This window comes from Falco biarmicus, chromosome 2 (genome assembly GCF_023638135.1).
Source record: "Falco biarmicus isolate bFalBia1 chromosome 2, bFalBia1.pri, whole genome shotgun sequence".
NCBI classification, from domain to species: domain Eukaryota; kingdom Metazoa; phylum Chordata; class Aves; order Falconiformes; family Falconidae; genus Falco; species Falco biarmicus.
Window position 1 is genome coordinate 119,661,039 of NC_079289.1, and position 231,457 is coordinate 119,892,495.

At 41.3% G+C, this 231,457-nt stretch overlaps 1 protein-coding gene across 4 annotated transcripts; it reads left to right on the forward strand.

Annotated features, from left to right (window-relative positions):
* Positions 1-74,016: 74,016 nt before the first annotated feature.
* CBLB (Cbl proto-oncogene B) lies at positions 74,017-207,608 on the forward strand. 4 transcript variants are annotated; one of them, XM_056327676.1, is made up of 19 exons: positions 74,017-74,163; positions 74,928-75,086; positions 84,109-84,359; positions 140,710-140,856; positions 152,865-153,021; positions 157,226-157,347; positions 159,627-159,764; positions 161,330-161,417; positions 163,732-163,863; positions 167,716-167,919; positions 176,113-176,298; positions 178,866-179,231; positions 181,792-181,886; positions 188,957-189,100; positions 193,757-193,845; positions 193,945-194,076; positions 195,362-195,499; positions 198,024-198,143; positions 203,370-207,608. In XM_056327676.1, the coding sequence occupies exons 1-19, from the start codon at positions 74,050-74,052 to the stop codon at positions 203,630-203,632; spliced, it is 3,045 nt and encodes a 1,014-aa protein (XP_056183651.1). In that variant the 5' UTR covers positions 74,017-74,049; the 3' UTR covers positions 203,633-207,608. The 4 variants fall into 4 exon arrangements, with proteins under 4 accessions (XP_056183651.1, XP_056183652.1, XP_056183654.1 ...); XM_056327677.1 differs by having other exon boundaries at positions 74,017-74,157; XM_056327679.1 differs by lacking the exon at positions 193,945-194,076.
* Positions 207,609-231,457: the final 23,849 nt, after the last annotated feature.

Here is a 231,457-nt window from a genome sequence, read left to right on the forward strand (position 1 = left end):
GCTCTGTGCTAACGCCCGTCAGGTCTTGCAGTCTTTATGAATGGAGGCTCTGCAGGGCAGAGATTAAGGTAACAGTGTCCAGCACAGCATAGCCCTTATCCCTGGCCATTATCACCACTAAGTATCAGAGAAATAGATTATACTTGCTTTTCCACACAGACTTACTCTTTTGCCTGAGGCAAGAGAGGCTGGTCTCCCTTCACAGCTTGCAGCCTTACAGAAAGCTCTGGCAGGCAACCTGGAGCCCACTGAACTCAGAGGGAGCTTTCAGAGGACTATCAGCTCACCCAAAGGGCAGAGTGAAGTCAGTTGTATGCCATGATATTAAGGAGGCAGCACGTATATTCTTTCCCTCTCCCTCAAGCAAACTGCTGCCTGCTCTCAGAGCAGTCGGCCTCTGGAAATGGCTTCTTTTCTAAAAACTGACATAATCCTGTGCTGATCTGAGGGCAGACATTTTCTCCAGGAAAAATAAACTATAATACATGGCAAAAGCCTTTCTTATGTGAACTGTGTGCAAGACCAACAGCTCTTCCCACTCCCTGAGATTTCTCTCAAGGATCCTCCAGTCAATCGAGATTAAAATCAGCTTGACTGTTCATAATGCCAGAAGTCAAAGAGGACACAGCATCTAGCTGTCCAGCTGCATGCAAGTCCGCTGCTCATTTCGCCCCTCCCAAACACAGCCCAGCCCAGCCTTGTAGCACACAGAGGGTATGGGTGCTCCTTAACACAACCCTCAACAAGAAGTTCTCTTGCAGAAGGCAGGAGGAGGAATTCCCTGCACTCAGATGCAATCTGCTTCAGTCGTCTTGCTGTAAAGCTGTCTCAGCATTGCCCAAACCCTCAAGTCAGGCTGCTGGAGTTTTACATCATGACTTTGACATTCTTATTTTCCTTTTAGCTTTCAGATGCTGAGTAATGGCAGAAACCGTTGCCTCTGGTTCCCCTGTGGACAGGAATATCAGTTTCTGAAAGAAGACGGAAGAGATTCCTAGATTATAACAACAGTTTGGAGACCTGAGGCTTCATGCAAACCACCACGAGACCTGACAATATTGCTCCTTCACATGGTGCTTAACAACGCTGGCACTTTCACCTTAACAGTGCCTTCAGTGCAGGCGCTGGTGGCTTCCACAAGGACACGGTCATGAAGAGTGCAAAGCCCTTACGCTTCTGTGGCCAAGCCAGGTTTTTGGGGGGTGGGTCTGTGGTTGTCTGCTTGTTAGTTAGTTCAGAAGCAGGAGAGAGAAATAAATGGAAAACTGTAGCTGTCTCAATTTCATCGCTGCAAGAACTGAAGTTAGCACATCCTTTTTAGATATTTTCTTCTCCATTACACCACCATTTCTAAGTTACCTTAGTTCTTAAAACAATTCCAAACACCTTCTTTATTTGTTCAAGGGAGATGGAAAAAGCCAGCTTGAACCTTCTGAGAATGAGGTTGCCCTGCCCGTACCTCACTGTGATGCAAGCCAGAGTTTACTGTAAATGCCTTCCAGCTCTGAGGCAAATTACGTCTGCTCGGCTGGTCAGGCAAAACAAGGCTGGACATTCAGCTTCACATTCTTCTATCCATCACATGGTAGCATGTAAACTGTGCGTACAGTACGTTGCTCCATTTCACCAGGAATAGTGTTTGATGCATCTGTGGCCTGGACCATTCTCATTTTAGTGAGAGAGATATAACCCAGAAAGAAAATAAAAATGAGATTAACTGCGGGTAGGAAGGGAAGGGACAGTACATAGCAGTTTCCTAACACGAGGAAAAAGGAAACTGGGAACACAACAGGGAAGTGTGAAGACATCGACGGAATTTTTGTCAGAGCTGGGAAAAATAAAACAAGCAATATGGCTTATGGGGTTCACAGATCCACTGGCATAAAGCAATTTTAGGGAAACATGTTATGGCAAAAGCAGGGGGGAAGAGCCCTTTACATGATGCAAATGATGGGGACAATGGTCTCCCAAAATGAAGAGGGATAAACAAGGGGCGCTAGTGAGAGTTTGAGACACAGGTACCCTGGACATTAAAGGGTTAAAATATTATCCCTCTTCTGTGCTACAACTACAACAGGTTGGAGTGCCATGTAATTGTTAGAATTCATTGTCCCTAAAACTCTCCAGGGTAGTAAGTGGAGATCTTTAGGGTAAAAATGGAGAGCCAAGACAAACCCCCAGCACTTAAGGGACACCTGGTTTGGAAAGCAGCAAGGCGGGGGTCATAGCTACTTTTAATGTTATTTAGAACCTGTGGTTAGTGCCTGTCGATGCTGTGCTGAAAGAAGCCAGCTGCTGAAAGGAAGAGGAATTCCATACGATAAGTAATTTGATTGCTGTTAGAGGTCACAGATTTTGTGGTATCAATCGCATCCTTAACTGCAAATTAAAAGTAATGCCTACTGGGCAGCTCTTTCAGAGTCTCAGGTGGCAGATAAAAGAAAGGAGAGAGTAAAGGTCTGTATCTGTTGGCCTCGATGTAGCATGTGTGTGACATTCCACTGATGCACGTGGTATGTGATGATAAAGTGCAATAATGGAAAATGAGACCATGAAACAGCTCAGGCAAGCCGTGTCCCAAGATATCCCAAGATGAAGGCAAGACTGAGGAAGCCACACTTCGCGGTACACTCACCTGATCCAACTGCTCTTCTCTGAAATTCTATGGTCGGGAGTACTCTGGAGTAGCAGCTTAAGTTTAAGAAATGTTGTAGGATAAGTGAGTGACAGGTAATTCCACCATGGAGAGAACATGGGTTAGTATTTTTCCAAATTTCCTCATTCCTCTCTAACAGCTTCCATTTCATCTGTTACATAAAGTCTGGTTTTTCACTATGTCCTCCCAGCGTACCCAGTGCATACACAGCCTGAGCTGGGCTTGGGGAGCACTGGCAGCAGAAGTTCCTACAAACATTCCCAGAAGCGGAAGGGCTCCCATTCCAAGCCAGTTTCTCCACCACATGCACACACTGCTCATGCTGCTTTTTCGGCCATGACTTGGCTACAGCCTGCTGTACAACATTGGGTACCTCCTTTTGCAAGTGATCTGTTCAGAGATCTGCTTGGCTCCAGACCACCCTGCACTACCCATACAGGATGGAGAAGACTGCACAAAGCTACGCATCTGGGTTTGACTACATAAGCTGTAAAACCTGCAGTAAAACTTGCTGCTGTTAATCACTTTTTTGATGGGATCATGAAATTCTGAGTACATAAATACTTATGACAATAAAGGGTGATCAGACATCATAAATAACTGGAACTGTTTGAAAATAGGCTGTCTGAGTCTCTAATTCCAATACTAACGTAGAGATTAGAAAGAGGAAAGTCGGTTCACCTTGGAGAAACTCTAGAGACTTTCTGTACCTGTTTGTCCTCAGTTTAAACTCACAGTTCCCCACAGCGCTTCAATAGAGTCCTTGAAGTGGCTTCTAAATCCTACTGCAAATACAAGTGTACTACAGTTGCAGTCCTAAAAAGTCCCCAAATTTCCAAATCCTAAACCAAGTTACATCCATTACCTGGCTCTCTTCCCACAGTTTTGTCCATCTTTAAATTCTTCATGGCAAGAATTCCCTCCCAGCTAGGTCATTTACAGACAGGCAATCACTGGGGAAGCAGCAAAGCTGCAGGATGAATACTTGGAGTACAGCTGAGTACTTTCAGCAGAGACAGCGTGGTGCAGTATAAGGCAAGTACCAGCAGGGAAATCGGGGCATCCAGGCTCAGTTCTCAGCTCTGCTATCGGTCCGCTAAAGTCCTGGGGCATGCAAGTCCTTATCTATGTGCTTCTGCTCTCCCCCATCTCTAGGGCTTCTCTATTTATTCACCTTTGTACATTGTGTTCAGAGCTGCAGAGGTACAAAATACTATTATTTTAGAAACTGGGGGTGGGGTGAGGTGGTATCAGGCCCCTCTGTCGTTTTAGTGAAAGTCAAAGTCAAAGCTCCTTTGAATCCCAAGAAAAATGATTGTATCCTTTCAACTCAAAATTACTTCTGCAGACTTCATGAAAATAAAGCTAAGTATTCAGCGTGTGCCTCAGCCTTCTGGCAGACCAAGGCCTTTGTTTATGAAGGCTTGTCAGTAAAAGTGTATAGATAAATGAATGTATAAAAGCAGGCTACTCTGTTTTTTTCCTGTACTAGAAGGATATCTTGACCTGGAGAGGGTTTGTTGGTTTCGTTCATCGTCCCCTGTTGTCCCCCCCAGCCCCCCACCTGAAGAGTTATTTCACTTATTTCCCCAAATTACAGCATAGCCTCTTTCTCTTTCTGCTGAATTTCTTGCTTGTTATGAAAGTGCATGCAGCGTGCAATGAAGTCTCAGCTCAGAGGCTGGGCAACAGAAACAGGAGGGGAAGCAAGCTGGAGGAGAGCAGTAACTTGCCTTCAGTACTGATTAACTCTCCCCATCGGTCCTCTCCCTAGGCATGCTCAGAGAGAAACTTCTGCTTCATTCAAGGTATTAAAATATGGGATCTGCAATTACTTGACTGAATTCAGTTTGGATAGAAGATGACTTCGTTTCCCCCAGGAAAAGTAGTTTTTCCAGTTTATTTACTTTAAACAGGAAAAACCTTAAAAGAGGACATCACGATTAATCACATAGACTGCTTACAAATCCTCTGAGTTGTTGTGCTGTGTATTCACAAAGTAAGTCTTGGGATCCAGTCCAGGATCTGCCTTGCCACTGTACTGTGGGGAATGCCAAGTGAGGCTGGGGGGCACACAGCAGCATGCTTTCTCCTCGAGGGGAGCACGTGGCATGCTGCACAGCCATGCTCGCTCAGACCCGCAGCACAGAGGGAACAGCTGGCAAAGCTGCTCTCTGTACATTGCTGACACTTCTGGTACATGCCTATGGTCCCGCTCAAAGGGCAATGCAGCTGACGTAAGTCCAAGCCCACGAAAGTCAGCAAGGATGTATCACTACCCGCAAAGCTCAATCAGGCTTAGATGATAACAGCATCTTCTGGAAGACTAGAAAAAAACCACATACATAGACAAAGGCTCTTGCTTTAGTTACTGCCTTAGTCCTAACACTCCTAGTGAGAAAGGCATTCATTCAACTTACAAGCAAGATCAACCCTAGAATTGCTGGAATAGGCTGTAGCCCAGGTTCATAAAATTAATGCTTCCATGGTTTTTACTTTTATATAAAACATCAAACTTGTGACTGCCGTCCCACCAAGAACACTCTGTGCGCGAGACAATGGAAACTGCTGGGGGAAAAGAGCTTTTTCCCCCCAAGCACCACTTAACAGCTTCCCCATACCACCCTCAAGGCAAGAGCAAGGAGCCTTCCTTCTCATTTCCAGCTCCTTTGTTTCTTGCTTGCCATTCCCTTCTACTGCAAGACGAGCTTTACCTTTGTGACAGTAAAATTAAATGTTGCCTATATTGCTGAAAGATTTAAACCATCTGTTAATACCTTTGTGAATTATATAAATTGATCATATTCTGCTTTGAACATTGTTAAGAGAAGAACATGCCACAGAGGTGGAACAAGGTCACTCACAATCTCCACAAGCCAGGGAAAAATTCTAGCCCTTTGGAGACCAAAATATGTAACATTATAAAAAGAATCAAGCAAATGGGGAATCTGCTGATAGGTTCTCTCTTTCACATCAAAGAGAGTACAAGCCTCTGAATGCTTTGTTGCTGCAGTACAATACAGATGAAAATGCCATTTTGCTTCTACAGTGAAAAGACCACGAGAAAGACCATGAGAAAGCTAGTTTTGCCTTCCTGCAACAAGGCAAAGAAATTCTGGGGAATAAGACGAAGAATATTAAATCCATCTAGAGTTCACTGAGCAACAGTAAGAAAAGATTTCCTTAAAATAGGGAGCTGAGACTTACTACTTTCTGAGCCCAAAGATGGAGTGGTAACCCTGACTCAATCAGATTCATCAGTGCAAAGTCTAAAGTCTACAAAAGCCTGCAGTATTTTTCAGCAACTATAAGGTGAGCTGGTCAGTTAACAGTCATCCAGATACCAGCAACACCTAGACATGTCACAGGTCTGTATTATCCTTCACTCTGTGCAGTCACAGCACTAAGATGATCAGGTACTTACATAAACGAAAACCCAACATGTCAGAGGAGGTCTTCTAATAAAACAAGGTGTGCTCTTATTTTCTACTGCCTTTGATCTGATTACTTTTCTTCTGGCCATCTGGACACAACAAGGAAAACCGAGCAGAAATCTGACCATTAATGACAGAAGAAAAGTTGCTGATGTCAGATGAAATTTAGCAGATTTGTCTAAGTCAATTAAAAAGGTTCTCTTGCTCTTTACAAGCTATTAAAAGGCTGTATTTTGCCACCAGGAGTGAATGAAAGCAGTAAACTACTTCACCAGTACTTAGTGCATCATTCGTTAGAAACCTAACAGCAAAACCTGCCTCTATTTCATAGGAAAAAAAAGTGCATTTAGAAACCTTTTTCAAAAGCATGAATCCATTCCACTAGTATCTGCCAACCATCACATCTCGGGCAATTCAGTACATACACTTAGGCAGGACCAAGTCTCAGGAACACAAGCCACTCCCTTTCCCAAAAAGCACATGTAGAAATCCATGATGGATAATAAGCCAGTGCACAAGAGCACCTTCTCCTGTCACCGCTCAAAATAAGCTATTGTGATTCTGTTGAAAATACTTCTCTGTATTCATATAGAATAGTATGCTTATTTCTATTTTGCTTTGGAAAAGATCATTCACTCCAATTTAGGTTTCCTTCCAAATTCAAAGCCTCTCTTGAAACAGAACCTCCACCCTTCACACATCTCTAACAGCAAGCACTCTAGAGCAACACTTCTACAGCACAGCTTCATTTTTCTTGTGGCTGCTGTCTTTATGCTACTTAGTGCCTGTAGCCCTTTCCTCCTCCAACCGCTGAAGGTTTAAACCATGCGTTTAAATGACTTGCTGAAATAAGTCCAGGGAGAATAAGTAATTACATTCTCTTCTTCCCTCCCATTTTGCCACTGTACTATTAACATATAATCAGGAGTCTAATTTTTAGTTAGGTGTTTAAAAAACCCTGAAGCAAAGAGTTTTAAATTATTAATGAGCCATTTTTTAAAAGGCAAACTGAAATAAGTGTACCCTCTTCTTCATATATTTAATGACCATAATGGTTTAACACATTATTCTTCAATTACTAAGGACAGGTTTGCAGAGAAAGGCAGTATTTTCTCTAATTAGAGGTACTAAATTTCCCTCATAGCCATGATGGTCTACAGCTATGAAAACTACCTTCACAAAGTGTCAGGCTGAAACTGCACAGGAGAGGACATTTTTCAATGCAGGAAGGTATCGTTGTGCCTGTACAGGTGCTTCTTCATTGTTGGTGCCAGAGATGCTTCTTAGAAAGATCTTATTATCAAATATGTACTTGTTATGGCACTTATTAATCACAAACGTGACAGAGACATGAGTCTATCCACAGAAGACATTCACACAGCCATAAGAGGCTGTTGCTTGTTTGGTAACCTGTAAGCAGTTAGGCAGCTACCTCCTCTTTAGATTCTAGTGGCAACCAGGAATTCCACCATTAAGAGAGGACCTGTAAAGCCAACTGCTGCCTGCTCAGGACAGCAATCCATGAAGCACAACACAGGGTTGTGGGCTGCAGTACTTCACATGCTCAGAAGGTTTGTTATTTGCTTAAAGCGTGTGACCCCTTCTTTCTCTCAATCCATTCAAACCCACGCAAGTCTTCTTGGAAAGGCCCACCAGCTTGGGTGAGGTTAATGGAACCTCACTTCTTCCCGAGGACCCCACTTGCAGAACGCAGCAGATGCCAGTTTTCATTAACAGGGGTTACAGGCGATTTAACAAAATGCAGAATAGCCCCATTTTCATTTGTTTTCCATGTGTTTTCAGGCTGAGACTAGTACATGGCTGAACCCACACAGAGAGCTTGCTCTGCATCTGCACACCAACTCAAACACACCTAGAAGATCAGAGTGTCTCTGCTCTTCCAGCATCTCTTCAGATTTGTATTTAGGCAACATTTAGGGTACCAAACTTCTGATTGTACCAAAACATTAGCTTTCGTTTAAAGAGCGAGATGTTAGCAGCAAGAAAAGGAAATCTCTGCAGCCTGCTTTCGGCTGAACTGATGCACTAGTGTCAGCAGGTGTGGGCAGGTGTACGCCCACACTACATTACACGTTACAGACAAGCCCGAGCAGTGTTAACCCTGGAAATGGACGCACGAATAAAGGACAGTGTACACACCTGAACTGGCTGCACACAGCCAGCTGGGGTCCGCATACTGGTAGTCACGGGGCACCAAGCCCAGCTCCTCAGCTGACATTTGCCATGGCTCCTTCAGACCCTAACTGGTAACTCCACGTGGCACAGTACTGTGCGGACTGACTAGATCAGATGTCCTCTACCTTGAAGAATATGCTGTGCCTCCTTTTACAGCATCTGCATGACCACTGGCAGCCCTCATACAATATCTTGGTCCCTTGCATGAGTTCTGCAAGGTGACTAGTTCCACCTCCACTTCTTTAAGGCCCCTGCGAACACTCCCCCGAGAGTTTCTCTGACCACAGCAGTAATAAAATGGAAAACAGTATCTATTCCCACCCATAACAGCTACTGGAACTTGCTGAAGAATAGCTGTTAGCATAAAGATGCCTGCTAAGACAAGAGGAAGATCCCTCTATCCCAGCTATTCCAAGTTCAGAGCATACCTATGCCATTGAAGCAGGGTCATGAACATTTTTATCACTAGCAGCCTATGGGACCAGATGAACATAAATCAGCCTAGTCTTCTTACCATCTGGGATGCAGTGTGTATAATTGCAGATGTTAGGGGATTTTCCAATTTTATTGTTACTCTTGCAGACAGCAGCATGCTCCTTCAAGTGTTCCCTTCACTTGCAGTGCCCTATAAACCAACGGGGCCCTGCTAACAACCTTACAGCTGTTTGCCATCTTAGAAGAAACAAACCAAAGTAAACGTCTTCACTCAAGCAAACTCAAGAACTAATTGTTAAGGTAGTATTTCATGCCACAAAATTTATGAGGAAACCACACATTAGAGTTCCCAAAGCAATATAAAAAGTCATTTCAAAAGATTTTATTAGTCAATATGTATACTTCATTACGGAAACTGACTTTGAAACCATCTTTGGAACACACACCACAAGGTTCCACAGGGGGCTATCCTAACACAGGACTATTTGATGCTTTCCTCAATAAACTGGATGATGAAAAAGACAGTAAGATTACTAATTTTGCAGGTACATCAAGATGGGAGTGATTGCCAGTACGCTGGAGGATACAAACAGAATTCAAAATGATCCTGAAAAAAAAGAGAAAGAGCAGCCTGAAAAAAGGAGGATGCAATTCAACTAGCAAAATGCAGGTTAGCGAGTGAAAGCGAAGAAAATCAACTAGGCAAATGCTGAGCAGGAATAAATGGGTAAAAAGGGCACAGAAACAAGTTTCTGAGCAAAAGGATCTCAAGCTCCAGATGGCTCAGAATTCCTAACACCTGCTCCCGTAACGCCATAAACCAGCAGAAACAAACTAAACCTCAAAGCAAGCAGCGCAGGGCAGATCAGTAGGCATCCCTACCTGCCCAGTTACACTTTCAGGCATTAGGCTGTCAGCATGATCAAGCATGTGAAATCCCTTAAATTACAGCCCTTGGTTGTGAAACATCCAGAGATTAAAATACGGTTGTTCTCGCTTTTTTCAGGAATACAGCACAAAGCCTGCCTCTTTCAAAAACCTTTGCCTAGTGATCAAGGCTTCAAAGAGCAATTAATCTCTAATCCCCACAGATACGCTGTAAGGAAAGAGAAAATTTCTAAGCTGTGTAGCAGGAATACAGAAATGATGGCCAGCATAGATGAATTCTTTTCTGCATCTGGACCTACTAAGATAGCTAGGCATATGATAAAAAGCTGAGGTGCTACTTAAGAACAGTGTTTTTTCATTTATTTTATTTTCTTCCAACCATATTTAAAATAAAGTAAAAATACTGGCATTTTTGCTTCTTCTCTTTCTTTATTAAAGAAATGTATCGTTAGTAAAGCAACCTGACTTGCTTACTGATTTATTTGGTATGGTGACACAATTCCAGCAAAAAAATGCAATTCCTAGTAAAGCGGAGTTAAGGATGGAGCGATGATCTATTCATCTCATCGTGTGGGTGTTTGAGATCAGCACCAGATGTCATCTCCCCTCCCTGCTCCCATACCTCAGCCATACATACCGTACTACGAACTAACTTAACCCCTCCCTCTCTTTCTGCTTGCTCCCAGAAAAAGCAGCTCATTCCACAAGCACGTCCTAAATCTTGTTCTTGGAAAGATGAGCTGGTAAAACATTAAGCATTAATCAATGAACATTTTTAATTCTCCCTCTCCTTATTTACAGCTACCATGGATTTACAAGGAGACGCCAAGGCACGCTGCCCCACCCCTGCGGCAGCGGGCAATGTGACTCACGCAATGCAGAATGGCCGGGATGTCCCCCCGGCTCTGGTCCAGACCCCCCTCCTCCCCCAGTATTACTGCGGTGGTACCCTGCTGCCTTAACTTTCACTTCACTCTACTGTGACACATCTTCAGCAACATTATTTTTGCTTCGTTTTCCCCTTAAGCAAAATGCCAGGAAATAAAAGTTCCTAATTTTTCAGAAGTCTGGATTTCAAAATTCACACTTTTCACCTCCTCACAAAGAATTATTTTCCCCGTAATCAGTGCCAAGCAATTCCTAGGCACAATAGTACAGAAGCTAGTTGGGATTCATATGTGAAAGTAATGCGATGTTTAATAATTTAGTTAGAGAACGCTGTCATGCCTGTAAATGTTTCCTCAAGCCCTTGATTACTAACGTTTATGTTGCAATTAACAATGGATGTTCTTGAGGGTTTTGCCGACATAAATATGACCTGTTTAAGCAAATTACTCTCCAAAAGCACAGATTTCAGTGGTGTTTCTTTGTCCTACAGATGTTTTCTCTTGGCACACTGGTCAACTCCTCACCATTTGCTGCCAGCTTCAGTGATTCCGAGCATCTGCTCTCAGTTTTTGGCACAGGCACAAATGTATAGCACTAAAATCACTGGGAATCACAAAACTGTGTTACCAGCTTTGAAAGGTTAGACAGAGAAGTGAAAATAATCTGTTGTAGTAACAGTTGAAGGCATTCTGCTATTTTTGGATGTTGCTTTGGGCTTAAACCACCTCAGCTTAACAACATTTTCACTCCAGGCAATAGCTGCTGCTGGTTTTCCTTGGATGAAGAACACACCTATCGAAATAATTTCAAGCAAAATCACGTAAGTAAAGGTGAGCAAATGTTTAAGTCTTTTCAGGACTGCAGCAGCTATACATGCTTATCCAAGCTCATGATCCTGGCTACCTAGGGACAAGAAGTATAGCCTATATATGTACACCTGTGGGCAAAAAAAACCCCCAGTGAGGCTTATTATGGTGGTTACTAAAGTTCATCATTCTTCTATAAACTATAGCTCATGCTTTAAGCTGAATTTTATTACAGACATTAGTCTAGTCAAATAGTAAAGGTATGATTCAAGCCACCTATCTGACTTTTAATGATTTTAATATTAAGTAGGGAGGGAAAAGCTATTTCAACTGGTGCTTAATGATATCAGACATCGCTAGACATTCTGCAAGTACAGGTCCCAGCCCTTCCCACCTTTCTTGTGCCTAGTGCAATTTTACCAGAGGAAGCATCAGGCACAACATCTGGATCCAAATATATCTTTTGGTAAGTGGGCGTTATCCTTATTCCACTGGCTGGCACATGCAAAGAAACACACACATCAGTTGGACCTTCAGCTGTCAAAAAATGATCACATTTACCTCTAATCTACAAATACTGGCAGGTTACACTAGCCAAGAGATTGGCATCTAAAGTAATTCATAGCAACACAACTCGGTCACCCAGACGTGGGGATGAGGTCATTAAAAGGCCTACCTGCTTTCTAAATGTTATGCTAAGGAGTCAACAGTCCATCCTTTAGTTTATAACAAACAAACAAAACGCAGCTTTGTTTGCAGAAACAACAAAAGTGCAGCTACAAATATAAAGTAGAATACCTGAATAAACCATCTTGTTCAAACTCCCCCCGGTCTGTCAGCTCACAGGCTTCACATCCAACCCAGCATCAGTTACTGAGGTCAGACTGTGTCCGGAAGAAAACCAGGGAGTTGTTACCTACAATAACCAAGGACGGATGTAACAGACGAGCTCTAGCAAATCACGCTGTTGCAGTTTATAACCTTCTTCCACCCAGCAGCCCACCCATCCCTGGAGGGCCAACAGGAAGGAATACACACACGCATCTCAGTGGTTTCATTTTGTGCTTTGGTGTCTCAGGTTGAACTCCTCATCAGTGTTTTTAAGCTGTCAAGAGTTGTGCACGAGGACACTATCTAAAACATACTATGGAGGTTTTAGCAGGAGGATGGTGTAAGCACCTGAAGGTAAATCCTCACAGTGACCTCTTCCAGAGCCCTACACCAAAGCTGTAACTTCAGCTGCAGTGACAGTTCATGATTCTGAGGTCTACTCAGAGTCCAGTCCAGTTTTTCCTGAAATACATACAAAATCTCACTGGCTTCAAGTGAAACAGGAGCAAGCCACCAGCTTCTGCGTTATGATCACAGCAGTGGCTCCCAGCCACAGAAAATAAAGGTGACATTGCCTCACTGCTGATCTACCCTCTTGCGCTGCTGCCACCCTGGATGCTTAGCATGAGTAAGGCATTCTGAGAACCTTCCACACAAACTTAACTAATTAAATAAGAAACCTGTCACCCCCAAACTTCAGCTGTGTCTCAGTTATTACTACCTTCTCCAATAGAAACAATTATGATCAATCAGAGAACAACAAATTAGTACCATGACTGCACATCTTATTCCTTCAAATGGTAAGTATTGCTTTCAGATTTTATCTGTCACAGCTAAACCCAGCAGTTTAACTGCTGTAGTCACTGAATTTCCTAAGAAAGTTCTTGCAGGTAATGCTTTTCTGAACATTTAAATACATCCTTTCCATTGCAGCTCAACACAACTGGGGTAGAAGAACTCAGTCTTTCAACAAAGACTGGGACTCAGTTGTGTCGGAAATTAATTTGGGATCGTATACGCCACAGTAACACTGTACCCCAATAACCACGTCGTTGTAACGCCGTCAGTCACTGTGCTGGTTCAGCAACGCACCCCCTGGGTGGCCACGGCAGAGCCTGGTGCCTGGGCAGTGACTGAAGGTACCACCAGTGACTGTGATGCAGTTTAATAACGCAACATCACCTGCTGCTTGTGTACTCAGCTCGCCATTCCAAACACAAGCAACGTGTGAAGGAGAAATGGGCGCAGCAGCTTCGCAAAAACACAGAAATAACTCTCGGGTTTAGATAACAACCAAAACTTGGAGGTTCGAATAAATTTTGTTGATCTTTTCTGTCCCAGCATTCGTGGTTTACTTCCATGCATCTTTATGCCTGCTGATTCAAGTGGGGGAAGGAAAGGAACCCCCCAAACAAGAGAACATGCCCGTACGGGATTATGTCCTGGTGGCCGCTCCACCTGCTTTGTTTCTCTCCGGTGGTTCTGCACTCTTTGCCCAAGCTGGTATGTTTGTTACCACAGCAGCTGCAATATCCACCTTAATATTCCAAGAGACTGTGACTAATACTCTTAGTGCAGTACTTCATAAAAAGCCTGAACACAGGAGCCCAGCTGCACAGATTTAGCCATCAGAAGAGTTAACAACACAGTCACTGTTTTTATGTCAAGAGGAAGCAAATTCACACAAAATGAGTGTGTATCTCTTGATGACGAACTACACAAACAGCATTACACTCACTTCTTAGTCACATCTGTAAGATTCCTTGTGTTAGTAGGAGGTTTCGTGGCTTGCCAACAACAGATATTTCTGAAAGGTCTCTCCTCCCGAGTCCTAGACACATACGGACACACACACTCAGAACTGAGCAATTCACCCAGTAATGTTTCTCATTAATTTCATCTTAAAAATGGCTCATAAGAAAAAGTATTGGAGCCTAACGCAAGAGTTACAGCTGTGAGGAACATCCTGAAACTCATGATAAATTCATAGGCTATATTCATAACCTGATGATGGGAAATGAAACAACCCTTTTAAGGAAAGGGATAGAAGACAAGACATTTCACATGTACTATGTGTATAGATATTTCTAGAATTGTTTATAAACAAAAAGTGAGAAACTAACACAAATGCTTAGGCAATTACCTAACACCATTGAAGTGTTTGTGTAAGTAAAGGGTGAATGAGAAGTCAACAACAGCAAAACTAACAAAGAATTGCTGGAAACGGTGGGAGACTCCAGTCAGCAATGGTTTACACCAGCTGAGAATCCAATCTGTCATCCTTTCAATTTGGAAGCAAAGAAATCTACTACGAGTACTGAGCAAGCCCCTCAAGATTTACCACACAAGCACTAGTGCTGTAATTGCACGCATGAATCCAAAGCCTCGTGCCTGCCCAAATGCCAGTGAGACAGCTAGAGGTGAAACCCATCGCAAATCAGCGCTTTTGTGCTGTAAGGAATCCTAAGGCTTTTCTAAAAAAAACCCAGAATGTAAACTTGAAATACTGGTAAAAGAAAAAGCAAAAATCCAGAATATTTCTGGAAATGCATAAAGAAAAATATGCTAACATTTCAAAATAGTCTAATAAAACAATTTTGTCAAATCAAGCAGAAAAGATTTGTTTTGAACTAACTACACAAAATTCTCTTCGCCGGACCTGCCGCAGTAGGTCTGGAAATTGTCGTTTGACATTATTTTCCCATTCCTTCTGTCTGACTCGGGGCTGGTGGACAAGATGCCGGAAGGATTTGGTGCATACGTGAAAGGATGGGTGGGACCAAGGGAAAGGGAGAACATCATGAGACAGGGATATTGTAGTTCAGAAAGCTCAAACCATGAAGGTCAGCAGGACTTTCAAGATAACAAACCCCTTTGCACATGCTGCTGACAGCTCTAACACTCAAACTCTGCTTTTCTGTGATTTTTGAAGCCAAATGTTCAGACTTCAGTTGAACCAAAGTATTTCTTTTCAGTTTTCATAGCACAAGGTTAGAGAAATTGATTACTAAATATTTTCTCCAGTTGCAAACTTTCGTTATACAAAAACTGTCAGAAATTTTCCAGCCAGCTGTAAATTAAAGTTACAGTATTTAGTCCCACAATAACTTCAAAGTATGGCACTGTAAATGAAGCAGAATCCATAAAAACCTAACATTTTTTCATTTTAAACTGTCCTTTTATTCTAAAAGCAACAGTTGTAAGCATATTAAAGTTAAAATTATAATTAATGTTGCAAGAAATATAGTCAATTTTGTAGCTCATCTAAACTTATCAGATCTTTTACAGTGAGTTAATGGACTGTTAGTGAATCTCTTCAACATGAATTTGATCATCAAAACGATGCTTTTCACAAGATCTGAAACTATTCAGGCTTATTCCAATTATAAGATCTGGCTGAAGCTTCTGCCATGCAAAACCCTCTATGGTTTGACACGGTTCATGTGGTTTTAAATGGAGTGACCGAAGACCAGAAAAGGGAGAACATGAACAAAGTTTTATTCAGAAATCTGTGAAAGTCTGCTGATCACAGGATGGGGATATTTGGGTTCCATTCGCACTGCCTCTGGCCATGGGCCAATGACTTCATTGCTTTGGACTTCCACAATTCTTCTCCATCCCCATGGATTGGTCTCATCCACCTCAAGCTCCACAGATTGGTGGCATGGCCAGTAGTCAGGATGCGATGGTAGGGCATTTACCAGCTCCTGCAAGGTTTTGTAGTCTGTTTGGCTTTACTCCATGGCAGTCTCGCTTGATCATGCCCCACATTCGCTGTGATATACATTCCCAGTAAGCTGGTTTACTAACTGGAATGCCTGTTGAAATACTCAAGAATTCAACTGCTGACTAAAGGGGTCATAGCTCCCTTTTTCATGGCACGTTGCAACTGCCCATGTCTCATTTATAGTGTAAGGGGATCTGTCCCTAACTTAAATGTGAAAACAGTCTGGGTTATTCCTATCCATGAACTGCTCTTTCTTCTCCTTGACAGTTGCCTTGCAAAATGAGGGACACCAAACTGAAGCCAGGACCTCAGAATACTGCTGTAATGTTACATATAACCAGTGCCGCGGATTGTCACTCAGCCCCATCTTCCTGACCCTCCAGAAATTAGTCTTGAGTTGTTCCTGCATGTTTGTAGCACTGTAATCACAATGCATTTAGTAGCACTTTGTTGAGACTGTATGAAGTTTAAGCCATTAATCAGAAAACAAAACCAGATGACCAATAACAAGCATTTCAGTAATGAGCTCAATTCCCACTATGAATAGCTCAATCAGAAAGTGTTTGTCTAAAGTATTGGTTGCATGCTGCCAAATTACTAATATTTTTGAAGCTACACCAAAAAATGGACTCAAATCTGCTGTATCATTTGCAGTTACAAGCTTGATTGGTTGATTTAAATAGAAAACTCAAGATTTTTGCTCTTTATTCAGCTTTTCCACTGTGGAAAAGAGTATGTTGAGTGGGGGTACAGATTTCAGTAAAAGTTGAGTATAGGTCTTTAACAGAGAAACAGTATGGGCAGGAAGAAAAACACCAAGTATTAAATACTGCTATATAAGTTTGAGATGTGTGAGAAGTGGGATCCAATGCTGACTGAGAACAGCAGAAAGATCTACCTTACAGGCACCTTCTTTTCCTTTTGATCTCAAAATGGAACAGATCTATTTGATTTAATTACATAAATGAAAGCTTGCTATCTTGAGATATTCGGTTTAGAGCCCAAATTCCCAGGCCTCTAACAGATTTGTGAAGTATTACCGACCTTGGCTACAGTTTCTATCCATTTGTTAGTTTGTTTGTTGTGGTAATTCGCATCCAGCTACTAATACAAAGCACTAGATGCTCTTGAAGTGGCATCCAAACAAAACCAGAGGTCAGAAATTATCGGTAAAGATGAAGGCTGTGTGTAAAGCATCGCCATGAGAGAAGGTGTGAAGTGATAGAAAAACACCCGTACGCTGCATTTATCAAGGCAGTACCCTAAAAAGGACAAAGAAAGTAATTCATCTCAGTAAGAACACGAAGGCAGAAGCATGTAAAATAAATATCCATAAACTAAACAGTGATTACAAAATCTGAACCTTGGAAAACAACCTGTTTGAGAAATAAAGTACATCAGAGCATGACCTGCTAAAATCTAGATTCAAGATTTACAAATCAGTCGTATAAATCATCCATTTTTATTAATAAAATGGATATTTACATCCAAAGTATAAAGTATTGAGTTTCAAACCATCTGTATGACAGTAATGCTACTTATAAATCAGGTACATGAACTATCCATTATTTCCTACACTTATAAATCAGTCATATTCACAAAGCAGTTGCCTTACTAGGAAATAATTTTCTTGATTAATAAATCAGGTGCCACCAGACGCATAAATTACTGATAGGAACCATAAATCTTTTGACCACTAGGCACATTTCATAAATCAGAAACTCAGCATATACCAAGTGTTCGTAAATGCTCAATTATGAACAATTTAGCAAACCAGTACCAACCCCGAATCCCCCAGCACACCCAAACCTGTAAAGCCATAGAGCCCAGATTTGCTTGCTTGTTGTTTTTTTTGAAGCTGAAGATTCACTGTATCTCCTGTTCTGTTTGCCACTGTGTAATACATTAGGAGCTTGTTTATTCATAACTAAAAAGCATTTTAATATTTATTCATAACTAGAAAGCAGTTTAGTGCTTTGAGGGTTGGCGAATGGGGGGAGGCAGAAAAGGGAGATACCGAAAAAAAAGTTTTGTTCCTGCTTTTTTTAATTTTCACACAGAAATTGAAAGTCAAAATCTCTGCTACCTCATCCCAAAACCTCTTGCAGATTTATTTTGCCTTCTCTCCCACCCTTCTTTGAACTGTTGTATTAAATGTATTTACAACTCTTTTTTTAATTGTCGTTTATGAACATATTATGTCACTAGAAGTCATCATTCAGCAACTGCTGCACTATGAAACATTTACTTCAGTAAGAAGTAAAAACAGAGTAAGAAGTTAAAAATAAGGTGAATACATTTCTTTAAGGTAAGGGGAGAGTGTGTTAGGATAAACTCTACTTTTATGATGTTCTTCCTGCAGAAAGGTGAAAAACATTCTTAAACTGAGGGGCCCATTACACTGCATCCATTTAGCAGAATGCAGCCTCTGTTGGCTCCAAGGGATTTCTAAATAGTTCATAAATACGGCTGTGTTGGTGAGTGTATAAACACTTCCAACATGACAGAATGATAAAACCAAGTAAATGCTGTATTTGATATATTACAGAAATAAAGTGTCACTTTAGGTTGTCAATTTGAAGTTTATCATAGCAATTCACACAATTTAGAATTCCAACAGAAAAAGTACAGATTAAGTCTAAATGCTGTATTCTAAAAACAGAAATAAAATTTCTAATAAAGAAGAAACATAATTACATGTTTTATTTAATGTTATAATTATATGAAACATAAAGATATATAATTTAGGAAAAAAGCAAAACATTTTAGATTGAGGTAAATAGTATACTTTGGTTGACATGAAATTATTGTCTTCCAACCCGATCTGGCCACTAAACTGGTAAGTTATTATTCATACAGGCTCATTATCATACCGATATCCTTTGGATGAAAGGCATGGCTGTTGCTATAATTACTGAAATAAGTAAACCGGAGCTACTATGTGATATAGGTGTAGCTAACAATCCGGTTTTACATCTTCACCATTTGCTGCTGCAAGGATGAATTCATGTGTTGGGGACCATCAAATGGAGATGCTCCTACAGGTGTCACCTCTGCAAAAGAGTACGAAGCAACTTCTGATGCCTGTGCTCCGCGACCACCCATGGGGAGCAGAACACAGGCACAGAACCTAGCACTGAATTCCCAGGCAGCAGGAGAGTGGGTGGGTAAGAGAATAGGTGGGAAACGGATACCTGAGAAATAAGGTTCACAAAAGAGCTGCCCATTAGGAACCACCAGCGTGTTTACCTCTACGCACCTCCTCGGATTCAAGGAAAACATCTGCATACCATGGAACAGAAGAGCTACTTCACAGCAGGCTGCAGTAAAATAAACTGGAAACTTAACCAGGTACCAGCTGGCAGTAATAATAGTTAGGAATTAACTAATGCATTTCTCAGAAGTGCTCAAGAGTAACGGCTGAGGTTGCGCAGAGAGCTTTAGCTGTTGTAACGGCCTGGGAAGAAGCCTGTTCCATGCTAACAGTCACAACGAGGATTAGAGCAAGCTTTCGTCTACACGATAGACAAAACTACATTTTACTTCTCAAAGACAAGAAAAGCCATCACCTCACTCTGCATTTGGCTGTGGCGGCCAGGAGGGAGGGGAGCACCGCAGCGGGCAGCAGCCAGCCCCCCCTCCCTGGCCAGCAGTGCTGAGCAGTCGCAGCGGGGTCATGAAGAGGGTTCAGTGTGGATGCACAGCGAGGGCAGAGCCACGGAAAATATACAGTATCTCCCTATGCTGGTGTAAAAATAAATAAATCAAAATAAATGCAATTTTAATCTGTTGCCCTGCATCTCTGGAGGGGCGAGTCTGAGCTCACTGTCGTTAGCCATACAGTGAGAGGGTGCCTGACTGGAGGAACAGTTTATCTGAGACTACAAAATTGAACCATCTCGCCCTCCTGGGTAAGGACAAACCTTGTAACACCCTCATGAGGTTACATGAGGGCAAGGAAGAAAAATAAATAAATAAATAAATAAAAAGTCGTCTTATGGTATTCTTCATTAAGGCTATGATTTTACTGGAGCCATCAGCTGGCTGCCGTAAGTACCCATCTACTTTGTCTACACAAAGGCCCAGAATCACTTGAATCAAGCTCTTTCTGTCGTTGTTGGTTGTTTTTTTTTTTCTTATTTCTTTGGTGTGTTTTTTCTTTTGGTTTGTTAGTTGGTTTTGGCGTTTGTTTGGGTTTTTTTAATCTTACCCCCACCCTGATTCTATCATAACCATGGCACAATGAGAACAGAGACAAATGAAATTACTGCTGTCTGCTTACAGAAAGATCCTTTTCTGCAGCCTGCTGATACCCCTCCTGCCTCTTAAAATCCTCAGTTTTATGAAATCTGTTCTCCCTGAGGAAATCAGGGTGTTAGCAAGGGAACATTTTCAAAATCAAAACTTAGAAATTAACTGTTTTGATAACATTTACATATACAAACTACAACAGCTGTTAGAGAAAGCACAGCCAAACTAAGACATAGCAGTGCAAGAGGCAACTGGCACATACTGAAATAAAAAAAAATAAAATTGTGTATGAATGAAAAGCTTTTTTACTGTGAGGGTGATCGACCGCTGGCACAGGTTGCCTGGAGAGGTTGTAGAGTCTCCATCCATGGAGATGTTAAAAACCCAGCTGGACAACCTGATCTGGATGATGCTGCTCAAGCAGGGGGTTGGAAGATATTAATTTTTTTTATTTATTTATTTTTTTATTTTAAAAAGCCCAAACCTCTGACAATCTGAGGGAAACCCTCATTAGCACATGAATAGTTTTGAGGTTGATTCAACATTAATGTAAGTAAATTTTACTCTTTCCTACGTTACCTATTTAGTAATAGTCGAACATCAGTACTATTCTCTTAACAATCTTGCGTGAGTTTGTCCAGGTATCTGTACTTAAAAGTATATATTAAATTATGTATTCCTCAAAAAAATATTAATAACAAGTCAAAAAAGTGTGGGCTTCTGTGGGCTCAGATTAAGCTAGAATATTTGATTACAATGAATTTGGCACTGCATGATAAACTCTCTAATGGAGTTATATGCTCAGGAGAGATTAAGAGAGTCTGACGCTTGCCACTGGCTCTAAATAGATGTTTAAGACTGCCTGGCAGTTTTGGAGGACAACACACTCCAGTCCCGAACCAAACGTCTTTGTGTTTTAGAACACCATCAACTTGTTCTAGACAGGACGCTATTTTTTGCCAAATACATAACGCAGCTACATTTGCTTACAGAGGTGTTGCAGTTCTAATTCGTTATTGCAAAGCATTCTGCAGTACCTTGAAGAAAAAATGCAACAGATAAACACCTCTCCCAGCTAAGTACGTCACAGAAATACCGCCTCTGAGCAAGTGAGCTTCTCCCCACCCAACAGGTACATTTCCATTGCCTCTTATAAGCTAGTCTGGTCCTATCCAGGCACAAATCTCATTTCTTTCTTCAACACTTTGAAGCTTTTGTTCGTACTCTGATAAGAACGGAAAGGATTCTGAGACCCAAGGAAAGAAAGACCTATAAAAATTTTGTCTATAGACATTTGAATCATGACAGGGACAAAAGTACCGGAGATGGTCTATGACCCTCCCAGCTTCCCCCCAGGGAACCAGGTTGAACTTACTGAATCTTCAGCATTGCAGGTCTAAACACAAAGCAGCTCCCACTGTTGCTTTCCAACAGGCAAGAAACAGCATCCCATCACAGGTCACTTGAGAAGCCGCTCACAAATTCAACAGTTACAGCCTAGCACCAAGACACCTTGACCCATAGCTCAAAAGATCTCAGCTGTGAAAAACACGCCGGTCTATTGCCATGGTGTTTCTTGTGACTGCCATTCAAAACTGGTCCATGGTAAGTCTGAGGGCCAAACACTACCCTGTCGTGTTGAGAATTTCAGCACCTACCACAGGTTAGAGACTCATTTAGAGCTGGAAGTACAGAAAGGTCGAGAGTAACACTCACTTAAAAAAAATAATAAATCTTCCTTCCCCCTAAGAGTCAGCAAAAAGCTACCGCATTGCTGAAACTGCCCGCCTTGCCAAGGTGATGGAAGTTACTGGTTTACCAAGAGACTGCATGGTCTGCCTCCCCAGAAATTATTTTCAGCTTTGTGAAAAAGTCTACAAATATTGACAGAAGAAAAAGTACTGAAAGAAGTGATAGTTTAGCATTATTAGCCTGAAATTTGATGATACATGCCAGCAATTGTTGCAAGAAACACTTTACAAGTCTCTGTCAAAATAAGGGAAAAATCACATTAAAAAATGCGAAGGTTTTGAAAGCTTGGAAATTTACTTGGGGAACTATGGAGGAAAAAGTGAAACAGAGAGAATTCACCATGTGAAAATTCAGACCGGGATTTCAGCCTGGATTCTACATCAAAGTTAAGAAGTATTTCCATGTGGCCCATTACTAGAAATAGAATTTCAATCTGCATCTCCAGTTTCAGATTAAGCAAAAAGCGGGTTTCAGGTTGTTCAAGTGATGGATTTCTATTCTGGCCCAAACAGGGTTTGTATTTAAAAAACCACATAACTGAGGGCATTTATCAACTTGTTCACTGGAGTTACACCATTAAAAAACAAAACAAAACAAGAGAAAAAAGAATTAGAAACTACATCTGATTTCCAAGACAATAAAGGTAAGACATTACCATGTACCAGTATGACCATGTCACTTTTCTTACACCTGAAAGATGACAGTGGCAGTGACCGCCGTTAGCTTTCTCTATCACAGCAGTAGAAGAGCCAGTCAGCCCACCTGTCTGTCCTTAGAACGCAGCTTCCAAGGTCCCAGCGAGATGTCTATAGCGCTTGGGATATATAGCTATAAGGCCAGACACTGATCTCCTCCTTGACAGTGAAAAGCACCCGATTCCACAAGTGGGTAGTGCCCTCGGTCAGAACAGGATGGTAACGGAACAAGAAACAGATTCTTTCCAAATGCTTGTGCAGGAATCCAGCATTGTGTCACCTCAGGCACAGAAAAGAAGGCAGCAATGAGGCAGTCAGCTCCTCCACAGCTCTTCGTACAACATTCCATCGTATGTAACCGTTTGCAGCTAGGAAGCTATTGTTCTACTTTCAACAAAAGAAAATATTGGTTAATAAGGACAACAGGGTTCAGTGAGAGACTTTGCCCCAAGATTCTGCACCGTTTCTGTGGCTATGCTATCCTCTCTCAGTACAGTGGCAAACCAGGCACTACTAGCACACCCACTACTGCTTCTTCCACAGAGTAAGAGCGGACAGTTAGTGGAAAGCACAGGTAGTCCTGGAACATGTAAATTCCAGAGGGATTTAAAGAGCAAACGCTACAAGTTTGCTAAGCAGGAATATTTGAAAGAGACTGAAACATGCCTGAAAGAACCTGCAAATTCTATTTTGTAGTTGTCTTCCCTCTTGTGTTTCGGGCCAGACAAAAGACTGCCTATTCTCCAAACCCAACAGCATCCTAACAGAAAACACTACAGGTAGCTATCCCTAAAAAAAAACCCACAAGCAATCAACTCCAGGTTTATTAACAACATTAGTCTGTCAGGCATCAGCCCATCACTGTGAAAGATGGACTTTCTGACCAAGAGAATCCAGGACTGGGCTGTTTGAGAGCAATTCACCATTCACCTGGGAGGAGCAAGCCCTGTATAGCTGCTGTGACGTGCAAACATCCATCACCACAGGCTCTGGCCAGGAAGAAGCACAGCCATATCCCGACATCCCAGAAGCCATGAGCTTATACTACATGTTTCTCTCAAGCCTACTATTATTTCAAAGCAATAACTTTCTAATCACTCTCAGATGCTTTAAGAGTGGGCTGTCTATAGACAGAAAATTCGCTTTTCTCTTCCCCTAGAAGCCCAGTAAGCTGGAGCATACAACAGCGACTGAGGAAATCAGGAGACAATGGAAAAACACTGCTGATGGGATTTACAGATAGCTGAGCAACAGTATCGTTACCCCAAACAGGGCACCAGGTCAGAAATCTGAATCAAACAGAAGAGCCATGAAGAACTGCTGCTAGCACAAGCAACAGAGCTGTCTTACAAGATGAGAGGGCCCAGTGACAGGATCTTCATGGCTGCTGGCCACAAAGTCTTTAATCAGCTCAATTGTACCAGATGCAGGGGACAGCAACTGAGGTCATACAAATGTACTGGCCAGACTTTTACTACTATCATGGCATTTATTCCTAGGAGAAAGGTGTCCTAAACCTGCAGCCAGCAATATGAATTATAATCTTAAAAATTCCTTATACTTCTCTGAGTTCAGTTCTGCCAGTGGGTGAAGAGGGACGAGATGTCAACTTGCAACAGTTGTCTTGATTATCATTTGAACTACATCACAGCTCTTCTACTATTAAACCTACTATTAAACTATAAACCCCCAGAAACAGCATGCCTTTCAACTAAAGTTAACAGTATAATAAAAACATTGAAGTATTTACTCAGTTTAGTAAATGAAAACACTACAGTAAGATTTCCATGTAGGCAAGTATCCAGTCGATAACCAGACAATCTTGTACAAAACGGAGACCATTCTGGACACTCATTAGAAAGATCAAAGCAGACAGAGAAAACTAAAAGCTGAAAGTTGCACTTCTTCCAAGAAAAACAATTTCACTACTCCATATCCTAGAAGCAACTATCAAGTCTATTCCAAACACCTCTGGCACTGGCCACTGTCAGCTTTCTCTGCCAGTGCAGTAAAAAGGGGCAATTATTTAATTTGTTCTTCAAATACAGCCTACACTTGCTTATTAATTGTTCCTACACACTTTGAAACACCTGCTCCTTGACCTCTTTGTGGGATACCTTGAACAGTTAAAGCTTGATTTTGCTCCAACAAAGTCATCAGGACATCTGTTGAACTCAAGAGGAGAACCACTAAGGCTTTAGGAGATTTCCAAAGGCACAAATGGCAGCAAGACATCCGTGCCACTGGCGGCTGTTGGGAGCATCATATATACTTGTTTATTTTGATCATCTTTCTTTTCAACTGGACTGTGCCCAAATCCATGTTATCTTCCTTTGTTTCCTAAAGCTGTTCTACAGATTATTCTGTTGCCTTTTGCCATTTTCACTTGAGTCCTTAAGTTTTCCACACCAAACATGTTATCAGTTAAAGCAAATTAAGGTCATTAAGCTAAAGGAGGTTCAAACCAACAAGGTGCTGTTAAAGCTCAGGCTGATGCTTTTGAATTTTAAAATCAATGCAGAATGATCAAGCATATTGAATACTTTACACAAATCTATAGCAGCTGTATAAAATTTTTAAAAGCCTGAATTAATGATCTGATAAAAGTAATTTGTTAATTTAAGTAAGACTGGAGTTGTCAGGTGATTTACTGAACAAGAACATAAAACATTGTGCAGAATGATTCAGCAATTTCAGTGAGAATCATTTGTGGCCAGCATTGGCAATCCTGCCAAACAATTTGTGCTTCCTCTTTATGATTTAGAGGTGGTGGATGTTTCTTGGAACTAATAATGGGATATATATTTTCACCTCTTATTCATTAGTTCAAACCTCTCTTAGGTCATTAATAAGGGGGGGGGGGGAGGGGAAGGGGAATAATAGTCTGAACTACCTTTTGATGAGCTAGAAGATTTACAAATTATTAGTCAATTAATTTTCACAATAAACCTAAACGATTTGGTAACCATTATCATCCTGCTGAAAATGGAGAAAGCAGAAGTGGAAAGACTTACTGAAGGTCACAGACTAGCTGAGTGAGAGAATGAGACTTCCTTAACCACGTCTTTGACAGACCAAAGATCCAACAGTTGTTTCCAGGTATTAATCCGCTCTCTCCTAAATTCAGCAGGAATCTTGACATTAATCCAAACAAAAGAGTTCATTCTCAACCGCAGGGCTAGAAATAGACTCAGGTCCATCTATTCCAATTACCCAAAACCAAGAAACACCTGAAGCGCCGTACCATTAAGTGACATGAACTGTCACAGCTACAGACTTGCAGCAAAGCTACAGTTTGCAGCTGATCTTTCTGAATCCATGTGTGTTACTTGAACAAAAAGCTAAGGCTTTACACAAGACAAAAGCAATGATATTAGATTTCATTAAAAACTGCATTGAGGACATGAAGGAAGTAGTAGAGTAGGTTCGTTAGGCAAAGCATACCTGATGTTAGTAGAATTTTGGACTGAATAGTCTGACAAACAAATACACTTCCACTGTTATTGAAAAAATAGTGTGGGAACTTTAGTAAGCACAACTGCTCAGAAGAATTTTGGTTCACACTTCATATAACAACAATTTGTCATCAGCAGGAATTTCTTTAGCAGTCGGAAAAAAAGAATCCAGTAAGCCGATACAACTTTTAGAAAGGCAGGATCATCTCATTAACTGAGACCATGGTGACATTCCATAGAAAAATGGTACTTCCAATAAGTTCACAATCATTTATTTGTTTGTAGAAATTTAACATAGGCTACAGATGAAGTTCCAGGGTTTTTTTGTTTGAAGGTATTCAAATTTCAAATACTCACAGAAATTTGTAACTCTGCTTTAGATAAGAGATAAATTATTTTCAAAACAAAAATATCCCCACAAACTTCTGAGGTTTCAATGTCCTCAGGAAGGAATTTTTTTAAACCTACCCAAATTCAAGATGACTAGAATTAGTGAGAACTCTCCATTGAATCTTCCTGAACCTCTCTCACAAGTTCAACTCATCAAAATACACCAAAAGGCTTTTGAAACCTGGAGACTAGGTTTTATTAGAACAATACAGTCAAAACGTGTTATAGAAATACATATAAAATCTCAGTATAGAAAAACTGTAACCAAATATGCCTGTTTGCTGGTAGGAAGGATCCTTCCCCCACCCTCCCCATGCCCGAGTCCTTGGGGGCCCTGTGAAAAATATCTTTTTTTCACCTCTGGGGCCTGATTTTTAATCCCCTTGCTGTCCTTCCACCAGCCTCCCCACTCTTTGATGCCAGCTCTGAGCTGGGTATACATGTGTGAGTGTCAGGCACACCCTTCCCATCTCTGGCTTTCCCTTCCATGCCCTAAAGGTGCATTTCTTTTGCAAAGGGGCTTGCTGGACCCTAGGGAAGAGGACCCTTCCCTTCCTTACAGAATATCCCACCCAACCCCAGAGGAAGAGCTAAAGCAAAGCAAACAATGGGCATCACATATCACTTCCCTAGCGTAATGCCCAGCAAAGCTTTTTTTTTTAAGGAAACATGGCTTAGCAGCATATGACCACTGGTAAACAAAACAACATGTGCCACAACGAGAAACAAAGGCTTCAACCCCAGAAATTATTTCTACTGAGTGTATCTTTACTTTGCCATAGACTTAGGCTTCACATAGTAGCACATGGTGTATATGAACCACATGACCAGGTTTAGCCTAAGATAAAAACTGCTTAACCCAGGGCTGCCTACAGGTTCTCCTGAAACAGGTGCCTCTCTCTACAGCATTTTCCACCTGCCAGAGACACATGGAGCAATTCCTCCAGCAGCAGGCACCCGAGGAAGTATCAGAGAGCTGAAGCAGCTGTAAAACTGTTTGCATTCAGGGGTGATGAGCAGGCAAAAAGCTACAAAGAGTGAAAGCAATCTCCTTTGTAGGGGTTATCGAACTGGAAATAGGCTGTCATACCCCTCCCAGCAGAAGAGAGCTAAGCCTGCAAAGTAAAGGGTTTGAATCACGCAAGCTCTACCTCCCTCAGGTAGGACACAAGCCTCAGGAAATGTTTAATTACAATCTCCTGTTTTAAAGCAGGAGATACAAAGCAGGGGGTGGCTGCAGCCACATTTAGGCCACCAGCTGGGAAGGAACAATTTCTGCACTGGGAGGAAAGTGGAGGTGGTTTCACTATTCCAGAGCATAGGTAGTGGGCATTGGTGGGAACTCAGCACTATGCTACCAATTTCATGAAAAATTAGCTTGTAGCAGTATGCAAAAAAACCCGTCAGATTCAAATGGCTTTATTCATGCCCAGTAAGATGTTCCATATCCAGAACGTTTGCAGGAAAGGCAGGGAGAGCATCACCAAAAGCACCGTGGAGCCATTTACACAGTTCCTTACAGCCCTTTCTAACTGAGTAAGCAGGAAATTTTTTGTGTGCTCTTAAAAATACTTTCTCTTCTCCTACCACTGTAATTTGAAGTAAAACAGTCCTAGCATTTATGCAGCCGTGTTTTATCCACAGGTTTTTGAGTACATTATGGAAAAGTGGATACGTATCATTACCAGACTATTGCTACATGATGAATCAGGTTTAAATATAATAGAAACCCGGTTGCCAAACCACACTTGGTTTATCCAGTGTATTTGGATAATGTTGAGTTCAAATGACCAGCAGTCAAGAGAAGAGGGAATTACAGAGACTGTTTATAAATGGAGGTTTGGATAACTGGGAATTTACTGTATGTAACCATGTATTTGCCACAGTGTTACTAAATATACAAGCGCACTCTATTACGCGTTATTTCTGTAAAAGCAGATGTGGAGAGGGTAGGTACCTTTCTCTGACTTGAAGACGTTTCTTGCCCTTCCAGCTGATCTGTTGTTTGCCACAACAACAAATAGCAAGAATCAACCAAATCAACAGCTGGGTGAGCCAATAACAAGAAAAACCAACTTTGCATTAACACAAACTTGACATTGGGGATGAAACTGCTTTGAGCCAATGTACTGGTGACAGTGTTAGAGGCATCAAGGAAAAATGTAGAACTTTTCCCATGACATAAGGTGTACACTGTTCAGTTTCTCCTTTTTACCTTAGACTGATAGGAAGTTTCAAATTAGGGAAACGTACAGGAAGGGTATGTAAGAAGAGATCGTATTTGTGAGAGGTTGAAGATGTGAAGCTGATAGGTTCACATCTGAAGCAGCAGCAGGAACCGAAAATGAATGTCCTAAATTTCTTAGTGGATACTCTCACTTACTTAAAGCCTATTCCAAAAGATGACTATTAGCATTACTACTCACAGATACTTTTAAGAAAAACAAACCAGCGAGCCCCGCTCAAACACAGAAGAGTCCCACAGTTACAGGAATTCAGCAGACGAGAGGAGAGTCACATTTTGACGCTGCTCTTTGCAGATGTTTTCATTGACTCATACAGAAGAGGTTTGGCTCCAATACCACTTCCTTCCCCGCTCCCAACCCCTATAGATGCAGAAACATCTCTGTCTACATATGGTCAAGCACATAAAACCCAGCAGTATGGGCCAGCTGCCCAAGTAACCAGTTCCCACCTCATATAAGGAAAACTACACACACCAGAAAAAGCCCCAGGGACTAGACCTAAGACAAGCACCACCATGCTGTATCCCACTGCATTCCTCCAAGGAGAGTCCCGAACAGGTCAAAATCTGCTATTCTGAAGCCCAGAGGTTCTGATCCTGCTGCTTGCCTTGTTTATTTTTTCTCACAATCTTGAACACCAGCATCCCCACGGTCAGCACAGCCAAGGTTACCGCTACCTTCATGTTCCTGACAAGCCTTTCCTCGCTGTAAGCATCAGGCCCAGCAAAGTGCCTCCCTTTGTCAGGTCCTTCACCAGCTGTCTCAGGAAGTTATCATCAACGCACTCCAGAAACCTTCTGGATTGCTTGTGCCTTTCTGTGTTCAGCAAATTTCAGGCTGGTTAAAATTCCCAGGAAAACTAAGGTCTGCAAACACAAGGCTTGCTTCAGTTGCCTGAAGAAGGCCTCTTCTGTTCCTTCTTCCAACTTCCAGACTGTTTGTCCAGATGAAAAATGCAGGCATTTTCATTGCCAGGCAAACAGGGTCATATTCAGTATTGAAAAGGTTCTTTGCTTTATATCTTCAGCACCTTTTATTTGTGGTTCACAGAACACTCCACACCTTACATAAAACAGACACTTCCAAGTATTACTATTCACACTTTAGGCAGAGCACAGAGTGTAACTTCTTACCTCCAAGTACACTGGGTACAAATACTGTTTGTTTTTTTCCCCCATGGATACCCAGTGGGAAGCAGCTATTACACTAGCCTAGCTGATGAATCACCTTTCAATGAACGCAGCACTCAAAGCACGTACATGACTTTCTGATGTGAGAAATTAACTAGGTATGTAAAATGTCTCTCCCCGCTCACCTGCCACTCTCACTTTCATTTTTAAGCAGCAGAAGCTGTCCCACTGTGGGTGGGGAAAATAACTGAATGAAGATATCAAATTTCTCATAATGAATCTTTACCTTTTGTTATGGGTACAGACACGTTCACAGATTTTTGGAAAATTTATAGTAATCAGCCTTTATGAGCACCCCAAGACACCTGCTGCCTTGGAGCAGCTTGAGACACTGGCTGTCACAGTCTGCTGCCAGATGAATGGATGTGGGAGTGTGTCACCATCACACTTTCTTCGGCTGGCTTTAGCTGTACTTCACTTCTGAAGGGGTTGGGTAGCTTTCATTGAGTCACTTTGGCTAAAAAGAAGCAACAGGACAAGCCAGTGGGGAGGCAGTGAGGAATAAGGAGGGATGCGCGGCCCACAGGAACCAGCAAGCCCTCCTTCCCCCACGCACCCTCCTGGTAGTTCCCCCTTCGCCTGCTAAGGTGGTTATCTTGGAAACAAACACCTACAGCAGAGGTTGCATCAAAGCCTCCCCAAGCTTTTGTATCAACCTTTTCCCTTTCTCTCTCACCTTCCCCAGCTCTAAGTCACAAAACATTCTCTTGCTGCTTCTACCCTGGTCCTGCTTTGACCGGACACCCGGCAGGAAAACCACCACCTCTGAATACGCTGAAGCCTTCTAGTTCAGTTTCCTGGGGGCAGGACCCTTCGTTTATTGCCCTCTTCAGAATCAAACATGCTTAGATTTTATACCAAGCACTGCGCAGCCTCGAAGGCTGAATGTCATCTACAAATCATTACTTTAATAAAGAGATTCAAATTAGGTTCACCCATTCACTTGGGTGTCTCAGAGGAAAAGCTTTTCACAATACTGCTGCCTGCTTTTTTCATTTATCTGAATGTAAAACTGGTTCTCTAATTCATACATCACCTGGTTGGGTTCTACCCTCTGTTGCACTTTCTAAGCTCACAAGTTCTCACTTGCATCCTAGCACCAGACACTCAAAATTTCAGAATTATTATCCAATTGCACAGCCACTGCCATTCACTGGTGCATGAAGCAGGTAAGTGAAGATTGCTCTTGCCTAGCAGTGCCAATATCAAAAGTATTACAGCAAAGAGAATAAAGTTTTTTATTTTCCAAAGTTATAACTCTGAAAGAGCAAAGGGAGCAGAATGCTCCCCCCAGCCACTCCCCCACTCCTTACAAATCTGTTGTAGCAAAACTGAATATTAAGCCCCTGGGCTGTTTTATAGCTTATATACTCTCTCTTCCTTACTGCTGAGAGCAGAGATATACTTCAACAGAAAAGTCTGATTTTTTGGCAAAAGTTATGATTGCTTGAAAGACACCAGGCAAGCTCCCATAGTTTAATTCTAGAACTTTTCAGAATTCATTATCGTGTGCTAGCTATTCAGTTGTATTTGTGTCACATACGTTCACATTGACAGCAATAAATAACAGCATGAAATTTAACGCCCTCATATCTAAAGGCTGGCTATTACATTCATTTAAGGTACCTAATGACTTGGGGACTAACTACAAGAATTCCATCTTTTAAAGTCTCAGCTTGTAATAGTCAGGATTTTGGCAGAAGAGTCTATGGATTATACACCAAGAGAATTGGACGGAGGCCACACAACAGGCATCATGTTCAAGTTTATGTAACCTTGATTTCTAGCATAATTGCAAGCCCATTCTCTTCCGTGGAAGAGGGAAAAATTAATTAAGGCTTTAAAAAGTTGTAGAGAAATCCAGAGCTGTTTGCTGCCACAGTACCGTAGGCTTGGAAGTAGACCCATAGATAGGTCTACTTAACGGACCGCTTCATTTACACCAAGTGTTGCTGTATCTTCCGTGTGGTATACTGGATCTAAATTAAAATAAAATTACCTATTAAGCAGATATGGGCCAATTTCAAAATTTACAGTTATTTGACAGTGGTAACTAGTTGCATTATTTTCAAGCGATTTGCCTAGTTAGGAGGGGAACCCGGAGGCAGAGCCCCTCAAAGGAGCTGTGAGTGTGGCAGGGCAGCAGTGTTACATGCAGTCCTATGGCACAGGCTTGTAGTTTCAAAATAGCTGCTTTGAGTAACCGAGCAAAGCAAGTGCTGAGCACAACCTCCCTCAGAGGGCAATTTGTCTCAAAAAATCCCCAAATGACATATTCGCCTTCCTTCTGCCCTCCTCCCCTGGCTTTCTCTGTCTGCCTTTTCTTCTCTGCTGTTGCATGAATTTAATTTTCTTCCCTCCCTCACCCTGTCATAAGCCTTGTTAACAGCTCTGCCAGAGCTCTTAAAACAGTATGCAAATGAGACAGCAGGGTCAGAAATGGTAGTAGCTCCTCATAACGCTTTGGACATTTCTCTCCTCCGGTATTTCTCTCCTCAACACACAGAGTGAGAAACTTGGAATGGTCTGGTGCTGCAACCTTTGTGGCTTACCTCAGTGACGTTATCCCCCCAGCCCAGGGCTGCACCAGGAGGATGCCAGCGCTCCCCACCTCCTAGGACCTTTCCCATTCCAGTTATCATTGACAAAACTGCTGATACCCAAATTTAAGCAGCACAGACGCAACACCCATACAGCCAGTACTGCCACTGCTCAGGCCAGAGCCAACTTGGCGCCCCTCTCCTTTCCCCCCATTTCTTGAATACAGGGCTGGTGGAAGAATAAAATAAAATCTGACTCTCGACCTAAACAAAATCTTTACATGAGATTCCCAAGTCTAATGAGTACATTTCTTTTCCATGAACTTTTCCTATATATATATATAAACTTCAACGAGAGTCCAGAAAACAATAAAAAAAATTTGTTCTCATCACCTCCACTTAGGGGAACAGTCCTTTAATAATATGGGTAACAGCAATTCCAGGCACGAAATAGTTCTCATGTGGCAAAGAACTACCACTAGTTTTGCTTATGACCAACTTCACAGTTACCATAACCTCGTCCTCCTTGCCTAAGACTTCCAAATGTTTGGTTTGGGGTTTTCTTGGGTTGTTGTTGGCGTGAGTTTTTGTTTGTTTTTTTTCCAAGAAGCAATTCAGGAGGTACAGATCCTGAATCTAATGATGGAAGTGCTTTTGTCTGTTCTGGCTCCTGTGCACGACCCAGGACATTACACATATGTCCCCAACTACTTGCAAAGAGAGGGACATGGCCTGGCAGCCTGACACACTACTTCTAACACTACTATACAGATATTGAGCGGCATGCAATCAGAAAAAGAGCAGCTCCAAGTGGACACATGGCATCAGAAGTCACAAAAGTATCTGAAATAATTATACGTGGCTTTGGAAAAACACACTCAATGAGTATATTGATGTAGATAAGGATTATCACACTGTTTTGTTTTGTTTTTCTTTCTGCTGCATACATATCTTCTTACTGCCTAACCTGCTTCAGCTTGTTCTTCCTTGAGGCTTTCATGTCACCGTCTCTCAAGACTTCTCTTGCTTAAAGCTGAATTACCACAGGGATCCAACAGGAACCAAAACTCAAAGCCCTGTCATGAGCTAGTTGCAGCTGTTACTAAATCCACCATCTTCATTGCTTCTTGTACCCCACTCTCCCCTTTACCTTAGTAAAAAAATTTCAGATTTTTTAAGGTATTAAGTGCTTTACTGCAGTATGTTGAGTTAGAAGAATCAAAGAGAGCGATAGCCACTGGCACGGCAAAGAAATAAAACTGTCAAGTCAAGCAAGGAAACACAGACTTATCAAAATGATTTCTGAATCTCTTTGAAGAGAGTCTTTTTCCATCTTCTACTGATGCTGCCTCAGGCACCTCACTGGAGTCTAAAGATGGAACGAAAAACTCAACCCACTGTCAAAAGCAAACACAGCATCATCCTTACCACCTAAAATTCTTCCCTTTACAAAGAACAAGCAGACAAAAAAGGCACAAGGAAAAAAAAAGTTTGGGTTTTTGTAGGGTTTTTTTGCTTAAATATCCTTTATGGTCAGATGGAAATCAGGAATAATTTATTCTTTATTCCAAATCTACAGCTCAGCATTAAAACTGCTAATAAGCAGATTATTATTACATTTTACACAATTTTAGCCAGTTAAGAGCACTTGTTTCTTTTTTGACATTAATATGGCCAAATTTTGCCGATACATCAGTGAAAATGCATGAGAGATTACTCCATTGACAGATATGCTTCATTTCCAACTGCACAAATGATGGAATTTGACCATGTATCTTTAAGAATCTTTCCTAACATTAAAAAAAAAAAAGGAAAAAAATTAAAATATGGCTGGCTTCATGAAAAAAAATACACAGTTGAGAGTATTGCTGCTAAAAGGACATTAACAGTTAATACTATGCTTCCATTTTTGAGCAGTTAGAACACAATTATTATAGAATGTACAGTACCTTTGTTCCTTTCCTACCTGTATAAACAATTTATTAAATGGCCTCAGGCAAGATGCTCATAATATGATCCAATTTGTTCTAAAACCGGTCCAGAACCTCCCCACTGGCTTTAGTACAGATAGGTTGGCCTTTTTCCCTCTTTTGGCTTCAGCTTATGGATCAAAAAAATAGGTAAATACACATTCCAACTGCAAAATAAAGGGCTAGGTGAAATTACCACTGATCATTATAGCTACCTGTAGCGTTTGTGCAGCGCTTTGAAAATTATCGAGAGAGGCATTTGCACAGCAGAGTGTTAATAACTAACTCACTCTAATTTCAAATGTTCATAGTTTGTGATTACACATGTTCATAAAAGCAGAACAGATCCCTACTGATCCTGCAGATTTACTACAGGTAATGGAAGCCCACAGCCGCCTCTTACTTCTTCATTTCAGGTAGAGAGAAGGGGGTGTGAAAGATCTGTACTGCTCTTACATCCCATCAATGATATAACAGAGCATAATCTGGTTTGATATCCTTTAAAAAGGTGGGAGGTGGACAGGAGGAAAGGAAACAAAACCCAGAGCCAATGCTTCCAAGTGCAAAGGGTTGGATAAAACTAAGCTTCAATTTCTAGAGTCTCTGCTGCGTAGAAACTCTGGGAGAGACCTTGCAGTTGGATCCTCCAGATCTTTTGGTTTTACCAAGGCAGTCCAAAGTGGGTGAAGTGGGAAAGGGCTGTAGACAATTAGAGATGAATAAATACCTGAAAAGCACAGAGGTGCTCGCTCCGACAAAAAACATTACTTGTGTCACCTGTAATTGTTCAGGAGCATTTCTCAGGAGCTCACCAGCCAGCAATGCCTGTTTCAAAGTTCCCCTCAGCATCAGACACGTCCAAGAAATGGATGGGTAAGGGTGGCAATGCATTGCCCTCACCCACTGCTTTGCTGTGAGCTATATGACACAAGGGGAAACGTCCATACCTCCTTACTACTAAACCTATGTCTGACTCACTGACCTTGTATGTTGCCTATACTATTCCTCACTATAAATTTGATACCACTTTTTTGTTTTGTCTTTTGTTTAAACAGTCTAGGTTTGTGCAAGTCTTGAGCTCTGGCCCAAACCTTCCACCTAAAGACAACTTCCCTAAGAAGGGGAAAAGCCCTCATAGCCCATAAAAATCCAGCTCGGGTATTCTCTTTGGAAGTGAGCCTTGCTGATCTGAAGCCTCAGGCTGAGAAGTCAATTGGCACTCCGTTGAAGTGCAGGACAGGTTTCACCAAAGATAAGCAATAAGAAAATATACAAATTCCTAGCTTTTGGTGGCAGCTGGGAGAGACCGGGAAGAAGACAACTGCCAGCAGCCCCCCAGCCCCACCCACCCCACCCCCCCGAATAAATCTACACTGGAACTGGCAGGCAGTTTTAGAGGGGTGTTCTCTCAGAGTACAAAGTCTTAGCACAGTACAGACTTGATTTCCAATAGAAACTATAGGTGTTATCGTAACATGAGTCATAAGAGCAAGCAGGGCAAAAGTTCAAAAGATACTGAATGAATCTGTAATGGAAGGAATAAGTATTGTGTTACACTGGATTTTCTACCCTTTATTAGAAGTAACATAGTATTCACAAAATCATCACATCATGCAGCTAAACTGAACATTTTAGTACAGTTACAAATAAAGTGAAAGGAATTCTTAGGCTCTCTGGAGAAAAGCTTGAAGTCATGAATATAATACAGGAAAAAAAAGTCAAGTCATAGTTTATTGGGCTGTTTATTCTTTAACCTAGGTTTTGTGAACTTGTGAAGCTGTAATCACTGCAGAGTTTAAAGTAGTAACCTATCCTATACACTTAATGCAGTGGGGCTTGTGTTATTTTTAGTAAAATAAGTGAAAATGTGTAGAATATAGTGTTTGTAAGTAACTGCTGTTTTCACAGTATATAAATCAAAAGTCTATAAATTACTAGAAGGCATACTTTCAAGAAGACAACTTTAAAGAAATTAATTTCAGTTTTTAATACATCAGCAGGTCAACTGCTTTTACAAATGGATTTTATTTGGACAGCATACACTGATTAAGAAAAACAGTTTGGTATCATTGCCAAGACTGGACATATATGTAATTGGTTATACAATCAGTTTCAAACCTGAATGACTAGGGTTAAATGTTGACATAGCCAGGTTCTCTTTAAAGTCTAAGAGTTTTACCATTGACTTTCCCAGTGGCAAGCTTACAGGAATACCAAATGATTTTTGCAAATCCTCCTGTGCATTCAGAAAGCGACATTACGCCTATGCAAATGTGAATCTGTTCAAAGTTCAAGGTGATTTGATTCCCATGATTATTCATCCCTATCTTTCAGGAGGCTGACCACAGGAGAAGGAAACAGTGGAAAAGCTCTGTCAAGGAAACAGAGGAGAAACTACACCTTGAGAACTATATTGTCATTTCATGAATAATTGTGTCATGAAATGTTCCCTTCGGAATATATTTCCCTGCCGCAACATATGAGACTGGAGAGAAAAAAACTGGCTGGAGAAAAAAAGAAGCAGCTTCTATTTTGTCAAAGCCAGCAGAAACAGCAGTATGGGTAATAAGCCCCCAGCCCCTCTGCAACATGAGCGCATACATATACACAATGTTCCCTTGAGGTTTATACCAAACTCAGCCGTTTGTATCAAGTGCTAGGTAACAGTTCAATTCCAGAGCGGATAAGGAAATTTCCTATGGGAGAGTAATCTCCAGACATTCACAGACTCCCTACAAACAACTATCTCCCAGGTTTAAAACTAACATGGGAATGAGAAACCAAAACAGAATGATTTGAAATGCTAATTAGTCTAGAAAATTACGGTTTCACCTGGTACTTCTGGTGAAACTCCCCATCATATCTGCACAGTCTGAGCCTACTGGTCCAAACACAGTTTGTGACTGAGACTAGAAGTGTGTGCTCAGCACTAAAACAAAATGCAGTGAACAGTTCTGCACTGCTGGGAGGGGAAAAGTCCCATGTCAGGAATAAGTATGCAAGAGTATTTCTGATATCCTTTATTTTCTTATCATTGGAAAGCTGTTCTGCTGAGCTCTGTATTCAGTTATGGGGGTTTTGTTTTGTTGTTTGGGCAGGTTTTTTCCCCCCTTTCCTTTTCTTTAAAGAAAAGGAAAAATGCTTTTTAGAGAATCTTGTTGCCTGGTATTTAAAGCCACAAAATGTGCTTTAAGACCAACACCACAACAGAACTACTACCCCTACTAGTTCTGAAGGCAAAGAATCTGAATTTTAACAGGTTGGGAACAAGATAACATGGAAAACACGGTCTACGTCACCAGAGCAGCAGTTTTCGACAGAAGAGCAGTGATGGGAAGCAGAGGCTGCTGGAGGTGTTTTTAAAGGATAGTTGATGTACCTATGGTTTCTTAAGCAGCTGGTTCTATTCAGCTGCCTCAGGCACAGCCCTTGTAAGTGTCCAGGAAGAGGTGCCAAATTCTTTTCCTGCTACTAACTGTAATTATACAAATATATGAACCTATTATGGCTATTTAATGTTTTGAAATACGTGATATCCTGGAACTAACTAACACACCTATGCGCTGAAAATAGCATATTACAGGGTGTATTACTGGTCTGCAATTCTGCTTGAATTTACTATTGCCGGTTTTTCCAGAGTTAAGAAAAAGTGCTCTAAAGGATGCATGTCCTGATGTACTCCCTCTGCTTAGGATGCCAGATCCGCCTCAGCTGTAACCAATCACACCAAAGACAACAAATGGAAATGGGTTGTAGCTGGTGTTCAACAGCAGCTACTTATTGTAAGCATTAGCAATAGGAAGTATGATTATTCCCATGTTATACATATGGAAACTAAAGTTCATGCTGAACATCATGGAAGCAAATCCACATGCTCCAGAACCTACACAAGACCACAGTTATCCCAGTGCATGAGCTTGTACTGCTCTAGCAGCATCAGCCTTGGCCAACCAAGGCATGCTTCTAACTGCGGCTTCATTTGTGTATACATTGCTAGCAAGTCATTTATGAAACCTTTATTTGTACAGATACTATTAGCACATTTTATTTTTCTTCAAAGAAACAAGAGGTATCCCCTTAAACGGCACCTTTCTGCCCAGCCTCCTTCCTCTCCTGTCTGACAACATAAGGCTCTTTGGACAAGGCTTAGGAAGAACCGTAAATCTTAGATAAGGCCACACACAGCCTCACTCACAGGAACTGGTTATTGAAGTATATCCCAAAGAAAATAAAATTAAACTAAAGAACAACTTCATTTTCAACCCGCAAGTATTTGCACATACACAATAATTCCCAAGAACTACTTTGGAAATTAACCACAAATTCTTTATCCATGAGCACTCCTCAAGGCTGCGTACTCTACAGAGTAAAGGAATTTAAAAAAGAAACCTTCAATGTCTTGAATACACATTGACACAATCGCTCAAGCTAAACATGGAAGACTGATTATTACCCATACAATTATGTTAGCTAAGCAATATTAACTATAACCAATATGTATTGTCACAGTCTGATATAACAAAACCACTGTATTTCCCCACAAGTCTATATTCATTCATACAGTGACAAATCCTTTCTTTCCAAACTCCTTGGAAAATCAGTAATTTTTAGATTACTGCAGCTGCTATCCTTAGTTTGTTTTTGTTGTTTGGGTTTTTTTTAATGGCAACTTTTTTTCTTAAATGTTATACAAATAGAAAGTCTGTAAACACGGACTGATCTTCCATCAAAACAAAAATTAAGCAGCTAAGTTCTCTAGTGTTCCAGAAGCATTGCCACCCACAGCTCAAATTGCAGTTGGTGAGATTCTTCTTCCATTTAAGATACTTGAGTGTTTTGAACCCTCCTGACACCCAAACCTTTGAAAACAGCTTGTAAAAACAATGAAATCAGTTTGACTACTAATGAAATAACTCCTGTGGTCTGAGAAGTTCAAACTGATAAATATGCAGCTATCCGATACCTATAAAAGAAAGATAAGCTCTAGCACGCTCTCTCTTCTACATTCTACTCAACATTTTAAAAATGCTAAAGGCATCACCAATAGTAAGAGAAACTTTTTTCCATTCAGCATCAATTATTTTTTGTGAAAATTCTGAAATATTTATTTAAAAATAAGTTTGAGATTTATCACTTTAAACGACCACACTCCAGAATTAGCAAGGGACAAGAAATCTGATAAAACAGCATTTAATCCTAGATACTTTAAGAATAAAGATGTTTAAAGATAGAAGTCTTTAAAATGAAAAGTGATGAGAGATGTGTCAAGGTATTACTTCAAATGTCTTTAAAATGAAAAGTGATGAGAGATGTGTCAAGGTATTACTTCAAATGGCCACTTTTTTTTGGCCATATATTCTAAAGTTCCTGCATAATTTCATAGATTATTATTTTATTATTGCCAAAATCAAAATGTGATAGTCCTAACTGGCATTGCTCAAAAAAATATCAAAAATTCATAGGCCTGCACTAGCAGATACGCACAAAGAGAAAGACGGGGAGAATAAAAAAAATACCCAATATTGTTCCTCCAACAGTGAGACCAGTTAAATGACATGACAAATCCACTTAACCACTGAGTTCAGAAAACAAATGACAAAAAAACATGAGAAGAATTCGGCATTTTGTAAATTGTTGAATTTGCTCTACATTTTCCCCTCCCCCGCTCACTGTAGCCCCCCTCCTCCAACCCAGCATCTTTTCTGTCTTCTCATTCCCTACAGTAATTCAGCTGCACAAGTTGATAAGCATGTCTCACATAAATAAGAAGGTATTACTTTAAAAATGCATTCAGTGTCAAGGACAGGTACAAATATTTGGTTCAACCACAAGGAAAGAATTGAATTCATGTTACAAGGTGCATTTTTCACACAAACTATTGTTAAATCTTAGCACTTAACAGTATTCTTCTGCATCAAGCCTACCCATATGCACTTGAGTTTTTCAGTGGTAAAAATAAAAAAGGGAGTTCAGATTCAATCTCAGTAGTTTCACTGAAAAGAGGTAAGGTGAAGGAAGCCCACACGCCTCAACAACTGCAGAACACAGGAACACTTACTTGTCAGCTTCCCAGCTTCAGCCACTTCTAAGAAGCTCTCAGTTTATGCAGTGAAGTGGCACCGCCAGGGTCCTGCTGCCTTTGGAAGATGCCAGCACGTCACGTATAATGAAAGAACTTCATCCCATCTCTAAAACTATTTCACAGAAGCTGCAGAGAGCATGAGGGAATGCTAAACCGCTCGAGTGTACTGAGTCCAGTTCACCACAGTAGGACAGCAACCTACAACGCAAGCAACTGGAACCTCAGGTCCCACTGGGGTTAACAATCCCCACGTGCTGACGTTTCCTATAAGTGCCCTACACGGCAACGGTCAAATGACCCAGCCCCAGCAGATTCCATTTAACAAGGGTGGAGCCAAGAGACCTTGTGCAATAGGCTCCTCTACGTGGCTTCAATGTATTCAAGGCTGAGGGATTGCTCTTTGCCACCCACAGAAACAGCCCTGAGAAGGGGCTTAGTGGTTAGAGTTCACCTAAGTAATTAGCTCCAAAAAGGCCACAAGAGTCACTGGTTTTGTTAGTCATTCTACAAGGAAAATTTGCACTGAGCCTGAACTTTGTCTGTGGTGAATAAGCAACCTTGAAGGTAAAATTATCATCATGGATTTTTCTTTGTCTAGTAATTACAGAGAAAGAAGATGGCAATCAGAATTACTTTTCTTGACACCAGTGTTATTTAGACTTGCTTTTTCTGAGATCTCTGCTCTGAGACTTCGAGTATTCTTGGCATTTGCATACTGCAGGACTAAAGAATGAGGCATGATTATGAAGTTATTAGGAAAAGTATTGCACTTAAGTTTGTAATGAGAAAAAATTCTGAAAGATCAAATAGTTGTTCTGTAGAAACAGGATAGCTGTTTATTATTATTATAAATCTATTTATGTAAACATCTAAGCTTGAGCCTGGGATGGATTCGACTGAGGAAAACAGCAGTAAGTGGCAGATTACTGCAAATGTGGTGCATTCTAGGCCAATGGTGCAAAAAACAATCACTCTTACCTCAGTATAGCACCCTGTTTAAGTGTTTAGCAGTTCTGATGTGGGGAGTATATAATCAAACATATTAAAATCCACTTGGCTGCTGAAGCACCTGAAAAGACAGACAGTAGGTTGAATATGCCTTCACCAGAATTGAATCAGCAAGAACAGAACGACAGGGTGATCTACACCTCCAAAACATAAAACCTGGTTACACGCTCTGCACCAATGAACGTTAAGCTTGCATTTTCTCCCAAGCAAATAATTTACACTTGCATGAATGTGACAGGAACTCATACTGTTTCTGGACTATTGCAATCACAAGAGATAATGGGAATGTATAGCTAGGAGGAGGGTCTTCACTAAACTCCAGTTCAGTCCTCTCTGAAAACCTTCCTCTCTGCTTTAGAGCCAGAACCTACAGGATAACTCTGTTGTTCTTCTATTACATTACCTAGACCACTTTGCACAGTAAATACTTTGCTTTTGTACCTTGCCTAGCACGTACCTTCCAGAACAGCAGCCCAGAGCAAAAGGGGGACTAAGACCACACCTGACCATTACTCTGCCTTCTCCAGTGGCCCCAGATGGAAGTCACTGCTCAGGCCACAGCGGTGGCCGCTGCTGCACAACCTCTAGCAACTTCAGTGTTAAAACAGCAAAGCTGTGGTGCCTGTAATGAGATGGCAGAGCACATACAGATACGTGCTCTGGTGTAGTAAATACTGGGTTTGGTTTGAAAAGGAGAGGCCAGACCCTCAGCTGACATGCTGATTGTAGAGGCTTCATTCACTGATGTTGAACTTCAGATGTTTTTAAAATTATAAAACCAGATGTAGGTCTTGGGAAAATGCAGCATTAATATTATCCAAGAAACCAAAAGAGATGGTTTCTGTGATAGAAAAATATATAAGTAGTAATTTTTTTTTTTTTTTCAGATAATATCAAGGAAGTTAGAAATGGCATAAGGGTCTAGAGCTGATTCAAATTTGTAAAGTGTTTACAATAATGAACAAAGGCATCTGCAGTTTCATTCTCCTTGGTAAATGAATACAATATCTTTTGTTTGTTTCTTGGCTTTTGTCTTCAATGTAGTTAGCCAAGCAATGAACCATTCTGCAAAGAAAAAGCAGGTAGCTTTGATTTTGTCGAGATACACCAATGTTTTTTGAGTAAGCCTTACATAAATCCCAGACATACCAGCTTGCTTTTTTTTTTTTTTTTTTTTAAGAGGCTCAGTGCTGCCAATGGTGTCTGCACAGAGTTCTTAAAAATTGTGCCACATGAAGAAAACCTGGAAGTATTCGCTCCAGAGCAAACTAATTGGTTTACCTGCGTTTCCTCCATATGGTCATTAGTAAAAGGATTTTAGTAAGTAATCGTTATTGTTTGAGAAAACTAGCGTTAATCCTGTATAACAAAGAAATATTTCTCCTTGCCTTCCAGTAACCTGAATTTCAAGAACATGTTAAAAAGATGAGAAAATCCATTCTGCCGTATTTTTGATGAACTCCTCCACCTTGTGTGTATTTAGAAAGGATATATTGAAATTTTTTTTGTTTTAATGACACAAATTCAAAAATAAGTTTTCCCTGTAATGCCATGATGATCTTTCTATAAAGATGCTCTACTATCTAACATAGCTTTCCATGATGAATAAAGACATTTGGTACACTAACGTTCAAAATGGTTTATGCTGCTTTTAACATACCGTACACCAACTGATTTCTAGTATGCTTCATATTTTTCTAGCACCCAACCAAACTGCATGGTGAACTAAACAACATGAGGTTTGAATACCTCTTCTTTGACTCCTCTCCTTGCTGCATAAACACACCAAATTTATGTTCCATAATCGTTACCTGTCTCCGCAACTTGTTTTCTATTGGCAGGCAAAATAAATTTCACCTGGAAATTAACAGAGAGGTACACAGGAGACAATGACTCCTAAAAGCTAGATCTAGATCATTTGATATGAATGACAAATTTTGATCTCCTAGTGGTCCCCTTGGAAAGTAAACACAGCAGTTTCTGTTCCATATCTGCAGTAACAGAACCTATAGTTTTGGTACATTTAATAAGTTTTAGTTGTGAAGTGTTCCGATTTATATTTATGAATTCAGATATTTTCACACTCCTTTCTGAATCTGCTTAGTGCTTTTTGTTATCACTTTCTGTTAATGACTGCCAATGCTACTTCTCCTGATCTGCAACTCCTTACATCAGCATTCCCAACGAAATTCCCCTACTGCAACTTACCAGAAGTCTTAGCTCTTTGGTGTTCAAAGGCTAAGGTGAGCATCTCCGTTCAGATTCACACTGTTATCTCTCCATCAATTCCCAAGGTAGATAAGTGAATGAACTCAGCTAACAACTTGTGTTAGGGACCTTTCAAAACCTGACCCTATGACCTCTGACTACAGTATTTATTTAGGTTGCATATAAACTATACACCTATAAACATATGAACTCCTAGGTCCTGATCCACTCATTCAGGTCAGCAACTTGGCTCAAAGTTATGGCTTTTATTTGATTATGTGCATGCATGAGAAAACCGGCTGGCCTCAGGGAGCTGGTGTGTGCCTGGCTCCTAGACTGCAGCCAAAATGTTGATTGATCACCCAGGATCGGGAAGTGGAGGCGGTCAGAAACTCCAAGTTTGGACACAGTTTCCAGTTACTCTGGCCCAACTGATTTTTGTGTTCCTCAAATTAGCCATTCTTTCATCTCCTCTTCAGACACAAGGACAAGCATCTCTCATGTTTCTTCATTGATAAACACGCCACGATAAATCAGAGCCCCTTTCTTCAAGTCAGAAAGACTTTTGCCTTGAGTTTCAGTGAAAAATACAGACCCGAATAACCGGAGGTAAGCAGCAATCCTTCTGTATAGTATAATTTTATTTCCCTTTTGAAGCTTCACAAGGAAGTAATAAAAAACAGGAAAGGCATAAAACACAGTACCTGAGGCATACATTACTTCTAAGCCTGCAGCATACTATAGGTATGAAATTATCATTTCTAACAGGTAATATATATATAATATGAAATGTTCCAGTATGGTCTCCATATCTAATTGCCCAGAATACCTTGCAATTTGCCAAAGGCCAGAAAACTGTTATCTTAATTTTAAGACTGTATGGCAAAAAAAGGAGAAAAAGAAGAAAAAAGAAAAAAAAAAAAAAGAAAAAAGTTATTAATATAAGGAACCATTCTACTAAGTTTTACAAATCTGCAATTCCTTCTGGCGTCCACAAGGCATTAAAACAAAAGAAAATGTTGCAGCAGGTAGATGAGGACTGGTCTTCCAGTCCAGGCAGGAAGATGTTCCTCTCACTGAAGTACAGCAGAGCCCATGAAGTGTGTAGGAAGCAGCCAAAAAATATATATATTTACAAGTTAATTTGACATGTTAGCATTATTTACCTGTCTGGTCTTGCGTTCAGTACCTAATGTATTTTCGGAGGAACATATAACGCAATGAAGGGCTGGTTGGATGACTGACAACTTTAAAAGTTTGAGCAGTTTGTATGGAACCAAGACACAGAACAGTACGTTCTCAGAGATGTGTCTCAGGCATAAAAACTACCTGTTGCTTCTCAGGTTTATAGCTTTTTTCCTCCAGCTTAAAAGGTTAACATCAGCTCTAATACATTTTGTATGTATAGAGCAAGATTTTCCTCTCCAGTTTCCAAGTGGGAGTGCAACATATTTCATTATAGGCTGAGATCAGAGCGCTGATTCTAACACTGTTCTTAATGCAAATTTCCAGAGCAAACAGAAGCAAACCAGGCTTGTCTGCTTTGAATTAGACACAGGTAGCAAACATATAAATGAGGAAAATAAACCAGTAGGAATGTTTTCAGATAATTCTCATTCTCCAAAAGCTTTAAATTGGTTGAATCCTTAAAAGTAAGTTAGTTAACGTAAGGTCAGGTTGCATCACTGGATTGAAGTAGACGCACGGACTTGCGTCATTTCAGAGCCTCAGTCATGGTTTATATTGGCACTGTCTCTAACTTTGCAGGCGTGAAAGAGAGAAGCATATCTTTCTACTTCATTTCTGGCTTAGGGCAATGAATGTCAATGAAAGGAATTTTTCCTTTTGGCTGTTACTACAGGATGGCACTATGCCAGCACAAAGCAAAAGCCCTGGAAATAGCTTTGTGTGCTTTTGTGGGTGTGGATAAGTTATGCTAACACAGGCTACACACAGGGCAGCTGTAGGTAGATCTTTCCTTGCTGTGTTCACCGTGAGGAGTAAGGAGGAGAGCTTTTGTGACACAAGAATTTATTTTATGAGGTTCCTTAAAATAATTTTTTTTTTTTTTTGGTCTTTCAAATGATCAAATCTATCTTGGCCACTAGGTCTTCACAGATACAAAAGCACATCCACCTTGAATCCAGCCAGCTATACAGAGCAACTCTGTCCACCTCAAAAAGAACTTTCTGAAAACCCAGCAGACAGGGGAAGGGATGTTGTATTCATGAGAAACTACATTGAGCCTGATTTTGTTATTTTTCTGTTTGTTTTGTTGAGAGCAGTAATATGGGGTTTTTCATCTCAATTTCAAGAACAGTTTCTGCGTATGCAAACCTTTCTCTGTGTGTAACACAGGGCTTTGGAAGACATTGGCCATAGCGTTTTGCATCCTCTACACCAGTAACAGTAAAATATGCAGCCAGATAGGGGCTTTCACACTCCAGTCATACTGAGGATAGCAGTGAACTCCTTCAGTAGTTCCAATTTAAATAATTTGGTTGCAAAGTACACAACTTCAGCTGTTGAGACCCTGAAGGTAGTATGGATGTACCTTAACCTCAGCAGATTCCATTACTGTAGAAGAAAAACCCAGCCAACCAACACAAACTACTTCCAGGTTCTTCCTACAACAAAATTTGGGGATGACACCTTAGTTCACACACCTGCCCTATTCTCTAAGAATATCCATTTCCCTGATCATTTTGGCTTCTCTCTAGGCATGTAAAAGTTCCCTTGCCCCTAATAAAAATAGCTCTGAAATCACAGAGGGGAAAAGCCATAGTTTACGCTCTTTCCTGTAAATTCCCACTTCAGCTCCTTTTATTCTTCATGAATCACCACATATTACTTCAGTTGCCCTACAGCTCCTGGAACTCATGCAAAAAACTTCCCAAAGTTACACTTAGGTCATTCACTGATATCATAGACACTTAAACAACCACTTCAAGCAGCAATTAGCTTGACCCAATGTGTATATCAAAATAAAAACAGCTACTGATGGGCTTAGGAGGAGAAAAAAAAAAAAAAAAAAAGTTGTTTGAATTAAAAAGCAATGTTTTCTATCAGGACATTTCACTTAATACATAATATTTAGTAGCAACCAGACTACAAATGAAAGGCAAGACAAAATGGCTCATAGCACTAGCGTGGCCTTCATTTTATTTATATCATTAAGGGGATAACTGACAGGAACACCCACAGTCTGCAACAATTTAAATTCCTGGCACCACTCACCCCTGTGACAGCAAAACAGGACCCCCATACCATTTTAGGGGAACCCAGTCACTCTCAAAACATGACATCCCACGGTACAGTACTGAAAGTCTTAAGACCAGGTAGCACAGAACTCAACTAAAAGGGAGTAGGGTGAGTATCATCAAATAAACACGTAACATCTGGCCACCACAAGGTTCCCCCAGGCTCCTTCACGAAAGGAAACTTGGGTTTTAGACCAAACCAAGTGTTTATAGAGACAAACTGGTAACTAGTTCCTTTTAACCCAGAGCCCATTTTAACAATTACAAAACTAAACAAATGGTTGATTGCTCTGTTGAATCACATTCCAGGAGGAAAACCCCTTGTTCATGTTAAAATAAAATGTAAAAAAGTAAGTAAAAACCAAACAACTTTATAATCTCCTCTTAATGGAGAAGGGTAGGGAGGGCAGGAAGCTGCAGATACATAAAGGGTAAGAGAAATTCCAAAAATATATTGCATTTGTACCAAACCAACTTGTTTGGGGTGCTCCTGCCAATGCACCGTTTTGCAAACCACCACAACCTAGACATGCAGAGCTATCAGTCATTGTTCAGCGTGTTTCTGCAGATTTCAAACTTTGTGAGCCAGCCAGGCTGAGATCAGTTTGAGACCCAAACTGTGGCTTAGGATATGCTGTGCACCACAGAATTTCTGCCTTGTAAGACACCTTGTTTATGAAATAAGGACTCTGTTGCCACGTGATTTTTAAAGTCTCTAAGTTCCCAGCTCAACCTCTATGCTGGGTTTAATTTCTTTGTTTCAGAATAGACAGTCCTAGGTAGCCCCAAACACTCAGCTATCACAGTTTTGGTTGAGCTTGTTTTTAATAACTAGTTGCAAGAATTAATTTGCTTCTGTAGGTTGAGGTGTTTAGGAGACATACTTCCAAGGTGTTTCTTTGTTGTGGTGCCAGTTAGGAGCTTCCTTTAAAAGTGAACTCTGGGGTTCCTGAAGTAATAACCTGAATCAGCACAGCTGGACCTTCAAGAGCACAGACAACTACACCAGGCATTACCTAACATACCATAAAATTAAGAGGGCTGGCAGTGCAGTTCCTTGTATAGCTGGCAGAAATCAAAATTTTTCCAAAATCAGACAGGATTCCCTATCCTGACTTCTACTAGGTAAGGAAGAATGCTTCATAGGTTGCTATTTCCTTCCTCTTTGCACACAAACTAATAGCCAGGGTTTCTGACAATTCATTAGTGTTCCTTGCCATGGACAATATGATATGGTCCTTAGTCAGATTTTAATTGGGAAAAACCAGAACTATGGAGTCACTGTCCAGCAAAGGATAACTCAGGGGGATTTTTTTTTTTTAAATAATATTTTCTTTAAAAAAAACCCAATCCTTTGCGTTTAGGGCAAAGAAGAAATAACAGAATCTCCCTAGAATGAAACACAGTTGCTGGACCGTTGATAAACAACTGATGTATTTTAGGTTGGAATGGCATTTACGTGATCAAAACCTTTAATATGTTCTTTTTATTACACTGATGTAATTAATTCAGATGGAAAACTTTCATTATCAAGGCATTTTTATTACTGGTACTGGCTGAAGTGTATTTTTAAAATAAAGAAAGTAAAACTGGGAAGAACTGTAAACACTGAATTAGATCTGGAAGCAGCAGTCTAACAAAATGTATCTACACAGTTTTAGTATAGTAAATAACTACTCAGAAACAAGTGATGATGCAAGTCACTAGGTTCTTTCACTAATTAACACCTAACACAGCTTAGAACCTTTGAAACTCCATCCCAACTTGACTCTCTCGTTTTACAGAGGTAGTAATAAAATACTCCTGTAGTTTAAGTTGCTTCCTATTCTGTTACTGATGCAGTTTGCTCCATAAGTTTTAAGATCAGGAGCAGCCTAACTTCTCTCTGTAGACAGAAGTGCTGTGGAAAAAAAGTATAAAGTCGTTAAACCTTAATGTTCTAGGAGATTGAAATAACAGTCTCAACTAGCAAAAAGTTGTTGCTCAAAAGAGAGAGCTCATGCCCTTATACGGTGCTGTAAGTAACTTCTTTTTCAAGAAGGTAAAGCTTTTCAAATTGCCAAGTGACGTACTCACTCTTGTGGCTAGGAGCTCTGTCTGGAAAAAAACAAAAATCCAGGCCCAGGGTAGTAATAGCATTGTTGTTTCCTGTTCCTGTAAATGTTAAGAAGGAACCAAAACATACTCATTCACAAAAAAAAAAAAAAAAAAAAGAACAGAAATATGCACCACATGGGAATTAACCATGTTGCAAGACAATTCCAAACCCTTAAAAGTTTCAGAAATTATGCAGCTGTCTGTATAAATGGAAGTTTTATTTAACATGTTCAGAATTTATCATTAAGAGCTGGAATAGATACACGGTTACCTACAATACACTAGTATGGATCATAATGAAAGGACTCGAGGGAACAGGATTACTGTAAACCCTTAATTTCTCCTGTCTTCACCCACTATTCTCCAGGAGCTCTTAAAACCATACATACTAGTCAAATGTTTTCAGCTGCAATGTTTTATTATATAAATGTTCACATAGTACCATAAGCATACATACTACTTCACTAGCTATTTAGGACCAGATTCTGACTAAGATCCTGCACTGCAATAAAAGTGGACTAATATAGCTTAAAGTGTGTAGAAATATGCCAATATTTATACAAATGTTTAAATGACTCCCAGTCCTCACGAGCTTACAGCCAATGTCACTGCACATTTACTGATTGCAAAGGAGTTACAGGGCTGATAGGTAAGTAGGGATAGGTAGGTACTCAGTGACTTTATGCACTCTCTTTGCTTACAAGCACTAGAGACTGGTACAGTGCAAATATTTAGGAGGATTAATCTACTTTTGACCTCTTTGTTACAATTCAGGAAACTAAGTTTATGAACCCAACTCCTTCCCACCTCACTTGAGAGAAATAGTAACCAACTGTCAAAATTCACCATGCAATTATCTCCCTACACTGCCACCACCAATTATATTCTAATAATATTAGCTTATAGCTATGCCCATCAATACTGTCATACAAAGAATTTCTACCCACAGGTCACTAGCTCCAATCTGTACAAGTTTGAAAGAAAAAGCTGCTGTATGTAAAAGTGGTGGTCAGTGTTCTGTTTCAGGTGAGTGGTGGTTGCTATGACAATGCTGCCACGATATTTTGCATAACCTTAGAAAAGAGTCCAAGGATTGAACAAATACTGACACCAAGTTCTCTACTTTCCCAAGTTAGTGGTCCCCAAAGGTCAGGGAGAAGTCTTACTTGTGGAACAGTCTCAACAAAATGCAACTGCAGCTGTCTATTATATCTGCTCTGTGAATAACCAGAGGTTGAATTTCAGCATCCAAGTCTGTCAGCAGTATTAAAAATTATACTGCAGTAAAACAAAAAGAATCCCTTTGTAAGCAGCTTCATGAAGAGCGCTAAAGACTAAACACATCTTAAAATGCCTTGATGTTTGTCGGGTTAGCTTAAGAAGGACATGCATTGATGCTCCAAGTTCCCATCCCCTTTGTGTAAATACATAGGAAACATGAGTTCTCTCCTGCTGTCATTTCGATGCCAGCTAGGGAACTAACAAAACAAAGCGAGGGGAAGGAGGAAAGGAAGGAAGGTTTGCAGTTAATTCTGTCCTTGTATACAAACACGTACTTCTCTTCCTGCTTAAATTTGGAAGGAAGTCCTTTTATACACAGCATGCTTCCTCACAGAATTCCCAAAGAAGAGACAAAGAGACATTTTTATTGGAAAAGGATCAGTTATGTTTTCCAGGTCCTATTATGCTTAAGGTGACACTGCAGCAGTAAGTACTCCTTGAAAGAAGCAAGGACTTCAGCAACAGAAAGGACTGTTGCAATGTTGCAGTTGTGTTAGGTTTGGTGGTGCAGGCTGCAAAGTTCCTTCACTCACCCCTCAGCTGCGCGGGGACAGGCATGCTTTGTTTTACTGGAATACCAGGAGAGATTGCCAACACTCAGTTCACCGTAAATCACACTGACGTATAAATCTTTAACAGGAACTATCTAGCAAAGAACTACGTTCACCACATGTTCCCAATTTTATTGTTTCCTCTAGATGTCAATCCTGCACACACATCGACAATTACCCGCATGTAAGTGGCCCAGAGTAGGCTTAAGCACATAGTTGGAGTATATCATATAAAATAGTTTTATAAGGTTAGCTTGTAACACCCACTCAATGACTTACTATAAATAACCTAACAGAAAGGACTCAATAAGGTCTTGCTAACTCCTATTTGTAAAGGGAACTTGTGGCCCCAAAAGTGTAAGTCAGTCTTGAAAACTAACCACAGGCATCTTTTAGAATCTTCATATTTCCAGAGACTGATGAAATTCTTTAAAACATGAATTTACAACAGCTGCAATCTTTACTGGGGTACAGACCAACATATGTTGTTAAAGAAACCATAAGTTTTCCACAACTGTCAGAGATTTTAAGTTTTTCAGAGTCTGAAAACCACTACACATATAATTTCTATATATTTTAAAATATGAGCTACGCTTACTTCCAGTGTATTGCTATTGCCACTTTCTGTCATTCAAGATCACAAGTCATTCACCTTCACTGAGTCTTAGATTTCCAAATGCAGTAAATTCAGAGCTTTTAAGCACCTGCCTGCTAAGTTGTATGCACCTGTACTGAAAATGATGATCCACCATGAAATATTTTCTAGCAGGCAGGAATTGGACCCAAATACTTGGTAGCCCAACTAATGGGTAAAGCCATGCACAAGCTCATTTCAAATGCATATAAATAAATAACGCAAATCAAAATGCAAGCAGAACAACATGCTTGGGCACTGAAAGTATGCTTTGAACCCTTGGTAGAATAAAAATATGTTCCTATTCAGCTGCTACCATTTCCTGCTTCTGAAAAGAATTCCTCCATCTGTTAATGGACTACGTAATGTAAGCATCCCAGGACCTGGAGCCCATTTGAAAGCAGACTGGCCAGACAGCAGTCAAAAAAAGTTGTATCTGAGGTGCTTACTAAAAAAAGTGGCAAATTAGTGGTAAGTGTCCCAAAAAAAAGAAGAGAGAGAACGACCTATCAATCCCACTCCTGCTGATTGATGCAGACATATTCAATTTAACAGAGGGTATGAACTCAGGTGTAGAGACAGTCCGTTAATAACACCAACAGCAATAACATAGGAAAAACTATTTAAAGGTATATAATCTGTTAAACAAATATCTTTATGAATACCCAAGTAAAATGTATTCTTTAATACAACGTACTTCCTTTTAACTGAACCATATTCACTGTTTATGCTGTGCTAGCCACAATTATTCTTGCAGAGTGGTAATTCATCTGACAGAGAAAGTACTTTGGAAGAGTTTACAGATTAAAATTATTTGTTACTAGTGAACTTCATGTCAGTTGCCCACAGTATTTCCACCTGCACTTGGAGATTCAGTATGCCAGTCTTTAAATTAAATGCAACATAGTTGAAATGAGAAGGAGAGGGAAAGAAAACCAACCCAAGATAAAAAGAATTAATGACTACTCCTTCTCCCAAGCTTAGTTCTGTTTCACACTTTTCGTGCATGAAAAGTTCCTAGGAGAATTTTATGGTTTATGGCAAAAAAACCCCAAACCCAAACCACTTTCAACTACATGCAAGACTAGGTGCTTAAGAAAAGATTTTTTTGCAAACATTAGCAGCTTCTTGGTTGTGAAAGCCCACTTTCAGGACAGAAGACAACTGGAGGACAGCCAGCATAATCCAAAGCGAATTCACAAAAAAATGCACACATGCACAAAAAAACCCAACTAAAATTATGTCTCACAGCCTAAAAGAGGTAAATACACATAAATGTGATAGAGACTTTAAACAAAATAAAGATCCAAATTCTGTCCCAAGATGGAAAGGCAACTAGTTATATGTAACAGAGACTACTAACCAATGCATTTTTCTTGCTGCAGGGCAAAGATAATACACTGAAAGCCTGTTACCATTAGCAAAAATGCTGATCTTTAGTTAGTAATCAGGTTAAAAAGCTGCTCCTTTGAAAGCTTTCATTTAATGTCATACAGATGTGACATGTCTATACATGTAGACATTATGTTGCACTGCAGAAGCTAGTTTTGCTCTGGGATTCCTAATGGCTAACCCTTTGGGTCTTTTTACCTTAAGAACTAGGTAGCTTTGGCCTGTTTCTCTTGAGCCTCTTCAGTGTGGGCCATCGGTGAGTGGGCTGCATTTACTTACTTCAGAATTTCTTGCATGCTGATGGTGATGCCAAGTAAGCAAAGAATCTAGCAGCTGCTCAGGGAGACAAGGCTTCGGAGGCAAGAAGTCCTGAATGAATACTGAATCCAGGCAGACAGTCTCTCAACCTAGAAGAACATCCAGAAGGATTGTTTGCCAAGCAATGCCAAACTTTTCAACAAACTTCTAAGACTTAAGTGTTTACAAAGAAAAACGTTTGCAGGTTTTATTAACAAATGCTTATAGAGATACTCCAACCACTTATAAAGGGAAAGAGCAGTTCCATTTACTGAATTTGCAAATTTAAACAGGATGTTTTTGTGTGCAAAAAGTTAGATGTGCAACGAAACTGCCATACAATGCGAAAGCACTGGTATGTGGGGTGAAGGGGAAATAATAACTCTGCTTATCAAATAATGAATAAGCTGTTTAAAATGAAAAATCTGCCATGGATATACTCTCTTAATCTGTATTTTGAACAACAGCCAAATTCAGACTTGATACTGAAACAGGATCAGAATTGTTTCAGATCTGCCAGGGCCAAGCTCTTCAACTGTCATTACTAGATTTTGCATTAGATGATAAAATTAATGACTTTTTTTCTTAACCTTTCTGCTCTTTTAATCTGACTCAAAATCAGATCCATAAGACATATCTCTTTTAGTTCTGGTTCAATCTTAAATTTAAATCTCTGTGTATAGTTTAGAATCCAAACCATGCTGAATTTTAAAGAACCAAAACTTGTACAGAATTCTTTGATTCTGTCCCACTAGTCTCATAAAGCAAAAGGCGCTTAGCATTTTAAAACCCCTTACTTCTTATTCCAGCTTAAAGTAGGTTGTGCTTAATAAAAAGAAAGCAAAGACAACTTCTGCACAAAGTTTGTTAGTTATGGTACCTATGCCACATTTTATTATGAAGTATTTTTTAATGAAATTTTAAATCTCTAAGAAGTTTCAGCAGCTGTACTTTTGAACATTTAATCTGACTGCCATTGTTTACACAAAACCATCTTTGTCATATTTTCTTTTTGTGAGCAGGACTGGAATAAAAACCAGGGAAGGAAAATGATTAGTGGTAGATGTTCCTGCTACTGTTGCTTAGGGGCTGTCCCTGTCACATTTGAATAAGCCTTCTAAAACTTCACGATTGCTTTTTTGTAGCAAAGGAAGTGATCAAATTAACCACAGACCATTTGTTTCTCCTGTCATTAACTTACTTCATTTCCTACTGATGTCTAAATATACTGTAGGGTGGGCTTTGGTTTTTTTGTTGGTTTTTTTCTTTTTTACTTGTTAGAGATTGTCTGCATGTCCAAGTAGGTATTCTACCATTGCAATTATAAATGCAAAGGCATAATTTTTTGTCCTAAATTATCTCTTATTTCAGATACCCAACTTAAAATGTCTCAGCAACACAGGTAACTCCGGACTCTATCAGACATTTTGGGGGAACCAAGGCAGACAACCAAAAAGTGAAGCAGCAAAATAAACAGATTGTGTTTGAAAAAAACAAGCTGAAATAGTAGGTACTTGTAAGAGGATGTTAAAAATCAATAGTGAACTATTTTGGAAAGTAAAAGCGTAACATTACAACAGAAGCTCAGTCAACAGCAAAACTGCCTGTGACACAAGAGGAAAGAAAACTAATTTAAATAAACCACACTGCTGTCCTTCAGAAAAGCAGCTTGTGCAAGAGTCTCCACTGCATTTAAGAAACATCGTGACCTTTGATCTTCTTCAGTCCAGTTCCTGTTGATGTAGCTTATGACTTGGTTACTTACCAGTTCAGAGAAAAAGAGAAGTCCCTTTATAATTCTTTACTGTCTACCCAAATTTTGTGCTCAAGCACAGAAGAACAGAACAGAGTACTTTTCTGGCTGTTTGCCCTGTTTTCAGAATAGATGGGTTGGAAGAGGACAGTAAGAGGCAGTTTGATTTCACTTCTGCTGCCTGTTCAAATTAAGTGAAACAATGCAGAGGTTGAGAACAGCAGTAAAGGTTACAGTTGAAATGAGAGGCAAATTACTACTACCAGGCAGCAGGAAGGAAACAAAGAGGAATTCTGACTCACAGGTGTGTCTGAGTCAGTGTTTCTTGTGACGACAGCTGGGAGAGGTGGTAAAATTACACATTTCCCTTTGCTTGGCCTATAACTTCAAAACAGCCAGTTGTGAACAGACATTACATGCATTACAATGTCTCTCCCCAAGCTGTAGCGGGAAAACCTGGAAGCAACAGGACTGCATTCCAGATATGTGTAGGAGAAAAGAACAACCAACATCCTTCCTCCAAATGCTATATTTACTATTTAAAATTCAGTGGAAGGAAAACTTGATGTTAATATTACTTATTAACAACAACCCATGGCTATAGTTTCTGGCTGTATACAGACCCTATAACATTTTCACTGCCTTTGCATCTCAGATGACTTCCCATTTACTGCCTCACAACCAAGGTTGTTCTTGATTTCTAACTTTCAATCACGAGAGCACGTGTACCTCTTTCAGAGATAACTACCACATGCATTGCAGCGTCAGCTCTCTCTAAAGGAACCACCTATAAATTTGGGAGGCTTGTTGAACTGAGTCATTTCCATTTCTGGTATGCACTACTTATAGTTCAGCCTTATTTTCTGGCTGTAACTGAAAGCCAAATTCTAAATATTACTGCGAGGGATTCTTGTAGTCTTTTGGAGATGACAGGATTGCAAAAACTACACCTTCCTCTCATAAGCTGGAGACAAAAAGGTTCTCCTAGAACAATAAAAGCCAAGTGATTACAACCCTTATAACCCCACTTCCTACACACACAGAGTTGTTTGCATTACAATAGAGATGCTCTGCATTTTAATTTTTCAGAAGGATCTGACTATTAAGGAACACTTTCTTGTTACTAATAACCTCCACTTAGCTCAAATTTGATCTACAACTATTATACATATAAATATTCGAAAGCTTTTATGGCTTCTTCTAAAGCCTCACATTAGAGGGAAGACAAGTTTTGAACCATTCATTACAAAGGATTTCTGCCATCAAAGGGGCACGTCTTGAATATCAGATTCTGTCAGGTCATTTGGGATCCACCTTTGATTGACAATTAGGCAAGGACACTCAATGTATAGTGACTGTCTTTGAGCTTCCCCTTTTCCTCCATAAGATAAAGTACCTGACAGTCTAAGTATTGTCATGCACTCTTCCACTTAGGGAACTGCCTCTTAAAAGTTATTTGAGCTGTTTCCTAAAGAGAAAGCCAATTTTTTCTGTTTGGCTTGGTTTTTTTAATTACCAATTGCTTACTGCACGCTTTTTTTTTTTTTTTTTTTTTTTTTGTTGAAGGACAGTCACATGAACACACAGGAAATATATCTGGAGCAAAGAGAAAAGATCTGCTCCTGGAACTGGGCCTGATGCCAAAACAAAGCATCAGAACTTGAACTGAGGACCTGAGAACAAAGCAGGAGCAGAGATGTCCAGCAGCACTAGTATTACATCCTCACCCTATAAGGAACAGCATTTTATTCTTAGAAGTAATGCTACTTCCATACTAAGGAATGATAGTTAACCAGAATACTCAAAACCACTTTTGACCTGCTGTATGTCATACAGTCTGACCGAAAAAAGATTTCAGAGCCACGTGAACCATCTGACTACATACCGTAAGACATTAAATAAGGATACCATAAAAATCATACTGAAACGACAGCAGAAAAGAACCCCATGGACAAGAAAGCAGCGAATGCTGATGAACTGAGCTTTACCAGTTACTATTAGTGATTTATTACAAAACAGCTGCATTAGGACATACAAACACACATACACGCTCCATTGCTAGCTGTCTGTTAGTAGTTGGAAAGAGACTTTCAGTTCTACTTGCCTGCTTGGCATTTAGCACCATTCTCCACCCACACAGCCTACTCAAAATGGCACCCACACTGGAAATTTTATGCTCTTCAACTTCTATTTTCCATCTGTATCAAATTCCACAACATTCCAGCTGCAATTCCAGAAGTCAGCTAAGTTGTTGTCTTCATGCCTGCTCTGCTGTTCACACTCATTCTCCTTTCTCTTGCTCTCCTGTTAAGCATATCCCCATGTGGGTTAAAAGTTAAAACAGATTGCATCCAATATGCAATATTTGAAGGGAGGGAAAAAAAAAAAAGAAAAAAGAAAAAAGGAGAGCAAAAACAAACGAAAAACTAAATGTTGACTAGCATTCAGATTTTACTGAAGTTAAGATTTCATAAAGGTAAGTGTCCCAAAGCATTTAAAATGTTTACAGCTCTGGAACAGGTACTGCAGAATTCCTCTAATTTGGCAATGTGCTTTATCCTTATCTACAGGTGTCATAAAAAAAGATAATTAAAATCAAAGGTAGCAGTTCAGTTTGGGATGCATATGGCTCTCTCAGGATCACCTTCTGTTCTATACCTGCATCAACTGGAGAGGACAAAGCTGCTAAACAACAAAACCGAGCACCTCGCTCATTCCCCACCGTGTGCCTACATTTGGTGCTGACTCCCACAGGGATAACATCTCCCACAGAAGCCTTCCAGGGGCATGCAGTTGAAAACACACCCATGCAGTTACCAGTCCAGGGGCTGCTTCCCTCTGCACAGAAGTCAGCCACCCACACCTGTCTCTTACAGAGCAGCAGCGCTGGGGATACTTAGCCTCTTGCCAGCCCAGAGTGAAGGGAGAACAGGCTCTCTTGGAAGTGAACTTGTCCCAGCTACGCGAACAGAAGGTGCTGGTCTTTTTCAAAAGCATAGGAACAGAAACACAGCAAACTAGCAATAGGACAGCATGTATACAGGCTTCCTACATTTAGGTTATCACCTATGGTTTGTTCAAAGATCCATCCCCTGTAAAATAAACAGACGAATTCTGAAGTGAGCAGAGAAGCTTTGTTCCTGGAAACACTGAACTCATGCTTCATGCTGGTGAAAGACTGCAGACAGTTTTAGAGGAACAGTTCCATGGAACACTTCTCAATGGACAAGGCTGTGCTGGCCCTGGAGGAAGACACAACGCAGAACTGCATACACAAACGTGAGAGCCCTTTTTTGTCACTTTTTCAAAAAGTCATATGGTTATTACCAAACGGTCCAATGATGGCAGCAAGTAAGAATACACAAGACAAGCACCGCGGCTCAGGCAACCTATTTACAAGCTCTTTCAGTCATGCAGCCAGGAAATGGAGGAAGACCTGTTTGAAAGCAGCTTAGAAACAGCAAGGCTGTACTACCCATTTCTATTAATAACCATGTGTTAATATGGTTACACAATATGAATTTCAACAGGCCTTGCCTGCGACATGAAGGTGATTAGTTTCTAACTTCATTTTCTGGACTCCAACAGACAATTTGCTCTGACAGTTCACATTCATGTTTATGGCATTTCTTTCCAATGCCTAAACACCTAGTAAACAGTCTCATAGCCCAGAAAGAAAGCAGTACATCCAGTCTCACACAATAGCAAGGAACCATCTCATCACAGTCCACTGTGACCATGCTCTATTATCCATTCCAGGAGCCTTCTGTGATTCCAGATACTTCTGTATGATGCAACACCTCAGCTTCGAGCATTCAATCGTATGAAAGTATCTTCCACAAAGGTGAAATAGGCCTTTCAGTGCCTCTGAAGCTGAAACATTTGCATTGGCGTTAGGAAGTAATGAATAGAAGTATATGCCCACTGAAGAGGGCCATGTATTTTGAAAACTCTGACTATGCAAAAAAGGAAAGCAGTAAGCATTGGGCATTGAGAAGGTTCCCAGGACAGTACAGTAAAAATCTTTTGCAGATTAATTTCCATCTCAGTTGCCCTGAACAGCTGGTTGTCCAATACCAAACTGATCTGAAATAACTAGAGATGGCAAGTTTTTGCACAGTGAAGTTCTCACACCATGGCTGACCACCACTGCTTGCCAGTCCACTACTACCATGCATTCCAGCAGCTACAAGCCCGCAGTAGTGCTATACCCAAAAAGATGGCCCAGATGAATGCTCTGTAGAAAAGTGAGCTCAGTTCTCCTGTTTATTCTTATTTTCCATTAGACATACTGTTATGGAATCCAAAGCTCTGTGAAGACAGAGACAAGCCCACCCACAGAAACGCCCTTAGTCATAGTCAAGTCTTTTCTTCCCAGTCAAGAATATCAGCGCAGTATCCCCTACCTATTCAGCAGGTGTATCATTTCATGATCTAGTTCAGTGAACAGAGAGCTCAGCACTCCTGCCTGTGAATGACATGGGAGATAAGGGAGACTAGGCAGCAAGATGAGAGAAAGAGAGTAGAAGTAAAAATATTACCCAGAATATTTCTCCGGGGAACATCAGTAGGAACTCAGCAGGGCCCATTTCAACTCTCTCATCTGTTCTTGGGGGTGAAATTTCTTTTTGTCACCTTTGAAAAATAAGGAATAATAGAAGATCAATGCGGTACATAACTTACTTCATCTTTTTGTTTTTCCAAGCTTCCCAATTACCAATATGTAAGCTTAAGGGAAGAGAGTTCAGGAATCTGTGTGGGCAGTAGGAGCTAAGATTACAACCGAACTACTGTATTTGTTTTTTGGGGATACACACAATGTCACTATCACACTGTAAGCAAAGGCCTCGGGGGAGCCAAGAAGAAAAGGGCATAGAAGAAAACAAAACAGTGACAGGAACAAAGGGCAGACCTTCCTTCTATGCCTTTTCCAATACTTTAAAGTGGATTTAGAATTTTATTGAAGATCTCTTCTAAATAGTTTAATTCTTTACGGTTGGGTCTAACAGATAAACAGTAAGAACATCCATTATTTTAAAAAAAACTTCTCTTTGATAGGCAACTATTTTCCACTTGTCCCTTGGACAGTCATGTAAAACAGGTTTACTAAAACAATGAGCAAGACAAAATAAGAAAGCTGGTGAGAATTCAACCGAGACCTAAGATCTTTGTTAACCATGAAGTTTAAAAGCATATGGAAAAATTAAATGCCCCTTTGACTGAACAACGTGTTTTCTGATCTGTGTAAAAATTAGGCATGATCCTGAAATCAGTCATTATGGAGATGACTGGGCAAATACAGGAATAAAGCACCCTCAGGATACAAGTAAATCTCCTCACCTTAAAAACAAAATATAAAACTCTGCTCAGTGATGATTTCCATTCTTATATGATTTGATTATTTGCAAAACAGGTTTACTCACCTCTTAGCACTTCAAAAAGTTTCAATGATTTGATGTTAAGTCTGATAAGTAAGGCTTTTTAAAAATGTAATTCTAATGGTGAAATCGTAGACTTGAGTTCTCCCAGTCATCATGCCAGTATAATATAGAGCAAGGACAGAATGTAGGGCACTGCCACTATGATTTTTTTATAAATACACAGCTTTCATGTCATGGTTCAAATAATTTTCTCTTTACTGTAACTTATCACACTACTAGTCATCATTGGCCTAGACTTTTTCCCAATTAATTTCTTTCATCCCCGCCCCCCCCTTCACCCTTTCGCAATAACTGTGACTGTCATGGCTATTTAAAAAGACCATTTCTTTCCGTCACACCAGCTGTACATGGAGAAGATGAAACTGACTCATTTGGCTGTATTCGGTACATTTTAACTCGGAGAAAACACTCAAATAAATTGAGCCAGTTTTATTTTTAGGCAGCCCCCAGTGTTCACTTTAAAAAAAAAAAAATCCCTTTGAGAGTTACAATCAAGCAGTCAAGATTTCAAGTTGCATTTAAGCAAATTCATCTATGGAAAAACTCTGAAACCAAACATACCCACTTTCCTCAGGATAAAGTTCTGCCTGTATAACTAAGCTATAACTAAGCTTTCAGAAGTTGCCTAAGTTTGTTTTTCTAGTCCTTACACACATATACACATACACACACATACATATAGACAGACAAAGAGACCACAAACAATGGAGAAATTCTCGTAGAAGTCATGCACATTTTCCAAACATAAATTTTTACATTTATGTTGCTAACCACTCCTGAAAAGCCACTGTCAAAATCCAGCCTCATTTTAGCAAAGCCTTTGGACACAGATGAAGCTTAAGCATATACAAATACTTTAAAAATGAGAGAATGAATACAAGTACTAAAAGTGATTAAGCGCAACTGAAGACATAAATCCACAAAGCTGGTAAACTTTACAATTTAGAAGACAATCTGGAGAGCCACGTTTTACATTTTGGTTTAAACCAAGACAGTGCCACTGATGTCAGTTTACTCTAATTTTACATCTCTCCTGAAAAAGACTCAGTATATTTTAAAAATACCATACTAGTATTTCATTATAACACCACCATTTAAAAAAAAAAAAAAAGTAAAGCTTTGAGAATATGTAAAACTGAGTACCTCAGACTACACAGTACTTAGATGCCTCATGCAATACAGTTAAACATTAGCCAAAGTAAGTGCCAATGCTTTTCCTGATGATTCTACAAGCCTGTCATTCTGAAACTAACATCAGCTGAGTGAAAATATATCTAATGTTACTCGTACTCCTATGAGCCTGTAGTAACTTCAATGAATAGTCCTGCATTCTTCTGCTGTTTCTTTGGGCTAATTTGACATTATTTCCAAGATAATAGTAAAATTCACTAAAATACAATAAAATTGCACAAGCCAGATCCAAACAAGGCTTCACATAATGGCTGCATTTGTAGTATGCTACTTCATAGACAAGCTGCAACCGCAGCAAATGCATTACATACTAAATTATTGCCACTGTTCTGATTAATTCTTATCCTACTCTTCCTTCACAAGCAGCTTATAAAGAGTATTTTAATATTTGAAATTCTGGCTGGAAGGCCCAATTAAAAAAATAATCTCATGGCATTTTTTTCTGTTCTACTTGGTCGATGAAGGAGTTACATTCAAATATTCACAAAGAATAGCAAACCTTCCAAGCTCAAAACTCACTTGCCAGGCATTGCCTCCAGTATTCAGTCAAGTTTCACTATTTCAGCAAACAAGCATCCTTTCAAAGTAAACTGTGACTTCTCTAATGCCAAAGAGATAAGCCAGTCAGACTGAAAATGCAGAAAGCTTGAGTGAGCTTCAGTGTACAGTATCTTGTAAAAGCAGCTGAACTATAAACTGACTGACAGATAAGCTATGCAATAATTGGGAACAGATCAAGTGCTATTTGCAAAAATAGTGAAGATGATCCCACATTTCTTTCTTATAAAAAGTAGTACTTTACTAAAGTAGCACATTAGTAAGTACAGTTTTAGCTGTGGTACCTATCAAGCCTTCTGGAAACTGGAAAACGTGGTAAACAAATGCATTTAATTTAACATATGGAGTCATCCACAACATTTTGCTTTCACACCATGGCTGCTATTGGCACAATGCTGAGCTGCAATAAACTGTTCACCTACACCATTACAAGGAACAGGTCCTTGGTATAAATACTACTCTGTCTGTTTGAAGACAGCTCTACTCATTTAGTCTGGCTGAGGAAGGGGCCCCTTAACTCCTCCAAAACGGTGAATACTTGGGAGTGCTTTGAATAAAATCCAAAAGGTGATGTTTGTATGATAATGTCAGTGAAACCAAACCATTTAAATAGTGCCACCAGCCTGTATTTTTAAGCAGATTTCAATCTCTGCTTACTGCTTAACAGCATCTTTGCTCTGACTGCTCTCTATGACTATTTTGACACCTCTGATTTCTTTCTTCCTCCTTCAGAGGTCATTGGTACAATTGCATGTGAAGATACTACAGCCTTCTGCTAGTTCTGCCTTTACACAGTAGCACTAGAGGACCTGAAATTGAACACATTTTCCGTGAGGGTGTTTATGTAATCATTGGTTTTCCTTGAAAAATTTTTAAAGGTTTTATTTGCTGCCCAGATTGTGTTAATTCAAGTACCCTCCCAGAATATCAGTTGTTTAGAATTCATGCATGATAAATTCTGCAAATTTTCCCTATCTATCCTAAGGAGATTTCTGAGCAGTTTATGTGCTCTATTTCTGCTTTTTGGCTCAACCAGCTAGACTCTTCATAGGCCTCACTGCTCAGTAATCATGTCTGATAGATTCAAAATCCAACTGGCATAATTTAGTCAAGTGGAAGGAAAAAATATAGAAAGCCCATGAGTCAAGGGGAGTAAGTTCACAAGAGAATATTTTCAGCCTTGGTCAAAGGAAAAAAAGAAAAGAAAAAAGAAAAAAAAAAGAAGAAAAAGGGGATGCATGTTATAATTTTTTTCCTTTACAAAGAGTTTCCCATTTTTAAAATATTTGAACTGGCAAGCACTCTGTCACACATACCCTGGTATCTACCATGCCCTGCTTTTGAAAAGTACAAATCTGCCTGGTTTCCATAAAAGTCACAACAACCTATAATCCCAGTGCCAGTAAGTTAAAATTGCTATGATCTTTAAGGTCTCTTCCAACCCACACTATTCTACGATTCTGCATGAGCAGGAGATATGGCAGATGTACAGGAACAGACACTCAGCTGAACTAATCCAAGGTGGACTTTCTTACGTCATGACACTGTACAAGGCTATGAAATTGGGTTGAAAAGCTTTGGGTGTAAGGTCTCACTGATTTTAAGAGTAGCAGAACGTGCTTTTATTCAGGGTGCACAAAGTGAATTACCCCTGCCATTGCACTGTTTCAGCCGACCACAGAGTTATGAAGGAAGGTAGTAAGAATTCCAATACACCTCCAGAAGTTGTGTTGAAATTGTACAATAAAGGGGCAAAATTACTATACTTAGCTTCCGTATGTCACCAAATGGAGAAAGCTCACCAAGAATATTATTTTTTCTATTCTAAAGTGTTCATCTCCTTCAGAAGCTGCCTTTAAAAATTCTCTTTTGGAAGACCTGAGCCAAGCTTCAATCAATCTTTCCAGCATATGGACTTCACCCTGGAAGCTATACAGTCTCTTCACCTGTATTAGACAGTGACACCAGACAGCTAAGAAACAAGTATATGGCACCCACCCAAACCGCATGGGGAGAGTCTTACTGAGGCTCTGTGCACACTGACCTGATCCCCCTAGCACTGTCTCACACATCAGCAGCACAACTGAGCCCTTCCTGACCATGTCACCATTTATCAGTTATAGCCTTGGATTAGACAGAACAATCCAATAGTGTACTGACAGAAGTCCAAACCCAGTGTATGTAGCACACAAGAATTGAGGAGTTAATGAACCCATTCTATTCCCCTTTAATCTGACAAAATTTAAGTATGCTGCACATGGAAAATAAATGGCCTGAGCCACGTATCTACAGCAAAAGTGTTGTGTTTGTTCCAAAACAACTTCAGAAAACCAGGAACAAGCAGATGAAAGTATCCGAGGTTTTCAGAATTAGCAAGCTATTCTGCATCTCAATGCACCTTCAAAAAGGGAAGCCTTCACATTCAGTTCAGAAATCACCAAATATCCTTTTTATATATAGCTTTTATAAGATCAGCCTGCTTTTTCAAGGATCCACAAATAGACATGTAAACATACCACTATTTGCTTTTCAAAATTCTGAATACATTGCCTATATGTAAAATAAAAACAGGGGGAAAAAATTCCAAGACATAGGACTTTCCTACTTCCTCCAGCCCCTCTTTGTAGGCTTGGACAAAGACACTGAACAGTAGAAACTCAGTTGCTGACACTCCTTTCTACCTGGCCAGAGTTAAGCACAACACACTCTCCAAGCTGCTAACACATAAGAATATTAACGATATTCTTATGAAAACCTGTAGCATTTAGACTATCCTTTCATAAAGAGAAAAGAGAAAAAGCAAGTCAAACTTCAAGATTAGGGACAATCTAGGATATACTATGAAGACTGTCTTTTATAAACATCTACATAGAAAAACCAAGAGAAAATTTCAGTTAATGTGACAGACTCTTTACTGAGTACCAACCATATATTGTACCTAGTTCCAAAATTATACAGCTATTCAGAGATACAAGGCTTTAATCATGAATACTTTATTCCTTAAAAAGTGAGCACTGGGGCACAGTCTGGCTAATTTGTGCAAGAGCAGGATAAAGCCTATGAGGAGCTGTCATTGACCACTGATGACTGCTGGCTAAGTAGAGAAATCGTCTCTAGATTATTTGTACCTCTTCACCCTGATGAAGGAAGAGTTTGAGAAGAACTGAACTACATAAGCTGACAATTTTGGTTACACCTATAGTGCTACACTATTTAAAGAAAAGTTGTAAAATACCAGATAATTAAAAAAACCCAAGAGTAACAGAAAAAGAGAGGAAAATCCTGGCACAACAGACCTGTAAAGCCAGTATAGCCAGTTTGGAATTTACCAGCAAGGGACTGGTAACTGAACAGAATAAAAACACTGGGAAATAGACCTGCAGGAAAACAAAACAAGACAAACCCAAACCAAAATAAACAAAAACCCCCCAAACACCAAAATCCCCCCCCAGATCACATTCTCAGTAATTAAAGCCACCTTTGTACTGTTTGATACAAGGGTGACAATGCTCTGCTGGACACTTTCTGACTCCCTAGACAATGAGGGCATCCATGTAGAACCATATAAATTGAAAACTAGACAGGAATGTGACAGAAATCCAGCAAAAAAGGTTAATTCAAGCTTCACTTTATTAGTTCTACTTTGACCTCTTTATATTTCATTTGAAAAAACATACCTTAATGTGAAACTTAATGGAAACAAGTGTTATGGTCTCCCATACAACAGAATTAATAGAATAATTAAACCCCCCCCCATTCTGATGTATATTCACTGTTGTTCAAAATATGACTGCTTAATGCATTAAAATGAACATTTCAGAAAGGCAAAAATCACTTATTCCTCTCCCCAGAAGTCTGATTCATTATTTTTCATTTCCTTTAAATAAGAAGAAAAATAATCTTGTAACGAAGTAGAAAAATACAGTCACCAATTGCATTATGTAGAATGAGCAAGCAATGCAAAAATCTTGTAAACTCAGTCTGCAAATAACTGAATGCTCTGAAGCATTCAGCAAATAATTACAAGTAACAAATGCATTCAGCCTGCATTTGCAAATGACCCATGCAAAAAGTCCAAAATCGCTCAGCTCTATTAAAATAGTGACTTCCTTTACAAAACATATGGTTTACTTTCAGTTTGGAAAAAACCAAAAAAAAAAAACCAAACTTACTTTAAATGAAGGTAAGCAAGTGGGATGGGGGGAATCCTCCAAGGTGTTTACTACACCCGTCAAAGACAAAAGGTTCCACTCTTTGCTCACAAACAAACTACTGGTAGAACTTGAAGCATACAGGAAACACAAGATACACCACAAATTCATAGTCAAGGAGTCAACAAGCAGATTATAGCACAAAAAGTTGTCTTCTTTTAGAAGGATGGACAGAACACTAGAAGCTACAATGAGTGGCACAAAAGAAGAAATATAAGCAAATAAATCATAATGTTTAAGTTACAATTTCCAAGCACTGCATGATTTCCCTGTTTAACTATAAGACACTATCTTACTAAACTGAAAACATTGTGGCTTGCTGTGGAAAAATCTATGTAACAGTGTCTCATTCAAATATTTCAATTAAAGCTGCTGCTAGTATCATTCAGATCTCCACTAATTGAGGTTATTTCAACTTGCCAAAGTACAAAGGAAGTCTTTCCTACGGTAAACCATGTTCAATAGACACAGGGTTGTTTCCTGTCAAAATACAACTACTACTGCAGAGAAAGCTGGCAATGGAAAGTCCCTAGGCATATTTTGCAACCACTTACCACAACTTGAAAAATCTTAGAAATTCTGGTGAAAGCAGACATATTTGAATGGAAAAGAAAGAAGGCTCCTAATTCTCAAGTCAAACAAGAAATCCCAGAAATATCCAGACAGGATATTAAATAGGATGTTGGAGATAAATATTGCTGCTATTGTTTTCTCAGATCCAGATTAGAAAGAACTAAGATCATGGCACTCAGCAGGAACAGGAAAAAAAAAAAAGAGAGAAAAAAAAAAAAAGATATTGACATTGATTACTTCTTTGCTATCGCACAGATGGAGTAAATTCAAGAGGTAGTGCTAAAATGACAGGACTTAGTTAAAGCCTTTGCACCTGCTCTGGCAGATGGATGCAATTAATAACAGAAAAGAAACAGAAGAACTCAAGTAAAATTGCTCCCTGAGGGTTAGGTTATTTTAAAATTAAGCTGACACGGTTTTTAAAAACAATATATGAAGGTGGAGATATGTTTTGAAGTGGACTGTCTAGTTTACAGCAAACGAACTCATTAGCAAGGTGCATAGACAAACAGGCCTGGCCTCACAATTAGCTTTCAGTCATTTTGCAAACAGATAATGTATTTTCTAATTGCTCATAGTCAAGCAAATTGTTCTACTATATTTTGCATGGGAAACAATATCATACTTCAGCTGATTTGCTCCTAGTGCAAATGAAAGAGTTGAAAATGTAAGCCGAAGAGCCTTAAGTCAGTGAAATTCTTGCCAAAGTACTTCCAATGTGCCTTTAAGGAGTTCACTCCTCAAGAAGCCAGTTGAAAGTAATTTAATTATTTGAGGTCCAACCAAAATTAACAAAGATGAAAGGCCCCATATTACAGTGTGTCTGTGCACACGTATGTGTACTTATATGCACATGCACACACCCCAGCTGTATCTGTATATGGTTACTACAGTCCTGATGACCTAGGCACACGGCAATCTGTGGTGTTAAATTATTAGGATACTCCCTAGCAGTTTCAGCCTGTGCCAGCTGGTGTTTTCCCAAGCAAATTCCAGGGAGGTTCAGGGTTGGAACAGGTCAGGATCACTCCCTGGATGCAGGTATTTTGGGAGCGGGGGTGTGAGGGGGTGGTGGCGGCGGTGCAATTTTACTAAGAATGGTGGTGACCAGCCCTGTCACGCCATGCTGCCTGGCCTCAGGGACCGACAACAGTGCCTGGGCTGGTTTATTTACAGGCATAGACAGAGCCAAACTTAGCTTGTCTTTCTAAACCAAAGACAAAAAGAGGATTTAAATCCTCAGCAGAGAGAATTAATGCAGCAGCACTCTTATTATCATCAGCTGTACTGCAACTGCCTGCTGAAGTAAGGAAGGATTTCTACAGTGCACAGAAACTTTAAAAAGTAGTCGTCCTTTTTATTTTTAAGTTGTTCAACAGCAAAGTGGGTTAAACTCTCACATTATTCCTATTTAATGTCTGAGAAGAGTATTTTTTTCACTTCTAGAAGCCAGTAACAAAATAAATAAAAATAATTAGGTTTGAGTACTTGATGACCATGAAAAATGTAATCATAGGATTTTATCCTCATTTAGGTTGGAAATGACCTTTGAGATCATCGGGTTCAACCGTTCACCCAGGACTGTCAAGCCCACCACTAAACCATGTCCCTGAGCACCGCATCTAGGTGTTTTTTAAACATCTCCAGGGGTGGTGATGTCACCACAACCCTGGGCCAATGCTTGACCACCCTTTCAGGGAAGAAAATTTTCCTAATATCCAACCTAAACCTCCCCTGGTGCAACTTGAGGCGCCTTCCTCTTGTCCTGTCACTTATCTGGGAGAAGAGACCGACGCCCCCCTCGCTACCACCCGCTGTCAGGCAGCTGTAGGGAGCAATCAGGTCCCCCCTGAGCCCCCTCCTCCCCATGCTGAGCACCCCCAGCCGCCCCCCCAGCCATGTGCCCCAGCCCCTTCCCCAGCCCCCTGCCCGGCTCTGAACACGCTCCAGCCCCCCTACGTCCCTCTGGGCCTGAGGGGCCCGAAACTGAACCCAGGGCTCGAGGTGCGGCCCCACCAGCGCCGAGCACAGGGGCACGGGCACTGCCCTGGCCCTGCTGGCCACACCGTTTCGGATCCGAGCCAGGGTGCTGTTGGCCTCCTGGGCCACCTGGGCACACTGGGGGCTCATGTCCAGCCGGCTGCTGACCAGCACCCCCGGGCCCTTTCCATGGGGCAGCTTTGAGCCGCTCTGCCCCCAGCCCGCAGCGCTGTGGGGCTGCTGTGACCCGTATGCAGAAACCAGAACTTTTTGTTGAACTTCACACAACTGGCTTTGGCCCATCGTCCAGCCTTTCCAAATCCCTCTGCAGAGCCTCCTGTCCTCAAGCAGATCAACGGTCCCCTCCAGCTTGGTGTCATCTGTGACCTTACTGAGGGTGCACTCAATCCCCACATCCAGATCATCAACAAAGATATTAAACACAGTGGCCGCAACACTGAGCCCTGGGGAACACCACTTGTGACCAGCCACCAGCTGTATTCAACTTGATTTACAACCACTCTTTGGGCTCTAAGTAAACAGAGAAACAATAGCTAGATTGTTTCTAGTAGCTGAATTAACTAGATAAAAATCCAACAACAAACAGCCACTGTTATCACCAATTTTTGATAAGTAATTATTCACTAAGGCAGGAAAAACTCCTATTAATGTACCAACTTAAATTATCAGTAAGAGAATTCTGAGTGCCACAGGTGATAGGTTTTGCTTTCTGCCTCAGAGTCTGTGATAATAAAACAGGTAAATATGTGGCAATCTACTTTAAAAGTTACCCACAATGGTGGCTTGCAGCTTGACAACCCTGAAAATCATAAATAAATGGCTTAATTTTTTTTTGTAGCTCTGAAGAGCCTAGGATCCTTGAGGGCACTGTGAAATCATAACATGAAAGGATTTTCCAGTTGCTCCACTTTAATATTCTTAAACAGCTATTACAGATGACTATATAATAACTGGATACTGGGGGGAGGGCGGTGTGCACTGTGGACATAGCACAGTGTACATTTCTAGAATGGGCTAATGAAAATGTATTTAAGCAAACAGTCCTGGAACAGAAAGTTATTTGTTGTTACAACAGTTACCTTGTATCTTTTTTTGTTTGTTTGGGTTGTGGTGCATTTGTGTTTTTTTGGTTTCGGTTTGGTGTTTTTACAGAACAGATGGATTGAGGGCACTAGAAGAACAGCGGGTTCCAGTGGCCCTTACAGCCTCAGCTCCCATGAAAAGAGGGACCAGCTGCTTTCTGCTGGAGCACTGCACACCCTGAGAAGAGCCTGATCTTGTCACAGCTCAGCCATTAAACCACTGCCTGACAGTGCACTGCAGAATGCTACACCCCTGGGAACAGCTGCCGTTTGATAAAATTGTATATATTTAGTCAAAACAAAGAGATTACTTTGAAAGTTTAAGGACACTGGGATAGCCAGAGTATTGTCTTACAATTAGCAAGAATTCACTTCACTTTCAACTTTTGAAATAGCCAACTTAAGCTACAAGCGTTGCTACGGTATCACTTAACTTGGCATACTGTATACTGTATTAACCTTTAAAAAAATTGATACCTTACATAAGGGCAATACCTTATCTTATTTATGTGGCTATAAATAAAACCTGCATCTGATGTCTTCATTCTTCTTATGTTTCAGTGTATTTGGGCAAAAAGTCACTTGAACCACAGCAAAAAACCCACACAAATGAAAACAGCTTCCAAGCCACATACATCGACTGACTGCAGAAAATCAATATTTTAATAGTTGGTGAACAAAGAAAACCAAACCAAAACATCTCTCTTGCTTCCAAGTACTGTCTATGGCTCTTTGATGGAATTCATTCAGAAGCAGCAACATAAAGTTTCATTCACAAGGCTGTCTAACAACTCCAGAGGAATGAAAAGTCACCAGCAAAGCAAGAACACCCAACAAAACAAAAACTAGTTAACAGATAGGAAAATACTGCAATGGATAAGTGTAACTGTTAGTTTAATTTTAATGTCTTGTACCTCTGTTATTTCCCCGTCTACCAAGCAGCTGGGCTTTTCAGGAAGTCACATCTGAAATCCTAACCTTACAAAGCGATTTAAGAGTCCAAAACAAGGCCTCTTTCACATTGTCTTGATCCCTTTCTCATATCCTGACACAGCCACCTTCACTCTGTAATCTTCATTACAGGATTTTACCAAATTCTTACAGTAGACATCCAGACACCACCACATGATTAGTTAGTATCTTAACTAGGTTGAGGATCACTTTCATGTAACAGGGAATTCTCAAAGTTTGCCACCTCACATTTACCTCATTTCCATTGTGTACTGATTTCATACAGTGATTAAAACACAAGCAGCAGATTCAACCTGTCATGTTCTTTAGTATAATAAGTCAAATATTTAGTCAGAGAGCTTACGAGTAAGAGAGATCGGTTGAGGCATTTTAATTGTCTGTAGATAACTTGGGGGCCTTAATTAGAAATCAAACTTACCTATGCACCTTAAATATAGCCCAAACAGAAAGACCCCCTTTCCCACAGAGAATCAGTTTTAGGTTTCTGCTTTGAATCACCTTGTATAGGTCCATTGAGAGATCACATAGCAGACTACCTTCTCAATTTAGGCTGTTAAGAGTGCCTGAAGTTGGGCAGTAGGAATGCCCTCTCACACGTCCCTCTGGATGGCTACATTAACACACAGCTCCTGCCCTGCATGAAAACGGGCTGGCCAGTGCCTTCAGCCCACCCTTTCAAGGGCTTTTTATCCTTATGCATCCACAGAACCAGTGGGCAAGATCAGTCCTTGTGTCCTCCACTGCTAAGGAGCACATGCCTCTGACTTCAAACACACAGCAGCTGTTTGCTCCTCCTCCCTCAGCCTTACCTCTCAGCTGCCTGCTGTCAAACAGTCCTTTCACTCTGCATGCTTGAAACCACAAAAGCAACACTGCATCTTCTAGCCCTTTCTCAGCATGGCACGCAAAAGCTTGACCCATCTTTACCACCCTTGATACTGAAGCCAAGGGTATCTCTTTCACCTGCTTCTCCCAGTTGGCTTGCTTCTAACATACATCATATGACCCTCTGAGGACTGTAATTCCCAGAATATCCATACTTACTGTACAGCACAGGCAACGAGAAAAGGAAACCACCATTGGAAAACCACTCACTTTTCCCATAGAGCTGGCTATTCTCTTAATAACGCAACACACATACGCAGGGATGCGGGGAGCCAAGCTGCTCGCTCCTGCTGGCTCTGCACTCAGATGAACTGCAAGACAACATGACTCAGCCCCAGACAGCTACCAAGCACAACTCACAGATCATAGCTCTTGGCAGCGTGCAGAATATGAAGAGAATGACATAACAATCGAGAAAAAGAACCAAATTTTTAACAAGTGCAGAAAAATACATCAGATCCTCTGCTTTATCCACAACCAAACGAGACAGCAAAAGAGTAAGCAGTCATTACCAGCCTAATCTCACACAAGGTGAGTGCCAAACAAAAAAAAAACCCCCCAAAAAAAAGATAGAGACAGCTGCCAGAGAAGAGTTTTAAACCAACATTTGAAACAACACAGGGAAGAAAACAATTTACGGAGCCTACAGTGAAATGAGAAGCTTCCAACCCACTTAAGGCAAGTACCCGCCACTTCATATTTTAAAGCTACAGAGGAATGATGACCTTTGAGGAAGACACCACTGATATGACTTTATTGTTGTATGCTTGCCCAGAGGAGTAACTTGACACATTTTAAATCAATGGGAAGATACCTGCACTAAAAATACCTGTAAACAGTGACAGAAATAAAAGGGTCACTGAAATACTCTACGATTTCTTTCTATTGTTTTTCCCGACTCCTGTTTTATTAAAAGCCAACCCCCAGAAAAATTAGGAAAAAATTTAAGAAAAAGGGAAAACAAATTAAAAAAAAATTCTTTAGACAGGGAACTCCTACTATGGAAAACACATGTCAATATCACAAAACACAGAACTTAAAAACACTCCTCTAATACAACTGTCTTCAGAAAAGAGCCTCACCGTTTTTAAAGTGTTGTATTTTCCTTTCCTTGCATGGTAATTAATTAGAAGATTAACATTTGCAAAGCATAATTACTCCCTGGAACATCTTCAAAAGACTTTGAAGTCAAATGTCTCGTAGCCTATGCAGGCAAGCCTTGCTCTTTCCTCTCCGGCACTCAAAGGCAATATACAAATCTGAGGGGAACGCCTGCCCTAAAATTAAAGCATAACAGATTAATCAGTTGGGTTTTATTTACCATATCCCCCCCCCCCCCCCCCCCCCCGGAAAAAGCTCATAGCAAAGTAAAAAAGTAAATATACATACAGGGGCATTTCTTACTAGAAAGTGTTTAGGTATTCCCTCACTACCCTTCAAAGCGGCTGCGGAGCCTCAGCCCTCACACCCCGCACCCGCTTCCACAGCGGGGAGTGACAACGCACCTCAGCCCTCTCACAAAGCAAGGGAAGAAACCAGACCTACAAAAGGAAAAGAAGTTCCTGTTCTTTGTGGCCACAAAAAAACCCCAACCCAAAACAAAATAAAAAACCTCAACAAACTCCCTAAAAGGCACGAAGGAGAAGCGTAAAGGCAGAACCCTCGAAAAGGTGGCAATAACTACTGTGGATTTGTAACACCAAGCGCTCCAGCAGGCTCCACCACAACTTCACCAGAGCGGGGAGGGAGGAAGGAGGGAGGGGCACCCCGCCGCAGCCCCAGGCCGCATCGCTAGCCACAGGAACCCTTCCGGCCAGGGGCAATCCCGAGGTCGCCGGCCCCTCTGTCCTCTCAACCCCGCCAAAAGGCCTCATGCCACCCCCTCAACGCCTAAGCAGACGGGCAAGTGTGAGGAGGCGGGACCGGAAGCTCCACCTCTCTCCCTCCTGGCTCAGGCATTGGTCAGTTCTCCGATCACTCCCAGCACAGCCAAGTCCCCTCCTTCCCGCCTCCTCCCCGTGCCAGAAGCCTTCTCCCCGCCCGCCACCCCGCCCACCTTCCTATCTCCGCTCCCACTTGCTGGTGTACACATCAATCCAATTAAATTCCATATTCTGATTGGCTATCTTCAGGCCGTGGTTCCCGCCTACGAGAAGGGGGCTTGCCGCCCGCCCTCCTGCCGGCGCGCATGCGCGGGGCCGAGCGCTGCCCTGGGGGTGGGCATGTACCGGGGAGCGGGGCCGCCGCCGCCGGGGAGCCAGCCTCACTTTCTAGGAGTGAGGGGAGACCACAGCCTGCCGGGGGCTGCGAGCGGGGCGGCGGACAGGCCCGTGCGTGTGCGTCTCTTCTCTCTCTCGCGTGTGTCTGTCGGACGCGCTCCCCACACACCCACCGGGCGGGCAGGGCGATGCGGGCGGCGGGGCAGCAGCTCCCCGTACTGCCCTACGGGGCAGCGGCCGCCCGGCAGCGGAGCGGCGGCGGCGCAGGGCACAGCCCCGCGGGGCCGTGGGTGCGTGCGGGGAGCCGGCGCGGCGGCCGGGACGGGGTGCGGGACGCGCTCCACCCGCCTGCCGGGGCAGCGGAGCCGCCGGAGGGCGGAGAGCCTCGTCCGACCAGGCGCTTCGCTTGCGCCGCGCTCCGCCGCCTCGGGCTGAGGAAGCGGCCCCGCGGGGGGCTGAGGAGCCTCCCCCTCGCCGCCCGCCTCAGCCCGTCCTCGGCGGCTCTCGGCCCGGGACCGCGCCGTACCGATCCGTACGTATGTGCGCGGCGGGAGCGCGGCCCCCGGCCCGCGGGCTCCTGCTGCGCCTCCTGCCCCCGTCCCCTCATCCCTTTTGTTGTGCGGCGAGGGGCACGGCCCCGCTGCCCGCCGGTGCGGCCGCCCGGGTGGAGGGGTGGGCCGGGCCCTGGGGCGAGGGTGGGTTCCTCTGCGCCCCTCGGCGCTGCCGGTGAACGCGGGACGGCTCTGCCCGCGCCCGGCTCGGGCCAGGTGGGGCTGCGCTGGTGTGTCACGCAAAGTGGCAGCTAGAGGTGCCCGGGCCTGCGCTGCCCTGCCCGGGGGCGGCCGGGCGCGGTGTGAGCCTGTCTCTGTCCCTGTGGCCAGCTCGGCTCCCAGATGGCCAATTCCCTCAACGGCCGGACCCCGCGCAAGGGACGGATCCTGGGCTTCATCGATGCCATTCAGGATGCTGTGGGCCCCCCCAAGCAGGCAGCTGCCGACCGCAGGACTGTGGAGAAGACCTGGAAGCTTATGGACAAAGTGGTGAGTGTCTGTGCGCCTCCGTGTATCCGCACGGTGAATAATGGGGCCATTTAACCGCGTACCCATGGGGGAACAGCGTCTTCCTGCAGCTCCGGCTGCTCGGCTCCCCTGCCTGGGGAAGCAAGGGGACTCGCGGTTTAGGTTATTTAAGCACCATTTGTCGTCTTTCCCCCCACTCCCCCCCCCCCTTTTTTTTTTCCCCTACGGCCTCTGGCTATGTTTTTTTTAATCTCGGTTTGTGGAGGGAAAACAAATGCGTTTGCCTTAGGCTATTGTTATTTTCAGATCCTTTAAAATGACTCAAACTTGAAGAGCTGTCCTAACGAAAAAGCTGCTTAACTTAGACTTGTAATCACATATTCTGTGTGCTTCGTGTTGGATCACATCGTTAGTCTGCGAACAAGACCTCTGAAGTATGAAACTTCAGTTAAGCTAATTGTTCTGTGAGACACGCTTGTGATGGCAATGAGGATATGTTTGTGCTTTTAGGAATGTGCGTGGGGACTTGGGGATGTCACTCTCATCAGTTTAGTAAACAGATTAGCATGGTACGCCTAACTTTTAACTGTGTTCTGCATTTTAATGATTTTTTTTAAGTACTACTTTTCTATATTTTTGAACCTAGAAATACACTCTACTGAAACTAATTTTTCAGAAAGTAGGGGGATAGACCATAGTTTTTTATATCTTATAGGTCTCTGCACCATCCCAGTACATTTTGTTTAGTATTGTACAAAACGACAGCTTGTATGATGACAGATTGGCTAGGAGAGTTCCTTACCAATGGTAGGAACAGTTTGATTATAACATGGGTGACTGTTCAGAAGATGTAGGCAGTTTGCTTTGTGTATGAGGTGATCCTTTCAAGAACTTTCTTTTGAAGCGGGTGGGGAGTTGGGATTGCTACCTGTTAGCCTTGGGTCTGTATGGCGAGGGAGTTAAGACTTTTTAACTCGGTGAGTTAGTGTAACTGTTGGCTTTCCCAGTGGCTCTTGTAACATGCGGATGTTTAACATTCCTTAAAGTTTCTAAGTAGTTATACTGCCATGGTAGAGATTATTTTATGTAATATACCTTGACAAGTGGTAATTTCAAAGTATTTGACTGAGTCCTCCTTGCATGCTGGCCTTTTTGATGCTCCAAGAATAAAATCTGTATTTCCATCCCAATTTCTGATGATAAACTTAAAATCCAGCCTTGATAGAAATGGGTATTGTCACAGAGGCTTTGTGGACATTTCCTTGTTGGCGATTGGGATGCTGTAAACTGAGCATCTTGTAATAAGAACTGCAAATGCTACTTGGAAGCAGATCTTCAGTAGAAGGAAGTTTTCAGCTTGGAAACCAGGAATCTTGTTTGTTGTTATTAAAGCCACGTGGGGAATGTATGGCTTCATTCCCCCGTGTCAGGCCATTTACAGATCTGTATGGTAAGGTTGTCCCCCTGATTGGTTAGTATATTGATGGTTACCAGAAAATCTTAACCCCACAGCCTGGACTTGTGGATTGCTTTTACTAGTGTAGGATTACTGTGTTTATCACAATTACAACAGAGCATCAGAACAGCCAGTAAGGCCCGTTCTGTAGAAGTCACTGGAAAGGCTGGACATTGCACTGTGCTTGCTTTCTCATTTTACTGGATAAGTGTCCTCAATTTGGATCTTTAATGTATCCTCTTTAAGCTGTTCTCAGTTAATCAAATTTTATTTCCAAATTATATTAAAGTATACCAGACAGGGTGATGTCATAGTGTGAGAATGCTGTAGCTTGCTGCTTGAGTTTTTAGCATTTGGTACTTATAGTGAAAGGATGTGTTTGAGCAAATTTAATATGTTGGCAAACAAACTTAAGTCTCTTAGCCTCATGCGGCAGTAGGCAGGGGAAGGTCATTTTCTCCTCTGTCTAGATCAAAACCAGGGATTAAAATCAGAAATAGAAACCTGCTCGATCCACTGTAGTTTCAAATCCCTTTTCTGGAGTGATTTCTGTGGTGGGTCACTGATCAACCTGGTGAAGGCAGCAGGCTCTGCATAGTCAGTGGGGTGCTGCCAATGGCAAGATTGTGGCTTGGAGGCCTATTTTGCTTCTTGTAATAACAGGCATTATCCTCATTTATTCTTTAACTGGAATAGCTGTGATAACCATCTTTTTTTGCAGTTGGTGAGGTAGCTGAAGTTTTCTGCCGTTCCAAAGATGTTAGGGAAAGGGAGAATAGAAACAAAAGCAGTTATGTTGACCAAAGGATGAAAAAAGAGAAGCCTTAAAAAATAGGGGCAGGGCTTACTGATTTCTGGTTTACATTCCTTCCTTAAAACTGCCAGTCTTTACCTTTCCTTCATTTCTTTCTGTAATTACCTCCTTTGGTGGATGAGATTTTCTGTATGAATTATTTGTTTTCAGCAACAAGGGATTAACCGATATTACAAATATTCCTACTCTCGAAGAAGTATACAGTGAGAGTGGTTTTATGGTGTATGTAAAATTCTGGCTGCTTAGATACCATGCAGGCTTCCCTGTATAGAGTTGGCTGTATGTCATGCTTTGGAATTGTTCAGATTTCATGGCAATGCTTGTTTTCTATGGGCTGATGCTTCAGCTGTTAGAACAGGCAGAAGGTCGCAGTTCTGCTTAAGTGTCATCTCTTTAAACTTCTGTTAACTGTTTTGAAAAAAAAAATCAAGGGTTTTGAAAGAGCTCTTCAGCAGGACAGGATGTTGGGTGCTCCTGGTTAGAGCCCTGTTTGTAAAAGTTAATGTAAACAACATACTTGCAGGGAATAACAATAATACAAATTATCTTGTTGTAAGTGATCAGTGAATGTGAATTGTTATCTGTTTGTATATCTTATACCTGCATCTTTCTTTTTATTTCATCCACTGGGATCTGTAATTTTTGAAGTTTACTGGTGTGTCTTTTTTTAAATATAAATTTGCAATACTAATTTCGTTATTAAAGGGACATCAATTGTTAGCATCAATGTCCAGTTTCTCTGCTGCTTTTCTCATGGGTAAGCAGTAGCTGTACCACTAAGAACCAAAAATACTTTTATTCCTTTGCAATGCAAAGAATAATATCCCTTTCATAGTTTGGAAGGCTAGCCCAGCTTTCCAGTTCTAGCATTGTATAAGCAAATTGACTGTGTATCTCCAAACTGCTAGCAAGCAAATTACTGTTTTTAAAACACTGTATGTGTTTTGGAAAGTTCATATCCTTTAAATACATAAAAAATAATATTGTTAGCAAATAACTCTTAAGTTTTCCTTTAAAGTATGTATAAATTACATGGGATTTTTTTTTTTTTTTCATGGGGTTCTAAACCTAATGGTTTAAAAACCTAGAAACTAGCCTTGCATTATTATCAGAGGATAATGGTTATCTTGAGAACAACTTTGGGAGAGAATGCCTATTATGTAAACATGGGAGCAGTTAATTTACTGCTCGGCCTATTTAGAGTTGGCAGTACCATTGTGCGCAGTTCACTATTGTGGGTCTCAAGCTGATAAAATTGTGACACATTCTGAACAGGATTTTTTAAAAACGGGAATATTTCAGCCACTTCCAATCACTTTTTCATACTCTTATGCATTGGGATTGAAAATAGCTATAATTTCTACTGTGAAGATTAACAATATTGTCTAAACTGTTTGGGTGCTCTGTCATGGCTCACCCAGTTGTTTGACTGTATCAGATTAGAGTGCGTCTCCAAAGATCACGGTGTTGACTTTGTAAGTAAAAGCTGTATTACCCCTGTAACTTAGTAATGTGGTTTTCTTTAAATTGACATTTGTCTGTATCCACTTTTTCCACAGCATCTAAATGAGTATACAGAGCACAGTAGTTGAAAATATGTGTGCGCTGCTATTCTTTGCAACACTTTTTGTAGTTGTTACATTAACGTGCAACCTTCCAAGTCAATTAAATGTCATTGTTTCACAGAGGATGTGGAAAAGACAATCATCAATCATTACAGTGGCATTCTTCAGTGTGCTACCTGGTCAAAGTCTATAGGAAGTTTTATGCCCTGCGTACGCTGTTTGTGGAAAAAGAATAAAAATTTAAACAGAGAAATGGAAGCTTCTCTTTTTCTGATCAGAAGAAAGTATAAATGACCCTCCAAAGTCAGCTGTCCTCGTGCATATGTGCCATCAGCGTTGTTATCAGGTTGTTCCTCCAGTGTGGAAACACAGCTCAGTTGCAGTCTGGCAGCTGTTGAACGAGCACGCACTGTATTCTCAGCTCAAACTAAAAAGTTTGGTGATTGCTCCCCTCTACTTGTATTTTGATGAGAAGGCTTCTTTCAGGAAGGAAGATATGATGCATTGCAGTTAAGGTAACTTCGGGTGGGAAGAAATGTATGATGAGGAAGCGTAATGTTCAGATTCATCTGTTTTCCCAGTTAGCCCCTCCCTGGTTAACTTCTTCAGATGAATTGCTGGTAGCACTGTGTTGTGGCTTTCTGGAGAACTGGTATGGTATCTTACTGCAGAGCTAGCTACCTTTATGCTGTCTGTGAAAGTGTTTTAGTACTTTGCCATTTTTTGGGCTGCATGGCAGAAGATACTTGTTCAGTAGACGGTTTTGAAGTTTAGTTTTGCAAGTGTGCAAGTGCTGCTGCTCTGATTGTTCTAGTCCATTCACTGCAGCTGAAAACTGTTTAGCGGATGTCCTACTCATTAGATACTTACTCTGTTCTAGCTGTGTTACTTTCCTTGTATTGTCTTTCACTAACGTTAGGTGTTTAAACAGATTGTGTTAGGGCTACCGTTATTACAATTGAACAAAAGTTCTTTTGTCAGACCAGTCCAGGGCTTTCAACTTTGTTTGCTTTAAAAAGTGAATAGAAGATAGTCTTCTGCAAGAAATTTGTTGTCTGTGTGCAGTAGGCATCCATTACTCTCATCTCTGAAGATGCTGTGAAGTAATGCCTTATAATTGAAGTCACATAATTAAAAAAAATATGTTATAACTAGTGGTATTTACTTTGTTTGGGGAGAGTTCAGAGGAGAGGAGGGAAGAGGGGTCTGGTTGGTTGTGGTTTTTTTTTCTCCATAGGCACTGGAGTAAAGTTGTCTGCAAGTTCCCGAGTTAATTTTTTCAAAATCTATTTCTGGTAGACTAGGGTAATGCCTTAGTTCTTCGCAATTAGAGCTGCACTCTATGGTTTCTGTGATTCTGGAGTAAATACCTGGATTTACCCTGAGTGAGGTACTGAAGGAGCTTAGCTTTGTCTCAGTTTACTTCAATGAGTGAGTGATTTCTTACGAAGTTGCTGACTGACTGCTTTTCATTTTTTAGACTGAATGCTTGCTAAATATATACTTGCTTACTTCCAGTCATAACAATACCGAAATCGCACAGTGATATGATTCATGTCCGCTCCTAAAGTGTTGGAGAGGGTTGTTTTGTGAAGTGCAATATGGAGGTCTTTATTTTGGGTTTTTTTGTTTTGTTGGTTTATTTTTCGTGTTTTGTTGTTTGTTTTTTTTTGTTTTGAGTTCTGTTTTCTTTTGAAGAAAGGTATGTGCGCCACTGCTGGGGCATTGGTAAATCTTTTGCGTCAGCAGATGTCATTTCTTATTGCTTACTTTTAATTGTGAACTGCTGTGGTACGTGTCAGGACATCCTGACTCTGGAAACCATATGGTTTACCAGACATCTCTTTACAAAGTTAACTTCCTTTGGACTGAAACTTTGTGTACTCTATAAAGCGAAGAAAGCCTTGAACTACTTTGCTGAATCACTGACTTAAACTAAATGTTAGCATTTTTTCAATAAGAAGGCGTAAGACTACTTGAGTTGTACTGCAAAAGAGTTCTTGTATGACTTTTTTAAAGGCTTCTTCTGGAGTTGAAGTTTCTAGTTGTCTGGAGTTGAAGGTTCTAGTTGTGTGCTCTATTTATCTCTGTAAATTCAGCAGAAGGTGAAGCTTTGTAAACCATGATGACCACAGGATCCTGTTTTCATGTGTGCATGACTGTATGTAGTGATGCTGGACTGAAGAACACTTACTAGAACATCTGAAAGAGAAACTAAACCTTCTTTATAAATGGATGTTCTTTTTGTATAGTTGAATGGAATGACTTGAAAATACACCAACCAGCACAAGCAATTTGCTTTTTCCTGGTTTTGTATTTTTAGTGTTATTTCTAATATATATGAAACTGCTTACATTCTGCTTGTTGGAACATCCTATTAAATAGATAGACTTCAGAAAGAGAATTAATTAATTGTTCATGATAATTAAGTTAGGATAAATAAACCATTCAAAATCATTGTAGCCTTCTCTGCTTGTGGTCTGTTCTCATTGCTGAATTTTTCTGTGAATGAGTACTTTTCCTCTTTTCAGCTGTTTGTTTCCCCCACCCCTAGGAGATTGTAACACCTAATCAGTGATACTGATTAATGTCATCTGTAGTTGGCTTTGGGAAGAATGTCAATCCTGTTTCAAGTTTTCACTAAACTAGAAATCAGAGAGAACAAAAGCTCAGATGAAAAATGTCTGTGTTTTCACTTCTGTCTTTGGGATTTGAGTTCTTCAAACTCTTCTACAAAAAGAAATTCACGTACGTCTCTGCAGGGATGATTTTCAGATCTGTCTACACATGTAAAATTCTTTGCTCATGTTTCTGGAATCTCCTTAAAGAATTCTGTCAGCTTAACTTGAGTGTAACTAAAAGAAAACGTTTAATCTCCTTCATAAGTCTCTCTTGTTAGTTCCTTTCTTGATCTTCTGGGGTGACACCATCATCCTGCCTTCACTCAGGCAACTCCTTTACTTGAACTGCTCTTTTAAGTTGTGGCTGAATCTTTCAGATCAAGCCATTCAGCTAAAGTGCTCTCAATCAGACCTTGCTATTTTGTATATCAGGCATCTGCAAACCCACAACTTGGACCATGTTGTCCCTTATCCTGACAACCTTCTCTTTATCATATGAAATATAACCAAGTTATGTTCAGTTTCAAAGTCTTGCTGCCTGCTCTTTGCAGTTATGGTTTGCGGTTCCAGACTTCATCACCTGATGAGATGTCCAAACATCTTTATATTTTACCTTTCTGTTTGTTTGTTTCCAGCTTCTTTCTCAATTTAGAAGGAATTCCTTTACGAGCCACTGAATTATTTTAGAGCTTGCCTTGAAACTTTGCTGTTTATACTAGAAATCCTTAGCTGCTGGTGCCCTCAACCACTCTAACATGTTGAAGTGTTATGCTCATGTATTCATATTTGTTTGCCTGCATCCATCTGCTATCTTTTTGTTTCCTACTGAGATTGTAAATTTTCCTGTGGGAAGGACTGTCTGTTCTGCAACACATCAGAAGGGTTCCTGATCCATTATGTGGTCTAGTAGGTGAAAGAATAAAAGAAATCAGTAAAGTAACAATGGATCAGTGAAATGAGGGGAGAGATTGCAAATGTCATGTTGTAAATACTGTTTTTTAATGGTGCTAACGTTTTTGTAATGCTTATGAGTTTGCACTGTTCTGTTGGTGCTAGACGTTTTTTTTCAAGAACTTGTTAGTTCTTGACTTTTGTCCGCTTGTCTGTCTTTGCTTTTTGAACTATGAACCCAGTTACCTAAATCTAATTGCCTGGCATGTGTTTGTGTGTATGTTTTAGAGGGGGGAAAAAAACAATTATCTGTTTGCTTTGCTCTTTGTGTTGCATGAAGGTATTAGTGGCTACAGTCCTAAGGCAGTGGATTTCACAATGGTGTAGATCTAGAATTTGAGGGAGGGGTCAGCAACAGCAATAGCAATACGGCTTTGAGTTCAGAGAGGTGCATGTTACAGGGTACAAGCTTGTTTCCCCCCTGCCCCCAAATGCTCAAGACTGCACCTTTCTGAAGTTGATATGTTAGTAGGAATAGTAATCTGCTTTCAGCAGTATTAAGATGTTTTTGCAGCCTCGTTAGTTCCCTCAAAAGACTGTCAAAGTCACTAATATATAATGTGGCAATCTCCACATGATACCTATAAAACTTTTTATACCACATGGCCTTGATTTTTTTCATAAGTATTTGCATATGTACAGCTGCACACACATGTGTAGAGTGTGTCCCTCTCAGTGTTTTAGCTGAGTGTGGATAGCTCGGTGCAGTAGCACTCCAAACCTACTCGTTAGTTTCGATCTCTTTTGCTTTCTAGACTAGAACATTACAGAACAACGAACTACCAGAGAATTTAGGTAGCCAGGAGATAGTTACTCTAACCTTGTATATGTACCGGAAACAAAAGCACTATCTTCCAGAAACCTTTTCAGTGCAGACTGGATTCAAATAAAGGTGTTCAATTCATCTGAGGCTTATTCTTTTAAGTAATACACATTATTCGATTATTTTTTGTGTCACTTAGGAACATGATGGTTCCAAGTCCATTAAGATGGTATCTTCTATTACAACTGTGAGCTGGAAGACATTAAGTTTATAATGTTTTGTATCCTGGTTTACAATATCTGTTCGTGAGCGACTTAATTTGTCTGTTGTGGCTAATAGCTTTTGAACCACTGGATTTGTTCAGACCATTTTCATTTGTGTAGACCTCTGAAACTTCAAATTCCTATAGGTTCTAAAGAGGTTATGTTGCTGGATAGAGAAAAAAGAGAGCCAGCAGATGACAAGATGGTTTATAGTCAGTTCTGAGTAGCCATTTAGACATCCATAGGGGACTTCACCTGAAGCAAACAGATCTGTATGAAACTACTGCTCTTGCCGTTAGTTGTGTACGTGTTTTGATAATACACTCCTTAGCATGTAGTAGGTGGGCAAAGACATTCTGCCTTTAAACACAAACCCCCAAACTATGCAAGTTGTTTCTTTTTATAGATGTGGCAGGATTAAGTTAAATTTTACATCCTTTAACATTAGAGACTATGTTGGAATTTCATGGAGTATGAATGAAATAGAATTTAAATTTTTGTGCTTGGAGGTTAAAGTAGTATGCTTACCACCTATTGTTTTTAAGATGTTCGATCAGTTTTTGCCCCAATTTATTTCTTGTCTTTTACATTCTCTTGTTTTTGCTTATAGGTAAGATTGTGCCAAAACCCAAAGCTTCAACTCAAAAACAGCCCACCTTACATACTTGACATTTTACCTGACACTTATCAACATTTGCGACTTATACTGAGTAAATATGATGACAACCAGAAACTTGCACAACTCAGTGAGAATGAGTATTTTAAAATCTACATTGACAGTCTGATGAAGAAATCTAAACGGGCTATAAGACTCTTCAAAGAAGGAAAGGAAAGAATGTATGAAGAGCAGTCACAGGACAGGTAAGTGAAATATTTAAATATAAAGTAGATTGTCTGGCCTGTCTGCATTCTTAACACTGTTCGTCTGCACCCATTCTGTTTTGACATCTTTAATTATTTAAAGAGCAGAAAACTTAGTGTTTGGATTCATTGACCCTGCAGGTCAGTTCAGTAATTTGCTGGATTTGTTCCATTGTATGCTCTTATCTGTCACTTTGTGACCTTTAAAACCAAGTGCATTTCCTTCATAAAACATTCATTTCATTGTAATTACTTATTCACAGAGCCTTACAATATGTACTTTTTCCTCTGGTAGAGAATGACTGTTACTTGGATTGAGCTTGACCTCCAGTTCCTAAACCTGTGGGAGCCATGATGGATATTGACTTAGAGCTTTCACAAGTCATGAAATGGAACAAAACAATATTCACATTTTTGAGACAGTGTGATGTTAGCATAAGGTGATGATAATGTTAGTTTGGTGCTGAGAAGCCTTTTCAGAAACCTAATGGATTCCTGATTTGCAGTTGTTCAGTTTGAATAACAGGGATTAATATCCACTTTATGTGTGCTCTTGATGGTGAGTGAAGAGGTTTTTAATACTTTATTACTCAATATTTTAAAAATAATATTTTAAGAACTTCTGCAAAATCTGCTCTTTTGTTTAGGGAAAGGGGTACTGCAGTGTTGTGGCAACTACTCTGCTATGTGCTATATCTTTACGTCTATTCAACTAAGAGATACAATGCTGTTTCCAAAGTCTTTCCTTTTTGAAGGAGATGGGGGAATTGGGAGATAGAGAGGAAAGGAAGATGGATTGAAGCCCTGCCGTTGTGTCTGCACCTGAGCTCAGAGACAGGGTTTTCAGTATACTTTTGGAGCTGGTAGAAAGTATTGGTATCACAGAATGGTTTGGGTTGGAAGGATGTTAAAGATCACCCAGCCCCCTGCCAGAGGCAGGGACCCCTTCCCCCAGCCCCGGCTGCTCCCAGCCCCGTCCAGCCTGGGCTTGGGCACTGCCAGGGATGGGGCACCCACAGCTGCTCCGGGCAGCCTGTGCCGGCACCTTGCCGCTCTTAGTAGGAACAGTGAAATGTCTACTTTGTTGTAAATGTTGCTGCTGTTACATTTGATGTATACATATGTTTCTTCCAGATCTTTATCTATGATTATAGCTGTTCCGCGTACTGTGGTAATCTCCTGTGCTTCATCGGGTGTCTGAAGCTTGCTTCATGTCTAAGGAACTTTTTTTCAAGTATGTAAAGACTGTCCAGTTGTGAACATACTTGAAGCAGTTTTCCTAAGAGGAACAAAATATGTTGTTATGACTATTTTAGTGATGAGGAAAGATCGTGATGAATGTTTTTTTGTCTTATGAATTCAGAGAATTCATAAGTATGTAAAGGAGTGTTTTCACTGTAGATGCATGCTTGCCAGAACCCCTGTAAGAATTGTTCAGCACTGAGCCTGTGGATTCTTTTTTTTTTTTTTTTTTGGTATCCCATTTGTTTTATGAACAGAAGTTGTGTGGCAAAGTAAGAAAGAACTTTGAAAGGGCAATTTGACATAAATAGTTGCATTTTGTAAACAGGTTTTATTTTGACTTCCCTATGTTGTATCAAACCCAGATTCACTTATGGTTTTGCTTAGTTTGCAATAAATTAAAGCCAGTTTCAGTGTCACTTTTTCAAAAACACTCTGCTTATACTCTGTACAGTTGGTCATTCAAACAGCGCCTTAGTAACTGTGTCTAGTTGCTGGAGTTGCTTTCCTCTTTCCAGCTACCCGCTTAATTTCCTGCATAAGGATAATGGTGGTGCTACAAGGATGTCTTTTGTGAAGAAACAGTTTTTGAAAAAGGTGCAGTTAGCATATATGCTGTCATTTGTTTGGGGCGTTCTTGTGAGATGATTGGAGAGGAGGGATTTTAAAACAAAACATAGTAATGAAGTCAACTGTATCACAATAACCAATTCAGGCTCTCTATATTTGTATTTCAAAAAGTGACAACTATAATAATTTGCTTGACTGATGGAGTTTGAAGTTTGAGGAAAGGAGTAAAATAGAAATATTTCTCCAGTGCTAAAATTCTTAGTTGTGTTTCCTGTACAAACTGCATACAAACAAACAAAAAAAGTGTCAGCGTTTTTGTTTCAGCAGTTCATGCCTCATGCCATTATCAGTTAAAGTGTACGTCTTTGACTTCAGTCTACCCTCTTTCATCTGCGGGTGATGTTTTTATCTGTATGGGTGTCCTAGTTTAAAGTTGAATGAAGGTATACTTGCTTGCTGAGCCTTATGACTAAGTACTTGTTTGCTCTGCAGCGCTTTAATATACTTAATCACGTGTAATTCTTGGTAAATTGGTAAAAGAAGCTGTAAATTTAATTTGTTTTTAGCTGCTTTGCTTCCAAATATGCCTGCATTAACCTAAGTATGTTATTTGTTAACATTATAATGCAAATGTAGGAGTGATCATTTAAACAAATCTTTATGAAGATGTTTCAAATATTACTGTCAAATTGAAGTGTAGTCAATTTAAAAAAAGGGCAAGCCAAAAGCCCCTCATGTTGACACCTGGCCAGTTTCTGTGGTTTTTAAATCTTACCTTTCTCTTTTTGTTTTCTGTTAGTGTCTCTGGTTTCTGGATAAAAGGTCATCGTGAAAAAGAGAAACTGGCTGCATTTAGAAGCATTCCTTATATATGTTTGGTATACTTTTAACCTATTAGGATTATTGAATAATCTTTTAACTTCTATAATGATGGTGCGTTTAGGAACCAATGACAGTACACGTGATTTGATTTGACTGATGACACCAAAATTAGTCTGTTGTGAAGAATTTGTCATGAACTTTAGTTGTCAAAGATCCTGTGGGTGAAACAAGATAGTGTGCCAGTCAGATCATGTACGAATGGCTGAAACAAAACACTGTGGCAGTGTTGCCCCCCTACCCTGTGCTCCATGTCAAGCACATATGCTAGCCATTAAAGAGTAGTTGGTGCCGTTATTCTGTACGCTGTAGGATGAATCTTGCTAAACGGAGAAAGTATGGTTTACAAGTTCGTTATATATGAATTGCATCTACCTTCTGGGTATGGTGTCTAGTATAAAATTATGTCCTCTCGTAGTCCTCTTGCTTAATGAGGTAGGAGATGATGTTCAATAAATACTGTAAACTGTACTAGATAGAGGCTGTACAGAAGTTTTCCTATATATGAAATAATTTAAAGATACTTCTTGTCACAGATTTTACCTTTTAAAGCTTTTTAACACAGAATTATTAAAACTAGTGGTTCAGGTACATGTACGCTTAAATCTTTCTATGTCTTTGAGGGTCTGAGTTTGTTTTTTTTTTTTCCCCTCACCTTTGTTGTTTATTGTATAGACTGAAGCTGGAAGGCATAATTTCTGTGAAGTCCAAACTTCCTTTTGTCTTGCTGCATTCCAGAAATAGGCATCCAGAAAAAATAAAAACTTTGCAGGCTGGCAGTTTGTTTCAGACAAATATGTGAGCCAGGTGTAGAAATCAATACCATAAGTTACAGTTACAAGACTAGAAAAGGAGTAAAGTGGCGGTGGAGGGATTACATTTGGATTCATTCAAGGTGCTGGACATGGTCTGCAGGGCTTACAGAACCTTTTCTTAGTAATGGAGATGTGTGAGCTTTCCTGTGCTTACCTGTAAATAGTGTCCTTGGAAGAATACGTGTTGAGATGGAACTTCTTTTAATATTGCATGCCTTCTGCTATATACTCTATATATGAGAAGAGGAAAGGTATAAACCCAGGGTGTATACTTATTTTTAATAATCTCTTAAACACTGCTTGGTTCAGCCAAAATTAGTTTGCCACTTGTTTTTAAGTGGCACTGCAGAAGTGGAAGAGGAAGATAAAATGAAAGATGGTTATATCTTAAATAGCGGGCAGTGCAGATTAAGATGGCAAGATGAGAGCTGAGGTGGCTTTGGGCTCGACGTAGAAAGAGGTGTGCATGTTGAGAAAGTCAGAGTCAAGGAGGTCCTTCAAGATGATTGCAGAACTACTCCTGTTCCTGTACAGAAAGTCTTGCTAAGTTCTCTTGTGTATCTGGCCATTTGATATCTTGATTCAATTCTCATATTTCTAGATTTTACAGCTTGATTAATTGTTTTGTTAGTGCAGAATTCCTATATTCTTTTAAGTCTTCTAGTGAGGTCTTATAGCTACGGTTCAAGTGGTAGATCAGATTCTCCTTTGTTACTGTTCAGGTTGGTTAGTGGGTTTATAAAGTGTTATGTTTCTCTTCCTTAAGTCTGTGTTGACAACCAAGGTCAGTTAAGGATCCTGAATCAAGTCCTTGAGCTGGCACGTTGAAGTACACAGCATTCTCAGTAGAGACCTTTTTACTGCTGAAATTTCTAGCCCATTCCCTCCTTATTCTGCAAGTACAAACTTGATAAGAAATTATAAGGGTTAGCATCAGGGTGGGCTTCAGTTACGTCAGCTGCAGTGCGGAAACAGCATCTTGTGTGCTTCTGTCCTGTGGCAAGAGGTAGTTTACCCTACTTCTTTGAATTGCCTTATCTTGTACCGCAGCCTCGCTGGTTTATTCACAGGAAGTTAAGAAGTTTATAACTTAGCTAGCTTTGTAACTTGTTTGTGTCTCCGGACAGAGATTTTGTTGATTGAGAGGAGGCTCAGGAAGAGCAAATTCTTAATTCAGGATGATTTTATTTGAACAAGTTAAGATTGTTTTGGCTGACAGCCAGAATGTACAGATGAAGAAAAGGATGTTAATGGCTGTTTTTGTAGAGCCAGTTCTGCCTATTGGTTAACATCACATAGGTAAACTCAGTAATTGTTGGATAGTAGGGATGGCAACCTTCACCAAAGTGGGTTAGATTTGTGAACTTGTGGGTGAAAGTTACTGGCTTCTAAGAGTCCTGTGACTTGTCTCATTTTCCAAGCATATCATGTGGTTTTTGGTCTTCAGTAAATTCTGAGCTGAGCAGTTAGGCTATACATACTGTCAGTCTGTTGTCTGGCATGATCTGTAAACCCCTACATTTATGCTATGTCAGCATGTTCTGAAGATCAAATATATTGACTGATTTATTCTAATCTTGCTGAATTTGAGGCAAAGGAATCTCATATTTGTCCTTTCCTCTCTTGTGTTTAATAACCATTTAGATGGTTCCTCCACTGGGTTTTTAGGAAAAAAAAGCTGCCGTGCTCTGCTTAAAAGGCTTGTGGAGTGTTGACTTGTTGCTTGAACTCCTGAGCTGTCCCTAGGAAAAAAGGACACTTTCCTCTTTTGGTGTGTAACCTGTGGCGTGGTAATTGGGAATAGAATGTGGCTACAATACATAGCCTCTAATAAAGGGGCTTCTTCTGAGGAAAAGAGAGTGCATGATGGATCGGATGGGCTAGTATGGGAGAAGGAAATGCAATGAGACTTTTCTTAAGGTTTTAGGTTATAGTGAGAATTTCCACCCTCTTCTCCCCTCCCTGTTCCTTAGATGTGATGTAAAACCAGATGTGAACCAAAACAGCTTCACAAAACCCTTTGGTGTACCTGAACCACATGAGCAATTTACTTCAGTGCAGATTTGGTGAAGCACAAGCCATTTGCTATTTTTGGCTCTAGTCTAAATTAAACAAGGAATGTTATACAAACACACCTTTCAGACAAAGAGATTCTTGTTGAAGAGGGCAGGTGAGAACATGTGGAGGTTACAAATGGTAGGGCAGTGTTATGACAGCTTGTTCTCAACATAAATGCAAACAGACTGTGTGACTGCAGTTGTTTTAAGGCACTATTTAAATTATTACATGTTTTTGATCATCCTCACTAGTTGGGGGAGGGTATTACCAAATGAGAACAAAGGAAGTATTAGTTCCAAAATAACTTAAAGGCAACTATTTAGTCAGATCATAGAGGAAGACAAGGATTTTAAAACCATAAAAGATCCTAAAGGAAAAAAAATGGCTTGTAAATTCTTATAATTGATTAAATTCTTGATTTGTATCTAGTTGGTAGAAGGGGAGTAATATGTGCACTTTTACTTTTTGCTCTGTTATAAAATCAGACAGCATTTTCTATGTTAGTGCAAGTTCTTTAAGACGTTTTGTTACAAATAATGTGGTGACAGTCACATCTGAGCAGAGCTCAGCTGGTTGTGAGGGAAGATACACAGTCTGATCTCGTTTCACTTTGTATAATCATTTATACCTCTGAAAAGTGTATATGATAATGTTGCCAAATTAAGATGCCATAATATTTATACCCACTTTCCGCAAGTGTGAAAGCTCTCAAAAGTCACAAAGTTAGGGGAATGGGTCCTGCAGGCTTTCCTTGTGTTATATATTAATTTTCTTTGTGATAAACCTAATGACAGTTCTACACGAGGATTATACAGTAAGACTGATGCAATGTCTATACTGACATGGTTTTCTACATTGTTCCGTTTCAGCTTTAGAAGGCAACGCAGGATGACAAAATGAGCTGGGAAGAACAGGTGGTTTTCTGAAAATACAGTGCTCTTGGTCAGAGAGGTCTGGAAATACTTTGTCTGACTTGGCAGTGAGGATGCTAGTACCCGTTTCTGCTTTGTAACAGCTCAGTTTCTCACATCCCTTCACCATAGTTGCCTGCGTGGTCTCCACAGGGAACAGCAATCTTGGCCTGCCTCCACAAGCACAGCTAACTCTATTTAGAGCTATGTTCTTGGGTATGATAATCCCAGCTGATCATATCAAGATAGCAACTTTAGGATCTTCTTGAAGAACAGACAGCACTGACTCCTGTATTTACCGTGTAGAAAGGAAGGCTCTTGTTGTAGACCTGAAGGGATCTTTGATGAAAGATCCCTTTCATATGTGTTCACTTTCATATGTGCAGTTGTTTTTTAGCAAAGTTGGTCTTTACTTTTCTATGTCAGAAGTATTCTATATTCAGTGATTAGGTATTTGTTTTAGGAGTTCAACACAAGCCTTCATGATGGCAGCTACTTACCGTGTGAGAAGAAACACAGAGAAAGCTCTTGGACGGTGTCCATTTTTATGAAATCTATATCTAAATATATAAGCAGATCTAACTTTAATTTCAGTTTATAAAAATAAATAGTTTCCTTTCCATGATGTTGTGTGGCATTGCTTTCTGTTAAAAATTAGAAACATGAAAACAAAAATCTGCCTTTATTCTATAAAGAAATGAAAAGCAATTTAGGAATAATCACATTCAAGTGGTGCACTTGCTGTTTCATTATAAAAGCTCTTTTGCCTGTCTTTGAAAGTAAAGTCAAGTCAGTTTTAAAAACAGATATGCAGCAGTGATAATCCTTTTATCCAAAGAATGTTTGATCAAAAATCAGGCTAGAAGACATGCTTGCTATATATATAAACCCACAGTAAAGAAAGTTTCACTAACCTGTAGAGAGCAGGAAATAACCTTAATCTGAAGTGGGTGAAATTATATGTTTTGATTAACGCAGCTGAAGTTTGAGTTCAGAACAAGGCAGAGAATGAGATATTGATGGAGATGATGATGGGTGGAACTATCCAGTTCCAGTCATTAAAATGTAGAGTGCAAGAAAGAGATAATTTTACGAAATTTTTAAAGTGTTTTGTGATCATTTGACATAAATAAGTTTCTCTTCCTGTGTTGTTCTTTGCTTCAATATTTAAAAAAGTTAACTTAAGTCACCTTTAAAATGGCACAAAAGAATATAATTATTTAGCAGTTTGCATACAGAGTACCTTCTGTGCTTGGGCTTTTTTTATCTGGCTGCATATTCTCAAGTTAACTTTAGTATTAGTATCTAATCTGTGAAGACAATTCATGCTCTAGGGTGAGGCACAGATTTAATATTGTTAATTGATATTGGAGGAACAAGGGTTTTTTGTTAAAAAAATAGGTTTGCTGTTGTCTGCACAAAACAGTTTTGCTACTGGTAAGATTAGTATGTTGGTGTGTTTCTTTTCTTTCATATTGTACAGTTCCAAATAGTTTAACAGCATGTTCTCTGAGAGCTAACCTAGCAATATCGTTTGCTTGATTTGAAAGAAAATGTTGTATAAAAGACTGCACAATTAATGCAACTATTAAAAAAAAAAAATTCAAACAGGAGAAATAGCACACAGAAAGGACTGACAGTAAATTGTGTGTGTAAAGAAGCACAGTTTAACACATGTAATGGAAACATTAACATCTTAAATGGAAAAAGAAACCTGTAAGTGATCCTATATGAGGAATAAAGCTTCCTGAGCAAGCAACTGGGTGACTGTCATCAGTATCTTGTTTGTAAGTATATGTAAATTAATAATAAATTTTGAGTTTTTCTGATAAAACTAAAGGATTTATTACTGAAAGGATTTTGTATTTCTCTCTAGCATATGATAAAACATTGCTCAGTTTCACCAGTTTGCTCAGATTTCGCATGTCAGAACTATAAAGCCTGTCCTGTTCTGTAATGGAAGATCTGTAATGGTTCATTACATTGTGTGATGTGAAATACATATTGAGGAATATATTGACTTTATACTTGCAAAGATCTTGACACTTAAGAAAACTGGTGAACAAATAATTAGTTATGTTTGTCCATTTCAGTAACACTTGATCATAATAATTATGACCTCACTGTTTTTCTGGTATGTCTGATACAAATGTAGGTTTAAATGTATTGCTTCCTGATGTGGTATAACACAGTGAACTGAAGGGGAAACATAAAAGTAGCAGATATGTAAGAAACATTTTTGGGGTATATGGTGAAAGATTATAACCAGTGGTTACACATTGATTGAGCTAAACCCAATTTCTGCGTGGGTAAGGTTGTTGTGGTCTCTCCATAAAAGGATCTATTATAAGGGGACTTTAGTATTTCATTTATTCTTGAATGGTCAGACAGCACAGATGTAATTTCAGTATAATATCTCATGCGTCGTATATATGGAGACTCCACTGGGAACTTGCACAGCCCACCTGATGAATTAGTCTTTTACTGTTATTAATCGATCTTTCACAAGCTCTGTGAATGTGTAGTGGGAGAAAAATGTTGAGTAAAGTAATTAAATTACTTTTTTCCTCTATTTGATACCATTGTGGGAGAGTTCACAAAACATTGTCTCGCTTTCCTCCAAGATAAAATAGTGAAACTATATGGCTTTGATTTGAAGCAACATTGAACAGGAAGATTATTCCTATTTTATGTAGCAAAAATGTATATGAAGATTGACTTATTCCACAGTTCTTTAATGAAACTGTCACTAGGCACAGAGCCTTAATTTGTTCTGTCTGTGCAAAATTCACAACCATATCTGGTTTTAAGTATTAGACCCAGCTTTGCATCTACCTTCCATAATGCAAATGTGTCTCCTGATAGGGAGGAATACTGAATAGTAAGCTATGGAAGTCTTAACAGTACCTGATTAATTACTATTTTTCCTCTTGAGCTCAAACCCAAAGTATTGCACAACATCTGTTTGTATTGATATGACAGAGAGGGACAATATCCATAGATTCTCTCAGAGTGCTTGGCATGTTGCGGGATTGGGTTGGACCCTGGGTACTAGTGGCAGAAAGAAAAGGATCCATGGACTTGTTTGTGAGTAAAATAAATGTCTTTTACAGAGACTGATGAGTTAGATCTGGGGCCCAGTGCTGACTTTTATTTCCTAGTATCTGTTGACTAACTTGTTCAAAGAACTGAAATTTGCATAGTTGTTAGAAAATCTGTGGCCACTCACTGCCTTATGTAGAGGATTATTCTGTAAGAAATTCTAGTTTTGCATACACTAAGAATAAACACCCCCCCCCCCCCCCCCCATTTTAATAAGCTTAATTTATTTCTGGGTTTGTGTGCTGGGCCTTAGTGATATCCTAAAGGCTTTTGCTAACCTCTTTATTTGTCCTGAAAAAAAACCCCAAACACCTTTGTTACGTTTGTATCAGAAATATTATTGCCTTTTTAAGAGTAAGTTTATTTGTTAGTTATCAGTCTTAAAATAGGACATTTTGGGCAATACTGTATGTTTTTAAAAATGACTGCATGAGAAGGATTTGCCTCTCATTACAAGTTAAAGGGCATTAATGCAAGACAGACAAACTTTTTAGCATCTGTTTTCAAATTGTTCCAATGGAAAATGGTCCTTAGCCAACAGAATATTCTGTGAACTCATATCAGAGTTGATTCTGGGTCATGAATGTCTGTCATGGGGTGTGTGAAATGCAGGGTCAGTAATAAAACATCTTGTACCTAAGAACAATGTTTAATTTATTTTAAAAGGAGTCATTAATTGGTGAGACCTCAGAGGTGCATATCAAAGAGCAGACATTTAATTCTAACTACTCTCTAGTAGGAGAGTGTGTAAAGATGAAGAGAAACACCTGCAGATTTGATCAAGTCAATATTTTAAACAGTTTATAGGGCTACAGATGATTAGTCATACATAACTTTTAAAAATTAAGTTATTGTATTACTAGATTACTTAGGTTTTAATATCAAACTCCCTGCACATTGTTCTTATTTTTGGGGAATGCTTAGTTTTGACAGAAGAAAATTCAACAATTTGTTTAAACTTGGAGTTGTAAGTTTCTGCCAATATGGTATGTAAGCCTTCTATCGGCACACTTAGCATAGAGCTGTGTGTATTTATTGCTCTCTAAATGTTGTGCATATTTAAAGAAGGTATAATGCAATGAGCAGAGCCTGAAAACATTTCTGTTTGTTGTTGTTCCAGTATACAGACTGCTGTGAAAATTCTGAAGCAGATGTTGATGTCGCAGAACTTGAACCTGTGCTCCAACTATTGTCATTAAAAGTGATGACAATCTGTGTTAAGAACGTATGCTTGCCTGATACCAGCAATAAAGGAGATGTCTGTGTTATGATGTAACTCATTTTTATTTTTTTTTATTATTTTCAAGTATTTGTTTTTGAAATATTAGGAAAAAAACCCTGGTGTTTTTGTAATGAAATATTGTCCTAACTTTTAGCTTTGAAACACTAACATCTGAAAAGTGCCTTTTCAGTTGCTGGGTCATCTTGGTAATGCGAAATGGATCATAATTAATAGGCTGTATTGGGGTTTTGTTTTAGAACAGAGACTTTGGACACCTGTGCTTTAGTTAGGTTACTCTTTACTGGTTACCTCAGTCATCAAAGGTTACTTAGGTCCAAGTATTATGCCATTTAATACGCAGTACAGCGCTTTCAGGTTTTCCTAGAATAAAGAGTAGTATTTAGGGTTCTAGCCTTTTTGGCTTTAGTAGCAGAGTAATGGTGGATGACAGGAGTGCTGGTAAAGGGTGGTGTCTGTTCTAACTTCATATTAATTTTTAATCCATTTCATAACTGCATCTTACCGACAGCTCATTCCCAGTGGCCAATACTTGGTGTTTTTACATCATACAATGATAGATGTTCTGTGCAGCAGTTGGAAGAATACAGAAGATGTGGCAGATATAGCCAATTGTTTTTTGTCTAGCTGAGAAAGTCATGTGTCAGCAGGCTGAAGTCCTCTCCCCTGTACTCTTGTTAAAATGGGCTTCTTTAGGATAGCGTACTGGAAGACCATATGGTATTGTCTTGTTCAGAACTCTGCATATGCTTTTTACTCCTTAATTCATAGCTCTAGCAAATACACAAAGATTCAAAGAAAAAAAAAAAAGTATGTGACATCCTGTGCATGTGTTTCCTTTTACTGTTAATCCCCATAATGAATGCCCTATGAGGAATGGGGCTCTAATCACTTGCAGAGCACAGTAATGTAAAAAGACAGTGCTCATCTGGGAGGTGTTCAGGAGTATGGATCACTGGTGACCCAGTTGGTACGCAGCTGTCTTCCAGTCTATGCATGTGTGATTTCATTAACTACATGCATATCTGTCTGACAGGCTGGTAATGATTGTCTAGAAGGAACCTTGCCTTATGAAGTTATCTAAGTGCCACTGAGAAAGAGTTGTTTGTTTCCCCCCATTTTCCCACTTCCATTGAGGGGAGAATAAAAAAGGGCTAAGGAAGATGTTCTGTGAGGGTGAGGATCGTGGGTCCCAGGCAGTCACTTAGAAATAATCTTTAATGAAGCCCAATGCCAGGAAGAGACATGTTTGAACACGACACAGCAGATTTTTAGAGGCTTAAAGGAGGTGTCGGTACAAAATGCTCTTCTGAAAGGGCTGAGGGTTTTGAACAGTCTTTGTTTGTTTGTGCTGTGTGAATTCAGTGCTATGATGCTCAGCTGTAATGGGCAGCATAAAAGATAAATGTAGTTTGTTAGTATATTAAAATGTCTTTTGAAATGAACTTAGAGGACAGACTGTTGAGTATTTGTTTTAAAAACCAGCCCTGTATTAAATCTGTGATTTCTGGGAATGCAGTTTGTTATTGGAGCGGTTGACTGAAAGGCATTTTGACATACTTTCTTGTAACCTGTAAGCTCAACGCACCCAGCTTCTGGAAAGGTGATAGCTAGGGAAGAAATGAATAGCTCAAATGTTAGAGAAATAAATTAGCTTATGTTTACATAACATAAACACAGCAACAAAAGGACAACACCCACCTCCCAGTATCTGTCCTAACATGGTGAAAGTTATCTAGTGGGTAAATCCTTCCAATGTAATGGAACAGAAGAATCATAGCAGTTGGAGGCTGAATTTATGAACAGCGGTCAGGGGAAAAAAAGGTGTAAATATACTATTCTTTTATTTACACTTCTTTTTCAGGTAATCCTCTACGCCACAGCAAGTCTTTCCAAGGCAGCCTTTCCTTGGGTGATTATTTGTTCCCACTTCTTTTCAGCCTGTTAAGGAGTTCTGACTGCCTTACGCTTGATATGCATAAATGAGCTGGGGAGGGACAATGACAAGCAAGCCTTACAGTGAAGTCAATGATTAGCTTTGAAGACATTGTTTTAAGGTGTGTGTGTGTATTCATGGAGGTGGTATTTAAGATACCTGTCATATAAACAGGAGGCAGAATAGCCATCCCTGGGACCTTGTGTATGGGTTACAGTTGCCAAGAGAAGAAAATTTTTCAAAGGACATGTCATGTCGTACTTTACCCTGTACATTTACGCTTGGAAGCTCCTACAGCTTTCCTGTGTGGTGGCTGTTGTGTTTGTTTTTAAAAGCTTAGCTAATAACCTGGTGTGAAAGAAAACAGAAAGGTAATGCTAATTTTAGTACACTCCCATATACTCTGTTCCTGGTTTTTCAGTTTGCTTTATGTAGCAGCAGATGGTCCATCCATTGTTTCATTATTCTTCTGGGAGTCTGACCCTCTATAATGGGTGTGTGCATGCTTTAGCAAAAGCAGGACTACTAAAAGAAGTCGTTTTGTAAGGGTTGCAACTCAATATATTAAACTGTGTTGATGACCTCAAAAGTTCTAGCTCTTCAAGATTTGTTTTCATTTAAATGCTTAATGTTGTGTTTAAGTTCTGTCAACAAGGTGGGGTTTTTTTTGTTTGAGTATCAAGGGTAGTTTTGATTCAAAAGGATTGCTCACTGTCATAAGCACCGTTTTGTGAAACGGCATAATTTTACCATATGCCTTGGGTTTCGTTTGACATACTATGAATAAGCAGGATGAGTGCTTTCAAAGAGGCATTCCTGCTGTCCCACATCAACCATGTGGGCTTTCAGTTAAGCTTCCCAGGAAGACAGCAACATATGTGTACACAATGTGCGTATTATATTGGCGCCCACTCACAGTGTTAAAGATGTGTCAGCATTTCCAGAATAATTCTCTATTTTAAGAGCCTTGTTTTAGCCTGCGTATGAAAGTTGTCTCTGTGTTGGAACTTTACACACAGCCTCAGCCACTGTAGTTTTCAAGTGTCTGTTTTTACCAGGTGAACGTAAGATGAATTAAATTAACATGTGCACATTGAAGATTTCTAGAGGCATGGTGTCATGATAGACACTTTTTTTTTTTTTTAACTCTGAAGCAGTACCTTACTGCTAAGTGAACTGAAGCTATAGTGGATGCCACTATGTTTGAAGAATTGTAAGATTATTTTTTTTTTTGTAAGATAAGGTGGCCTTGTGCTTAGTGTTGTGACTGTTGCCTGGTCTAAAAAGCGATGATGTTTTTCTAATGATTACATTTGAATATGAGGAACTTCTAGTTTTGCTCAATTTCTTTTGGCTGATTGAGGTTCTTTCTGTCATTGTAATAGCCTGGAACTAATTGATGTCTCCCTTAAATGTCATATTCGTCTTTTTCTGTGTATTTTATGTCTGTGGCAGGTTTCCTTGTATTTAAACAGTGTTCTCTCAAACTGTAATGCTTTTTTCGATAGAAGCCTTTCTCTAATCGAAAAGCCATCTAGTTTAATACATGCAGCAGGGCAAACCCTGTGGCAGCACGTGCTGGTTCTGTGGTGTGTGGGTGGCTGTGGAGGAACAGAGTTCAGGCTGGATTTTGAAATCACTTCTAACATTTAGTTTACATGCTTAAACAGTAACTTGTTACTGTAGTTCCAAAAACTGCACGCCGTAACCAAAATATTGTTGTCTTAAAAGCCTGGGATTTACTTACGTGTATTTATAATTGCTGGACAGCAGTTTTATTGTGGATGGATATGGTTTCAGCCCTGTTTGGTTGATCGCCATCTAAAAGCCTCCATCTAAATGGCAGGTGGGTTTGTAGGTAGGCTTGTGCGTGAGCAACAGCAGGCCAGCCTGCAGTTTGGAGATAAGCAAATCAAGGTTCTTCCATATTTTGAAATCCAAGTTGAGAGCTGACACCCCTGGAAAGAGATCCCCTGTGTATCGCTGACGGGAAAGCTGGGCGGGTGGGACGTTCCTGTAAAAACAGGGCTGTCGTGCACTCTGCTGGCCCTGTTGGGACATCCACGGAGGTGGTCCCACGTTTCTGCCGTGGTGGATTTTCCTTCTAGTTACTGTTTTATGTGGAATGAATCCTACTCGTGGCTTGCTTGAACCTCTTGAGAGGAACAAAATGTGCAATATATCAGTTAATATGCGTAGCGACAGCAAATATGCAGATTACTGACATTTTATTTAGTTTGTGTGCCTCCCTTGGGAAGCAGCAATAAATATCAATACCCATTGCAAAGGAATATCGGATCGACAGCAATGTGAGATTTCCTGTTTCTCTTCTGAACCCCCTTAAAGACATGCTTAACCAACCAACCAAAAGAACTCCCCGAACTTCAGAGAATTTTCTCGAACCTGAAAATTTGACTACAAAGAACAGTGAGCCTAGATGTTGCAAGAGCTTAGCCTCCTCTGTGAGGTGGAGAGGCTAAATCCTGAAGCAAACAGTAGTGTAAGTTTTTGGCCCCTTTTGTTTTTGTTTTTTTTTTTTTTTTCTGAGGTTGCAGAAGGAAGAATGATCTACGCGATGGCCTGGACCTGGATGTAACGAGGTAGCCAGCAGAGCTCTCAGCGCATCACTGTGTGGGGTACACAGTCCAACTGCCCTTCCGATTAGATGAATCATTGTAGTCAGAGTTCCTTTCAGTGTTAGTCCAAGAAAACTGCATGGCTGTAGTGTACTCACTAAGGTGTCAAATCTTGTGTAAAGCTCTAATTTGGAGTGCAATGAATATGCGTAGATGGTCAGAAGTCCTGTGTTCTGCAGTAAATACCTTTGCAGGATGGTGGTCATAAATGTCATTGGAAGATTCAGGTAGCCTCTGTCATGATTTTCTCTGTCTGCAAAATTAGATCGTTTACTTTATTTATTCATGTCTATAAGTGCTTCTAACTTTTTAACATTGGACCACACTGATGTTTGACTAAATTGTAATGTCTGATGCCTGCGCTCGTTTGTAGATGTTTCCCCTGAATGCTCCACATTGAAGATGGAAGCAATTCTACACAAACCTCAGACAAAATCAAAATTCCTTCTAGGCCTTTATTCTTTAAGATACCATCTAACAATATTGGAACAGTGATGGATGCGTATGCCAGTCTGTGAGTGTTTGAAAAGATTCTGGGAGTTTGACAGTTATTTAAATTCCATATAGATTTGATTCTACTTAACAAATGGTACTTGATAACATACTGGGTTTGTGTATCCTCCTGGCTTTTTTCATGAAGACCATACATTTTCTGGATTTAATATTGCAAAAATACTTTTTATTTACAACAGCATACTCCATTTGGGTGTAACTACCTGGATGGTAAAATACATACCCAACGTGATAACAAAGAAAAAAAGGTGTTCAAGTAGCCTTGGATTAGTCATATTTCTTATTTTACTATTACTTTCATTTCTGTAGAAGTCCTGTGTGCCCTGGAGCTCCCATTGGAACGGTTCTGCCTCATTTCCATGATTAGCCTTCCCTCCCCACTGCAGTGTGGCTAAAATGTCCCCAGGGTTTCTTCTTCCACAAGGCTTGATTCCCCTGTGAATTTAGGATGAATGTATGGCCTCCTGGGAAGGAAGAATAATATAGTCAGCAAATACGGCTGTCCATGACTGCAGCGTGATAACAGTTTTACACTGGCAGTTGAGTTTTTACATACTCTTTAGCTTATCCTGGAGAGAAATAGGTAGTACTAATGCTGTCTCATCAAGGACTATTCAAATGCATTTAAGTCGATACTCTTTCATCTTTGAATAATTAAAATACATTTCTATTTTGCTAGTCTGGCAAGTGTTCACCAGACCTTCACAGAAAGCTTACTTTATTCTTTTTGATGTCATTTATATTTGAGTGACAGTCTTATTTGTATAGTACTTTACCTTTGCAAAGTGGTGTTACAAAGGGTAGTTGGATTTTTATGTTGTGAAAGATATTTTTTTTTTTAAACAGCCACACTCCAGCTTTTTAACTTAGATACTTGATTGCTCTGGGAGTTTTGCTGTGCTTCTTAGTTCAATATGTGCCCTGTCTAGTATGATTTGTTTGGAGAAATCTGCAAATGAGCCACTAGAGAATAGCTACCTGATGCGGCCTAAATTTATGTTTTCAGAATTAAATAGCAGAAACCTTTTCTCACTGCTCTGGTCATAAGAAAATATTAGTAAGATACTAAAGCTTCAAATTGATGTGGGATTTTATTTGTAAAGTGTGGGACAAAGCAATATCAAGGAGATGAGTGCTAAAACCCACCAGTTTACTTCTACTCCTCTATAAGTAAGTGGACTGAATTTGGTGCAGTCAGTCGGGATATATTACATTTGGCTTTGTGCTGCTCTTGTGAATCACAGTTTTAAAGTGTGTTGGGTACGGCCAGAGAGGGGAATGTAAAAGCTTGCAGGGGCAGAGTGAAAGAGGGGAAGAATACATGAATTCCTGGCTGACCCACACCTGAATCTGATGACTTTGTGGCCCGTGACTTTTTGGCAAAAACAGTAGATGTGAACAGCATTATTCTGTTTTCTGTAATAAGGTTATACATATAGTAGGCAATTATCAGTTTTTTTAGTTTGTATAAAAGCAAGTCACTCCTCAGATTCCCTTCTCCCTGAACCTCTTTTTATGGATTGAGGCTCAGTCGTTTAGAATAGTTTATCAAATTTATTAACATAGTTCACAAGGAGAACACGTGAAATGCTGTCTTTGTGACTGGATGTGTCTTAATTCCCCTGTGCTATATGTGACCTTAGCATTTTGTTACTGAAAAATCATCATTCACAGTCAATAGCTCTCCAAGGAGGGTGTCAGTGTGTGTAATTTAATTTGGTTCCATTTGGCTTATGGTATCTATTTAATCTGGAATTTGTGGGTAGATTTGAGGATGAACAAAGTTTATCCACCTCTGTTAAGTCAAAGGCAGTTGAAGGATTTAATGTTCTTCGCAGTGAAGAACTAAATAAGATTTATTAGGCAGCTGAATATCTATGCAAATCTAATTTACCCACCAGAAAAGTTCTAATTTGTCATGTGTTCTGTTTTAACTTAAGTGCTGTGGTTTCATTTTCTCTGTCCCACACTGCAAGTTTTAAGGGGAATGCTGGGCAATGGTTGTCCAGAAATCTTGTGGGGAGTGAGATCCTGCTCTTCCAGACTGCTGACTCTGGCGCTGCTGCTATTTTTCGGTCCAAAGGCTGTTTGTTACTAGCGCATGCTTCTGGAAGTCGCTGCATCTTCTGGTTTGCAGGATGAAATACACGTGTTTTCAGAGTAAAGACCTCAGTAACATACCTGAAGAACGTACGCGTCACAGTCTGGCAACACACGCTTTTGCTCCTTTGAAAGGTGGTGTTATGTCAGTGCATTTGAATTAGCAAAGTTCTGCTCTGTCTGTAATATTGGCTGGGAGGTTATATTAAGGATGTAAGAAGTTGAGCTTTTGCTTCACACACACACACACACACACCCCCCTCCCCCCCCCCCCCCCCCCCCCCCCCCCCCGAACTGGTTTGTGTTGGAGGGTGTGGGGAAATCACCCCAGCTAACACAAATATTCATAATAGCGAGCTGTGTTCTACAGTTCTTGGTTGATATTACTTATCTCACTGATGGAGATGCAGTTGCTCTAAATTTTAAAATTTGACTTAGCAAAATAATTTTCTAGACTAAAGAAAACCCAAACCTCTCCTGTTTAAACCTTGCATAATTATTTTAATAATAAGTTTATATGAGGATTTTTAATGCATATCAGTTACGTACATTTTGTGTTCCCATCTAAAACTTGACCAAAGATAAATGCATATGCAGATTAAGTTTTTTAAAGAGTATCTTTTGCATTGTATGCCTGAAAGTTGATACATGATCATATCTAGTTGTGTTCAACACGTAGACGAGGATTCCAAAACATTTGATTCCCACCCTCAGCCCCCAGTGGTTGATACATATGGCACAAGGGGCCACCTGTTAGTGTTATGGGTCAAATAAGTAGAAGTGGGATTTTAGGCATATTCCTAGCTTCTGTACAGTGTTTAATTCTTAATCTAAAAGCATTTTTGTTTGTTTGTGGTTTTTTTTTTTCCTAAGTAGAAGTTTTGGAAACTGAGATTCAAAAAGGTGTGAAAGTACTTCTGCTAGGATCATGTGGCTTGTTCTTTGCAGTGCCAGCAACAGGGTCTCCAGGTCTTCAGACTCCTGCTTCGATTTCTTTATTACTGTATCATGCCAAATATTTTGCTGCTTCCATATTTTGATTAGAACGAGAGGATACGTAAGGAGATAACTGACTTTACTGAACTCTTTTAAGATCTAAGGATTTGCTGTAAGACAAGGACGATCTTTCCTGGAGTAATAGCACATTAGATGTAGAATTACTTGGCCAGTTTTCTTTTCTTGTGCATGGTCGCCAAGCTGGATTAATAACGCTTTAGACATTGCGTGGCATCATATGTACACATAGTGGGTATAATGAATAATAGTGAAACCACAGTGCATAACTAAACTTCCACAAAAAGTTAGATTTTTCTGGTTTTGTTTCTTGGAACAGAGAAAGGCTAAGTGGACTTAATCAGTCCTGAGCATTTAACTGCTTGAAAACAGAATAAACTTAGTATCTGCTATGGTAACTAGAAATAGACCATTTTGGAGTTAATTATATGTAGTAGAAGTAAGTAATGTAATGATGTTTTGTGATAGCATGTGAAAAAGGTGCCAAGTTGAGCAATAGGGGTTAATGGCTCATTCATGACAACCTATATTCATGTTACTGCTCTTACATCTGAATATTCAAATGTCTATGAAGGAGTGAAGGTTTTAAAACTAAATTGAATAGGCTTTGATTTTTATTTTTTTTTAGTGGTGTAATTTTCATTTCCAAAGGTCAGGCTGAATTTTGTCTTCAGCAGTACTGAATGAAGAAATGTTGTTCTCAAGAATTACCTTGCCTTGAGTACATAAATGGTTCTCCCTGCACCAGCGGCTGTCGCTGCGCCTGCCTGAGCATCTCTGTTTTCAGGGGAAAAACAGAAACAGCTGGACCACGGTTCCTGAACAGACAGTACTACAGACAGCTGGGGATACGCAGAAATTAGTTTCAAACCTTGATTCACACAGCTTCTGAGTTGGATCTCATGGGAATCTTACTCCTTTTTGAGTCAATATCCATCTAGTTACTTTTCTATAATGGGAATTCAGTCTCTTTCTGAAAAAGTGGTTGTTAGTAGTGTCAGGGAGTCAGCTCTTCGATGTCACATCTTGTCATGCTTTAATTGCCAGTGGATGTGCTGATCTTAGGACCTGCTTGACTGAGAATCAGAATGGGTGAGGTTGGATGGAACTTCTGAAGATCATTATGTTCAACCCCTCTGCTCAGGCAGGGCCACCTGCAGCCAGTTGCCCAGGCACTAGGGTGGGGCAGGGGGAGGAAAGGGGAAAAGGGGGGACTGGGGGGGTGGGTTAAAAAAAAAAAAAAAAAAAAAAGAGAGAAAACAATTTGTTTTCTTCAAAAGTTTGGGGGAAGGTCCATCTCTTGTCTTTTATTTTGGTTCTTACAGGGAGCAGTCATAGCTATGTATAAATAACTGTCCTCAAATTTTATCTATTTTAGTATTGTAGCGGCTGGCATCAAATAAAAAAAAATTAATAGGCTCTGGTTTCAGTTTAACACAGAGTATGTATCACATAGATTCATGTGAGTGAAGTTAACAGGATGTCGTCTATTGATAACAGATTTTTGCTCCCTTTCCCCAGCCTTCCAGCCCCCCCACCCCCCCACTCCCTTTTTTTTTTTTCCCTGTGGGGGATTTTGAGGGTGGGAGAAGGTCTGGTGCTTTCACTGAGTGGTGATCCACTGTGTGTGTTTAACAGACACCAGCTGGATGACGGTAGCACTGCAAGCACAGGTTTGGGTTAAAGCTCACCGACCCGCACAGAGAATTGTAGATCTCACGTGCACATGACGGGAGAGGAAGCCTCGCAGCAACCTTTAGTGGGGGTGATGTGGCTTAGGAGTGATGCTGGAGCAGAGGAAACTTGGTGTGGGAGAAGGTGCACTGAAAAAATGTTCCCTGGAAGTGGCTCAGGCAGCGTGGCTTCTCTTCAGTCTTTAAGCTGTAAAAGTTGCTGAGCTAATGTAATTGCATTTTGGAGGGAAGGGGGCAGCTGGCATGGTGCAAGGGTGCTTGAGTTTGGCTGGTGATTTGTGTATGTTTTATACAGAAAGGTGTGTGCAGAAAGAGCTGCAAGGAAACATTGCAGATGGAAGACCAAAGCCTTACCAAAATGGTATAAATAGGTAAAAATCAGTAACAGAGTTTTCTTTTTTATTTTTTTTTTTTTCAGCCATGCAGTGGGCACAGGCTGTTGGGCTCATTTAGTCTAAAACCAGCCTGTGGATTTCCAAATATAGAACAAGATCTTTGAGACATAGCAGCATGGTTTTCTCACCCCTAGTTTGAATAGGGAATGATCACGGAAGCAACCTGTGGACTAGATTTGCTCAAGACAGAACATTGTTAATAAAATTTAGATGTATGTAAGAAAAGGTATACAGAGAGTTTGAAGAAATCCTATGGCACTTGGTGGAAGGGCATGTCTGGAGACGGCAGAGCTCTGGCTACAATGATATTGCCCTGAAAAGCCCTTTGTTGTCAGTGGCCTGTGCATGTTGAAGGTGAGCGTGGCCCGTGCAAGGCTGCACTTCATAACTCATCAGCTGTGCAGATTTTTAAGCTGCAGGATTTAGTTATGCTTGGAAGAGCAGAATATAAATTTGCTTGACTATAAATATAATACAGTGAGAGGCTGACATTTTAGAACTTAGAATGTATTGTAATGTGTAAGACATGGTTATTTTCTTGAACTCAAACAAGTCTCAGGTTCACATTTTTGTGTCAAGATCATGTGTGGTTTTACTGATTCGAAGTAACTCGGAAGCTATTCTTGACCAGTCCTGTGTTGCCATCTTTGCTCCCGGGAGTCTGGTTTCTCACATGTTCTGAAGGCAAGTCGATAAACCATCAGCAAGGAAAGGTGACTAGAGAAGACCGATTACCTGAACTGCTCTGTTTCTGCTGCCGTGAGAAGTGGTTGCCGTCCACTAGGTTACAATAGTCAGATTGTAGCCTCAGTGATGCAATTTAATTTGCAAGATTTGTTAGAGTTGTGCATTTGCCAGTAAAACACGGAAAAGCTGGCTTTAAATTTAGGCAAGCACATCTGGATGTAAATTTCTGAGATACTTCTCTTCCACTATGTGTCTTACTTTGTGATCCTTTTCAGTACGGCAAGTATTCCAAGTCCTTGGGGTTTTAGTCCCCTCCCAACTTTGTCTCTTTGTGTTTGCTGCATGTAGAGATACTGCAATGATATAAGTGTGCACTTTTGCTATGTGGGCTTGGGCAGTTGCCACATGTAGAGACCTTAATTAGACACACATGCGTACACTTTGCTTGTGGTGGGGGTTGCGTGTGCGTGCGTGTATAGTTGTCTGTCAAATTTATTTTACTGCATTTAGAATTTTAAAGCAAATGGATAAACTTCTCTCTGGACAAGTTATATGTGTGTGGAGAGAATGTTTTCCAAAGGAGAACGTATAATTTTAAATCAGGTTCCTTTTTAGGTATTTGGGTTTGGGTGTTGGAAGAATGAGTGTAATGCTTCCAGACTGCCTTAAAAGTTTCTTGGAACATGTGTGAAGTACTTCTAAGTCTATGTAGAAGTAAAGCATCTTAGTTAAAGTTTTCCGTTAAAAAAGAGAAAAAAACCCCAAAGCAACAGAACATTAGCATTTGAAGATAAACAGTTAAAATTTCAAACATAGATATTCTGTTTGTTTCACTTCCATAAAACAAAGTTTTGAATCACAATGTGTAACTTCTGCAAATGAAAAGCTCTGTTGTTTTGAGCAATCATGACTCCCAATCTGTAGCTGCTATTGAATTAATTTTTATACTCGTAATATTTAAAAGTGTAGATGTCTGTGTTCCTTCTTGTCATAGTACTGTATTTTCTGTTTTTTTACTGTAAACGTTATATCTGTGGTATTCCAAGTAACATGTTCTTTAGGGTGAAAAAATGTTTAGGGCCATAACTCCTCTGGCAATAGCATGCAGTATTAGTTCCACGCTTTTAAACTCGGAGGCTTCAGTATCTGAATGACTTGGAAACTTCCAGTGGTTCCTTTGATACAGCTATCCCTTTCTTGAGAATTTCTTGTGGTTCAATAAGTAGAGGATTTTATTGCCGAGGCACCTCCCGGAACACTTTGCTTTTGTACATCAGCAGCTCCTTCACTGAATTTGCTTGCTGTCCGAGCGGTATACATGAGTAATTGTCATGGTCGTCTGTAGAGCAGCCTCTGAAAGGGCTTCCCACCCAGGCTGCAGTGAGCAGACCAGCCTCGTAAGCAGACTGTGAGGGAATTCATGCCTGAAAACATATGGTAAGTTAAAACAGCGAGGAGTGATGCGCGTCTGTCAGCGCCATCCCCGCTCCTGCTGGAGCAGGATGCTGTGGGAGCGGGATTGCTGCCGCTGCAGGGCTGGCGCCGGGCCACCGCCGCCGGAGGACCTCCCCAACCTCCACGCATCTTCTCCGTAAGGTTTAACTCAAGTGCCTCCCCAAGGTGGGCTGGCGTGCCATCCTCACCTCCACGCATCTTCTCTGTAAGTGTGTTAACTCAAGTTCACCTTTACTGCACGGTTGCTGTTTGTTGCGCCTTGATGTCCATGGTTGGCCGTTACTGCTCCGCTCTGTGGAAGGTTATATATAGTCAGTTCGTAGAATCCGTAACAGTCGCTCCCTTCAGCCTGGGAGAAGGCTGGTTCCTGGAACTGGGAAGTCTGCTTTGTAGACTCCAAAGTTAGGCCAAACGGCAGCACAGAGCAAGTCAGTTCAACAACCTCTGCCGTCAGAGGGGTCATACAGCTCAAAGAATGACTGTCCTGCTTCTGCTGAGAATCGCGGGCAGGTTTGTGCTTCCCTCTGAACAGCTGCTCAGCGCCACGTGTGGTGCCAGTGAAAAGAAATACTGGTCAGGGTCTGCTTCCTCCCAGTGAGGTGTTTGGATGAATTCTGCTGGCACAGCAGTGTGAGCTACGTTTCAAATCCTGCTGATTAAATCTTGCCTTGACAGGGGCAGCCCCGTATTGAGCTGTTCCTGAGCACGGGCTGAGCAGGAGCCCCCCCAGTTCCGAACGCCCTCTCCCCCCACAGACCTGCCAGACAAGTCAATGGGCTGCAGTGTATGGCAAGGCAGTCCGGGTGCCAGCGCGTTACAGAAGTCTTGTACAGGGAGGAATTTTGTAGGTTTCTAACTGTTTTTGAAGAGATGTTTAAGCTTAAATTCATAAAAACTCTGTAATACTTGTAAGTCAATTTTTACCCTCGCCAACTGTGGTATAAAACTGTTACAAACTGTCAAAGTTTCACCTTTCGCTCCTCCTTTCCCTTCTGGAGCAGCTATCTGTCTTGGTGAAGCTGATTAGCTTTTGTCTGTGTCTATAAGGAAATGTTAGCGGAACTCTGCCTGTGTCCTGAGCGTGATCCGTCGGGATCTGTGTGTCCTTGCCTGACTGGAGTATTGTTCTAGGCATCAGACAGACAAATAACCGGTTGAGTCTTTATATATACAGTCAGTCACTTCCAAAAGGGCTGCTTCTGTTTTGCTTTTAAAATGAAGCATGTGCTTTGCTAAATCTAGTGTTTGAAACAAGTAAGAATTGCTGGAAATTGAGATGCCTATCGTACGACATGCACTGATAAAGACTGAGCTGTTAACTGAGAGTACTCAGGTGTGGGGCAAGGTGTGTAACAGTAAATGGCAATCAAAGTGAACTGAAGGTTTTTCCTATAATTAAGTTTCCATGTGTAAACATTGGTAAGAAGTTGCTACATGCTCTTACTTTAAGCCCAGGTAATCTTCTATACGCTTGCCCTGCTCTCAGATTTTTAGTACAAATGAATATGCGCATTTTGAGATTCCCACAAATTGTGGCTCACGGTAGCCTGGGATCTTTGTGATCACCTAGAATACCAACAGATATTTGTACCTTGCAAAAGTAAGGATAAACTTCCTGGTACTGCATCAGTTTTGTTCTTAGGTTGCTGTCAGTGTGCGATACTACTAATCATGCATTTCTTCCTGGAATTAGTAAGTCATGTGATTTCATATATAATTACAGAACCGATTCAATGTAAACATTAAAGTGAAAAGGGATCACGGAATTGTAGAATTGCAGAAGGGTTGTGGTTGGCAGGGACATCTTGAGGTCATCTGGTCTCCCCACCCTGCTCAAGCAGGGCCACCTGCAGCTGGTGGCCCAGGTCCATGGCCAGATGGCTTTTCAGTACCTCCAGGGATGGAGACTCCACCACCTCTCTGGGCAACCTGTGCCAGCGCTCGGTCACCCTCACAGGAAAAAGTGTTTCCTGATGTTTGGAGGGAACCTCTTGTGCTTTGCTTTGTGCCCATCCCCTCTGGTCCTGTCACTGGGCACCACTGAGAAGAGCCTGGCTCTGTCCTCTTTGCACCCTTCCTTTGGGTATTTTTTACACAAAGATCCCCCTGAGCCTTTTCTTCTCCAGGCTAAGTAATCCTAGATGGCTCACATGTGAAATGTTCAGATCTCTCAATCATCCCTGTGGCCCTTTGCTGGAATTTCTCCAGTGGCTCTGTCCCCGTCTTGTATGGGGGAGCCCAGGACAGGACCAGGTGTGGCCTCGCAGATGCTAAGTCGAGGGGAAGAATCACTTCCCTTGACCTGATGGTAACACTCCTCCTGATGCAGCACAGCATACCCTTAGCCCCCTTCACTGCAAGGGCACGTTCCTGGCTTGTGTTCAACTGGACGCCCACCCGGACCCCCAGGTCGTTTCCCGCAGAGCTGCCTTCCAGCGGGGGCCCCCAGCACGTGCCGCAGTGTGCGGGGAGTCCTGCCCCGCTGCAGGACCTGGCGCTGCTTTCAGAGCCTTGTTGATCTCGAGTACTGTTGTAGCCTAAAAAGGATCAGGCAGATGCTTCTGGGAGCATATTTAATGCTCATCTTGCAGTTGCAGTAGTGGAATTGGCTCTAGGACTCAGGTATGGGCCAAAGAATAGCTTTGTCTTGTGAGTTGCTTAGCCAAGTGGTAGAAAACCCAAATACCAGCATCTGTCTGTTGGGTTTTGTTTTGGGTTTTGGATTTTTTTGAGATCCTTCAGCAGTACCAGATAAAGAAGTACAAGAAACAGAAGGTGCTCCAGCTGCCATACGATGCACTTCTTTACTACAGGCACCTGAAGCATAAGGAATTGTACAGTATGTTCTGAAATTCAGTTGTCGTGTTGCCTGAGCACGGGACTGGGTCTCTACCTGTGCTGATGGATTGCAGGAGGATATAATGTTTATTTTATTATAGTTGCCTTTGCTGTATACGGTCTGTATGCTAACAGCAGTGTCTGTACAGGTGCTGCGGGCATCCTTGCTGCTGCCGGTGCTGCTGACTGCCGAGGCGTGTCCTCCTGCGTCTCCCTCCTGTATGTACGCGTCTCCCTCCTGTATGTACGCGTCTCCCTCCTGTATGTACGCGTCTCCCTCCTGTATGTACGCGTCTCCCTCCTGTATGTACGCGTCTCCCTCCTGTATGTACGCGTCTCCCTCCTGTATGTACGCGTCTCCCTTCTGCTTCAGGCAGCACTTTGACATTTTCTTTTCCAACCGACTTTTCTCCACTGCTGAGTGTTGCTTCTGGAAGGGAAACTTCAAGATGCCTAAACAGTTAAAATTTTTATGGTTGGTTGATACTATTCTCCATGTTTATACGGTCATGGACAACTGTTACAGATTATTTTTACTAGTATTACTAGGAGGTTTATCATGAAGTATTCCATCATTGTAACATCAAAGGGGAGGATCAATCTGGGAAATTAATATAGAATATGGAGCCTAAATGTGAAGAAGGAAAAGTTTTCTGATATTGCTGACAAATGTGGTACGTGCAGAGAAAGAATGCTTGCACTGTTTTCAGAGAAGTAAAGCTTCTCACATGTGTCATGACTGTTCTTTAATGTTTTACTGGCTATCTTCTAAGAAATGTATTTAAAGTATGTTTGTGTAGGAGGTTCTATTTTTGTCTGATCTGGCTTTTAGTTTGCTAGGCAAAGAAGTCTTAGTGTTGCACTTCTGTATCTGCTTACTGGTCACAAAAGGAATGAGTTTATGCTTTGAGGAGACAGTAAAAAAAATAATTCTTGAAAATAGTTATAAAGGCAAAGAAAAGATTTCTCATTTGGATTAACAGAAAAAACTAATCTAGTTAACTGCTAGAAATTGAAATGAACTGCTATAAAAAACCCCAAAGAATATAGTGTCTCGAATAAAAACCTGAATAACCTGCCTTTAACTTTACTACCAGATTAATTCTGAAACAGGCTATGTTGTAGTAAACATCGCCATCATAAACAAAAAGATTAGGCCTGTTTGTTAGACAGCATTTGCTTTCTTCATTCCCTGTCTTGCAAAAATTCGGAACTGGTTGTATTATAAGGATGAAGTTTTTAATTACTGACAGGTGGGTTTTTTTAAAATCACAATTAAAGTACGTTGAAATTTTATCACTTCCCGAAGAATGAATTGTAGCCGAAAGTGAGATGAACCTGACATCTTTCTATGTCTAATCTGGAGTGAAACCTAAACCCCAGTCCGAAGTGTGAAATGTTCAATACGGTACTGGAAGTAGGCAAAAGAGAAGCCCAGACCTTGGATTTGTTCCTGGGAGAAAATGATTACTACTGCTGCTGTAAACAATGGACTTGGTAATTTTAGGGAAAGTAACTGGAAAAAAAACATTGGGATTTCTTTGCATGCAGCGAGTAAATTAATGAATGAGCAAACTGCTGGGTGACGTTTCTAAGGGGCTCCCAGGACCAGACGGGATGACTAGAGCTGTGAGCTTTGAAATGTGTAATCAGGAAAGGGGAGGGGGGGCAAGTTATTGTGGGAAAGAAAATTATATCTATTAATGTAACTGTGTGAGGCACCCAAGAGATGTCACAATCATCTTAAAACATTGTGAAATAACCTAACTGTTACAGAAATAGTTTTGGATTCATCAGACATGCCACATCATGGCAAAACCTGCTGTGACACAGAAAAACATTTCTGGGACCAGCCTGCAGTGCTGGTGACCCTGGCAGGGGTTCAGTTCACATCCCACCAACATACATGTCACGTTCCATGGAGTGGAAAATTCCTTTGCTCTCATAACTATCTTCAGGCTAAGTACAGGGTATGATTTTACAGCAAACATGGAAGATTTTGGGTGACATTCCTTACACTGTAAAACTATGTAAATAATACCAAAATATTTTTCAGAAAGGTGTTTAATGAATGATAATATTATACACTCTGTAATATATTTCCTGCGTGTTGAGGGAAGGCCATTAGCAAAGATATTTGTGATTCTAATTCCTGCTCGGTTTAGTGCTAAATTGAACATACAACCCAGTGTTCATGAAGTTGGAGGTGTACAGCTGCAAGGGAAATAAAGTTATTGCTAATAGAAACCACTGTCAGGAAAGGGTGGACTAGCTGCAGATCTTTGCTTTAATTGATGTTTCCTTGTTTTGTATTTTTTTGTATTTATAAAAAAATAAATGTCAGGGTTTTCTGGGATGTTTATGTATCAATTAAATGTAATTGACCTGCAGTAATTTTCAATGCAAACAAATGCATCATTATTTTATACTTTGGATGCGGGTGGTTTTCACAGTTAATTGCCAAGTGTTGCAGTAGCAAGGTTTCCTTGTTTTTTTTCTGTTGATAGATTATTATTCCTAGGAACTGTCACCAGTAGTCTGATGTTTTTACTGCCTTGTCTTATTTTAAAAAGGAGTAGAAACACTCAGCACTATGATGTGAAAAAACTTACTGAAACAGAGTATTACAGTTAATGCACAATAAAGTATTTTAAGAGTGATGATAGTATTGTGACTATTTTTTTCTCAATCTTTTATGCCTCAAAACTGGCAAATACATAGTGTCAGACAATGGATGGTGGATTTTCTGGCACTCAGTATATTCCTTCAGGAAGCCACATACGTAGTTGTAAAGTTGAAAATCCAATTTTATATTCAGTCTGTCTTCCTTCAGTCTCATGGTTGTATTTATTATTTGGAAGGAAAAAACCTGATTATTTCAAGCTCAAACTTTACAATGTATTCTTAGGAGTCCCCTTGTCCTGAAAAGCTTCCTTCTTAATTGAAGTCAGGCATTCCTTTTCTCAGTCAAATTATGGCTAAATAGTTAGAAACATCTCAAACTTACACATACAGGAAGCTTTCTAATGCTAGTAAAAAGTTCAGTGCTCTAGGTAGAAATTAATTCCTAGCTTATGGTATATTTTAAGAAGTTTGGGAAGTGGTTGGTTATGAAACAGTTTTATTTGCAAAAACCAAAATATACCAGAACCGATGCAGGCAAGGAACAAGTCCAGCCATGTGGAGATCCCATTGTTGTAAAGCAGTGATACTAGGGAGGAAGCAAGCATTGTCATAGTGAGTATGAGCTACCCGTGACCGTGACTTCTTACAGCCTGCACTTCTGCCTCTGCTCTGCCCGCGGCTCCAGCCTCCTGCCCTGGCAGGAACGAAGGTGAACCATGAGCCGATGGTCCCTTACATCGCGGCAGAACCAGTGACGTTCCAGTTCTTGCTGCTGCTTGGCAGGGTATTGCTACAGCAGCGTTAATCTGTGTTTAAGCAGCAGCAGTAGTCCTTGGGTAGCTTTACTTGAGTCACCAAAGTGAGTTTAATTAACATAACTTGAATTAATTATTTCACAGACTTAATGAGATGAGTAGACTATTGACTTATATACTCTGTACAGTCTTTCATGTTTGATTTCTTATCTAATTTGGTTAAAATGGGAGCAAAGATCTTCAACTTGAAGTATTTTGCATAGGAAAAAAAAAAGTAGACATTTTAAAGTAGTTTTAACCACTTAATCTTTCCTTGGAAGAACAACTGTTACTTGTAGAGACGCTACATCACTAGGAATTTCAAAGGCCTTAATATTTCTAAACATCCATTAGGACAAGTAATGCCAGTATTTGGAAATATTTATTTATACTGAATGAATAGTAAACAAAGAAAAACATGTTTGGCAATTATTCAGGCAGAAATCCCTAAAGCTCTGATGTCCTCTGGGTGCAAACTGTGAGCTCTGGATGTGCAGCCACAGCTGATTCCGAAGGTCCCTTTGGATCCTGTGTTTGCTATTTAGGCACACACAGGCGGCAGTGTGTGTATTAACGTCAAGTTTTAATTGTATCTAAAATAGTGCAACTTTTGTGGATGTTCATGTCTATAAAACTTTTCATAGGCACTCTGAAACTGAGGGTACAGCTAAATGTTCCCGTTGTTTGTTCAAGTAAGCGATCATCCTCAGGGCCCTGAAGGGTTATTTTTAAAAATTGGTATGCTTTGGGTACGATGATAGTTGCCTACGGAATGTATAGTGCCGTTTCTGATTACATGCTGTCTCCTGTTTCACAATTTAACTAATTAACCAGTATTTTGAAAGCAAAACTAAGTGATGGTCATTCGTGTGTTGAGAGGGGGTTTTGGTTTTTTTTTGTGATTGAAGTTGTGGACATCTCTGGCAGTGTAGTCAGACTTCTTGGTCGTTGCACTGGAACGAAGAAGTAAACTTAGGGCAACAGTTTGACTGCTAGAAAAGATAACAGGCAGTTATCACGACAGAGGCACAGAGACAAAGAAAAGATTCAGTAAAGTTTTTCTCTCCAGATGGTACGGTGTCTGGAAAGTAATAACTAGTAACAAAATAAATGAAAACATTATTAAAAAAAATATTTCAAAATATTGGCACAGGGATAGGGAATGTCTTCTTACAAAGTGTTCAGACAAGAAGGATGTAATTAAACTCATCAGATGTTTTATCTCGCGTGCGTAACTTTTGCTCGGTGCCCTTCCTGCTGTGTATTATCTGCTATGTATTATCTGCTCATCTGTTTGCTCGGCCCATTCTGGCAGGCTGTGTAATCCTTCCTTGGGCGTGTGAGCAAGCCTTCCTCCCCCAGGGCTCCGTGAACTAATGCCATCGCTAACTGCTGCTTGGTTGCAAAATACAGCCCTTAATTTGTCACTTATAAATACTTTCCCTGCTTTTCTTTCCCCTTACTTGATGACTGTCAAGCTGCACGGCAGAGCAGCAAAAAATAACCATGGATTTACGTGGCTTTTTAATTAACTAGCTCCGATTCTGCTACTTTGCGCTTCAGCAAAGTGGAAGGATAATTATCCCTTTGAAGGGGAACTCTATGATACTTTGAACTTTTGGTGGTGTGTGTTTGGTTTTTTTTTTTAATATAAGGTCTGTGGTCATTACCATTGAATGAGAAATAACCTGGCAGAGCATTTGCCAGTGCAGCCAGTGCCTCTGTTGCACTGCGGCAGCAGCACCCTTAGTGCTCATCTCTACTGATGCTGCTGTAGAAGACAGAAGGGAGCACCTTGGGTGTCCTGCGGTCTGTTGTCCCCAGTGTTCGGTTTCAGGGTGGTGTGTGTACGGTGGGGTGGGCAGAACAGGGTCTGCGCTTGTTTTCGCAGCAGCTGTAGAGGAGGTGGGTACGTGGAGCAGAAGAGCTTCAGAGACGTTTCGGTCGTGGTCCTGCCTGGGGTTGGTGGGTTTCCTTGCCTTCAGATTTCATCGCTGCTTTGTGTTTGCACCCAAGCCAAGCCACAAAACCGTATCTGGGCGCTCTGCCCATTTCAGACTTTACCTTAATAATGTTAAATTTAAAGAAAATTTTGTAGATGCCAAACAGATTGCGCTTTGTAAGTAGGATGGGAACATGAAAATATACGAAATGTGTTTTAAATACATGAAATCAGAAGTTAAAATTTTATCTAAAATGACAGGTAAAGTTATCAAGAACAGGCTTGGCTGTTACTGAGGAACCTGAAGCTGTTTAAGCAAGTCGTCGGGGAAGGATCTAAGTTACGTGAACGATACGCTGTGTTGGTATCCGACCAAGAGTAGTTCCATGTACTGAAGGGTCCCTGGCAAATGTGTGAGCACTTCTGCCACAGCAGAAACTGTTTGTATCAGGCTAACAACTGGGACACGGGGGAGAAGCTGATACAGAAAGTATCAGAACCTCACCTTCTCTTAAATTGCCATGTGAGTACCAGTGGTGTGGCCTGGTGCACACAGAAGGGCAGGTGTCTTTTCCTTTCTTAGCTGATGCTTTCTGACGGGTAGCAAAAGGACACGGACCCCAGGATTTCAGCCTCCATCTAGTTTTGTATCAGCCTTTCAGACTGCTTTGGGTAAACTGGCTTTGACATCCCGTGGCTGTTTCCCGTTTGGCAGATAGGGATCCTGGCAGGGCCACGTTTGTGAATTCCACAGAGGATTCTGGCAGAAAGCACTAGCTCTTCACAGCATGACTTTTCATTTGTTGAGGATGAGTATGGCATAGATAGCCACGGAACACAGAGCACACATCGTGCTAATGGGTTTTTATCTGGAGAATGTGACTTCCAGTTGGTTTGCTTGCACTGCGTAATTTACAAATGGCGATAAGTTTCTTTGTTAAAGCAGCTAAATGAGATGCATCTTTTTAGGGTTGGATGGAGCTTAAAAGGCCTTCATGGGCTTGCTTGTACAGATCACAAACAGCAACGCTTTAAAAATTCGGGTTTTGTATAGGAATGAGGACCTACAAGATACATATTTCTCTAAGTACTCCATCTCCTATTGCAAACTGAAAATGCATTGGGAATTGTGAGCTCCAGAGGTGAAACATCTGTTTACTAAAGCAAACCTAAGCAAAACTGCCTTCTGTATCATGTGGTGTAGCATAACCTCCTACTGCTTTGGCAGGATGATTCTGCCCCTGATGATTTCGTTCCTGTTAAGGGATGTAGAAATCATAAGGAGACTCATAAACTTTTCCCCGTGGTAAGCAAAGGGAGTAGAGTGAGACGGAGTGTTGAACCTTTCCATTTTGCTGGTTTGGTGTAGTTTCCAGACGGGAAGGGAAGACAGTGGGAAATGATACTTGGGTGGGGACTGTGCATTTTCAGTACCTCTCTTTCAGTGGCGAGATAAAACTTCCAAGCAGTTTTCCGTTTGTTATGTGGGCGGTTTGTTGGGTTTTTTTAATTGTTAAACTTCAAACCCAGTTGAAAAATTGCATCCCATCCAAAATTTTGTAACCATTAGTTCCATTAGTGTTCTTAATTGCTTTGTCTCCACACTCAGCCCTTTATGAAAAGTAAAAACAATAATTAAAAACTCCAACATAGTCACTACTTGGTGAAGATGAGCTCTAGAATTTTCCTGTTTGCGGGAGTCTCTTGTGTAAGACAAGTGCTAACACCTTCCTTACTCGGAGAGCAAATGATCTACTTCAAGACGCACTGATTATATGTACCTAGTGTTAGTGGAACTCCAGTCTTGATTTATGGAAGTTGAAAAGACAGCTAGGTATTCTTTGCTTCAGTTTTAATGATCCGGGGTGGTGGGTGGTGGTACAGTTTTCCAATACTTGATCGTTACAAAAGTGAATTATAGGTAAATACAGTGTTAGTGCAAGAGCCAGTGGGAAAACAGGAAAATAACCAAGATTTTTTTATTTTTTTTTTTTCATCAGAATATAAGCAGAAAGAGATTTGCTTTCTGTGACTTGCTAACTCTTCAAAACCATTTCAAGCACAATACTGCTTTTGGCACCAAAGAAGCTTCTATACAGATCTGTGCATCACATGGCTTTAGACTGGCCAGTTAGCCCTTGTAAACCTTTCTTCTCCATTACTTCAGGTCGCTGTTTATGTACGTCCAAAGTGGTTTCTGCTTGCTGTTTTCGTTTGCCACTTTGCCTTGGCAGTGTTTCACATGCACTGGATGCAAAGCAGTTAAGTGCTAGATAACTGACTTTTCTTAGCTTTAAGAAAATGTATTCAATTTTTTCCCCAGAAAAGACCAAAAAAAAGAAAAGAAAGAAAAATAAAAAGACAAAAGCCCCAACTGTGCATTTCAACAACCTCTGTAAGGCAAAAGCACATCAGTGATTTTAAATAGAGAGGAAAAAGCCATGCCAAATATAGAATTTTATAGGAAAATCTCTTGTGCATGAAAAAGTAAGAGGCTTTTAAATGGAAAAAACCAGCACTGACTGGAGTGGCTCTAACTAAGCATGTGTCAAAATTTCCGTTAGATACCTCTGTTTTGAGAGGTTTTGCAACTTGGTAGTTCAATTGCAGGGGAAAACAGTTCGCTCATATTTTAGCTGAAAAAAAAGCTTAAAAGGAAAAACTTAATTTGGTGTTCCAATTCTTATATTGGGGGAAAAACCCCAAGCCCCAACACCAAAACCCCAAACTACCACCCTCACCCCCACCCCACCCCAAACCCAATACACAAAACCCAGCCACCCTCCCCCCAGACCTTTATTGCTGGTAAGAGCTGTGGTTGGGCTGATTCCCTGACCTCTCCTGAAATTCTTCTGGTGGAAGTTCAGGGCAGGAGGAGGAGAAGTGACAATCTGGCTGGAGAAAGGAGCCCTCGCTCTGCCCCGCTGGCCGCGGGGCGGGGGGAGCGGGGGGTCTCGCATGGGCCAGACTGGGTGGTGGGGCTCCTGGGGACCACCACGAGGAACCCACCCATCAGCATCAGCGCAGAGCTGGGTTACGAAACTGCATCTCAAAGTGTAATTATTCCATGAAATGATTTCCAGCGTGGCTTATGCAGAAAGCAAGCTGCGGGTAGATAGTCACATTCTGTTTTGAAACTTCAGTAGTACCACCTGATAAATCATGCCTGGAGGAGCCATTAGGAGGGGGTTGGGATGTTGTTCTGGTGGATTGGTGGAGTTTCTCCATGCAGAAACCTGGCCGTTCGTACGCTTGCTTTTCACGAAGGGTCTGTTGTTTCCTACCAGCTGGAATTCTGACCCTGTTGAACTGGACAGCAATAGCTATGTGTTCACGGGGGTGACTGGTTTTCAGTGTAGAAATGGCTGTTGATTTTAAAATAGGAAAATTTGGAGCAGGAAGTTCACAAGTAAGGCAAATCAACAGAGCTCTCACTTTTGGGAAGTTCTTTGGTTTTGTCGCTTTCAGAGGACAGATTTTCCTTGGGAGTTTCATTTGAGCAAAAATCTGATGTTAGCGATGTGAGAAGGTTCAGTTTAAGTAAAAAAAAAAAATCTGCAATTTAAAATAGGAAGATGATCTTCTGGGGCTTTCTACCAAGTGATCTAAACAGATGTTCAATAGCAGAAGAATCAACAACTAATAATTCTTCATAAGGTTGTTTTTATCCTACAGGTAATCTTAGAGTATGTAGCATTGTCCCTTAATATTTGGGTTATCAGTTTGTTGTTGTTTTTTAATATTAGGATCAACCGTAAACAAAATCTACAACTTTGTAAGTATAGACAAAGGAGAAATTATTTCCTGCAAACTTACAGTTTTATATTTGACTACATATTACCACCTTCCCTGTAAAAACAGTGGGAGTGCTCGAAATTCAAGTGGACTTCATGAAGTTTGTCATTTCTCCCTTTTTAGGCTAGGAACTGTTCTGTCTTGATTTAGAGCAAAAATTGAATGCCATATAAATCCTAGAATATCTCAACCTTTATCAAAACCTGATGTTTTCCTTCTGGTTCTGATATTCTCATGCATAACATCTGATTACTTTAGATAAAAACCACAGATGTAATTGTATTTATAGTTCTGTATATTTGTGTCATAGTTACATTCTGAGATAATGCAGTGTTTTCAACAGATGCTGAAACGGCTTTGTGGTTTTGAGAGTGAATATTCAGGTTCTTACACTGTAAAATTTCTGGTACATTTTTTATTATAAAAGGTGTGTGCCAAATCGTTTCGTGCCCTTTCTTTAAAAACACAAGCTTCCCTTCCCTTACTCTTTCTTTCTTGCTTTCAGTTGCTGGAATTTGCAACTGAAATATTTTCTTCAACAAAAATGATGGGTTGAATCACCAGTAACTTTTTTTTTTATAGGTTACCTCAGACATCTTTAGGCTTCCTTTTTGTTTAATGGGGTGCTTAGACCTGTTTGCTGAGGTTCACCGTTGTTGGTGAGCCTTCATTGTGTTCCTCAGTTAGATCCCTGGTGACCCGTTCTCCCTGGATGTCACATCCTTTCTACAACCCATGGCCATTTTTGTGCTTGTGAATAAACACTCTTTGTTAATTATTATTAATCATATAATTAATCATTCTGTGGTCCTTGGAAGTAACGGTGTGGTATGACGTGTGTGTCTAGAAGAACATGCCTTTCTCTCAGGATGGGAAGACCTGATGCATACGGGCTATGGCCACAGCCCTGCACTGGAGCCATCACCCCATCACCTGTGCGGTGCCTAGGTGTTGGGTGGCCGAGCGTGGTGTGGCTTAGCCAGAGGTGTGCCAAGGCACCCACGGGCAGGGTCTGCAGGCAGGAGCATCCGTCCCCTGGCCATGCTTTGTCTCCTAGTGCTGCAGCCAGTGTGGTCAGCCCTGTTGAACACTTGTGAAAATGTGTCTTCATTGCTCTTTCCTAAGGTCCAGGGAGCAAATATTAGCCATGTATCCACTACAGGGCATAGCAAAACCTGTTCAAACTCTGCATTTTAACACCCTATTTAAAACAAATTCAGTCACTCTGTTGTGGCAAGTTGCAGCACAGAGGCTTATTAAGCCCTTAGTTAAGTTATTTAAATAATAAAAGTTTTGTGGAAGATGGAGCAAAGGCTGTCTGTGCTTTGGGGCTTAGCTGGAGCTGGTCCTGCTCCCCAGGCTGTGACCCTGCTTGTAGGCGGTGGAGGTGATGGAGCTGCAGCCCGATCCTGCCTTTCCTTTGAGGTGCTTCAGCAGCACAGAGCACGGGAATGACTTCTGCTTAGTGCTAGGGACGACTTTGCATTCCCAAGGGGGCAGAATGTGTGACCTGACACAAGGTACGTAAGGATATTGCTGGTGTCTGATTGCAACACGTCCTGCACCTAAGGAGTCTTAACTGCAATGGAGAACATGACAGGGAAGCGTGGCGCTGGGGACAGCACTCAAAGGAAATGTTTGAGCCCTGGAGTCTAAACGCAACATATGTCCAGTTCAGTTTTTTCAACAGTGTTGCAGAGGAAATGACCCACTGTCATCTTCTTCAGCCTCTTCAGGTTGCGTATATATATGTAGAGGGTACATACATGCACACACCCTTAACACAGCTCCGCTGGGATATGTATATGTGTGTGTTTATGTATCTCAGTATCCTCTGATACCAAAAGGCATGCAGGAAAACTAGTTTATCGGTTATATAGATAGCTGGTACTTACCTCACTCCTACTCGTAGCTGAAAAATATGTTTCGAGTCAGCTGAATAAATGTTAAAATGAATGCAAGTAATCTACAGAAAATACCGAGGGGCAGAGGTGAGTGTAGTAGGCTGGGAAGATCATATAAAGTTAGAAAGAGAAGAAAACGTTATTTTTAATATAATGTGCTAATGTGACATTTACCACACAATTTACCACATAGAATCAGCATGCTGATTTTACGACATGGCTTGCGGGTAAATCCTGCCATATATCACGTACATTCTTGGTATTACAGTTTGTATGAATTTGGTAATAAAGGCTCGCCTCCTCCTGGGTATCGAAGGGTAACCAGCATCACAGTCGTTTGTTGTCGGCTGAGGAGGTTTATCTTGTCTCTGCACGGCCCCCCGGAGGGTGAGCGATGACACGGGGGGGGCATGGTGCCCCCAGGGGTGTCCCGGAGCACCCATGCTGCTTGTGGTGGACTTCCAGGGAGTCGTGGCTCCCCCTGCGCCACCGGCCGGGACTTTGTCAGGTGTGGAGAGAACTAATCCCAGGAAACCCGTGTGACCGGTGAAGGATTGGATGAGGAATTCTTAAACTGAGGAAATGAAATATTTTGTGGGCAGAAGGGTTGGTACAGAGACCAACTAGATCCACGGACCATTCTCTGGCTGCCCTTCCTGGAGGGCCGTGCAGGGATCCACTGGATCTCTGCCGCTGACTCCTGCCGTCTGCCCAGCGGTCGTACACCTGAGCGAGGGTCTGCAGGGAGCCACCCACCTGGCATCAGAATCATCTCACACCTTGTTGTCTTTCCTGTCACCGTCTTTAGAGGGACCTTGTTACTCCGTCACTTGGTTATCATAGAAGCTAATAATTATAAAAGATCAGGCTTAGTAATTAGGATAAGGATTTATTACTTGCTGTCAGAAGACAGATATTAAAATGTGGAGAGAGACTTCTTGTCACTTTTTTCTCTGTTTTCAGTCCTGGCTGTGTAAGAGAGACATTGGGGCAGGATTTCTGTAGGTCCTGCTGGCTGCCGCAGGATGTAGCTGTTCATGGAAAGAGAATTTCTGGGATTTGTTTCGGGGGTGGGGGTGGGGGTAGCAGATGGAACTGGTGGAATGTCGGTGTGAGATAGTTGGCTCAGGTGCTTTATATGTGAGGTGTAAGCTCAGGTGGAGCCAGGGCACCTGCAAAGAAGTCCCTTGTTAGACAAAATCAGCGTTATAAACCTTGCCTGAGGTGGATGCATAATTAATCTCAGTAAGATTAGACACCACTGGATTAGGAATTGCTAACGGAATAACTAAAGTGACTTAACTCATGGCTACCGGGCACGCTCTTTTAGCACTGAAGGTGCTGAAAGTCTCTGTCCCTTGATGCTTGACCCGTCAGGCTCACAGCTCTTGTGGGTCCTGTTAAAATAGTAAGTGTCCCTTTGAGTTCTGGCTCTGGGAAGAAGCCTGGCTGTCTGATAAATGTGGACTGATTGCAATTTGACTAACGATTCAGTGACACTTATTGATGTTTGTAAGCTGTTACTGCAGCAAATTGTACAGTGGTTTATCTCGGGTGCCTTTCGTTATTTCAGGGGTTTCCTGAATTTGTAGGTTGAAAGGGTTTTTTTAGTTGATGTGGAGAGAATAAATGGTGTCAACTGTAAGTCGCCTTCCATAATTTTTATAAAGGTCCCTTTGCAGTGATTTCCTTACAGATATTTGACCTAAATTTTTTTCAAATGGTCATTTTTTTGAGCAACAATCGTTACACTAGTTTTGTTTTAGCAGAGAAAGTTGGAGAGGAAGCAGAGCATTTTTTTTACTAAGTGGAAATATTTGCAGTTCTGTAGGTTTGTGAGATAGTATTCATCAGAAGTGTCTTAACAAGGCTGATATAAATAGAAGTTCTCTGATAATAATTCTTGAAATAAACTATAAATGTCTGTGATTTTTGTAATTTTTTTCATAGAGAGGCGTTTTTCAGTGACATTCCTAATGCCTGGGGAAAAGAATAATTTTAGCTGAAAGGAATTTAGAGTGGATTATGAGCTGCTTTTTCTTTTTCCTCTTTTTTTTTTTTTTTTTTTGGGTGGTGTTTGTGGTGGGTTTTTTTTGTTGTTGTTGCAGGTTCTCAATGGGCGTTGCTCTATGAATTTTCATAAAGGAGCACATAGCTAGGTGGAATTTGGGCCATCTGAATATAGCAGCAGATTTACAGTGGGACGAACTTTGTTTTCAGCCAAGACTTGTTTACAGCAGCATCCACTGAGCGCTATGAATTGACTGTGAAATGACTCCAGTACAGCTTGCAAGCGGGCTTAAGTTTCCCCTGTGCACCAACGGGATGGATGTTTTTATTGAATGCTTCCAGGATCTCCCCCTCTAGCTCCCCACACACAGCCCTGGTGGTAAAAATAACTATCGTCAGTATTTAAACACGCGCTGGGGAGCGCTGTGTGCGGAAGCAGCGGTGTATGTGGCCATGGCGTTGCATGCGTTGGTGCTGAGCCGCGGGGAGCTGCACCGGTGCGCCGCTTGCAGTGGTACCAGCCGGGGTGGGTGATGCTCTGCACGTGGGGCGCTTAATTTGCGCAGGGGCCAGCGTGGAAGGCTGGGACCTCGCGTGTGGTGCTGGAGTGCCCAGCCTGCTGCAAGCCAGCTGTGACCTCCCCACACCTGTGCTGGAGGGATCCTCTGCAGCCTTCACGTTCTCCGCTCTGACAGATGGAGCTTCGTAGCTGGGGACTCGACTTTCTCCTGCAGGAGGAGCAGTCCCTCTCCTGACCCCATTCCAATCGCCTCATCTCCACCCCAGAGCACTGTTAAGCGAGCTGAGAGTGTAGATTCGCTGTGATTTATTTAGCTTTGCTCTTTCTTCCAAAGGGAGCTATGTTGTCCCAGTGGCGTTTTCCTTAAACATGCTATTAAAATCATGAAAAGTGAAGCTGGGGTAGTCTGTTCGGAATTAAAGACTTCGAAAACACTTATTTCCACAGTTGTGATTCTTTCAATAAATATTGCAACTTGAGACTGCTGCTTCACACCGGCTCAATTCAAAATTATTTACATTGTTCCTAACATATACTAAGGGCTTGATTTTGGAAATAAATAGTTTTCATGTTCTTCGGGAGCATTCTGTACAGCTAGTGTGAGGTCTTGATGAACTGCTGGGTGCTAGTGCATCGCTGCAGTTGTTACTCGGTCCTTGCAGCCAGGCTTTGGAAAGACTGGGAAATGGAAAAATCAAACGGAGCGTTATTCTTTGCACACTTGTACATTTGGACTGAAATAAATTTTTCGAATCTACTGAGGTCTTACCTCGCTATTGAAATCAAAACTTGTTGTGTCTTGTTAGTCATGTATCTTCTGTTACTAGCAAGTGAGCCTGTTGTGAATCATATGTTCGGTTAAGGTGACTAAACTTGGAGGAAAATGTGAACGATAAAGTGCTGAAGGAAGAATCAGAAATGTATATTTTCCACTTTGCATTTCTACCGTTTTATCCTTTTCTCATCTTTCAGCTTTCGTAGGATTTTATGGTATTCTCCTTCACTTGCCACCTTTTTAAAAAAGTATTTCTAGTGTCCTTCTCGATTCTTCCTCCTGCCCTCTTTCTCACCACACCTCCTCCAGATCTCTTTACCTTTTATCTAACATCACTGTTGGCAAAAGAAAAGTTTTTTTCTGGCTGGCTAATCTTTTAATATTCTGTACTTAAGCAGTGAGTCATGACATACTAGCCAGGCCTTTTAATCCTCAGGCTCTTTGGAGAAGTATTTGGGAATCTTATATGTTGGGGGCATTACAATGAAGTACAGTTCTTTCCCTTCCCAAACATTTGCTGTGGTCTGGTGGGATTTAGTGGTATGAGAGCGCGAGTGCAGCGCGCTGGATGTTTCGTGTTTTGCTTCGGTCTTTTCCGTGGATGAGGGTTTTGTGAGGGCGCCGTATGTCAGGCTGTTTTATCTTCTGCACGAAAGAAGGGGCTCTCCCTTGTGGAGCTGTGGAATGTGGCTTGGTGGGTGGGAAGCAAGAAGCCCCAGGAAAACTATTTGGCCTTTGCCTCCTCTGCTCCCCCTTTCCTGGCTGTCTGTCACCTTCTTTCCTCTCTCTTCCCTGGGAGCTAGAGGGAAAATTTACTTTCAGCCATCAGGGAATAGGAGGAGCGAAGGAGTACTGTGGGACTGCTGGTGCGCACTGGGGCACGCTGGGGCACAGGGCCTCGCGTTTTCCTGGGAATCTGGGCAGGGACGGGGCAGGCTGCGCGGGGACGTGGGGCTCGAGTGCTCCCCACAACACGGCGGCCCTGCTGCTGCAGGCTGAGCTCGTGCTGAAGCTGCTCGCACGAGCTTTTTCAGTGTATAACTGTTGTGGGCAGCTGTAATAGTTCTTATTTTGGTAACGATTCTTTTCAGACAAGCCTCTTTAGCAGACAGAAGCTTTGTAATTTGTGGGGCTGTGCGATCAAGTGATAGCTGTCAATCAAAGCATCCATTACGGTAACTCAGGTATGACTTACAACGCCAATGTGGGATGAAGGCTGCTGGTATGGAAGCGGTTCCCAACACCAGGTACGCCACCCCAAGTCACCCTTCATCACGGGCATTTCTAACTGGGCCAAACCCCAGCAGGCCATCTGCCATGGTAGCTGCTCCTCTGAGCTTCCCGGAGGTGGAAGGAATGCACTTCTATTTTTATTTTTATTTTTATTCCTGTTTCCCTTCACTTCAGATCTAAGCAGTCCTTCCTATTATTCAGAATATAAAAGGGCGATTAAATACACGGTACACTTCAGGAAATAATGCTCCTTTCCTATCCCAAAATTGCTATCTGGAAACCAGAAGTGGGAATATGTTTTTGACTGTGAATATCTTAGCCTGGTGTTTCTTTAGAATATATGCTTTTTTAAATTTAGCTACAACTTTCAAGTAATTAGAGAAATTGCCATGTTGGGTCCACAGACTAAACCAAACCAAAGATAATATACACAATTTCATATAACCTCAATGAAAGTATTTTCAGGTGCTGAGAATTTGCCGGAATATGTAGTGCAGTGATTTGAAGATGATTCATGAAAAAAAGTGATTAAAACTTCCAGCTGGATTCCCTAGCATCCAGAGATTTTTTGGTTTTCTTGCTTTTTTGGTTTTGTTTCGTCTGAAGACGTGAATTCTATGTCTGCTGTTTCCTCTGTTCTTACTTGCCTTGGTAGCAAGAGCTGGAATGTTTCAGTGTTTGATAGAAGAATATTATTGTCTTTAGTTTTATGTTCCTGTTTCAAAGTAATTTGTTTTCAGAGGCTGGTTGATCATTCCAGGAATCCATAATCACAGCAAGTGTTTACTTTTGCGAAGTGAGCTGCATTGCTAGGCAAAACTGCACAAGTGTTTAGTCTCAGGGGAATAAAAATCGGGTGTGACTCTTAGAACCTTCATGCCTTAAAAAATATTTTTACTGGAAGGGATTTTAGTCTGTTTCCACTTGTGATTGTATTCATGTCTGTTGCTTAAATAGCTTGCATGTGATAAGATTTAGCAGTAAAACATACAGATTTTCACATTGCCACTCAGAATTTTGATGTTTCCACTCCAGCTGTGGTATAGTAACCTTTTCTCATCCTCTTTGAACTCTTGCCTTCTATGAGCCTCTTGATCTAATTTTAGGAACGCTGTCTTACTTGGCTCTCAATATAAAAGTTGATTACCTTGGAAGACATCTGTGATGTGAGTTCGCCCTCACCTCTCTTAACACTACTCACTTCTCCGGTGTCATCGAGTACCCTTCTAGGTTCTTGCTGCATCTGTCATTTTAAGGCACAGCAGAGCGCTCTGACCCTGGTGCTTCTCTGGATCTTCAGCCTGATGCAGCGCTGCGCCATCACCTGCCCGTTCCTACTGCCAGGCTTTGCCGCACCAACCTCCTGGCGGAGCACACTTGGGCAACTTCAGATTTCCAATCCCCATTATGGGGATGAAAAAGAATTATTGTCAAGTTGTAGGATGCTTCCATTCACCAAGGTATCCAAAATTAAGTTACAAGTTACTGAAGTTCTTAAGACAAACCCCTAACCTGAATCAGTATGGTCATTCTTGTTTTCTGTGATGAGCGTAAGCAGATATCTAAGGAGGAATAAGTGGTGCAAACATGCATACATAATATAGTGTGCCCCCCTGGAAATCTCCAAGCCTTTGAGCGTTTGTAGCTCAGGGGTTTCCTGAGCCTGTTTGTGCTTTGTTACTCCAGTGACCTTCAGTGAAGCCGCTCTTCCTGGTGTTTTTTCTAGTCTCCTCTCAAGCCTTTTTAAACTTCCTCCACAGTATCCTTAGGCAACAGCTTCTGTGGATCAGGGTTTTTTTGAACTTGATTCCCGTCAGCTTCGTTTACGGTTCTAGTTACTGTCAGTCCCCATCCATCCTCCTTACGCCACTCACAATTTGTAGACCTCTGTCAGATTTCCTCGGTGGTTACTCGTCCAAGGTGAGGAGTGCCAGCAACGCTCAGTTCCTCCTCGGTTTGAAGCCATTGCTTAACTTTGATAATCCTTGTTGTGTTTTGATGTATCTCTTACGTCTGGTTCTTACGTATCTGTTCTTACATGTCTGGTTTGGTAAGAGGTGACTTTGATTCTGTATGGTGGCATAATTACGTTTTCTGTTTTGTTCACTGTTCCTTTGCTAATAATTCATAGGATTTGATTTGTGTTTTTATTGCAATGAGCACTGAGCTGATACTGCCGTGGAGTTACCTGCCATAATCCCAAGTCTTGCTTCTGGCTGGCGATGCTGCGCTCAGAGCCTGCCCTTTTGTACATCAGGCCAAGGTTATATTTTCGGATACGTTCTTTTGCCTTCACATGTATTGAAGTTCACCTGCCACTGATGTTGCTCAGTCACTCTGCAGCTATTTGCACTTACCTGACAGCCTTATAGCCTTTGAATAGCTTTATGTCACCAGAGGCTTTGTCACCTTGCTGCTCGCTGCTCCCCCGTGCGCATGCTGAGCAGAGCAGGTCCCTGCACGACTTGGCTGGCACTTCCCTGCATTTGGAGCAGAAATCCCTATTGCCTACCCTCTGCTTCCAATCCCTATTGCCTACCCTCTGCTTCCAATCCCTATTGCCTACCCTCTGCTTCCACTTTTTTTAACCCAGTTATTTATTCATGCCACACCATCCCTCTTACACCATGGCTGTGTAGCTTTCTTTAAAACATTTGGTTGTCTCCCACACTGAAGCGTCCACCCATGAAGAGATCACGGGGGGGGGGGGGGGGGGGGCCGTGTTCAGAAATGTGGTTGCTGACATAGGATAAGCTTATTAACATTGGGGGGGGTGGGGGGGTGGAATATCTAGTAAGCAGGTCAGGGTATAAATTTCTTCCTTGGTTACTGTACTTTAGACCGAAAAAGAAAAACAGATTTTCACAAGGAACTTTTCAACTTGCTCATTTTGTTCTCCTCCCTTGCTTCTCATGGGAGATGAGGAGTGAAGAAGCAAAATGCTTTATTTTGATTTGTACAGGCAGCTTCTGTTCTGAAAGTTGACAGCAGTACTTCCTGAAGGTAAAGATTCTGCCTCCGTTTTCATGAAAAATACAGCTGTCTTGCCTAGCTATATCTCTGCATTTTTTTAGCACCTGCTTTTACTCAGTCCATATTACTGATGAAAATATTTCAGCCAGTTCTATTTTTTCTGGTTAGTCAGAAACCACACACCTTGCTATGAAGAGGAAATCTATCAGGCTTTTCCCAGCCTCTGTGCTGTATTCCTTCTTGGTGCCAGGTTCTGACCTGGTCCCCAGGGGCTGTAAGCAGGTGTAGCATCATGAAACTGTTTCAGGTAACAATTTTTGAACCAAGATCTGATCTTTCTTTCCTAGCTGTTGGGTGCAGAGGCAGTTGCTAACACAGCCTGGCAGCACTCTATCTGCTTTCAAACAGCCCAGAGGCGCTGCCGACAGGCGAGAGGACAGAGGCTGGTGGCTTCGGGGTATGTGTGACAGTGAGCAGGGGGGTTTCGTGGTGTTTACTGCTTTTGGCCGGAGATGGTAACTTTCTCCATTGAATGAAAGTCACTTTACATCCTCTCAGTAAACAAACACAGTGATTATTCTAAGTCCCACATACAGTTTCAGTGCTTCGTGTAACTTATTTTATATGTTTCTGTGCCACGTGCATTGGTGCGAGGCTGCTTAGCTATCAACAGAGATTTTTGTTAACTGAATTTTGCAAACAAACTGCATCTCAGCACTAAGTAGTGTTTAAATCGTTTTCAGTGAACGATTTCAGGTGGATTTGATTAAAGCACATCTGAGGAAATGGGAATTTTTATTATATGTTTGATAGGAATTCAATAACTTTAGCTCTCAGAAGTACTTGAGATGTGGTTTGAAGGCTGATTATTTTATTTCAGTGGGTTATTTAGCTCTCACTTGGACTTCCATTTTGGTAAATATCATGTATTTTAGACCACATGAAAAGCAACCCTTAAAATGCTTTAATGACAACTCTTAGAATGCTTTAATGAGAGTGGCTGCCTACACCGAATCTTACTTCAGGGCTTACGGTAAAAATTCTTATTTTGACATACATGAAGGTCTGTGAAAAAATACACTTGTGCAGATGCAGAGTTGGAGAGTTCTGCTCATTTAACGATGATACTTTTAACAGGAAGGTACGTGGGATGAAGAGGGTCAGTCTTTGTAAAAAAAATGAACTTGGCTTTTAATGAAAGGCTCCTACCACTGCTACAGAGCAAAATGCACAGAAATAATGATGTACAAGAGGCTCAAAAAGTAAAATCCAAGAACTTCAGAAAAAGTCAAGTTCTAGGGCAAAATGCGCAACTCAGCATTGTCTCTTAACCAAGTCTCCGAAGCAGCTCAGCCAGGAAAATTCCCTTTTGGCTAGTCTCTTAGGAATGTTGGAACAGCTTGTTGACTTGCAATCTTGTTGGCTTGCACTCAGTGGAAATCATGTGTGACACAGCAGGTGATAAGCACCTCTGCAGGTTGTGGCACATTATTTTAAAATAATCTTTAAAAAAAAATAAAATACAGCAGTTTTGATACTTCTCTACACTCCCAGTGCATGAAAGTGAATGCTAAAGCTTCTGTTCAGACCCCGATCTCTATCAGAAAGTCTGACCAGCAAAAATATTGTTACATTTCTTGCAACTCAAAAAAAAAAAAGAAAAAAAAAATTGAAAAGTTACGATCTCAAAAAAATTGCCAGAAATAATTTGTGTGTGTGTGACCATGGTTGGTCCACTTGGTATTTGTACATTGTGATAGGTTGTAAATACAGCATAAAATTGTCTTATTCCATGGGACTGGTGCCTGGGTGGCCTGAGTGCAAGGGGTAGATGTTCACTTAGCCAGCAACCACATAACACGCACATTTGTTCCTGATGTTTAATGCATCTCTTTATAGTTTATTTTTTTTCATACTGTTCAAATTCTTCTCTAAAAACGCTGGCACTTTCTCGTGGGCTTTCCTATGCTGCTGCACATCATCAGACCTTTTAAATCGAGTTTCGCTGAGTTCGATGTTGCCACCCATTCCTGCCCGTCTGCCTTCTCCGGCTTCTGCCTTCTGTGCCCTCGCATCAGCTTGTTCTTCTTTTCTGAGGTCATCGTGGGCTTCACCAAGAGAAATGGAAAAGGATTTTCTCACGCTGCCCCCTTTGGTGGGGAAGGCCCCGACTGAGGGATGAAGAGCGGTGCCCTCCAGCTGTGAGCTGGCCCAGGCTGGGTCCTTTGTTGCCTGCGAGCGTTTCAGGTTGGGTTTGCTCAGCCATGGGAGCCGAGAGCTTCGAGGTTTGTTTGAGGCCCCTTGGAGAGGGTTTACTTCAGTTTCATAATTTGGCCAAACTCATATCAATTTTCATGAGAGTATTGGGAGACACATGTGATCCAGAGACATTTCTTGTTAAGTACCTAAATCCAATTTTGATATTTGAGAATGATATATGTGAAAAAAAGATATATATGCATATTAGTTTGCCAAAGCTGCTTAACGTCAGCAAAAAGCATTGCCAGTCCTGCTCTCCAAAATGGTTAGATCGTGTTGCAGATCTTTTTCACAATCAGAGTGTGATGACAGTGTTAAGCCTGAAAAAAAAATTTAGATTAACTGTTTAACAATCAGAAAGATTTGTCTATGCAAGAAGCTATAGTATGCAGAACTCAATAGACTTTTATTTTGAAACTTAGTACTTTAACATGGCCTGTCGCTGAGGATGCTTATTTCTACCGAGTCTCTTTTGAATTTATTCCGCTTAGAAAACAGAGTAACAGCATGTTTTAAGGTGACATAATGGAGCCTGAATTGAAAATTCTGAAAGAACAAGCCTGCAGTACGTGTTCTGGACTGTTCTGTGTAAGAAAAGGGCACACCGCAACCTGAAAAAGCGAAGCGCTATCAGTGACTGCGGCTCGGAGGACGGGCAGACGCGGAGCCCCGTGCGCGGGGCGCTGTACGGCATGCCTGCTTCTGTCGGTGTCGGCAGCTCGGGCACTGAGCATCACGGCGCAGCGTGGCAGTGGGCTGGATGGAGTGCAGCGCGGGGCGAAACCGCCTCCCCTCGCTCGTGCGTGGTTGCTGTTAACCAGATGAAGCATTTAGTCGCATCAGTACCTCCTGGGGGCCTCCTTGGCCTTTGGCTGTGGCAGGATTTGTGCCAAACACAGCCTTGTATCCCTTCCGGAGTGGCTTGAGTCGCTCCACGTACGACCGTGTCCCTTTTCACATGCAGCTTTGGCCCGGCAGGGATGTGCTTTCTCCATGGCATGGCTAATCGCCAAGCCAAGTCATCCTTGCCTGAGCGGTGAGGGCGATGCTTACATGGGGAATGTTAACACTTGTTGATGCTGTCGGTTATACTTCTAGTACGCAGGTAGGATGGATTGTAGGAGTGACCTTTGTAATGAAATTCAAGATGTTTACTGTCCTAATCAGGTACTAAAGAATTACAGTGGCCACACCTCTGCCTTTAACCAACTGCTTATTTTGGCCAAGTCGTCTTTTTGTATATCCCTTCTGCTTGAAGAAAGCTTTGGAAGATGGTGAAAACATGCTGATTGCTTCTTCGTTGTTTCATATTAATACACTCACATTTGTTAAAAAAGTTTTACATATTTAGGCATTCAGTGACTGAATTCAACATTGCAAAAACGGGTTTTACTCGTGTTCCTGGGGCTTTCTGTGACAACCTCAGTTTTACTGACAGATACAAATACTTGGCTTTACCTTTAAGTCAGTGTTAGTTCACGTTGGACCTTGGTAGACAAAGACATCTACAGGAGGAGTACGGAGGAAGCAGAAGAGTGCTTAAATAACGTGTTGATACTGATGAGGGGAACCACAGTGCAAAAGCAACTGACTGTTAAAAAGTAGCAAATAAAACTAAAGCAGTGTCCAGCTCTTTTTTTTTTTTTTTTTTTTAAGAAACAAGTGTAATATCAGTTTAAGCATTGTAAATATGTTTTGCAAGGATGATATAGTAGTTCAATTAAAAGTTTCAGTAGTAAAATCAATAAACCTGTTAGCTCGTACTTTATGTTACTACTTATGTCATAGGATTGACTATCCTCTACGAAGTATTTGTATTTGTAAATATTCATGTTGGTTTTATTCTAGTTTCCTTCTGTGAGTAGCATCATCTAGAGGTTGTTTTTTTTATTGCCTCTGTCCTTTCACATAAGTAAATAGAGATAATAATTATTTCTGGGGCAAATTAGATCTTTAGCATGTCAGCACGTCTGTTTTCAGTTTTGACGACTCGCATTCTGTTTTTTGCAGACTGTATTTCCTTGTTACTTTAATTTCTGTGAACACTCTTTGGGTTTTATTTTCATGGATATATTTGTTACCTCGTATACCTGAGTACTAGTGAGAAAAGAGATTAAACTGCTTGAGGAGGACCTTGAGGCATTCATCCGTGCTGGGTAACTGTCCGTTGGACAAACTGGAAGTAGTCAAATTTTCAAAACATGGACTCTAAAGCCCAGCTGATGAGCTATTCATGGCTGCTGCTGTATAGAGTGTTTGTTTAGCAAAACCCAAATATAATCCTGGGACAGAACTTTGCTCAAGAGATGCTGGTAGGCACAATTTCATGCCAGTTCACAAAGGAAAGATCAGAGACAGCGAGTGGAGAGACTCATCGGTTTGTAGAGTCTGAGATGTGGAGAAACCCTGACCATCCTCCCTCCTCTGTATATTCCATTTTCTTTACTAAGCTATTATATTATGTTCATTCTTTATTTTTGCATAATCGTGGCAGAAAATGCCTACTATAGAAAAAATGATAGCTGATACACAGTTTTAAAAGATGGAATGAAATTTTGAGTTCATCAGGCATTGCCTTCTGTTGTGATACTCTTATGGTCTTTAAAACATGAGAACGAAAGGAACCAGACTGCTGGTGGAAGCTGGTGTGTCAATGTAAAATGATTTTTAAGCGAAGGAAAAGATGGAGGAAAATTCAAGGTCACATTGTGACCAGCTTGCTTTGTTTTCCCAAACATCCTTGCCCAAATCTTTCCCAAAGTGCCAGTTTTCCCTTTGCTATCCATCGTGAATAGAGAGCTGTGTCAGCCTTGCACGGTGCTCCTTGTATCTGTCGGGAAGAGGCCGATGGAGCGCCATGCACAGAAGGGTTCTGCTTTCCTCCTCAGGATAAGCTCAACTCCCCTGGGACTCAAGGAAAAGTAGTAGTTGCCTCCAGCAAGTTTCTTACAATTTTATTCTTGGTTTTCATGTTAGCATATGATGAATTTAATTACTGGCTGAACCTCACCATGTTTAAGGCAGTCTCTTTTTTTTTTTTTTTTTTTTTTTTTTTTTCTTTTATGTTTTTTTTTTCCTCATATTACAGATGAGGAATACTACAGCACAAAAAAATTAAGTTCTTTGCCTGCGTCCCTTCCATGAGTCAGCAACAGAAGTAGGAAATAGAGCTCACACTTTAGTCCCAGGAATATTTCATCCCAAGAATAAGCCCATATACTTTGGTCCCTGAACGATACCCTGTCCTTATATAGCTTTTAAAAATAATTATTGCACAGATCCAGAGTTGAGCTGGTTGCCAAATATGATGGTAGAGTCGTGGGTTGTTGGTTTTTTCCCCTCTGCAGGTGTGTTGCCGGGAACCTTTGGTTTCCTTCGCTTCCTCTCAAGTGTTGAAGATCTCTGTGGTTAAGACTGACTCTACTGTCCACCTGTGGGGGGTGGGTTTTTTATTGTTGTTGTTTTGTTGGGGGTTTTTTTGGGGGGGGACAGACGGACGGATTACTTTTTTGGGTTTTTTCGCCCTATGTTTGCTGTCTGTGAAAGGGCAAGTTCTGGAAGAGGAAGGGGGATAAACACGTCGGGGTTATACCGGGTTAGCAAGAGTAAACTGCTAGCAGCATAGATCGTTTCTGGTTACGTCGCTGTGCCTTCTGGAGATACTCAGAAATACACATTTCTTCAGAATATTTTTTTCTTTTTTTGTGTGATTTTTCCTGATCCTGGTGCATCCCTGTCTGTGCCACTTGTCCGTAGTTAATGGCAGAAGCATAACCTATCAAGGAGCTGTATGGGCAGCTGTGGCTTTCCTCATGGTGGCAAAATACAAATGGGAAATAATCTGGAAAGGACTTTTTTTCACAGAACGGAAGCCTAGGGCACAAAACGTAAATGCTGAACTCCTGCAGAGCAGGGTGGAAGAGCTCAGAAGGTGGGTCTCTGCTCCCCCTTTCTGTACCTGCGTCACAAGGCTCTGTTCTGTCCCTTCGAATTAGCAACACGTAGTGTGTAGGATCCCTGGGTTTTACTGCAGCTCCAGCATATGGGTCAGAAATCTGGTTTGAATATAACTAATTAAGTGAAATGAGCTCAGTACATATGCTTTGGATTTTGAAGCTTTAATATTTGGCGGGGGGGTGTGTGGGTGTGATTTTTAAAAGTTAGAGTAAACAATTCACCTTATGAAGGCGTTTCAAACTTTTTTATCTTGGTTCATAAGCAGTTATGACTTGCAGTTTTGCCGGCTAACAGGATGGTCTTTGTACAATTACTCTAAATAAGAATTGTAGAGGAATTATGTGTTTTTTAGTAATAGTTGGGTATACTTTTTTGTCAGAAATATCTGGAAAATATTCTTAGCTGCCAAACAGATTTTATTCTAGCTCTAAAGACTGTTTTCCTTTGCCAGGGGACTGAGTTATATATTATGAGCTTGGAAAGCCGATGTATTGTTTATTACAGAAGGTTGTTGTTTAATAAAGTATATCTATGTGGATGCAGAAAGATTAAACACTTACTAGATGCAACGAAGAAGGAAACCCAGCAACAACCTAATTCTGGAATGACATAACTGCAAAGATATACAGTGACTTCTTTCTACACTGCGTTTTTTTTCCTAGAAATATGTGTAGCTGTAAAATAAAAATAATTGTTGTTCGTGGGAGATGGTAATATAGAAGCATGAAAGCAGAAATGATATACAGATACAGTATATGAGTAGTTTTATACATTTTCGGGTTGTTGCATGAGACATAAGGACGTATTGCTAAGATGACTTTGTCTTGGTTATCGTCTGTGAAATCTGGTGATTATGAAGGGTCAGGGCACGGATGTATGCTTTGCATTGTGGATTTATGTATATGCTGGTTCTGCCCAGTGTATTTGGAGCTGTCTGAGTGTCTGACTCGGTTCATGCACGTCGGCAGGCAGTAGGTGCAGGACACAGGTGTTCTCCCACCTCATCCATCAGGCCAGTGGCAGGAGGGAAGCAACGCCGCCCGATTCCCTGTCCACTTCTGTTTGCTAGACCATATCGCTTTCCGAAAAGCAAAATTAGCTTTCACAGAGTGATTACCAAGTTGACACAGCCAAAACTTATCTGTGTTGTTGCATGCTGGTCATGCTTCGCTTTCCTGTTTAATAGAACCAGGAGGGCAGGACAGCTGCCGCTGCTCTGGTTATGACTGGGATGTAATATTTCCATTAGTAAGCCCTCTTTTCAAATCACGTATGACTTGTGATATATGAACTCTTTGCAGTATTCCCTAACCTGACACACACACCCAGAGCTGAAGAGAAAATGCATTCAGAATATCTTCATTTATTTCAAAGTGAACAAACACAATTCTTATTTTCAGGCTTTACTGTCTGTATTTCAGAAAACTTGTTCATGAGGTATAACTCCAAAAGAGAATAATTCTGAAGTCAAGAAAATTCATCTTTCTGCTGATTAACCAAAAGATGTTTATGGATTCAATAGACCTTTACAAGTTCATACTAAAAGAAAATTCAGTTTTTAATTTTTATATCGTAGGTGTTCTGGGGTTGGCTAAACCTTGTTGGTTCTTCAGTAGATCTGTCATGTACAAGCATGTCTGGCAACAAGTACTACTGAAAGCCTGGTACTTCAGAAATCAAGTTCTACAAGGGGTTTGACCTGCGTGGCATCAGTTTGAGTTGGTAAAAGGCAGTGGGGAAAAGCTAAGCATGAATCATAGGAAAAACATCAAGTAATAGGTGTTGAGTGTGTTGCAAGTAATATGGAAGAGACCGACACTATGTATGCACTATATATAATGCAGTTGATACGGCGTCATTTAGCGTTAAAACATTCTTAAATCTTACCGCAGTAGCTGTTGTATTGTGGAGAATGATCATTGCAGTTCCATTTGCTGTAGAGAGGCAGTTTTGTTCGATTTTGGTTTCTGAAAGAGATTTTTCTCATCAGCATAAACCCCGTTCTCTCTCCAGAAACCAGGGAGGTGGTTGTGCTCTGACACAGCTGAGGAAAGACATCCCACCTCCAACCTGCTCCAGGTTGGCAGTGAAAGTGTGTTATTGCGTTAAACCCTGAAGGCTGGCTGCTGAGGCATTGAAACCGTTGTTTCTCAAGAATTCGGATAGCAGTTTTTGGAGGTGTAGCTCCAGTACAATCCCTTAAGATACCTCTCGCCTGCTGGAACCTAGTGACTCCAAGAGTCCCTCCAGGGCATGCATCTGCATAATTCATGTGCCACCGGGCTGCCAGTGCAGTTGCCTCTGCCACTACGATGGCTTCACTGGGACCAGGAGAAGAGCCTGTGTCACGGCCGGAGGTGCAGACCGAGCTGGTACCGATGGCCTTCTTTACTGTAAGGCTTCTGGTGGGAATGAGACCTAAAGGAGGTGGCTCAGATTGACCAGTTCTTTGGCTTCCATTAGGGTTATTCACCAAAATGCCAAAGCTGATGGTTTTACTTGTTGTTGTTGTTGTTTTTTCCCCAAAAAATAGGACTTGAATACCTCGTCTTATGCTTATGAATGGAAAACTTTTGACACTGCTCCATCTTTATATGGGGGGAGAAAAGGGAATCATTCTAACTTAGAAAGTGCAGCCACAGAGACCATCAAGTGGATGAGGTGATGCTGTGGGAAAGCCCTCCACAAGACAGCAAAAGTACGTGTGTGAAAATTCATAGACAGTCAGAAGAGTGAAATGCCCAGGTGGGGAGAATCACTGGCCCACCCTGATGGCATCGATACCTCTGCACCTCGTGTAATTCTTGAAAACCATTTCTGAAATCATTGAGCTTTGTATCTGTCTCACTAAGTTACTGAGATCTGGTGTCACGTGAGCATGTCTAAGCAAAAATGGTGCAGTATGTGCTCTACAGTTCTACAGCAAAAATGTTTAAGTGAAAAGACATGATTTATCATGATCATTTGATACCAAAGAAGGAACCAAAGAAGGACTAGAGGTAATCACCTGGTACAGCAAGAATCAAAATTAATTAGGAAACAGAGCTACTGTATGCGTGTATATATTTATATTTATAAATATAGATAAACATACATATATATAAATGATGAAGAATTTGGCATTTTCTGTTGTGCATACATGCTGTCATGTATGTTCGGGCACAGGTAAGGTTCTAGCTGATTTCCAGTAGCTTTGCAGTCAGATAAAAAGAAGGTCTCTTAGTTTAGTATTAAAACATTTTCTTGTTTATAGACATACAATCCAAAAAATAATTTGACTTTTTTTCTGCATCCTAACCAACTTGTATAACAAAACAAAAGCGTATCGATGCACTTAGTGACTGGTACTGTCCAAAGAGGGAAGGAACAGGCTTTGCCATTCGGGTACGACCGTTTGGACGCATGTGTAGACTGGAAATTTACTGTCCAGTTCCTACCAGTTGTTGGTTCTGGTCACATACCGTGCAGCTCTACCTCACAGGCAGTGCACGTGCCTGGACGGGTGCGTACCGACACACATGCTCCCCGCTGGCCGAGGTGCCCCAGGTGGCCCCGGTACGTGCCTTCAGCCCGTAGCCGTTCACTCCAAGGCGCAAGCCTGACGGACCCAGCCAGCTCCCTGGGTTAATGCGTACCTGCGAAGAGCCCTGCGGCACCGCACCTTGCTGACGTGGGCAGCTACGTGGTGTAGCGGGAAGGGAGCCCTGTTCAGGCTTGCACCAGATCGTGCTTCCATCTCGGTACGGACAGCTGCTGGCTGATCCCGGGTCTGGGGTGGCTTGCTCTGCATCGGCTTGAGTTCGGAGGAGGAAAATAATAAGGAACACGTGTGTGTAATTAAAGTACAAAGGAAATAGGAAGGGGGATAGCAAGCAACAAATCCAGAAAAGAAGGAACAGTTGGGCATCGTAATTATAGACATCTGATTATACTGGAGGAATTAAAGGGCTCTGAAAGAATTAGCCCTACAACCATTTGCAGTCTTGAGGGGAGGGAGGATGTATTCATCAGGTGTTCGTTTTAAATTACTTACCTTTTCTTTATTGTAGTTTTCTTGGTAGCAAAACCTGTAGTAAAATCTGCAACACAACTCCCACAGGGTACTCTATAAGTTGTTTGCAAATTTAATTGAAACAATTACTGCTTCAGTACTAAGCTGCATGCATTTTTTAGGAAGACCCCAGGAAATCTGTTCAGCTGGGGTTTGCACTGGATTTTTTTGGGTAGTTTTTTTTGAGATTTTGAGCATTCTGAAAAGCTATTTGGTATGCATGTATAAAAATCAGAGTCTTTTCATGTGGCTAGGGACTTATTCATAAGTTTTCATTTATTTAAAATACTGTCTATACACAGTTATAAATTACATGATTGATATTAGTTTATTATGTTTTTCACTAAATTTTTGGAGGCACTATTAAGTAGTACCTGACATTGTGAAAGGTGAATGGTTTTGACACAGGATGCTTCCGACTCCTGAAAGTACTTTGTTAAAATACGTAAGAATACAAATTCTTCACCAGAAACTGCTCAGCCTCCTGGGTGGTCTCTATGTCACGTATCAGGTGGGAAAATACACCTTTTTCAAAGATCGTCTAAGGAATCTCCAGAAGGAAACTCTCATAGAAAGATTGCTTGACCCTTCTCTCTCTCCCCCCCACCATCTCCCACAGATTTTTCCATACAACGGAATTATTTGTGTTTAAGGATGCTGTGTTCTTTGTGTTACACTAAATGGGATTTCTGTGCCAAAACCCAAATAATTTTTGATTAATGAATTCAAGCCTGGAAAGCTCATGGAAGTGAGCTGATAGCAAAGCAGCTTGGTTTTTGTTTCTAATATGTCACTGAAAATGGAAAGCAAGTTGTAACTAGAGGGAAGGCATTTTAAATGAAAATAAGAAGTACCTGCAGTAAGGGAAAGCTGGAAAGTATAAAATTGTTGTAGGCAATGAATAAACCTAGTTCTGTGCTGTGTTTACCTTTCTAGAAACCTGTGATTGAAATAGGTTTGATGTCACATCTGAAACTGTATTTTGAGGTTTATTGTGTGGCTTTTGGTTAATTTTAAATATAATTAAAATGTTGGGTTTTTTTTTAATCTATTAACTGTCTAATTAGTATAAATTCCTGTTTCTGCAGTGGTTAAATGAAATAGAAATACACAAGCTTAATGTTTATGGAGATCAGACATGTATCTGGAATATCCAGTTGAGAACCCAGATCTGTTCCATTTCTGAACAAATGATCTTATATTCCCTGAGACTTATAATAAATAGATCCTCAGAAGTGCATGGAAACACAAACTACTGATTTGTATTTCTTTGATGTGTTTTCAGTTGAAAGCTCAGTGTTTTTCTTGTGTCACGCAGTGATGATTACACAAATATGCAAGAGATACAAGATACTGAAAGATTGATTCAATTTATTCAATTTTGAGGATTTGATGTGATTATACTTTTCTTTCTATTATATCCACAGGAGAAACCTAACAAAGCTGTCCCTCATCTTCAGCCACATGCTAGCAGAAATCAAGGCTATTTTTCCAAATGGCCAATTCCAGGGTGATAACTTTCGTATCACCAAAGCCGATGCTGCAGATTTCTGGAGAAAATTCTTTGGAGATAAGTAAGTATTAACATTTTGTAAAAACCTTAATTCTTTCTAATCATAAGCATGAAGAAGAACGATATTTTCAAAGATCAGAATAATAGTTCTGAGTATGTGAATGGGCAATTTAAATGTAATTTCTTGTCCAAGTCTTTAGATTGGCTGAAATTGCTCAATTCATTATTAACAAACTTTGCAATGTTACAGTTTGCTCAAAGGATGAATAAAAATGACTGGGCAGTTCTATCAAGGGCACATAGACTCAATCATAAATTCAAGTTTATTGCACGAAGTTTATTGGTTCCATTCTGGGGTGAAGCTAGTATGTTGTTTTCATAATGTACATGGCACATCATGTCTTTCATATTACATACATACTCTTAGGAACCTGATATTGCTGTCATGGACAGATTAAAGTTACCATCTTTAACTTTGTAACCACTACAATTTTTAGTGTTTTTTAAGTAATTAAAATAATGGGTTTATCCCTTATTACAGAAACTTCTTTTCTGTAGCTGTACTGCCTATAATGTAGTCACAGAGGACTAATGTTTTCTTCTGTTCAAGTTCTGTTATAGAAAGAGATGGAGTAACTGGAGATATGTCAGAAGGTTTAGTCAAAAGCAGGTGTTGGAGAAACATAGTGCGCGAGTCCTAAAATGAATGACAAGTGCAGACACGTGATGAAATCCTTATAGCAAATGCAGTATTGAAAATGTAAAAGTAGGGGTGTGTGTATGTGGTTTGTTTTTTTCTAGGAAACAATATCATTTACAATATAGATATAGGCTAATAGAAGATGCATAGATACTCACTTTCTCATATGGAATGTTTGTTAGTGTAACAGTGACATAAGAGGGAGGAGGCAAGACGTTTGTATATTTTACAGTACGATGAAGCAGTCATTATGGTCATCAAGGCTGGCATCATCTTGTGCCATGTAGGCCATAGCAAGTCACAGATAATTCCTGCAATGATCAGTTACATTTTCTGTGCAAAAGCAGCTCTTTAAGTATTTCCTTCTTTATTTAGAATACCAGCATAGTAGGTTGGCACTTTTGCAAATTAGCTGCGTTCAGTGTGAATTTACAACAGTTTCACTTCCTTTTTTTGGCTAGTCTAAACACACCTACTGCTAGCTTCCAGCTTTCTGCTTTCATTATAGTGTTAGCTGGTAATTTCACTATTCTAACAAATTTATTTCCCATGTAGATAATGTAGGAGTTTGATCAATTTGCTGCACCACTTTTCTTTTTGTTAGAGGAAAGGTATCTGACCATGTTTTGAGTTGTCCATTTCAATGTGAAGGTGATCTTTAAAATACCTACAAAAGTTCAAATAAAGTTATCTGAAGGGTTAATGTCCGTGACATGTAGGGGTCTCTGTCAGATGAGGCTTTTAAAAAATGTCAAAAAAAGAAAAACAGGGGCTTTGAAAAAATGACTAATGATCACCTTATTTGCTGTTTCTGTTTTCCCTTCCTTTCCTTCTCCCCTTTGCTTAGCAGCACTCAGAATTTAAATCTCCTCGTGGTCCTGCTGTTGGGCTCTGTCCTTGAATGACCTTTACCAGCTGTCTTGATTGCAGATTGCATTTCTGTCATTGGGATTTACAGTTCTCATCTTCTGCTTTCTGTCGTTTCATCTTAACCAGTTTCATCAGCTTCCCCATTCACGGCGATGTTCCTCTCCGTGCTGCTCTGCTAACTTGTCCTCTCTCTGTGACACTCAAGTGCTTCCCTTCAGCTTTCCTTCCAACAGCCCTGCCAGGTGGCTTTGGGAGACGGCACAGTACGTAGGTACTTGAGGTCTTGGCAGTAGGCTACTGTAACATATTAATAGGATTTTATCAGAACAAGGTTGGTAAGAAGCATTTTTTGACTGCGTCAGTCCCTCTGAACAACTTGGCTCTACCCTTGTCTTGTTCACACTTGACTTCTCTTTCCTGACTCATCCCCTGGAGCGCTGCTTTCAAACCCTTCCCAGGGCCCCAGAGCTCTTGCCGTGCCTTTTTTTTTTTTATGCTTTGTGGGGTTTTTTTCCCCGCTTATGTAAATTTCTTCATAAAATGCAACTTTAAATATGAACTCTCAGTACTAACCCTCTGACTTCCTACACTCCTCCTGGTGTGCACTTGCTTAGGGGTTGGGCTTTGTTTTCTTGGGGTTTTGGGGGCTTGGTTTTTGTTTTTCTGGTTAAAGCATCTGTGCACCAGAAATGCCTAGGAATCAAGGCGGTCTTGGGACGTACAGTTCATTCCATATGTAACCTTGGTCATCTAGTATAGCCTGCAAGTTCTTAGAGTTCTGTCGTGTCCGGTGCTTTACTTTCAGCTGAGGTAAAGAATTGCTGTTATTAGTGTTCCCAGCTCTTTTCTAATAAGCTGAAACTGTTTTAGTTACCGGCCTTCTAAGCCGTGAACGGTTGATCTGTGCTTGGCAGCCTTGCCATTACCTTGGGTTTAGTTAATTGTGCTTAAGTAACTAAAACGTGTAACAGCATGTACGTCAAATAAATAGATGAGAAAAAGGCGTATTTGGCATTATGTTCAACCTCTTCGTTAAACAAAATGCCTGAAGCTTTTTAAACATTAATTATTTTCTAATCCATTTAGAAATACACGGCAGGTATGCCTGCGAGCCACATCTTTTACAATGGGCCTGTTAGGACAAATTGGTTGGCAAATACGCTGGTATCGCTTCCCTGGAAGCAGAATCTACGTAAAGATTTGGGGTGTTGCAGTCAGCTGATGGAATCTGTTTTGCACTTGGCTGCCTGGAGATAATCCCCCGGGGCTGTGCGGCGGCTCTGGCCTGGGTGGGTGTGTGGTGCGGTGCGGGGAGCGGCGGTGTGGTGTGGTACGGCGTGGTACGGCGTGCTCCGGGCTGCCTTGGCATGCTCCAGGCTCCTCGGTGTTCCGCGGGCAAGCCTGTGCTCCTCGCTTGATGGTGCAAAGCAGCCCTCAGCCCTTGCTCTGAGGTCACTGAGTAACACTGCTCCAAGCTAGAGCGTAAATAAAAAGTAAGTTGTGCAGGATCTTGGCTTCTGATGGGTAAAGTGTAGCATGAGACATCATTCTGACACGTTGTTTGATCCGATTGGAAGGAGGGAATTGGAAGTATTAGGTCAATTTGTAATTTTTTTTTCAGCATAATAATATCATAAAAACAATCTTCCTGTCTCTAAGCATAATTAATTGGAAGCTTTTATATAATCCGTTCTCTGCCTTGATTTCTTCTGGAAATGTTGTCATTTTTTTTCTTTTTTAATTTGAAATATTCTAAATGGCAAGAAAGCAGGTCAATAGCCATTTATGTTTTGAAGTCAACTCCTTGGCTTTCAGTTTCTGAAAATGTGACCCACACTTCCATTTACAAAAAGCAATATATTATAATTTACTGAGGAATAAAATCCAAGATACAATTTCCAAGAGTCCAGTTCATAGTTTAAAAAAAAAGTTAAAAATTTATAACTGACTTTTTTCACTGCTCTTCCCCAACGAATGGGGAACTTCTGATTTTGTTGGTTATGTTTGTCTGTCATCACACTTGCTGCAAAATTGTGCAGCTGTAACTAGGCTTGTTCAGCCTGTTATTAATAAGCATCATAGGATGCATTCATTCTGCTTGCGTTTAAAGCTAGCCAGGTGTACGTTCACTTGACTTCATCCTTCACATAAATTGCTAGGCTGTTTTAGGTCTGATGATGACACATCTAGCCGCCCTTTGAATTTCTATAGAGAACACAGCAGCAGAACGCAGCAAGCAATTTAAAGGGCTGCATCAGAGGAAGGTGCTGAAATAACTTTGCACCTTCTTGGCCCTCAAATACCTCCTCAACTTCTGCCTTTCTGGCGCACCTCTATAAAAACTTCTAGATGTGTCAGTAGCGAGCGGGGCCTGGATGGGGGAGAACGCTGTGGTGCTTGTGAGGACAGCAGGTACGTGGGTAACGGGATCGACCAGCCCTCGCGTAGGCAGGGGGTGCAGAAGCAGGGAGTAGTCAGAGCCTTTACGGTTGTGGGGTTTCCCAGGATCGCATGTTTCCAAGGAGGAGGGGGAAGCTTGGAAGGGATACGATGTTTGGAAAGAGACGCTAATGTGGGGGGTAGGAATGTATAGGGAAGGCTGATAAATCAGAGTGGGAAATAATGAGATTTTGATTATCTGGGTGGAAGGAGAATGTGGGCGATAGCTGCGTGATGAAGGAAGAAATGGAAACAGTGATTTCTCTGCAAGGGGAAAGAAGAATATTTATCCAGGTTAGGGGGTAGGTGAGGAGCTCGGCAGTGCCAAACAGAGGGCCCAGGATGGTTTCGATGTATTGACTTGGTCAAGGAAGCTGGCAGAGAAAAGCTGTCAGGGAGGTGAGGGAATAGGGAGAAGTTTGGATTTGCTTTGTGAAAACAAGTCAGGACTGGGTGAGAGTTTTCTGAAGGCTGAACGAGTGGAGCAGGCTTAGAACGGAGCTCTTCGGCTTATCCACAGGCTGCGAGGAGGAGGAGAGCCTCCTAAAGAAAATAAAGGAGCTGGCTGAAAAATGAACAAAGGAATAAATTGACACAAGCTTTATTTATACCATGGTCAAGGTCAAGATTTTAGGTAAAGTTCGGTATCAAGAAAGAGCTGGGTAGCGTCAGAAGCAGGAAAGCAGTGAAATTGAGAAGGTGTGATTTTTTTTAATTTGTACTGATTGCTAGAATGCAATTACTGGAGCAAGTGGTTTTAGTGGATTGAACCCATGGTTTACCACTGTAGTTGTGCTGGAGCAAGTGATAGTTAAACGTACAACGAAACGGTAATGTTAAATTGAACTGTGAAATTGTAAGGCATGCAATCAGCAGTTACATTCGCTTACAGATACTTCAGTAACCCCCAGTGGCTTGTAAATATGCATGTAAAACATAATCTGATAGCTTCTTCATTATCCACATTTTATCACTGTATAGTGCTTGATGTTAATTTTCCCCCGGTTCCTCGCTCACTTTAATAGCACCTTGCATCTTTTACAGGGTTTCTGTTCTGAGCAAAAATGGGCAAAATACCCCTGGCAGTGATCCTGAACTGAGCAGGAGAGTGGGCGAGGTGACCTAACAGATCTTTCCAGCCTCTGAATCTGAAAGCTGCAGTGAAGTCATGCAGGGTTTTGCAACTATTGAAATTTGTGATTTGTGGCACTCTCTGTGTTGCAGAATGAATCAGCAGTGAAATGTCAATGTTCTTAGATTTTCAGTTCTCCATAGTTCTGCCATTTATTTTAACTTTTAAGGTTTTATTCTTCATTGTGAAACCTTAAAAAATTGAAAGCATTTCTGTTAGTGTTGTCAGATAAATTGATTTCCCCCCACCTTTTAGTTTCTGAGGAATCAGAAATTCTTTGACTGCTAGGGTCAAGCACATTATTATTGTAATCTCTGATACTTCTTTTTCTTTTCTAGCCGAGGCCTGAAATGTATTTATTTTTAACTGGAATTTAGGGAAAAATGTAGGTATTGATTTCTCAGTATCACAGAATCATAGAATGGTTTGGGTCGGAAGGGACCTTAAAGCTCACCCAACCACCTGCCCTGGGCAGAGACCCCTTCCCCCAGCCCCGGCTGCTCCCAGCCCCATCCAGCCTGGGCTTGGGCACTGCCAGGGATGGGGCACCCACAGCTGCTCCGGGCAGCCTGTGTCTCACCACCCTCACAGTAAAGAATTTCCTCCCAATATCTAATCTAAATCTCTCCTCTGTCAGCTTAAAGCCATCACCCCTTTCTTTATCACAACATGCCCTTGCAAAAAGCCCCTCCCCAGCTTTCCTGCCAGCCCCGTTGGGTGCTGGAAGCTGCTCTAAGGTCCCCCAGGAGCCTTCTCCAGGCTGAGCAACCCCAGCTCTCCCAGCCTGTCCCCACAGCAGGGGGGCTCCAGCCCCCTCAGCATCCTCGTGGCCTCCTCTGGACTCGCTCCAACAGGTCCGTGTCCTTTTATGTAGCAGTTAAGCAGGATATTTCAGATATTCTAAATTCTGAGTAGAAGTGGTTCTGCTGTGGTCAGTGCTTTTTGGTACAAGGTTGAACAGACATAGCCTCTGTGGCTCGGGTTCAGAGAAGCAGCAGTAAAACAAGCAGACCACAACGCAGGACTTGACAACATTCAGCTGTCAGAGTGAGACCTCAGATAAGCTAGGTTTTAAAACCTTGTTGATCCCCTGAATTTATTACTTGATTGCCTTTTCTTGCTACTGATAGTGACGGAGAGCCCTACTGTTGCCTGAACACTGAAAAGACATGTACTGGAGCGGTGGTGCTGGCCCGGGGTGCTTCGGATCTCAGTGCCAACTGGGGGTAAAGGGAAGCCAAAGATGAAGGGAGATGAAAGAGGAAGAGGCAGTGATCTGAGTGCCACAGCCTTCATCACCATCCAGACAGGTGTTTTGTCAACAGGAACTCATAAAGAGAAGGAAGTAAACATGGGATGGGGCTTTTAGAGGCCAGTTCCTCCCTCAGCTCATCAGCGGGGAGACAGGCTTACTGGTACCCTTGCTTACACACTTGAGCTGGAGGCAGCAGGGACTGTTCCCTGGGTGCTAGCAGACATCTAACTCGGGCTTTTTCATGCAAATGCAAGATAAACAAGCTTGAACAAGAAGATAGATGATACTGTAGAGAAGAGCTAGTAAATGGAAAGTTGCAAGATAAGATTAGAGACCAAAAAAGGACAAATGTCTTCACAGCTAGTCCGCGTGGCTAAGAATAAGGTAATAATTGCATGTACAAGGGATGGAGAAAACTAAGTTTAGTTGGGACACGAGGCTGTGAGATAGGCGAAGAGAATCTCAGTGGACAGGCAGGAAGAGGCAGTGTTTGAAGTATAAAAGGACATGCAAAAGCATGGATGTGTTTTGGATTTGTGGTTAGAGATCAGAGCTGGAAATACATAGATAGAAGGCACGTCTCTTCGGGGACACTTCAGGAAATGCAGGCTTCCTGCGTCCCTTAAGGGAGTGCTGACTTGCTATCTCCAGCCATGCCCAGATACGTGGTTTTGGAAGCAGATGTTTTTGCTGGTATACTTACCCTGTTTCATGAGACTCCTTTTTTTCTCTCTGTTACCTTCTCTTTTCTCATGTTAGATTAATCTATATTTGTTCTGCATGATGTCACTATTTAATGATTGTACTGGCATGATACGGCAGGATTCCTGTTCTCCCTTAGGACTGAGCTTCTCAAGCTTTCTGTGTGTCAGTTGTTTGCTCTGCAGTTTAGAAGCAATGAAAACATGTGGCCTCTCGCTTAAAACCGAAGCAGCAGCCTTAAGAAAATGTTCTGTGTTCAGTGATGATAAACCAAAATCCACATTGCTCACTGCAGGCTTGCAAAGAATGTTGTTTCTGATCTGGGTCAGTATTTGCTTGAATATTTTTGTGTTTCCTCTGGGTACAGTAATTCCCTTGTTATGTTTTCTGGTAGCATTTGAGAGAGTCTCTTGCAGACAAAACTGTTCACTGTAAGTTACACAGGTATGTGTTTACCTTCCTACACATACTTGTGGTCTGCTGTGGCTCAAATGGGAGCAGTGTCACTTGACTCCAGAATAGCTGAGTCTTTCTAGTTCTCCTGAAGTGCTGTACTCTGCGCACTCAGAAAATATTTGCTTCCTCCAGGTTTCTTTTAATGTCTTTTGCTTTTTAATAATGCAGCAACGTTCAGGGGGTTTAAGAAAATCCTATGTACACATGATCAGGGCAGGAGGGAAGGGAGGACCTAAATTCCTCGAAAATCACATGCTGGTCACTAATCCTTCTCCTTTAGGCATATGGAGGTGGTGGGGGTGGTGTTTAAAACACTGTATTTGAGAGTATGGAGTGGCATGTCCTTTAAATGTGTGTCAATAATGGTAAAGAGATATCATCCTACGTAAAATATTTTTTTTAAAGCTTATACTTCAATCAGAATACTTTTGAATTCATCGTTCTCTAAATACGCTTATTAGTTTTAGTCTTGCAGAAGAAATGTGGAGAAGTAATGTCATTTTGAGAGCCTTGGCAGAGAAATGTTTTGCTTTAGGGTTTTTGACAGGGCTCTTAAATAAGAAGGCAACCCCAAGGTAAATGGCAAGCTACAGGTAGTTTTGATTTGAGAGAGAGAGAGAGATGTGTGCAGAAACCCTCCTCAGGGAAAGTTATTCATTCATTTGTTTCACTTTGTGCTTTCTTTGCTTTAATTAGTATGGACTTTTACTCTAATGATGAGGAAAGGCAGTACAGACATGTATGGATTAATAGTTTCCTAAAGGTTTGGCGAATAGGGATTAGGTTTTCCTTGGAAAAGATCCTCCATAACCCTTTTCCACTGTACAAGGTGTGCGTCTCAGCTTCCTTCATATTTTTGTTTCCATCTAAAATTATCTCTCCTGAAGATTTTGAGCTAATTGAAGGTCGTAATAAAGTAACATGTAGCACAGTAACAGTATGCACATGTAACATAGTCAGGTATGTTTGTATTACTTCCATGTCCTGTGTTTCCCCCCCAATGATATTGTAAAAGGAGCAACTGGTACCAAAGCCCTGGGTGTATCTGTGTATGATGCGTGTGTGGTGGAGCTCCTAACGCTGGGCATCAAACCCTTGAGGGCGGCAGAGCCACCCTGCAGTGCTGTCCTCTCATGGGAGGCGCTCCCCGGGACATTGTCCCTGCTGGAATCATGTGTGCTCCCCTACTGCAAGAGGTAGCTTACGGAGCTGCAATTAAACCCCTGAAATACGGAGGCACTGCACTTCCCCAGCCTAATTTTATAGAGAACTAATGTTACCAGGATGTCATGTTGTCTTTCTGGTGAGCTGTAGCAGAGGTGACTAACTCATCTCCTCCTAGACAAGTGTCCACAGGTCAGCCTAGTAGCACGAGGCATGTGCAGCCTCCCTCCAGCGCAGGGTATCATTACGGCGTGATGCAACAAATATTACAAGAACAAAGATCTCTGAAAATATTTATAGGAGATACCTTCTGTGGTTCAGGAGCAGAACACTGCAGGCAGGATTTCATTACATGCAGGATCCTATTTTTTCTTTCTATAAAGGCAATCTTTTTTTCGTGTTCAAATAGATATAGATGTATCTATATATCTATTTAAACAACAGTCTAAGCATGCTATTAACTAGGACAGTCCCAGTCTCTACTGTGGTTTGACTGGTCCTGTTCCCTTCCCACTGCCCCTCCCCAAGCAACTAAAATCACTATTTAGATTTGAATAATGAAAAGGTGGCCTCAAAAGCTGTATGTCCCCTAAACCAGAAGAAAACAACAGCGGTGAAATGTTAACTCAAACAGAAAGTTAACTCGCCAGCCAACTCTGAAAGGCTTTTTCACCCATTTGTGGCCGTGGGAAGCCACCTGCCTGGTCCCTCCGGGATCTCTGCCGGAGGAGGATGCTTCCCGGTGTGCCTGAGAGGTCCCAGATCTTGGTGCTGGAGGAGCAGGAGGAGGGATGCTGCAGAATCCTTCACCCTCTGAAGACTCTGCATCACCCTCGTTTTGAGTGAGTGCCTGCTGCCTGCAAGGCATCAGAAGAGTGCAGCGACGAGAGAGAGAGGTTGGAGGAGAAACGAACCCTGCCTGGTGCTGTTTCTAAGTGTTCGGGAATGATAGCTGTGTAAAAGCAGCTGCTGAGAAATAGGAGTGAATGTGTTTCAACAACCAGTTCTCACCTTACGAATATGGAAGGTAGAAGAACTATTCCACAGAGCTGCAGAAAACCAAATATCTACTCAATTTAGTGAATTTTAAATTAGGACCACCACTTTTTTGGACACTTCTTCTCAGAGAAGTCCCACAAAATAACTGTAATGTTGTTCCATTATCTATGCACTCATTTCCCATCACTTTGTTTCTGTCTTAGCCAAAGTACTAGCCAACAGATCTCTAAAACCACATTCTCCTGAAGACTTTTTGTTTGGTTGGTGGGGTTTTGGGGGTGTAGGGCATTAGTCAAGAGAGAGCGAGAGATCCTACTTATCAATCACATCTAATGAGTAAGTTTTCATGAGACTGTCTCAGGTGAGGCTTGAAAAAGCAGTTCTTACGGTGTAGTGTGACTATAATAATTCATGGTAGAGTGTTGGGTTTTATTTAAGGGTTATTGTCTTAACCCTTCAAAAAAAATACAGAACAACAAAACAAACAAAACCCTCAAACAACCCCTACCACCCCCCCAAAAAACCAAAACAAACAAACAAAAAAACCCCCCAAACTTTTCTAACCCCGTTTCAGTGTGATCGGGGTGTTATAGCCATTTAGGGTGGTTTACAAAGAGAATCAGAAAACATTTCAGAGCCACAGTTACAGGAACTAAATAAGCAGTAGGCACTTGAACTAAGACAACTTTAAGACCACAAAAGCGCTGATGTTTTCCAGCTTTGTTCTCTGAACTTAGTGCAATGTTTCATTCTCTCTCTACCATAATCAAATTTTGATGTGCATTCTTTCTTAAAAGGCATCTGATGTGGTATCTCTCTTCAGCTCTTTGTGGTTTCCTGTTTTTCATACTCAGATGAAAGTATCTGCTGAGATCTATTGAACTTCGCATTTTATCATTTATGACTTTCTCAATATAAGCCTCCAAGTAACAAGTAGATTTCTTTGCACTTACAAATCTAGCCAATGCCTGATACAGTAGAATTACAGGAGCGTGTCTTTAGTGTTGTACTTCAAATTCCTACTTGTTTCAATTTAGGTCAACTGCATAATATTTGTTTTGCAGGACCAACTTCATACAGCTGGTCTCCACACACACACACACCCCCCCCCCAGTACTGTACTAGCAAGTAGTAAACATTTCTGTATAAGAAAATAATTAGAAAACCTGGAATAAAATATTTTGACTCATAAAAAAATAAGGCAATATGATCTAGTAAAAATTGCAAGAAATATTGGTGAGTTTGAGACACGTGTCTTATAATTTTAACAGTTATTATCAAAATATTACTGTGAATGTGTGAGAACTTGTGAAGTCCTGAAAATAGTTACATATTAGTTATATTTTGGTTAATTAAAACATTTTTAAAATAGCATATAATCTGCTGTCAGTGTCAGGAGAAATTTTAAGAGAAGGTGTTAACGGTTTTGCAAAACTTGGGTGAGACCTTAATGGCATGACAAGAAGAACTGCTATTAATGAACAATTTATCATGGTTTTAAGAGCGATAAAATAGAGTACTTCCAAGGGATCAGCCTTGGGTTGATTCCGAATACAAGCACTTGGTTGGCAAAATAACTAACCTGCGGTTTCTCTGACTGTGCAAATAGAAACTGAATTTGGCAGAACATGGCTTTGTATTGGAGAGGGTAACTTTAATTTCCTTCTATTCTGATTTCCCACCTTTTCCCACATTCACTACTGTCTGCAAAGACTCCCTGTCCTGCAAGAATGTGTGAAGGTGAAGATCTGAGAAGATGTGTCTTCTCATACTCGTCTAACTGCCATGGGCTGTGTTGGACCAGTGTCAGCGGGATCTGGTCGATTGCTATCATATTACTTGACCGGCGTTTATGAGCTTTAGCTATAAAAAATGTCATCACAGCAGATATACTACATTAATGCTTATCATTCTGAGAAGGGAGGCTGTGAAGAAAGGGGTTCCTCGCCCAGCCCAGAGGCGGCCCTTTACGCTCCCCTTGGGAGGGTGTGAGGGCGCTTGCTACGCCTGCTTGGTAGGGTATTTCGGTTTCTGCAGTGTTCTTTTTGTTGTCCTCCTAAGGAAGCCTGAATATTTATAATTTTAAATTTTAAATAAATAAATGACACTTTGATTAACCATATTTAAAGGAAGGCAAACCATTCTTTCATTTTCTTAAGCTGCTTTAAGAAAACTTGATTGTTGAGGGGTTTTTTTGGTTGTTTGTTTTTTGGTTGGTTTGGGATTTTTTTGTCTGTAGAGAAACCAAATTAAGATTCCACTTCTTTCAAAGTCCATTTCTGGTGTCTAAATAAGGTATCAAATCTTAAGTATGTGGTTTTATTAAATTTATTACTTCTAACCCTCTCACAGAACTATAGTGCCATGGAAAGTGTTCAGGCAGTGCCTTCATGAAGTTCATCAGATAAGCTCTGGTTTGGAAGCCATGGCTCTTAAATCTACTATTGACCTGACCTGCAATGACTACATTTCAATTTTTGAGTTTGATATCTTCACTAGATTATTTCAGGTAAGAAAACTGTAGATGCTTGTGTGAATGAGTGAACCTTAGTGCCCTGAGGCAAGTACCTGTGGCTCAAGGAACCAGGTTATTTGGAAAAACTGAAAAAACTGAAACACTGCAATTCAGAAATGAATTGTGCATGGTTTTTTTAGTCCCTCAGAGATGTTCGGGCATCAGTACCATCTGAAAAACTGGAAACATCCAGCAACGCCTGCTACATTTCAGCACATGATTAGTGCAATCACAATATCTTTGTGTTTGCTGCTTAATTTACTTCTCACTATTCTTAAATGCATTCCTAGAACTGCAGGCCTTCAGGTACTTGCCTAAGTTTTACTTGTGTTTTTATTGTGCTTTTGAATGTGTATATACTTACTTGAAGTGTTTCTACAAACACATAAAGGAAGTTTCATGTGACTGAGGTTTTTAGGCTAAATGTAGGCCAGACTTTTCTTGATGAATGTATTCTTGCCATTAATGCTCTGTTCTTTATTTACAATAAGGGACTGTCTTTGGGAATAGAGTTAATTATATTACTGTAAATAAGTAGTATTTATCTGGAATAAGCTTGTACATATGTTACATGCCTATGTTGACATTGTGTCCCTTCTACAGAATACTCTTGAATATTTTAGTCAATACAGAAGGCTGTGCTGGTTTGCATCCATATTAGATGTATTGACTCTGAATTTGTTACTTTGGGTATTTCTTTTGTATATAGGAACATTTAAGGTGTACAGACATTTATTTGATCACTTACTTTCTTTACCCTGTACAGTGACAAACTGGTGCCACAGCCTTGAGCTGCATTTCTTTACCCTGTACAGTGACAAACTGGTGCCACAGCCTTGAGCTGCACTGGGGGGGGGGGGGGGGGGGGGGGCGTAGATTGGGTATGAGGAAAAAATTCTTCACTGGAGAAGGCTATCGAGCACTTAGGGGCATGGTTTCAAGGGAGACTTGGCAACGATAAGCTAACGGTTAGACTCGACCACCTTAAAGGTCTTTTTCAACCTAACTGATTCTATGATTGTGCTTTTTCCCGTTGGAGGTACGTTCAAAATACCAATTTTGTGTCAAAGCCTGGGCCGTGTGTTTGGTCTCTTTTCCATGATAATCTCTGTTTAGCTTTCTTGGGTTTGCTGCTATGGGAAAGTGTGCCATTACAAAATTGATACTAAGATTTGGCATGAGATGATTAAAGTTTTTAGTTTACGGAGTTTTGATTTTGATCATCTCCATTCTGAGTCAAAACTGTATCACAGTTGAAAATGTTACAGTGTAAGTGATCTGTATAACTTAACCACAGACACTGGTCACTTACTAAAATGTGCACAGGTCGTGGAGGTTTGAACAGAACTTTGGGGTTCTCTTTGCTGAAGTGATAAACTAGAGAATATAGATCACTGCATTATGCTGCTTTAGCAAAATCCCCCTGCCCTTTGTCCTTTGTGTGGAGCTCGATGGGATCAGGCATTCCTGTCCGAACGTTGCTGCCTTGGGACCAGTTTCTACTCTGCCAAAAGCTTCTCCCTTTTGCTGAGTGTTTGGCTAACGAATACGGTGTTCAGGTTAGTAACCGGGCACAATCTTGATCTCAGACTTGACTGTAAAATATCTGAGGCCTGTTGGCTGCAGCGTACATGCCTATGAAATGCATTTATTTAAAGTTTCTTTCTGTAGGATTTTTCCCCCTAAACATTTTGCTTACCAATAACAGCAGGGTTCGGGTTTGTGGTTTTGTTGTTGTTTTGTTTGTTTGGTTTTTTTAATCTGTACATCAAGTGTAAGATTAAATGAGAAGTCACTGATCTGAGAAGTAAGTTTGTTCCAACCCTATGTGGGCTCCTATAGATTGCATTAGTATCAGGACAGAAGCCTCAAATGAGATTTATTTTCCTTTTTCTGTGAGCTGATGAGTATCTATTTGCATTAGTTTCTTTGTGAGGCTGTAGCCGGTTTGATTCATTACAGAGCCTGGTGCTGGAGAAGGGGGATCAGCAGTACCGATATGGGTAAGGTGAGCAGGCTGGTTAGGATTAACTTTTAATTTAACTGAGAACAAGAAGGAGAATTTTTGCCGAACAGATTACCAGCGGGTGCGATAGCCGCATAACTGTTGAAGTGAACTCGCCCTGAACTCGCCCTGAGAACCTCTCCCAGAGGTTACATTTTACTTCTCTAGTTTTTAAATGGCTTCTGTAATGATGTGTGTGTACGCCCACGGAGAGAAAATCCCAATTGCTTAAGTAATCAAAGCACTGTTTTGCCAACTGCGGGTTGTGTTACAGATAAGCTACCTTTAAAGTGATGCAGAAAGCAAGACTAGTTTTTACGGAGATCCTGTGAAAGGGGAGTTGCTCCCCCTGCCTCCCCACGGCATGCAGGCACAGCTGTGGGTGCTGTGTTCCCTGGCCAGGGATGAAGTGAGCAGGGCAGAAGGTGTAGATGCTTGGAAGGAAGGGGACTCCATTCTGTCACTGGTAACATCTTCAGTTATCCTTTTATGCACAAATATTTCCATAGAAGAGAAAGTGTACAGATATTTTCCCATTTGACATTTCTGCTTTTGTAATTTATATAAATTTATATATATACACAAATGTGTGCGTGTATATATATATACATTGAAAACTCTGTGTTTGTGTGCACAAGGCAAGATATGAGTCCTTGCGCTTTGATTTTTTCGGTCATGCAGTCCCATCATTTTCTAGATTCAGCAGTAGTGTGACACTCTGTAGAGAGTCCAGGCATGTGGGGAAGACGTTGCCCACTGTCAACCTAGGAGCCTGACGGTTGTGATTAACCAAGGAATTTGCATGCTACTTGAATTTATTTCATAATGTACTGTAGCGAGCCTTTATATCCCGCAGTTCAACAAAACATCAAAGCACTGAGCGTTGGATCATCCTTTGATTTACGTGCATGCACTGGAGTGACACGGCAGGAGAAGGAACGTTGTGTTTTTGGGAGGGAAGCGTCAGTGTTGCTGTGGTGAAAGGGGAAGAGTCAACTCCCTCAAACTCCCTTTTTTCTCTGGAGCAACCACAGTGTTTCGTGTGGTGAAGCCTTCTGGCATCCACTGCTGGTGAGGGCGCAGAGGAGCTGGCAGGGTGCAGTGATGCGTTTAGGATTGTGATTTCTTTTTCCCCTTTTCTACAAATTTGAACATGTGAAGTTTCTTGTGGACTCTGTGCTGAAATGTGTCTGATTTGAAGAGGTAATAATTGTAAAACGGGTGTTCACCCATGTTTAAGCAGTGGTTAGGGTTTGCCTGGGAAATGAATCGTAACCTCAGGCAGCAGCGTTGGGATGCGCTGCCCAAGTATGTCACGCGGGCATTTGCCCCGTGCCTTGCCAGCCCTTGGAAGCCCTTGTCAAGGGGATTTGCAGGGCACACGAGAACACCAGCCTCTTCACTCCTGTTGCTTCACTTCACCTCCCTTGATCTTTTGACAAATACACACAAAAAAAAAATCTCCAAACCATTCAGAGGCAGGTTTTTGTGTCTCCGAATGCTGGCAATGAACACTTAATATATTTGTATGAATCCACTACTTCAGACCCATCCTTCATGTACAGAAAGGGCTGTCCTGTATCCTTCGCAGAGGTGGTGTATTGGGCGTGTGTCGCTGAGTTTTCGGGAACATTTGCTATTCAGGTCAGCAAGGACTGTGGTGAAGTACAGTCAATATATGTATTGTTTGCTGGTTGTAATACCATTATGCTAACTGAAGAAATCACGAAGTAGAGAATAAGAAAAGAAATGACAGCTGAAATTAGTGGCTTTGTTAGGCTTCATTTGTTAATGTTACTTATCATTACCTATGGAAGTGCCCCAGGACCTCTCAAGAATAGGCTTAACTGTGTGTTGATTAAGCCATCATGGAGCCGTGCTCTCCAGGTTCTAACTAAACACGAAGTTTAATACATTAGCTACAAATAGGCGATTCTGTAAATTCAGGTTCTTCAGAATCTTTATCTAAAAATTTATACTTGATGTTCTTGGAGTAATCCCTTTGAAGGAAACCTGGGAGCGAATCAGGGTGTGTAGGATGGTCTTTTGTACTGTTTAGACCTTAACCACAAGTTCTTGTTTTTCAGCTGAAGCTAAACCACGGTAGGTCTCCCTGACAAATTGGCTTGAGTTTCATTAGAAACATGTAACTACCTGGCTGCATCTGTTTAATTGTTTGTCTTCGGTTTTCAGCCGTGGGGTTCAATCTTAAGGAATTGGAACTTCTTAGCTGTGACGCACCCTGGCTATATGGCATTCCTGACGTACGATGAAGTGAAGGCGAGGCTGCAGAAATACAGCACTAAGCCTGGGAGGTGAGAAGCTGCGCTGATCATTGCTTCCCAAATAAACTTGCTCTCTCAGAAGCTACATAATTTACTCTAGGTTCATACTTCTGTACTGTGTGATACTTAATGCTCACTGCAAAATGGAAGGAGTGAATCTTTGGCTTTTTCTTTTTGGTAACAGAGTGAATCAGAGCCGTAGTACATTTGGGGGTTTTATACTTGTGATTTTATTGGTATCAAAAGGTATTTTTAAAAACAGCTTTTACTACTAAAGCTCTGAACTCCACAGTCAAAAAACACTGACCTTTTACATTTTAAGACATAGGAATTTTGTAAACACGACCTGGTTTTTATGCCATAATTCTCCTACAGTGCTATGTAGCAAAAAAATACTGTATTATCACAAGAAAGTCTAAGTGAGTACAAATAAACAGGAAAAAAATTGAAATTACATTGCTTTTCCTTTCTTCTTCTGAATTAGGTACAATAAGCAATGTGTTCTGGAAGAGCATACTTGAAAATATAAATTGCTTTTCAAAATTTGCATCAAATTGCTGCTCAACAGTAAAGTAAAAATAATCTTAACATTTTCCATGGTAGCACACCTAATTATGAATTTAGTCAGTGCTTATGTGTTCCTTTTATGTTCATACATTTTTTTCCTTTGCCAGTAATGATTGTGTGTCCCATAATCTGCACCTGGAAAAGGAATCTGTCAGATTAAATATCATGGCATGTAGAGTTTTTTAATAATTTCTGTGTAGTGCTATGCATACTGAATTATTCAAAAGGAACTTTTACTATTTGTGCCACTTCTGCTGTCCTGGAGGAACATCCCTGTCAGTTAGGAAGCTCTTTCCCCCTGATGTCTCCTTGTCTAACTTTGCTCTGGGGTCACATGTGTACGTAGGTAAAAGTATGTCATTTTGAAACTTGTTAGAGAAGTCTAGCAACAGTTATACCCGTATTCTGTACTTAGTTTCTTTTGATTTTTAGCAAACAATATGTTGTTAAGTTGCCTGCCTGGTCCAGTCCATATATACAAGAATCTGTTTTTTCCAGCAGAGTAACATTGAACTGCAGCAGTCGGATAACAAGGTTGATTTTGAGAGCGGTTGCTATACTTGCTGTTTTCTCTATTATTAATTCTGATTCTGTGATTCTAAAAAAGAAGTAATAGAGGAATTATCCAAAGCTGCCTCTATGTTCCATGTAAATAGAGAGTTAGTTTTAAGATAACTTTCTATTGCACACCAGAAAATTACTTTCTGAGTCACTTAGGTGAAATGCTGAGTGTGAAAGAGGAGATACGAAGTGAAATTGGTTCTTTAATCTAAAACATCCTGGAAATCACCAGATTCTGTTGAAATGAGTAGTTACTACTTCAGTGTAGGGTTGGCCCCACTGAAGGTTTTAAGAGCCATGCCAAACTTCAGGGACGCTAATATTTCTCATTTTAAACAGTTTGGAAGGAAATAAACTATAGATGTGTGATTAAGAAAAGCTGCTCTATAATACAAAATCGAGTTTGTGGTATTTCACTGTGGGATGCTTCTCTGAGTGAGGTTTTTGCATATGAGATGGTGTCTGACATGAAAAGGACCAGAGTTTGTAGAAAAACTAAACATGCCTGATAGCGTTGCCTATAATTTTCCTTTTCCTCCTGCTGTGCTCCCTGCCTACCTCCTGTATGCTCCCAGCTATCACCTGCAGCACACAGAAGTATTTAAGTTTAAGTCCAGTTGGCTTGGTATTATCTAGTATTTTCTGAAGAAGTGATATTTCTTCTGTCCTGTGCACCACCTCGGGTGCCCACAGACTGGTGTTGCTAGTAAAGGGGGGTTTATTATTTGTCGTTCACATTTCTGTTGCATCTAAAGATGTTTTATGTTTCCCCTTCCATTCATTCAGGTTATTAGCCTTTATATGCACCCAAAATGTATCTTGTAGCTATGGACACTTGACAATACAATATGCTGTTCTTGAGCAAGTTTTTGGGCATGTCTAAATGTACATGTTGGGGCTGCCCACAGGGAGTGCGCAGCTTTGAGAACTAACAAGCAAGCAAATGAGAAGCTGGGGGTAGGGTGCTACTGGTACCTTATTTCTGCCCACGAGGAACTGGCAGCGTAAAAGATGCAGGTTTATTTAAGGTTGTACAAAGAACACGTGGCAGAATTAGGCATCTGGCCCAAATCTTCAGAGACCTGACGCAGTGCCTTTACCAGAGGCCATCCTTGCGCTCTGCGCTGGTTTCGCGGGACTGTGATTAACGGTGACTTTTTATTCATCCTGTCTTTCTCAAGCTACATTTTCAGGCTGAGTTGCACTCGGCTGGGACAGTGGGCCATCGGGTATGTGACCGGCGATGGGAACATATTGCAGACCATACCTCACAACAAGCCCCTCTTTCAAGCTCTGATTGATGGCAGCCGGGAAGGATTGTAAGTGCAAATTCCTACAGGCACCATATGTACAAAATCCCGATTTCCTTGTTCTTCTAATGCTTGGGTGGGTAGCTATTAAAGATCTTTAAAAAACAGAGAATCTGGGATGTGGTGTTAACATTCCTTTGGAGTTTAAGGACCATCCCTTTTATCCATTTGAAAAACACCTGTTTCCAGGTAATTCCATTAACCAAAATTAATGAAAGTTAACCAAAGCTATATCTCATAGCAGATAAATTCCAGGAGAAAATAAAACTGGGCAGCTGTGACATTGATTCCTCCCCACCCCACCTAGTAAAAGTCCCAAATGCACTTAAGCTTATTGAACAATTACTGCTGCCAGTTACTCATGGGTCTAACTCTGGACAATCATTTGAAAGCTATGTAATTGCTTTTTTATTTATTGTGCGGCCTGAACATTCTCCAGGTTCTAATAGTTTACTGACAAGACTTATAATTATAAGAGAATCTAAGTTTGTAGGGAGTAGTAGTACAGTTTTACTAGGCTGGCTAGTTTTGGTGTCAGAACCTTTTCACTGGGATAAGTGTTTTGATATATCCACATGATCATGATGGTGAGGGGGGGTAGAGGGAAAGGAAAATTGATTAATCCTCAAAAAAGGATTGAGAAACCCTTTACAATCTTGCAGTTTTTCTCCATCCTGCACAGTGCAGTAATTATTTTTTTCCCCAGGTATGATGATTTCATACATGTAGTAACAAGCACCCTTATAATGGTGGTGTTTCAGGCAAAAACTGAGCAAAAAAACCCTAGAGCTGAGAATATTTAGTGCAGAGTGAAGATTTTGTACCCTATGTAAATACAGTTTACTCACAGCGTGACAACATCCTGACTTTCAAGAAACTCTTTCCATGTTAGAGGTAATATAAATCTGAATATAGAACACCTTAGGGTCTTTAATGTCATTTAGTCTATTATTCTTAATTTCCCACAGGATCGAAATGCCCCCGTTGGTTCTTGCTTAAAGTCTAGTCTGCATCTTCGTTTCTGGGTGTAGATTCTTGTCATAAATTACACAGATTTATGTATGTCGTAATATACACAGATATAATATTATGAGACATATATATAAAATTGCATATATCATAATACACAACGATACACACAAAAGTTCATAACTTTCTGTTCTGCTCCATTGCTTGCAGTAGCCTATAGAGTCACCGAGCGTGATGCTCGCAGTGGGGAGATCACTAGGAGCACAAGCAAGTATAAGCTCGCTGTGAAATGAAGATGTAAAATAATATTCTGTTGAGCTACCTCCAGAAGGTTATCTGCTAATCAAAGCTCAGATGCACTCCGGTGGTAGCTGTGCATGCGATATCAAAATCCTTCCTGGGCTTTTATAAATAGGCTTGAGCATGTGTCAGGATGGGCATGTAGCGTTCAGTTGCGCCCAGGAAATAAGTTGCCTGAGGAAAGACGGTGCATTTTAGTTAATGTCTACTGGAACTTACTCTGCCCCTTTGAAATTTCAGTGGTATTGTTCAGCTAATAAAGCTCAAGAAATGTGGGTATTTATAACAATCTTCTTGTGATGCAGCTATCTGTTCCCAGACGGGCGAAGTTATAATCCCGATTTGACAGGATTATGTGAACCCACGCCACACGATCACATAAAAGTCACACAGGTATGTTGCAGAATCTGTCAGCTGTGTCTTAATTTCCACTTCCCTCAGTATCTCATCTAGCAGTGATAATAAGTTTATATTAAAATGCGAGAAAGAAATTCATAGGAGTGAAAATATGTTGTTGATAGAAGGGCTTAGATGAAGAACAGGATAATAATCGTTTGAACTCTAGCACTGGTTGTGACGCAGATGGCATGGCTTGGAAAATTTTGTTTATTCTAAGCCTCTTCCAAGTGAGAAATGTTATTTCTAATAACAGTTATTAAAGATTTTTCTGATATTTATGTTACAGGTTTCTGTAGCTTGGTGTTTCCTTGCTAATAGCAGATGGGAATACAGAAATGAAATCAAGATCAAATGATAATTTTGAAGCCTGAATAGGAATGGTACCGTTCGTTCACAGGTCCAGGAGGAAAAGCGTAGTTCATATATCACAAAGATACCAGTTCCAGGGTCTCTCTCCTTTCTTCTTTGTCTATTGTGCAAATTAAAAGAAAGATCAGAGAAAAGCAACAGAAATAATTAAGCGCCTAAAGGGAGTCACTTTGCAAAGAAAATTAGAATATGTAGATGTGTTTGTCTTGTTAAGTGATGATGTGATAAACCAGTGTTGCAGGTGTTTGATACTCAAGTAACAGGAATTAGCCACCACAGGACAAACGCTTGATTAAAAATGTAGCTGAAATGAAGGTTCAGGTATACTGTGTAGAGCATTTTTCCTGACAGAAGCATCTGGAAGTCTTGAAAGTCAAGAAGAGGCACCAGACCAGGTCCCAGCCATGCTGTTGCAGGTGGGCTCCCGTTTCTGCCGAGCAGAGTGGGCGACCCGAACCTGCCGCAGTTTTGGGCGCTCCATGCGCTCCATCCCCAGAGGTGCTGTAGAAGAGAAGTATCCGTTACCGTCACTGGTATTGTCAGGAATGCCGTTGTGAAAATACCTGTTTCCTAAGTAAGAGAATGACTAAAAACAATTACCTGAAGAAAGCCTTGAGCCCTTCCACCTCTCTGACTTCCCTCTTCCCCCTCCAGTCTTAAAATAGCAACGAGAGAGTAATGCAGAGGCGTTAGCTAATTGTGCTGCACGGAACACTTTTCTATCCCCGTATCCTTAACTTTTCCCCAAGGAAAGGAAAAGCAGCTTAGCCAGTCTGAGTGTTTACCTTGTTCCTCACAGACCAGTCGTGGTGTATTCTGAATTCGCTGACTGAACCCAGTTGCTTCTGAACTGGGAGCTGTGAGGGCACCCTTAGTGCTAGTGGTAATTCAATGGATTCTGAACTGTGTGAACGCTGCCTTAAATAATACGTAACTGCAGGAGTTTAAAGCTGTCACTAGAGCTGCTTGAACTAAGAAAAGATGGTGTAAAGTGGCTGCAGGGCTGGGCTGCTGCGGATGGAGTCTTTGCAAGAGCTCCACTGAAGATGCAGAAGCATCTTTAGTACGTACTGACCACAGCTGCAGATATGAGCTGTCTTTTTTCTTTTCTCTCAGGTTTAGCCTTCTCTCCCCTCCCTTTACTCACCAGTAGCTACTTACTTTCCTGTGCCCTGGATTCTACTTATTTTAAGCTTTGAAAACAAACAAAAAGCTTGATTTTGACACAAATGCATTTGATTCCTAGTTCCCCAACAATACCTAATTCTAGAAAACTATTCTGGACTCAAGTTTTATCTGTTACTTACTCCTCCTGAAGGTGTTTTTATACCTTTGTGTCAGTTCTGTAAGGACAGTAAGCCCGGGCTGCTGGGTGCGTGGCTCGCCGTGCCACCCTGGGGAGCGTTCTTGCCTTGACAAGGGTTGTTTGCTTCTGCTGACCATCCTGCCGCACTGCATCATCGCTGCGTCGAAAGCCCTCTTGCTTGTCAGTTTTCAACCCGGTAACCTCTGTTAGTCCCAAACTCATGCCTAGCAAGGGAAACGCCCATTTTTTTTCCCCCGCTCATCACTTAATTTCTCACTTAGAGCTGTGTTCTTTATCTTTCTCTTAACTGAGACCAGGATGTATGCCTTGTATAGCAGTTACACGTGAGAAGACTTTGGAAAAGCTAATAGGCACAGATATTTTAAGCTTTTTTGGTAGCAGCTATTGTAGTATATCATGGGCTTGAAGAAGCAAAAAAAAAAAGTAAGGTGTTTCAGTAATCTTAGTGTGGCTTTTAAATACATCAGTAGGAGTACTTACCTTCACTACTAAGTAAAGCCAGTTGGAAAACCAGGGACTTGGAGGAAATGTTTGTTGCTACTGGTGCTTAAAGATATACCCTGTGTACAAATCTCAGTAAAGAAATAACCACTTCACTCTCTTTTGTTACAGGAGCAGTACGAATTGTACTGTGAAATGGGCTCCACTTTTCAGCTGTGTAAAATCTGTGCCGAGAATGACAAGGACGTGAAGATAGAGCCTTGTGGACACCTCATGTGTACGTCGTGTCTGACAGCGTGGCAGGTACTGTCGGAGCTCAGCTGGTGCGGAAGGGGGTGGGTTTCTCTGTTACATCCCTGTTTACAGTGCGGGTATATGTTTACTCCTCCAGTTACTTACAGTTACTCAGTAAGATGGTTCAGGGACATACATACATATTTAAAATTATAAACATTTTCATTTTTTGGACCAAGATCTGGGTCGGGAAGCTCCAAGAATCATTAAAATCTGACTTGTAGGCTTGCCGAGGCCACTTACTGACTGCTGCAAAGTGGCAGCTCTTCCCTGAGCGCAGGATCTACGCGGCTGGCGAAAGCTGGCGCCTGGTGCCCGGCCAGCCTGCCCGGGCGCTTCGTGGTGCCGTCAAAAGGCACGGAGGGGACAGCTGGGGGCTGGGAGCAGGTGACGGAGAAGGCAACGTTTTGTAAGGAGATGGGATGTCTTTGGGAGGAGGATTCAATCAGTTCTTCAAGTCATGAAACAGCCTGTGGAAAAGCACGCTTAGGATGCTTGTGCTTCATGTTAACAGCATGCAAAGCACTAGATGACCTAGCTTTACGTTGGGGTTGTTGGGGTGAGAGGTTGAATGGAGGGGAAACCCTGATCTCTCAATGTCATTTACAGAAGATTCTGAAACCCACACGAGACCCTCTGGTGACACAGGTCGGTGTGTTTTGTCCAGCTTGTTCATGGACATTCCCATCTGTGGGGGAGGGGGGGCTGGTGCCTTTAGTTCAGCGCAGGCCACAAGCATTGGGCTTAAGAATTAAAGGCAGAGGCCATTCCTCGTTACAGCTTCAGACTCTCCCCTGACGGGTGCTCCTGGGACTGCTCTGCCTCCTTCCCCTGCCCCTGTCCTTTTCTGTGGGGAGGAGTAAGGGCCATCGCGTTCGCATATGGTCCACCATTACGCACCAGTCCTTGGTTACAGGTGAGGCGAGAAGAGTAGAAAGAATCCATAACTCTAGTCCATTTTTGACCTGGGTTTAAATGAGTTAATTCAGTTAATGTGTTTTCATTGTCATATTTGAGATATGACATACAGGACTAAAGTTTTTTCTTTTCAGATTCCTAATTAAGAAATCATCACTGGCAGGACAACACGATTTATCAGAAGTATCATTTGAGTTTTTCTTCCCTTAGCAATAAAGCTTGCTGACAAGGGAGTGTTCTCAGTGTCTGACTTTGTGTTCTTCCTGAAATTTGAGTTTGCTGCTCCAAACACACATCTTTCAAATTGTCCGCAGATCAGAAATTCTGAGAAAATTCCATTTTAGACATACCTGAATAAGAATATTTGTCTCAGTACTAAGCAGCTGCTGAGCTGGAACAGTATTTCTCATCTCAGGAGTACCCTTCCTCTGTTCTTACCAGTTTCGTTCTGAATGACAAACATAGAGATGTAACTATGTTAAGCTTTCACTTAAAAAAAAATCTGAAATTCTGAGGTCTGTAGCTTTTTGGGCTTTTTTTGGTGGGTTTTTCTTTGCTTAGCTGAAAGGACTAAGCAAAAAGACTGAAATCTTTGTACCTTTGGTTGCTGGGTGTCTCACAGCATGGTAGCAGCATGTTCTAGTCTTGTGCCAGTGATGTGCTCCAGTTTTGGAGACTTCAGAAGCTAAGGTGGTCAGTGCTTTGGCCAGTGGTAGGGGTTCAGGAAGAGGACAACAGAGTATTGTAGGCTCAGAGAACTGGTGTGTTTGAAAGCATCAAGCTTCATCAGAACATTGCAACCAGCTGTAATCAGCCAGGTACATTTTGGACTTCATTACAATTTTAACTTTTGTATAATTAGCGAGGCAATGAGGAAATATTGCACCGTAACAGCATCAGCTGTTGCAAGCTCCTGGTGGGCTAGTGTCTAATTGGAAGCATAATGGCTCATTAGGTGTGCCTCAAGAGGTCCAAGACAGATGTTTTCACTAAGCAGAAAAAAAATGAGTAAGTAACATCAGACCTGCACAGAATGCTAAGGGTGGTTTGGAGTTGTTCACCTTTTTGGAGATCAGCCTCTCAAATAAGACTTACTTTAGCTGTGTCCTTTTTGTGTTATGCAACAGGAGTAAAATATCATTTTCTTCCACAGAAATCTGTTCTTGTCTAAAAATACGACACGTCTGGACTTGATTCTAAAATCATATGGGCATATATGCTGCACTGTGAGGTTCACAATAGCTATCCTCTCAGTGTTGTAAATAACCCTTCTGTGGGCATGGACAAACATGTATTCATACAGACATCTCGGATCTCTGCTTTAATTCCCCAGCTGGTACCATACAGTTGATTACAAGTGTCTGCTGTATATACACACCATATGTATATATACATATGTATATTGGTTCCCCAATATATTTTGGTGAACTTAGTGCTTCTGAAAAGAGAGGAAGGAAGCTGCTAGTGCAGAACTAGCTGATAACACAGATATGATAAGGCCTTGAAAATGAAGAGTTCTGTGCCTTGTCTGTAAGGCTGTTTTTAGAAAATGAAACTGTAAAGAGTTGCATGCGTAAGGGAGGATTTATGTTCTACAACAGTGACTACTTCAGTAGGTCCATATAATTTGCAGGCACTCTTAGACATAGTAAGTGATGTTTAGTAGTCCTTTGTAATTAGGATGCAAGGCTGCTAGAAGTAGGTTACATATAAAAATCCAGTACTAACCATGCAGATAGGCATGACTTGTCAGGAGACATCCTTTATAGATATCTGCCCTTGGGATACGGTTCTTCTGCAGACTGTAAAATCATCTGTCAATTTAGTAAGACTGGCAAGTGTCAAGATAAAAATAATCCTGGAAAAAAATTTAAATCTTCTCCTTAGAAATCAAAAAGCTGTGCTTGCTTAATGGTATTTCAGGATAGGTAGGTTTAGAATTGATTTTGGGGTTTGTGTCATTTTAGCTTTCTGTCTACCTGACTGCAAATATGGCACAATGTGATTTCTCAATTCAGATTGAGTTATCTTGATCTCTCAAAAAGCTTCAGGGCTCTTTTGGGTACGGTTTTCCTTTTTTTTTTTTTTTTTAAATAAAAATAAAAATCAACTCTGCATTGTGTCTCTTGATGGAAAAAATTCTTTATAAGTGCTTGAAAGACTTCTCTCCAATTTTTTTTTTGTTCATTACTAGCCTGAAATCTACTTTAAAGGCTTTTTGGTTACTTCTGACAAGGAAAAAAGTATTTCTGAAATTAGTAAAAGGAATGAAAATACGGCTACTTGAAAATCATTTAACACATTGTACTGCTTAGAAGTTAAAATTCAACTAATTCTTTTTTCTGATAACATGTGAAAATAGTTCCTTGTTTAGGTAATTTATTGAAAATATTGTGCAAGCCTCTGGTTTGTTACTTAAACATGTCAAAAAATGATTGTAGCTTTAGGTGTTGGATATGCATACCGCTAAATGATGGCAATATCTGGACTGTATATATGTTCTTTAGAGAATAACAGCTGCATACCCTGAAGCTCATCTGCATTTGCTAACTCAAAAAGAAGTGCTTTATATAATAAAATACATTATATCTACGCACCTCGCCTTCCTTCTTCTGAAGAAATAGAAAAAATTTTATTCTTAAAGGCAAGGTGTTGTCTCCTGACCTCTAATACTAAGACAATTACAATTTTGGTGCTTTGTAGAGGTACCGGTTGCATTTTTATTAGTTATTTTTAAGTGAAGCTTAATCTTTGTAAGAGAGAGAGCTCTAGAAGTGCAGTCATGTTACCATTTACTATAGTTCAATATCTGTGAACTTGTTCCTGTTCACTCCAGTCTGTCTTTACAAGCTCTTAGAGACCTGTTAAGGGCATTTTACTGCTTTTTAAATTACTTGTATTTTTAAGTTTTAAACTTTTATGTACTTTTTTGTCTTGCTGTAGGAATCCGATGGCCAAGGCTGTCCCTTCTGCCGCTGTGAAATCAAAGGAACTGAACCAATCATTGTGGATCCCTTTGATCCCAGGGATGAAAACTCCAGATGCTGCAGTATTATTGATAGCTTTAGTATGCCCATGTTGGACTTGGATGACGACGATGATAGAGAAGAGTCTTTAATGATGAATCGCTTGGCTTCAGTGCGAAAGGTAAATACTCAAGTACCGTACAACAGATAAAGCTGTGTGTTTGTAAATGAAGCTGCCAGTAATGTTAAACAACAAGAGGTTTCACTTCACGCTCTGCGTTCCAGCAACTCGCTGGACAGTTCTCTGGTTGAGAAAACAAAATGCGTCAATGTTGCAGCAGTAACACTGAAGTTGAATAGGAGAAAAAAAACCACATTTCCAGATTCTCAGCTGATATGAAGCGACTTAACTCTGTTTATAATGGAGGAAGCTTGAGTTTGCACAGCTGAGGCTTTTACCCAGATTACACTGCATGGAGAGTTCCCTGAATTTTTATTTGTAAGGAGCAAAAAAATTCATGTATGCAGAATATATTATTAGTTTTCTGCATGTGTGTATATACATATGCACAGAATGTTTTAGGATTAAACTTGAATTTCTAAATATTATTAAATATTATTGCTTTGTAAAGGTGACTTGGAACCCAATTTGTATCGTACACAAGTAGCTTTTAATTATGTTTTATGTGAGTTGTCTATGACTTTTTACCCCTCTATTTTTAGTATTCAGTACTTTTAGTGGGAAAAATGTATCTGAGATTATTCATAGTGACTTTGTGTTTCAGGATGGTTCTTTGTCCTGAAACTATGTTAAATTCTGGTATTTTTCTTTGGTTGCAGGGGATTTTATTACTGATAAATAAGCACAATAGTTAACACAAGTTTATTTTATGTTGGTAGTTTTCACTATTGTATTTTAGCCTGGACTAGATGTTGTCATAGGCCACGCAACACTGAATTACAGTGCATTTTCTGTATTTTACCTTTTACTAAGGTCATCTAGATTGAATAGTTTCCTTGGAATTAATTCTGTAACGTCTTACTCTTCCATTTCCTTATCACTGTATTTGTAAAAAAAAGTATGTTTCACTCTTGTATCTGAGGGTATCTGTCAGTTAATATACATACTTCTGATATCCTTCCTAACCTCTTAAGTCATATGAATCATTTTTGTGTTGTGCATGTAATAGAGCATGGCCCACTCCTGGGAACAGTTTATCCTTCCTCCCTGGACTGAAATTGCAGTCTGCAGCCTGACCTCTGTGAGATAGCCTGGAATTGATGGGCTTTTATAACACTATCACTTCCATGATAAGGCAAAAATGCATTATGCTTTTATCAAAAGAAGGAACAATAGGCTTTACTATAAGTAGTCTTGTTTTCAGTATCCACCGAGTGCTTGAGTGCTTTGCTGCTTGCTATTTTTATATCACTAATTTCATTGTTCGGTGAAAGAAACATAATTATCCCTGAAGTTTAGGAACAGCGTTTTCCACTGTCTGTTAACCTCTTGAAGTCCTTACTTGAAAATGTTGAGTTATCAGGCCATTTGGTGATTCTTACCTTCTGTTTTCTCCTTAAAATTGTTACCAGTGGTTGTACAGGGATGCTCTTAATCACCCCGCCAGTGTGGGACATGGCATTATTTATATGCAACTCCTTTTAGTACTGCCTTCATCAGCCATGTCCATTTCTTCTAATAATTTCTTTTTCCTGCAAAAGCATTTCTTCAGAGCCTGCTAGAAGAAATTCTTTTTTTCTTCTACGATATTATGTAGGCTTTTTACTTGTTTTTGAATTTTTCCTTTGTTCCTTGTTAATGCTGTTAATGTGACCATGGTACTGCCTAATGGCAGACTGTTGTAGCCATTGGATTTGTTGAAGCAATAGAAGTTAGATGGCAAAGACAATAATTTAGTTCTTGCAGCTTACCTGCGGATACTGTGCTTACTGTGTAATCCCAGGGAACACATCTTTCAATTCTTATTTTATTGCAGGGTTTGTCTCATACTTTCTCAACATAAAGCTGCTAAATCCTTGAAAATCAAATGGGCTGATTTTGTCTCAAATCACCTGGCCAGACCATGTGGTATTACTGGGAATATCTGCTTTTGTGGCGTGCCTGGCTAGTAGTGAGCTGAGGCGGTAAACCTGCTGGAAGAGGAGAGTTCCAGAGGCGTGAAGTCCTGATAAAAGTGACCGTGGAGCTTCACTGTGGGTTGCAGAACTGTTCAAATCAGTCCTTGTTGTCCTGAAAGCCTTGTGAGAGGGGCACTGTTAGCACGTTTCTAAGCTGTTACTACCAGTTTGCACCGTCTTTGGGACCTGTATTGGATAGATATTCCTAATGCAATGAAAGCTGCAGCAAGCTCGTTGCAGAAGCACACACAGCGCAGTCAGGTTCGTCGCTGATTAAGGGGCCTGGGTGGGTTTTCAAGTGATCTCCTCTTGGCAAAATGAAAAGCTGAAAAACCCTTTCATGGAATTGTCACAGAAGACACAGATTTTTGTCACGTGCTGTACCTCTATGAATTATGAATGTAAGTTGGGTATCGGAAGAAGACCAGTTCTGCACTTTATCGCTCTGTCTCTGAAGCGTGCTCATTAACTGTAAGAGGTATCTGAATTAAGTCCCTGAGGAACCTCAGACTCGAAATTGCTTTAAGGAAAAGAATAGTCACGAAGCTACTTACTCATTCTTTAATGGAATGAGTAAATGGATACACTTTAAGAAAAGAGACTCACTCTTGCTAGGTAGGTGTTGTGTGTGAGTCAGCAGCAGCAGATCAGCTGCAACGGAGGCTTTAGCGAAACTCACTGCAATTAGTCTGTTTATCTGCCTCATCAAGCAGCTTATTCTTTTTCATTACTAATTTGTCTTTAGATACTTCTTTATGAAAGAAAGATGAAGAGTCGCGCCAAAGCCTCTGTTAATTGTCTCATCGCTGAGAAATTTCCAGTCCCATGGTATGAGATTAGCGACGGCAGTTACTGCCCGAAGCGATCCTTTTCTTGGCTCTATCCATTTGTGCTAGCCAAGCACAACATTATGAAAGGCACGTTTAAAAAAATGTGCAGATTACAGGCTCACGTAAATATTAAAAATGGCTTTTTCCATTTTTAAAGAGGGCATTTGAGTTCCTGGTAGACTGATTTTTCTTTATTTTTATTTATTGTTCCATAATGCTTAATATCCCATTATCCCAATGAATTATCTGTCACTTTACCTTGTATGAGACATTATGTGATACACTTTTAAAAAGACAGAAAGGAAATAATGAAAATGCATAGTGCAGGAGTTCTTGTTAAAGAGTAAGTAATATTGAATTCATAAGTGCTAAGGTAAAGTTTGATCCAAATAATACTACATGAAAATGTAGAGGAAGGCCTTAGCAGTATGCAAGACTAATGAGGTTTTCAATAGCTTAAGATGAATTAACATTCTCTAAAAGTACTTTCTTCTAACACTAGATGAAGTTACCTTGTCTGGGGAGTTACAATCTTCTCTGGAATTAATTTCCTAGCTGTCTGAATGCACCGAAGACTGACTTTGATTCTATTACTTTAAAATAGTTATAGGAAATTGTCAGACTGGGGGAGGCACTGTTTGTCATGAGTAGGCGTCTTCCAGCAGATGAGTTAGCTCAGGTTTAACAAATCATGGCAAAAGACGTTGGCTCTCAAAATATGGGAGGAGACTGTGTTTTTCACTACTCCTCCTCATTTCCAAATTATTAAATTGTCCTGGTAATGAAAAAAAAGCATATATTATGTAGTAATAGTGTTTTTAATTCCATGATACAAAATACAGGAATATGTAAATAAACACTTCAAGTACATATCCAGGTATTCCCTTCATCTGTGCACTCTTAACTCATACATACCTGTCACTGCCTTCTTCATGGTACAGCTGGTTCGTGGGAATGCGTTAAAATCGTGCCCCACCACACAGGAGTCCTCAGCTGCTCGGTGGTTCGTACTGGAGCGGGGCAGGAGTGGTGGGCGGCAGCGTGCCCCCCGCCTGAAAGTGTGTTGCTGCCGCCCCGGGCAGCCTCTGCTCCCGCGCCCTCCGGCACACGTGTTTGCTTGGGTCAGCAAAGGGAAGATCAAATAAAGGACACACCTGATTGTGAAAAAAATGTTTACAGCTGTCAGCATAAGTGATGTAACTATATCCTCACACAGATTTTTGAGTCCAGATTGTACTGGTCTGTCTTGGTCAAAATTTATCCTAACAAGAAGTAACAAATGCATGAGTTACTCTTATTTGATTATAAATACAGAAACTTCAGGGAACTACTTGGAAATAGAAAATCCACTTCTGGTGTAGGTCTGTGTGGACCTTCCTAGATGTCTTGTTATGCAGTATCTCAGTTCCTGAGTCCACTCCCGCAGGACAGTAGCAATCAGGATAATATTCCTCCGTGAGTCACTTGTTAGGATTTGTGTCAAGTGTGCTTTTCAGATGTGCCTGTCGGGCAGAAAGGCGTTGGGAGCTAAACCTCTCCAACCGATAGCCTGGCTTAATACTTCCATCAGAAAAACCTTCATTAGAAACCGTAATGTCAAAAGCAGGCTTATTCTTGAATTCACAGCCACTAGGGGCAAACGGATACCAGTATATCCCAGTAATAAATACATCTGATTAAATAGCACACGTGTGGTCAGCTCCGCAGTACAGTACGGCTGCGAAGTCGGTGACAGCTGCTTCTCCCTCAGCAGCAGCCGTGCCAGCCAGATGCAGTCCGTGCTGCTACAAAGGCGTCTGTGTTCTTTTCCTTAATGACATCTTTATTGCTCAGGTCTGTTGCAGCAGGGCTCCTTTGTACGCCAAAGGTCTGTCTTCTGTCACTGCCAGTTCACTTGTACTGCTTTGTGTCTTGCCTGCTTTACTTTGTCACCGTGCTGCTCTCATTACTGCTTTATTTCCAGTGAAGAGAAGATACGCAGAAAACTCCAGTAGGTGACAAACAGAAAAATTTTAAATCTCCTTGTCCTTAGGGAGTCTGTCAGGAAGAGTAGGTGTTGTGTACATCTGTTGGTGCCCTGGTAGCCACATGAAATGCAACCATCTCGTTGGCCTAGCCGTCAGCAAACATCAAATGATGCAGTTGGAGAGGTTGGATGGGGGCTGACAGGAAAAATATGGGATTTTTTAATATGATGGGAATACGCTGGAACCCTGATACAGAATGCTGAAGAAAACCGGTGTGTTGCTGCAGAGTATTTTGCTTTGGTTTATTTTTAATATCAGTAAACAAGGACTCATAGTCCCAGCAAAGCATTTTCTCTTTGCTAAGCACCAAGTGGTGATATGGATTAGGCTTCCCTGTAGGGGGAGAAACTGATAGTGCTTGCAGCCATCCTACGCCCCCTCCCCCTCCCACGCCTTCAAGTTATTCTTTAACCTGTTGGTCATCATCAGTTCCCTTCGGAAATCTCTGGGGCCACAGCGCGTTGTGGGAGTGTTGTGGCTGTAGGCAGTAGTAGTGCAGGGGACTGAAAGATGATTTTTCTACCTTGAAACAAAGCGCTGATGTAAGCTTTAATGGAAGCCCTTTCACACCCTTGCTGCTTCTTTCCATTTCATTTTGGCAGTTATGATTTACCATCCATGGAATATGGTGGGTAGAGATAGCTAAATAACAGATACATGTGGAACCAGAAGTTAATCGCATAATCTTGCTTCAGCAGGGTTAAAAAATATCACGTTTTAAGACTCTTGAACTTCTAAATGAATCTTAATATTTTTCTAGGTTTTTTGTTACTGCCTACTACATATTGGGTGTGTTTTTCAACCACTTGTTTCCGCAAATCTGAAAATCCGTCCCCACTGGGTTTTAGATGTGAATATTCCCATGATTTCTGTCTCTGCTGGAGCTGGACTGTTGTTATGTTGCTGTAAGAGAAAAGTCTGACACAAATGGCACCAGTGGGCTGATGGAGGGATGAGCTTATCATTTTGATGATTCTTTAGAGCACAGCTGTGTTAGAGGAGGCTGCTGTATAGGAATAGTGTCAGGTTGCGCTCTGAGGAAGTTGCATTAATTATTTCCACAGCAATTAGAACATCTTAAATTCCAAACAAATGTTTCCTGTCCAGTCCTCTGCAGTATTTCTTATTTTTCTTATTCTTTGTTTTCAGCTCCTATTACATATAGAGTTGTTTCTTAGTTCTCCTGGAGCAATTCCCTGCTGACTGAGACATGTTGTGGAACACCATAAAATGTAGAGACTTACTGCAAGGCTTTTATTTTAAATAATCGTATCTGTTTGAAGGTGTGACCTGTGTATTAGTTGTTTCAAATAATTTGGGAAATAAATTAATTTTCTGTCTGCTGAAACCAAAGAATTGAATATATTCTATTACATGTCTCTTAGCTTTCAGGTGGAGGTATAACTAAACTTTGAAAATTAATGCCATTAAATGATACAGTGCTTATTGTTCTATTTAAAAGATAGATGCTTTCTGTTAAGGAAAATGAATTGGCGTTCAGTTCATAGTCATTTTATAATTGCAGTTGCTCAGGCATGCTTGTGAGATACTTATCTAGCTTGGTTACTCGTCTTTCCATAATATTCAGAGAGGCAAAGCACTTCAGTCATTCATGTGTTTATCCTCACGGACTTCCAGTCGAGGTCAGGGGTATTCACCAATTAAAGGAAACAAAGAAAATTTCAGGGCTGTGTTCAAGCCATTTAGTATGAACATCGTGTGACTCCTCCTTCATTGGAAGGAGAAACTGGGAAACTATTTGTAGCCGTGAAGAGCACAAACCTGGAATTGCTCAGCCTCTTGAAATTGAATGTGTAGTCCTGATGCTGAGCTTACACTTGTAGACAAAGTGGTAAGACCTTGGGTATCAACAGAAAAATCATTCTGGCCATGGCATTGCACGTCAGCCTTCTAGCTCTTCAGCAGCTCCTCCTCTCTCTCACGTTTTATTGCAAGGTTTATTGCAATATTTATTATTATTGCAAGTAATACTGTGGTAGCTCCTAGTTTTTGAAGCAAATCTGGTGGTAATCTCAATGATGTAGAACAGAATACTAAACTAAGCTGTAGTATACAGCACACTGAGTGAGGAGACTGTTTATTACATCCTTTTCCTGGATCTGCTTTTGAATTTCTGAAGTTTTCAGATGCTTTAATATAGACACCACATGTAAAGAAAGGTAATGTTTATTTGTTTACCTTGTTAAAGAACTTCCTAGTCTCACCCCTGTCATCGCTACGGGTCTGTACAGCATTGGTGGGAAAAAGCTGATGAAATGAGGGGAAAAGTTTTGATCAAAGTGATTTAGCATAAAGCTGAGTGCATTTTTTTGCGATCAGTTTGCCGTGCCTGCCTTAGGAAGCTGGCAGCCTGTTAGCCCCGTAAGGAGTTACGCGGCAGGAAGGCAGGGGTGCCTCGGCGCACGCGTGGCCTGAGGCTGATGCTCGGTGTGAATGTCTTCCAGCTACTTGTGCCTACTGTCAGGGAAAGCACGGAACAGCGTAAACAGCCAGGGTTACGTACAGTAAGTACAGTGAAACAATTACGGTGAGCTCACAGAAACAACTAATTTATGCAGGCAATTAAACTCTCATTGTTTAAAGTGAGCCAGGTGAGGTTCAGGGACTAGTTGCAAAAACAGGTGGAGCCTGGATTGAGGAGTGAGATCTTTGGTTCTAATGAATTTGAAAGGACAAGTCAAGAGAAAAAAATATCATAATTTGTCACTGGGGGGGGAGGAGTGTGTGTATGCGTGACTAATTAGTTCCATATTTGCTAAAATGATAAACTGAATTGTCCTAAAGTGATTTGGGTAAATCAACACATAAATAAGGGAAGAATTAATTTCTTTGCCTGCTGACTTACTGATAATTGTGATTTGTAAGTTTTCAGGAGACAGGTACATTCTGTTTTCTATGGAAGTGTATGTTGAAAATGGGCTGTGTTTAACAGACAGTAGCATAGATGTCCAGCTTTTACAAGCAATTTACAGAATCTTACATGGAGTGCTCTCTAGTAATAAAAAGGTTATGCAGAGCAGCAGCACTGCAGTAGCATCTTTGTATGTTAGTGGTTGTTCCCTTTCATATGACAATGATTGCTTGTTTTCTTAAACAAATTACTGGAACATAGATTGTTCTTCTATTTTCATCACAAGTTGACATGGACCTTAGTTAGACTTAGACAGACTTGTAGATTTCTTTTTCAGTAACTGTAAGATGAGCACCTGTACTATTAATTAAAAGAGCAGCAGGGTGTCCGTTATGATAAATTACTGTTAGTAAGTACCTGAAAAATATCGAATGTTTTACTCGGGGAATGGAAGTTGTGTACCTGACCATCAGGCAAATAGCAATTGGGTTTTTTCTGTCTTGAAGTGCAATGAGAGGCAGAATTCACCAGTGACATCCCCAGGATCTTCCCCTCTTGCACAAAGAAGAAAACCACTCCCAGACCCCCTGCAGATCCCCCACCTCAGTCTTCCACCTGTACCTCCTCGTCTGGACCTTATTCAGAAGGGAGTAGCACGGTCACCATGTGCCAGCCCTACTGGGTCACCAAAGGTGAGTCTTACTGAACCATTATTCCTTTATAAACGAAGATTTAGAAATTGTATTGTTTTCAAGGTGAGCTTTGCATGTTTATTTTGGAAGTTGCACTTCTGAAATTTTCCATGCATGTTTTCTTTTTTTGGGAGTTTGCTCTGTCCAAAAGGTCTTTAATTCCTTGTAGCTTAGAAAAACTTTAGATTATATCCCCATTGGTTAAGTCCCTTATCTCCTTCAGCTGACTCTGGCGAGTGCCCGTCACACCTTACACAGTCAGATGTTTACGGCTACGTGTGCTGGTCAGATGGGACCTCTGTTTCTCTGTTGATTATACTATAATTGGTTAGGGTCAGAATTTTAAAGACATTGCTAATGGATGAGTTTTGTAGTAAACCCTGATTTTTGAAAATAAATAGAAATTAAAGTTTCCCAAAAATAGATTTCGAGGTTATTATCTTATTAAAATTACATGTTGTGCTCTGATGACAACTTATCCTCAATTTCCACAGCATCCTTACAAGAAAAATATGTGCAGATGCACTGCTTTCAAAACCTTAAATAGCATATATTAGGAGTCCATTTTCAAGGAAAATAATACTGACTCTATAGCTAATAAATTGTATGCTGTGTTTTGTGAAACTAATGATACTCAAGATTTAATGATTTTCTTGGGAGTGGATAAGCATGAAGGAGAACAAATACTAAGTTTCCTCTCTATTGTGAGTTGATCATTTTGTTGTAAGTGCTGTATAGGGAGGGGGAATTAGATTTAAATTTTTCATTTTTAGATGATGAGTTCAAATTCAAGATCAAGACATGACTTGAAAGCTGTGTGCTCATAATAATGCAGTATGAAGAACCCTATCTATTTTTTCAGGTTTTTACTTCAAGCTTGAGAAGCAACCTCTTTTTAAGATTCTAGTGGTTTATAATTTAGAGGGGAAAATAGAAGTTTGAATGGTTTTTCACCACTTCTTATATTATACAAGGGAATTTATAACACATTGAGGAGATATCCTAATCATATGGCACATCCATTAGAAATTAATTCTACAATACCATATTTTTACAAAGTTTGTCTTTTAAAAATCAGAAAATCGGAAATTTCAATATTGCTTTAAATGTTTCAGTGATGTTATTTTGGAAATGCCTTTTTTTCCCTTGAAATTTCACTTTAAAAGATAATTGGGGGGATGAAAAGGAAACAAGGTGGGGGCAACAAAGAATAATTTCATACTTTGAAAGAACAAAAAGATGGCCGTTTAGTCCTTCTGAGACTACTGCTTCAGTCAAAAACTTCTCTTTTTCTGCAATGGAAAACTATAATTAACTATAAACTATAACGAAGAATTTGGAGGCAGCCATTATGTTCTTGCCTTGGCAGTGAGAATAACTTTTTCTTAACTAGCAACTGAATTAAACATTTATTGAATACACTGCATATATTGAATAATAACATATTAATATATTATTATATTGAATATTAATAGACCTGTAGGTAGAATAACTTTTATTTTCAGTCTGAGTAACGTGTTGAGGTGCTGCACGAAGAAGAATGGTGGGCTAACCTGTGGAGCGACAGCAAATGCTGTTGTTACTTTAAAACTTTTGCAACCTCAGTCTCTTCAAGTGGTAATATTACGCAGGCTTAGCAGAGTCCATGAAAACTACACCTTCCCAGGGAAATAATCTTCCCTGTATTACTTATAGTAGCTGGTGGTAAGAGAAAAACACTTTGTAAAGACCTGGCCTGAGTGTTATTTTGTAAAATTTTGTTAGTAATTCACTCCTAATGAAAATGTTTTGGGTTTATCAGTTTTGCTCTTAGAAGCTATACAGCTACTGACATATGGTTTATTGGTTTTGTTGTTTTTTTCCCCTAATAACTTGGGTTCCAGCTTTCTAATATTAGTACATGTAATTTTGGAAGACATTTCACCATTTGTGATATGGTTCAATACTGGGAAAGGATGTACTCTGGCAAAGGTCGTTTGCAGATGAGCTAATTGCAAACATAACTGCATCCTGGGTGTGTTACCTGAAACACACAACTGCGGTTCACACAAGCGGGGCACTCTAACCGTAAAGAGTTGCGTTATCCCTAGGTACACAATTAAAACAGCAGTAGTTATTTTCTTTTCCCAGTTGCTCCCTAGTCATTGCTTTTTTGTGCTCATTCGCTGTCGCTAAGTCATTTCCTTTTGCACGTGGGTTTTAGTTTGTTCGGGGTTATTCAGCTTCAGGCAGTCTGTTTTTTCCAAACACTCCTCAGAATTCATTTCAGCAGCTGAAGAAGTGATGCAAAGGATTCTGGAAAAAAATGATGGGTCAGATAAACCTGCCTCTGTCCGTTGTCTTTTCTCCCTTCCACTCCTTCCTTGGGTTACTCATGCAACAGCCGACGTGGGGGCGTGCTCTCGGCAGAGCGGGCAAGGCTAACATTTCGTCTGCTTGCTGGTGGTGTTGTGACACCTTGAAAATATCTCGGTTAGAAATGGTAAAGCCATACCTGACCACGAGAGAAATATGCACATCTATATGTAACTTTTTTTTTTTTTTTTTTTTTAACCTGTGTTGCTTAGTCTTCTCCTTGTATGGTGAGGAAACAAGACAAACCTTTGCCAGCACCACCACCTCCCTTGCGTGATCCTCCACCGCCCCCACCGGAGCGACCCCCTCCAATTCCACCGGAGAACAGGATGAGCAGACACCTGCACCACCCGGAAAGCGTGCCTTCCAGAGACCAGCCCGTGCCCCTGGAAGGCTGGTGTCCCAGGGATGTGTTTGGGACAGGTCAGTTGGTAGGATGTCGAATAGGGAGCGATGCTTCTCCCAAACCAGGACTGACTGCGATTTCAAACATAAATGGAAGGCACAACCGCATCGGTTCTGATCCAGGATTTATGAGGAAACACAGACGGCACGAGCTGCCTGCGGAAGGTGCCAAGGTATGAAATGTGCTGAATGTGATGTGTGGGATCCTGGTCTGGGACCCCCCTGCAGCGCTGTCGTGCTGCGGGTAGCATGCTCTTTGTGCTGGTCAGTGCTTGTCTGCTGTTTCTGAGGCTGTTGTGTTGATCCTTGGTAATAAGCTGGTCCTAAATCAACAGTTTGTTAATACTGGGATTTTAAAAGAAACAGTACATGAGGGTCTAAGTTACAATTTTAACATGAAGTCTTCAAGAAATGGAGAGAAAATTCTAGCTGTGCTATAACCTTTTAGTAAATCATCCATACAGTCGGTGCATGATAATAATAAATCACTGCCGTAGTATAGTTACATAGTATCTCAGGTCCAATGTGGAAGCATCTTGTGCCAAAATTGTGTATGTGTTTCCTGATGGAAAAGCAGTTACCTCTGTCATAGGTGAGGTGGGGACTCGGTAACCTCTTCAATCTGTGATGTGTACAGTACATACAGATGATGTATACAAATGGACTTAAATTGTCAGATATATTGTGTGCATTAACATAACAAGCTAAATATTCTAAAGGTCAGTTGTGTGGTTCATCAGTAAAACATTATTTTCAAGAGAGCATTGAATTAGTCATGGTGTTCTGTGTAGTCTAATGGAAAAGATCTAGCCTGCCTTGACCCTTAAGAAAGAGGAAACAAATACATCTGAAGCCAAGTTACATGTGGAATTGCTTATTGCATCTTTACCACTGGCTAGATGTGTAGCATCCTTGAAAGTGCTGAGTGGCCCCAGTATTGCATTGTTTCATTTGTTATTACCAGCAACATTCTAAACCTTATGCAGGATAATTAGCATTGCAACTCCGTTTATCTTTTACAGTTGCTTACAGTGATGCACATTCCTTCAGCTGAATTTTTCTTTCTTTGTGCTTAAATCAGAGCTCCGTTGTATATTGTTACAACTTGTTCATAGCAGCTTTTGACTTCTCTTGGACAAATGTCCGGTGTAATGTCCGATAATCCATTTTCAGTGCTGAGGGCATTCTGCGTTGTCACTTGCAGCCTTCCCGCTGATTATCTAGCTTGGTTTGCTGGGGACATTGGCTTGTCACCCACAGAAGTATGTCCTCCCGCCCTTGTTGCAGTGTATAGTGTAGATGGCACTAACTATGGTGTTTCTTTTATCAGATGGTGGGGGAAGTGAAGGATCGTTGCTATATGTTAATTGAAGATATCTGGGGGGAGAGTGGAGAGGGAGTAGTTCTGGCGTTAGGTGGCTTCACACAACTTGCAAGTCTTATGGCTGGGAGGCTTAGGTTTGAAAGAGATCAGGTGGTGACAGCCTAAGAAAGAATTCCTAGTTCTGTTTCTGATCAGTTTTATAAAAACAGCTCAGTAATTTATTCATAGAGCAGGCTGTTAGCTCAAAGCTGCTCTTCTTTATTTTGCTTGAAGACTACATAGCTTGTGCTAGGAAGGATGGATACATGGTTAAGTCACGGTAGTTAGAAAGCGTAACTTTTTCTCTATTTGCTTTTCCCAAAGTCACAAGCTATTTAACCTTTCTATCTCCATTTTACATTTTTTTTCTTATATGGATGTTTTGGTTATTTTGAAAGTATGTTACTGAAATTCAATTAGTATCGGTAAAGAACATTGACATATATGATGAAAGGTGCTTAAGTCCATGATGTTACATATCATTAGAATGTTCGTTTATCAGCGTTGAGGCAAACCCCCAAAATTTTGCTTACAGCAGGCTGTTGATCAAAACGCTACAGCTTTTCATCTGATTTTGAAAGGATACTGTGTATATATCTTCAATTTTACCTTCATATGGCATTCCAGTTGTGGTCTGGCACAGGATTGGAGGTGATGGAATAAATACTTGTCAAATCAGAATAACCACTCTGTGTAGAAGTGCCGTTGTAGACTGAGGGAGTTACACATGTGTTGAACCAAATGCTGCTTTGAACTGTCATCTTCAGGTTATGGATCTAAGCCGTTTGGTTAAACGGAGCAGCTGACAACTCGGAATTATTGTTTCGGGCTGTATGCGCATTCATGAATGAAGCATTTAATGAGTTTTCGTCCCTGATTCATATATCAATTATATTATAATCTTTTTGCTATTGGTAAAAACCAAGAATCAGGCAGACAATCCTGTTACCCACAGGGTAGGGGGTGCATTCTGGCAGGCACTATATCACGGAGTTGTAACAACCATCAGTGTGTTTAGCACGCTGTGCCTGCTGGTTTCCCAGAGTACTTCATCCCTCTCACTTTGATCAGTTTGCTGTCTTGAAATCTTAATTCCCCGCCCCCCGCCAGCAGTTCACCTGTAGCTGAGTAGTCCATCTAGTAAGTGTGAAGTGGGGCTTCCTCGCTGGCTGAAGCGTTAAGCTAACGTGTTCTCCAGCTCCCAGGTGGGGGTGGGCTGAAACAGGTATGAGGGAGTCACTTCACGTCACACCTCTGCGGTGTGAGCTCCTAGGACAGCCTTTGCCCGTGGCCTTCTCTAGGTCTGTTTGGTAACATCCTTGATGATAAACAGGAGGCAATAACCACTGTAACACTTGTGTGATTTTTAGGTCTTTTCAAACGGTCATCTGATAAATGAAGAATATGATGTCCCTCCACGGCTTTCACCCCCTCTTCCAGCTGCCTGCATCATCCCTAGTATAAAGTAAGTTAAGTTCATCTATAAAGGAAATGTGTTAATGAATGTTAAATAATAGCACTGATTCTTTGGTGCTAAAAGAGGAAAACCAAAAAAAAAATAAATTAATTACTATGACTAGGTGATGCATTTTCCATGAACTTTAATGTGGTGTTACAAAGGAAATGTAAATTGTATTGATTGAGTGGGAGCAGTTCTAATGTTAACTGAACATACTACATTTTTATAGGAAGAGAGAATGAATTGTGGGAGATCTTACTCCAGACATTTGGCAGTGGGAGCAGATGCTGTCTGGTTTTGCTTCTACTACTGCAGGAGAAGCGTGGTCAGAGCTATTTGTCGCAGGAGATGAGAGATTCCAGGGAAAGCGCTAGGGGTAGAGAGTGTGATCTGTGTGTGTCCTGCCCCTCATCTAGCCATGCTTTCTGCTCGTGGGGATTTATCCAGGGCTCACACCAGTATCTTGTCTCTGTTGTAGCTAAAACCCAACCAAAGAAAAATGCTTTATATAATTTCAAGTGGGGTTAACCTCCCTGAGTTCCAGAATATGATTTGGGAAATTTTGTCGTTTCCAGTTGCAGACTACTCTTGGTCTTCCAGTAACACGACTGTTGATTAGGTACCAAGATATTACTGTGCATGACAAGTGTCTTTGGACTCTGAATCACACAAGATATTCTACAGAACAAGAGATACTTAAACTAGAAAGCCTGGAAGTGCTATGATGTAGTTTTGTCAATTTTTCGTGGCTTTGTAAGGAAATCGAAGTATATCTCAACATTTGTTGTTATCCTACAGCTTCTTTCTAATGCGCTACTTGTGATTCTTGCTGTTAAATAAAATAATTGGGCTGTCACTACGTACTAATACTAAGAATTTTCTCTTTAGTCTGGAATTTTGCTGTATCTTCAGCACTCATTCCATTGTTGTTCACTTAGCAGTAACATAAAAGACAAATACATTTTAGCATTTCGTTAATATGCTGGGTTTTCTCTTCCTGAGCGCTAGAATAAAGGTGCGGTGAAGCGGTGGCTTTTCATTCAGAAGCATGTTTCCAAGGGGAACAGCTGCCAGGTTGAAGTTCTCCATGTTTAGTTGCTTTTCAGAAGCGAATTTCAGAACGTAATCCAGACATTTCTGTAAGTGCCTGTTGGGATGTAACCTGAGTGAGTCAGGGTATCACAGGAGCACCCTTTGGCTACCTCGTGTCATCCATGCCCTTATCAGCTGAGCTCCTCGGGTTGACCACCCCTTCTGTGATACGGTGCGAACCCTGGGGTGTCCACGCTCTCAGTCAGAAGGATAAAGCAACGGCTCTGCTAGACAAACAAAATACTTTGATATTCCAAAGCCAGTTGAGCTCCGAAGAGGGGAAGATTCTTACTTTTACTTTGTGTAGCGCTGAAAAAAACAAAACATTCTTTTCATGAATACCCCATTTTTTACTCAGACCTTTGCAAATGGAGCCTAGAATCAAAAGTACAGCACATACATACTCCATACACTGTTCACTGGAGAGTCCAGTAGCGATGTGGACAGGCATGAAATCCATGTCCCACCAGTGCAAAGCTAGGGTGGTCTTCAGCTTGGGCAGAAGAATCACCTTCGTTACCTGAAGCCTTCTGAACTGAGAACAGACATATTCCAGCCAAGAGAAAATCTTCATTTGCTAAAACCAGACTTCTGAGGAAGAAAATAACTCTCATTTCCAGTTTGGTTTTGTACTTAACACCTTTTAAAAAATATACAGCATGTTTTAAGTTTTGATTTTTAAAATGTAATGAGTATCAATATGTAACATAGGGATCAGAAATTAAAATTATCTGATTAACAACTACTAAAATGTCACATGGAATGGCTGTTAACAACATACAATAATTAATTTTTAGTTTTTCCTCAGAACACGAATGTGTAAATTTAAAATTTTTACTTTTTAAAATTTTTTAAAAATCAAATTAGGCTTTTGTTACCCCTAGAAAATACCCCATAATCTGTACTATCATGTGGCAATATGTGGGTGGAAAAATGGAGGGGGTGGGGGGAGAATTTTCAAAAATAGCAAGTTTAATAAGTTTAATGTTTCCACCAACCGTAACAATTGCTTTCCAAAAGGTAACCTAAATAATATTTAGCATGATTTAATTTGAAATGTCAGCAAGAATATTTTTACAGTGTATTTTTCCTCTTGTTAAATTGACTACGCTAAGCCTGCAGAAATATGTGCAGCCGTACTCCGTCCAAGCTACTCTGGCTTTCCACAGCTGTGCTACTGCAATCAGTCTGGAGCAGGCTTCTCGTTTTTTCCTACTCTCCGATCTCTGCGGAGTTGTGGCTTCAGAGCCAGTTTGCTCCATACAGCTCCGAGGCATTTTATTCTTTCAAGTTACTGTCGTGAGTTTGTAATTCCAAGGGTTGGACTGAAGGATACACTGAGCGTGTATGAAATCAGTCTGAATCATGAGGCAGCGCAATGAGCCGCCGCTGGAACTTCAGTTCTAAAATGTCCCCGATTGCCATGTTTGATCAGTTTTACTGAATGCATTACAATTATAACCTTTCTTTTTTTTTTTTTTCTTTCCTAAATTACAGTAATAGAAAAGCACTACTGTCGGTCCTTTTCTGGAAATGGTGCTGATTTGTTTTCATTTTACTAAAAATTGTTATTATTAATTGTACTTCAATAAGGAAATGTTGGGCTCTTGTTCGCCAAGATTGTTATTTTCCACTCAGCCACTACATTGCCGGCCCTACATGTGAAAACAGTTAGTCTTTTATTGGACTGCTCTTAATTATGTCCGTTTATTTTTAGCCGTTTTGATCAAGTTGCTATTTTATTCTTGAAAAAAATAAGTAAAACTTTTGTGCCAAAGATACAGACACCTTCTTCCCTAAAACTTGGTGATTTTCAAATTGTTTTATTCCTGTGAGTAGATGCTACATCAATAAAAAATTGACCCCTGTGTCTTGAAAGTGCTTTATGCCCCAGTGATATTTTCTGGGAGAGTGTCTGGGGTTTCGAGTATGTAATGAGACATCCAGTTCCGACTGCCTCTTGTAGTGTATGAATATATTGGGCAAATCTAGTTGCTTTGAGGTAGTTGGGGGAAAAGTGGAACTGAAAGGTATTTATCCTCGTGCTCTCCCTTCTGCCTTGCCAACAGGCTCTGGAGGTGTGATCACGGTTCCAGTAAAGACGACCGCGGCTTGGGAATCCCGGCTGCCTGGACGCGAGGCTTTGGCGTGGTGCCCCCACGGTGGTGCTGGAGGGGCACTGCGGGGGCGCGGGTTCCCCGCAGCCGGGGGGTGATGCGCTGGAGGGCACGGGTCCCTAGCTCATAGCCTGATGGGCCAGTGGATCTGGATGCATCGGGGGTTCTGTGCTAATTGTCATTGCTAATTCTCAGGCTTACTCTGTGGCAAACAGAAAACTGTGTCCTCCTCTGAGAACGAGCGAGAGCTGCTTTGTGTACGTCTTGTGTTGCTTGAGGGCCACAAGCAGCTGACAAGCGCTGCGTTGATCCTGTGGTCCATATCACTTAACACTTCGCTGAAACAGTTTAAGGCATTGCAAGATTAAAGCTTTTGTCCGCACTGTCAGGTGGTACTCTGCGCAGGACAGAAGGGTTGACAGCAGGGAGCTGCCGCCTGTACTGTACACATGATGGGGCAGCAGGTCACCTGGCTGTGGTCTGGTCCCATGGATTTCAACAGTCTGTAGCGATCGGGATGTAGTAAGGGCACGCTTGGAGCCTACCTTGTATTTTGGTTTAATCTGAAAGGTGCTCACGTGGTGCGCTCCTGAGTGCAAACCGAAGCGTGGTAAGCGGGGGAGGTCGGAGGGTTCATTTCAGAAGCACGGTCCTGATCCAAACCAAAATACCTGGGACTGCAAGTTCATTGTGTCCGAGTCCTGTCAGTCAGTTCACCAGTACATGATGGAAAGGGAATCTTGCCCTGAAATACTTCTGAATGTGTGAGATGCTCGTTTCCCTGGAGCTCTGTTTACAACTAAGCGGGACATGAGGTGGCCGGGCACAAATGAATTCTCACACCTTCTCCTGTTTTGCCTTCGGCCCTTGGTGCTCAGTGGGATAAGAGAGATCGACATCTAGCCTTCTGTTCAGCAACCAGAAACACAAAGAAAGTCTTTGCCTACCAGAATGTAATTTGGATTTTCAACTTTAAAATATTTCCACTTAAGTAAGAAGAGGAACTAGAGAATATAGAAATACAGTGTGCATAAATACAGTAAAGCTTTGTCAGCTTTGTATTCCTCTGTACACAAATCTCCTGAAGTTCTAAAAGCAATGAAGTTTTTTAATTAATTATAGAAAATTTCACCAGCTTGATAAACAGATGCCTAAGTTTTGCATGTCTTCACTTCTAATGACAATGTTCATCTGTTTAGTTACAAGAAACTGTGAAATATTTGTCTATTTATCTTACTAGGTGGCTTTCTGTAGTACAATAGTTAGTCTTAGAATAACAGAGATTTAATAAAACAACTTGATCTCAAAGAAATTTCAATAATCACAGAGAAGAGGGGATAGATGTCTACCAGCACAGTGCAAGAGGTTTGGAGTCAAATATCATTACAATTGGAGTAAATTAGAAGAATGATACGATTTTTAAAAAAATATGAAATCTGAAATACTAGTAAAATATTATGAAAGTATAGGACAATTTTAGGTCTCTGATGGAGACTATATTAGCTATATGTTAGTACTCTAACTCTTCTACTGCTTTACAAATCTAAAGCACCTTTCAAATATTATTCGCATAATAATATTTACAACCTGACAAGTATATTCCTTACTTTAAAGGTAGTGAGAGATTTACTAGTGTGAAGGACTTGTCTAAGGCTGCACTGTATTCAGAAGCAAGAGACTTCAAATTTAGGGCTTTAGTACTACCTCCAATCCAGTGACTTCTTAGCAGAGAAGGGGGGTTGTTTTTGCCCAGTAACAGGCTTTGAAGAGGGCTTCAAACAGTGCTGCTGACCTGGCTGGGTCAGTATTGGGCATTTCTGGTTGAGATATTAATATCTGAAACATTGCTGTCTGCAGAAGCCAGCAATTCAATTAGCGATTATTTTGAAAAAACACAGGCGCATGTGCGCCTGTGTATATATATATACATACACATATATGTAACATCTCCAGAACATGCTGGATTGCCGTGTAAGAATAGTTGCACATCCACAGAAATGAGAAAATTTATTCTTTGTGGGCCTTCCAACTGTCTACCTGAGAACACCACAGAGTTCTTGTCCCGGTGCAGTTTTTACCGTCTGTTCTTTAAATGGCCGTAGAGCAGTGACACAAACCTCGTGTCTGCCTAGAAATCAAGGATGGAAAAAGCAATTTCCCACTGCTGTGTGGAAAGGGAGCTGAAAATTTCAGTAGGGGGGTTGCAGTTCGGTGCCATAAATATTCTTTCCCCCGTCTTTGGCTGGTAGGTCTTTGCAGAAGCTGGTTTCCCATCTTCCATGAACTTGTTCCTGAAGTCAAAATTATGTGACGGATTGAAGGACGGAGTGTCTGAGAAGTAGCTAGGGGGCTCGAGGCTTTGAATGTATCCAAACAAAAGCAGCACACATGCCCCCTTCTTTCTCAGTTCTTTTTCTTTCTCCATTTTTTTTGTTGATTTGTTTATTTAGTGACTGGCTAGTGCTGGTGGTAGGTAGTTATTCCTTTTTGTTCACGGAGTGCCCTGACGTCCTGAAGCCGTGCGGCATCACCTACCGTGTTTCTCCTAAGGTGTTTCTCCTTTGTGAAGGAGCGTGCTCTGTGTCAGGTGCTGTGTCTGTTGAAAAAATGAGGAGATAGGCATGGCCTGTCATTTCAGCCCTTGGTGCTCACGATAAAATCAAACTAGACCACAGTAAGAGAAAGTATGTCCACCGCCTTCTTGCAGTGCCTTCTGGTCCTTCAGAACTTCCCTAAATGATGTACGAAGTAGATGCGTCTCATAGTGCAGCGTGTAGTTCAGCTCAGGGGCCAGTAACCGTAATTGTAGGCCACGGATCAAAATGGGTGTAGATGCGTTGCACATCTTTATTCGGGGTCCTCCAGCTGTTGGCTTGTTTTTGGTGGCAAAAAATAAAGTTGCTCTCCATTGCATAATGTACTATCCAGGTGATTTTTGAAGTTACACACTTACTACTCTTCACGTCCAGCTAGTTTAAGAACCAAACTTCTGTTTGTGGTTTTCATGTGTGGTCAAGCTGAAGTCAAATGAAGTCTTTAATGTAAGCTTTTTTGTTTCAGGTATTTTGTGAGTTCCTTATTTATCTTGATGTATTGGAGTAACTGCTATAGATGTTCTATGTATAAAACGTGATGCTGATTGTTAGACCTGTAACCTCGCTAGTTACATTTTTATCAAGGCCAAAAGATTTGTTGAGCTTGTTAATACCTAAAAAAATTACTTGCTCACCAAAATGACACTTTCGCCTATTCTGATCACACTCATATAACAGAAAACCAGCTAGTGGGAGTTAGTTTTTTAGTTTAGAAATCTCATACCTAGCAGTGTTTTCCATGACAGAACTTGGTACCTGTAAATGGAGATTGTGAGGTCTGCCCCCTTCCTGGGTTTCCACTGCTTTCACAATGTGATATAAACCACTGTCTGCGGGGACAATGAAAGGCAATTATTGTTTGGAGTAAGAATAATTTAAAATACAGGCAAGTTTTTGAGCGTTTGGTAATGGTATGGCTGGAACAAGACTCCACTGAAAGGGTGCGAGTCTGCTGCCTCGCTGAGCCCTGCTAAGTAATGTTTGTCCTGAATTAACTGTTGCCCGGTTCTTTTGATAAGTGCAAACAAGTTAAGCCTTGTAAGTGCTTGTTTGGTACTCTAATTCTTCGCAATTCTCCGCTTTGTTGTGCTTGCTTAAAGTAGCTGTTTAACTCTGAGGTCAGCTGCCCTTTTCTCTGGGCATTTTTAGTGACAAAAAAGCCTTACAAGGTTTAGTTTGACGTGGTGTCAGTGGAAGAGAGTATTTTCAGTATTATAGTGAGGTCAATTATGTAATAGTGAAAACAGAACTGATCTTTTGCTCATCTCCTTAGGTGCCCTGTTCCTTCAGCAAATTCTCTGTCTGATAAATCAAGGGATCACACCGATGACGATGATGAATACAAAGTTCCTTCTTCACATCCTGTAATACTGAGCTCACAACCGCCTCACGGTCATAACATCAAACCTCTTGCTCGGTAAGGTCATTTAGCCGCCTTGAAGGCAACTTATTTCCCAAAACTCTTGCTTTTTCCAAAACGTAACTGGATTCAGCGTTTGTAATGCTGGTTAAGCTTGCCTGCCTTTTCAAGCGTCTCAGCTCTTCAAGCTTGGATTTCATGTCTCTGTTTCATTTGACCACTGCCACAGCCACAAACCTGCGAGGTTCACTTCATCGTGCCGCTGTATGCCAGGACTGGGGGGAGGGGTGGGGGGTGGGGGGGTTTGCCTCCGGACACCGTTTCTGCAGCGGATCCTTTTTGTCCTTTAAACTGAGGTTTTCAAAACTGACCTGGAGATTCAGCCCCCCCAAATCTTGCATTTTGGTTTTAAGGAGAATCCTGACTGAAATTCTCAAAGTCAGCTTCGAAAAATCTTAAACTTTCGCATTTTATATGATTTAAGAAGTAACGCAGTGAATTTGGCAGCTGTGTGTACGTACTTCTGTTCCCTTTCTGTCCCATGTGTACTGTGTCTTTTTAGCTCTTTGAGCCTCTCTCACAGCATATTTTCTTTCTGCTTCTCAGGAAGAGAATTTTTTTAAAAAAAAAAATCAGATGGGATCTATCTTTTTTTGCTGTGTTCTAAAATAATATCTCCAGACTTTCACAGTTGTGAATTATTAATGGATATAATGGCAAGGCGATGTGGAGCCAAGGGACATGGCGACTGAAGGCTGTGTCATTCTGGGTGAACTTCTTAGTCTTTGACTCATAAAAAAAATCTGAATGTCTGGAAATAAGAGAATAAGTCTTGGGGGAAAAGAAGGGCCAGTTCTCTACTGGTCTTGTAGGTCAAAAGTATGATACTAAAATAAAGTTTTCATGTAAAAAGTTCAGACTCTTCTGCTATTAAAAAAAATGCATTGACATATTGCCGGTTTTTCCTCTCTCTGTCAGAATGTGATGTCAAGGATCCACCATCATTAAAGCTCGACATCTCTCTCATCCCAAAATTAGCCAATGACAATATTTAGACCTCTTCTGTCAGAATTTAGAACAGGTGGAAGAAGGGTCATAATCTGATCACCCCTTGCATGCAGGTTAAAAAAATCTTGTCTTTTTTATTTCTAATATAACAGAAATATTAGTATTTCTGTTAACAGAAATGCTGATCCAACCTTCACTGCATGGAGGTGAACATTTCACAGTTGTCTGAGCTTTTTGATCTTGAGTACTTAACTTGCAATCTAGCATACGAGACTTTAAAAACCCAACCAAACAAAAACCAACAAAAATTATGGATTAAAATCTTGGTGTTGGCGAAGCTAAAAAGTGGGAAGCAAAAGAAATAATTCCAAGGTCTTAATCCTTGTTACCCACGTCATATTTTTATCTGAGCATGTTATGTTTTGCATGGGAATGTCTTTCCATACCATGCAAAGCCATCTAACAGAGGCTGAGTTTTTGCATGGCCAGGGTTACACAGGATGAAACCTTCCTTAGTCATCTGCATCAGATGGGAGCCAGATGCCACCCGTTGCCTTGGCTTGGTGGCTTGAGGGCTGTGTCTGGGTTAGTAAGCAGTGTGGTGCTAGAGGAGTGAGTCTGTAGAGGGGACCAGTTGATCCACACTGTGTGTTTTGGGAAGTTTTGGATACAGACCAACCCTAACATGGTCCTGTGGCTGGAGTACCCTTTAGTAATGTGGTCCCGTGGCTGGAGTACCCTTTAGTAATCGCAGTACGTTGGAGGAGCTCCCGCAGGAGGTCTTCTGAGATAACCTCATCCAGAAGCCCTGGAGTCTGCACATTCCGAGACCTCTGCAACGTAAACCAAGGTGCTGTAAGGGGGGGTGACTTGTGGTGGTCTCTTTCAATTCGTACTCCAGACCTGGACTGAAATGCTAATATCTAGATGCACCTTGAAAGATTCTTGAGAAAATAACCAGCTGGAAAACTAGGAACTTCTCGTTTTCTGGTATTCTGCAGAAAAGAGTTGAGTGCTTTCAGTTGGCTGGTACAGGATTTCACCAGGCCATGAGAATTATTAGTAGTCTGTAGGTGGAAAGCTGATTTCAAAGATTTTTTTACTACTTTTTGGTTTATTTTTTAGATAATATGCTTGGTCTTGTGCTTATTGTAGGGGTTTTTTAGCATTAATCCAGGTCTTGCTACAGAGGAAATACCTCAGTTTGCCATTCAGGTTGCTCTATAATTAAAACCACTAAGTCTTTTTATTATATATTCTGGTACGGATTTTAACTCAAAACAAACCATTTTCTTAAGCATTAAGAAAAAAAAAAATTCTATTGAATTTTTTTGTGTATGGATATATATGATGTTCCATATACTTAAAATGCCTCCTCCTAGCTAATGCCACTGCTTAGATGTGAAAGCTGAGATACAGGCTTTCAAAAAGAATTTTGATTCTGGTTGATGCTGTATTCTTTTAATGCACTTTGTTTAATCTCATGGGGAGGGGAGTGTCAATAAACTTTTCAGTATTAGTTTAGCGAAACTGTTAACAGCAATATTATTTTTTTTAATTGTCATAAATTTTTAGCACCTTTCAGTTCTGTTCCCCACTGTCACCTTCTCTTACCTCTTCCTAAAGTGTTGCTTCCTCAGCTCTTGGAGAGTACTTAGTTTTCAGTAAAGAGCCTAAAAAAATTCTTCTGGGTGTTTTATAATTTAGGAACTATATAATTCTTCTATCCTACCCCCAAATTTGGATTGCTTCTTAAGACTTTTTGCTCTTTCACCAGTAGATGTGACAATGCTAAAAATACTATAAGAATGAGACAAAAAATGATTCACAGTCTTTTTTTCCTGGCAGATCAGGTAATTGGTTTGTTAGAGCTGCCCATCTCTGCCCAGGTATGGGTGAAGTTCAGCAATACGGAATGGAGGGAAGGAATTTGAGCATTACTAATTAGGCTGCTATTAGAAGACTGATACATTATAACATTAGCTGTCTTTTCCTAATAAAACTTTTTTCCGAAAGGAAAAGGCAAGGACAGAGGGCTTGCTTGCTGGTACTTGCTCGCTGCCCTTCTTTCTGGTGTTGACTGTTGATGCAGACAGGTATTTCAGCATCATTTGTAAGCCGATCACTTAACTGGGCTCATTATGACCTGACTGCTTCTGAAGTGGTGCGATGTTAAATTATCTTGCTGCCTGTGGCTGGTTAGACTATTAAAAATGCAGAATAGATTCAAATTAAAGTAGAATAAATTCTTAGTGGGTGTAGGTGCTGAGGAGCCGAGGAAGTGTTGCATCTACTGCATTTGGGAGGTTGAACCCATCTCATGTCAAGGAGGGAATCCACACCTCCTCTGCCACCTCCCTGGGGCAACTCATTCATAACAAAATTGCTCCTGCCATTGGGGTGGGGGATGTTGTTTTGTTTTGGTTTTAGGTCTTGCAATTATTCTTGCATTTATTTCATTACCTCTAGTTATAACTCTTGGGGCCACAGCCACAATTTCTCTTCCTCTTTCCTGTTTATATATTCCAAATGATTCCAGACCTTTACTCATTCCTCCTATCCATATGGCCAAGGCTGATAGGTTTGTTAATGTTCGTAGTACTGGTAGCAGCCCAAAAGCTGAATTTTTAGCTGTATATAGCTCCAGCAGATTTGCCGGTATTTAGTAATGATGGTGCATGGTGCGTTGGGATTTCTATTTTTAAGCTGGAATTGCTTAGCATGGTGGCCTTTTTCCAGAGAAACTCTCTGGTTCTTTCAGGATTTGCAGGGTCTATGGTTCCAATGACAGGACTAATTTCCCAGTTCTTTTACATTTATTTAAACAATGATTAATGTTATGAAAAGGTTTTTGTTCTATGTTTTTCCCTGCATATTTGAACAGAGTCATCTGACAAAAATAATCTCCAATATTTTTCTGACAAGATTATAAGCAACTTTGTGTTGTTTAGCTTAGATTATTTTCATATTTAATTTAATACTGATATTTAATTCTGAGAGCATAATATGCTTCCATTAAAATAAAAAACCACCACCAACAACAAAAAAAACCCCAGCAGACTGTGGTAGAAGTATTAGCGAGACTCAGCTTTTTGTTACAGAAATTACCAGGTGCCTGTGAAATTCTTTTGACTGGTTCCATTTTTATTTTATTTTATTTTTTAATGTTTGGCTAAGAGTTTAGTTGAAATTTGCTGTTGCTAGTGGTGTCTTGCAGCATTCTGTTTGATTTATTTTTTGTTGTTTTCTTTTGTTTAATTACTTTTATGTCTACTTCAATGTGGATAACTACCAAAATCCACATTTCCTTTTATCGTATTTCTGCTAGGCAAAACGCAACAGTGGGAAGGTGAATTCGGACTGAGCCTGTGACTTAACTGTGTGAATAAACTAATGACCTGAGCTCAGAAGTGAGGACTATGTTTAATGTTAGTTCTTCTCTATCTTGTATCGCAGCCTTGAGTAAGTTGTTAAGCCACGCCAGCGCCTCACCAGGAAAACAGTACAGTCCTCCAAAGCAGGATTTTAGCGATGGTTAACCAGTAGCTGCTCTCAATATAAGAAAGCATAGATTTTAAAATTGGTGCAGTTTATCGCCTTTTACTTGTTGACATATAATGCACTGCCAGCTCAAGTACTTGGCCATTGTGGGAGTTAGTACCTGGATGGTGGGCTGACGGCTGCCTGTCCCGTGTCTGCCTCCAGGGTGTGTGAGAATGGGCAGTGTGCTGGAGCGGTGAACGGAACGCACGGTGCCGCTTCCGAGATGAAGAAATCAAAGCATCCAGAGTTAGGTATGTTTTTATTTTCCCCTATTTAGCAAGAAAACTTACTCTGTGCTGTTCTAGGGGTACAGCAAGAAAACATTCACTTCTTGTGATTGTGTCATTCAGGAGATGCCTATGATGCACCTACTGCTCCGGTACCTTTGCCACCTGCACGACCTCCTACCAGAGACAACCCCAAACACAGCTCTTTGCTCAACAGGACACCCTCCGATTATGATCTTCTGGTGCCCCCTTTAGGTTGCAGACTTTTTGCTGATTACATTTAATGGTTAACATTGCCTAGATGAACCAAATACCATGTTTATTGCAAAGAAACCAGTGCTGAGTATGTTAAGAGTACCAGAGGAGCTATGGGCTAAGCGTTACAGCTGTGAGTCGATAGTTGTGTCAGTGGTCTGTGCTTGGTGTCTGTCTGTAAGCCCTCGTGCCAGACAGACGAAAAGTCATACTCAATCTGTATTCAAGCTATAAAGAAAAGCAAAACCATTTCCCCTGAAATAAATCACGATTCTTTGTCCCTTAATAGGAAGTTTGAGGATTGCAATTTAATGCAAGAGTGGAGGGTTTTTCATATTGTAGCCTAAATAATTCTGTTTCTTTTATCAAATACAAAGAGGAATGCCATAGAGGTGGTATTTAGGTCAAAGAAAACTAAACTACATTTGTAAGTTTTTCTGGGGATTTTTCCACTGTCAAGGGACAGTTCAAGACTCACTGCTGCCTCCAGTCGCCAAAAGCTCTCTTTTCCAACCCTGATTTCTGTTCCGTCCTCCAATGCAGAAGTGGGTGAGCTCTGCATATGTACGGGGGCTGCGCCTGGCCACCCCCACCCCTTCACTGCCAGCCTCGGCGGCGGGGCTCTCTGTGTGTCATCACCCCATTTTCTGGTTCCATAAAAGCTTTTGACCATTTGCTGTGTTCCTGCACTGAACTCTCTCTGGTCCCTGAAGTGTTCCTGAGCTGCGAGAGGACACAGGATTGGAGGCAGAACAACAGATAAAAATTGCTCGGCTTGGTAGCTCCAGTCCTCTCTGCACCCCCTCTGTGTACGGGGTGCAGCCTTCTGCCAAGCCCTAGAAAATTCAGTTTATACCTGGGGTCAGAGCTTTAGAACAGCAGGTACAAATAATACACGGTATAAATGTAGCAGATTCTATGTAGTCAGCACAGCTGTTTGAATATAAATATATTTGCTTAGCCACTGAAACGGGGTTGTTTATTCAGTGAACCTTCCATTGTAATACACTCTTTGCAATTGAGCCACCAAAGGAAACCTCTGTCCCCCCTGCCCCACCCCAGAAAAGAGATGGAGCACTGCGAGGGGCCATTCGGAGCGTGTGTTTGAAGGATTGTGCGTAGCGAGAGTCCGGCTTACGGTTTCATTGCTGGAGTCGCTGAACTGCTAGACAAACCCTAGGAGGAAAAGCCTCAGCAGCCAGAAAATAAAAGTTGAAGCTTCACTGTGTGTTCTGTGGGTCTTAATGAAATTTTGCTCATCTAATAATTCTTTTCTAAACTGCAGGCGAAGACACATTTGATAACTCGCCGCCCGCGCTCCCACCACCACCGCCGCCTGCGCGGCACAGCATGATCGAGCACACGAAGCCTGCTGGCTCGGGGAGCCGGCCCCCTTCGGGACACGAGCTCTTCCTTCATCCCGGTAGGAATACAAAGGAAACAGCGTATTTAATTGCATTTTCCTTTACTTCAGAAGCTTATCTGTTCTGAGATAGCGTTGTCATGAGGCTTCAGAAGAGTGTTTTGACTATATTTCATACTTAAAAAATATTAACAATAGAGGGGGGTTTTAATGGTGGAGATGAAACAACTCAGAGTATAAAAATACAACTTGTACATTATCACAAAGAAGCAAAATAAGGCTGCTGTTTCTCTACCATCCTAGATATCTTGGTAAATCGTACATTTCTAGTAAGAATTGTTACTTGTGAAGTGCCAAGTTTTCCATTCTAATCCACAGTACTAGTCTCCATCCTTTTGCCAGCTCTGTTGTTTTCTATAGTAAAACGTAATGCCTGGGTTTTATTTTCAAATTGGAACTTGTGGAAAAACTAGAAAATCAGGGAATAGAGCATCCTGCTTGGTTAGAACTGTAGTAGAATTTTGCTGCAGATGGCTGCAGGTGCCGGTGGTCTGCAACCTCTTTGGTAAGTCACGGTTTCACCTTTCTTTCCCGGTGAACCGCTGAGAGCCTTTTCCAGTCGGTATTTTGCTCGTAAAAGGTGTGAAAGCTATGTTCATGATTTATGACTTTTGTCTTGGAGTTGAAAAGTGTTTGTCAGGTGATGCTAAACACATTTGCTGCTGCTGCAAGTTACAACAGGGGTGTTGTGGGTTGTAGTGCGTACCTGTGAAGTGACCTATTTTATTTTTTTTATCTCTGGAACCTTCCAGAGGATGTTGGTGTCTTAAGTTTACCTGCCCCAGGAATATTTTCAGTGATTATCTACCTTGTGGTGTGGTCAGATGCCTTCCTCCTCCTGTCCGTTCTTCTCAGAAGCTGTACGGAGAGGGAGAAGCGAGTGCGTTTCGGCGGCAGCATCACGGGATGTCCAGGATGGAGATGACAAGTGGTCGGGTGTTTGCCTGACCTCTGTGAATGACAGTAGCTGTGGGATGGAAGTGAGCTAGTTTAGGCTGGAGTGACCTTTTACAGAATGTTTTTATTATGTATTTTTTGCCACCAATCAAGGCCTGACATAGAGGAATTTGCCAAAACTGCGTACATTTTACAATGTACGTTCAGCTCAGTGTCTCACTTTCTCATATAATGCATCCAGGTAACAAGATTTAGCCCATTACAGGATTTAAAGGTTGATCTTCGTAAATACAGAGCCAGGAACGAATTTATTTTCTACACTTCAAACTAAAAATAATCTCATTTTCAGCAGTCCAGTCTGAATGGGTGCTTCAGTTGTGTCAACTGATGCAGGAGCACACACTACATCATCCAGGTCTGGTAGGAATGGAGAGGAAAAATGGAAGCCCTGACACACGGATGGATGCACACAGACAGTGTGCAGATTTTGAAGTTATTAAGTGTTATTTCCAAATAATCTTAAGAAACGTCACAGGTAGTGTTTAAAAAAAAATATTCAATAGCTTTTGTTTAAAAATCTGGAAAATGTATCTATGGCCATGTATTGTTCTTCATATTGTACAGTGAATGCAATTTTATAGCTGCAGTTTTCATTAATCATAGAAGTGTATACATCTACTTAGGCATGCATGGTTGCGTGGAGTCATCTAATTTTTTTTTATTCTTACGGGTTTTTTAAATCTATATTACTTACTTTGCATCTTGTCAAATAAACTGCTGTAGAAGATTTATGATGAGGTTTTGATGATTGGTTTCCATACAAGTCTTGGGGGTGATTTCTCAGCTATCCATCAGAGCTTGTCAGATGAGAATAATAATCTCATCATCAACAACAGCAAAAATTTGCACTCACATACACACACTCATAAGTCCAGAGCAGAAGCCAGGTCCAGGATGATGTTAACATTTGCTCAGCTGCATCCTCAATAGCCAAGAAAATTAAAAAAAAAAAAAAAAGGACACAAAGGATACAATATACCAGGACTGTAGTTTTCTCTGATTTTTAAAATTCTGTTTCTGTAATCAGAGAGAACTGAAAAGCCTGTAAAAGCTTTGTAAAAAAAAAAAAAAAAAAAAGCAAAGTCACAGCCTGTACTGGTCCCTCTAATATTTACCTGTAGCTGGGACTGCACAGATGGGAAACCTGCCCTGCAGTTTTTGTGACCTGCAAAGCGTGGAAGTGTCCCCAGGCTCTAAGCAAACTGAAGAGCTGGGATGTCTCTGGTCATGCTAGTGCAGGACAGACCACCTCTGAGCCCCGCTCCTGGTTTTGTCACTTCAGGACATAGCGACGTGCCTGTTGGAGTTGAAATTCACCTAACTGTGGGTACCACTAGGTTTGCTTTAATCACAGCTCAGAGGTGTGAATTTCTCCTTTCTCAGTGGCTGCTGTGCATGCGTTGGACTTGGATGTATGCGGGTGTATGGACGTGCTCCGGGGGCACACCTCGCCTCGGATTCATGGCTCCTCCACCTGAAGGGAGGCTGCTTGAAGCCTAGCTTCTATGTGTCCCCCAAATATTACTGCTAATTAATTTAAGACACTTTTTTTGTTCTGTTATTACAGATCCCCATTTTGACCCGATAGCTGGTCACGTTCCTTTGCCACCTGCTCGTAGAGTAACTGGAGAAACTGTCAAAACAAACAGGACATCTCAAGACTACGATCAGCTTCCTCCCTCTTCAGGTAAGGTAGAAAATTGTTCTTGTAGAAAATTACAGCTTTATGAAGCAAATAACTCTCATCCATAAAGTCCAGCGAGGTTTTTGTTATTCTGGGCAATAAATGGCAATGGTAATACCGCTTTACAAAAATATGAAAGCACCAAAGGATAAAAGGAGGTTAAAGTTCTGCAGTATAGGTGGAAGGGGCTACCTGTTGTCCGTGGGTGTAGCATGGCATCGATTTCCCTAGCTGCCAAACTGAATGCTTATGTCAGTTCTGGTGATCCTTGGGTTTTGAGAAAGGCAGGGATTTTTCCGCCCCTTCTAAAGCTTACAAGAGATCAGATGTCCTGCAGGGACCACATGCATCTCTCTTCCATCTTTGTTTCATTGTCCTGAGGAAAAAAAAAAAGTAGCTTCACTCTTTAAAGTGTTATTTTCTCATCTGTTTTGCCAGTATGTTTGTTGGAACTTCTAAGAAAATTGTAAAATATTTTCTAATAAAACAAGAACCAAACCAAATTAAAATGCAGTCTGCTATTTGCAATGGAACAGGTACAGTAGAAGCAATTCTTCCCTAAGAAGAAATTCTGTAAGCAAAACTTACGGTTTTCCAGCAACATTAATAGTATTTAAAGGAAAGCTACTCAAATGAATTTAAATAGTAAACAGTATTACCTGTATTTCAAAATTCTTTCACCAATTTTTAGACAAATATCTTCTTTAGGTGTGCATGGTGTATGGGGAAGGGGGAGGATGGTCCCATCTACATAATTTTGCTGTGTGGGGAGACCACACAAAGAAGGAACTGAGTGATGCTTTGAACCATTATTTGTTCTTCAGAGAAGAGAATTGTGCATGAAAACTCTTTTCTAATATGTAAAGGAAGGGACTTATTTCTCTAGTCTTTCAGTTCTAATGAGCATCAGTGTTCAATTGCAACAGTCACAAGTGGAAAAATGATTTTTTTTTTTAATAGTAATTACATCTCTTCTTCTCAAGAAGATGTAGTTTCTCAGAAGTTTCAGTAGTTCCACTCTGCCGGGGTAGGAAAGAAAGAATATATTTTTCCAACTTAAAGTACAGGGGAAATTCAGTGAGCCTTGAAGAATGCTACAGGATTTTGAATGAATAGCACATTTGAGAATTGGCGTGATGCCTTTGGTAAAAAGGAGAACTTTGGGGAGGATACCTCTACTAAGATAATAATGTTTATGGGGGGGTTTACCCCCATTGCTAGGAAAAAAATGATGGTTTATAATGTGTGGTTTTTATGTGACACTGTGAGGGATCTTACAGTGATAAGCTGATTTATTTAGGGCATTTTAATTTTTTTTATAATACAAATTATGACAAAGATACAACTACCTATTCAGGCTGTGGAGTTTTCCTGCACTTCTTGCTATTCTGTGGTAGAACAATTTTTAATTTTTCTAAATGACTGCAAGATGCTCGCTACTTAAGATCCTGGAGCTTTCTGACGTTACTTAATAAACATTTTCTATCTGTATGTTTGCCACAGCTATCTTCTAAAACATGTGTCAACCTTTGCTATAAATAACGTTTTAAATCAGCATGATGTATGGCAAGATATTAAATTTAATTTCAATTAAATGAAAACTATGTGATAGATCATGTCATAGTCTGGATTGGGAAGTTGTTTTTACAGTGGCAGTAACTCCATGGAGCAGAACTGCTGAGCTTCAGGATTAACTGATGCACCTTCATCTATGGTTTGAAAAGACAGTGCAGAGAGTGTGATGTATTCAGAACGTTTGTTTTTGTGTGTATTCTGAACTAATCCCTTCACTTAGGAAATCCTTTATTTCAGACCTTTTCTCTGGTGGTTCTTTGACCTAGGTGGAAAAGAAATGTAGTTCACTCTAAAATCTAATTATAATTTAGCCACTGGCTCCTTAGAGTAGCGTGGGGAGTCCTTTGCTTCAGTTTGGCTGTTTTTAAGACTGCTGTCAGGGTGTTGAACTGAATTGTTAACACGTAACGAGAAATTTATTCTAATTCAGCAACTTATTCAGTATTGAATAGTTAAGAAATAGCTCTCAATTATGCACCTAACTCTCCCAAAGGCACAGATCTCCAAACTTCTTAAATTTAATAAAAAAAATAAAAAGAATTGTTACAATAAAAGCAAGAGAAGGAGATATTGCTAATATTTAACATATTTTACCTAAGTGCAGCCAACAGTACGTGGGAAAGGTAGAAGAAAATCTCTAATGCAGATGCCCGCTGTATTTTACTGAATTTAGCTATTCTTTAAGAAAGAGATGGAAAGGGCTGGTTACGTATATTCCTATATTCATCTGCTGCCTGTTCGCTCACCTGGCCTGGCTAAAGCACTTGCATGCAAATACAAATTCCTTCGCAGGCAGGTGTTAAAGGGAGGGTGTCCCATATTCTTTCAGGGTGGATTTTAGTTAACCTTGCGGGAGGGGAATAATGTTCCGCAGTAATGCAAAATTCCGAGATCACACCTAACATGCTCGAAGGACCCATTGGTGCAGTTACCCCTTCCTCACTTTCTGCTCTCTCAGTCACTGCAGAGCACAGAGGAGAAGCCTCAAGGGAAGAAAAGAGGGGGGGGGCACTTCGCAGCAGGGAGGGACAGACAGTCGCATCCTTACAAATACCCTCTTCCCACTGTGCCGCAGAGCTCTGCCCTGGCAGCTTTGTCCGTGCCTTTTAAACGCTTACAGCATGAGCCTGTGCCTGCCTCCCTGCTAACCCCCTACCTAAGGGTTAAAGCTAGTGCTGGATTACAGAAATGCGATGCTAGAGGAAGCTCCTTGCTGTGGAAGCTGTTAATTGAATTACCCAATTAGAAAATCTCTTTGAATTTTTAGTCGGGCATCCACGGTGGCTGAAACATCACAGAGGATGGGAGGCTGGGGAGGAAAGTCCTGCTTAAATACCTCTATCGCAGCGTCCAGATGGATATGCAGCTTAGGCTTAGTATCTTTAAGCTCAGGATCCAGTGTGATGCCCAGCTTCAGCTAAAATTTTATACGGATGTGAAGATACGGAAAGAGATGTCAGTGCTTAAAAAAATAATAATGGGAATTGAGACAGAGAGGGGGGCTGAAGATCTTCCAGTATCAGGGCTAAGGAGAGATGTCACTGTAGTGAGACTAAAATGCCAATGCTGCAAATCTGCTGACAGAATTAAAAATGACCTTTCTAAATGATGTGATTGCTTAATAAAGTTTGTTTGGAAGCTTCAGTACATTGAAGGTTTTATATAAGAAATAACTGCAGTTCAAAGCCTGTATTAGAATGGGTAGAACAAAAAATATCTCATGTAGCACGCACACAGAAGGGTCTGATCTATGCATAAGGCATTTCTTCTGCATTTCAAGCCCAGGGAAAAATGTAAAGTTTGCCAATTAATTTTGTTTCACCCTGAATAGAAATGAAGTCCATAATGAAATGTGCATATTAGAACATTTTTGAAGTGTTTGTGAAAGAAAACCAATTGTTTTTAACATAATGTACCATTATTTTAAAGGTAGAGTATATGCTTATGTTACAGTCTTGAGTTTTCTGAAGTGAAGTGAGAAAGTTAACTTGTTTCTGGTTTGGTTTTTAGTGATTATCCACTTTTCCTGAGCTGTAGATACTTTCTCAAACCTGTGTGTTTCATAGATCTTCCACAGCCTCATATCAGGTTTGCATCTGCTAGGATGCTTGGCATCCTATATATCCCATTTGCTAGGATGTTTGGCATTTATGTAATCCTTCACATCTTGGGAGAGAAAAAAGTCATAACAAATACTAAATAGCCCTTGCTGTCTGCGGGTTGTGTCGTAACTATTTGCAAGGAGAATGGGCAGTTCAGTGAGAACACAATTAATCTTAGCCCTTTACTGTGAATTTTTAATCAAATTACCCTCATACATTTGGCATATGACTATCACCATCTTGCTACAAGTACCATTTGCTTGCCTTGTGTGAATTAAGAAATGGAATTAAAATTTATAACGATGCTCTCATTGGAACACATGGAAACTTAAGTTGAGAGAAGAATACCCCTTGGTTAGACGTGTGCACTACTGTGAACGGGTTTCATTCTTCTGAGGTGTTTAATGCACTCAGTTGACTTGCAGTTCTCTCTGTCCGGCGTTACGGTAGGGTAGCGTGTTGTAACAGCAATAGTAGAAATACAATATTCTTTCATCACTAAAAAACTCTCTCTGAAGTACTTAATGCTGCAAAGTGCCATTGCTGTCAGTGGAAGTAAACAGGAAGGATCACAGCCAGAAATTTCTCTTAATTTATCTATCAAAGTCACTGTTGATGGAACTTTTTAGAATCCCTTTTGAAGGATTAAAGACTTTTTTAAAAAAAAAATACTTTGCTCTTGAAAGTGTTTTCTGCTCTATGCCTGCTTGTATTTAAGCTTCTTACTGTGGAATGGTGAGGATGAAGAGGTTTCAGTAAAGTACCAAGTTTGAGCATGGACCTCTTGACTGAGAAGATTAACACGTTTGATTATTAGCTCTTTTCATCAGCACATCATGATTCTTAGCACCAGCGTTAACTGTGGAGGCAACCTTTCCATAGAAGAGAAGGAAAGGGAAGATATTCCCAAAGCGGTGCAGAAGAATTCTGTTCTCTCCACTGGAAATAATTGGACTAGGAAAAAAAAAAACCCTGGGTTCTTTTTGAGGAACCAGTGATTTCCATACTCAGGCATAGCTGCTGTGCCTGAAATGAGCCGCGGCTGATGGAGCAGTCTGCAAGGTGTGCCAATAAGGGAAGGGTTTTTCTCCCGCACACATATTTGGCTAGATTCCTCTTCTGTACATCTTATGGCCCCCAACAAAATTGTGATCAAATTTGGGGGGTTGGGTTTTGGTTGATTTTTTAACCAGACTAAGAAAAACTTCTTAGATTGCGGGTTGAGAGTGAATAGCCTTTAAAACATTGACTGGCTATTTTCACCATCTTTTCTGTCTCATCGTGCTTTCTTCCAGCCTTGGATAATTCAGTGTAACCTGCATGTTTGCATCATATTGTTAAAATAGTGTTTCACTACATCGCTTGCATTTTGGATGTGCTTGAGGAATTCAGCTTCTCTCCAAATTTTAAAATGAGATGTATCGGTGAATTAAAATATCTCTTCGTGTATCTTTAGAGTTTTACTTTTTAAACTGCTTTGTGAGGCTTGACCTACTTAAAACGCAATTTTAAGCCAATTTATAATGATCTCTATCTCCTTTATTTGAAACAGATGGTTCACAAGCACCAGCCAGGCCCCCTAAACCGCTCCCTCGGAGGACTGCACCAGAAATACACCACAGGAAAGCGTACAGCTCTGACAGTTCCACGGAAAATGTGGATGCAAAAATTGCAAAACTTATGGGAGAGGGCTATTCCTTTGAAGAAGTCAAGAGGGCGCTTGAAATTGCCCAGAATAATGTTGACGTGGCCCGTAGTATTTTAAGGGAGTTTGTCTGTTTTCCTCCACCGGTCTCTCCGCGTCTCAACCTATAGCAGCATCAAGATCTTCTTGGATCATGTGAATTCTGCATATACGCGTGTGGATTGGGGAATGACAGAAAGAAGAGAATGGAATATTTTTTCTTTCATCCTTAGTAGAAGGGTGTTTGTTTCCAGCCATTTATCAAAGACTCATGGCTGCTCTGATCAAGACTTATAAATATGCTGAGGCTTATGTATTTTTGCTAGCCATACTTTTTTAAATCAGGGTTGAACTGACAAAATAATTTAAAGAAGTTTACTTCCCTAGAACTTTTAATCTGTGAAATGCTTTTTCTTGTTTACAAGTTGGCAAGTTACAGTTTTCTAGTTGGTGCCTGTACCATGTTCCTGTTCATGCTCCCTTGTACCTGTGGTCAGTTCTGCTGTAGCATTCCCAACAGTTTCTATGCTGACCACCCCATCAACTAAATCATCACTTTCCAGAAGTTCTGTGTTTGTTGTTGGTTGTTTTTTTTTTTCTCTTACAAGATGCTTTAATTGTTTTTTGCATTTCAGCTCATCTAATGCAAAAAGTATGTGGCCTTCACTACTGATTTATTTTTTTTCTTCTGAGATTCCTTTGCTTTTGAGAGAGGAAATATCTGAATGTAAAATGCATTATTCTGTCTATGAACTGCCTTTTTAAAGGTATTTTGACAGTAATGTTGGGCAGCTTTCTGTTTAACATGAATTCCGTGACCTGTAGTTCTCAAGGTCTTTTATACACCGTGTCCACACACAAAAATCCCAACCAACAAATAAAACATTTAACGCGGCAGCGATACTGAGTTCTAACATGTAAAAGCTCTTTCAGATTTGAGTCTTTGATTGCAAACGTTCAGAAAAAGCCAGATGCACAAGGCAGTCCTCTGTTTTGATCACACACTGCTGGCACTGTGCCAGCGGAGGCGTGCCAGGCTAGAAGGGATCTTTTTGAATCATGTGAATGGTGTTCAGGTAAATTCCAGTCCTAGCTTCTGTAAAGTATAATGCGGTTAACTTCTTGTTTGAGTGATTATTCTGTGGTTCGTTGTGGCTTGGATCAGTTTGTATTAACATGGAAACTTTAAATCTTTGATGCACTGTTAATTCCTAATGCTACTGTAGCAATATTTTTTGCAAAGTTCTTCAGTAACCTCCTCCTCTGTACACTTCATTATGCTCAAGTATGTGTTTAATACCCAAATTAATTAGCTCACTTTCCAGCTGCTTAGTTGGAAATACATTTTTGGTTTACTTGGTTAGTGATACTCCGAGCTCTGACGTTTTATTTTTGAGTCCAAATTGATGCAAACCAAATTAAAAATCTTCCCAGCTGTCGAGAAGGGAGAAGGCAACTCTTCTTAGTACACTCAAGAGTCCAAATATTTCCAGAATAATTTTTAAATTGCTGCTGTCTTTTTCTTTTTTTTCTTTTTTTTTTTTTTTGGGGGGGGGTGGTGGTTTTGTGGGGTTTTTTAGGAAACTTTGAAATCTTTTTTTCTTTTATTACTATCAAACGGATAAAACCGTGTGGTAGTTGGGATATTTTTCATGTTTTGAGATGTGACCGATATGTGAGAATTTTCACAGTGTGCTAAGCTGGGTTTGAGGTGTATATTTATTGTTCCCTTTCAGCTGTCAGTGTTCTTCATTCTGAGCCAGTGGTAAAAGTTACATCATTTACAGGACCAGATCTCAACAGCAGTCAGTACATTTGTTTTAAAGATTTTATTCTTTTTTTAGGACAGCAAATGGCTGCATTGCAGGATTCAAAATAACTGGGAACACCCAGTGCAAATTGCTGTGATATGTCAGTCCATCATTTCATGAAAGAACTTATTCTTAAAACTAATTAAATAAATTATTTTGTAGCATCACAGAGCATAGTATGGGTTTCATTGATCTGCTTCAGTGATAAAAGATGATCAGGAGGATTCAGGGTATGGGGAAAAGCATCTGTTCCGTTTTGATTTAAGCAAGTGATTCTGGGTTGATGTTCTAGACAAGGACATTTGCAGCTTCCTTCAAAGGTCCGTTCCTTGGGTACAGCTTATGAGAAGTTTCGGTGGAAGTTATAGTCTGTGCTTTTAGTTCAAGTAAATCTTTCCCCTGTGTGCGAGGAGAGTTTTGCGTAGTGTTGAACCCTCTTGTTCCTTTGTTTTGGGGGGGGGGGGTTCACCGTCACTCCAGCATTTTAGCGATCTATAAATTGAAAGCGATTCAGGCTGTTAACTGAAACACTCTGGTTGGACTGGAATTGCTTAAACGAGGTTCTAGCGTAACGGCCAGCGCGGCACTGACGACAGTGAGAGCCGAGCACTTTACAAGGACAAGCACACAAGCTGCACATCACGTTTTGAAATTTTGAATTGTAACCGAGAACTCATTTTCTCATTTTATGCAGCAGCTTAGTATGAATTACAGCCTTGTGCTTCAGCTGGAGGCTGGAACTGCTGCCTGACAGGTTTGGGGGGGTGACGTTTTCCTGCTCCTTTCTGGTTGTGACCACCAGTGACACTTGGGGTTTTGTAGCGTGTGTTAAAAAAGGCTTATGAGCAATATACTGAGTTGGTAACTTGAAAAAGAATTCCATTAATCTTTAAATGAATGCGCTAATAATGCTTCTAAATAGTGGAACATGAAGACTATTTCAAACCTGTTTCGGTTAATAGTTTTGAAGTCAAACAGAGTGGAATTGCTTTGCTGGTGTTGATGTTTACTCTGCGGGAATTAATAAGCTTAAGATAAATTAATCTGGCTACAGTCTGGTTCTCTAAGCACATAGTCCTCTAAGTGTATTTTAACCTTTGAAAGGCTTACGGGTCTGAGCCTGGCAGCGAGTTACACACGTATATAACTTTAAGGAAGGCTGGCAGCAGTGAGAGCACTTGGATGAAGGAAGCTGGCTGAACTCGGGCAGATGTGCTATCCCGTTCCTTCCAGCGAAATGTCCTCGCAGGCTTTAGACCGTCATTCTGATGGCTGTTGGCCTCACCTTCTATCTCCTCTTGGCTACGTTGCTGCGTTTTAAGCAAACTGTCTGAAGCAGAAGTTGAGCAAAGTGAGCGGGCATCAGCAGCATGGATTGTTTCCAAAGATTATGAGTGGAAAAAAATTGAAATTGTGATAAAATAAATGAATACAATTAGCCACGTTAATGGCTTGGCTGCAACCCTCAAGTGACCACTGGTAACATTGGTTAACGTTCAGTATCTCACGAGTGCATCAGGCAGAGGGTTTTTTCCATAATGTGAATTTAGGAGGTTTTGTACCAGGATCATTTCTTTTGTTACATTTCTCTTCAGCTTGAAGCTTTACTTTGCACTGACGACTCTGACCTGAAAGCATTTAAATTTGTGTCTTAAAGCCTGACAAATTTGGAAGCAAATGAACACCATATTCTAAGCAAATTCAGGTACTACCTGTTGACCTGGAATTTAGCGCTTTTAGGAGTGACTTCTTGAAAAAGGACTTCAGTAGTTTCCATTTTGAAGGATTTTCTTTCAAATAACTATTTTATCTGAAAATGCCTTTTATAAACTTGTCTAACTTGTGGCAAACTTAGTGATGTGTTCAATTAATTTATATTTTATTCAACATTCTTTTTAAATTTTGGTTATTATGTAAGCTCAACTTCTTTATCTGTTCATGTAAGGTATTTTATAAAATTAATGTTAACAGAATGTTGGGTTGGTCTGTGGTTTTTCAAGACTCTGTCTCTCTGTTATTAAATATTACCCCTTTACATATGCTGCTTTGGAAGCACAGCCTGTCCTGTGTAGGGGTCTTAGAAACTGTTGTTTTGTAAATCACAAAAATGTGGCCTCGTTCTAAAATGAAGTGAATCATTGCATTGAGACATTTGCTTTATTTCCCCATACGTTAGTGCATTTCTAAATTTCAGTAGTAAAAATTTATAAATTGGCAGCAGTTTTGGAATGTGCGTGTAATAGCTGTATGGAAGAAAGATGATAATCATTAAATATTTAGAATCCAAAGTGGTGAACATATAGTCCTGACTACACATTAATTTACAGGATTATTATTTCTTTTTCCTGAAGAAAATTACAATTCCTTTAGCATCCTGTGCATTTACAGTCTCAAGCGTAGTATTCTTAATGTCAAAAATATTTTAGGAGTGTGAAACTTTTTTTTTTTTTCCTGTGACTGTATTCCAGCATTCTGAAAAAAGCATAGAAAACCTAACCCCTCCACTATGCATGACAATACAACTACTCCTGTTTAAAGCCCAGCACCATTCCCTGCAGGTCGGATTAGACCTTCAGTGATGAGATTTTCATGGTACTTCCTTCAGTCTGTGTTAAATCCTTGTCCATTATATAGGTCACTAGTCATACTAATAAGTAGGGTAGGTAACTGTTTGGTATGCTTGTCCTTAGTACTAAAGCAGCCTGTATCTTTCCCTTTTTACTCTTCCGATGTGAAAGCCAGCTGCCACTTTATTGTGTTATCGTCAAATTTGAGCAGCTGGGTACTCTAGGAATGTTGCAGGAATTTTTGTCTGATAGACCCAGTCATTGATTCTGTACAAGGTACCTGCTCCATTGATCAGTTGCAATGGGTCTCCATTGGGAAAATTATAAATTTAGATTTTAAAACACAGTGTGTTAATTTGGCACCTAAACATTCCATTTGTCCTTGGATTATTTCGAGTCTGGCAGGGAAAATTCTTTCTCAAAATAAATCCTAAAGCCCAAATCTCTTAAATCACATATCTTAAATTTGTGACATGTAATCCCATAACCCTCCTAAACATTGTAAGGAATTTAAAGGCTTCACAAAAATGCGAGCCATGATGAGGTTCTAAATGCGAGCCATGATGAGGTTCTTGCTTCCTAGACCTGCCAGATACAAAAGCACAAGCCCATTGGATACTGGTCTTCGGACTGTGAAGCTGCTTGCACCTGCCTGGATCCATGAAGGACCTGGCCAGTCCAACTGCAATAATACTTCTTTGTATAAAAAAAAAAAAAAAAACAACAAAAAAACCACAAAAAAGACCCCACCAGCTTTTTTCATTGCAATAACTGCCACGGCAGCCAGCAAGATGGGAGAGCAGCAGCGAACACATGGAAGGTAATTCTGTCCCAACAGCCCAAGCCCCGTTCTGCTGTTGGCGTACGGGTTGAGCCGTGCTGAGCTGCCTGGGTGCCCAGTGCCGATGCAGGAGCGTCTTGTCGAGGTGGCTGCAGTTGTCAGTTCCCACAGCCTTCCCCGAGCAGCCCTGTAGAAGGTTCGGACCGGGCTGCCAGGGTCTCGGCAGCAGGGACAAGTGGGAAGCAGCACTCTGCTCAGGACGATTTTCGATGCTGGCAAAACAACCCAGAGTTTCATAAGGGTTTAAGTGGAAACGCCGCTGCTTTAAAGCTCATAGTCTTGGTTGTTGAAGGGTGTGTGTCTGTACACGCATGCGTACGTGCCAGTCCGGGGGAGCACAGAGGAGAGAATATTCCAGCTGATGCCAGCTGGTGGAGTTCAGATCTAGACCGTGGGGCTCACCTCTGCTCAACACCTGCTCCTTTTGGAGAGCTGGACTGAATCTGCAGAATAATCAAGCTACTGCAGTCATCCATGTTTTAAAAGGCAAGTTTTCCTCCCTAGGTAGCTGGCAAGGTGCATATAATTTACTCCAAAATAGATAGTGTGCTTCTGTGTGTCTTTGTAATGATTAGGACACTGAAAGCAATAAATGTTCCCTTGTTTTCACTAGACCGCAATGCAGTTGGTGCCCCGAGGAGAACGTGTCTTTTGTTAACTTGCTAATTGAATATCGCTCGTTTTCAAATTCTGTACAACAGTAACTAGGTCTGCATCGCCAGCCATTCAGAAATACCTCGAGGTAGTGGCTGCCGTGGTTTTCCGAAGGTATTCTCTTGCTTGAACGGGTGACTTCCAGGGGTTTCCTCTTGAAGTTTACATCTTCATTACCAATTCAGTATGGTGCATATAAAATTCTTGGACCATTATTTCAAAATTGTTATTCTCGCTACTTTTCAGGACTAGTACCACCTTCATTATCTAGACTCGTGCTGAAATTCAAATTCACCTGCTCTCCCCCATCACGGCTGGGGCCAGGTTCAGCCCTGCCTTTGTCCCACGATGGAGGCGTTGCTTTGCCTGCATCCTCAGCTGCTCCCTCCAAGATGTTTTTCCTCTCTCCCTCCCACCCGAAATCTCTTCACAGTGGCACCAGCCACCAGCACATCCTTCATCTCAGTAAGGACAGACACCTGACAGTTTCCATCTCAGCTTGTGACCACATCTGTATTTTTTTGTAATCCCTCATAAGCATTCTGCTACTCCGGTCTGTCTCAATCATGCAGATTTTTCTGTGACATACCCGAACGGCCCCTGTGAGCACAGTCATCCAAAATGGATCCAGAATTCTGTGAGAAAGCCTGTTTTCTTTGTTCATATCACTGGCATTTTTTCCTGCTCTCAGCCTGGAAATATGCTCTTGTGTTTCATGATTTGTATGTCAGGAATGGAGATGCAATCCACTGCTTATTTCAGCAGATCCCTGTTCTGCTTCTGAGATATGGAAAGAAACCAATAAAGCTCCCTTCTGCTAATAACAGTCCTTGTGTTCGAGGTGGCTGACGTCTCAATGCGAGAGCTGAGAAGGCTGTGCCATGAGTGTGGTTTGTAGCTTGGAAAATTGCAATTACATTTGATTACTTCTAGTACTGAGTGAGGGTACAGGTTGAAGGGATAAACGTTGTAAGACGTGTCAGTGAAAGTTGGAAGTCACTTGCAGATAAAGGTCACCAATTACCATGAGCGAGTGGTGCCAAAGAAATAAGTATCGTGTAGCTTGAAAATTCTCGCACAGAAGGGGTAAAAATGAAACACCAGAATGATTCCGCCCCTGAAAGGCCTTTATCCTTCACTCGGGTAACCTTGCTGCAGCTTGGGTGCGATGGTGGTAATTCTGCAGCTTCTTGGGTGAACCGGTATTTGTGAGCATGGCTGTAGGTGGAGGGTTACTGTTCCTGCAGGCTGTGCCTGGCGGATACACGTTGTAGTTTTCCCAAAATCTAACAGAAGCGGATCATTTCTCTTGGCTCTCACGCAGCTGCCGGCGACCCACCCAGCAGGGATCTCCAGGGACGAGGCAGCTGGCTGGGGAGTGAAGGGCTAAGAAGGTGCGAGGTGCCTGAGCAAGGAGGTGGTGCAGGTGGTGTGTTAGCACCGTGATTCATCCTGGGGGGAGCAGGGACAGCCGAACGGAGAGGGGGAGTAGGGGTGAAGAAAGGTGAGTGGAGTGAATTGGGTGGTAGAAGTTGGGTGCAAAAAGCAGAAGGGGAAAAAGAGCCTGGTATCTTAGAAAAAAACACTTAAATGTTTCAGAGGGTGGGTGGAGGAAGGAATTTGAGTTGTAGTGTGTAAGGATGCACCAAAGTGGGCAAAATCTTACAGATTTTGGGGCACATGAGTCAAACGAAAAGGGCATTACGTGCCTGCATCCATCATTCCCGGGGGATCTGCACCATAGTTACTGCCTTTATTTTAGTGTTTGCCCGCACACTGCTGCTCTTCACCCCCACCTCGCTGTGGTCTCTGGCGCAGCTCTGAAATTCTGGGAGGCAAACTGCTCCGTTCTCACAGCCATGGGTTGTTGCTGGTGGTTTGACACGTGGTGGTTTCCAGCCCCTTCAAGGCTTTTCTATGTGTTTTGAGGTTTAGTTTTAGCAAGGAGACTATTAGCAATAAACAAAGCTGGTTTGGAGTTAAACAGCCTTGTCTTCAGGCATTGGCATCTTTTCCTTTGATGTGTTGGTGTTGCTGAGTAAATAGTCTGGGGATTATTAGGAGAGGCAGAGCCTTAATTGTGTCTGTGCTTTGGGTTTATGTGTTAGATCCTGGCTGACCAGGGCGCTGCTGCCAGCTGCGAACCTGCCGTCAGGCTGGCTCTTGGTTCCCTCTTCAAACACATCCCATAACAATTCCTAAGGGCCTGAGACCAAAACAAAGTTGTGGCTTCACTGCAAGCTGATATGCTTTTCCCTTTTTGTGGCTGCGTACCTCGCTGTATTCTCGTGCGGTGCCATGAGCAGAATGCTGTAAAATCCAACTTACCCAGGAACCCGCGGCGTTTCCACCCTTGCCTAGTGGTTGGTGTGATTCTCCTTGGGAAGTACACAAGGTTCCCATGCTGGGGTGCCCAGGACAAAGGTTAATTTCTTGCTAGCGGTGAGTACCACGGCGTGGGCTAACAGCTAACGCACAGCAGCTCCTGTTGATGTACAAACTGTCTTAGCGATGTGGATTGATGCTGCTTGGTTGGTTGAGCTGAAATTTATTTTTCAGTGAACTGCCCTTATGGGACCTTGTATTATTTGTACTGTATCATCCTTGTATTTGAGCTCTCTCCATTACAGTAATATCCACACCTCGTGAGGCTGCCTGGTCTTCTCCCTTTCAAAACTGCAGCGAGCCTGTCTAGATAGCTGTGTGAGACGGGGGGTGACGGATGGGGACTGGCTGTTAGTGTTAGTGGCATGTGCTTGTGGATAAAAGGGCTTTGAGGAGAAGCATTGATTTATTTTATTATTTTTTTTTTTAGAAAATGTGTTTATGGTAGAAAAAATATTTTCAGGTTTTGGAAGCTATCACACATGCCTTTAAAAAAAGGAAGATGATGCTACTCTTTTCCTTGTTTTTTCAGGGTATATATTGAGCTGTGGCTTTGAGGGAGCCACATATTCTCCACCTGTTTTTCTCTTGTTTCTCCTTGGTTAATTGGCAACCAAGAACACTTCTGCTCCTTATATAGTTTCTGAAGCGATGCCAACCTACTGATACTTGTTCAACAGTTACGCTGTTTGAACAAGACATTGCTCTCTATCTCTTGGTGGGAAGCTGGTGGCAACAGGGTAAAAGGGTTTATCAGGAAACAGGGGAAGGAGAGATGCCACGCGACAGAGGTACCTGCAAAGGGCGAAAATGAAAACAGATGAAGAAAGTACTCTTTAAAAAAGAAGGCAGAAAGAAAGTGGTTGACTTGATGGACTTTCTTTCACCAGAAGTAAACGAGAAATGTAAATAACATTATTACCTAGAACACAAATGGTGATAGAAAATACCACACAATAATTCTATTTAAAGCTGCTTTAAATTAACAGCAAGTCTCAGAAAGAAAGAATGGGCCTGTCATTTGTTCTTCATATTATAACAAAAATATATTTAGTTAACATCTTCTAAGAAGAAAATATTGATAAATTAAGAAGGTTTGAAACTGATAGTGAGAAATTTCACCAAATCTTGCAAATGACTGACTAAGCAAAGAAAATCTCATTTGTCGTTTGGCAGTTTTTGTATCCGGGCCCACCCTGAAGAACCTGTTACGTCTAGAAAATGTTTGACCTTACTACAGCCCAGGACCTCCTCTCAAGCCCTGGGGAGGCTCATAAGATGTGTCAGTAACGGGGGGGGTTTAATTTGGAGCTGGCAGTGGGTCTTCCAGGAACATCGATTCAAGCCTTTCCCAGCCATGTAATTCCCACAGCGTTAAGGGTTTTGTTTTATCCTGCACCAAGTGCCAGCAGCCTGCAGTCCGCTTCCACATCCATTCTTCCTCCACGCAGAACCTGAAACAGGTTATTCTTTAAAATGGAGGGATTGGTTGGTGGTTGTTTTGGGTTGGTTTTTTTTTCTCAGCATTGAAATCTGGGTTTCACTTTTCAATGTAGTGATGGAAATAATTTTCCAACTCCAGAGCAGTCATGCCGTGATTATGCTTTATGCTCATCATTGGCATTAAATCATACAGACATCAGGCAGGATGCAAATTGCTATTGCACAAATGTAATGAAATTATTCGGGGGGCACCTGGGATACCTCGGTCTCAGGCGGCCCAGCTTCAGAAGTGACTGCCCGATCGTCCAGCATATTTTAAGATTTCTCAGTTGGCGCACTTAAAATTATCGGTGTGGCTAAAATCAGTAGCTGCTTTTGGTATCATTATTTAAACCTGTTTACCCAGAGGAACCCTGGTGTGTGCCCCTGGGAGGTGTTCCAGCGTGTAGAAGGGGGGAGAGAGGGGAAAGAGATACCCTTTCTCTAGTTTTATGTCCAATATTTAATCTTTCTAAACTGTAGACATTTTACTTTCTGCGGTAGTAGTAAAGATCATGTGAATTTTCTTGCTCAAGAAATACAGTTTCTGTGCATTTCCCTCAGTCTACATGCAGAAGCGCCTCCCGAGGTGGCAGAAATGTGTGAGCCAGGCTGGTAAGGTGGCTGCTGAAGGCGCAAAGGGGGGGGGGCACTCAACATCGGGGTGAGACACTTGGGGACACATCAGACCATTCTTCAGCCACGTCCCCTGATGACGTAGAGTGGGGCTGCCATTAAAACTGGCCCGTAACCACCTGAGAAATGCTTACCGGTCTCGGGGCCGCAGGGCAGCTGGTTTGGTGCTGCGACAGCAGTGGGCTCGCTCGGATTCAGGAGTAAGAAAGGGAAGAGCCCCGAGACGTGATCCGCACACCAAGCCCTACCCAAACCAGACTTCAACTATCTGCTGAACATGCCCCTTAGGTATCTGGCTAAGGAGAAGAAAGATGAGCTCTGTAAGCAGAGAGATAACAAAGAACAGGAACTGGAAGAGCTGAAGAGCAAGAATCCCTCTGATCTGTGGAAGGAAGACCTTGCTGCCTTTATTGAAAAACTTGATGCGGTGGAAGCCAAGCAAACTGAGGATGTGATGGCAGTGCTTACTGGTAAATTTTTAAAGGTGAAACATCAATGCCATCATCTTGTGGCATAAGGGTTGTTCCCCATAACTGCAGAAGATGAAGGCACAAGCAGAGAAGAAAACTAAAAAGAATAATAAAGAGTGAAAAAACTGAATGTGATTAGAATCAAGAAGAAAACACATCAGGAGACAAAGAGCCTTCAGCCCTTAACAGGGCTCCACTTGGCAAAGCCACGTCCCCACGGGAGGGTGTGGGGCTAGAACCTGCCTTTGCGTTTAGAGAGCAATTAGGCTCTGAAACTAAAAATATCAGATAATGACAGGGTGTTTGGCTGTGCAGGTTTGAGATGGGGTGGGGTAGTGTTGTTTTCAATCCTTCACTTTGAAATTCTTCACCTTTAATTTCTTTTGAGTAAAATCCACAGTTTCTGAGGTGTTTCACGGTTCCCTTCCCCACTGGGAAGGGGGGACCTGGTTTCTTTATGAAAGCTCTACCACATTAATTTGGCGGGGGAGAAGGGGGGGGGGGGGGGGCTTCACAAGATTTGGTCCATATGGCTTTCCAAATGCTTTGAAAGCTATTTCAGGCATGGTGGTACCAGAACTCCCAGACACACAAGGAGGCATCCTTCGGGTGTAAAGCAGCATCCCTGCGGCAAGCCGTGAAAGGTACATGAAGATGGTTTATGTCTCTAAGAAACCATCTCGGTGATTTTGCTGCACTTCTGTTTGTGCTGTAAGAGCATATTGTTTCTTGAGAAGCATAGTTGTAGCTTAATTGTGTGGTAATTGGAATTTAAAGACACAGCTGAAGTGTAGCTCATTTATTTGCGCTTCTGAAAGGGGAGGCTGGCGTTGCACATGATGCTGCAGAAGGCAAACTGGGAGCTGCAAAGCACCTGTTCCTCCTTCTGTCTAGGGGAGAAGAAGTGTGCCCTCTCCGCCGTTGTGCCATGGTGGGTGGGGGGCAGCCCGGGCTGGGGGACCTGCTCGCTCCCTGCAGCTGCCTGGCAGGAGGTGCCAGCAAGGTGGGGTGGTCTCTCCTACCAAGTAGAGAAGTGAGAGGAACCAGCCTCAAGTGGCACCAGAGGAGGTTTGGATCGGAAATTAGGAAAAACTCTTCCCCAAAAGGGCTGCCAAGCGCTGGCACAGGCTGCGCAGGGCCGTGGCTGTCACCGTCCCTGCAGGTCTCCAGCAGCCGGGCAGCCGTGGTGCGCAGGGGCAGGGCCCAGGGGTGGGCTTGGCACTGCTGGGTTCACGGTGGGACTCGGTGACCTTAGGGGTCTTTTCCAGCCTAAATGATTCAGTGATTCTATAAATGATGGAACAAAGTCTTAGGGGGTCTATTTTATTGTTTCTCCAACTACTCTCATTGGTGATTTGGGGTCATTTCACAAAGACAAAGATTAGATTCGTTCAGTTTAAAGGAAGAGTCAAACCATCACGGGTTCAGCAGGAGATGTCATGCAAAGTTCAAAGGGTGGGGCGAAATAATGGCTTTTTCCTCTCTGTGCCGGAAAAACAAAATATGTGTGGGCCAAGGGACAGGGCTTCTCATCACATGGGTGTCTGCAGCTTGTCTCTTTTCCCCTTTAACTATTCTATTTTTCTTTAATGGGCTCTCTTCCTGTTTTCCTGGATTTTCTGTATGAGATGCCAGTAGCAGTGTTGTCTGCATACCCACTGTGCTGGGGTAGAGAGTCTCAGAAACAAAGTTCCTCATGGAGCACTTGCTGTGGTGTGAGGAGAAACGGGAGCTAGAGCTGAGTGGCACAAGGATGCCCTTCTGCATAGGAACGGTGGGGGCAAAAAGGAGAAAGACAAACTGCTTAGGGGGAAAAGAGGTAAAAAAGTTATTGCTTAACAAAGTGTTAAATGGAAGCTGAAAGAAAAGAGAAAAAATGCTCAGTATGTGTCTACTGCAGGAACATGGGTCTGCAGATGTGTCAGAGGCAAGTGTTGCTTCCTAGACACTGCTGGAATAGTGTGTGTTAAAGGGAAAAAACCGTGTTTCAGTACCTGCCCTTCTGGTCAGCTGAACATCTCTGTTGTCCGCACTTGTACCTGCCGATAGGCACTTTTTATTGGAGACCAAAATCAGCTCTTCTCTAACTGTAATATTTATCCCCATAATATGATATGGTGATTAGAATGTTATCACTGTATGGATTGCACAAATGTTATTGTATATACGTGTGTGTATACATATATATACATATTGGTGCCAGTCTGTTTATCCACTTTCAGATACCAGGATTGTGGGAGTGCACGAAGCCTAAAGGACTTGCAGCCTTGCAAGACTTAAATGGGGATTATGAGAAAGATGGGGACAGACTTTTTAGCAGAGCCTGTTGCAATAGGGCAAGGGGTAATGGTTTTAAACTAGAAAAGAGTAGGTTTAGACTAGATATAAGAAGAACTTTTTTATTATGAGGTTGGCGAGGTACTGGCACAGGCTCCCCAGAGAAGCTGTGGATGCCCCATCCCTGGAAACATTCAGGGTCAGGCTGGACGGGGCTCTGAGCTACTTGCCCTAGTTGAAGGTGTCCCTGCCCATGGCAGGGGGGTTGGACTAGGTGACCTGTAAGGGTCCCTTCCAACCCAAACCATTCTGTGGTTCTATGGTAAAAGCCATATAAAGGAGGAAAGTTTCATGTAAAAGCAGATCCAAACAAGTCTGTGCTATGGTTAAGGGATCTCGGTATTTCTAGACATGCCTTGTTCATGCACTCAGTACTCCAGCTCTTGCTGTTCTATTCCTTAGGTTTCTGTCAAAACAGTGAAGTCAGTGAAGGCTGACTTCTATGTGACTTACTTTTATTGATTTAAAAAGATCAAATAGATAGGAATAAGGTGCATATGCCAAAGACCTCATGTTTTGAAAGAAAAGGCAATTAAAAGCTGATGATCTGGGCTAAAGCCATTAGAAGGGACTAATGTTCTAATTAATCTATGCATCTTGTTTCTATTAAGCTTTTTCCTAATGTAATGGAATAAACTTTTGCTTCTTATTCCACTCTGACCTTTCCTCAACCAAACTTCTACTGCCTCAAAGTTCCGAGTCTGACTGCTGAGGTTGTTTTTCTCCCCACCTCCTCCACCCCCCCCTAGAAGACGTGTTGCTCCATGAGGAAAAAGCTGTCAGGGTGTTGACAACTGCAGTGGGTTTGGCTTGCTTTTTTCCTCCTCTTTGAGAGATTAGAGAAAACACAGGCATGAAAGATATGTTGCTATCATTCTTGCTGTTTATCTGATCCAGAACCAAGAGTCTTGTTACAGTGGTGAAACACGACCTCACTGAACGAGCTGCTGAACAAGTGGAGAATACCGGATAAAAAGCCAGGTCCTTTACTGATAATCTTGTCCCTAATGTAAGGCAGAAACATATATTAATACCCTACTGTGGCATAAAATAGGTATAAGACAAAGGAAAAATTGAGAAAATAGCCATAGGAGAATACAAGCAAATTAATATCTTGATGGGCACCATTTCTTCTGTATCAACAACTGTGCAAGGCAGAACAAGAATTTCAGCCAAGAAAAAATTTGCACGGGTACAGCACTGAGATGCCTTTGCAGATATTTGTGAAATTCAATTAGATTTAATTTGCACGCACCTGAAATTTGGCAGTGGGGGAACTTTTCATGCCTCTAGAGACTTTTAGGATCTGTCTTAGAAGCTCCCTTCTCCCTTCCATTCTCAGTAAAATGAGGATTCGCGTTTCTGTTTTATACTCTCACAGCTCTCTGCTCACAGTGTTTGGCTAGTTGTCACCCCACACCTTCTCCGGTCTTGTGCTTCTTGGTTCACCTTCTATATTCTTAATGTATTCTCTAAGCTTCCCTCATCCCTTTTTCTTTGCTCATTGTGAAACTATTCCTCTGTTGTCAAGACCTTCCTCAGTAAATTTTGCAGTGGCGTGTTCCCACCCGTGCCAGCTATGGCAGCCTGGGTACCACAGCCGGTGGGAGCTCGTGCCCCTCTTCAGGATCCCGGCGTGTCACGGTGATTTTCCTTCTCCTTTACAATTTTCATTGCCTGGGAGCATTCAGCGACAATAATGCTTTGCTTCTTTCTTGCCCCTTCTGTCTTCCACAGCGAGTAAGTGTCACCTCATCAGAAGCCATTCATTATCAGCAGATAAGCAGCTGTTTGTACCGTTCTGAAGTACCTGGGTTCCTTTAGCTGCCCGGCCAGCTCTCTAAGTGTTGCTTTAAGTGCGCTTGTTTCTTGTCTGGACACTCAAATATCAATGCAATGTTGAGAACCTTATGCTTTTCAATGTGTCGGTGGTTTGTCTTTTTTTTTTTTTTTTTAGTATTTGGCAGTTGGAATCATACTTGTCTGTACATTTCTATAGTGCTATCACTGATTCAGTGTTCTCCATGATGCTGAACGGTAACTCCTAACCTACAGGCAAAATGTGAATGTGTGGGATGTCTCTGAAGTTAAACGGACTCTCGAGGGAGGATGAGGGAGAAGGTGCCCTGTGGCACGTGGTGACGCCAGCAGTGGTATCGCTGCTGGGGCTGTGGGCTGTGCCGCTGCAGCACACCGGCCCCGAGCCTGGGTGAAGGATGCTGCTCAAGGCATCATCAGCCGGAGAGGTCCTCGTCCCCTGTGACCATAAAGTTGAGGGAAGTGCAATTGCTGGCTGGGGAAGAATTCCCATCTTGTTCCCTGCATCAGCCCCTGTGCCTGCCTTACTCTTACTGGTATGAACTGGGACAGTGTGTAGAAGAACGGGTGGAGGGGTGCTGCAGTGTGCCATCTCTGGGAGCAGGTTTAAGCTGGTGATCTTGACTCGTTGTTAAAGGAGAGGGTTTCATTTTTTATTTTTTAATTCTGATATTTATTTTTTTATGAAAATGCAGATATTAGTACGTCCTGTGGGTTGTAGTGAAGTGTGGAAGGCTGCAGTGCTAGCTGTTTTCCTGAGATAAGTCAGAAGATATGAATAATAGCAACTCACCGGCTTGGCTTGGTGATTTTCTCTGCGGTGACTGTTAGTAGCATGTAGTTTCACTGTAAACAGGAGCCCACTGAACTACTCATATGAAAACCAGCTCGAATGTGTAAGAGCTTGCAGGTTACAATAGTGCAAAGAAACAATGTTAAACAGAAGGGATTCATTTTGTAGACTGGGAAAGCAATGGAGTTTTTCTAGGTGGTGTTTTTTCCTATAGGGCGGTTTGGGGTTTTTCTATGATTTTTTTTTTTTTTTTTAATCCACCTTTTAACAAATTTTCGGTTTTGTAATGAAATATGGTATGTTTGTATGCTTTGAAATGATCCAGTTTCTAGCTGGTAACATCTTTGTTGTTACTCATCAGGGGAGGATTCTAGCTGCTCACTGCTGTTTGAAAAAGGTTGTTTAATGGTATGGCACCTCTTTCATGGAATATCTGCACTATTTTAATTTGCTTTTTAAAAATATTCTTGTGCATTGTTTGGCTGCAGGTGGTTTGGTATCCTGACTCTGCCCTGAAAATGAAGAATTTGCTTTAAATGTGCTTTGATGGCCAGGTGGGCTCTGCAGCTGCGGTGGGTTCTGTCTGTGCGCTGCTGTGTGCAGCCTGAGCACTGCTATTCCCGACCACAGCATTCCTGCCGCTGCGCCTCCCTAACTGGGGTCTTTTCCTGGGAGGGTGCGGGTCAGGCAAGGACTTGGATACTTTCTACCTCCTGATGTCTGACTGCCTGTGCCAATCGCGTGCTTAAGGAAGACTGGAAGTCACGTCACTACCCAAATCTATGGTCATGAGGTCAAAACCAAACGGGAGACAGCGATCAAATACAGCAGAATTGAAGATGGGAAGGAGGTAGAATTGCAGCAGCAGTGGAGATAAAGGATAAAATTATGGCAAATATATAAACCTGGCGGGAGAGATTTATGGCTATCGAGGTGCTTTGAAGGCAATTTAATGACAGGCCAAAAAAGGCTTTTGCTGGAAGACTGATTCTTTTTGCTTCACTTTCTATCAAGAGAAAAACTAGCTGGAGGGAGGCTTTCCAGGATGGAGATCAGACAAAAGATAAACGGGTAGGACGCAGAGGAAGGAGGGAAGTAGAGTCTTCCTGCTTGTGGCTGGTTTTGTTAATAAAAGAAGCAGCAAGCCAAAAAAGAGCCCAGGAGCTGGCTGACGGGTGGATGCACAGCTCTTCTGAAGATGGTTTAGCACCCAAGCATGGACCATCTAGTGTGCGTACCCTTACCCAAAGGCATGCCCTTCCCAAACCTTGCCCGTCTGCCCTAGTTACCAACTCGATACTGACGGGATATCTGTAATGCTCGCCCGCACGCACGTGGACTCAGGCCTCAGCACCGGTTCCGCCCTGTTCTTTCAACTTTCCCTCTGTGAAGACTTTCCCATCAGTGTTGGGAATTAGTTGAATATATGGATGGTGATTTCTCCCCTTGACCTCCAAACCGCTTGACCAAAGTCTTACTAAACCCCTATATATATATGTCCTATAAACCAAGGGGCCTCGTGGTGTCCTCTTGCTCGCTGATAGCTGTGCTGAACACACCTGCACGGGCCAGGCTCTGTGTGCCTACGGCTTTCAGCAAAGCCCCGTCCCCTGCATGTCCACCGTCCCATGTGTGTGTGGGGGAGGGTACAAAGGCACATCCCCTGGAGCACAGAGGCTTTACTGCATGTGTCTGAGCAACCCCGAAATAAACCTCTTCCCGCATACACGCTGGCTCTGCATGCGTTCTGTAAACGCGTGGCAAACACAAGAAGAACGGGCTCTCTGCAGGACTGCCTGCACGCACGAGGTGCCCATGCCATGGCAGGCAGCAGAGGAGAAGCGAGAGGGGCTGCGGGGGTCTCGAGCACAGCTACAGGAGACGAGGCTACCTGGAGCAGGGCTGCGGGGTGAGTAGTAACTGTCCCAGCAATCTGCGGCTCCTACCCGGGTCACCAGTCTTGTAGTGCTGTTCATTAACCTGGGGGCTCTGACCAGGTGGGAAGGAACCTCGGCACGATTTTAACCTGAGACCCTTTGGGCTGGGCTTTCGGAGATGCCCACCACTGCTGCCTCCTCTTTCCCCGAGCCCGGGCGCGGTGCTGCAGGCTCGGTTGCGGCAGGGTCTCACATGGCGGCGGTTTGACCCCTCAGAAATGGCAGCCCCACGTTCCAGCAGGTGTTTTGTGAGTCTAGCGAGCCTAAATCAAGGCAGGGTGAACGAAGCCGTCCCTCTAATTTTCCAGCTCACTGTCGGAGGGTGTTTGTTAATCTAAAACTCTTTTACAGCTTGCAAAATATGGTCTTTTATGAAAATTCCTTTGAAATCCTTACCCATTGTCTTGGCATTTTGTAGAAGGTATGATTGTGTCCCAAAGGGTGGCTGAACAGGCTCCGTTAAATGGATGACAACTTCCAATCATCCTCTGCAGTAAGTAATGCTTCAGTTTCTCTGAGGTTTGGTTTTTTCTCTTTCCATTTGATATCTCAGGCCAGAGAGCGGTATGCAGTCCTACCGATCTGAATTTAAATGAAGCAGACAGCTAACTTTGATTTGCTTCTGTCCCTTCCCACCTACACAAACTGACTTGCATTAATCATATTAATAAAAATGGAATTAAAATTACCAAGTTTTTAAAAGGCACATGACAGTGATATTACCCACCAAGTTACAAGTATGCATGCATATTAATTACAAGTTGTCTAAGATTTCAGCAGAAGCTCAAAGGAATGACATTTTTTCCCTGTACGTTGTTTTTAATTTGGAAAGCTCCCTTGTAATGCAAGATGTATCCTGTCCTAATGTGGTTCTCTAATCACAGCATGCCTTAATTTTGATAGATGACCCCCAAATGCTTTAAATCCACTAAGATTTGCAGTAATTAGAATGATTTTTTAAGACTGTTTCCTGAACTATCCATAGTGACATCCATCTATCATCAGATGGATTTGTTTACTCATTCCCCTTCCAAGAAAATGAAAAATCAAGCAATTTGTATTGAGAGCTTATCTTTGCTGCTACGTGGTGGAGGGAACATGTTATAATTTATCTCACTCTAGTCACTGCTCCTTTTTTTGAGGGATTGTGCTCTGAAGAAGTGCACATTTTTCAGAAATGTCCAAAGCCCTTCCCCTCCCTCCCCCGGTCTCCAAGTAGTAATCTTGCCCCAGTAGGGCTGCAAAAAAGTCGCCTCATGCATCCGAGTGCCTGCCAATGGAAATTTGAAGTGCAAGGTAGAATTCACCAGGTGATTTTTTTCTTCTGTTCCATGTTTCCCTCTCCATTTTCTGTTTTTATTGTAATGCTTCCTTGCACATACAAATCTAGTGTATACTTTGAGCGCAGGATATTTATTGACAGTGGCTGTACAAAGCACAGAAAGAGTGCTGAGGATGCTAGTCCCCTATTATCTCCCCATACCCTGTGCTTTTCTGCCCTCCTTGTGTCATTCTTTGTCGGTTCTTTGCGAAGCAGCACGTCCTTTTGCAGCAGTGTTTCAGTGCCTTGCTGGTGGTGTTCCCTGTCCCCCCAGCCTGCTCCCTGTCCTGTGGCGTTTTCTCTCACACCAGGCTTCCTTTTCTTTCCAGCCTGCATCTGCATGCTTAACCTGCTCCTCCAGATCTCTGCTCTCTCCTCCCCTTTCCCGCTCCTCAGCTTTCCTGTAGGTTTTAGTTCTCTCCCTTATTTTCTGGAATACATTCCCCGCTCCTTCGCTTTCTGCCACCGGCACCCCTTTGCCCCCTGATGTGGCTGATGGTGTTGCTCTGTTGCATTTCCCCCCATCCTTACGAGATTTCCTCCTTGTCCTTGACCCCCGGCCACCCATCACTGCCAGAGGAGTGCCAGAGGGCAGGATGCTCTCATGCTGCCATCCCAAGCCACAGGCTGCTTGCCCTCAGATGCCCTGCAGCCTTCTCAGTGGGGGAGCGGAGGGGAGCACCGCTGGCGCTGAGCCCCAGCTGCCAGCCGCAGAGAAGCAGCAGTAACCTTGCCTGGCCGGGGACAGTGGCTAGAGGAGCGGGCTGCAAGCCAGCACGTGCCTTTTCCTGACACACATGTGAGAGGGAGACCTGGAGCTCCGTCAGGCAGCGGGACTGATGCGGGAGATGCTAACTGTCACCCGGAGTGCCCTCTGGGATGCCTTGGCCTCTCCAGAAGCACAACATGTACTGGGCTTTTCTTCACTGGTGGCTGGTTTTAGTTGTTATCAATGGGGTGGCAAACCCCTGCGGCAGCAAAAGGGGACAGCAGGTCTGCATCACCGCTTGCCAGTGTCCGGATTTAGGTGGTGAGGTCCTGACTTGAATACGTAGGGGAAATAAATGTTTCCTTCCTGGGCAGGTTAATAATTAGATCATATTAGCAAGTAAAATCTGATTAGGCTTCTGATTAGGAAGGAGTAAGCCAGGAGTTTGAAGCTTGTTGTGTCAACAGAACAGATTAACTTCAGTCTGACGTTCTGCTTTCAATAAGAAAATGGTAATAAAATTATAGCGTCTGGCTCCCTCACTGTGGGCTTCCAAACGTGGTACAGGGCTTTGAGACAATTGCTCAGTCTCATAGGATGTGCACCAGGGCTGAGTCAACAACTAGGCAGGAGACTAAGAAATCATTTAATTGCAATGAAAAAATCATAATAAGGGAGAAGGGAAATCTTTGCCTGTAATGAATGAGGTAAAACTTGTACATTAGGAAAAATCTGGTAGGTTGCTGTCGTTTGCTTGAGGTGACCACTCAGGAGGGCAGATGCGCTGGCTGAAGGGCCCTGAGCTCGCTGTCCTGCAAGGCTTTGTTTTGCAGAATGTAGGGAGATAAAAAATGGCTAAGCCATCGCCGATCACAGCCTGGCTCAATGCTGGAAAAACACTGAACAATTCTGACAGCTGAACCTTTTTATTGGAAAGCATTAAAGCGAGCAGTGTCACCAGCTCCGTGTGAATGGGCTAATGACATGCATGAGGGACCTGCCGACAGGATGGTACCTGGAACGGTAATGCGGTTTGGGTTTTCACTGGGAGCAGGTTTTAAGCAGTAAATAATTCTTGTCCTTTTTTTTTTTTTTTTTTTTTTTTTTTGAGCCTGGGTGCTTCCAGCCAGGGTTTAGCAGAAATGGTTAGTAGACCTCCACAAATGTCATTTTGTCATTGAAACCAGTGTCACAGAAATTCAGTGTATCAACTGTTAAACCATATTGTAAATGCCTAATGTATTTATAAATAGAAATAATGCTTAGCTTACTTTTCTCATCAGAGTAGCATCTGGTGACAGTGTGATTAATCATAGGCTGCTCGGCATCAGTAGGGGGAAAGAAGCCTACTGAGGCTGCCTCGCTGCCCCGGTGTGGAGGCTGCGCTGGCAGGGAATGGTCTCTGATGGGAAGGCAGGCAGGCTGCTAATTCAGAAAAGAAAATTTCACCTGCTGTGGAGAATGACCAAGGATCAGAAGGGTACGTTTGTGCTGATTGCTTGATCTTCATGGCTAATAACTGTCTCCAGTTAAAACCCCCGTTCACGTGAACTGTGGTATTTTACATCGTACCTACGGGTTTCCCATGCCACAGGCATGTCTGAACGGGACGGCTCCTCCCGCGTGCGTGCTTGCTCGCACTAGTGCTCGCACTAGCTGGGGCACCAGGTGTCAGGGCGAGCATCGCGCTTGGCTCCATGCGGGAGGCTCTGCTTCGGGTGCTGGGGCAGGTGGCTTTGGCTGCTCCCCTCGCTCCTTTGCTTTGCTGCCTGCCCAGCATCAGTAACAGCACCCTGCAGGGGGGAGCAAACAGCATTTCTGCTGCCTCTTTGAATTTCAGTGTTGTGGATTTAAATAAACTCATTTTCTGTGCTACGTTACAGCTTGGCTACCTTTGCCTGCTGGACAACGGGTTCATTTGGCTGTGAGCTCTGTGGGTTTTGGTCTCCCTCAGGTCACTTTGAGTTGACCTACAGGATGGAGCGAGATGTCCTGCTGGAATACCGGGTCTCGTGTGTTAAGGTCTCTGCAGGAAGCCTGCAGACCGTTGGAAGTCCACATCAAGAGCAACACGCTGCTTTCCCTCGGCTAAGAGCGAGCAGGGTGTACGTGAGAACAGAAGCTGCCTGGAAAAACCAGCTGGTGGCACGTGCATGCTTGTCTTGCAAAGGTAGGGAAGTGCTTGCACTTAACCCGGGCCAGGTGGTGGTCTCAGGGCTCCAGCAGTCATTTATCTTAGAGGGCACGTAAGCTGAAGGTAACGGGTATGAGCCACAGAGCCACAGGGGAGTTGTCTTGCAAGGCTGCCCTGCGGTAGGTACCTGTATCAGTAAGAGCCAGCGGAGTTGGGGTTGCTTCGGGACTGAGACCGAAACCGCTGAGCTTGGGTGCACGTGTATCCGAACTGGGACCAACGGAGCAGAAGTAAGCAGAAGCAGGTTGTTCATTTGGGAGGAGACTGGCGGGAGAAAAGGAGGTACCAGAGGAGCAAAAAGGTTCGCAAGTGGGAAACTGGAAAGTAAGATACAGATCAGGTAGAGAACGAAGGAGGGCAGATTTTAGGAACTGTGGCAGATTTAGTGTCGCTGTCCCACTGGCCCAAGGCCACCGGGATGCCAGAGGCAACCCCTGGGGCAACTCGCTGGAATGCCCACCAGGGCTGCTGTGGCAAGGCCTGGGGTGGAGGGGAGAGCCTGGAGGGGTAACTTCCACCTTGGTGTTAGGTGGTGTGGGGAGAGAAGGGTGCCAGAGGTGGATCCAGTAGTAGTTGTGTGTCATGCATAAGATTTAACGGCGGTAAATGGTAGCTCCGTAGCTGTGTGTAACAGCAAGCCAAATAATGTAAATGGATAGCCTTAGTCTGTCTATTAGTTAGTTAGGTTATTTGATTTATTAATTATTAGTAATATGTGGATTAATCAATAAGAATTATAACCCCTTTCAGTTATGTCTCCAGCCTGCAGGTGATTCCAATGACATTGGATCATGCGTGACCGCATCCCTGTGGAACCCAGGACAGCATGGAAATGCTGTAAATGTATCTTAAATATCAGTCATATTCCTGCGCTGCTTGGGCTGTCTTCCATAGCAATCTGCAATCTTTTGAGTTCCTCCTTAAAGAGGATGTATTTATTGTAAAAGCTCTTTTATTCCCAGTTGTAGCTCGACAGTTCCTATGTGGTCAAAATTGTCTCAGTGTCGCATGTGTCCTGGTGAGTATTTTGGTTCCAGATTACGGTACCTGTTTCAGAGCAGGGGGTGGGGGTTGCAAATTTTTACTTGGGACTTTATGATCAGCTTTCCAAATCAGTTTGGATGCTTCACAGCTGCCATTGCAGACAGGTATTTTTTTCTGGGCAGCCTGTTATTTCTTTCTTCCTGTGAAATTCACAGACGTTTTAGTTTCTTTTTGAGAAAATTCTCATTCCTGATTGAATTTCCTTTGAATCTTTTCTAATGATTCTCGGTCAGCTTGAATGTCGTACGAGTCATTTCCCTATCTGTTCCATCTCGCTTCCTCAGTTCCTGACGGTTTCTCTCCTACCACCTCTGTCCTGCTGGCTTAGTTTTTGCATTAGCCAGAAGTTCAGCGTTTTTCCCAAGTGGACGGGTACCAGTGGTCCACTGTGGGTGTGCTCTCTGTGGTGCCTGCACACCAGAATGTTCTTCAGGATGGGGGAACAGAGAGTCTGGCTGCCCGCTTAGAAATGCTCATGCTCTGTTTCCTTGGATGCGTCCCTTCCATGTGCCCGGCCAGCCACAAGCGGACAGGCCTCCTATTTCAGCTGGGTTTGTTAGGGATGGTGAGGGATGCATTTGTGTGCCAGATTACCTATTATACACGTCTTGTGTCAAGATCTAGTTGGATGAAAGGAGTGCATTAAGATATCATTTGAGAAGGGTTTATTAGTTAATAATACCTTGAAATGTACTTGAATGCTTTTCATCATGTGAATTTATGTAAATGTCTTTGCATTGAAAGCTGAATTTTTGGAATAAAGGCAGTGTTAGGTATGCTGAGGAAGCTGAGCTCTTTGGCTTTGGTCACCACATCTCTGAGAGCTGGAGGCTTATCCTCTCCAGCCTGATTACTTTCACAGATCACAAGAAAGTTTTCTTCTCTCAGTTCAGAGATGAAATCCTTGTGGAATTGTACTGATTGGAGAAATGCAAATGTATAAAAAGTTCTCTTGGTACCTACCGCTATGTTGAGGCTGGATGAATGCCTCAGCAAGTTGTGCTCCAGGTTTTTCTGCTGGTTCAGCTGTTGGACCTTCCTTAAAACTTTGGAAGCACATATGTCCTGCTTAACGCCAACTCCCTGCATGCTTTCTGTAACAACTAAGGTTACTTTTCAGCATTTAATTCTCTATCCTGCTGCAACTGGAGCTAGATGGACTGGTTAATTTGAACCTACCTCTGCCCAATACTATGGATTGCTCCCTCTCTGGAGCCATATGAAAAGATTTGATGGTTTCTTCCATTGGAGCTAGAGGTGGCTGCTAAGGGTACCAACTTTAGAAAGGGCAGCAGCTTTAGAAAGGGTAGCTCTCACTGCCCTGGGATCCTCATCCATTCCTGGTGATAGCTGCTCATACCTTTTAGTTAATGTAAACGTGGGAAAGCATACACATAAGAAGGAGACAGCAAATGACTGAATAAGCACTCCAGAGAGAACAGTAGAGACAGCGTTAGGAGGGAGCGCTGCATCTTGGAGGGCAGTGACTACAGCAACATTCCCATGTCAGCTTCTTTTTTTGGCTTTTTTTTTTTTTTTTTTTTACATTTACACTTGGAAAAGCTTTGGCTGTTGCTAAAGGTAACTTTTAGTGAGTTACGCTCCTATTTACTGGCATTTTTACTCTTCCCTTCTCTCCCTCACCCCTTTTTTTTGAAGGACCAATGATTGATTTTGCAGGCGGAGGCAGTGCGGTGTGCATGGAGGAATGTCACTTTCTCAACATCTTCTAACCACTGCTGGCTTTTGTTGCCTAACTTGTACTTCTTACCCGTCCTTATAATACATGTAAAAAAAAATTCACTGAAAAAAATTTTGCTTTTCTACTGTTGTTCCTGATTTGTTTTGGATTAGAAAATCTGGCACTCAGCACGGTGCAGAAGACACGCAGCAAAGCCAGACTGCACTGCAAAATGGATTACTGCAAGGTACAGCAAGTGGGGGTTGGAAAGACATTGCACATAGAATTGAAACCACCTTATCCCACGCACTGGTAATCTTGCTAACTCTAATTTTATCAGAAAGTCTGTCTGATCTGATTTCCATATCCTGTTTCTTTCCATTTAGTGCGTGCAGTCACTTTGGCCAGTTGTGTTTGTTGTGTGTGTTTACTTCCTTAAATTCATGGAAATGAGTGTGATCCTTCTTTATTTGGAGCGATAAAAGCAGAAAGAGCTTTTATATCAACATCATCAAAATTGAATTTGTGAAAATATATTTTCTATATGAGGTTTTATTTGATTCTTTAATTCATTTCATTTCCTGAATTTAGATCCAATTATGTTCTTCCTTTTCAGTGTATTCTGTTGTCCATGCTAGACTAGCTCTTCTCGTGACAGATGCAAATATTAATGAGATGTTGGATCTGGTGTGTAGGCATTATTGAACACTTACAACATGATCTACATTTGTATTTACTTTCTGGCTCTGGAGAAAATGATCTGTCATCAGTGATGTACCCATGCAGGTGATTACTTGACTGCTCCGGTGAGAATCTCAGGGTAAAAAAGGTTGAAGATGATGTGAGTTTGAGCTGAGGGAAGCATTGCTCCTATTCTGGATTTGTAGTTGGCCTGGGTTATATAAACTTTATTATATAGAGAATTTTTCTGAGTGAGGTAGAATGTAGGTTTGTATTGAAAGAGGGACTGCTTTTCCCTAGAAATAGTAAATGGGTGGAAATGACTATATTTAAATAGAATTTAATCCGTTACTTTCTTCCCTCTGGTCTCTCAAGTCCAAGGCTGGGTAGTATGCAATAAATCTTTGCATCACAACTACAGGGACTAAAATACACGAAAAATTATCACATCCTTACAACAACAACAACAACAATAACAACAACAACAACAACAACAACAGAAATTCTGAGTAAAACTCTTAGGCACATTGGTGCTATAGGTATATGTTATGGTATTACAGAGCCTTTGTAGTGTGGGTTAGACTTCGTGCAATTTTTCCAAAATGGGGAAACTCCAAGGGACTCCAGAACAATGGACATGAACATGCAGAAGCCCAAGCATGGCAAGGTGGGTAAGTTTCTATTCCCCCACCATTTCACAGCCCGTTTTCTGTTTATAGTTGTGTTAAACTGCTGGATTTTATCTCAAGGTGCTCCGGCATTTCTGACCTAAACATCCTACAATGACCGGATGACACGAGGGCAGCAGAGACTCAGTCGTTGCAGAGCAGGGGATGCCAAAGCCCGTGCTAGGGCAGGGAGCAGAGGGCGAAGATGCCTCGGCTCTGCCACCAGGTAGAGCGTGAGGACAGGCCAAAAACATCTGGGGAGGTTGGGTGTGTGATGAGAGGCACATTGCTGTTTTCTCACTAAGGAAGAAAATTCCCTAATAATTTGTCAGGCTCTACCTTTTCAATCTGAAATTCATTACTACATCAAAGTGAATGCCTTGCTGCTAACAGAGTAAGTATCTCTATTTAAAATGTAAATGAGATTAAAATGTATGACTTACAGGACATTTAAAGAATTCTGAGTGGCTGGGTGGATGGAGTTAGTCTTATTTTAAAAATTGACTTTGACATAATTTAAGTAATAAGCTCAGTTTCTGATTCTCTGAGAACTTGAAACGTAGCAAGTTGTTATTAAACGTGCGTGCTGCGCTACGTGTGACACATGCCGAGTTAAGGGTGGTGGTGGGTTGGCTGGTTTGCAACCCCGAATTATGGCAGCCTGCAGATGCCACCCTTTTCCTGAAGAGCGTGGGAGCATTTCAGGGGTTGGGAGAAGCACATAACTAGAAGTTATGTACCTCCTGTGTCCCCTCCATCTTCTGCCCGGAGGAGAAATCTGTTTGAAAAACCTGTAGTGGGCAATTCTTGGAAGCAGACACCTGGATGGAGCTGCAGGCTTGTCAAAAGGAAACCCGGAAAGCATTAGCACAGATGGGGTTGACACAGGAGGTCATGATCTCATTTCATATGTCACTGCTTAATCTTAGCTGAGATAATTACATACATATGGCTGTCTAAACATGAAGTCAACAGGAAGGTATCCAGCTACATGTGGTAGTACGAGTAAATCAGATTTAACTGCAACAGCCAGCAGCTGAGGATATTAGGTGAGTATCGGATGTTCCCTGATGAAATTTATATTTAAAAAAACCCCACAAATTTACATTTATTCATTCTTTGCCTGTCTCTATGGGCTGGTACCCGTATGGATACAAGTCATGTTAATATCTCATCATGTTCAAGTAATAATCAATATAGAATTTTGAGTTACTTATTTCTATATGCATTTTCGAACATGACAGAACGAAAACTCTCTGTCCAGGAAAAGGTGTAACGTACTGCCTAAACCATCTGTAGTGCCGGGTTGGTGTTGGCAAGCTATGAGTAACGTACAGGTGTGGGTTGTAGGTACTACTGGCAAGCAGGCTGCTGAGCACTGCACACCATTAGGGCTTTGATAGCTGCCAACCCCGGCAGCGCTGTAAAACCCTAGAACAGAGGCTGTTTGCTAGGACTCAGCACCAGTACAAAGTGCCCCTGGTGCTTTGCCTTTTGTTGTGTTGACCCCAAGAACTTATTTTTTTTCATTTCAGAAAGCCTGGCCATTACCGTGTTTCCGTGCACGTGTGAGTCGTGGCTCACAGCCACTGCAGCGCAGCTGTGCGCCCGGTGATGGTGCTGGGGACTTACAGAGCTGCCTGGGCAGCCTGGGGGAATTTGGGCACGATGATGCCTTTGCAGCAGGCAGGCAAACGCATCGGTTTGTTCCGAGCTGGGCGGCAGGTTCCTGTACAGCCATGAACTAACACCGCAAACTATATTTCCCAACCTTCAAACGAGAGCATCAGCTCTCTCCTACTCCGCCTTGCTGGGCTTTTAACCCATTTGTCAGCAGAGATGATTTTTTATTATTATTGTTTTCTTCCCATGTGTATTAAACTGCAGTTGAGCTCTGGGGTGGCATACACAGTCAGATTTGAACAGC

Excerpts from the sequence above, each read along its gene's own strand:
- CBLB (XM_056327676.1), top strand. The coding sequence starts at position 74,050 with ATGTACCGGGGAGCGGGGCCGCCGCCGCCGGGGAGCCAGCCTCACTTT. Across the intron at positions 140,857-152,864 it reads AGAAAATTCTTTGGAGATAA|AACTATAGTGCCATGGAAAG; the intron begins GTAAGTATTAAC and ends ACCCTCTCACAG. Across the intron at positions 176,299-178,865 it reads GCCCTACTGGGTCACCAAAG|TCTTCTCCTTGTATGGTGAG; the intron begins GTGAGTCTTACT and ends TGTGTTGCTTAG.